General features: G+C 36.6%; 14 protein-coding genes and 3 long non-coding RNA genes across 30 annotated transcripts; 7 read left to right on the top strand and 10 right to left on the bottom strand.

Moving 5' to 3' along the window:
- Nucleotides 1–18130: 18130 nt before the first annotated feature.
- Nucleotides 18131–80528, top strand: LOC117242122 (unconventional myosin-XV). 4 transcript variants are annotated; one of them, XM_033508545.1, is made up of 34 exons: nucleotides 18144–18605; nucleotides 26033–26139; nucleotides 33374–33484; nucleotides 37326–37414; nucleotides 37502–37565; nucleotides 37644–37753; nucleotides 37959–38243; nucleotides 38504–38681; nucleotides 38768–39046; nucleotides 39137–39466; nucleotides 39654–39941; nucleotides 40024–40181; nucleotides 40473–40850; nucleotides 41166–41509; nucleotides 41725–42396; nucleotides 42610–42881; nucleotides 42958–43134; nucleotides 43563–44016; nucleotides 44663–45459; nucleotides 46167–46271; nucleotides 47500–47972; nucleotides 48072–48356; nucleotides 48437–48648; nucleotides 48726–48921; nucleotides 49147–50143; nucleotides 50535–50777; nucleotides 74171–74547; nucleotides 75952–76255; nucleotides 76928–77323; nucleotides 77922–78106; nucleotides 78216–78348; nucleotides 78439–78643; nucleotides 78757–78893; nucleotides 78974–80528. In XM_033508545.1, the coding sequence occupies exons 2-34, from the start codon at nucleotides 26119–26121 to the stop codon at nucleotides 79202–79204; spliced, it is 9486 nt and encodes a 3161-aa protein (XP_033364436.1). In that variant the 5' UTR covers nucleotides 18144–18605; nucleotides 26033–26118; the 3' UTR covers nucleotides 79205–80528. The 4 variants fall into 4 exon arrangements, with proteins under 4 accessions (XP_033364461.1, XP_033364436.1, XP_033364445.1 ...); XM_033508554.1 differs by having other exon boundaries at nucleotides 26036–26139; XM_033508562.1 differs by lacking the exon at nucleotides 46167–46271 and having other exon boundaries at nucleotides 18145–18605.
- Nucleotides 30562–33035, top strand: LOC117242143. The gene has a single exon (XM_033508584.1). It carries the CDS (start codon nucleotides 30940–30942, stop codon nucleotides 32905–32907), a length of 1968 nt encoding a protein of 655 aa, XP_033364475.1. The 5' UTR covers nucleotides 30562–30939; the 3' UTR covers nucleotides 32908–33035.
- A 131-nt stretch (nucleotides 80529–80659) lies between the features above and the next one.
- LOC117242148 lies at nucleotides 80660–85510 on the bottom strand. The gene is made up of 7 exons (XM_033508597.1): nucleotides 85378–85510; nucleotides 84923–85163; nucleotides 84476–84602; nucleotides 83986–84083; nucleotides 82204–82423; nucleotides 81476–82043; nucleotides 80660–81274 (listed from the first exon to the last, which is right to left on the bottom strand). The coding sequence occupies exons 2-7, from the start codon at nucleotides 84959–84961 to the stop codon at nucleotides 80944–80946; spliced, it is 1383 nt and encodes a 460-aa protein (XP_033364488.1). The 5' UTR covers nucleotides 84962–85163; nucleotides 85378–85510; the 3' UTR covers nucleotides 80660–80943.
- Nucleotides 85511–87078: 1568 nt separating this feature from the next.
- LOC117243149 lies at nucleotides 87079–92699 on the top strand. Its single transcript, XM_033510392.1, has 4 exons — nucleotides 87079–87454; nucleotides 87899–88392; nucleotides 88522–88728; nucleotides 90283–92699. Exons 1-4 carry the CDS (start codon nucleotides 87289–87291, stop codon nucleotides 91504–91506), a joined length of 2091 nt encoding a protein of 696 aa, XP_033366283.1. The 5' UTR covers nucleotides 87079–87288; the 3' UTR covers nucleotides 91507–92699.
- LOC117243150 (adenylosuccinate lyase) lies at nucleotides 89443–113752 on the top strand. 2 transcript variants are annotated; one of them, XM_033510394.1, is made up of 7 exons: nucleotides 89605–89729; nucleotides 111127–111226; nucleotides 111674–111878; nucleotides 111963–112245; nucleotides 112345–112496; nucleotides 112662–113060; nucleotides 113250–113752. In XM_033510394.1, exons 3-7 carry the CDS (start codon nucleotides 111675–111677, stop codon nucleotides 113511–113513), a joined length of 1302 nt encoding a protein of 433 aa, XP_033366285.1. In that variant the 5' UTR covers nucleotides 89605–89729; nucleotides 111127–111226; nucleotide 111674; the 3' UTR covers nucleotides 113514–113752. The 2 variants fall into 2 exon arrangements, with proteins under 2 accessions (XP_033366284.1, XP_033366285.1); XM_033510393.1 differs by lacking the exon at nucleotides 111127–111226 and having other exon boundaries at nucleotides 89443–89729; nucleotides 111675–111878.
- On the bottom strand, nucleotides 92837–98060 carry LOC117243155. Its single transcript, XM_033510405.1, has 11 exons — nucleotides 96414–98060; nucleotides 96059–96237; nucleotides 95807–95961; nucleotides 95317–95446; nucleotides 94544–95215; nucleotides 93841–93930; nucleotides 93662–93734; nucleotides 93474–93548; nucleotides 93295–93390; nucleotides 93124–93198; nucleotides 92837–93055 (listed from the first exon to the last, which is right to left on the bottom strand). The coding sequence occupies exons 1-11, from the start codon at nucleotides 96603–96605 to the stop codon at nucleotides 92978–92980; spliced, it is 1815 nt and encodes a 604-aa protein (XP_033366296.1). The 5' UTR covers nucleotides 96606–98060; the 3' UTR covers nucleotides 92837–92977.
- LOC117243152 lies at nucleotides 99138–102826 on the bottom strand. 5 transcript variants are annotated; one of them, XM_033510399.1, is made up of 4 exons: nucleotides 102422–102826; nucleotides 101663–101895; nucleotides 101309–101494; nucleotides 99323–99667 (listed from the first exon to the last, which is right to left on the bottom strand). In XM_033510399.1, exons 2-4 carry the CDS (start codon nucleotides 101753–101755, stop codon nucleotides 99440–99442), a joined length of 507 nt encoding a protein of 168 aa, XP_033366290.1. In that variant the 5' UTR covers nucleotides 101756–101895; nucleotides 102422–102826; the 3' UTR covers nucleotides 99323–99439. The 5 variants fall into 5 exon arrangements, with proteins under 5 accessions (XP_033366292.1, XP_033366290.1, XP_033366288.1 ...); XM_033510397.1 differs by having other exon boundaries at nucleotides 101663–102059; XM_033510396.1 differs by having other exon boundaries at nucleotides 101663–101857; nucleotides 102422–102825.
- On the bottom strand, nucleotides 109314–111202 carry LOC117243153 (protein snakeskin). Its single transcript, XM_033510402.1, has 4 exons — nucleotides 111037–111202; nucleotides 109906–110112; nucleotides 109620–109739; nucleotides 109314–109445 (listed from the first exon to the last, which is right to left on the bottom strand). Exons 1-4 carry the CDS (start codon nucleotides 111085–111087, stop codon nucleotides 109335–109337), a joined length of 489 nt encoding a protein of 162 aa, XP_033366293.1. The 5' UTR covers nucleotides 111088–111202; the 3' UTR covers nucleotides 109314–109334.
- Nucleotides 113753–113985: 233 nt separating the features above from the next.
- LOC117243154 lies at nucleotides 113986–121893 on the bottom strand. 2 transcript variants are annotated; one of them, XM_033510403.1, is made up of 3 exons: nucleotides 121693–121893; nucleotides 117667–117829; nucleotides 113986–117308 (listed from the first exon to the last, which is right to left on the bottom strand). In XM_033510403.1, coding segments are annotated over exons 1-3 (486 nt in total). In that variant the 5' UTR covers nucleotides 121695–121893; the 3' UTR covers nucleotides 113986–116987. The 2 variants fall into 2 exon arrangements, with proteins under 2 accessions (XP_033366294.1, XP_033366295.1); XM_033510404.1 differs by lacking the exon at nucleotides 121693–121893 and adding an exon at nucleotides 117990–118007.
- Nucleotides 121894–125043: 3150 nt separating this feature from the next.
- LOC117243147 (mucin-19-like) lies at nucleotides 125044–171630 on the bottom strand. Of its 4 annotated transcripts, none has more exons than XM_033510387.1 (16): nucleotides 171485–171630; nucleotides 157341–157526; nucleotides 156434–156562; nucleotides 143192–143576; nucleotides 140182–140325; nucleotides 135640–135785; nucleotides 135387–135559; nucleotides 133597–133867; nucleotides 133362–133484; nucleotides 133102–133272; nucleotides 132605–132765; nucleotides 132264–132517; nucleotides 129840–132191; nucleotides 128002–129758; nucleotides 127806–127916; nucleotides 125044–127727 (listed from the first exon to the last, which is right to left on the bottom strand). In XM_033510387.1, exons 4-16 carry the CDS (start codon nucleotides 143250–143252, stop codon nucleotides 126453–126455), a joined length of 6999 nt encoding a protein of 2332 aa, XP_033366278.1. In that variant the 5' UTR covers nucleotides 143253–143576; nucleotides 156434–156562; nucleotides 157341–157526; nucleotides 171485–171630; the 3' UTR covers nucleotides 125044–126452. The 4 variants fall into 4 exon arrangements, with proteins under 4 accessions (XP_033366278.1, XP_033366279.1, XP_033366277.1 ...); XM_033510388.1 differs by adding an exon at nucleotides 159569–159669 and having other exon boundaries at nucleotides 156434–157526; XM_033510386.1 differs by having other exon boundaries at nucleotides 156434–157526.
- LOC117243157 lies at nucleotides 127721–128304 on the top strand. Its single transcript, XR_004495403.1, has 3 exons — nucleotides 127721–127899; nucleotides 127994–128093; nucleotides 128163–128304. It is a non-coding gene; the product is annotated as an uncharacterized LOC117243157 (long non-coding RNA).
- On the bottom strand, nucleotides 160119–161108 carry LOC117243156. Its single transcript, XM_033510406.1, has 2 exons — nucleotides 160810–161108; nucleotides 160119–160603 (listed from the first exon to the last, which is right to left on the bottom strand). The coding sequence occupies exons 1-2, from the start codon at nucleotides 160867–160869 to the stop codon at nucleotides 160184–160186; spliced, it is 480 nt and encodes a 159-aa protein (XP_033366297.1). The 5' UTR covers nucleotides 160870–161108; the 3' UTR covers nucleotides 160119–160183.
- LOC117243148 (aconitate hydratase, mitochondrial-like) lies at nucleotides 162982–170776 on the top strand. The gene is made up of 9 exons (XM_033510391.1): nucleotides 162982–163182; nucleotides 164546–164700; nucleotides 164777–164943; nucleotides 165602–166357; nucleotides 166819–167021; nucleotides 167738–168026; nucleotides 168636–168909; nucleotides 168999–169347; nucleotides 169825–170776. Exons 1-9 carry the CDS (start codon nucleotides 163150–163152, stop codon nucleotides 169963–169965), a joined length of 2367 nt encoding a protein of 788 aa, XP_033366282.1. The 5' UTR covers nucleotides 162982–163149; the 3' UTR covers nucleotides 169966–170776.
- A 1644-nt stretch (nucleotides 171631–173274) lies between the features above and the next one.
- On the top strand, nucleotides 173275–176603 carry LOC117243151 (B9 domain-containing protein 1-like). Its single transcript, XM_033510395.1, has 5 exons — nucleotides 173275–173417; nucleotides 173537–173648; nucleotides 173976–174084; nucleotides 174941–175059; nucleotides 176066–176603. The coding sequence occupies exons 1-5, from the start codon at nucleotides 173292–173294 to the stop codon at nucleotides 176167–176169; spliced, it is 570 nt and encodes a 189-aa protein (XP_033366286.1). The 5' UTR covers nucleotides 173275–173291; the 3' UTR covers nucleotides 176170–176603.
- On the bottom strand, nucleotides 173953–174947 carry LOC117243158. The gene is made up of 3 exons (XR_004495404.1): nucleotides 174681–174947; nucleotides 174405–174616; nucleotides 173953–174058 (listed from the first exon to the last, which is right to left on the bottom strand). It is a non-coding gene; the product is annotated as an uncharacterized LOC117243158 (long non-coding RNA).
- A 3879-nt stretch (nucleotides 176604–180482) lies between the features above and the next one.
- On the bottom strand, nucleotides 180483–214561 carry LOC117242995 (trehalase). Its single transcript, XM_033510099.1, has 10 exons — nucleotides 214001–214561; nucleotides 197964–198080; nucleotides 194147–194448; nucleotides 193393–193571; nucleotides 190703–190884; nucleotides 189377–189623; nucleotides 188048–188288; nucleotides 186177–186376; nucleotides 181873–182043; nucleotides 180483–181523 (listed from the first exon to the last, which is right to left on the bottom strand). The coding sequence occupies exons 1-9, from the start codon at nucleotides 214105–214107 to the stop codon at nucleotides 181876–181878; spliced, it is 1743 nt and encodes a 580-aa protein (XP_033365990.1). The 5' UTR covers nucleotides 214108–214561; the 3' UTR covers nucleotides 180483–181523; nucleotides 181873–181875.
- A 48438-nt stretch (nucleotides 214562–262999) lies between these two features.
- On the bottom strand, nucleotides 263000–266410 carry LOC117243288. Of its 2 annotated transcripts, none has more exons than XR_004495426.1 (3): nucleotides 266160–266410; nucleotides 265915–266018; nucleotides 263000–264850 (listed from the first exon to the last, which is right to left on the bottom strand). It is a non-coding gene; the product is annotated as an uncharacterized LOC117243288 (long non-coding RNA). The 2 variants fall into 2 exon arrangements; XR_004495425.1 differs by having other exon boundaries at nucleotides 265915–266031.
- Between the last annotated feature and the right edge of the window lie 21948 nt (nucleotides 266411–288358).

Genomic DNA, 288358 nt, shown 5'->3' on the forward strand with positions numbered 1-288358 from the left:
CCATTTGATCGCGGGACAACCCGGGCGTTCGTTCATTGAAGAGCGGAATTGCTTTTGGAAAAAACGTCACGCGAAACAATCATCGATGAATATGAATGATTTTTTCGCGTTCCCACCGACAGCGCGAAAGTTCCGGAAAACGAGGAAAATTGGGGGAATGTCGGGAACGATTAGATTGGAAGAAATTCGCGAAAGCGTTTGATTTGGATAGCGAAAGAAAAAAGAATGTGGAAATACATTAGGAATTATTACGTTCCAAAAAATTGCAGCATCTTCTTTCGACATTTTCACAGAGAAGATCGACACTGAGAAGAGAATTGGAGAAATTCGCCAATCGAATGATTAGGAATAGCAAAATAATGGAAAATATGGAGTTCCATAATTGAATTGCTCGAGCGAAATAATCAATATTCAGAAAGGAATTGAAAACATATTAAAAATTATTCGAATCAAGGAAATCATTAATGTTTCATAATTTAATTGCTCAAGGAATATGATTAATATCCAATTACTCCCATGCTGTTAAGGTAAAAAATGAGCGTTAGTGTTGAAGAATGACAGAGATCTGGAATTACAAGTCAGATAAAAAGCAGGCTCGATGAGAATCAAGATAGCCTACCTAGATAATCAACGACGATAATCAAGAGTTAATCAAATAGAATACCTTACACCAATTAGCTACTGAAGCCTTTGTATCACCAGGAACTACAAACCTCCCGAACATTTCCACACATAAATCACTCTTCTCAAACCACGTCCACTTGCTTATTCATGAAAAACATTCCTGATCAGTTGCTCACGACGCCCGCCAAGGTTTTCTCCTTTTACTGAATCAACACCTCTCCTCGATACTTATCCTATAATAACCTCTTTCGTGATCGATACCTCATTACATCAATATCAATCTTATTAAATTTTCTGCCGTGAGTAAATTTCCGCGAACACGTTACGAAGGTGTCGAACCAGCTACCTGCTACTTGTCGCAATCTCTTTTTTTCTTAAACCAGAATTTAAAGAAAAAGAAAAAAAAAGAAGAGATAGCGAGAGGAAAAAAGTGCAAAGCCGGCGAAAAAAGAGGGCGATCGCGATCACGATAAGCGGAGACTAATTAAAAACGAGTAAATTAGACTAACCAGTCGAGTAGACTCGGTTCGTGATCGGTGTTCAGCCACGCAATAATTCCGCGACGAGATTCTCCGTTCTCTTTCGTTTCCCGTGAGCCAGGTAGCACTCGATCTCTCTCGTTTCGAAGCGGTTTTTTAGCCGCGTTCCTTTCGAGCCCTCCGCCGCCTACGGGCGTTTCATTAATCTCGCGTCTCTCAATTTATTTTGTACGTCTTGTTAGGTGCCCCGGCCCGTTCTCGGGTGGTTATGTCTCACTCAAGAGGAGAGAACGCGCGCGATCCCGTGCTGGGTGATAATGAAAAGCGGACGCCCGGACAGGAGGAAGTCCACGGCGTTGGAAGGGGACCACGGAGGCGAGGAAAAAAGGAAACGAGAGGCGAGCCGGCCAACGCTGAAAGTATTACCGGCACGATCTTCCCGTTTGCCACAGCCGTGAGCAGTGAGTCATGGATTCGTTCGAACCAGGCTAGGCGCTCATCTGCGATTGCGATGCCTCGCTTTTCGCGCTGGAAATTCAACGTGATTACCGTGCGCGTAGATCGCCGATGAAATAATGCCTCATTTTTTGCGTATTAGCGGTGAGTAATTGTGATTCGATGGTGGAAAGTAAGATAATTTGGCGTGAGACTCGGTAAAGGATTATGTGTGAAGAAAAGTCAGATAGTAGAAAGGTCTAGTCGATTTCTCAGGCAAACGTGTGAAATACTGATCGTATTGTAAACGCTCGTAAGCTTCGAAGCTGTACCGTGTGTTTGGTTCAATTGTACTTTTTAAGACATTTGGTTTAGAATTTCGAGGGACGAGTCCAAAAGCAGTAAATACTTTGCAGAGTTACGACAAAGCGTAAACATCGGAAACAAAAAAAATTTCGAAATCAGAAATCTATATGACAAATTTTTATACATTATAATTCAATTATCTCCGACAAAAATACAATCGAACGTTTAAACTCCTATAGAGTCTGTCGAACGATTCCACCCACGTTCTTACAATCGTATTTTGATCAGTCGCCAAGCAACTTATAGCATCCACGTAAACGGCATCGGGTCGTGACAAATCACCCCTAACAAAGCTTCTGTCGTCATATAGGATCGGTCCGAACGAGGGAATCGCGTAATTAACGTGTCTGATCATCGTGCTCATCTCTTAACGCGACGTGGCGGCCGATCAAAAACGTTCTCCTTATCGTTTCCATCTATCTTTCATCCGTGTTCATCCCACAGGACCGAAAAAGGGGACTCGCCCGGTGTACTGCTGACGTGTCCCTCTTTGACGAGCCACCACGGGGACGTTTCGTGACCCGCGCTTACAAACTCATTGTTCCACGTGCTTTCTTCAAATCTACGCGCAATCCAACGTAAACATCCTAATAGCGAATTAGCAAATAACGATGACCAAAGAGGACAACGAGCTTGACAATATTCTACCGCAAGGAATTTTACAACGTGCGAGTTCGAACACAGGAAACTTGATTTTTGTTTCGGGACATTAGCATGTTCCGAGAAATTCTAAATTAATACGTGATATAATACTTCGGTAACAGAGTTTATTGATATAATTTGTAATTGGCGCGTCATCAATTTTCTACGTCTGATATCGTTCAATAGTCAAAGATTAAGTACTAATTTTAATAAGTCAATTTCGAAAGGTAATTGGAAAGTACCAAGAACCAAATTAACAATTTATTGCCCCTTGTACCTATTGTCTCGCGTCGCAATAATCGTAAAAAATATGAAAATGATACCCGCGCACCTTAGCCAGCTGAAGATCATAGTATTCAGAGAAAGTTTTATTAAATTATTATCGGTAATAGCTATGGTAGTTGAAAGAACGATGTTTGTCGCTGAAAAGGAATTGCGAGAGTACTACAAGAATCGAGAGTTCGATCGTGAGGGTTCGGAGAAAACAGAGACGAACGTGTAGGGAGAAAAGCGACTAGGAAAGCGTTGCCTCGACGTTAATTAGAAAGACAATCCTCATCAATCATGTTACGCAAATTCTGATCTACGTTGTGTTTTAACGGTTTTACGTAAGCATTCTGATGCGCGATACGTGCGCGTAATTAACGATTCATTTTTCTTGCGCGCTGTCTACTACGGGTAAAGGCAAGCAGCTCTTACGACATACGGCGTGTTATTCGATTCCCGAACCCCCACGAGGATGATACGCGTTTATTGGCGACACGAAATCGATCACTCTTAACCGCGCCACCATGTTTTCATACTTGTGCTTTGACGACCACTCGGGCGAATAGAAAGACGAATAGAGTGTCTTTTAGAGTGATTCAACGTTTGTAAGAGATTTTAAGCAGACTCCAGAAATAGGTATTCATCTACTGCCTTTTCGAGTTCTTTGTCTATAGTTTTTCAATAAGTAATCAAACTGAATGAAAATCAATGCCAAGTTTGAAAAATATAACGAACGAAATAACGATTCTCAATTATACTTTTTTATCTTATTGAGTGTTGCTTCCTGTATCAGATAACGCTATTTTCGATTATTCTAATTGTTAACTGTAAATTTTGGTAATTACTGTTCAATTATACCGTAAATAAAACGAAAGACGACATTGTTTATAAAATAACCTGACAGTGAGCCGAACGAACGCGATATCAAAATGAGGATAGTAAAAGTTGTAGTAAAAATTCTCTAAAAGAATATTTAGCCTGTTCGTGGAAGATAACATGAGAACGAAACATCCGTGGGCGATTAAAAGTCGCGTTAATTAACATCGGCATAATTACCTGTTACAAGACGATCGATTCCAGCTGGAGGAGACACGGACATATTAATTCGTGGCAGGAAGACCGGGCGAGTCTCTATCACGGCGTTCTGGATATTCCATTTCCACCTCGTTGCACGGTACCACGGTGATATAAATGCTAATTCGTGACGGGCATCTCCGATCGAGACTAGAGGAATCCGTACCTAATTTTCCTGCTGCCAAGGGATTCGCCGCGGAATAGAGACAGCTGTTTCTCCGCAGGAACACGAGAAACACGTCCCACTTTTCGCGCCAACTTTGACACATGCGCCCCGCGTGCAGCGTTTTAATTGCATCCTCATTATTATCTGTGTAATTTCGTCCGATCAATTTTCCATGTATTTTCGACGAATACGCCTTTTTCTTGTGCTGATAATATCTGAAAATGAAACATATGGTGTTACTCGTGAATTGTTCCACTAGGTCGTAACGTATGAAATGTCCACCTTTTTGGATTAGTGTTAATACTACTTTCGAAAAGTAATGCAAATTTCAATTGCATAAAATTAAAACTGACAACGACGAATAGTTGATTACATAGCGTCACCTTTGTCAGAAACTGTATGAACATCACATACACTTTGCGATTGAGGAGCTATGAAATTTCAAAGTGAAAAATTTCAACACTTCAAAAATTTCATTACATACAGGTTCGATTGAAGAATTAGAAAAACTCAGAAATATAAATCACCCGAATTTCTTGAGTATTTGCACTGAATGGTTTCCAACAAAAGATACGTAAAACCAAAACAGTTTCTACATGAATAATTCGTAGTGTCTAAATGGACATTTCGTACGTTATCAACCTACCACACACTTAAAAGCAACTTGAAACAGTGATTATTCTTATTTTACTTGATTTTCAGTAGAAGTTTCGTATGATAAGTTAAGAGTGAAATGAAGGTATTTTAAAGCTGAAACAGTATGCTGATTAATTTCAATAAATCAAAAGATATAGAGAAGGAGTATCAAGCGTGGGCAGAGTCGATACACCTACGACGAAACACGACAACCGAGGAAACCGGAGGAGGGTTATTAAGACCAGTCAACATGTACGCTGCGTTTCGTACGAATATCACTGGATATCGCGTGAGGAACAGTCTCCTCGCTCGTAGATTGCATGCGCCGAACGTGTTACTGGCTTTGTCCACGTAAATTAATTATCTTCCACTATTTGTTCTGTTTCGCGAGCAACAAACACCATCGCGTGTGCACGTCAATGGATTCGGACATTTTGTACGTTTTCGATAGAAACGACTTTGAACGAGTACAAAAATTGAGAAACATATTTTCCTGGACTATGTCCGAGGGTACTACTGTTAATATAACATAACTGTACGGTTTGTTTGAGGGCAGCACATATTTTTCTTAACGTTCCGCAAACTTCGAAGATATGAAAATATAGAAATATCTAATAGTTCGTCATTTGCGATTGCATCACGGTGTTAATTATATTGCCTACTACATTGGAAAATATTTGAAACGATATCGAGTGGAATTCGAGAATATTATTTATATCTGTTGCGTTAATCGAGCCGATTACAAGAGGCGAATTTACCAGTTTTCGAGGTAAACTGATAACCAAGCATCACGTGTCCTATTATCGACCACCGTGCTAGGCAATAAATGTCGATATATGCCTACTGGCACATGCGCGTGTAATCGAGTCCCCGTATGTTTCATCCTATCAGAGCTCCCATAGACGATGGCATCATTGATAGCGCGAAGACATCGCACGATAGATTCGCGCAGGACGTGCCTTCTATTTTGATCGCAACCACGAGAAATCCGATTGCACCTTGATTATTCATCCATCCAACGATTGCTCCCTGGTTGCATTTTTCGTCGCTGCCCCATACTATGAGCGTTAATCTAATCGTACAGCTCGTTTTGATCGGAACGATCGAAGTCGATGAAAGAGGCGGAAATGGAATCGTAGATTGAACGAGTCGACAAAACCGTGTACAACTGGACAGAAATACATGTGGAGTCATCGTAAATGTAACACAGTGTATCGAGGAAATCATCAGGCTGGAAGCGAGCGCTAAAACGGAGAAGGGGTCGTAAGACTTTTGTCCGATGAATCGAGCAAAGTTTCTTCCAACTGTATGAGTAAAATAGGCTGACGTGATAAATCGTTGTTGCACGTTTCTCTTTCTCTTTTACGCGTTACGTTCGAGCGTAGACGCTAGTCCGATGGAAACCAGTATTTAGTTTAGGGGTAGGACAAGTCGAGTATGATAGAGAAGCTGTAGAATGAAACGACAGATAAAACAACACTGTGAAACGAACGAGGATAAGAGATAGATCGAGCTACCGGCTGATAACACCTCATCACTCGATTATCCAGCCTTCAGTTTCGAATATTCAACGTTGCACCGTATCGAAAATATTACGAAGGCTATTCAGGTTCTGATTAATCGAGATGAACAGTACCGATAACTGTAACAGAGAAATCTGCGAGTAGAACTGATTGCGGATGTTTTGTCTATGCCACTTTGTACTAGGCGTTCAATGCTGGGATATACGAGTCATAATATACTGTTTTATATAAATGACAGTGTTTTTTTAAATTTCTAATAAAGGAAAATGTTCGGTATTAATCGATATAAGACTTTGCAAAAATCTCTCAAATGCCTGTCACCGCGTACAAATACCAGAAACTCTATAAACCAGTACGGCCTCAATCCCGTTCGCTTGGAAAGTTGACTTCGTTCGACATCAAACGATTCAAATTAATTCCAAGAATTTTTTATTATACTTTTACTATTCCAAACATTTCGTTTAAAATAATCTCCACTGGCATTTCTTTTTCCTTTTTCTTATTATACACGCGTACTGTGCAACCTCAACTTACGATAAGAGCAGTCGGAATTAATTCTGACAAATTACACACTGGATTTACTTGTATCACACTAAACATCAGAGTCAAGATAATTTCCTACATTTTGTATCATATACCGTCTATTATCCACTCTGAATATACTTAACATAGAACAACACCAACCCCACAGCTTCCATCGGAAAAGATCCATCAAACCATCCAACGAGAATATCGAATGTCCCTTTTCGCAGCTGCTAATCGTCATGCCGCCGAGCGAAGCGATTGAAAAAGCAAGAGAGAAAGGGAGAGAGAGAGAGAGAGAGAGATCGCGCGCGCGGGAACGGGGCAGCCGGTTAATTTGGTAGACTCGAGCGGATCTAAAGCGGAAGGTGGTAAAACTGAAAAATCAAGGGTCCCGGGCTCGGCGCGGGTCGCGCGCTACGCTTCGCCTCTGGTGGGGGTAATAACGTGAAATTAGGAGCTAATGTGGATCGATGTGCCCTGCCGACGTCGTGGCTCGACTGTTTTAAGAGCGATAATAAAAACGAAACGATTTCGCGGAGGCTTCGGGCCCCTGCAGCGTGGAGGACGCGGCGAGGGGAAACCAACGGCACGCGGGCGGAAGAGGCGTTTCCAGCGAACGCGACTTCTTCGTCCAACTTTTGCCCCGCCTACGCCTCCGTCGTTCTCTGCCCCCACCAGAATTCCCCTAGAGAGAGGGGTAAACTCCCCACTGTTGGTGTGCTTCGATTGCCAACCGACGTAGCGAACGTTCGCCTGGCGCAAGTCGCCATGGAAACCGACGAAAAGCGTCGCCCGGGATTGTTCGAAACAATTATCCACCGCTCAATTCCACTCGTGCTAGTTCTATGTATCTCTTTGGCCGCGGTGCCTCCGCCGGATGCGCTGCAATCTTTTCTGCTGAATAAAAATGTCCCGAGTCGCGAGAAGATCCTCGATCCTCCGACGTTTCTCCGCCTTCAATTCGTTTTTCACCCTGTAGCCGCCTCGAAGAGCAAGGGCTGACTGTTTGGCGATGTCTCGGACGTGTTCGAAGAGTTCATAGATTGGGCCGAGGGTAAGGGAAATTGGTAGATCGGCCGTTACAAGCAGGTTTCAATTGGTATATCCTAAGTTAGCTGGAGCCGAGGTGTTCTATCGATGGTTATTGGTGCTCAGTGTGTAATTTTGGCTAGCTCCGGTGCTGAGTCATATTTGGAAAGCTCGAATGGCTGCGCTGATGTTGGGATTATACGATTGGATTCAGTCAATAGGCTTCAATTCGAACACCACTCCAACCGATGATTGCTAGATCGTTGCGTCAAATAGATGGCGCGTACCTATTGTGTGTAGATTTGTTGCGCGATATAACTGGATGCGAATTATAATTGGCACTTGAACCATTTTATTTATAGATCGGCTTAATTTGACTAATTGTTCCATGGAGAGCTGAACGAACGTCACGTCTGAAGCTTAAAGAAGTTAGGGACGAGGCGAGCTGTTACATAGAATGTTACCTTTTATCAGCAGCTGCGCTTTCTCGTCCAATTAGTGTCCGATTCGGTAACTATTAATAAATCTAAATTTTTTATAGGAAAGAAGATGCTGTGGAGTTTCTGTATGAAAAGAGGAAACTCGAAGATGTAACTTTGCTTTCCGATCCCGTCGATAAATTCTTCTTCCGAACTAAATTAAACAGAACTCCCCCGAAGCGACAAAAGTAATACAGGCAATATGAAATTTCAGAAAGAAGGAATTAGTTAAACCAGCTTCCACTGGATCGCCGGTACTGTCGCGCTATTGTTGTTGAATCGCACAAATGGAGTGGAAAAGTATGGCTGTGAAATAAACACGCATAAACACACCAGACTGGGACACCGATCCCCTAAATACTTTAGACGATCCGCGCGGGGAATAGGGGAAAAAGTATTCCGCAAATGTTTCCCGGAATATGGTTGAATAGTGGCTACGTATTCCACTCGAGTTTTACTTTAGCACACCTAAGGAGGTGGTGTGTGTAAGAGCTTGCGTGGTTAAGGGTACCGCGATTCGAGCAAATGTGTTTCACGCTCCGCTAAGCGACGGCTCGATTGGAGATCAGAAAGATGTACGGCATCGCGACTGCCTCCTTCGAATATAAAACTTTACGTACAAGCGAAATGAAAAATTCCGTACACTCTATAGAAAAATTACGGTAACCTCGCCAACAATTCGTGCGGTATCTTACGCGTTAAACGACTTTTAATAACGTTAATTGAATTAAGATCGTACTTCGATACGTTGCGACAGTGACTCTGCTATGTTTCGTGTTACGTGCAATATCTCGCTTCTTATCTTTTCAACTTGTGTAAATTTCGTTAACAAATATACGATATGGAATTAAGACGTTGAGTATATTACGTTCAATTATCATACACTGTGTACATAAATAAATGAAGAACTAAGTTACGATGGTTGATACAGCAAGATAGGTAGGATCGCGACAGGCTATAAACTTTCTAGGAGGACTGTATACGAAGCCTGTGTTATTTCCGCGAACATCCAGATATCGTTTCCGCATCACGTCTCCGCTATTCGCCTCGGTTCACCTGGAAATAAATATGTTTCCCTTATCGTTCCCGGCTGGCCGATCAGGGAACAACGATTCCTGCTGTTCCAAAGGGCTAGAAGAGGCATAAAGCATCAGAAAATCCCTAGTACAAGGTGTAACACCACGTAAACACCGCCGTTACAAGCGTGAATTCCGCACCTGGATCGTTCATCCGCGGGAAAAACGAAAAGTTTGACGCCAATTCGTAGTGGCACGCTTTTTCACGAGGCAACTCATAATTATAGTTATCTGAAACGAATCAGACGCGAAAGAGACGGTAATTAAGACAGCCGAACCATCTCTCCGTCGCTTCTTATCTACATCTTTATTTTTTATTCTCCAACGGCGCCAATTAACAATTCGGGGAAAAAGATTAAAGATCGAGAATCGATCTCGCGGCAAGATTACAGCGGCAGATTAACGTCGTTATTAATTATATGTTACTCTTCGTTCGACTTTTCTCTCGTTTATCTTAATTAATTGTTCCCCCTATATAGTCGCTAACCAATCTTGTTTGCTACACCTACCTGGTTAACGAGTGTCGTAGATGTCTTGCGGATATTTATGTTGCATCTGGTGATCGTGGAAAATATTTAACTGTGATTACTATTTCACTGCTGATACGTAAATAGATACCTACATATTTTAATACAAATATCTTCGAAATGGCAGATTACAATGCACGAATAGTGTCTTGTAGCGTTTACTAGACATATTTGAAGAATATTATACGAATAGTTAGGTGATCATCTTTTTTTAATCTAACTGTAATTTCCAACGGTGCGATATTAGGTAATATTAATATAGTGTGATTAATTTCAATTGTTATTAACGACTATGTAATATCAATGGTAATGTTATTGTGTAATATAGTGTAATAGGTTGTATAAGAAATCACCAGTGCTGCATAAAATTTCTTTGCACGAACAATTAACCGTAATACTCAATTTCCACATATCGTTTCTTTCAGAAAAATAGACAAATATATCCAACCTTAATGGAAAGCAGAGGTCTCTGTGAAATTTCTATTTTGCATGCAATTTACATTTTACTCTAATTAGTGGTAAAACGTTTACAGAAAATGCGTGAAACTGTCTATCAGGACTTTAGCCGTTCAATTACGAGGTGGTAGAGAATTTTACAGTCAATTACGACATGGTTAACAGCTATGTTAACGGAAAGAATATGGATTTAACGGTAATTCCAAGCAGTACGGTTGCGCAGAATGATTCAGATGCTCATTGCCACGAAGCTGCAATGCCGTTTGGGCATCAATAACGTCTAATCACCCTGACGTAGAACCGATCCTGCTTGGTCCTGCGGTGCAATTTCGTCCTCTAAGCGTTCGCCACAAATCACACCCCGACGCGATTTGGGAACCCCCGTTCGACATTTAAACTCGGCCGGATTATGGTCGGGAGCCTCTTGCGCGGCCGATAATTAATCGTTTCGATCTGTTTTACGATCGTCTCTGATCACACCGTTCTAAAGTGTTTAAAAGAATTCCAAGTACATTTTCGGGCCAGAGCTAATATCTTTTTTTCGCCGACCGATAGATCGTGCAAATTTCACGTCGAACTAAAATCATTTTACTCGCAAGACATAAAATTTCACCTTTAAAAATAATGGGCATATTAGGCAGGTGCTATGATTGTACGTTTCCAATTTACATAGATTTTATATGATCTAATCGATATTCGTTCGCGGTGTAGCCTCTACGAAGTAAATGTATTTCTTCTGTTCCGATTTCTTCAAATAATGATAATAATGATATTAACATCCAAGACCAGCGGATGTTTAATTTATATCACACAGATCTGGGCTTCTAAATACAACGCTCGCAACTGTAGGAGTACTAATAGCGCAACCTAAACGAAGAAAAATTGTCGAGCGTTAAGGGTTAAATTAAATTCTGAAACGCGCACGCTACGTTTCCCAAAGCGGAGTAATTTTCCAATTCATCTTCCGATGTTTTAACACACGCGCGAAAATCAACTAGCCGTGAAACTCTTATCGTACCATTCGTTCCCCGCGCGTTCTTTCTCCTCCGACTCGAACATAGATTACCCGAGATGTGCTTATAATCCCTGTCCGTAACTTAATTTTTGGTTGTTTATATCGAAAAAAGAAAAAAGAAAGACGACGTCGCGACTGTGGATCGTGTCTGGCCGATACCAGGAACGCTCGTAATAATTCTCGCTTAACCATGTGCCGGATATAACTGGGAAATAACGATGAAATAACGACGACGGAAACGTCGTCCATGGCAACACGAGATAAATATTCGCTTAATGTGATCAGCGTTCCGTTTATAACTGCTAACGGTTCTTTCTATTTGTTTGGGGAAAAGGTAATTTTCTTACGCTTCTTACGTCGCTGTTTTAATCTGCCTTCTAATGGACACACCGCAAAGAATTGTTCATTGTTTCGTAATGATGATCGTAATCGTTGCGAATTCTCTTGCACCGTGTCGAGGAGCGAGATGAATTAACATCGATTTCTATTTAACAGCAATATCGCTCTCATACAATTTAATGCGCTAGCGTTTTCAATTTACATAATTTATATTATTAACCTTAATGTGTTATCTACTTTTAAAAGTAATCATACCTTTTTCTTTTCTTTTTGATAGGATATTACTTAATTGCAAAATTAATTATGAAAGTATCTTCTATGAGTTCATTCTTTATGATATATTAGGATATTATGAAATGATGAAATTGATTTTTAAACGCTGGCTGTATAATAATAAAATTGAGGTTCGTAATTGGTCAACTCTTGTGGAACCTGTTTTATCGCTCGTGAAGCTCTTTATCCTTATAAATGTACAAGGCTTTTCTAAACTCATAGACAACTGACATCGATTCAAACAAGAGACACTCGTATTTAAAACCATTAATCACATGGACAAATGGCATATTTTATTACAATATAGATACTACTATTGGTAGGTTCTTTAATAGATAATTTTAATTTATAGCGCCAGCTGACTGCATAAGCAAATAGTAAATGCTTCTTCTAGTCGTTAATAAGGAAATCACGCTGTAATAACGCATGTGAATCCGAATGTTCGATTTGCAATGCAAATAGTGTGCGTGGATGTGTGAGAGAGACAAAGAAAATGTGACACAAATTATGATCGATACGTCTGCCTATTATTCCATAATTTTCACCGTAAGAAATATTTCTCCACGCAGACCCAACTTACATTAATTTACCATTAATTTCTACTCCGATAAAATTCAGCTACTATCACCAAAAAATCGTTCAGAATATCTTATGAGAGGTAATATACTACGACGATAAATCGTGTAAAAAAATAGAACGAGGCATTTTTCCCCTATCCACCGAGTAACGAGACAAACAAGCTCCCGAACAAACTGCGCAAGAGACTCGCCTCAATCAGGCGGCGAGGAACGAGCAGAAAAAGAGAAGCTCGATAAAGTAGTGGCGGCGGGCGGTAGCTCCGTGAGATACACGGTACGGATTTTCGAAACGTATCTCAATTACCTCGGCGACTATAATTAACAAAAACAACGGACCAGCGGCTGGCGGTGGCCGGAAGTTCGGCTATTTTGTTATCGAGCTACAGGAACGGTCGATGTTGGAACCGCACAATTACCCGCCGCAGAATGTACAGCGTTCGGAATAGCTGCACGCGGAATCGCGCTGCAGATTAATTGTAACTGCATCGTGGCTACCGATTTGCCTAATTAATTCGGTTACTAATGGCCGCCGCGGAATCCTCGACTTCCGAGGATCGAACGTGCCCGCAACGCCATTCGCGTCCAATGCAATTGAACCGGATCGGAGCTAGGGAATGGGAACGCAGAATTCCACCGGCTGCCAGGCGACGATGGAAACTCGGGCACACGGAATTAAATCGTCAGAAATCTTGGCTAACCTGCCGCTCTTCCCCGTCGATTCGATTAATTCCGATCGATTCGGTCTCTGCGCGTACCTCCACCGGTTTACTGTTCAAGCTTCGCTACTTTCCTCTCAATCTCGCCTTTCTTCGAACTTCGTTCGGTAATATCAATTCGACTCTGATGTTTTTTCAAGGTATTTCGAAGGCGTCCGAGATTTTCTGGATTATTTTAATTGAATTACGAAATGCGACGTGAGGTGTGTACTGATGTCATCGCTGATTAGCGTTGCAACTTTCTAATCATAATTACAAGATGATAAAATGTTATCAAGTATACAATTTCAGAATTTATGTTGACATTTATTTTTCTACTTCGAGAAGACACTCGTAATTTTTATAAATTAACGCAACGATGTAACTTGGAAGACCAATTCGGAAAATGTCCATTTTGACTAGACCGATGTTCTTTCGTCTTCTTATAGATGCCGTATAGATACTGTATCTTTGGAAAAATAATTTACATTACAATTATCAGGACGTGTATCGATTCCATATTTCGTTAAAATTCCTCCGGTATTTTGCAGGCTCGATCTCCTTCCGTAATCTCCTCGTTTACAGTAGCCCGAAAGCGGTTCAATTTTCATCGAGGTAATGTGAGGGCATAATGATCTCGCGAGCAGAGCGGAGCGTTTCTCGGCCGAGACGCGGCGATAATGGATTTTTCACAGTAACCGCGAAATGGCGTGCCACCAGGAGGAGCGCAGGCCCGACCGCAACAATCATCGGCTTGTTTGTCGAACAAAACCGCGAGGACGTGACCGAGGAACGTTAAAGAGAGCGAAGAAACGAGGAACGGGAGGATCGAAGGAGGACGAGTCAAGAGAGAAGTCTATATCTTGCTGAAAGGAAGGTAGCCGATCAAAAGATATCAGCTTTGAACGTCGAGGAGTTTCGTCGATGCTTCCAAGACCAGAAGCTACCACAAAAGATCCCAGCACAGATACGAACGTGGCGTACTTCTTTTTTTTTCTCTTCTCTTTACGATCCCTTTGCTTTCTCCTTTTTTCCTTCTTCCCTTCTCTCCTTCTTTCTCCCTCTCGTTCGCTTCTTCTCTGGTGAAATCGTCAGGCTCCACGATTTCACGTCGTAAATGGTCGCTCCAAGGAGATCGACGGGTCCATTGAAAAGCTCCATGGAAGAAGCGATTGTATTATAAATTGAGATACAAGGTATCGGTGCTCGCTCGTCTGTTTGTTTCTACCTCGGCCGATCGTACCATCCGCCGACACCCAGTTGCCCGAGGTTTTAATTGATTCGCTTCACGAATCGTTTTCTTGCAATTCCAACGATCGTTCGAGGTTTAATCAGAACAGGCTATTCAATCTTTCATACCGTTAGTCGTGCTATCTCCTCTGTGGAAAAAATTCCTCTTTCAATAGAGAACCCCCTATGAATCGGAGCTGCCAAGGTATTATACCCGATGACGATGACTATATAAATATCTTTGTGCACCGTCTCTTCGCCTTCGAACCTTCCCAATCTCATCTATCAAACACCGTAAGTTACAAAAGCAAAGCGTCTTCTTCTAGTATATTATACAGATCTACATATCGTTCCACGCACTTGAGAAACAAGCGACCAATGAACGATAGATACCCTCTGTGCTCGTCTTCGTAGAAGCGATACAAAAATGACGAAGGAATGGTAGACCGTATCGTGGAAATTAAAAGGAATGGCGACATCAAGCAACGGATGGCGTGCCGTGGCTAATATACGCAGCCCCCCTCTGGAAAAATTAAAATAACGGCTTGATTTATCGTGGAAGTTCTCACGGTCGAGGAGCGAAAAAGTTTTCGACACGGCGAGGGATGAGGGCGAGATTCTGGCTGGTCGCGGTCGTCGTCGTTGCCACGAGAAAAGGAAGTTTCCTCTCTTTCTCCGAACGGTTAGCACCCCCTCCGCGCCCCCGTCCGGCGCCGTTCTTTATTCAAAGTTGTAATAACGTTTGGCAGATGTTTCTGATATAGTGGCGAAGCCCAGCGCCGCTTTATTCCGCGAACTTTTATCGAGTCAATTTAAGTTGCTGCCAGGGACTGGCTCGCGTCCGCTCGCCTTTCTTTTCTCTTTCTGTTACCACCTCTCCCTTTTTGCTCCCCTTGAGTTTCACCATCAGTGGGCTATACCTACGGTTTTCTTCTAAAACTTGGTATTCATATTCATTGTGGTGCCGTGGCTTCTTTTCGATGGGAACTTCCGGCCTCGCGGATAGATTTTCTTAATTTTATGCCGGCCAACGGCGGGTAACTTTGAAATTAGTTCGACGCAATGTCGGTGAAACAACCGAGGCGAGAAGTGAAGTTTCTGGGGGAATAAAGCTCGTCGCGTGCTGCGCTTTTCATGACCACGCTTTCTCTTCTCTTTACCTCGATCTTCTTTTCTTTTTTAACAATTTGTCGTGGAGATTTTGTGATTTTACAAGTTTCGTTACAAAAAATTGATATCGAAACTGTTTATTTAGTTGGTTAATAATATGCAAGTTTCTTTAGACATTTCTTCGACCAGACGTTCTAGTTTCTTTTCCCATTTTTAGAAAGAACGTTGAACTGAATAAAAATAGTAACCCGGTTCATCGGACGATTATTAATTTTATGCATGTCGAATACTGGGCTTCCTGTAACAAGCACCATATAAATTCTAGCACACGTATTATGCCGAACTAGTATCGATACGCAGGACAGGCAAATATAGCGGGGCTTAAACCTGCCGATGTAACTTTATTTCAGCTCACGTGCGAATCCAATCCAGGCATGATTTTCCATTTCAAATCGAGCGTATATCAAAAGTCGGGCCATCTCATCCATATCAATCGAAGAAGGGTATCGCGCTTCGTGTAGCTGAATTACAATAATTCTTTGAATCTATAGAAAAATTGTCAGGCTACATGAAATACACACGCACTCTGGCAACTCTGTAGCTTTCCCTTCGACTTATTTCCATAAGTAAATCCATTTCTGACAGAAGTACGGTACAGCCGATTTACCGACCAAAGAAATCATCGAAGAAATACAAATATAAACATTTGAGAATAGTGTCTCAAGATAGTTTTAAATGAAGAAATTATTGCAGAATGGGTAGATAAATGAAAAAGTGACTAATACGTATTATCCTTGAGGATATTAAAATGGACGAAGCCACTTGGTGGGTTAGTGTAATTCGATGTTAATTTTATCTTGCTCACCCACGTGCATGGATTTTCACTGAAGAATCACTCAATATTTGAAAAGTCCCTGATAAACGGTTTGATAATCTTATCAGAAAAAGGAAACTGAATGGTATTTGAAAAGATTTGTTTTTGTCAAACTGCAATGAATCGCGATGTGTCTTGGTATCTTTAATTTGTTTAAACAATGGAGAAAATTTAATGTTTTATATATGTAAATATATTCAAGTGATGTATGATAGGAATTTTAGATAGTTCATACGGGCGTCATCTACATTTACTTGATTCATACACTGCTGTTCCTTTATTGAAATTCAACTATTTCTTTATTGTAGTTTATAGTTTATCTTCTTTTACTTAAACTACTATTAAAGCAAATACTTCAGACTTAAATATTTAATGCTGTGCAATAACTTTTATATTCAATAATTTCTATGAAGAATTCAACAGTTTTCCAATAGTATGGGATTTTAGACTTCTACCTTACCAACAAACGTTATGAGAACTAAACGACCAAACGTCCGTCTTTGTTAGCAACCAATACGGCTAACTTATATCCTCTGTAGTTATAATAGCTTTTTACAGGTTACTGTATACTTAATCGTGAACAAAACAGTCCAAAATAATTTTCCAATATCAACAACGGATTCAAGGAAAATTCCAAAACAAACTTATCGGCTAACTGTGTATGAAATAGTACGATTTCCAACGATAAACTAGGATATAATTTATAATGACAAAATATTTTATTACAGAATTTGTATCAAATTTTTTTATTAATGGAAAATAAATCTACGAGCATATAAAATGTTTCGTTCAAGAAATCATACGGATGGAACTGGAAGGACGTGAGTGGAAGTCCAAGGTACATTAGTCACATATCAATGCTAAGGTGTTGCAGGTGTTCGCATTTCTGATCTACAAATAGACGCACGAAGGGTATACCCGTATTAACATAGAATAACCTAATAATAACGTACATTATTGACCTCTTTAGAAAACAAAGTATGTAGGTTATACATCTACTAAAAACACAAGAATCCGTGGAATCAATTATGAAATTCCATTGCCCGTTAACTATCAATTTGCTTATTTATATTTACTCGGATCAAAAGTACGAACCATTCGTCAAATTTCAAGTTCTAACGTCAACAGTGAAATTGATAAATTGCCAAGTTCTGCGCAAACAAATACAGTTATTTCGTCATTATCCTATACAAACAATCCTGCAGCTACTTTTCTGCAGAGATCAAAAAGGAAAAAAAAGGGGGAACAGAAGATTTCATCGACGCGTCGTATTAGCATTACCCATTTCCCCGATTCTCGAGCTCGACCCCACACCGTTTCGTTAACACGTGCTCGTGAGAGACCCGGTTCGAGCAAAAGTGAAAAGCAGCCTGGAAACCGAGCACGGCCTCAGGAGTCCCATACGGGGACAATGGCCGCCGATTAGACGACCTCTTTGGGGTGTTCCTTTTGCGAGAGAACTGGCGTATATATTTGGGAAACGCAGGTAGTCCCAAGTATGCACCTGCACACACCTGTAACGATCGTCTCGTCGGTGAACCCAACGACACCCGAGGAACAGGTAAAACATAGCCACCTATGGAGAACGAGAGGGGACCGACGAATCCACGCGTCGACAGTGCCACGAGCCACCTGTAATGTGTGTAACGGTACAGGAGGAGTGTACGGTGGCGCCGATCGTTGGCGACGCGAACTAAAAGTCTTCTTAGGCGAGGTCGAGCGACCGCATACCACGATCCGGAATCGCGTTGAGAACGCAGTCGGTGTCCGGTCGTCCGGGAACGCTCGAATTACTAAGAGAAACGAGACGTTCGAGGTGTCCTGGAAGGACGACGTCCACCGCTTTCAGCGGCAAGTTCAAGTGACATACTCGTGAAAATAAACGTGTGATCCTGATTGATTCGAGGATTCCATCGATCCTCCTCGGTACCCGCACCGGTCGCGCCTTCGTTTTCCTCTCTGTATCACTTCTCCTTTCCACCTTCCTCTCCTTTGTTAACCGCTCCCGTACCATCCTCCGAGGGATCCTCGTGGCTCTGCTTCGTGATCGTATGCACGTCATCATCGGTGAACCAACTACTCTGTCTCCCTGTGCTTTAAACGATTCTCGTGACATCGTTCTGTATCGAAGGGATTGCGTCGATAAGTCGGATCAGGGAGACCTGGACCACCGAGGAAGCTAGCAAAGTGAGTAGAAACATCGTTTACACGGGTATGCCGCTTGGAGACATCGATGCGCGGTCGAGACATGCGCCCTTGTCCGCAACGCGTTCTTTACCGCGTAGGACTTTTCTACGCGTTCTTTCTCTCATTTACGTCTTCCCCGTTTCTATATTTGCGGATGTATATTCGTATGGAGACCAGTGTACTGGCTGATCGATTTTAAAATGGCGCGGTGCACCCGTGACACTCGAGCTACGCCAGGTATTCCTCGGTCGTCCGGATGCTGTGAGCCAGTCCGAATGCCATTGGACGTGCCTTCCAGGCCCGTATCCTTTCGCTGCCATAAACATGGAGTTTCGAGCACGCTCCCTGTGTCACGTTGCCGATCGAGGCAGACCAGTTCCTCGTCCGGAGACAACGGAATTCTCACGATCTCGCATACACCACGCACACCATGCTACGATAGATTATTCGTTTTACGAGTGGAGGTTGTTGTAAAATGGTTGCTGGGGGAAAGGGAACGAACGGTTCGTTGGAATCGGGCGTCGATGAATAAAGATGCCCGATAGTAGACAGAATACGTAGATTTTATGGAATTCAGGTATAGGAAGCGTACAAGTAAATTACCATGGCGATAGCTGGTGATTATCGAAGAAGCAATCCTCGTTATATTGTTTATCCGACTGTCTTCTGAGTCATAGCTAATGCTCACGCTGTGATCACAGTTATTTATAATGATGCTAGCTGGATAATGGAATTGAAGCTGGATAATGAATTCTAATGTTTTTTGGGGCGAGAAATTTTTTCAGTTACAGGATTTAAACATTTCAATGTTTTCGAATATAGTTTAGACTTCCCATTGAATTAAATTGAATATTTTTGCTGAAAACATCTGGAGCAACATTTTATTTTCCGAAAACTTAAACACAGTCGAGCAGGAATATTCAAGTTCTGTCTCGTAAATCAACCAATAGGATTTGGTATATTTTCGATTAACTTTTTCGTAACATGATCAGGATACAGTTTGAGGTAGATGCCAGATTAGGCGAAAGTATTCAAGGACAGTGAATCGTGTGACCTCCCGCTGTTGCTGGAGAAAGATAGTGTCCCGTTATTAACATTCATTCATGTCACGCAGAAGTTCGAACGCGTTGAAAAGATGTTAGCAAACGGAGTAGTAGTTAATTAATGAACTGCTATTCGATGCAGCGAAAAGTTCTCCCTCCCTATTTATTCAGAATGTTAAGAGAATCCGATAAAATATACACAGTTTGCTTTTACGATCTTTTCTTCTGAACCTGCTGTTATTCGATCGATCCAGTATAACTAGACTTGCCTGTCTCTGACGAATTTTATTTATTCTCAGCGCTCAAGAATATGTTTATATAAATGAAGAAATCAACGCAGCAGCGATAACAGATGCATAGATAACAGATAATTGTGAATAAATCAAACACTCGAAGAAGTGTTATTCGTAGAACATATTGTTTCAATCCAATAGCGATAGTGAATTAGGAAATTCCGAGTGGATGTTAATTACGCTTGTTACGCTTGTCGCTCTTAAAACTTCCAATCAGTGCATCGATAAGAAAGTAAGACTTTAGGAAGTACTTTCACCGTGAATTTTAACTCGTTTCATATCACTCGCAATCGAACTTTCAACGAACGGGCATACCAACTTCTCCCAATTACGGATAACTGCAAATATTTGCACAACCGTCGACGATATTTGCGAAATAATCCCGCGGCATTGGAAAATCTTGCTCGATTTAATTGGAAGTAATACCGAGTACCTAACTAAACCGTTCGAACATTTCAGCCAATATTAAACTACTATTCAACTAATTCAGCCTTTGGCTTAATTCCTAGGAATCCAATTCAACGGTGTTTTGATTTATTCAATGGAACATTGATCTAATCGAAGGTGTAATCCGATGAAAATAAAAATAAAAATTCGAAAACAGTTTTTCTGTGGAATATGATAGACGGTCTTTCGTTAACGAATTTTATCAATCAACACGAATTGACGATATTCATGATATATTTAACATTCTGATAACTAAATCCTTCGAACTTCTGAATGCAAATGTCACGTTTTATTTCGTGCAAGGAATGCTTAAATATTCCTCTTCTTCTGTTCCAACAAAATTGCTTCAAATTCTACTTGTAATTTACAACGATACCGACGGAGATAAGTAATCTCTTGCGTGTCTTTTATTTCGATAAAGGAGAGGCGCGATTATGAATTACATAAGATCCTTGTATCACCGTAGTCGAGCTGCTGCTTTCTCTGTCTGACCTCGATTCTTTTCGATGTTAGATTCGGCTTCGTGCCTCCACCTCAGAAAAAAATCTGCCGTTCGATACTCTTGAATGCTTGATTCAACAACGTGCCTCAACCTCCACCTTTGCAAGAAATCTTTCACGGCTTGACAAGATAAATAAGATCGGTCTCACCTTTATTGCCAAAGCTGAAATCAAAGGTGTGTTCCGATCTTTTATTTTTCGTCTAAACACGATAATGTCAGCGCGCTAGTTTCGACAATGAATATTCATTAGTATGAAATTTGAATATACAGTATGTGACCAGTCGCGATTAAATAGGTTTGACACATGAACCGGGATTACCATGTGAAATTTTCAACAATTCCCGCACAACGCAAGACATTATATCGGCGAAGAAATCAATGAGTAATTTAAGGTTCGAATATTTCTCAAGCTATCGAAGCGTACGTCAAAAGCAAACAAAAGACAATACACCGCCGATCTACCTTCATCACGATCAAGCTGTATGTAATTGGTCGTTAATAACTGTATCAAGAATAATGCTATGAGCTACGAAACACGAGAGTTGCGTAGGAATGTCGTTAGCACTGCACAAGAAATCAGCGAAAGGAAAATGATAAAGGATTTTATATTTTTTCACGACGATTTTTTAAAGATCGACTCATTGTTTCGGAAGAAAGATACCTATCCTACTTGTCTACGTTTTCTCAGAATCATATAAATTTTTCAACTGAGGAGAAGAAAAGTACAGTGCACGAAACAATGAATAACGAGACGCTACCATGGAACAATATTGTAACGAACGACAAAACATTTTTTTTTTTTTTTGCTTTTGTTCCGCAACGTTCGCGTTTTGTGACGCACAATTTGTCTTGCTGAACGATTTGACAGGAGCAAATTATCCATTTCAACGAAATGGAAGGCAATTTATTCGGTGCCCTGAAAACTTATTTCACCGTATCGTAGCTGCAATGACGATTTGTCGCTGTAATTTCGTATCATTTTCTGGGACGGGTCTACCGTTGTACGTAAAGACCTTCTGATTCTAATATCGCGTGGTCATCATTCTCAAAAAAGAATTTTCCATAACTCATAATGATTTCTAATGGGATGTCTACTGTAAACAGTGAAATGATAAATTTAGTATCTAATATTAGTCGATAAAGATTTTGCAAGTTGCAGATTGAAAAATCACTAGATTAGAAAAAGATATAGTAATCTTCCTAAAAATGTCGATTGTATCGACTCGATATTATAGAAAATATTAAGCTGGATCATAAAATTTAAATTTGATATAATACCTGTTACATTTGCAATATCGTCCCTGCTATCTACCGCACATAACGGTTACTACCGAGTATACAGGAACTAGATACACCTACTAAACTGCTAGTACTAAATTTAGAAACTCATTTCGCCGCAATATATCACACGATTCACTCTTAGAAATTTCCCAACTCCATCAGTTTTATCAGAGATAATACTCCATATCGATATATGTCACATTGTTTCATACAATCATAATTTCTCAGACACTTATAAAATATTTAAATTAGCTGATATGTGTTTGCACTATATTACGGATATTTGTAAACCAAATTTTCCTCAGTCTAACCAAAACTATATCTTAAAATTTTCTCCTCTGTCAACAAAATGCACATTTCGATCCTGTTAGAGTTCGACGATCGGTAACAACTTTGACAAATATCGCACATCTCACTTCCCGCTTAAACCTTGGACAATTTTTGCGAAAAGAAAGGAACAAAACCTTTTCTCCTCTTCGCACCTGTCCAAACAATCTCTTTACACGACTCGTCTCATTAATAATTCAGAGAGGCTCGTATATTCGCTCCGCAAACATAGAAAACAGTCGAATCGACGACTCTGATACGGGTGATTCATAACGTGTCGTTAACTCTAGCAGCTAGCCAGAGGTGCAGATACTACAGATGCGTGTGCACACGGTCGCGAGCATCGATCATGCGAACAAATCGTCGAGTAAAAGTACTACCTCCTGGTGTCCTTCTGCGGTACTCACGCTGGAATGTATTTTGCAATCTTATGCTAATTTCGTTAGTCAGCCTGGCGGTCACTCGGTTCTCTTGGAGATTCGTGTCTACGAAGATTCGTCGCGTATGGTATACAACCGAGAATGGAATAGAAGGAGGCGTAGCCGAGACGAAACGATGGAACAATAGCGGCGGCAATTTGGCCTTTCGACACCATCGATTGTCCATTGTCCTTTCTTCTATCCCTAAACGCGTCCCATTGACTGGGACGAAGAAAATGGCGAAGATTGTTACGTGCAAATATCTTTTTACACTGACATTGAAATGTTTATGACCGATCGTTGGATGAACGACGAGAGGTAGTAGGTGGTAACAATCCGTTTTATCGGTAACGTAAACCAGCTGCCAGTCTGTGTCGCAATAGAAAGTTAGTTATTGATGAACATAATCAGTGCTGCAACGAAAGACATTTTCGTGCGATCGTGGGTGGCACACGTTGGATCAAGACGAGAAGCGTGGAATGGAAGATTCTAGATGAATAGTAGTTGGCAAAACAGATTTCTATCGGGCGACAAACAGAATTCTGTATTTTTGTAGACAGTGCATTTTATACCAATTGATTTAATTGATGCGATAAATTATTTCCAAAAGCTGTTCGTAATTTAGGTGTATTTCTCGAAACACTGGTATGTGCCTGTGGTTTCTGAAATCTTTTCTCCAATAATTTTCGTGTTATCTTCGTCATGCTACGGTATCGATAAGAAGGACAACAACTTCAGTATATCTTTGGTATTAAAATACACCGCGAAGACTTTATCGGTTGCCATTGTATTCACAATCGTTTTCTGAGTTATATAGCAAACTAAATGATAAACGAATGGTAGACACGATCCTTCGAGAATAAAATGTCAATGGTACGAGGCGGTGAAATATCTCGGTTTGAAGTACTACTGTACTTCGTATTCAATACAACATTGAAAACAGAATTTGCACTTATGAAACATTGAATTTCCCGCGTTCAGACTTGTCACTTGGTAATTTAAAATTTGATATCTAGTTTTCTAAAATATTCAACAACTTTTTGTATTCTTGCGTTGATGTGAAAAGAGATTTCGGTAGTTTACCAATTCGTAACGTTTCCAAAATTCATTCATTCCATTCACGGATGTACTAAATCTGTGAGGCAACTCGGACGTTTCAATTTGCGATGCTGAAATATTCTATCAGCGTACGGAAATTTTACGCATCGTGGATTAAACTTTTCTTCCACTTTCTCCTTAACAATAAACAGCATAGAGTATTTCAGCCGCTATCGTTCTCGTTTATGATCGACACAGACTGAGAGGAAAAAAGGCAGAACCGATTGTCGTTTCTTCGTCATTCACGGTGGAGATCATTTTCTTGCGACAGTTCTGGTATTCCAGGAACGCGACTCAATCGATTTCAGCGGTGATCGCTTTCCAAATGCATAGGGGAAAACGGGAACCTTTTTCCTTCTTCCAGCAGAAATTATGATTCATACAAACGTAACGTGATATCTCAATTTTCTGAATCGAGCTACCGTTTCTTCACGCAAATACAAAACACTTTGCGACATTTCCGGTGTTTCTGAAACGCCACGCGATGGATATCAATGACTTACCACGCGAACGATATTTTCTGAAGAGCTGCATCAATGTCGCAAAATTTAGAAAAATTTCAAAATGTCAAATTCTTCAGCAACGTGATGAAATTTTTAATTTGATCGATTGGTCGATTGATTAATGGACTATGATATGAAAGAAATTAATTGTAAAGCATCTCGATTCATTTAATCGATCGATAACGTTAGTCATCAACCGGTGATTAGAAATATTATCTGGCCATCAATCATCCGCTAATTGAAAATACCGATCGTCACCAATTATTAATTTTTGATTCAAATGCAATTAATGTGTTATTTTATGTATATGAATACGTAATATATTATTAAAAACTAGATTTCCTTCCATTTTATCGTAGTAATTGAAAGTTAGATATTGTCCAACGCTGCTTCCAAAATAATAAACGCGCGATGAATCTGCCAACCGCTTTTTTCGGTGTGCCAACAGATTTCACAGACTCAAAAAATCCGCATTCCAATTGGTTGAACATAATTCAAGGTCGACGTGAGCTGACCAGCGACCATGGTAGAATTCGTCGATTCTTTTCCGTAGTAAATACGATGTCAAACGTGCGATCATTTTATATTCCCTCCACATCCTAAAATCTAAAGACACGAGCCGTGTACCTAATCGCTCTTCGATATGTTGAAGCGGAAGATGGAAGAGTTCGAACTCCGATCGAATTTTTCTTCTTAAACCGCTGCTTCGAGCGTTGACTGCCATTGACACCGGAACTCGAATAATAATCAACCGTTGCAAGGTGCTTCCGGTTCGTAAAAACGTATTACTCTTTCCGATCACGCGTTTGCAGAGCTTATGACGTCGATCGGCTCGTTTACGATTCGTCTTGTGCGTCAATTCTGTGATTCTCGTATTCTGATATAACTGATCGGCAGAAAAATGTCGTTGTGCGAAGAGCGCTTTCTTCTTTCCAATAAAATTTATATAATCCAAGCTTTCGAAGCTTTGTTTAGTTTCCTTTGCTTTGTAAATTTGGATTTCCAACCATTCATGTACATAAAATTAGTGTTAATAATATTCGTCCATTTGTATTCATGTCTATTCGACTTGGACGACTTTTAGAACTTTAGCAATTTACACAGTTGAGTGAACAGAGGATAAATAGAATTTGTACAAAAATGGAATATACATTACAAAACACCGGATGATTGTAGTTTTAAAAGGACTCGAGCGAAGAATGATGTACCACGAGCAATTACGCTTTAGTCGATCCTGTTTCTTCGCAATTAAAACAGTAAAGTCTTTAATTCTTTTGTAGCAGTTGCAAGAGATCGTTTTGTTACAAATATTTTACAGTTGATTACATTTTATCTATTTGGTTAAGTATAATTTAAAATGAAGTACTGCAATTACCTTCTATGAAACAACGATTATATCGGTTTCGTTCAATCAGCTGCAAACATTAATTATGTATCTTCTTTAGTTACTTTATAATTCTTATCTTCTTGATCGAACTACAATAATAACAGAACTCGTTTTTTTTTGTTTACAGCAGGAAGAGACCAACAACCTCACCTGCAACGTTGCAAAATGAGGGTAGCTTATTCTTTTTGGACAGTTCTTTAACATTATTTCAAGATGTACGCCGAGTGGCAAAAGGTGAGTCACATTTTATATACTACACCTTGCCTGTCTAATTTCAGCATACCATTTTTTCTGTAGTTCTTTGAATCACAAACTCAATGCAAAACGATTACAGAATCATCTCTTAATCCGATAGTCTTAAAACACATTTCCTGAGTCTCAAAACAACGAGATACTTTTCTTTTAAACCACCGTCTCGTGTTCCGTTTTTATGTTGCAAGATATTTACATAATCATCTTTGCGTGCTTAGAACCGCTAATCTGTGTGGTCAAACCTATTTAAAATACAATTACCGAATAAAACGCGATTAAAAAATGCACGAAGATTTTTTCATTAGAAAGAAGCGGTGTATACTGTTTGTTGCGTGGTTGCACAATGTTTACGTGGTCAGGATCGTAGCGAGGATTGTTGCGTGGTTGGAGTCAATGATCTGTGCACACGCAATTGCGTCGCCGTGCAAGCCAGCCACTTTCGAATGCCTTTGCGCTTCGCGTTGCCTCGTCCGGCGACCTAGTCGCGCTCTATTCGCAGCTCCTATTCGGATACGTTTTACTACGATATAATTTGCTTCTCGCTTCGCTGCTCTACGGACAATACGAAAATATGAAAAACGAAACGTTCCACGAAATTACCAACATGCAACATTTCGCGGATCGTATAGTAGAGAAATGGTTCTCACGTGAAACTATACAGCTTGTGTAACTTATATCTTTCAGCCGGAGAACAAATGGAGCTCGATTGTTTAATGAAGAATTCTGCATGCTCCAATCGCTCGTGAGAGATATAATCGAGCACAATGCTCCGCTGTAACACGATAAAAGCAGTTTTCGTTTTTATTCTTTGAATTGATTGTTGAAGAGTAACACAAGCGTTCGTTTCGAAAGAAGGAATTTATTAGAAAGTATTGAATTAATCGGAAAGTTTGTAACCAAATATAAGAAAAACGTGAAGGTAATGTATGTCAATGGAATGGACATTTTATGAAATAATCTACGTATCGGTGCTTCCAATAACTTTCTTCATTTACTAAAAAAAATGACAAGTCTCTCTTCGAAAACTGTCTAAAATTTTGTCAGCAACGAATTCCTTCCTAATATTTATATATTATTACTATAAAATATTATTATATGTTATATTAAACTATTAAAAACATTGTGTAAAGACTAGAATTAAGTAATTGGAATTAGGTTACCTCTAAGCTGAATAAGACCGAACTTTCAAACTAAGGTCGAATATCTTTTATCGACTTTGCATCGAATACATGCTTCCATTATTTTAAGAAAGTTCGTGGTAAATATTCATATTCAAGTCCCACGAAATATACGACAGAATATATCGATCATTAGAGACTAGGAATTTTCCGATCGATGTACCATCTAGAAAAGAGAAAAGATAAAACCAAGTCCACAGTATAATATTCAATAATCAGAAAAGGAAATGTGGCGTATTAATTATCGAGGCTGAACCGATGAGTCTCTCCTCTCTGTTACGTTACTTCAATTTCCTATGATATTGGTTACGCTAGTCGACGACGATGCCTTCCTCAATTATTCTTGGGCTCATTACTCATGATTGGACCCGTGTAATACTGACTCGAATAAAAGTGAGAACGCGGGTGAATCTGCCCGGAGAAAATTATTTCGAATATTTGTAACAGCCTCGCTTCTCCATTAACTTCATCCATGGCGATCGGTGAAACTTTCCAACGAGCTTCTTCTCTCCGACAGCGTACCTAACTTTACCTCACTTTTGCTATCAAGGAAGAGGAGAACAATTTAAAAAAATTCTTTTCCATTGCAAATTATTCACGACTCGCATCACATATTCAACTCGAAACCTTTTAAAATCTAAATTATACAATAAAAAAAAAACTTCACATAGGTAGTTTCACTTACTCATCGTAATTACTAACACTGTTTCTTCCAACACCGAAATATTCTAACTGAATGAGGCACACGTGACTAACAGAACAAGTCAGCAACGGAGCCAACACATCAAATACAAGAAATAAACAACCACAAAAATCTTTCGAGTAGACACTTTGCTAGACGAATATTAAAAAAAAAAAAAGAAAAAAGAAAAAAAAGAAAGAAAAGAATCGCGGTGAAACAACTTCAGAGCGATCTCGATCGGTTTTCTCTACGATAAACTCGTATGAACGCGGTTTGAACGGTTCTGCGAACACAATCGGTTTTTACCATCGACAGGCGAAGCCGCTTCTGCAACTCGCCACGGTGGCTAGTTAGAGAATCGCTTCCCGTTCGCGGCGGGCAAAGCCTATATCCAAGTAGCCTAGCTCCACGTAGGCGTAGGCGTATTTAGCGCGTAATTTATATAAGAAGAGAGGCACGCTTGGTTCCACCCCAAAGCACTTCGATCCACTGGCGCCAGCACCTCTTCTTTCGCCTCTGTTTCCATGGAAAGTGGACGAAAAATGTTCGCTCGAACCGTCATGGTTTCGCAATATTTCAGCTTATCCGCGTAGCTGCCTGTTAGATCGTCTTAGACCGTTCGTCGAAAGGAAAACCGGAGGAACGGTTTCACGGAGACACGTAGCCACGATTGGCCAATTATCCGGTGGCTTAATTAAAAACAAGTATACGCCACTGTGCATACACAGCAATTGTTGCGGAGAAGAGGCGTATAACTTCCAGTGTTGCATCGAACATCCTCGCGTCCGGATCGTGGAACTCGATACCTTTTCGTTTAAACCAACAAGTTTTCCCTTACTTCCCTCTGGCGTACCGAAGGGTGAATAAAATTTAGGCCGTCGCTACCACTTTATTTTATCGTTCGTCAACATGTAATTTGTGTTTCAAGGCAGTGGTTTTGTAAAGTTTCCGTTTGGCCCCGTTTCGATGATAGGTTTTCCATCGAGAAATAGTAGCGCGGATCGAGGAAATCCCCGACCTAGAGTAAAAGTTTTTCAAAAGGTTTTCGGGTTCCGTTCACGGTGGATGTGTGACAGCGAGAAGGGTATAGTTTGCGATGTTTATCGACGAATATGGTGGAACGTGTTTGTACGTGAAACTAGCTTGTGAAACGAGTCGAAGGACAGCGGGATCGAGAAGAGGAGGGACGCGTGGAGACGACTGTCGCGGAGGAGTTGCGCTTGCAAATAGAAAATTCCACGAACTGTCAATAGCAGAGTGCATAGCTCCATTCTTTTGTTCTTTTGTTTCCGATGAGGGTGTAGAATTGAAGTATCTATGTCAGACGTGTTTAAAACGTGATTTGAAAGACACGTGTTGGAAAGTATTTAATTACGATGTCGTATGTAATAAAAAGGACAAAGAAGAACGATCTAGAGAAGAACGATCGAGGAACTAAATAGATTCATAGCTATTTAAATCTCGAGTGACAAGTGTATAAAAGATTTCTGAGGCTGACAACATCTACGTGCACGTATTCCCAAAACGTCCCATTGGAAGACCGTTAACGCATTCTATGTAAGCAACAGCACAGATTTTTCAAGACTGATGACCCAATGTGCCCAATAGTAATCGTCTCAGTGGCCTGCTGACTTCTTTACACTGAATTGAAAATGCGTGACGGTATTGTGCCCGGTGATTGTCTCAAATCTTGACCGTACGTGTGTAGATTCTCCAACGACTCCAACTTCAGACTACTCGTGTCTTTCAATAATCACTTTGTCGCTCAAACGGTGCATTCAATGATAAATAGTCTCTTACAATGCTTGTCTCAAGCATCATTTACGGATAGCTCGTCTCGTCTATTGGAAAAATAGCACATGATTTCTGACAACAAAAATAAATAACAAGGATTTATGGTAATTCCTAAGGAAGTCTGTCTCGAGAAGATACTCGAATCATCGTGATGATACTGACACAGAATGGAAGCAAGGTCACTGACGTCTGCTTTTGACTAGATGGTATTCTACAGGGACGACTTTACGAGCCAGGTCATGCTTGCACAAGCTTTCTGCAAATAGAAAGAATACTCTACAGGGATCTTAACTGTTTGCCAACCTTGAACCCTGTAGCAGTTTGCATTTACTTGCGGTAAAGAGAGACAGGACGCGAAGAAAATACATATAATATAACCTCAAATAAAATGAACGAAGCGAACCGAACTTGTGACTTTTTATATTAATCTTTACCTCGAGCAACTAACTTGCTATTTGATTTGCAATAGAAAAATATTCACACGATAAAAATATGGACGATTTACAACTACATACATACTACACGATATTAGGAGCTGGTGCTTAGTTTCCGGTCAGACGAGAAACTGTTAACAAAACTCGTACGATCGAATCTGATAAGAAGGTCAGGTTTATTCAGGCGAATTCCCAGTAGCCGGCTGTTAATCGGCGTTAAATGAAACTAGCACACGTTGAAACCCCTGTTGGCGAATTACGTGCTTCGTGGCCTGTTTGTGATTTAATTGGCGTTCCCATTAGCGTAGTCCTTAAAAATGTCTTCAACAGAGCATATTGTCTCTGGAATGTTTCTAACCGCGAGTCGAAACGGGTCGATCGTCCATTTCCAGTGTTTTACGAGCAGTTACCACTCCTCGGGATAGAAAGTGGCAAACTGGATGACTCACGAGAGCTTTCCATGCTATCAAATGACTTCTAACAAGCCTCCGCGTAACTCGTTAGTACTTGGAGTTCATCGCGCGGATCGTTGGAGCGAAGAAAATTCGAAGATGTCGACGAAGATTGCCGGTTGAATGATCCCTGAACGATTGGACTCGCTTCCGATTCGCCTTCATTGGGATTTTGCGCGGTCAGCATCGAAGAAAGTCGATAATGTCGATTAAAATCGAACGCTGACCGGTATACGCGCAACATGGAGCCCGCGATAGCGTGCAACAAGAAAGCCGAGCGCAGGTCTACGCGATCGTCGACCTCGAAGAATCGGTTTTCGTCACGAAACACGCGCTCGGAAGCTTTCTACGCCGACGTGGAACCGTTATCCGTTCGACGCGCATTGCATAATTCCACCGGCCCAGACCCAGATACAAATTCCGCTCCAAATTCCAGCGGATCGACGGAACGCGTTAAGAGGCATCCGACTTCCGGTCGTCCAAAGAATCTGGACCTAGGTGCCACGCCGGAATCCGCCCTCAAACTTGGCAAATCGCCCGGACAAGAGGCGTGTCACACCATTCCACGAGACGTCGCGGTGTCTCGAAAAGAGATTTTGCGAAGGTACAGCAAGGAACACGAAAATCCTTCAAAAATTTCCGAAGTCTTGCGTCATCGTTGGAAACGTACCGTGGATCTCGATAAGGATCAAGAAGAAAGACCAAGAACGCTACCTTCGATCGCTAAAAGATCACACAAGGACGCAACCAAGACGGCTCAAGCGACGCAGGGATTCAAAAAGATCTCCAGACAGGATATATTACGTAGAAGAGCGAGCGTGGATGTACCAGTAGGCATTTCTCGAGGAAGAAGTCACGGTGAGGAGAAGGTAGAAAGTTCAGAGGTGAAAGGTGCCACAGCGAAATCCTCCTCCAGTTTCCTAAAGAATGTCCCGAGGCCGAGAAACCCTGGGTGGGGCAAAGAGGACGAGAGAGAGTCCAGGTCAGTCTGTGATTTCCTGGCAGTCACTAGCAAGCTGCAGGACATTACCCGCGGCCTTGTGCCGAGACCATCGACCTTGCCCAAGATAATTCACACGTCGAGATCTGTTAGAATCGGAGAAGATTGGGCCAGCCCTAGGCTGGCCAAGGATGCGGTGAGAAAAGAGCCGCCGGTCTACGGGAGAATACGAAGAAGAAAAACCTCTTTGCCATCCAACACTGGCACTCTAAGGGGTTCAATCGCGTCTTTGAGCACCTTGTCCAGGTATCCCAAACCTGGCAGCATACACGTGAGAGAAAGAGCCGTGGACGTGGAGTTTCGAACGACTACGAGACATCTTCGCGATCCAGTTCCTGACACGCCATATTATTCAGCGACGCTGCCTCTCGTTGACATGAAAACGAATTCCCAGCGAAATGCGATTTATGCCAAAGTGTCTCGAAAAACGTCGAAGAGCCTTCAGAATAACGATAACAAGACTGATTCGAAAGATGGTGTTGATGGTAGGATCGAGGGTGAAGTAGACATCGGTCATAGGACCATGTCGCGCAAGAGGATCATCGAGAATACGAAGGACGCCTACGGAGAGCGTAGCAGCTCGAAGACCGAAGACTCTGTCGAAATTCAAGCAGAATTTCAGTCAGAAAGTCAGTCGTATCAGAACAAGAACTTCGACGTGCGTGGAAAGAGAGAATCGGATGAGATCCACGTCGATCGATCGAAAGAAACAAACGCGGGTGTAAGTGGAGAAAGTGGAGTCGATAGACGCGATTCTCGAGCAGAGGGCAATTGGACGAAGTCTAAGGACGCGACCAAGAACAGATCCAAGTCTCAAGGCAGACCGACCGAAAATTTTCGCTCAACGCAACGAGAGATCGGTGCAGCGACCAGGTTGGCGACTACTCTTCCAAGTTATGTGAAAAGTTCGAGAAAGTGTTCGACCGAAAGCCCGCCAGAGATCGACTGTCACAAAAAATTGCCCAAGGAAACGGGTATCTCGTCGAAACAGAGCAAAGAGAGATCAAACTACGTGAAAAAGTCCGCGAGCAGTCATGTTAGGACTTACAGCGACGCAAACAGCGGTCGATCCAACTCACCGGTCACTACATCCTCGATTTTTGGATTTTGCACCGGCAAAAGGAAAGTTCAATCTTCGTCGAACACAACGAAGGTTGAAAGTGTTTCGATGTGTCCAACGTGGAACGTGGGAACGGTTAGCATCGCTTAGAAATGTTTTGACAAAAATATCTGTGACAATAATTACGTGTTTCTTTTGATCCCTCCTCCGAGATTGCGGTACGGAGAATTCCTGAGATTCTAAGCACGATTCTTGGCATTTTATTACACTGAATAATATCTACGTGATTGTATCGATGGAATTTCTTCATGGTATTTGTGAAGGAATTGTTAATGTTTCTATTTCCTTCCTCGAAGAAATTCTTTAAATATTCAGGATTATTTGGTTCCTACTTATACCTGGATGGCTAAAATTTTACTGAGAAATGTTATGAAACGCAGTCATAGCAAAAAAGTGAATTACAAAATTACAACGTTGTTCTTGGAATACATTTTCTAACGTTCAGTTTCTCCTACGTCTTTTCACGCGACTTTTATTAACAAACTGTGTTTCGAGATCATACATTTTCTATCTCAACTCATACAAAACGTCTCATACAAAATTATCTTTTTTTCAGGGTGAGTTGGTGTGGTTCGACCCTGGTGTCGGCCACGTGTTGCCAGGAGAGGTTTTAGAATACCACAGGGCTGCCAACGTCCTCTCCGTGCAGGCAGTAATCGCCGGCAAGGTACGAAATCAATTTACTCAATTTACTCTTGTAAAAAGTACGTTACTACCTGAATGAGCCGTTCTTCGAGCGCGATGACGACTGGGAGCAGGACAAGCTCGAAGCGTAAATTATTCGCGATTCAAACGATCGACCGGATAAGTTATGCAAGATCTGTGACACAACCTCGATTATGATGCATGAAGCAGAGACGCGTTCCTTGCGTCGACGTTCAACTTCGGTGATTGACTTCGCTCCTTTCTTTCATGACTGAATAGAAATATCAGATATTTACCGTTTGTCCCGCAGACGGGTTAACAATGAAACTACGCTCCACGTTATTATCACCAAGGGCCAGAGAAACCCCATAGACGTGTGTTAGAGAGTATACGCTAGTCAACAATACTAGTTGGCCACTTCGAGGCCAAGGAACAACCGGTTATTCTGCATTTCCTTAAAGCGAGTCTTGCTTCGGGCGGTCGGTCGACATTCTTACTATGTTCCATTGACTTTTTGCTAGTATAATTTGGCGCAGTAACAATGGCAAACGGTGACTGCGAACTGCGCTGACCCGGGTTCCAGTGTGGGTGGTTGAAAATAGTTGAATTTATGGAATCGAATGGATTGCGGTTATGAGCTGGCACGACTTTCAGGCGATGTAAATGAGTCAAAGAATATTATTTAACGTGCTTGGATAAATTCATAGTTAATCAATTTCAGATAAAGGACGAACTTTTTCATTGTATACCACAAAGCTACAACTCTTTTTCATTTCTAATAAACACAATTTGAATATTGGATCTACCTCTATAACAAACAAAGAAAATATAGTGCTCGATGAAGAGTAAATAAGTCTATCATCATTAATATAACTAACGAAAATGTGAACAACGTTGTTAAATAATGAAACGTAACAGGTACAATATTTCATCGCTTAGTCATAGAAGAATATATTCCACAAACTCGTTCATAAATTCCAATTAAGTTGATCAACAACTCTCAAGAATGTTACAAACAATAGACACACTTGTAGACAACGTTGAACCACATTCGTAAACGTGTCGCAGGAAGAGAAATGAAACGCGTTCGAGGAGAAACGAGAGTTTCCATGGTGGACACCCGATGCAGTAGTCAAATACGTCGGGTCTCGGCTAGAAAGTCGAATCAAGCGGCGAATGCCGTGCATACTTGGTGAAATACCGCGAAATACTTCCGTGAAAGTGGCCTACAGTATCTCGGAAAATTAAGTCTGCCGGCTGACAGAACGATGTATCGATCACTGCGTGAAAGTGCATACGAAAAGGGACAGCATGCCGGCTGCTTGCAACACCTTCTTGCACTTTCAAGCTCCAAGGACACCGTATTGCCAACAATCTTGTCTCCGAGTTTTTCGCGTCTCAGTCTTTCACTTTCGTGAATTCGCGTTTCTTCTTTCACTAGCATCGTTAAAAGAATGATTTGATAGTTTCGATGAGGTAACTCGATGGTAGTCTCTTGCACATACTGTGAACGTTAGATTCGCTAATTTCTTTGTGTCGATAATAATCAGTTTCACTTTAGTCCACTTTTCGTTTATGATCGTGCTCAACATATGAAAAGTTTGTTCGTCGTTAACGTGTTTTTCCCTGAAATGTAAAATAGAACTACACAGTGCGCTGTCAGTGATAACAATCGTAAATCGTGCATCGTCTCTGGGAAGCGTTTAAGTCTGACGTATTCAACGCACAGAGTTAATTGCACACCCTGTCTGCTACCGGCAAAGAAATTGCCAAGTTTCTTCTTCAGCGAAAATCTCATCCATTGTTCTCAGATATTATTTCACTTCGACGTTACAAGTTTCGATAAATTGATACGTCAAGTCACAACGTACCGAATTTCTTGACTGTAAAAAGAAGGATAGGACAATCAGGATCTTCTGCAATTTTATTCACAACAAACGACAAACGTAGGTCGTAGACGAGCAGCTGGATTTAGTATCGATTATTTTTCTATGCACTCGTGTGCCTTGTATTCGATTTCTCGATGCATTGTCGTGCATCGGTAGCGGAGTCCAGTTCAACGGTGTCCCATTATAGATAACGATGCACAGAGGCGTAGAAATGAGACATTTATAATTTTATTACATAGACATTACGTAATAGTGTCACATTTGTATTCTGTTAATTGCGCAAATATTACCAGTTCGCGTCTGGTAATAACAATGATTCATTGCACAATGTTGTGATATGCTAATAAAAAATAAGCTGTAACATGTGATACGCTTCCTTCTTCTGTTAATTACTTGACGCGATTTACTATCTTTTCGTAAAGAAACAATTAGTATGAAACTTTAGTACCCGATATCCATTTGAAAATGAATTCTAGGGTACATCTGTAATTAAGGTCACAAAATGTCAAGAGGAAAAACACGATCTCGGTGGTTAAAGTCGATCTTGGAATGAATGACGAAATATTTTGATATCTTTCCTATTGCTGCAGCGAAGTTCTCTTAAACTAGCATGCGAAAGGACGCTTTCAATTCATCTTCATAGCACCATGAAGAATTCGAGAGTTCATTAAAACCTGGTAACGGAATTAGTTTCTGTTTACTACGACGTATCAAGCCAGCAGAACGTTCCGTATCCTTCCGCTGAATCACGTTCCCTCGTAATCGTAACGCGGCGACGCCAATGGAATTGCAACTGCAAACTCAGGCAACCCGGTATCCGGTTAAGTCTCATGTGAGTGGCTTTCGCGTCTTATGTGAATACGCGCGAATCTTCCTTTTTTATCGTGCATTCTCTCCGGAGATCGGGTCGCAACCGTCGAGAAAATCAGGCAAAAAGTTGCTCGAAGAAACACACTGTCGAGAAACTTCTAGCACCGATGGATCAAAATAACCAACTTTGGGGAACTTCTCTTTCGAACGTCTACGAATAGTGAAAAACAATCGTCAAGTAACATACGTCAACAAACGTTCTTCTGCGAATTATTTTACGACTAGTTTTCTCGTCAATTTACTAATGGCCGAAGTAGCAGATTACAATCCTAATGTTTCTATAATTTATGAAGAATCGGAATCATCGTCTTCGTACGTGGCTGCTGCTTCAGACATAGGAGATACAGACGCAGTGAATCCAGAGAGCAACTGCACAGACAAGCTCTGTTCCGATTCAAGAGGGGAACTGGTCAAACATTCTACATGCCAGTGTCAGAAATTTGCTACGGAGTCGCCGAGCTATGATGTTCCTGTTCAAAAGTCAAGGTTACGCTCGAAGGAAAGTGTTTCCAGCCGTAAGGACGACGATGTGTGCATGTGCACTCCGCGACAAGGCTTCGTTGAGGGACATTACAAAATGACGAAGTCGTTGTTGAAGAACTTAAAGTCAGTCGCGGATGGTCAGAATCTGAGAGAAGATTTTCTCGAAGAATCTCACGATGGCTCGAGTAACTTCTTCACGGCCTCGTCCATGTTTTCTTGCGAGTTTTTACGGTTCTATCCGAGGGATGGCGAAAGCAATGACAGTAGCAGGTTTTCGAGAAGACAAGGCACGGGGAGAAGAACGAGGGCCAACGAAGCAATCTTGAGGCCGAAGACAAAGAAGACGCCGGGAACCTTGACGTATCTCTGCCTCCGTGTGATCGACGAAAATGTAATGCGGTGCGAGAAAATATTCGAGATCGTTTGAAACAACGCGAAGGAGAAAATTCTTCTCGTATCAAAGTTCTTTAACATCGAAAAGACTAAGTAGAGCCAAAAAATTAGAAATTGCTGGTGATCGAGGTTGAAGTCGTTATAAGCTGTATACTGTTTTATTTAAGAAAACTGAACGTTTATGATTATGCGAATAACAATTCGTTAATTGGTCTTGTTATGTTTCAGCCTCAAATCTTCACCCTCACTAATTTAAGTGGAGTAAAACCAAGGCAGGATCTTGGACAGAATGGAATCGAAGACATGATTCAATTAACGTGAGTTTTATTACATTCACTGTTATATGAATTCTCTGTGTCGGATAAAATTAATTGCGTTACTTTGAAGCACCATTGTAATTACAGCGACTTAAACGAAGCTTCTCTATTATGGAATCTCAAGATTCGTTACGACAAGGAATTAATATACGTATGTTTCTTTTCATTCCTTCCTCTCATTAACACCAAGCGTTATTATAATTCAATGAATATTTTTCCTGAACGACAGACATACACGGGGAGCATCTTAGTGGCGGTGAATCCTTATAAAATGTTCGATATTTATGGCCTGGACCAAGTAAAACTTTACGAAGGACGAATACTTGGCACATTGCCTCCGTGAGTTACAAACGTTCCACTTATAACTCGAGTAATAAGAAAGTAATGGCTTTTCACACTCTAATGAATTCAATCTCCAACAGAATTTCAATTTTACGGAATAATCTTTCTTGTCTTATTTATACGATATCTTTTTTTTTCATTTTTCTCCTACTGTACGATATTCTGTATTAATAGAAACAATTTCACATCGATGTAATTGCAGTCATCTGTTTGCCGTGGGTTCGTCGGCGTACAGTCAAGTAACTGCTGCAAATAATGCTAGCGCGAATCAAGTGGTCGTTATTTCCGGCGAATCCGGTTCAGGAAAAACGGAATCCACGAAACTCGTAATGCAATATCTAGCCGCTGTTAATCGTGCGCCAAACAATCTCGTTACCGAGCAAATTCTCGAGGCGACGCCCCTGTTGGAGAGCTTCGGAAATGCAAAAACTCCCAGGAACGATAACAGCAGCAGATTTGGAAAATATTTAGAAGTTTATTTTAGAGAGTAAGTAGTTGGAAATTTAATATACAAATTAAACTTCAAAGGCGTATAATTTAAATAAAATAAAAAAGCAAAATATTGGCAATAAATAATTTTCGAACACCCCGTATATTTAAAAGTTCATAAATATCAACCTAATTAAGATATTAACAAAATTCAAGAGGCTGTGTTAGAAAATGAGAGATATTTATCGCACAATCGTACGTATAAAGAGAAATTATCCGCTGAAGATTTAATTCAATTAATTCACCAATTATTTTCAGCGGAGTGATAGTAGGGGGAAGAATAACTCAGTATCTCCTAGAAAAAAGTAGAATAGTCACGCAAGCGCCAGAAGAAAGGAATTACCACGTATTCTACGAGCTCCTAGCTGGTCTCGATCAACAGCTCAGGGATAAATACGGATTGCTGACACCTGATAAATACTTCTATTTAAACCAGGTGATTAAAGCATCGAAAATCACAATTTAGACGAAACTAACATTTTTTTGAAACACATAAATCTAACGACAATGTCGATTTACCAGGGCGGAAATTGCGAGATCGATGGGAAGAGCGACACTCAAGACTTCAAAGCTCTTTTATCCGCCATGCAAGTTTTGGGATTCACGTCCGAAGAACAAGACACGATTTTCAAAATCCTCGCCAGCGTGTTACACCTTGGAAACGTGTACTTTCACCGAAAACAGATGAGACACGGCCAAGAAGGCGTGGAAGTTGGCTCTGACGCCGAAATTCGTTGGGCTGCTCATCTTCTTCAAGTCAATTCCGATGGGATCATCAGAGCACTCACGACCAAAACGACGGTAAGTAAGAAAATAAAATAAAATAAGAAAAAAAGAAAATACTTGCTCTGGATTTCTATTTAACTCCAAGATAATCGAGTTCCTTTGTAGGAAGCGAGAAACGAGAGAGTTTTCACGGCGCTGAATATCGACCAGGCTCTAGACGCCAGAGATGCCTTCGCCAAGGCTTTGTACAGTTCGCTGTTTTCCTGGTTGGTCGCTCGTGTTAATCACATCGTCTACAAAGGAACGAAACAGACCGCCGCGATCTCGATACTCGATATATTCGGGTTCGAGAATTTCACAGAGAACAGCCTCGAGCAACTGTGCATCAATTACGCCAACGAGAACCTTCAGTTCTATTTTAACAAGCATATATTCAAGTTGGAGCAGCAAGAATACGCCAAGGAAAAAATCGATTGGACGACGATTAATTATACTGTGAGTGAAAGTTGCCTCGACGTGTCGATTAATTGGTTCGATTATCTTTAGACAAATAAGCTGATGGATTTCTATCGGAAAAAATACGACTCTTGGATCGCTTGAAATCGATACGAGGCAGTGATTAATCACTCAACTTTTTATTGTTTTTCATAACCAAGGAATCTTTTGTTGTATACCTATACAGGACAATCTGCCGGTCATACATCTTATAGCGAAGAAACCAGTCGGGATTCTTCATCTCCTTGATGACGAGAGCAATTTTCCTAAAGCGACTGATCATTCGTTCCTAGAAAAATGCCATTACAATCATGCTTTGAGCGAACTGTACTCGAGACCAAGAATGAGTTCCGCAGAGTTCGCAATTAAACACTACGCTGGCCAAGTTTGGTACAACGTCGAAGGTTTCTTGGATAAAAATAGAGACACGCTGAGACCGGACGTTGTAGAATTACTAATAAGCAGCAAAATATCCGTAAGTTTTTCTCTATTCCAGGGAAACGACTGCTCGTTATGAAATTCGTTAAAGTTTTAATCAACGACTGATTCCTTTTCAGATGGTTAGCAAGATGTTCCAACATGTAAGGACAGCTCACGAAGCCAATAAAACCATGAATAAACCAAATGGTAGATTCGTCACCATGAAACCAAGGACACCAACCGTATCAGCTCGATTTCACGATAGTCTACAGCAACTTTTGGATTCCATGTCTCAGTAAGAATATATAAAATTTCACTGTACATCAACGAAGTTACGACTCTGCTCAATGCTCTACTTCTCGGATAGGCAATGAAGCATTAGAAATATCATGCAAGTGATTTACATTGTCAAGACTTTCACGAAAAAATTTCCATAGTTAATCTCGTGGCGTTAAGCAGATATTAAACTTAACGAGATTTCACTTCCTCGAATTTCTAGATAAATGTATGATTATGGAAATTAAGTCTGGGTGGAGCTGTACTTTTCTCTTTGTTGTTCTTCTAATTGTTTGATCGTTTGTTTCAGATGTAATCCATGGTTCGTTAGATGCATCAAACCTAACACGGAGAAGGCACCAATGAAATTCGACATGCCCTGCGTGCTCGAACAATTGCGTTACACTGGAATGCTCGAGACGATTCGTATTCGGAAAACTGGTTACCCCGTTCGACTTCTTTTTGGACACTTCGTGGACCGATACAGATACCTCGTTTCCACGCACCTGCCTAGAGGTGCACCAAATAAGGAGCTTTGTCGCATCATTTTGGACAAAGCTGCACCAAAAGATGCACAATCCCAATATCAACTTGGACTCACCAGGGTATTCCTGAGGGAGTCCTTGGAAAGAACTTTGGAATACAACAGAGCACTGATCTTGGAAAGAGCTGCCATAACCGTTCAAAGGTAAAGTATTCAGTAAAATTTAATTTTTACGAAAGACGAATATTGATAGTTAATTTTTGAATGCTTCAAAATTTATAATATAATTTAATTAACTGCGTTATGCCCCTTTTTTCTCTTTTAAAAGACGGTTTCTTAAGTTTCAGAAAAAATAAAAGAATCATTGTTAATTTTATGCTCGAGTTGATGAAACATTGAAAGACTTCTTGTTCACTGGAACGAGAGTGAAATTGGAACATAAAAATTAGTGAGCCGTTGCAGGATGATATAATATTGTATAATTATGTTTAATTATGAATTGTCTGATAATGAGTGCAGGTACACGAGAGGATTCCTCGCGAGAAGAAGATTCCTCAACATCTCACGAAGCACGGTGTTGATCCAAGCTGTTTATCGTGGCTATCACGAAAGGAAGAAGTTCAAGGCGTTAAAGAAAGGTGTACTTATGGCGCAGAAGATATACAGGGGGAAGAAACAGCGTGAGAAATTCCGAGTGCTGAAAGAGGAAATGGCTAAGAGGGCAGAGATCGAACGTGCCAGTAAGGAACGAGCTAAAGCGAAACAACAAAGAGAAGAACAAGAAAGGACTTCTAGAGCTGTGGCTGGTGTTAATCATTTAGAAATCCCGGCTGAACTAGCCTTCATCTATAGTAAACTCGACGGTATTTATCAAAATATTCACTTAATTTTATTAAACATAAAAATGACTAAACATAGAAGTTAAAATAATTGTATGATAGCTCGTCCTTTTTTATATTTGCTGTTATAGCTTTAAATTCAATTCCATGAATAGCAAGTGTTAATAAAAAAGAGCTGATGAAATTTAAATTTATTTAATTTTACTTTAATGATTAAACTTCAATATCTATTATTACAGATTGGCAGCCCACGCATACAGAAAGGAATCTTTTAAAAGTTGTCGGTCAAGTGATACCCATGCATCACAATTATAGTCTGCCAAACGACATCGATCAGCATCAGTTTTCCAAATTTACTAACATCTATTTCAAGAGTCATATTTTCGGTATGAAACGAGAACCAATAAAGACACCGTTCCTGGCGAAAGCTCGAGACCAAGATTATACAGATTCATTGATGATTTTCAAAATGATTCTTCGTTTCATGAATGAGAATAACTTGAGTGGTAAAAGAGAACAGGCATTAGGTGATTATATCGTGAACAAAGGAATCGTCAATGAGAAACTGAGAGACGAGATCCTATGTCAACTGGCCAATCAGACGTGGAAAAATGAAAACGATGCTAATAAGGAGAGAGGCTGGCTGTTGTTATCGAATTGCTTGTCAGCCTTTCAACCCAGCCCCACTCTATTCAAATATTTTCTAAAATATGTATCTGATCATGCGTATGACGGCTACAAAGCTTATTGTCAAAGGAAACTTCTGCAAGGAGAGAGAACGATATTTAGAATAATGAGTAACAATCAACAAATCGTTCAACACGTTCCAAGAAATTATCCTCCATGCGTGTTGGAATGGAGAGCGAACAGAAATCGCGTGAACATGGCACTGAGCGTAGGATTTTATGATGGTAAGTTGACCCTGAATAAAAGGAATTGAAAGGAACAAGTTTCTGAATTTATTTATAATCTCAACTCATGAAAATAGAAAATAAAGTTTCAGTATCGCGGTTTTACCATGGAAGACAAAAGAAGGTTTTCGATTTGTAAAGTTAAACTTGAAATTTACTAAATTACAAGATATTTTAAGACTGTTAGAATTAACAAGTAATAATTATTTCCAGGCGAAACAGTGACCTGTGCAGTGGACTCCTGGACAACCTGTGAAGAATTAGCCAATCTCGCTGTTCACAATCATGGCGTTGATAATTCAGGATGGACTATCACTCTGTGGAACCAGTTGGACGGTCCCGATGCCATTGTAACTGAAACCAACGGTTTCGACTACGTTCTGGACTTAATTTCGGAAATGGAACTAGCACCAGCGTTCCCTGCTGCTAAACACATGTTCCTAGAACAACGAAAGAACAGCTTTCCTCCCATCAAGAAGCGTGAAGTGAGTGACCGAGTGCTTTTAGTAATCAGTTTCCTGGTATTCGATGGTATAATAAAATTCTTGCTGGTTTATTTAGCACGCGCACATAATTCGCGAGCTGGAGCAGGAAATAGAACCACCGGTTCTAAAAACCTTCCAGCCCCTTGAGCGGAAACCAGTATCGAAGGTTATGGATAAACCTGTCGAACCAGAAATTCAATCGCCTAGAAGACCGGCCGTTCCTCCGCCACAGCCTCCTGTCACGAAGCCATCGGTAAATTTTATTTCGTTCCTGATTTACTCTAAATTATTGAACGATATCGCTTCGAGCCAAGGAAATTCTTTTTACTGATCTGATACTGATCTTTTATAGATTGGAAATTTATGGAAGACCAGTAATATGAATCTCGAAGAGATACCAAAAGTCACTATATTTATTAACCTTCTATATTGGCTCGTGACTCGAAGTCATGTTAGTTAACATGAAATCAGTTACGCGTTTACGTTGTATGAGATTTTAGTTTAGTTGTTTATGGCTATACTTATTATAATACTTTACTTAGTATAGTATTTTATGATCTCCTATTAAACTAGAACTAAACGATCGTTTTATATTAATTGACAGCTCTCAAATTTCTAATTAAAGAAATTACTGCGATCTATTACAACTCTGTTACTGAACTTTTAACGTTTATTGCTTAGGCAAGGAAACAGTCTCACGAAGCTATGTTGGAAAGCACAACGGAGACTGGTCTATCGCGAAAGTCCGCTTTGAACGACAGATACTTCGAAAAAGAGAAGCAACGTAGCCGTAGTTTGGACAATCTACTCCAACCCGAAGTGGTATCTCCTCCAGTGAAGCTAGCGAATCTTGGTTTATCCTCGTCGAAATTGAACGAACGCTATCACAGTCTTGAAAGAATTGGTGAAACGTCTGCTGTCAGTAACGCGGAGTATATGTCAAGGAGTGAAATCACGCAAGAGAGGAAATACAGTAGAATAACTAGGACAACAGAACCAAACATCGAAGAAGAAGACTTAACGATCGACTTCGAGTATCCCGATATTCAATCTGTTAGTCAGACCGGCAGATCTGAAGACGATAAAAGCAGTTACATTAGATCGCAAACTAGGTTCATCAAATCTCAATATCCTGGTAAGTGCAGGCATTAAAAATTATCTGCATTAACAGCTATCGACTACTAAAATATAGCACTTGTATCAAAGAAATCAGAGTGGCAGATATAAGAAAAACCATATGAAGCAAAGCAAAAGCCTTCATCCATATACTTTAACAAAAATAATTCAAATCTTTAGAAATACACCGTCGCAAATTTATACTTCGTTGTAATTATATGCAAAATAACGAACTGGTTATTTTGAATTTTCTAGTAATTCTGGTTTTAAACTTGCCCAACATTTACATTTCTTTATACTTACGTGGGGGATAGTTAGTACGTGAGGTTTAAAGGACGAGATTGCTCGTTGTTGAATCAGTCGAATATATTTAAAATAATAAATTAGTATACAGATAATGTTCGCAAAGACGCTCGTACTAACCGATTCGCTAAGACAGTGTATAAGTCGTAAAATAGGATCGGTAATGACTCGTTAATTAGATTAATTAGAACTGGTTGATAACTGATCGACAACTGACTGTAACTCATTTCCTTGCGATTGCGTCCACTTATTTATTTTCCGCGATTTGAATTGACCTCTTACTCATGTGCCGCTACATTTACCTAACAGCAGAATATCTTCTGCTTAGAACAAGTAAAGGAAAGTATCCCTCTATTTTAAAGGTAAACGAGCGCTGCCCGGCAGTCAGTCGAGTCGTGCATACATCGAGAAGAGTGAATACGGCGTAAAATCCTCGGCCATGTCTGACACAAGCGAAGCTCCTTCCTTGGCATCGCACGTGAGACGAGTCAGGGTACCTAGTCAAGCGTCGGACGTGGATCAGTTCTTAGACGAGTTGTTTATGCCAGTTCTGGATGGAAACTTGGACGAGTTGTCTGACGCCAGAAGCTTGGCGGCTAGTATTAAAGGCACAAAGGGTGACAGGTCCCAGAGTGATGCCATAATCCTTGAGAATTTAGAGAAGCTCGACAGCCAAGTAAAAGAACTCAAAACTGTGGAAGATTTCATCGAATCGATCATAAAGAGGAATGAAAATGAAGTCATCACAGCGAAAGAATTGTCTGGGAAGATCAAAGGCGGGGGTAATATGGATATACCGAATCAGAACACGAATTTTAACTTTGGTGCCATTACACCAGGAATGATGTCGCCGCCTATGATGATGCCAATGTTCAGTACACCTCAACAAGTGCCACCAGCGCAGAGTACCAACATGAACATGGGTCCTGGATTCATGCCAATACCGATTTACAGTATGCAAGGACTGAGTCTTCCTCAGTATCCAAATTCACCGCCTAATCAGAGCAACGACATGATGGCTTATCAGCAGAATCTGCAACGAGCGTTCCTGCAGAGTGCCATGGCGCAGAATATGCAGATTCAGCAGCAATTGCTGGCACAAAATCAGGCCCTTCAACAGCTGCTTGTACAGAGCCCTCAGAACTCGTCGCAACAACCGGTGAGAAATTGTCTGATAAATTACTGTTGTCTAATAATGACAGATGTTGGGACACGAAAGATCTTTTCGATTATTTTCTGGGGCAATGAATGGATATTTTCTAAGGTATTTCTTACGCGTGTAAATAGACATCTTATCTCTGTGGGATCGTTAATTTTATATAAACTTGATTTCCGTTGAAAATAGTATCGAAATTCAATGAGTATTATTGGTTTAATTTAGTAGTAAAAATGACGATTCTCTCGTGAAAATTAATTTTGTATTAATGCTTACTGCATGTATAAGTGTATCTTCAAGTATAATACTCAGGTACCACAAGTAGACTTGTCCCAGAAAATAATCGTGAAAATAGAAATGAAATATATCTCGAACACAAGATTACACACTCTCTGTACAGACAAACTTTGATACTTACTTAAATCTTGGCCCAACACAGCGTTACCTTATCGCACAATATTTCTGACGGATGTCGTAACATCTATATAAGCTGAGAATTGCATGTTAAATGTCATCACAGCGAATGGATAGCCGTCATTTTCGTGCGTCACTTTCACGATCACATAACTAAGTACTAACACGACCGGTGTTGCGCAACACTGCACAAACAGCTTCAGTGTTTGCGATCACTCACCAATAGACAATCATGTCCCTCTGGGACGATCCTGTGGGCTTCTGAGCCGCATCGCGGCATGGGTGTGTGTTTCCAGGGCACGGCGTTGTCCGCAGGCCCCTCCAGTATGAATCTTGTCCCCCCAGCCCCTCAAAACGGTGCCCAAATGGGGCCTAATGATTCTATTGGACGCTACTCCAAGGTACCTACTGATTTCATCTAACGAATAAAACAGTCGATCGATTCACGCCAGTGATAACTTCGACGATACTTAAACACTATGACGACCGGTGACGCAACAATTGCGTCGTGATTGATAATTCTAATCAACCCAATAAATTAAAAAGTTTAACAAAAATGAATGATATTACAAATGTAAATTTCCTAAAATTTGCCTTCGAATTTATGGAATTCGTGAAAATATGTCACTTATATATTGAGAAATTTAACATGATTATTTTGCTTTCTGAGAATCTCAGCTATCAATACCTAATTCGTGCGTCATATTTGCGTCATTCCAATATTAAAATTGTTTCGAACTAAAAAAATAATTTTTTATCTTTTTTCTCGCTTTCATTGATTACTATTTCAATTTCTCAGAATTATACCGCGTGTTAGACTAAATCGATCTTTTTACGCGTGAAACGTTCATTTTTAGTTAAGTAATCGACGTTAACAGATTTATTTATTTATTTGTTACTTTCAGCTTCCTATTCTCAACATATTCGAGATAATAAAAAAATCATATTTCGTTCATTCTTGGTGGAAATAGCCGGTCACTGGTGAAAGTTACGCTCGAAACTAGCCGGTCGTCATAGTGTTGAACGATTTGTTGATAGATCAATGTATCTCTAAATGTTGTAACATATGTTAAAAGAAATTAATTGGTTGTGGGAAAAATTTGATTAAGTCGAGTGGTACAGTGGTGTGAGAGGACGTGGGTTCAAGAAACTCTCGTTGCTCGAGTACAATAATAACGCATTACGAAGGATAGTTATTATATTTGATTATTCTTCAAGTGGTTAATGACCAACGTAGTTTAATAGAAGCAACTAGTCTATAATTACTTGCTACTCATATTAGAAGGTCGTATTACGTTGGTCTAAAAAGGAGATAAAATCCATCCGATGATGAGTCACTTTCCTTTGCAATTCTCGAGTTGCATTCACCTTTCTCTTACGTGAAAGATATTATCAGCAAAGAAATATTGGACTGGAAATGCACGAGATTCGTACGAGTCTACAATTTTTCACAGCACTGTACATAAGCACCACAAATAAGATCATTTCGAGCATGTTTATAATTACGTTGTATAATACTTTATAAATGATCGTTAACTTAATTGGGAACTGTCTAAAAAAAATTGTAACATAGATCTACTCGAGTAATGGAAGAAAGAAGAATTACAGAATGGCATTTGAAATTGCTAGGTATCGTTTAGAGAACCAGAAGATGGCGAACTTTGGTCGACAGAGAAACAAGGAACGCCACAATCGTCGACGAACAATCAGCGACAAGAGATGACGGTGAAAGCTCAAATTCATCGATCTCAAAGTCCACCACGAAAGAATTCAGAAATCGTCAGGAAGACCAGTGTGGAATACGCGGTGAGAAAAGTTAGCGTCGACAGAAAAATTGGTGATAAAAAGTCACCCGGTGTCACGGATTCTAAGAGACCTAATTCCAACAAGAACAATGTACAAAGTAATTTCACGAACGTGTTGAGTGAATTAAAAAATCGTAAGAGCAGCGTCGACAGTAATTTGTCGAGCTCAAGTAATAACAAAGGTGTGCCACCCCCGCCACCTATGCCACCACCTTTGGAGTCCCATGATCCTTCCGAATCGAGGCCTTTTCTCGATCCTTACGGAAGAGCTAAGACCGTCCGAATTGGCAAATGGAGGTGAATAATTTAAATAATTTTACATAATCGAAGATAATATTCGATTTTTGTTTTCTTCTCGTTCGTTTTGCTGATTATTCGTTTGTATGTTCATCTTAGATGGCCTCCACCGAGTGACTCGAACGAGAATCAAAGTCAAGACAGCTTCATAGAGTTCAAAATGCGCCAACAGCAACAGCAACGCAAAATTACACCACAGTATCAAGAATACAATCAAGGTGACGGTGAGCCAAGCACAGAGGGTGGCGTAGAATGGGAAGAATTTGAAATTGAAAATATCGTCGAGAACAATGAGAAGACTGTGATGAATCACGCACCACCTCCAGTCACGAAACACGAGAATGGATACAAAGAGGAAGGGGAAAAGAAAAAGAAAAAGTCAAAGTACGATGGCTTTTTCTTGATTATATAATTTTCTATTATACTTAATAATCAGCCTTGACGTTCAATCGATATTTCTTCAGATCCGCGTTAGAAGTAGGTGCACAAAGGCCATCGCCAGGAAGTATTGGAAAATTGAAGCTCAGCTCGGAGATGAGACAAAGATTGGAAAAGGTGACAGCTAATCATAGCGTGAGATCTACGAAAACCACCGAGAAACCAGCTCTTCCACGCGAAGATGGTAAAGTGAAACGCTTGGAGGACAATAGAAAGCTTCTGCTTGAACAACAATTAGGTATTTTTTTGAAAAATTCTTCTAATGATTAGAAAATGAACAAGCATGATTTGGTAATATTCTTTGACATGCTAAAGGAGGACGTTGGGACGATTATGCATCGACAGCTGATGACACGCAAAGCGTCACTTCGAAAGGTACGACCGACATGATGACTCAAGCGCAAGTTGTCAGGACGCAAATAGAAAGAATGGAGAGACCTGTCCCACCTCCGCTTCCGGTGACACCTCCGCAACCCCCTAGTCCCCGAGGTGGAAGCATGTATAGCAATAGGTATTCTTTTCTTTTTTTTTTACTATGCGGTATTTATTAACATATTGCCTCACACTTGAAAGTCAACATTTCTGCCTTTATCGACTGGTCTTTTCAGTATACAAAAATTTAACATCCTTTGCAGCACCAAGTTAAGATTTTACGATTTTCTTAAATCCAATTTCAAATATTTATAATTTTTAAAATATACAAAATTAATTGTATTCAAATATTCTCCTGAATCAGTCAATCCGGAGTACCACAGCCCAGATCGCCTCCAGCGCCAGTGGAACCAAAAGCTCGCGATTCCTTCAGAACATCCCCCGACTCGGAGGCTTTCGAACATTTTTCCAAGACTCAACGCGACATGTTTAGTCAAAGCAGAGACATATTCGCATCCCAACAGCATCTGAGAGAAACTCACGAATACAGAAACGACTTTGATAAGTCCAGGTCCCAAGATCAGAAGTCCAAAGACTTTTATGGAAAGGATAGCACTGACCTAGCCAGTTCTGCCAGAGACAGAAGTTCCGACTTCGACTCTCGTCGCGACTTGAATTCCGACATCTTCGATCCCAAATACGCCAGAGACATATTCGAAAACACGAGTTCTAAGCGAGACCCCTTTGGGATGACCAGAGACGTTTCTCCAAAGTCGAGAGACAGCTTTGGCATGCCATCGTCGCGAGACTTTGGCTTGATGCCAAATACGCGGGAATCTTTCGCTGCTGTTCGACAAAGTTTCAAAAAATTGGATCGTGACGTGGACAGAAGATCCAGCGTCGCCTCGACTCATCGTACTGATAAAATGGAAAGGATCGAAATCGAGGAATGGCCCGAATTCCTCAGACCAGTAATGCCACCGGCAGAGAAGCCAGAGATAGAGAAGGTTCAAGAAGTCGTCAACACGAAGCTCTATCCTCAAACGTCCACGGCTCATTTTACGTATAACAGAGTCACATGGACGTTGAGGGTAAAGAAGGAGGTGTTCGCCCCTAACGAAACCTTAAACAGCCCTCTGGCACTTCATCTAGTATTTTGTCAAGTAGCTTACGACGTTCTTGCTACATCTAGTATTCGAATTACAAAGGAGGATAGACAGAATATGCTCAAGATGTTGGATAATTATGGTATCAACTTGGACAACCTGCAGAGCACTCAGCACAAGATTACCATAAAGAAGAACGTCGTTGATATGGCCAAACAATGGCCACTGTACTTTGCCAGGATATTCCCAGTATCGGTGAGTAAACTATTTCTCTCGCGATTTACTACGAACCGGAATGAACAGAAAGTCTGGTGCATTCGCTTCGCACTTTTTAGCTTCGGCTAGTTGCACATAATAATTATCGTGCATGATGTTTATACATGGCTAATCACACGTGGCATTCCCGAATGGAAAGTCACGAGAAGAAAATGTATCGGTTGAATTAGAATCGTTCGGCCGATTGTTGGAGCACAAAGGTTTCGTTGTTTGCTGAAGTCTGAGGTGCTATAGAGTGAAATAGTATGATCGTTGAAAGATATTAGAATGTTTTCTTGTCATTTGTATCGTTTTTGTCTACTATGTTAACTGAAATTTATTTTAATCCGTTTAATTAACTAGTAATTTAGTTTAATGATATTCTATGCAGATTGGCCCTCAACATCCGGAAACCCAACACGTGGCAGTGTCCCATCATGGTCTTCGACTCATAAAACGTACCCCGAATGGTGATTTGATCATTTTGGAGACATTACCTCTAGAGGATATTGTGTCAGTGAGTTCTCCCAGGGTTGGAGTATGTATAATGCAAATTGCATCTGGAGTCAGGCTACCCTTACATACAAATCGAGCACCACAGCTGACAGAGATGATTAGCACATACATCAGAATGGTGAGTAAAATCTTTTTAATCTAACATTTCTATCTTTCTATTTCGTTTATTATATAATTAGTTATTTATATATAATTAAATTCATATAACGTAACGAGATTAACAACGTAATCATTGTTTTTACTAGAATCGATCTTTCTATAAAGCAGCACATTCTGTACATAAAAAAAAAAAGATAAGAGAAAATTAAAAATTTGTGTGGTAAATCACGGTTGATCGACTTCCATTTTATCATTTAATTACATCTTTCTTTCAGAAAGTATACAGACAGAAAGTATGTTTTGTAACCGTTACTTGCATCAATCTGCGTTTTAAAATACTCATATAGTGTAGATCTGTATATATTTACGAGTAATTTTGCACTGTACGAGTAAAAAGCAACTCGTACAGAACTAATTACCATTCGTTCAGTTCTTTTACTTTACTCTACAAAAGCATTGCGTTCAATATGTTATAATAAATGCTCAAACACATATAGATATATGTTCCAGCAATATTCTATGGAATTCTATGGATGTAGGTTAATTTTATTTGAATAGATCAAGTAACGATTAATTCTACAGTATACGAATCTCGTAATTAATGGCAAATATATTTTAAACTTCTAATTCGTTCCCTAACTCAACTACTACAAGATTCAGGAATATTTAAAAATCTCCATTAAGTCGTCTTCATCCATCTAATGAACTTAATTGAAGTCTGTCTTCCAATCTTCTCGTTTTACCTCTGGTTCAAACACAAAACACTTCCACGCTGTTACTTGTCACTGTACAGCTTTAATTATTCAATCGTATTCATTAGAACAGTCATTCAACAGATAAATTAACGATCTTCGCAACACTATGCCCGCTCTATCGCGGAGAGCTAATTGCTTTAAGGTTCGTTGAAATTATTCAAATTACCCGATTCGAAATAAAGATAACTTTATCAATTCTTGAACAAAAATCCTTCGAGGTTTCTATGCTTATCCTCATTCATCAAGCTACTTGACGACGAGTAATCTAACACATGTTTGCTACATGTACAACATGATACTTTTCTTCAGACCAAGTAACTCGATTAGTATGAAAACAAATTTGAAGCGAAGTAATTTGACTAATCTGAAGGAGGTTTTGCATTCGTTATCCCGTGCATAGTAGCAGAACGAAACTGCCGAGATCCTCGAAGGTCGGCGGCTGTGTTCGGAACTTGCGCAATTAATCGCAGACACGCTGCCTAGGTGAAGTAACGCGATCGCACGTGTGGAAATCGGTACGCGGCTGTAATAAGCGGTCCACGAGGGATAACGACGAGGAAAGGCAAGCCTGGGGCCGTGCGTCCAACACCAACGACAGACATCGCATTCCACCGCGATAATGCGTGGGTAGCGGAAAGCAAACCCACGATTTCCTCGAGAAAAGACGATCCTGGATAACGACGTCCCGGGGGAAATGTCTACGCGTGTCGCTACAGCGTAGAAAAACGGAATCATAGCCCCGAGCTTGACATAATATACCTGATAGCTCCGTTAGGATGAGTTTTAACCTTCAGCCTAATATTCCGGCTAGCAAAGACGTGTATAGGGTTGATCAATCATTCCTGAAACGAACTGGATGTTCCTACGATTTTCTCATTTTCTTGTCGTTCTGTCATTTACGTCCACTGATGCGTTTACTGGTTTTACGTTCATTTGTGAGATAATTTGCGCGACGGTTCTGCGATCGTTTACTTCGGTTGGATTGCCGACGATCAAGCTGCGATTAGGTGTATGCAATTTCGTTTTGAAATCTTAGAATTGCAAACCTAGATATTTGAAAAACCTGATATTATTTATTCTTTTAGATTTCTTTGTGTCTCAACGCTGTTAATCAAAAGAGTATATGAATAATCGAGGAGCTGGGAAGTACATATGCATTAGGTATAAGAGAAAGTTCTATACTTTGATTAAAATTTAGTGAGACTTTTGATAGTTAGAAGTCTGTCTTATTTATCTCTAATTGTTTCCTCTTTTTCTTTACTTCTCTTTTTTCTTTGCATCCTTCTTTTCTAACATTTGAATCCGCGTGATCCCTTGATGAAACGCGTATTGCGCTTCTCTGATAATCACTGAACTGTTTCTAGATTGGGTTAATAGGTTAATCAATCTTGTAATAACTCTAATTATTCATTAGGAATGTATGAGCAACAGTTACCTGAAATATTTGGTCCGAGGAGAAAGGAATGTTTCGATGGCATGATTAGATTAATAATTGGTTCAGGTAACGTTGCATCAAACGAATACTTCATCTCGATTCATGTTTCAACCACGATTTTCTACCACCACAAAAAAGTTAAATCGTATCGAACCATGAAATTAGATCACGCAATCCTGATTTCGCATCTTTAATTCGCATTATTAAGGATCATTTAAATATTAATACTGAAAGTAAGTGACGAACCCTGAAGCGGATCAAAAAGGAAATAGAAAATTCGTATGACTCGCGTGTGTTTCATACAATTTTAAATCGCAAATTAATGGTAAACCTAAAACCAATTAAATGGTAAACCTGAATGGTTCGAACAGAAGAATAAATTTTACATTTACGAGACTTATGAGATAAAATGAAAAAGTCCATATAAAAGTAGCCATTATTCGCCATGAAATAAACCGTGTATTAATTCAACTGGTTCCGGTGTTCTAAGCAGCAGCTTTCTGCCGAAATACCTCGAGTCCAATCAATTTCCCGATTCAGCGAACTTACTTATTCTTTACCAATATGCATAATTAAAACACAAAACATTTGTATACCTCTCGAGTTTTGTACATCATATTCAAATCATTCCTGTTATGAAATACTCAACAGCATTCCTAAATAGGCTCCTAAATAGGCAAATATAAAGAAACGGCTCGCGATAAAAACTCTGGCAGTTGTGAAACAGGGCGCAACAATAGCTTGTAATCTTGTCAACTGTCATGTATCGTCGGATATTTTAAAAACCGTTGTCTGATGCTTCGAATAACCGTTACACCGAAATCTTCTTGTATCGCCATCTATTCCTCGTCCACTGCTCATATTATCTCATGCTAAAGAATGGCTCTATATAGTGGCAAAAATTAGCTAATTTTTATACGAAAATAGTTTTACTCTTTGGCAATTTGTCCCCCTTTTTGTAATTTATAATTTACTCCATAAAAAAGGTAGCAAAGCGATTCGGATAGAGACGAATCCATTGGAAGACACAGACCACGTACCCAAGTATTGAATTTTATTACGCTCACCGCGAACGTCGGTCCAGTCAATCGATCAGTCCTATCATTTTACCTCTGAGATCAGTGGCGCAGCGATATTCTTACAGCTGTTGCTCGAGCAAAAGAGAATAAGGCATCGAGCGCCTCCGGGGGACGTTTTAATTTCTTTATTTTCGATTTACACTTCCCCTTTTTCCTCGATGCAGATCACTTTTTTATTTTTTCTTCATTTCCATAGAGAGAAATTGTTTCCTTCTCGCAAAGATTCAAGAAAACATATGATTAAGAAACTCAACGACTCCATAACGAAGGTGAAACCTTCTTTGACCACTGATCAGGCAATTATTTTTTGTACAAAATTTTTGAGCCGTACATTTTATGAAAATATACAAATTAAAAAAAAATCTTACTGATTTTACAACGAAAGCAAACCTTTTTGTAAATATTCTTAACGAAATTATATTTTTGCAAAGACTGTGAGGTATATCTACAAAAACGAGGTCGTTATCCATCGGTACTTTATCAGGGACGATCGAAAACTGTCTACGCTGATGATAGGCCATCGATATCTTCTCTTCTGCGGCGAGGAAGAAAAGAAGAAGGAGGCATTGGCCAGCATATATGACCACTCACTGGAAACGTAATTTACACTAGGCGTTGCCCGAGGTTGCCTCGTTACATTACATAGTATCATGCCGTTAGAATTTCCAAGTCGATCGTCGTTAATTGGTCTTGGGCGATCGCTTGCGGTTCGACCGCTTGTGTGTAGCCATTTCAAGAGCAAAGAAAAGAGGCTTTCAAGAAAAAAGGTGCGATTCAATTCCGTTTCTGTTCAACCATGAAAGAAGCTTATGCACGTCACATGGAATTCATCGTGACATATTTTCTTCGCCTTCTTTGTTCGTTTCTCTTTTACCTTTGACGAACGTTGCACAAGAAGCACACGATACCAGATAATATTTATTTATTTCGCGTTTCTATGACGCACAATTTTACAGGCTGTTACCTTTTTAGCACTGTTTTAGTACCCGAGATCTGGAATACACTTGTAATAAATTTCAACCTCATAAATGTCTCCCTGAATAAGACAGGAATTTATTGGCCGTACATAGCTTCACGGCTCGTGTTAGCCGTTTGGATTAAATGAATTTTAAGCAGAATACAGTATTTGATCCACTTTTTTAATGGTACGAAAAATCGTGGAAGTTTCGTTGAAATTCAACAGCGATATAAATTCCTCGCATAATTCGAAAATTAATCGAAGATTTATCGAGGCGTCGATGAATTACTGTCACAACGAAAGGGAAGTCATTACTGCAGATAATGGAGTTAAAAGAAATATTACATTACTAAGGAATGTAACGTATTTAATTCGCGATAGAAAGCTCCAAAAGAAACAGATTACAGTACTAACGATATATCACGATTTCTAGAGCTACTGTTGAAAATTGATCGCACTCAATTACGAATGATAGATCGATCATCAATTACATACTTGCCCTTGATGTTTAACAGGTGCAGCGCGAGAATGTTTATAAAACATCTCGTTCGAATTATTCGTATTCAAAGACAGACACGAAATTGAACGAAAACTTTCTTCCAGTGATGAATGGTCCAGGATACATTAAGTATTCCTAAAGAGAATTTGCAATTCAGAGAAAAGATTTACAGCTGTATAATTTGAGTCGAGATACAACTTACATTTGTCCATTAATCAGATTTACTGAATACTGAAGTCATTTAGTGGGCGTAGACCATACTTCCTACTTACTCTGATTGTATTTTCTTCATAAAGAAGATAACACGAAGAAAAGGTAAAGGTATCGTACAAAGTTGGCTGCGAAATTCGGAAGACACAATTCTACATTTGTCAGTAATCGTCGTTAACGTTTGTCGCTAGGAGAACAGATCGACGAGTATAATTAAATTCATTAAACTCGCTAGTCACACGTTGGGCGATGAGAATGGGAATATAATTGACCATTATTGTGAGGGATTGTCGGAACATGCGTGTTTTAAAAAAGCATCGGTATAAAGGCTTCGAAGACGGCGACTTCTTCCGGCCAGCTAGAGCTAGACCATTGTAAGAAAGTACGCAACGTCGCGGTTCGTGCACGATGTCGTCACTTCGCTCGTGACAAAAGAGGCAAACAACAATTTGTTACCGGTTTTGCACCTTCCCAATGTTTTTTCCGCCTTCGATGAGCCCACGTTTACTGGAAAACTTTCACTGCGACCCCATGTCCATCGTTCCACTTGTGTCACAATTTGAAAACTCTGTTCCGTGAAATAAACTCGAGGAATTGTAACTGAGGCAACAAAGTGGCGTATTTTCGAAGACTCCAAGCTGAGGATTCAGCGAGTCTCCGAGAATTGAGTAGCACTTACGAATGCTATGCCATGTTGCACGATTTACGATGCAATTCAAAGTCGCATTATATACCAATCACATCTTTACATTCCACGTTACGAGCGAGGGCAAAGAAAAAAGGAGACCCTGTCGGCGCGTAGGAAATGTCAATTCGTCTTGCCCCGGAGTCTATCGTTCCTTCTCTCTTTCTCTCGATTCGCGCGACCACGCAATAAGAAGTTCCTCGACCAATTGTAAACACTGTGTCATTCCTGTGCACAGGTGCATTGGTGAGCGAGTGCGCGGCGCATACGTTACGAGAAATTCGATCTCTCCGTTTATAGGTTTCACCATTCAATAAAAAATCAACTGTTGTACAGACGTGCTTGTGTAATTACACAACGAGGAAAGGTACCATCGAACCGGTTGGAGTCAAGCGATTCGCCTTCCGCAACGGAGCAAGCCGCCTCTTATCGCAATAAATTTCTTTCAATAAACGAATCTAACTGCATTCTTGCGCTGATTTACGTGTAGTTGTCATCTGATAGACTGGAATTGTAATAATCAGCTGTTAACTGAGTCGTTTCTCTCTCTTTCTCTCTTCTATCTGTATTAGTAATCGTATCATGACGAGCCCGTTTCTACTTTCGATTAAATGAAACGTTGACAATACATGACACGTTTCTGGCACGTCCAGTATTTCTCATGCCATAGTTATGTCACAAGGATATCAAAGATATTATTCGATGTCAAGGAGTTAAAAGAGTAAATCCTTGATTTAGAAAATAGTTTAGCTCCGAGCTTCTTTTGACCACTATAATAGAAAATCGTTGATAAATTGTTCCCTTTGATACGAAAAGTGGGAAGTTGATATAATTACTAGAATCATCAAAACATAACTGTAAGCACCGCTAACTAGACAAGAACAGAGAGCGGTACTCTGTACGAATCTCTCCTGATTAGCAAACAACGAAGATAGAATCCAAGTTAGAACCATGTCGAAACGAACATTTCGATCCCAGGCTATCTATCCTGGCGAATGCTCAGAGCAGCGTATCGAAGGAATCGTTGGATCGCCGCGACGTGCACGTCGACAATTAAGCCGCCACGTGAAATTTCAAAGAAACGTGTCGAATCATAGAAAACTTGAATTTCCTCTTTTCGTTTATTCGAGGCAGTTTTGCGGATCGGATGCACATCGTTGCATGCGTGGCAGCTCAGCTACGTTGGATATATTCCCCAGCTGGAAGGAGTTAAAGCCACGTAACGTTCAGGCGCGCAACTACTTAGGCTTCTTTCAAGCGATTCAGAGTTCAAGCAACTCGTGTTTACCGGAGGCAACACCTTCTTTCTCGCGTACACGATACCAGCTTGGAGACCGGAAGCCGTTTGAATTGCTAATGACCCTGGCAACGATCTTTATCTCCCACTGACACTCGGGGTCTGGCCTAAATTCTCTCGCGACGTCCTTCCAGATCTACAAGGTGTCCTGAACCATCACGTGTCGTCGGTGAATCATCTTTGCAAGGGTGCAAAAGGGTCGAGCGTACGGTACAACGACAATAGTGGCAGTAAAGTGTATCGTGTCCTGTACAAGCTATTTGAGACACAGCAAATTTGAGAGCTCATTACATTTTCATTTTAATCTCTTGCCTTATCAGAATTTGAATATAAATTATTTTATTACTATGAAATTTACAATATTATTAGGAATGTTAGATATACTGAGTGAAGAGAGAGAGCAACAGATATTCTCAGTAGTAGGAATTCTAATTATATAAACTGTTTGTCCCCTCGACAAGTCTGAAGAATTAAAACTAACCTTTTCTGGCAAATGCCTTCGTTGAATGGAAACCATAATTCATGCTATAAGTGACGAAACGGCACGAAGGAAGAAATTAACGAGAAATAATTTCGGTGAAATTTCCTAGGCACCATGTTAGAGAATATCTATGCAGCAAAGGAAAGTTTGTCGGAAGTACGAAAAGACATTAGCTAAGCATCTCGCAACGTCTCTTCTCAGAGAGCTAATAACATGTAGTGTTTTACGCGTATGAGATCGAAGAAGCCTGTAACAGTTGCATTGCTAAAGAATCTCTGTATTTTTTAAGGCGAATCTTCATGAACAGTTTCACTTGTCTTCTTTAGATTTCTACCATTCTGTGTCAGGCTTTTTCCTAAGGCTTGACGAGAGAAGTGTCGCAAGTGTTCGATGGCTGCGTTTCATTTTCGTAAAAGGTAGACGTGCAGCGTTTAAGAAACAGAAGTTGCGATAGATCGAACGTTAGAAATGGAAAATGTGTCTCCGAATCGCGAAACAGGGGAGAGTTTTCTAAGTCGACTAGTCTTTCCGGTCATGACGGGTGCCTTTTACAGCGGTCGATCGCGTTCAGAGAACAGATTTCGCCTCGATCACGCACTTTTCGCCACATTGTAACGTCTCGTGGCGAGATCACCAGGGGAAAAAAGTCCAAGAAAAATGCGAGTCGTTAGAAAATTGTGAACAGGGGGAACGGTAGGCGAGAAAGCGTTGAGAACGTTTCACGATGAGTCGAACGGAAATTGGATCGAGTTTCCTTAAAATGGAAGCCACTAAAATCGCTGTTTCATCAAAGTTGAACGAAGCCACGAGAAACTACTCCTTTTTAGGTATATAATTTCATAATTCTCCTTTTATAAAAGGGTCTATAATTTCTCTGGATATTCCTTAGAAATAGCTTCAATGAAACAAATATAATTTACTAGCTGACCTGCAACTATGATCTGTTAATTGCGTTTCTTATTTGAAGAGCCTGTAGACATGAAGTAAATCGCCAATTGCAATTCATTTTATCGCTAATTCGCTATATAGTCCTCCCTAGAGGAGGGTACAATGTTTAACGAATCCCCTGTCTCATCGTGGTTGCTAAATCATCAATGATTTCATAGCATAGAAAAAGAGAAAGATGGAGGTTGTAAGGTCGCGTATGTAGAAACGTGGGAACGCGTGTCTTCAGATTCGAAACGTATAAAGATCCTTCCGGCGGAGGATGAGAATCGACGCTCGAGATACATTTTCGGGAGACCTAATCAGACTTGATACTTACCAAAATATTCTAAAATTTCTAGGAAAATTTCTTAGGTGATATATAAATACCCGAAACTCACAAAACACAATGCTGAGAACGAAAAAGAGGATATCGTGGCTTTTGGAAATGGAGATAGGGCTACGGTTTAACGAGCAGGATGTTTCTCGACCGGACTCACGTATTATGGGACCCTTCCAGGGTCCCAAGTGTAATCGGTCGTTTCCGTTAACGACAGGTGCGCCTGCTGTTACACGGACACGCATGAATCACGTATATCTTTTGTGTAGCTTCTTTTCTGATCGAAAATTTCAAGCGATGGGCTTCGTCTTTTCATACTCTTGACGAATTTGTATTCTTACAAAAGACTGTTTACAATGGACGGAATTCTTTCGCTTATATATCGAAGAAAGAACACGAAGGAGTTTATTATTATTGTAATCGAGTGTATAGAAAAATAATTAATTTCAATAGATGGAGTAGATTTAAATATCAAAAGATATGCAAGTTACTTTCCCGAGCAGGAATTTTTTTTACCGAGTATGTATATCTATCGACCGAAGAAATTACAATCATTCCTGGTATCCAACTATCACTTCCGACTTTTCCCTTCCGTCTTTGATTTCTATTTTATTCACGGTTTCTACATGAAATTGTTTGTCGCGTTTATTACTTTATTTTGTGCACGAAAAAACAAGTAACCGTGAATTATCTTACTTAATAGAATTAACGTCTTGATCGATTATTAATTACGTACAATATTGTACAAACAATCTTTGATCGCTTATCGATCCGGTAGAAAAAGAAACACCGAAACAATTAATTTTCCTCGGACCAGATTTAATTTACTTCCTATTTCCTCTTTGCGATTTCTCCTCTTCTCTCAACGTTCGCTTATTACCGACAGCAAGAGTCATTAAGCGGCTGTCTCTGGTGAAAACTTATGGCGACCCTTCGTCTTATACACAAACGAAGATTTTACATTACAAGTAACTGACTTTTCAAGATAGAAATTAAAAGCATCTCCTTGATTCGATGGAACGAAAATTACCAATAAACTGTAATTCAACGCTTCGAAGTACTCACATCGAATACATTTTGGAACAAAAATATTAACAGATATCGCTGGTTTCTTCTTTAACAAATAAAAATTAGAAATATCGAATTAATAAACACGGACGACGACTAAAATAGAAAATTTGTACTAGAGAAACAAAAATGAAATGAATTTTAAATACTTTTACCAAAGATTATTCAAATCTCCAAAAATATACCATTGTAAATTTATGAAATTTTTACGAATTGGAATTGGTGACACTTATTAATTGGTGATTCTAGTAATTCTAGTATAAAGGAAACTTAATGAATATTAATGGAAGTACGTCTTCATAATTCTTTGCTTCGAATCGAAGCAAAACAGATGGTGTTTAATGAAACAGGACGACTAGAAAATTTCACTCGCCAGTTACGAAATAAATGGACATTCCTGCATCAACTAAGTGGAACCTTCTTATATTCTAATTCTCATTTTTAATAATATAACGTGTATCGATATAGGATATTCCTTATTGATGGTCAATGAGATTATACTTCATGAATCGATGAATAATTGAAATCGTAGCTCATCGAGTATACAGAATACGAAGCAACTGATAGAGATAAATTTTTCCGGGATTGTGACGCGAAGGAACGAAAGTCTCGTTATTATGTCATAAACATCACTGACCTATGTTAATTGGTCTTCAAGTTTCTCGTTCTTTCACTGACTGCTAAATACCCTACTAGTTCGCGTGCACGCACTATGCATTCGTAACAAGAAAACTGTATATCCAATACCATACTGTCATACCAATTAGGAAAATTAAATTCAGGGAAGATACAGAGGCGTCGCGAGTCTCGTGGTCAGTAAACAATTTACGATAATCATAGCTGAATGAAAAATGTCGAAGTTATCAGTGTATCTTGAAAATATAATGACAAAAAGAAACTGATCATATAAATCTCAAAAACTGCACGTGTGTAAGTTAGTTATAAAAATATAGACAACGTTGCTGTTTTGTGCATAAAGAAGTTGCTGAGCATCGTTTCAAATATCCATACGTATCCTGGTAGGGATCTCTTAACTTGTTCGTGACTCTCCAAGAATTTCCTAACAGTTCCTAACGGTAACAATTACATTTCCATTACGAAATTACGGGCAATAACGCAATCGATCTGACCCACCTCGATCTTCCTATTCATTAAACCACTTATTGGTTATCCGTTCGTTCTTTCGAGAGAATTAAGGAAAAAGATTTTTACTCTACATTCCTTACTTTATTATGCGCATTCTGGTCGGTGCGTAATGAAAAATAAAAACGGGAACGATGGAAAGGAGAAAGAGAGAGAGAGATAGGATGTTCTCAATGCATGGAATCAGTAGTGGGAATGAGATACTTCGACGGTCGCTGAGTCGATCGAAATACATTTCAATACGTTCCATCTTTTATCGAGCGATTTCTAACAAAGAATCCTCGAAGAATGCAGAATCTTCGACATAAAGTGGACCAAACCGCAAACCATAAACTTCCTTCCATTCGTGTTTTTTGGTTTTACGAATTTTGTACAATTTTTTCCTTTTTTTTCCATATACACCAAGGAATCTTCTTCATCTTCTTCCATCTTTCTCACACACACGTCCTCTTTCCTTAACACTATAGGGTTGTCCTATATAAAATTTGCGCTAACTTTTAGATACCCAAATTAAATACTCGTGGGCACACATTTTTTATATTTCAATTAACGCCTTGATTTTGTCATCATCGATAGGGTGCGACAAGTCTACGACATTCTTCATCTTTAAACTCAACATTTCTAGTCCTAAGACTACAAAAATCATTTACAAACACCCCTATCATGTAATGTGTATACAATGATATAGCGGTACCGCGTATTCTACATTTCTCATATATACTATTCAAATGATCAGCTCTCCTTTCCGATGAAAGTGTTATAAATATATCGAAAATGCATTCCATCGCTCTGCTATGATCCTTTCCAAAATTCACCGCATCCAGTTGCGATAGCTATTATACAAAGACCGAGCCAATATTATGTTTCTCCCATCGCACCCACATATACTGAAACTTTTCCCCAAAGACCATATCCGAATTCCATATGCGTTCATTGGCATTCTCGTTATCTCGCTCTTTGCATGTACGCGAGTCGTTTTAGCGAATCTCTCACACCTCGAAAAAAGCAGACCCGCGTAAGTCACCACCTTCCCTCCATCTTTTCGCCACGCGATTCACTTGGAAACACAAACGAAACCGTGTGTCGAATGCCCATTACTGCGCAAAACGTACGCAAGTACACACCGTGTGTGGAAAGGCTCGACCCAGATATCGGTGTTTCGAACGTGCCGGCTAGTCAGAGCGCAACCAGCAGGGAACAGCGCTGTCTATCGGAAGCCGCACAGCTCTTCAGTTCATCGACTGTCGTTGCGCGGTGCACGCTGGTGCAACGCTGCACACGGTGATCTTTCCGTGTACGCCGTACGTGCGTCTTCCGCTAGTCGTCCCTTCAGGCGAGAGAAATTTTGCGATCGCGCACGCGGATACTCTTATCGCGTTGATACCGTGTGACCGGTGAGTGTCAGTGACTCGATCCTAGATAGCTTCGAGAATCAACGGTAAAAGTGACATGTGAGCCCTTCTTCCGCCGTTTCTTTCGATTTATTTTGTTATCTTGAACGTACCGTGCACTTTGACAAATTTTAAGTCGCACTATTTTTCAAGGATCGTCATATTTGTTTAGGAGCCGATGAGAATTGTGGAAGTTATGATGAAATTAATGAAGCTTGATGAAGTTTATGTTGGAATACAAGATCGACGAATTTTTTTAGATAATTTTTTACTTGGTGATCAGAGTTCGATGAATTTTAGGAAATCATAGGAATACGATGATCGACGATATAATTACTCGACGTTGAGAAATAATTAAAGAACATATCGAACTACAAATTTTGTACATGTTTCACTAATCTACTGAGTTTAACAGATTTCGTGGAATAATTAAAAAATATTAATACGAGAGTACGAAGATGGAAAAATCATTGTGGGTGTTTACTCGCTTAATGGATAACGAGGATAATGAAAGTAATTGGGTGATATTTTGTGGTTAGTTTACTGTGCAAACTCGAGACGATGCACTTGCTCGTCTTCATAGACCAACTGCCGTCTTTTCTTTGAGGCATAATGAGGATATTTACAGTTGTCCTCTGTCATTTGTTGGAAGCACCTGTAATACCGACATTTACGATTTCAAAGTAATTGCTTTCACATTAATTACATCAGGAACCAACGAGTATTAAACTTTGGAGAAATTAGTCTGTTCCATAGCTGGTTCGCCTGCTATTGGATTTCTGATTACACTCGTTCGACAAAAACACCGAGTAGAAAAAGTATCGAAGAAACGTGTTGCGTAACTAACAGGAGAATTCTACGAATGTGCCGCGTTAAGTGTGACGGTAAAAGAAAGAAGGAAACGCTTGCCAATCGAGTCTGTCAAATCAACACAGTCCATTTCTTGTCCCGACGACGTCCGTTTAAACGCACATCGCAACTTTTTTCTCCATTTGCGTAGTTTTGTTTGCATTAATCATTCCAACTTCTTGTATTTTACGTAACACGCGTTTCTTCTTCCGTTTGTTTTCTTGCATACGTTAAAATCGTTGCGACAATTTTCAAGTTTCAGAGAAAAAGTACATTAATATCGACGCTTCCTGAATATTCAAATTACCTCTACCTCCTTTCATAATTGTAAAAAATTACTTTCTTTTATGTCAGTCTTCACTGAAAAATAGCATCTTGCCTTCTTCGAGCGATTAGAGTTATGCTTTTGTAGAAATGAGAATCTTTTAAATATTTTTTATCTGCTTTTGTAAAGTTAATCAGTTTCAAGGAATTCGTTATTATTTTACCACAAAATATTAAATTCGTCCCATTTTCACGCTGCTTAGCAAATGACAGGTACATTGTTCGTTATATACAGTCGCACTCCGCTCGTAAATCGAGAAACTCATTAAAGATAGCCACGTTTAATGCAGGTCTTTGCTGTAATCATTCGATTACAGAGAATTATCACGATACTGTGTATCATCCTCAAAATCAGGCTCCATATACACGGTTGTATAATAGTATAACTGTACGGTAGCATGAAATCAGCAGGTGGTCTCATAATTAATAGTGCATGACTCGAATAAAAAAATACAGTCCAAAACACCGTATAGAACATCTGTTCTTTAATTTGTAAGAAGGAAACGTCTTCCATCGGGAATAAAAATTTCCATCAAATGAATGTAAATTATCACTGTATAAATATAGCTTAGAAAATATTGAAACGTATGAATGTTTATAATGGTATTGCTGGAATTAATGACGTTAATAACTCCTTCAATTTTCAGAATTCTCTGATGAAACTGACACAGAATATTCTTGCAAATATGTACAATTAATTAATCAAATACGAAAATAATCGACGAATCTTCCTTGATCGTAAATAAAATAAACGAAAACACAGAAAAAGAATAAAATATAAGGAAATTCTGCAACATTCGATACGAACAACTATCGATGGCGATGCGGGTAAGGAAGGCTACACCCTGTTTCCGAGCAATGTCACGCGTCAGACCAAGCTTCGGCCTCGCAAGCACCGCGAAGATAACAGTCTCGATCTCGATCGCCATCGTGTCGCAATAAATCGGTTTCGCTTGCCCCAGTGTCATGGCGAAATCTCGGTATTCGTGTCGCCAAGGCTCAATTACGACTGGCAATCGTTGTTTACCTCGACTCGCAGCCGCAACATACCTTTCCTACCCATTAAGAAATTATTCTCCGCTTGTTCCCGAGAATACATCGCACACCTTCGATAATTATTTGCTCGCGGGATGAGGCGGGCCCTGTGTTTTCTTAAAATATTCGTTACGACCTCGCGCAAACATTCCACGCGTTCACCTGACTAGATCCCACGATGGCAAAACAAGAGATGACGCGATAGTTGCGATAATCACAACTGGGCGAGGTCGAGATTCATTCAAAATTGATTCGAAAATCCATCGGATCGATGATTCGAAATGTTTCGAAATAGGTCATCATAATACATTTTTGTGGCACTGTTAATGGAGCCGTTTTTGCGAACCATCATTCGGTATTTTCGTAGCGTGTAATTTTCATCTGAGATTAATAAGTAGGCTTGTTTTTATTGGACTGAGATTTCGCTGCGAGAAACTGTTTTGCTGAAATGACTGCAAAAAAGAGGAAATTAAGGGAACAGTTGTAGGATCATATGTAGAGATGAAAAAGTGAAGATATTTCGTTGAAGTTGCTCGCGATCTGTCATACTTGACTCGTCAAGGAATCGAAAGTTCGCTTTAATCGCTCCACAGGGATCCTCTATTTTGCACCGCTAAGCGGCGAAAGTGGATCCAGTCCGACGAAGAAATCGAGGAAATTTATCGAAAGACATACGCAATTATTTTTTATAATTCTGAAGAATAGATAAAACTCTACCTGCGGATGAATATAAACTTACCTTGTAACGAAGTTTAAAAAAAAAAAAAGAAACCCATCTTTTCAGTTCTTGTAAATTGATAATGAAATTCATTCATATTACAACTAAGTTTTTTAACCACGAAACCAGTCTGTTCAATCTTTGTGAATTAATAACAACTCTGTTACAAACAGACATTTCGAAAATCATTTGGAATTAGCCTCCAAGTATAGACGATGTCTATATGCGAGATTACAAAGGACTGCCTGTATTGTCTATTTTCTATCGGTGTTTCTCGATGAAGAAGCGACCACGGGAAAAGAAAAATAGGCATGTGATCGTGATCTTCCTTACGCAAGCCTAACAACCTCATACGAGATCGTTAACGATCCTCCTATACGCAAGTTTACGCGTTCCGTAGATAGTTGCGTAGTCGCTACCGGCATACCAAACTAGCCTCCATCCGAGATATCGATGTTCAATCGAACTGGGAATAATAGTCATTGATTAACCATAAACTCGTTTCAACACCGCATCGTCTCGAAAAATAACATAAATTAATGAACATTATTAAATTATTTCTGTTGCGAAAAAATTATACTACACAGCAATTCTAATAAAATATTTATTAAAAAATCTAGATTTCTTACTAATTTTACTTACGATATTATTATCTTGATCTAAATCTTTGAGAATCTAAGAAATATTATATCAGTATTATTAGTATTATAGTATCGTATCATTGTTATTAATATTCGATTAATCAAAGTAATCATATATCTTAATCAAAAAGTACTTTTCGAGAGGATAATTTTTGTACAAACGCCTGTTAGCTGAAACATGGTCTGTGTAAAAGCATAGTGCTTGTCATTTAATTAGAGCCATGCAACAGAGCAGAACAACACAATGCTAATTAGCTGTTTCTTCGCCGATTGTTCTGTATCCTTTTGCGGAACGACTATCCAGAAATATTCTCTTCTGTTGCCAAAAGAGAAAAAAACTTCATTAATTCGATATCCTTGAAAGCACATTTTTCATCGATGATCATCTACGAAAATAGTTGCTACGCGAGAGATACTCGAATTTAATTCTAAAAAATGATTACCCCTTTGAAAACAGGTTCCATAAAACGCAAATAAATTATTCCAGGAGACAAATATCCTTGTCTTCGATGTATGATTCGACAACCATCGCGAAACGTTGAAACACGAACGATAAAACGGATAAAGGTACATGACAAGTACCATTCAAGGCTAAAATTATAATTTTAAATAATCCTCTAGAGATTTACAGGACGAAGTTACAGCGCAAAGATGAATTAACTTTGATCGCGTCATTTATGCTCTTTCATCTGCACGTTCACGATTGGATTAAAGTAAAACGATAGACGTTTTGTAGGTCAGAAGATGCTCATTCCATTAGTATAGTGACATACTGACTAAGAATGACTGGATTCCGTTTCCTACTTTTTCCTTGACCATCGAGTTCCGACTAGCCTTCCATTTGAATCTGGGTTCTAAATCTCTGCATCCTCTCCCCTCTCGGTTCGACATTACAGAGATTCTTAGATGATAAAGAGGACAGGTGGACATTCTTTAAAATATCCCGACTGATTTCAATGCCATAGTAGCGTGTAGCATAGAAATTGAATTTTTATGTAGTCAACTGTGCTTCCAACGTACATTATTTAAGTTAACAGAAAATTAAGAATCTTCTTGTAATATCTACTTAAAGAGATGCAGTATTCTAGAAGATGAATATGTTTACGAATTATTTACTAAATTTCTATTTACTTTATCCACCGCTAATGGGGAAAGCGAGTTTTCATGAAAAGCGAAGACAACCCTTTTTAATAGGTAGGAGAAGTTAAGTATCCAAGAAAGCAGAAGCCTTTCTCATTCGTTGTTGGAGCGAAGGAGAGTTTGTTAGCGCGAAATAATTACAATGAAAAGTGCACATTGTTCTTTGGTCTCACGACAAGCTTCTTCGCCGATCTTCTCACGAGGCCCTGAAGAAGGTCCTTCTTCCGTGATCCACATTCGGCATTGCGTGCCGTAACGAGGGCAATTCTGCGGTTTTTTCAAGCAAATTCGGCTTCGTTATCGAAGGAAGAACACGCATAAAGAACACCAAACATTGACGAAATCGTGGTAAAATTTTTATTATCGTCTTTTTATTATCGTCTAGTTAATTTTTTTAGGCACTCCGCGTGATAATTTATTCGGTTCTATCTTACGGGTATTTACGTACATTTCTCGAATGTGATCTTTTCCCCCTTTCTATTCGAAATTTAATTGCTATACCGCCGTGATTTTTTTGATGTTATTAATAATTTCACACGAGGAAAGCTATCACCGAAGCTTAGCGATATGTTTAATGTATATCTTATTCTCGAATTTCTCCATTTTTGATATCGTATTTGTTTCACAGGGTTTCCTTTTCTCTTGTTAATTAGTATTAGAGGTCTTTCAAGTGGTGGCCGAAGAAAGTTTACGGTCGCCATGCGTAAAAGATCTTTGGTTCGGGGAATCAAGGTCAATTATATTCTACGAAATGTAATTTCTATGCATTCGTCGTGCTCGATGGCCTGTACTATGCAGAAACTGAGCTGGAAAGTATTCCTTCATTGACTTTGCTCGTAACACGATGTTTCGAATTGCGGTGTCGTCTGATATTCTATTGCACTGTAACCGGCACGAGAAAAGACGCTTATGTCAGCAATTATTTCTGTGACATCAAGACCAAAGAAAGATTAAGTCACTTAAGAAAATTCATCAACCTTTGAATCCTAAATCCTTTTAGCCAAAATGATTTCCAACAAGTAGTATATTTCCTTATGATGAAAGAATAATAAATTTCCTTATGATAAAGAATAATTAATTTAAATAGCGGTGGAATGCAAGCTTAGGCTTCGTCTTACGAAGTACTTCAATTTACATAACACATACTCTAGGCTTACTATAAATTTTGAACAACTCAATTTTTAAACGATAGACAGTGCACGGTACATTCAAGAACCAATTCCACGTATTTAATAATCAGCTTAACGCTTAAACATTCATGGAACCATCTTCCTAAACAAGTTCGTGATTATTAAAAAGAAAAGAGAAGATGGTTAACTCATATGTCGACTAAACAGATTCAGATGTATTCAACCAAGTCAACGAACAAAGTGTCCATCATCAACTGACCAAAATGGAGAGAGAGGTTTCCGATACCGAAGGGATCTTCTCTAAAAGACTGTCCAGCAATTGGGCAGAGCTGCCAACAACCCTGAGGAAGAAGCCAAAACATCGGCCAGAGATTCTCTCTCAGTTCGTCGATCCTTCAGAAATCTCTGAGAACGAGACCAAGAAAATCGAACCTAAACCCTTCAATAACGTTCAAAGAATCGTGAGAAGATCCGAATTTCTGCGTAAACTGGAAACGAACGAAAATGGGAAGAACGTGGATTATCGACGAGACGCGAAGATCGACAAGAAATCGTCAGAATACTCGTTTTCCCGCGTGGACGAAGATTATAGGAAACACTACGATGATCATGACTCAAAGCTAGGTCCTCGGAGAAAAAGTATAAGCAATCTCGTCGGGAAGTTCGATCACAAGAATTTCTCCGACGAAGATCGAAAAACCAACTCTCCAGACAGCCTCTTAGTGAAGTCCTCGGAGTCGGATCTAAGCAGCGACGAGTACGGACAAACGGACGACTCCGGGGCGTTTTTAGAGAAGGCTTCCAACCGTGAAAAGGGGCCAAAGGGCGAGCAGAGAAACAGGTTCATTAAATTTTTCGCGAAAGACGAATGTAAAAGAAAGAAGAAGCAGGAAGATAAGAAGGCGTCTCCAGACTCTGGTCATTTGGACGTGAACAAGAATAATGTTAAGCAGATTTCGAGAATCATAGAATCGACTAAGAAAGATTCCAAAGGTGTGAATCAACAAAAATTCGAGTATGAGAATATACCAAGGATCGACGTGTCCAAGCTGGATCAGAAGCCTTTTCTAAATCCCATAACAGCAACGGTTAATTCGACAAACTCGAGCAATACCGATCGTCCTCAACCAACGATCGAACAATTGAGGCTTGAAGAGGGTTGCCTGTTAAGAAATTCGAGAAACTCGAGTCCGTCTGGTCCATTGAGAAATAATAACGACAACATTGAGACGAAATATCGAGCTCAATCTCCGGCTAGACAGAATCAAAACGCAGAGGATATTCAGATGAACGAACTGATCCAAGATTTCTACGATAGCGATCAGATCGTCGGTCGAGTGAACGGGGAACGGAAGGTTTCGAAAATGGAAACGATCACGGAAGAAAATGCGGATGGAAGCAAACTGAGTGTCAGGGAGATCTTGAAGAGATTCGAAGAGCTGAGGACGCAGAACGAGACGCAAGTGGAGGAGAAGTCGAGCGACAAGACCCTCACCACGATACAAGAGACCTTGAAGAAACTCGACGAGAAGGTCAAGAGCTACCAGGTCATGATCCCGATAAGATTCTTGTCCTCGATTAATAAATACTCCGTAAATCTTACTCGATTCCCAGTGAAATTCAATACTCGCATTTCAACGATCGTATGCTTTTTACTCTTTCATCATTTTGGCATATTTTAATACGACTAAATGCGCTGATAAAAATGATAAATCATTTAAACGAGGTGAGCACGGCATTTATATAGAATCGATTCCTCTTTATATAGAATATCTTAAAAATTGCACTTGCTATTCTACCAACTTTTTGCGGCGCAAGAACTGCACAACTAATTAGTTGCAAATTGGGTATTTCGTTTAATGATGCTCTCTTTTGTTATGTTGCGTACAACGAGCGTTTCGCGGCGCTTTTCTTACTAGTTAACATACTTCGAGTCAATTATTAGCCGGACAACGACTCCTACCAAATTATATAACACAGGAAGAGATCAGAACTATTTTAATTATGTAATACCTATCAACCAAGCGTACACAAGTATTCGTTATCTGAGATCTACGATTTTTATCAAGTATGCGTAACATATTTTAATTAGAGAAAATATTATTAGAGAAAAAATTTAAATAGCGCAAAAAGTCGGGTAACAGATATCCATGAAAAACAACTACCAACGTTAAACTAACGATATTATCTTTTAACTACGGCGCTTAATTATTGTTTCCTCGGTGACTGATCGAGAAACGATTTTGCTAACACCCTTCGATGCTTGATAATACGTAATTTAGTACGCCAACGATCGACGTCCGTCATTAAATACAGTTTTCCTTCGAAATGATTTATGCTCGCCGAGAAAAGGCACCGAGAGGAACAGGATCGTTAACTTGTATGTTTTACGAGCAATAAAGAATTCCTTTTGCTATTAATCGGGACCAGCGTTGTCCTTGATGACAACGGCTCGTTTCATGATTCTATAATGTATGAAAATCAATTTTCAATGAAAATTGTTCACTACCGAAACGGAGAGATGCGAAGTGGTTCGGATGTCGAAGCAATTTCCAAAGGCGAGAAATTGTCAGAGGTGAAAAAGCTTTTACCGTTAGGCGGACGATATAAAGTACCGAAAAGGAATGCAGGAGATTGCATTCGCGGCGTACTCGCATAATCGACCCTGTTTACATCGATACTGTGCCAAGATATTAGTAAAATGCTGCCGGTGGTAAAGTTACCGTAATTGAAGGCTGCGTCGAGTGTAACGAGCGTGATCATTAAAAAGTTTAAAGAGAATTAATGGTGCCACCTTAGAAGGTATCCTTCGTTCAGCAATTAAGGTTAACGAACAACGAATCAAGGCTTTATGACGCCTAAAACATCGTGCATATCTCATTCCGTGGCAGGAGTTCTAAGTTTACATCTCAATATTGCCTGATATTTGGTCGATGTCTTATTTGAATTAGTAGATAGACGAGAAAAGCTAGAAAAATTGATATCAATCTCGAGAGGAAATGCAGAATAATTTTTCAGCATGGAAAATGAAACGCTCACCTACATAGGTTTGAAAAATTATACACGAGAATCTCTAATAAAGTTGTAAAGCAATTTATTTCATAAACAGGCCGGAGAGAATCAAGTGGATGGTTATTCTTATTAATACCATTACAGTAACTATGAATGCTCACGTTTGCCATCGTACCTGGATACATTAACGATTATGTGGGTCAGGGTCAACATCTGCTTATCTCACTCGCTCAGGTACATTCAGGTTTTACCAGCAGGGTATCAGCTATCGATATATCGGGTGCTACGTTACGACTTCCTTAGGAAAATGTGTAGGAAGACCCAAAAATATTTGGAATTTATATCTTTCTACCAGTTCAGAAAATTGAACATAGAAAAGTCTCCTCCTCTAACAAAAGGATATCATTAGATGCGATCAGTGCTGCTAAAAATTACAAAATACATAGTTACAATAGTCATCTTGTTATTGACACGGAATTAATTGGGATTAAGATACGAGAAATATTTTATGAACTTAACATTTTAAAAAGTCTGATAGAAAATTGAACTACTATTAACTCTTTTTCTAGAACAATTTACACTCAGAGGAAAGAATTACAGTAGGCATGAAAATTGACAATGCACTATATGTTCTATTATTTTTCGGGTAATAGTCACTTATTATGTTGAAAATTATGGCAAATTGAGAATTACGTTATTGCAATATCATTCCTGCAATGGCACTGTGGAAAAATTACAGTTTCAGACGAAAGAAATCACAATTTACTAAATATATGTCAGCTGTGGAAGTAATAATGGCAATCATACGGAGCTATACACTTCGACTTTCACGACATTACCAGCGTCGGAAAAGTGTAAAACGCGTACAGCGGATGCTATCGATTTTCTTCTACAGAATCCAACTAAACTATCATTCATGAGCATTTAGTAATTAAATAACTTTATACAGAATCTAGTTTCTACGTCGTCTAAGAAACCAGTTATGCGGATGTAACACGCGGGAGAAGTCGGTCGTAAATCGTTTGCAAATTATTAATTTGTATGCTTCATTCATCCATTCGATTAACTGCCATTCGATTGAACAAAAAAGAAATAAATTAGAAGAGAAGCTTATTGAATGTACTTACATTACGATCCACAAGTTTGGGAGCGGTCATGTATAATCAGTCATATTTAATTAAACAGATACATATTATTACTCTGCTCATAGTCGAAAGTAAAAAACTTCCAATATATGCGTTCTACTACTTTTCTTTTTTTCTTTTTCTTTTAAAGAGAAAACGGAATATTATAAAGAAAAATATTCTACGAGACTCCTAGACACCATAGTGCATTCTTCGAATTCTTATAATGATTCTGACTGGCGTGCGAGGAAACTCGTTTTCTCGTTCGCAAGATCGATCGATGGATCCGAGATACCCGCGACTATGTCGGTGAAATGCAGGAAATGCAAGCCGAAAGAGAAAATGAATAATAGAAAAGGTCGAGAAACCGTCGTGTAAATCACTCGCGAAACCAGGGCGACGTGACGCCCACGAGGTTTTTACACAGGAAGTTTACACACCCGAACGTAATTTCTTGATCTTTTGATTGTGATAAAAAAACGGAAGACATTCGTTCACGAAACACAAAATCCCGACCTCTGACCAACACGGTACATAAAGAACAGGTCCCTTTGTACGGGAAGTGAAAAGTAGTAGTTTAATCGACGATATTTGTATAATTTTTATTGGTGATTTATGAAACTCTATCCAGTTTGTAATTATCGTCTTTTTTCTCTTTTTTTATTTAAAGTGTAACGATTTCCTCTGCTCTAGATCGACAATTCCTGAAAATCATGTGAAAGTTTAATTTGGTGTATTAGAATAAATGATGTCACTATTCGCTTAAAGAGCAACTTTCCCAGCTATAAATGCTTGATAGATTTCGCAGTAGATTAAATATATAATTAAGAATAATAATAATCAAAGTAGGTATTCGTGACTTTCGCGATCTAGGTTGCGCTCTGATTTAAAATCTCTGAACAAAAATTTTACAGTTCCTGGATGTTATAACTGATCCCAAAAAGAATTATGGTCGATAAATAATACAATTATCTCTCAGTATTCAATATTAAATTAAACAAAAATAAATGAATTAATATAATAAAATTTTACGTTACTAAATTACTTGAGGACTCCAGATTCAATATTTCAATTCAGAATATCCTAATAATGGAAACCTCAAGCTCCCAAAATCAAGTAAATTGAGAACTGAATGATAATAATAATTAAATAAAATGGTACGTTACGATTATAGGTGGATCAGAAGCCGCTGCATAAGCCGAACCATCATGAGAATCACGTGTCTCAAATCACGAAATCGATCCAGTCACAGGCGAATCACAGTGCGTCGAATCACGTTCAATCCCATGGTCAGCCTAATCATGTTATCTCGAATCACGAGAACCACGTGTCTGCCGGTCGTGTGCCGAACCACGTGTCAGCGGCAAACCAGACGAATCACCAGAAAAACCAGCAGAACCAGCGACTTAGCCCGAATCAGGAATGGCGTCAACCGGAAGACAACGGCAGATTGCAAGAAGATGGCATCTATGAGAGCGGGCCGGTCGTCAACGACGGAAAACACTCTCTGTTGCAGTACGCCATGCTCAACTTTAGACAAAGCACAGAGAAGTTAGTATTCTACTTATTCCAATTCATAATGTTATACAATTTGTTTTTATTACAGTTCGTTTTATGCGATAATATATTTTTCTCAAATAGGTGGCAAATATAAAATTCGAAAATTCTTGCATTAATAGAAGTATAAACTTTTTCATCATTATACTTCATTTTTCTAATATCTCACTTTTAATCGAGTTTAGAAAATACATTAAAACTTCTATTTTTGCAGAATAAAATTTTGATAAACCTATTTCACTAGTAATGCTAAAAATGAAGATTGTAATGTATTTTCTTTCGCAACATGTTGCACGCTGTACGCTCTAGACTTGAATCAGTAAGTACCAAACAATATATCTCCCAATAAGAAACAAATCCTTGCTCTGAAAAAAAAACACTTTTACCAAAACGAGGCATCGCAATAAAGGAGAAATTAATGTTAAGGACTAATTGGTCGCTCTTACGCAAGAAACAAGAGCTAGCCGTGTTGAGAAAGCATAACGCACTGCAGTTCTCAGAGTAACATCGACCATCTTGGTGAACGCGCGGCTAACGAGTACAGCTCGTCTTCTTTTGGCATTATTCCGTGATTCGCGAGTTACCGTTTTAAAGTGCTTCCTAACTTGACGAGGAAACTTCGATATATTCGTTTCACATAAAATTTTCTATCAAATTTTCTAATTACTACCAATTCGTTCTTACTGAAGAAACTTATGTCGAAGAAGAAAGATCTAGATGGAATTTAATAGAATCGCTAATGAATAGATTTCTAAAAACTATGTACGTAAGGTTACAATATTAAATTCTAATTGAATGTATAAAATTCTAAATGAAGTGAGAATTGACATTGCAAATGTATCTTAATTGTCTTTGCTACTCAGTGACCGACTAACTGTACCAACGTGTACAAGTAATTAAAATTAATTAGGAGTTTTCACTATTCATTGTGTGGTATTCATTATTCATAGAGATTTAGAAAGAAATATTCAACTATGGTTTTACACAGCAAACACATTTGTAACGAGGTATCAAAGTAAAACGAGAAAAGAATCGGCGAAAAAATAATAAGAGAAGGATCAACCTTCAACCAAGTCGAAGGGGAATCATTAAAACGCCTAACTAGAGTGTAGACTTCCTAAACATGACTTTGACAAGTGACGGCCACCCGGCCAGTACTCTGAACGGGACTTTTTCCTCTGTCTCTGTAGCAACATCCTGCAATGGAAATCTCCTTTACGGCCACGTACTCCTCCAAGGAGATGTTTTCCGTTTTGGAAGGCTATTACTTACGTCACCCCCGAGTCCCGTTCCTTCGATAAATTAATTCTAACAGTCGCTTCCCGCGGTTACAACTTCCTATAATAACAAGCAGAGTTTTAATAAACAAAAGTTTTAACAAAATATTTAATTTTATAGGTTTGAGATGTTGAAGACAGCAGATGGATCTATAAGTGGATCTCTTAAAGTGATCGAATCTTTGAAGAGTAAAAAGAAGAATAAAAAGAATAAAGGCCAACAGGATGGTGCGGAATGGACTTGGAAAGAACAAGTGGATCTTGTAAAATACTCTCCTGTGCCAATAGAACAGAGTCTTTTGAGACTTGATGCAGATTTAAGTGCCTTGGCAGTGGAATGCTTTTTGTGTCTGATGAGGTACATGGGTGATCAACCTTTGCCTCCAGATACTAGCGAAGTAAAATGTGTTTACACCATTCTGATGGTAAGTGACGATGTTTCTCTTCTGAACTAACAATCTCTTAGAAAACAATCCTATGTCTCTTATATTCTAAGTTTGTATGAAATAAGCCGAAATGATAAAAATTTTAAATATTCTGTACAATGACGTTGTTATATACAATTATATGAAGAAACATGGTGAAATTTGCTGAGATAATTTGTATTGGGGTCAAGGATTTAATGATGAAGGATAATAATTTGAGAACCTACTTTTAGCGCTGAAGGATTTGAATTTCCTTTTACTTGCTACTTCTTTTCATTAAAGATTTCTCCTAGATGAATACATCTTCATAATGCATTCTCCAAGGAGAACGTTTGAAATACTTTCATCAAATGATGCATGTAAACTTCATTCCATTTTTTCAGGCTTATTGTTATCAAAAATATTGTACTGCCTTGTAAGGATGTCTAACAATCCTTCATCACTAAAATAATAAATTTATTAAGAACAAGAAGATAAATTTTATATCGCTAGTTTATTTTCATATATTTTTAAAAAGTCTTACATTTAAAAAATGATATTTATAATATGCCTTAATATTCTAAAATAATTGCAAAGAGTGAAATCATCACTTTCTTTCTCCATAAACTACTGAGAAAAATCTTAGTTTAACATCTAAGGACATTATTCTCACTACTTTCAATCTAATTACAGCATTGTCATAAGTATGAATTACTTCGTGATGAAGTTTACTGTCAATTGATGAAACAGACTACAAACAATAAGAGCCCAAATCCAGATAGTTGTCAACGTGGTTGGAGGATCTTTAGCATTGTTGCTGCTTACTTCACTTGCAGTGATGGTCTGAGGCCTTATTTAACAAAATATCTGGAAACTGCAGCTTATGATAAGAGGAGAGCTTACCATGGTACAGCCACAGTGTGTTTACAAAATCTCAGGAAGACAGTTAAATATGGAGGAAGGAAAAACGTACCAAGCGTGGATGAAATTATGGCAATTAGTGCAGGTAGAAATGCGAAGAGACAGATTTACAGACTACCAGGTGGAACAGAAAGAGTTATCAACACCAAATGTACAACTGTTGTACAGGTAAATTTAGTTTTCTCTAAATTATCTAATTAGACAAAGGATCAGGATAGATGCAAGTAATATATGAAACAAATTAGAAAATCTATTGGATTATCTATTGTATTATAAGGCTGTTAGTAGCTAAACGCTGACAAACAAAACAATTGCAATATAATTTGCAGAAGATTCTTTAAACATTTACATTTAAAGATAATAAAGAAACAACAATTTATAACACAAGAGTATGTCAATTAAATAAAACAAAACTCTAATGACAATATTTCAAACAACGACCTACATACCAATAAATTTCAATTTGGAAGGCTGTCTTAAGAATATAAATAAAATAACAAAAAGTTATTAAATTAATGGTATAGGATTGAAGAGAAGACAAAATCAATGAAAATATCTCCTATATAATGTAATAACATATATAATAATAAATTGCAAAAGACAAATTGGTATTGATTTATTTAATAGCACTTTGAGTTTAGGACTGTTATATTTTAATAAATTCTAGTCAAGATATGTCAAATTGCAATATATTGTTAAATATATGATAATACAGGTGTAATGACTAATTCTTAATAATTTGTTAATAACTTAACTTTTTTGGTAGGATGTTATTGAGGAGATGTGCAATATAATATCTGTAAGAAACCCTCATGAAATGGACGAATTCTCGCTATATTGCATTGTTGATGGTGATGCGTTTACGATGCCTTTAGCCAGGGATGAATACGTACTAGACGTAACTACGGAGTTACATAAAAATCATCAAGTCTTCTACTTAATATTCTGCAGGTATATGTCTTTCCATTGATAAAAGGACTTATCTAAAAAGAAACCTATCGATTCTCATGAAAACAGTGCAAATAAGAGAACAAAAATAATACAATCTTTTTCAATTTAGATCTGTATGGTATTATCCTCTCAGACTGGATGCTCCATTGTATATAGAAGTCGTGTTCAATCAGATTGCTCCAGATTACTTAGAAGGTCTTCTACTAGTTTTACCTGGTGAACATTTACCTCAAGAAGTCATAGTAAGTCTTTCTATCTTTGCTATTTTATATAAATAATATATTGACATTGTTTGGAGTTTTTAATTAATATATTTTCTCTTTTCTTTCTAGTTCGATATGGCTCAAATAGCTGCTCTTTTACATAGGGCAGCAGATATGACTCACGAACCAACAACGAAAGAAATTAAATATTTATTACCAAAACCAGTGCTCAGTTTGAGAGAACCACGACCACAACAGTGGTCAAATATGGTCCAACAAGCATGGAACAATGTGCAACACAATACAGTTGCTGCTTGTAAAGCACAGGTGCTTGGTACGTGTTTCAGTTCTTATTAGCGAGTATATAATATAATAAAATAATAAATATAATAAATATAATATAATAAAACATTATATCATGAAAATAATGTTTAACTTTATTTTTAGAAATTTTATGGAAGTGGCCATTATTCGGGTCTAGTTTCTTCGCTGTGAAGAGGGTGCCTGAAGGAAAAGAGAAGGGTGGTGATCATATTTTGGCGCTTAACAGGCATGGAGTGCATTTTATTGATTTAATTACACATGTAAGTAATTCAATCCCTGTTTTCTGCCTCTATGTAAAAAAGCAATAGATAATTCAATGAAACCGATGCCAAATTTTTAGGAGACCCTGTACCACTACCCTTATTCCGAGGTAATATCCACGAGGAAAGTAAAATCCGAAGAAGGAACTCTGTACCTTGACATGAAATGCGGTAATTTAATGCAACAACGCATCACACGACTTCAGACTGAACAAGCCCATGAAATTTCACGACTAATTAGACAATACATCACCATGGAACAACGAGCCACCAATGCTCAAGGTGCTAGCATTGGGTTTGGCATGAGATAAAATTCTCCATCTGCACTTTCAATTTATAGTAATCATATAGATCAGCATTTTAAAGGCGTACAATCTTTTTTGTATTGTTTAATCGAATAAGAAGCGCTGTAAATACATATTTAAGAGAAACGATTCCGTCATAATAAAGGAAGACATCTTTGAAGGAAATTTGATCAAAGAAAAAGAAATTCAATATATCGTAAAGTGCTCATAAAGTTCGAAAGTTTCAAAGAATTGTCAGTAAAATTACGTTTACTCTTTCGTTATTTATTTATTCAGAGAGCAGAAGATTTGGTTAAGATTTTTTAAGAGATTTTATAATACGCAAATTAAGTGAAGAATATAGTTTGAGAATCTTTTGACTTGTAAATATGTCCAGTTAAGAGCGAGAAACGAACAGAATTGAAACACAGCTCATCTGGTAACACTATAACAGATAAATCGTGACAAATCGTGACAAGGCATTTCTCATGTTTCTTTCTCGTTTTAAGAAATAAACTTCGACGAGTACACCAAAATGTAACAAACTTAACAAATAAGTCAAGTACATACCTCGATGCAAAGGGAAAGTAAATCATCAAGAATATCGCGTTAGATCAAACGCACTATAAAGATACCAACTCAACAATATTGCAATGTTCAAACTATCGTTTCATAAAATAATAAGACTATCTAGTTACACAACAGTCTTAAGAATGAGAATGTCTGATAATCTTCTTCATTAAGGAGAATTAACTTTATACATACCGTTGAAAAGAAGAAAAAGAAGAAGAGGAACGAATGCTCAAGTGTCTAAGCAATTATTCTCAACTCTGTAAATACGCGTTTAGAAACGTCTAGAGAAAGAGAGAACTACAACGAGAGGACGACGGTTCTGTAAAATGAAATATGTCGATACATGGCTCACTAGTAGCTTTTTAATAGGGTTCGATGGCAGAACACGTCGATACTCTCGATGGCTGCTGCGTCTTCCGGTTGATTTCTTTTTCTTTCAGTTTCAATGAGGGCAATTTTCTTCTCATTTTTTTAATAATCGAAGAAATTGCCGATCACCTTGAATAATAAGGAAAATAAATGACATCTTTCGACGTTGAATAGGATCAATTTATTTATATAAAAAGCGTAAGAAAAAGAAACGATACGGTACACGTAAAAGTTAATGTAAATCCAATTAAATGCTAATATCTTTAACGAGTACGTTCTGATGGCGACTAACAAACTGCGGTTACATGTTTATCACAAGGATACATTATTATTAATAATTGTACGTATGCGTATCGATGTGAACGGAGATGTTAAAACTTTATATTAAAAATTTCTACTTATACGAAAATAGTTGTATGCCTCTCAAGTTACTTTTTCTCCTTCCCATTTCAAAAACATATATATATAAACATATAAAAAGGCAGTAGATAATAATGATGACGTTTTAATAGATCAAATTAATAAATCATATTTTTGAAATTAGAGAAATTGAAGAAATTAGTATTACTTTATTAAATATGAGGAAATTACACAGAGAAATACTCAGATAGAAGTAAAGAGAAATTGATTTTACACTCTGTGTTTTGATATGCATATCATTCGAAATTATTCTACCTCAGAGCCTTTCTAATCTACTTATAATCATATAACCTGTTGCCTTACGAAAAAGCTTTTTAAATTTATTTTTCAAGCAATCATTCAGTCACACGAAGTCGTTAAAAAATCATAAAGCAACAAGTTAATAACTTTTTGTGCATTATATGTCAATTCTTCGAGCGACTTGGACTCGAACTAGGTGTTTTCATTTTCGTTTCATGAGGCCAATTACTGGCGGTATGTTTAACATATCCAGGATCAGTGGGTGACGAAGGTGTTCGTACGTTGAGTGTCTGTGTCCCCGTGCTCGCTGTTCGGAGCGAAGTAAAGCATTCTTCCAGTATTTCGATTTCGTCTTTTCTCTGGTCGAATTCTTTTCCATAACCCTTTGGCGGCGGCGGAATATTAAAAGAAACATCACGATTTTTTTTCTGATTTTTCGGCGACATTCCTTTCATTCGAACTGGCACGTTGTCGTACTGACTAGTGTCAGAATATCTATTAATGTTAGAAGACCAAGAAATAAGATAAAGAAATTTAAGAAAATAATAAAATGATAACAGGTAATTGGAGATTATGAAAATAATAATTATAATATAATAGGGAATTAATGCACCAATGAGAATTGATGCAAAGAATGAATTCGTCGATATTAACGAAGCTAATATTATAGTAATAAACTGATCATTGTGCAACTACCTGTAACCTTCGATAGCTTCGTCCACATCGCGCTCAACCTTCATAATCTTCACACTAGGATTCACGATCTTCGCGAATATAGGTTCACTTTTATGATTCGTTTCGGTTGGAAAACGAGGCGTGTCAATTTCATCTACTGGACGTTGATAAATATCATGAACCTTATAAACCACAGTAGGCGCTTCCATTCCATGATCCGTTCTATAAGAGTCCCTTCTCATAGCTTTTTGCATCTCAGAATCTCGATACATTTTCGAGTCTCGGAGAGCTCTCCCATTTTCAAAATTCTGCGTATATTCTTTTGGTTCTCCGTATTCTCGATTAAAATCGCCAGTTCCTTCATCTTCATACGAATCTTTTGAACGCTGCTTGGAGGAACGATTTTGTTCCCATTTTCGTGGATCTTCAGACTGTTCTTGCCCTGAGCTCCTTTGATGTCTTTCGTCTAATTTCTCAAAACCATCGTTTATAGTGCCACTGTCGTCGTTTTTGGAAACTTGAGGACTGCTTATTTTGGGGGATTTTGTTTCTTTTTCGCTGGCCAGAGTCGTCGTTATTTCTCGTTTAGCTATTATATATCAATCAAAAAAGGAAGTCAACTTAATTTTAAGAAGTATTATCTCCATAATTTATATTTATATATTATTATATATATTGTTAATTTATATATTGTCTCCTTAATTTATATTTAACACTTCCTTTTATATCTTAACAAAAATGTATGATACCTCCTTTATCAGTCAGAAGTTCTGTCATGCCATGCTTGTCCTTTTTCTTTGGCGTGCTCATTAACAAGTCAGCGATGAAAACTAACGCTGTTAGTAAGCACAGTGCCCCAAAAACAGCGGCGTTGTCTATCAAATCCTCAGGGACGTTTTCAATAGACGCCAACGATAAAGCGCCGACGATACCGAAAAGAATCACTCCAAGTCCAAGGAAGAATATTTCCTTAAATAGAAAAGAAAGATCTTCGTACACTCATCAAGCAGAACAATGAAATGTTAATGACTTCCTCTGTTTAACATAATCTTCATTAAAATCCTCGGGACCATTCATATCCCCTATTATCTCATAAAATTCAAGTATAAACGTGAAACAACCTTCACACGTTTACGACCATTAACAATTCGATAATTCGTATTTCTTTTCAAGATTTCTTTACAATAGCGATTGTACCGCCTTTCAGTGAAATATTTCTATAAAAATCATCCTTTATGTCATCTACGAGCAAACAGCTAAGAATTTCAGCTCAGAATTAAGAATATCAACAATTTATTTTAAATGCAAATTTCTGTCTTGATGAACGCGTAGATCTGCATGTGGAAATCATTGCGATCTGCCTAGCCTCAGTTATGAGTCATTAACTAAGAACTAAGTCACAGTAGCGTACGTATTACGTGCTCAATTGCCATACACCAAGGTAAGGATGTTGTTACGTGCTCCTTCTTGTAGCTTGCTCATACGAAGGATACTTTTAACCTTGCCCCTCAATGACAGTGCTAACTGGACACGACAGTTCTCACGCTATCGTTAAAACACGTGCTCTATATTTAACCGATTTGTCGTTTCAAGAGTCCATCTGCATAACTTGAAAGAAGCATGAAAAAAAGCAACCTTGTAAAAAGAGCTCTGCTAACACAGATCGGTACATCGTAACTTCGAATGCAATGACGATTGACTAATGAACGAGGTGTGTCCGCCGGAAAATATTTGCAACCAGGAAAGATATTGAAAATGCGTTCATGCTGAAGATTAATATCGTGGGAGTCTTGAATATGTTGCTTTGAAAATTTATTATAGTCTCCATCGTTGGTATTAATTGCGAAAGTATTTCGTGTATTTATCTTGGTGCATTTAAAACGGCTACCGAAAATCATGCAGAAAATGTTTTATATTTTTGTAAAACTTATTGAGGCACTGATAATCGTGTAACTTTCGTAATTCGAGGATAAGTAAAAGGTAACACCACAATCAGTTACTAATATAATTCGTTAATGGATCAGTCATGGAGTCTTTATCTGTTTCATGTCACTTTTACTGGTGAAACTTGTCGAAGTTAATTCCTCGTATTCCTGACCTTACAAATAAATTTTAACGAATATTCTTTTACGCACTTAGTGTAAGAAAATTTGTATGATTTTCCATCGATTCTAATCATTAACTATATCCAATAGCAATTTAAGATCCCGCATTTTTTCCAGTAGTTAATTCAATTACAATTATTGTTTCTTTTAAGAAACATTTAAATTTATGCATTCAGGGTGTTGGTTAAGAAGAAAGATACATCAATGTACGATAAAATCAGCCTCGTCGAAGGACAGTGTTCCGTAAAAGAGAAAGAATACCTTGAAAAGTCCAAACAATGCGACTATTATGGAAATATGTCGACTTATACAATTGTCAAGGAAGAAGTGAATTAAAAGTTCGGGAAATATACATCGAATTTTTCGTCGTGCCATAGACATATACTGTTTAAAAAAAAAAAGTTACAAAAAAACGGAAAGAATTACCGTCTTTCGACCATCTAGCTCTCCTGTCGCAGCAGCAATAAGAAGACCCGTCGTGATTATTATGTAACCACCACAAGTCGCGGTTGCAAGAGCGGCGCCTAGATTAACAAAAGAAAAGTGTGTTGTTGCGTGTTTTACATTCCTTTTTCCAACATATACTATAGTACTTATACATCAATTACTATAAAGCATAAAATAAATCTCCATTCAAATTAATCTACATAGAATAATGTACTATCCGATCACAATCTTAAAAGTATTTATGTAACGAAATATTTTTGATAAATGTTTGCTAGACAGCTTGCAGAATTTTTATTGTAACTCTGAAAGATAGAAAAACTAACTGATAGCAATACAAAAATAGTCTTCTCCTAATTTATGGCGTAATACAAGCTATAGAGATAAACGTTTCAAGAAAGTAGTAAAAATTAGTGTCAATAATGCTCTTGTAAAAGGAAAAGTATAAAGTAATAGATATTAATTTTTGAACCTATGGCGCCCCATGTGACGTTATTCAAGAGGGACCATTCTCTGCTACGACTTCTCAAATAATGAAACACTCTTCGGCTTTCATCATCAGTTACCCTGAGTGCCACCACGCAGGCAAGGCAAAGCATCTGCAACACGAATGTTCATAGTTGCAAAATTTAATAAGAAAGAATGAATTAAAATCCAATTATCTAGCGTTCAGTTCCGTTCGCAGGAATAATTACAAATAATTGATTGTGGGAGTATTCAAAGGAATCCTTATCTCGTATTGTGAGAACACTGATATAAGAGCAATTAGTAATATATAATTGAAATGTAAATTGTGCTAGAATTTTTGTTTAAACATTAACGTTCACTATCGTGTATGAATATGTAACTGAAGTAGCTTACAATATCAAAACAAATATATGTACAAAAATAAATATACAATTTTTCCATTGTTACGCACCACTTCGATAATCCTGATGAATACCTTGCGATTCCACATATTTAACTTTGTTTATCAATAATTTCCAATTTTACAATGTTCATTCAACCATTGTTAACGTATTTAAATTTTCAAACTGTCATCAAGAATTTGGGACAACGTCGAGTAGAAAGCTTCATCATACAATTTCACTTATCACAACCCGCATAAGAATAGTTCATTTCACATTCAGTAGACTCAGAAGAATTGCACAAATGGTATACTATCAAGAAAAGGAATACAATCATAAATGAAATCATAAATTAAAAATTATTAAATATAAAATCTATCTGCATCTGTAAAATTAAAAAAAAAGGTACGAATTTAAGAACTTAAAAGAAGCGAATGATTAAATCTATCCCAGCAGTTAGTTCGTGATCAACTGTACTAATATAATAATCGGTAAAACGGGCATGTGGGGGGTCGCGTTATCTTACTCGTTAGTGAAATTCGAGCGATGGGGTTACAAGACGAACCGCGGCGCGCGTCGAACGACAACTGAAGAGATAGAGAGGATCGTGGTTCAAGTTGCACGGGCTACGTAGTGTCACGTAATAAGGTCTGCGTACTGCAGGTAACAATGCTATTATCGTACGGTGCATTGGCGCAGTACGGTGTGAATTTTCGCAATAAATACCATGGAAATGGTTAACGAACCGCTAATACCTTGAACCGGTTCGATAAGGTTACAACGACCGGCGAAGATAGGGAAAATTTCAGAGAACGTTCGTTTCTTTGAATGCAGTCCTTATTTATTTGCTGTCTACTATAATTGATAAAATTAATGAAATATTCTTGTTTAAATATACGAATATTATAATGAGTAAGAAAGCAAAAATATTGATAAGTAACCGCGAATTTTGTTCAGAGATTTTGAAAGCACCCAACGTTAAAAAGTTTGAGATGGATAAAACGGACAATGTTTAGAAAGGAGTAGCTCACTACAGAGGATAAAATTTGTTATCGAGGCGGTTTGAGTTTGGTCTTTACGTATTAATATAATTACTAAATGATCATGCATGAAAAACGCAAAATGATTCATTTAATGTAACGTGACAGCGACGTTGATGAAGCTTAGGATACCGTAAACAAATTGCAACGACGTTTTGGTACGATAAATTACTCATTTGTAATCTTGTGTAACATAATTTTCTTCTTGAGTCACGTGTAATTATTATGAATCACCTGTAAAACTACGATTTATTTCACCAGAAATAGAGTCATTCTTGAAGAGTGAAATTTTTCTGGAACTCGTATGGAATAAAAAGTTCTAGAAGTTTTCAAAACGTTTTAATCGAATCACATTCTCTTTCTTTCCAATCCCGACTCACATACATTGTATTGGAAATTCTATCCGAACGGCCAGCTGTTGACATTCATTGATTTCGATCCTCGAGCGGGCAACAAGTTGCCGAGAAGACAATATAACATCGACGAAGCTAAAATACTTTGAGTAATCGGGGCTGCGTATGGAAAATTCCTATGAATTCATATCCGTCTAAGGAGAGATAAATACAAGCAGGTAAATAATATTTTAAAGAGTAGAGATTCATATAACATAGTCTAATCAGATCATTTAATATTTTAATTAATTACATTTGCTTTTAGTTAAATTTGAACTAAAATTTATACAAAAAGATATACACATAGACGGCAATAAGAAAGAAACATTAAGTTTGTGAAACGAAAATTAAGAGAAATACTATTTTCTAGAGATTTTAATAATTAAATTTGTAAGTAATAGATTTAAGTAGTAGATAGTAAGTAGTAGCTTTAGTAATAAAATATCCATTAAAAAGGATTTTCACTTCAAATAATTGCTAATAAAGAAAACAATTAAATAGAAGCATTGAGAAGAATATTTGAAAAGTTTATATATATGTATGTACATATGTAAATTGATATTCATCTCCAAATATCCACATGTTCTAGAATGCAATCGAAGAAGTCGTGAAAGGAAAAACATAAGAAAGCGTTGACGCGTGACAAGAGGAAAAAGGATTTGCAGAATGAAGGGAGAGACGAATATCATCTCCCCTCCAAAGATTAAATAAAAAATAAATCTACCCAATGGGGGGGGGGGGGCAATCAGTCCGAAATAAGCGCCATCTGATCTCATACACTTAACCCATAGCCCATAGCACAGCCGTGGTTTAGTGCATCGCGTGCTCGTGCATCAGTCTTCTTTAAACCGTGGTGGTATGTTTATTGATCATTGATCCCTCGACTTTGGTCGGTACCTATTTTCTATTTCAGAAAGATATCCAACAGATCGAATTTTGTCCCTTTGTGTTTGTCATGATTAAAGATAGAATTAATTTTTGCCAAAATGACGGTTTAACGACAATATGATTAGTAGTAATAATAACAAAGGAAAACAAATGTCAATTAATAATAGGAACGACGACGTTCAAATCAATAAAGAGGGAACAATGGTGTCTGTGTCAACGATTCAACAATCAAATGAGTCCTTCAATAAAATCAACATAGAAGACGGTATAAAACAACAATTGGGTAAGTGATGTTGATGGATATTTATAGAAAACGACAGGATTTTCGAATATTTTGGTTCGCCGTAATAATATAACCAGCTGTGGTTGTCTGATAATTTCATTTCAATTCAGTCGTTTATATCCAAAGATTAACCAGTGCGATGAATTCTATTTCATTATGGTCGTGTTTTATTTTATTCTTCTATTTATTGTAAAGATAAAATTATCATTGGAAGTCCTATCATCTCCTGGCAATTGTCATTTGTTCTGGAAATATAATGTCTGAGGCCAGAAATATCAAATCAATTGTATAATTACTTTTTTTCCATTAATACTTTTTTTGAGAAAGTACGTTTTTCAATGTTACGTAAGTATATTTTTTTCATACCAAACTCACACGTATTTCATATCAGAATATTCTCATTGTTATAAAGGTATTATAACAATCGTTTTTAATCAAATTCAGCATATTTACACAATCGACGGCCGGCCATACAGTCACGAACCGACAGCAAAGTACAGAACTTGAGGGAGGAACAAATGGAAAGCAATTTAAAATTATTAAAATTCGTAGCCGATTCCCAGTTGACATTAACTCAAGTTAATGGTCAGAGGAAGCTCGGTCCACCTCCTGGCTGGACAGGACCTCCTCCTGGTCCGAAATGCGAGATTTTTGTCGGCAGTATCCCCCGAGATTATTACGAACCGGAAATTGTTCCTATATTTAGTACTGTAGGAACGATTTATGAGTTACGCTTGATGATGGAATTTTCTGGCATAAATAGGGGTTACTGTTTTATTATGTACACCACTGAAGAAGAGGCAGCTCGTGCTGTTAAAGAATTAGATCAGCATGAAATTTATCCTGGGAAAAGAATCGGTGTTGTTGCAAGCACAAATAATTGTCGGCTTTATATTAATCAGCTGCCTCGAAATCTTGATTCTAAAACAATTATCAAGGTTCGTTGTTAATGTCCTCTGGTTTATTATGTTTTGCTTTCTATCGACTTTTTTATTCTATCGGAGGTGGATCCTTTTATCTTCCTATTTTTGTTTTTTATTTTTGTTTTTTGTTTTTTTTTTCTTTAGAAAATTTACGAGATGACCGATGAAATCGATAAAGTGGCCGTTTATAGAAATTTCAACGGCTTCGTTTGTTATGTTCTGGTTTCGTATAAAACCCATCGAGGTGCCGCCATGGCGAGAAGAAGATTGGTGCCTGAATCGGCCATGCTTTTTAAAAATTGCGAGGTCAACATAGAATGGGCTAATGCGAACATGACACCTTTTAACGTAGTACGTATAACAATTATTAAATTTACGAGCTTTCTGTAATTAAGCTAAAAAAGCTATGTAGATATTAATTAATTTTGGCAAAGAGAGATCAGTGTTTGCAAATCGTCATCAGTAACAATACGATTTTCCTTTCGCGCAAAAAGAACAATGACATCGGTCAATTATAGTCCCATGAGAAAATGGAACGTGGGTACTTTCCCTTGTTAAGTTGTCTCTGCAAATGGTACTGTGATTTAGTAGAATAAAAAACCTTGCAATATTCGAGCTTTTATTGCAATTTATATCGTGTTGTAATTCAGTTTCCGCTTTTAAGAAAAAAATGACAATCACTCCCTGCTTATTGAATAACAACCATGGTAACCAAGCGTGATTCAATCTTTTATAAATTCTTTTATAGTTAGCTATAGATTTTTCAATTTTATTTACATTTATTCAAGAAAGAAGAATTTAATTTAATAGTACTGTTAATTATTTATCCAAATGTTTACTCAAGATCCGATTATTTTTATATACTCTTGTGCAAATTATAGACTTCAGTATACACAAATTCTTCTTCCGTACTAAAAATCTTGAACAATTCCTTTTTTCAAACTAAAATTACATTCAAAATGAATAAACATTATTTCAAATTATAGTAAGGTCATTTAAATCAATTAGTTCATGTTTCCTTCACAAGAGGCACTGTGAGCGTTGGCATTCAGTAAAGAAAATGCACAGCGCACAACGATAAACGTGCCCAGTAAATCAGCTGATCGCGTTCTTTCTCGAAGTATTATACGAAGTGTTATACGAAGTATTTTCTGAGATTCACATTACTAACTGGACGAATAAAAAAGGCGGTGAAAATGAGTGCGTCAACGATCGAAAATAGTGAATATTGTGACTATCGCAGTCCCTTGGCAATAAGATATGCTTCGAAGGAAATGCGCTATAACTTCAGCGATCAATATAAGTTCAGCACATGGCGGAAACTATGGATTTATTTGGCCAAGGCAGAGATGGTTCGTAACTGTCGAACAAAATTATCATAACCAGTTTATTCTGTGTATTGTAGCCTCATGTGAAAATAATCAGTTTTTTTCGATTTTACCGGCAGCTGCATGTACAGATACCTCATTTGCTTTGCTTGTTCAGACAAAAACAAGATAACGAATTTATATTCTCCTAATAAAATAATATACGAACATGTAGCCATTAGGCATTAGAGTTAACTATTCGTAAATGATTTTCGTGTAATCAGAAATATTATTCATAATAATATTTATATCACAGCATTGTTTAGCTATTTTCTGGTATCAATTTAGATAACTCATTATTTTTCTATTCTCTGCTATGTTCTTGCATCTTATTGCTAACACCATGTTTACAATTGGAACAGTTTCGAAAATATATCTTTTCAAAGGTTATCGATAGTTCATTGTGCGTTTCACAAATATGCTAACTTGATCAAATTGTGATTTTGCAAACACAGGACGTCTCTTTGTTAAATTTCAATTATCGGAAATTCTAGATTTCTCGTTTAAAATAAGTCTTTGAATTATTAACAAACTATAGTATGAAGAAAGTGGAACATGTGACGAAGAAGGCAATATAGTAATAACAGAAACGTTTATCGAACCAGTTAAAACTAAAAAGATCGCGGTTCGTGCGAAACAGAAGGCCGTCAATAAACGATCTAACATAATAAACAATCAACGAATGCAAAAATCAATCGATACGTCGGTTCACAAAGGCAGACCCATAAAAGCTGCGTCGTCCAATTCGTTGAAAAGTCACGGTAATCCAATAAGTCAATGCAAACTTGAAAAATGTCGATCAAAAAGTTTAGTTTGTTACAATTGTTGTTCGTTGGTGGAACTTGCAAGGAAAAAGTACGCATCAAATGGAGCGTGTGACATCAATGGAAATCTGAGAAACAGTTTAGATCATTCTTTACCGCACGAACATTCCAAGCAGAATTGCGTTCAACCGGATCACTCGAAAGCAGTTCTTCCTGCGATTAGTACATATTTAACGTATTTAAACAAAGGAAAACGCTTGAAGAATCCTAAATGGAACGAGTTGCAAAGATGTTCAAACGATGCTTTAGGTAGTATTCAAGATTTTTCCAAAAATCTAAAGAATATTCCTTCTGATCTAATTAACAATTATAGATTAGAGTGTTCTTGTCATTGTCAGTTTCACGGTAACGGTAGTTTTAATTTACCAACGCTATCTTCGAACGATTTCCAGTCTGTTAATAACTGGAATTCGACGGATAGTTTCGTGAAAGATTTCTCTAAAGCCTTAAACATTTCAAACAAAAGTGATAGTAAAAAATGTGTCAGACAAGAGCATAGAAGTATTTATAAAAGCGAACACATTCCTGTAGAAACTAATGTTCGCCACGTATCGAATAATTGTTTGCATTCTCGCCCTTTGAACGAATCTAATCGTCAACTTGCAAATGGTCACCAGTACAGTAATTGCTATCAAAATTTTGCGATTAATACCGCAGAACAAATTAATGGAACAACCTACGATCAATTTCCAAGTCAAAATGTGTTATCCGATTTACAAAATGCCCAAGAGTTAACTGCATTTCGTCAGGAACCAAATCGTGAACATTTTTCACAACAATTTCCATTGAGTGATGTGAAACCTATGATGATCAATCAGAATTTTAATTGGTTCTCTCCTGAACTTCTGCCTATGGAAGTGTACCGTCGTGAATCTGTAAACATTTCAGGGGTATCTAACAAAATTGTAAACGATTGCAAGTATTCGAACAATCATTAGATGATCAATAATTCGCAGCAGTATAATTACGAATCTTTTTTGAATCCTATATCAAAGTTTAATGGGAGATTCGTACATAAAAATCCAATAAACGCTGTGAATCCTGCCATATATCCGAAAGGCGCGATGTTTGCAAAAGATAAACCACAGTTTGTAGAGCATTTTCGAAGACTTTGAGGATTTATCTTGCCAAGAGATTAACTATAAGGATCATCGAGTATCATATCAGGAAGTTATATAATTTTGTAGTCTTTGCTTCGTTGGGTGCCGTTATGTTGTAATATAAAGTTAAGAAAACACAGATAAGTTGAATTCATGCTAATATTTCATAAAAGTATCTTGAGTTTCATAGATTCATTTGTGTCTTCGTAAACAGAATCGTCTAATTTTCGTAAATAAAGATTTGTAAGAGGAAAAATTTGTGATCAAAATTTTTAACATTCGAGATTGTTATATGACATTATAATACGTGTGTTATGGGCGAATTGAAAGGTTTTGCTAATCAGTATTTGAAAGAAAGTTTGGTGATTCGCCTTTTTTTATAATCTATGTCCTGAATCGTGTGACACAGTTTTGTTTGTTAAGTATATATACTTATTCATTTTTAAACTTATATCTTAAATATAGAACATGGAGTATGGAAAATTTCGTAATTTATATAAGCCGAAATTCCTAATGATTAATTATCACTTCAAGATTTACTATTATACTAATAATGTGAAGTAAAACGCGTTTTATACCAAAGAATAATCTATAATGGCAATCGTTATTTCTTATTATTGTAATTCTCAGAATCTAAATCAACCTTTATATAATTTTATTTTCTAATCGTACTTGTAGTGATGCTCCTTTTTTTCAAAGCTCAACAAATTGTTAAACTCTTTCTATCTTCGATTCTTTGTATCTTGATCTTCATGTGAGATTAAACGATCTCTGTATAATTGCTTATTGTATCCCGTTTATATAATTAAGTGCTTTATGTCGTTGCGATGCAATTGTACAGTGAATGTTCAAAGAAAAGCATAATTTCCAAGCGAAAATTACAATTTATTCTAAACACTAGAAATAATGTTAAGATAGATATGATGCTGTTTTATGATACATTATAATATTTTACAATCGTCGCTGACCGTATAACATTGTTAAAAAAACCTTTTTTCTTGTAATCAACAATCTCACACTTTTTTAATGAAATAAATAATGTTTTGGAATATTATATATAAGCTAATAACTTTTTAGTTGTTGACAAGTTTAAGAATGTTCACGCCCTGCTAGTCTAGGAATCATAAAATGATTATTTACAATATATAGACAAATTTCAATGAGTGAACTTATTTATGTCTACGTTGTTTGCTGTTTCCTACTAATTCGTTCGACATACAATCTTCATTTATGTACATGAATATTTTTCCTTAATCATCTAAGAACACATTTTATCTGTTTTTCTCTTTTTTTTTTTTTTTTGACAAAATTATGCTGGCACACTTGATTGTGCAGGGCTTGGTATTGAAGCACATTGTGGACAATTGTCGGATTTATTTCGAGTGCTCTGAAAATGAAAATAAGCGTAACGTAAATTACTAAATAAGTTCCATGCAACAAAACTGAACTTCTTACCTGACTGCTCTTCGTATGTAGATACTCGCCACATCCACTGCATTTTAAACGTTTTTGCTCACCTTTACATAATCCCTAAGATATTGAAAACAATATTTTTATACATATTGTATATATTATTGATATTATGCTATCTATGCATAATATGTAAAATATTCCTCTGATTTTTACCTTTATCATATTTGGAGTCGCGCAATATTCACAGTAGAATCGTCCTTGCTTGTCTCTATAAGCAGTATAATGTAAGGAACTAGGCGATACAGGTACCTGGGAAAACGTTAACTCAAATAATAAAATAAAACATGTCATTAAATACATATATATTTAATGTTAAAGTCTCAAGAATTAACCTGTGTCCTGTCGCAAACTGGACAAATATTTATAACTTTTCGTTCAGGATTGGTCTGTTTCTCTTCGATAAGTCCCTACAAAATATTTTATAAAGTTGCGTTATTTATTAAAGACTAACATATGATTTGTATTTTTAGTAAATAAAATTATTCTAGAATTTTTCTTAATTAATTTGTCGTACGATTACCTCTGCTGTCTCTATCTTCCTGGGATTAGGACTCCCACTATAATCGGGAGTTTGGATATCGACCTCAGTGTATCTGAAAATATTGTTTGAAATGCGAATAAAAGTATATTCATGGTTTTTAGAGAAAAATCGTGTATCTACTTTAGAAGCGAATTTAAAATGATATATTATTTTCTTACGACAGTTTAGTAGGTTCAACTTTGTTGTTTTTTCGGAACCCATACATTCTTTTCGTTCTGGTAGCTGAATTGGTCATTTCTGTATGAGCACTAGGGAATAAAGGTATGAAGAAAGATTATTTATGGAACTATGCGGCAGAAGTAGGTTTAAAGCAATAAATGCAAACAATTTCCGGTGTATTATCAGCTGTGTATTACGGTTAAACAAGATAGGAAATATGCAGGTCACAGTTGCATTTTACAACGCGTTTCACTTTAAAGTCAGATTGATAGCATTTCCCTGCACTGTGCTGATAAAATTGGGATTAAGGTAGTATTTTGTAAAGCTTATTTATATGCTATTGTAAGATGCGTCTTTTTGGTATTTTTGTTAAACAGAATCTGCAGAAGAGCTGCTACTACGTCCACTCTTGACTCGTATATTTATTCATGTTTGAAACACAAGATGAAATTAATTTTTTGAAAGGTCTACGATAGAATAATTCCTTAATGCAAAGATAAAAAAATAAAAATAACTTATTCGTATCTAAAATGCAGAATAAAATTCAAAACCATCCTTTTCTCTTCTACTTGTTATTCGCATTTCAGAGAATTTCATTCCTTATCACATTCTTTTCAAGTAGAAACCTATTATCTAAACGAAAAAAGGAAACAAAGTACCTAACAATTATTATTATTTAATCCAAATGGAAGTATTTCTTACGTCTGTGTTTCCGCTTGAGATTGAGATTCCGAATCAGTTTCCAATACCTGTTCTACAGTTGATTTATCATTCTTCAATCGATCATTAGAAACTTTAGGCTTTTTTACATTTTCTTTCAAATTCAGACATAGTGTATAGTTTAACGCTTCGTCCATGCTGATCGAATCTTCAGTAAGAGTACTCTTCTTTTCATCTTTCTGATCAGCATCAATTTTCCGTTGTTTATCGTCTTCTTTATTACCTTCAAATATCGATGGATTCTCTGGTTTCGTTCTCGATTGATTCTCGATTTCTTGTGTACAATTTATCATTTCTGCTACCTGGCATGGTGGGGGAATTAACACCTTCGATTCTACAGGATTCAACTTATGGATATTTTCCAATTGGCTGCCTGTAGCTTCCAAAACAGAATCTGACGTTTCTAACGTGGGGGATACCGTTGGGTTTTTAGATATGGAATCTGTTTCCTTGAAAGATTTCTCTGGTTTGTTCGCAGAAGGTTCCACATCTTTATTTAACTTTGTCTTCTGTGGAGATTTCGATTTGTTCGCCCTACTCGTTGGTTTTACTTTCTTCTTCTCATCTTTCTCATTTTTATTTTTCTTCGCCTCCTTCTCCTTTTTCGCTGCATTTACCTTTACCTTCTTCACTTCTTCTGATTCACCTTTCTTCCTGTTAACACATACATATACTAAGTCGATGAAATAATAATTCAAGATAAAAGAAGTTTGTGTTTCTCTCATGGCAAAGCTATGTACATAAAATATGCTTACGTCGCTTTCGAGGCAGTTTGGCACGATATGTGAGTTTTCGGCGTCACGCAGTAAGAACCGAGAGTGAATTTTGTGATTTTCGTTTCCGAGACTCCTCTTAAATTCGGATCTTGCGGTTCGTGTTGAGTGCCTTCGAAAAAGGTAATGTCTAGTGATTAATTTAAGAAATTAAATAGCAGCACTATAGATACGCCGATGTAAGGAAGATAAGAAAGGAGTATAAAACTAAAAGGAAATACGTGAAATTTTTTCTACATCCAATATATAGCCGAAGCATTTTCTGTGGCACAATAGAACGTTGCGTTGTTCTCGTTTGTTCTCGTTTACCGAAGAAATAATCACTTTTCTACGTTTTATCCGTATATTTACCATAATTTAAAACGTTTTATAATATTGGAAGATGATTATACTGTTAGAACTAAGAAAAATCACGCGTTTGCTGTCAAATTAACTCCTGTACTCGCAACCTGATTTAGGCGAGCTTTCTCACTCGTCAACATATCGTAGGATTTCTTCTCCACCGATTGCACTCTGTCCGTTTGTTCCTTTACTGTTTCCTTATCTTGCTTCGATTGCTCTACCCGCTGCGTTTGCTGCTGTTGACTTTGCTGCGATACTTGAATTATACCTGTGACACACCTACAACTAATCACGATAAAAATGATTAAAATATATTTCATTCGTTCATCGAAGTAACGTCAATTGTGCCAATCATTTATAAATGTAGCATAATGATACCAACCTTGTACAACACGTTGATCCTCTAAGAAGTTGTAAAAATGCAGGACAAGGTACGCAAGGAGCTTGTTGAATCGTAGGCTGCATCACAGCTGAAGAGCTTGCGAAAAATTGTATAGCGCGATTGCATAGCTCGCATCTGCTCACAGTTTGCACAGGCATCTCTTTTACTTCTCGCTGAGTCTGATTAAATCTTCGTAATTAGCAAAGTAATCGAGTTTGACGTAACAATAACTAATTGCGAACAAGATTAAGGGATAAATATGTTTAAAGAAAATGTTATTGTATTTAAATTTACATCGAGAAAATATCTTTATAGTTTAATTACTGCGCTCTATAGCGCGCATTTGTATCATTACTTGGCACTGTCTGTTCAATGTTTGCTGATGATCCGTTTGAACATCAGCAACTTCTACGTAGCACAAGCTCCGTGCACTTGTTGGACAATCGACGTATTGCCGTCGACGTCCAAATGAAACCTTTCTGTGACTGTGATCAGCGACTACGTCTTCCTCACCGAAAGGTACTTTGATGCTGCTGACGCTGGTCATCAGGTCATGTTTGACCGTCTAGATTGTAGAGAGATACCTTAAAAGAAACGTTACACTCCAGGAACATAGATTACTTACTATTAATATTATAATACTATTATGAAATTGACCTATCAACCGGTAGATAATTTGTAAAATTCGTCTTAGATGACTATTTATTAGATCTTATTTAAATAGATTTTATCTAGGAATGTATCGTTCTTGCTTGAACTCTGAAATCAGCAGAAGCAAAGTTTCTATCTTTCTACTTTTCTATCCTTCTATAAAGTTTTATATTCAATGTTTCAACTCACTTCGGCGGACAAGGGGCCACAGGTTTCCTTCTGAAACAATACTTCAGTCGGCTTCGCGTAACAGCACTGCCGACAGAGATTGCAGGTACGTTTCCAAAATCTGACACGGAACACATAGTTCACTGATAGGAAAATCGGAATTGGAAAATTTTATTCGACTTGGGACTTACGCGAGTACCAATGAGACTTCGATTATGAAGAGGATAAACGCGAAAAGAGAAAGACACGCCATTGTTATTATGTACCATGGTGAAGAGTAACTTAATAATAGAAGGATTCCAGCGATTGCGAAGAATATCGTGCCCAATAAGGAAAAAAGAAACATCTGCAATAAAAATGTTTTATGCTTCTCTTTGACATTCATTTATATCTTTATTGTGATAGATACGATGTAAAAATTAATGTTAATTTTTCGTGGAAACTTTCTTCATACAAGTGATTACCGGCATCGTGTTCAATTCTCCTCCGATGAACTGACTAATTAGATCGATCGACAAGACGAAAACGTACACTCCAGCAAGCACGATCAGTAAAATACACGTTATAGATGGTAAAGTAGAATCACCCAGTGATATCGTGTAAATGATAAGTACAAAGATCAGTAGTACCACTAGCTAATTAATCAAAAAGTCTCGTTTAATTACCACTTTCATTCAATTAATTTCGATGGAATATCCTCGAGTGTAATATCAGCTAGAGTAGTGTATCGCAATATCATGTTTGTAATTAATACTCACGAATTGGAATATTCTGAGAGGTCTTATTACTAATCGAACGCACGCGCTGATTCTGTTTAATTTCTTCGTTTCCAATTTAGAATTTGACTTGCTCTCTGAGGAATATACACTTTTATACAAATTATTTGAGTCTGGAAAAAAGATTTCGTGTTGCAAGGAGAAATAAAACTCGTAGAAGGAGGATGGTTGGAAGATAATTTAAACCTTCATGCTCCATGATCAATTGACTTTAGGAAGTTTTATATCAGCTTCCTGTCATCGGGCGAACCTCTATCATCGCTTTTTACATTTTGTTTATTGTTATGATATATGTTATGTTATATCGAAACGTCGCGTATCGATAGATTTGCAAATTTTCTTCTACGACGATATTCAAGAGAGTGTGGTCATCTCGTCGTGTCAATTAGGCAACAGAGAGATTGTTGTTAGTAATGTTGATTAAAACGTGTTGTGTAATGAATTACAATCCGCTATTATTAAAGCAATGGATATGGGACTTGGAACTGAAAATTGAAGAATAAAACACGTTATTCTTCCAACGCTTATTTTGTACATGTATTATATGGCGTACATTATAATACATCTTTTTATATACTTTCGTTCTCTTTTATAATAAGTTTTACATTTGGCTTATAAAATTATATAACAAAGGATTATCGATATGAAATATTAATTCGTGAACATCTTGTATTAGAAGATGTCGATTAGTATTAAAATTGGACGGAATGTATTTTGATAAAGACACATCAATTTTTGTCAAATCTATATAATAGATTTATAAATTGATAAATGTATATAAAGACGAATTATAATTTTTTGTCTTATCATAGTTACAATTATTAATATAAAAAGTATAATTTTTGTCACTAATTATCTAAAAATATTCATGGCAATTCTGAGATTTGTAGCATATATAAAATGTATGATATCAACAAGTAAGAAACAGAGATTACAGATTATATTATTATACATATATTATACTATACGTACGTATAAGAACACTACTCTAGTTATCCAAAGTTTCGATTATAAATAATATTCAATATATGTGTATGTATATATATATATATATTGTTTAATGGATCTTTATGATTTCTTAAAAATATGAAAAATATACCGTATATATCATAAAATATACCATATATGTAGAAAATCTTTGGAGATTAATCTTTGTTAATTGCTAAATTTGCTACGTTGCTAAAAGGAAAGACTAAAGCTAAGAACTTTATGAAACTATTAATCCAAAATATTATTCTGATCTATCAGTTAAAACTATTTTCTACAATATACAATTCACTGCATCATTTGATTTGTACATTTCCTATAAATATCTACTCTTCTAACCTACGCGTATAATCAAGTAACACCTAACTAGATCGTCGTTAAGACGATTGGACGGAATCAGAACTTACAACTAATCTTTGAATATTTGGCTCGTGAATTATTTTTGGGCCTTATATCAGTGTACATTATTTTTACATTTTTCATTTTTCAGTATATGATGTAGAACACATTCGGTGGGAAACCATCTCTTTTCGATTCTTCTGTTTCTTTTCTTTCATCACCTCTTGTGATAAGCCATTTTATAAAATACGTGACATATTTAACATCAGCTATCTCTTTTTTCTCCATAGAAACGACATTTTTTTCAAAATTTACATAACATTAAATATTCATATTTTTACTGACTTATTGACAACCTATTCTCCTAGTTACATCAAGCAGGCATTTGTAAGTATAATTCTCACGAATGTTTCATACTCGTTCTCCTAATCTAAAGACCGTTACGCCGTATCTTTCCTTCTTACTCGATGGTTTTTGACGAGTAAATGATGAAGAATACTTCCAAGAAGAAAACCGCAGCATTGACAAATGTGAACACTGCGCCTGATATGAACATATCCATGTACTGTTTGCTGGGATACAATTCGTTGTTGCTGTAGTAAGGGCCGAGAATCTTTGTCCAATTATAGACAATTATGCTTCCAGCGACGATGTGCAGGAGCCCACCGACTGAAGAGAACAATATCAACTGCAATCAGAGCAGATCGATGTTACTCAAAAATGTATCGAGATCGACGATCTACTTTTACTTCCATTTTTCAAGGATAATAATCATAAACATAGAGAACGTGCGCAGTTCGTAACTTCAAATATAGTGTCTTTTTAAATATTCAAAGAGTAATTTGAAGAAAAAAGTTAGCATGACAAACTCGTAGATTTCTGAAACATTAATTTCAGTTATTTCTTAAATGTTTCATTGGTCTTGCCATGTAACAAACGCGTCCTGTCATGTAATAGGATATTTAGAGAAAAATTTTCAGTTTACGAATAAATTGCCTAGAAATAGAATTTTCTGTGGATTACGCCGAGCACACGTTCGAAACTTGGAATGAATTATGCTATTTCTAAAATTCCTTGTATCGTTCAAAGGAGGTCACGCAGTCGTTCACTTTTGCGCCGAACCTCGCAATTATTCTACGTGTTATCACAGTTGTGAGACACGAACGACACTAATTATCGTATTTCTCGAAGCGACCAGTCCTAGATACTGCAAGTTCCGATCGTTTCGTGAACATAGACGTTGTAAAGTAGGTGATCGATAAACAGTACGGGGACTTGGACGTTGATAAGTTATGAATTTTAATCAAACTAGAACGGAACACGTGCATGGTTTCGAACAGTTTAGTCAGCTCGGAAATAGTCGAAGCTTGGTATCGTGATATATTTTTAATACTTGACAGACTAGTACGAAAGAAACAATCGTAGATTGTAATAACCTAAGTATTAAAATTAAATTAGCTTTGGGTCTCTTGGATGGATTTCCAGTGCCCCAGAAAATTACAATTTACAGATAATATCGAAGATAGATCGATACAGATATTAGAGGCCACTTGCTGTCTCATTGTCATTTATGAGCTATGAAAAATAAGCGAATCTTAGTTACCTTACGTTGAATACTTAACAATCTCGTCCTGAAAATAGTACAAATATCTTGTCCTTTTTGATGGGAGAAAGTTTTTAATGTATTCACAAATAATAATCATGAACGCGATACTTCTAAAAATAAGCTGTTGTACTGTTTAAAAAATTGTCTCAACATACAATTTGTTAAAATAGATTTCTCATTCATAAATTACAGTCGTGATTATGACTGTCGATTTACACTAAAACGTGCGAATAATTTTACAAACGAGGACGAAGAGTTTTCTGGAGACACGAAGGACGTTTGTTAGTTATTAAATATGCAGTTTCTGCATGATGATTTAGCAAATGGGTACGGTTCTAACTGGAGACCAATAAAACGACGGAAACTCCGACCTTGTTGACAGATTTATGTCGAAAATACTAAACATGGGAAATGAAACTGACGTGATACTATTCGTCCTTTGGTGATCGTCACGCAATCCCTTGATTGCGACGCTTCGCCCATTTATTATCGCTAGACCTGTCACGTAATCTGTTTTCTGGTTCGCAGAATCTCGCGTTAAATTAATTGAAGCGATCGGTTTTTAAATAATTTACGACAGGAATGTCTACATATTTTATTCTTTACATTAAATCAAAGATTATTCCATCGTACGAATTATTTTATGAATTTCTATCTTTGAAACGCACGCTTATTGTTACGTTTTCTAAACTATACTGACGATTTTAAGTGAATAGAACTTACGGTTCTTTTCGGTATTCGATCTCCCAATAGTTGACAAATGATGAAAAGCGTGTTGATTATCAGGTAGCCAGCAATAGTGATGTAAATTATCGCGGCATCGTCAAGCTTGAAATGCATTCTAATCATGATCTTCTGGAACGAATTTAACGGATCGACGACTAATCCGATAGCGAACACAGCTAAAACCTGTCAAATGCAAATTTCAAATGCTAACGCATCGAGAAATATTTGTAACTGGATTGTTATTAACCATAAAGTACAAATATTCGTTCATTCGAAGAAGAACACGAATTAATTACTAAAATTTGTTCACTGAATTATTCGTCATTTTGTCATGATTAAATAAGTACTTACAATTTCCAAGAGCTTCATCGCAAGAGGCATAAGCTTCGCCACTTTCAGCTCCTTATGAACATGCTGGCTCTCCTGCTGATTATCATCTGCCATTCTGACTCTACGGGGTTTTCCTCTGCCGTCACCCAGTTTGGAAGATTTTGGGTTTATCCTTCGTTCACGATCAATTCTTTCCACCCCTCAAGCACATCAAACCTTGGCAATAGCAAATAGCACGATAAGCATCTGAATTACTGAGGAGAACGTGTACATGAATTAGAGACCAATGGACGCGAAAAGCGGTTTCAGACACATGAGGTAGCTTGCATGTTGAATAAAGATTTCATGATTTCTGCTTTCACGTACACTTCAATTCATACTCTGTTTATTCTCCATTATTACTCCACTTCGAAAATTTCTGAAAGATTTCCCAAGATACTTGACGACGTTGGATATTTCAGCTTAAATCGTTTACTATATTATTGCATCTTGAAATCGCGCGGAACGTCGCAAATAGTTTATCTCTCTCGTTATACCTGAATTGATATCCTTACACAGAATTAGCGTTCTTAACATTCTTGACTCATACGTATTACACAACCATAGACAGACACATGACTCAATGATAGAGTACTCTATACCAATCTACAGAAATGTTTATTTCACTACGACTTATTTGTAAAGTATCGTTGAGAAAATTAACCGAAGAGTTTAATGAAAAAGTAAGTTTTAAAAATTCCTGAAAAGCACCGTATAAATATCCAAACAATAGATACATACCTTTTTCAACGTGTTCCTCGTGGACCCTTCCACTCACGTGAACTAATATCCACAAAATTTCTTCCAGTCGAAGAATCCACCGCACCGCGCACTATCTTCAGTCGCACTTTCTTCTCTACGCAAATATTTTGTAATTTTAATCACAAAATCCTTCACAGTTAAATCGCTCGAGTGAATCAGAATTCCAAGGCTAACCCAACCGGGAAGATCCTGGAGATTGGTTACGATCGATGCAGTGGACGCGTGTTGTTAGAAGTCCAGCCACGCTAATCGTGCGATATAGTGTGGTTCGGAGAAACATGCAGTTGCACGCTGTGTGGCGGACAAACTTAAACTGGAACGTCAAGCGTGACACACTGCGAGGCTACGCGTCGTACGTGCAAGTTGCGCAGGCGGTCTGCCGACTCTGTTAACCAGGTTCACCGTATGACCGTGTCGCATTCGTTTGCTCCTGTACGTGTCATTGCCGTGTAATTTCACGAAAACGATCCTCGTGTACTTTCTAATTCGTTTAATTGACGCATTTCCGCCAGAATGGATGCATCAAATTGATTGTCACGAAGAACTTCTTTCTTTCTCTCCTTTTATTACTTCTACTTCCGGCGAGGAAGGTACCGCGAAGAAACTAGAATTACGTAACAATTACCGTGGATTTCTTGTTTGTTCTACTATTTCTTGGTCGTGGAAATTCTTTATGGAAAGAATGGTACCGTTACTTTTAATGCTGAGCAGTTGTTAGTCATTGCTTTTGTTAAGTAGCTTTGGGTGGGATATTTTATCGTAGAGGGCAGAATAATTGGGTTTGTGGGCGAGGCTTCTTCTTCTCGGTTAAATTGCTCGAGACGAAGAACGATTTGAACGAAATTCGTCTTATGATGATGATTTAGTTGATATATTTATCTTATTTCACGGTATGTTTGAGAAATTAGAGAATGTCTGCGACATACGGACTGCTAACAATTAGATGCGTTCCTCGAATGATCGTCGCAGTCAGTGTTATTATGTGGTCAATACTGGGAAGACAGGCGTCGTGTCGGCGTATTGTAATCGTTGTAAATATCAGTATTATAGTAAGATACGAATTTAAAAACATCGACAGAAACTTAGGACCTCTCTTCTTCTTTATTTCTTTAGAAATAGAATTTCAGATCTTTGCAATTGCAAACTTAAATTATTTTATTGAATTCCCAATGTCCCATAAAATTACAGTGTACAGTAGATCAGATATTAGGACTTCCTTGCATTTTGTGCTTGCATAGTAAAATTTAGTAATCGCACCTCATTACTAATTATTATGTTTGAAGATTCACAAATCGTGAAAAATCAATCTAAACCCTTACAAAGTCGGAATAAAATTATTTCTGAATAAAAACCAACAACTCCTTTCTCCATGATTGTACATATAGTGGAATCTCGCTTATCCAAGTCCCGCTTAACCGAAGTTCTGTATTATCCAAAGTAGTTTGAACTTTGCCGTAACTTCATTTTTTCGAAATTTTAACAGAAAGAGTATGAACGTGCGAATAGTCAGATATCGTGAAAGCAGTTAATCAAACACTCAACAAATTTACGATTAAATAAACGAAGAATGGTTGTAGAAAATACTGCAAGTGTCCACATTGAGAAACGTTGTTGTCTCATTGGAAAATGTTTTATCATACTAATCAGAATACTGTAGTATAGAATTTAAGTGCAATTTCCTATTCTAAATAGTTATTAGTAACGCTAGAAGATGGTATCACTGTTACTTCTAACGTCGCCTCTAGAGAAAAACAGCAAGATAAAATATAGCAATAAACGTCAGCTAATTGTTTCTCGGCTTTTGTTTACAAATAAAAGTTGCCACATACATGGTTCTCTACAGATACACTTTTCTTTTTTCATGAATATGGACTACATTACAACGTAATACTCTTTCTCTTCCCCCTGAAAAATTGGTTTTCTGACATCTACAGTGTTTTCTATAAACCTTTCTTTGAAAGCAATGAAATAAACCTAAATACACGTAGCATAACATTATCAAAATGCTTTCTATAATTTTATTATATGATTTACGAACGCTAATAGACCTTTCCGCATTATTCGAGGATAGTCGAGGTTCCACTGTATCTGTAAACTTCTCTTGTCGATCATGTTGCCACGTAGTTAAATAATGCCTCGACTGCTAGACGCCCAAGTTATGATTTGGAAAAAGACTCCGGTAATCGGAGCCTGTGACGAAGGGCGAAGTAACTGCGGCATTTAATTCACGAACACGTGTTGTTGATACATCGAAAGGTATGCATCGGTGCATGCTGGACTTCACGTGACTCACGATGTATAATTTGCGTGAACGTATTGCGGATGTGTACACGTGCACAAAAACCATCGAGCTTTGGCCATTTCCACGTCACGTTTAAACACGTATAAACGAAAGCAGGATCGGGTCGAGAGCGCCAGAATAAAAGGGCCACGGCGAATATTTCCTTCCTGAACCGATCTGAAATCGGTTCGTACACCGGCCTCTTGAATCGTATTACTCTTGAGTAATGTTGTGAAATAATTTCTATACTGCTCCTTTTTCCTTGATTTCATGCGGTGTATCGCATTTCCTACGCAACACATTTTCTTAAATATATTCAACAAACGTCTGTGCTCTTGTTAAAGCGATGTAATACTGTATTTCTTGTTTATTTGAATTGCTTTTTCTCCCTGGTAGTTTCTTTTACAATAAATTTTTAAGACTATATCTAAGTATGATTATAGGTTGTTATTGAATATTTAATATCTATAGAAATAAAACTGAGAAAAGTAGATTCATGTTGGGAGAGACGAAGTAAAAAGACAGAATATCATATTACTTCCTGCGTCCATGCAGTAATATATTCTTAACAAGCAAAGTAAAGTAGCTTGTAATAATTCAAAGTTTCAGAGAGAATTAAGATTTTTCTTTGTAACACGATGCCCGATAAAAAGCACTACGTACCTATGGAAAGTTATAACTTTTTCGACCATGACACAATAAATGTGCAATACGAATATTAAAACAAACAGAAAGGAATCGCTAAATCTATGTGTACACTAAATATGAAACGTTATCGTCAACTGTCTTCTTATATCCGATATCGACCTATAATTTCCAACCCAGTGGTAGGAATATACTTAAACAAGAAGAAAACTATCTGAAATAAGTTCCAGTCAAACAAACACACTAAGCTCAAGCCTGTACAATTAATATCGATTAAATCTAATATCGATTAATTTAAGAAACGAAGCAAACTAATTTTCGCAATGAACAATGTTAAGCGGAGAAAGCGTAGAAAATTTGATTTTAATTGACCGTAATGTAATAACGAAGAAAAAAGAGTATTAAAGCATCGTGTACGACCCAACTTATATCAACGGTAGATTATTTTCTAATTGCGTAATAGTCTTAATGCGTAGTTACTCCTATTACAGAAAAACTATACTACGCGCATGTACGTAACGTATCTAAATACAATCATTCATGCAGGTGTGAACATCATTATATATCAAGGTGTGCATTCACAAACGTGCTCGATAGAAGATCACGTGTTCACTAGGTCAGTAGGTGCGGCCTGGTCTTCATCAATCATTATGCGATCTTCCTATCGATCTTCAACTATGCGCTACGATTTCCGCTTTGGCAAATCACATTACCGAAACGTTAATACTACTTCATCCTGTCTATATGTTAGACGATTAGAATTTAAAATTTCACGCTTCACTGCCTTTGTTTCTGAAGAATTTGACGGAAGAATTTTTAGATATTAATTTTATTAAGGAAAAATTTGTTACATTGATTTTTTCGTATTTTTGTCTATTCTTTCTATATTTTATTTCAATCCTTCGTTATGGTTTTCTCTAATTTTTTTCTTCTTTTTAATTTCAATTTAGTTTCGCATTTTCTAACATCACTCGGGTTTCGCTTTGAGAAGTTAAATTACCAGAAGCATTGCTAATTAACGCGATTATGTATCCGGACCGTGGGTGTACGATTGTACCGGTCATTCACGATGATTACCGGGTCAAGTAGACTAATTGATGCATATCATGTTCGCTGTTGCAACCCTTCTTCGACTTCACTCGGCATGCTACATATTCGTGACATTATACACAAGTCCGCGATGTCTTCATTTGTGACTCATTATTCTCGCCACCCATTCATTGTTTTTAAATATTCTTGATATTCGCTGTAGGAGAAGTTCTTCATTGTTTCTTGGAAGACTATTTTACTATCTTATACGTTATTTGCACGCAACGCGGAGACAAATTTTATATTACTTGCAATTTGGGTTCTTTTAAGACGTTATGGCTCTCTGCGATTCACACGAATTGGATATATTTCAAGAACACGGTGAACGATCACGGCACATAAACAGATAAAATGGAAAATGAGAGCTAAAGCCAGCACTAATTCGGGGATACTGAAATAATTCGAATTTTATTTGACAGTCCCAAACCCTTCAGTTTCGAAACTTAGAGAGAAATTCAAACATCTCTCATTCGAATCAAGTGGGTTCATGCTTTTAATCTTACGAATTTCCATAGAAAGTGAACTCAAACGTACTCGTAGTCTCCGTCAGGATTCGGGGAAGGATTGATCATCCAATCGACCCACTTGTAAAACTGGTAAATGCCACAAATTAGACTTCCGATTGCGCCAATTACAGTGAGCCACGTTTCCTAAACAGTTGTACATTTTTATACAAACTTTTACTCTCGTCTTCGACCAGTTAATGGATTATACTTCGCCTTTCACTTACTCACGAGATATATATAGTCTTTGTCCATCACCAGAAGTATGATATCTGACGAATGCACGAACATGTAGCCTGTAATAAAGGTAGGTACTAAAACCCCGAAAATTGGAACCTCGAGATATGGCTCCAATGGTCGCAAGTACACTACGGTACCTATTATGCAGGCAGACTATAAAAGTAAAAGGCTTTTACTGATAGAAACGAGCCTTCGAATTTTCATTGTATTTTCATTTTAACCAAACATTGTAAAATTTGTATTTAAAATCGTACCATGGCCAATGTTCTCCAAATCAGCAACTTCTTTTCGAGAACCAATGCGTTTATTGTGAAGTTGTTAATATGCACCGGTACGTTGCCCATTTTTCTCGAGAATTATTCTTCTATCGAAATCATGATATTTACAGAACCTTCCGATCGATAATAAATTTACGACGATATTTTGTTTCAAAATATGTTCTCATCGAACGTGCCGGAAGTTTCAGCGCTCGAACAATCGACCTTTCTTTTTCGACCGAATCGCGCGATGCAAATCGAAGCATGTGACTGACGAACATATTTTAAGTTTAAATTTATTCATTTTGAATGAAACATAATTTATGTGTTGATAGAAAATGTTTATTCGTTAACTGTCGTTCTACGTTTCAACATTCCTAGAAGAACCATTTCCAGGAGATTGTTCCATTTTTTTATATTCTGTATAGCCTATATAAGCGGTTTCGCAAAATAATATGATGAAATTACCTGAAAAGTACGAAATTCTACAGATTTTCCCACCGATAGTGGTAAGGAAAATTGCGAAAAGAATATATACCCATTAACAGCAAGCCAATTTTTAATTCGTTTTGTGGAATGTCGGTCCTCGTGTAATTTTCGTGATTTGACCTCACCAGAGCTGCTGTGCCACCTATGAAATGGAATATCGCTCCGAGCGAAAAAAAGGTGAATTCCTATAAATAAATATAGGAAAAGATAAACGAGAAAAGATCACGCGAGACGTTATATATTCGTTGAGAAATAAATTCACGTCTAATATCGGATTCTGTGTCTAATTACATCTTGAGCTTATTACTTAGAATTCTAAATATTTTACTTCCTCAAATTTCCGTAATTCAATTACGTTATTAGGAAAGTTTACGTTGTTAAGAAAGCTCATGTGCAACTAACTGGTAATCTGCGAGGTTTTTCAAAAACGTGAGTCATTGCGATGGAAAAATAGATGATAAAGTACGTGGACGCGTCGATGCAGTAAATGACCCATAACCATCTTGGTGTCGTGAATTCCTTGCGGTTTAACAGCTCGTGGATGCAAACACCAGCTATGATCTAAACGGCCAAGAAAATGTAGTTTCGATTTCGATTCGTATTCGCAATTTCTTCGATAAAAAGTAGTATTACCATTTCGTGTACTTTCAAAAGAAAACTGAAGTCTTTGAAAAGTCTAGGTATTTGAGTAAGAGGCATGTTTATTAAATCATAGAATAAACTAATCATTGGACGCTTTAAAATTCGATGAAAGTAATCGATCTTAATATCGAGATATGTACTGAATTGTCTGCGAATAATTTTTCTCCGGATAAGTTGCTTTATTCATATTATCAAACCGTGGACGTATATTGTAGAACTTTCGAAAGTTGTTCTTTTAATCTCTTTCGTTGGATAGAATTCTTTTCTTAAATTTGTAAAGAATATACGTATATTTACGAGAAAAGATTTGAAACAACTGATTTGGAAAATTCGTTAAAATAGATATATTAAATTGTCGTATAAATGATGAAACGAAATTACTGACAAGATTGTAGCAACATTATATAAAAATTAAAGACTGTTTTCTACATTTTACTATCTATAATATAGACAGGTATCATATAAATTGTATATGCAGTAGTACATCTTGTCGATAATTCAAGTACAAAGTTGTAATTATAATTGTAATTATAAAAAATGTAATCTAATTTTTAATTTAACAACGATTTACTTTAACTTTAATCCTCTTCCTTTCTTAGATAAATTATTTTGACATTATGCAGATGACAGACATATACTGAACTTTTATTTCAAACGTCGGAGGATTTGTTTATCTTTCTGTTATGACATCGTTTGGAAAAAAATGTGGCGAGATTACTATTCTATATGTTACGTGAAATGTGACTTTATTCTAAATATTCATCGTGGCTTTTTGCAAAATGTAGAACGCTTAATATTAGATCGACGAGATACGCTGCACCCTCGATAACGCACAACGATCCAACAGCTAGGCCGACCTAAAAAAATTTTTATTCTGTGTCAATACAATGACAAGGTACATTGAAACACTTAGATAAAATAAATAATATCTATTGTGTAAAATTACAATAAAGAATCGATGAAGACAGAGATGTTTTATAAAGTTCATCGTTGTTTAATTAATAGTTAGTAATTAGATTATTAAAGATTACCTGTCGTTCCTGGACAATCGTATCGAATTTATTTTCTGATTGATATCCGTGCCAATAATGGAGTGCTGTGCCACCTACAGCGATGAACATGAAGGTTCCAACGAAGTTCATTATAATTTCCTAAAAGTCAATATTTTTCATTAATGTCAAACAATTTCATATCTTCCGATAATTATTATTTATAGATCTTAATCTGAATTATTTATAGATCCCGCGTCTAATAGATTTTTGTTCTAAAATAAATAACCTAAGTATAAAGTTGTAATCGGAGCGAAAATGATCTTACAACAAGTGTCTTTTTGTGAGACGAGTTGCCAAAGCAATAAGTAATTAGAACAACGCTGGTGTATATGAAAAATCCCACTAAAACACCAGACGCAACGATTTCTGCATCCGGATTTTTGTCTTCGTTCAAATTCCATGTTCCTCCAACACCCAGGAATTCCCCTTGGTATCCTGTTCGATACAGGATCAGGATTATAAGATTAATAACCTGAAAGGACAATCAACAGCCTAAACAAGACATATATATCTTAACAAATAAAATAGTTTTATATCTAAAATCGATTTGACTTGCAACAATAAATTACAATTCGTGAAGATGTGTTTAATAGAACGTGATACATATTTGAAAATTGTAATGTCCTCGTGTATAAAAATAACGGAATTTCTTAGTTCTTCGATATTTTAGTCTCTTTTTATTAGCTGCTCATAAGGAATTAACTCTAGTAAAAGAATAGTACTCTGATGCCACGATACCGTAATATGGTATCGCTTTACAAATATCCTTATCGTACATCGATAACTGAAATGAATCATACAATTATGTACAAATGTTTCTTGAATGAGTCTAGTTACAATGATTTATCAACGTAGGAACCTAACATTAATTGATGGACCAGGCATTATTAATCAGATTCGACACGCAATTGATATGACTTAAACGTCTGTGAAATTGCCGCAATTTTTTCATAAATAAGAATCAACTCTACAATGACAATGCGACATCCATTAATCGTGATTTTGCAATAGTACTATTGTTGCAAGGCACCTTTAGGTGAAAAATATTTCCATTGTTGCACGAAACGAGAACGTTTCATCCAATTGACGTAATTTTGTCCTAAAAGTTATATCGAAAGTGTATTATACTGTCCATATTTTGTAACTTTAATAAATTGTAAACCAAATGGAGAATTTCAATTTTGTGCACGCGCGAAAGAATGAATAAAAAATCACAAAATTTTTATCGGTATATCATCTTAATTATTCGTCACACAACTTCATTTTTAGAATCACAGTTTCACTACCCGTTTTATGTTTCCGAATTATTGACTCGGCACGCTTCACCTTGATATAAATATGCATATAATAAAATATAATTAGATAATAAAGAGAACGATAAAAGAGTTCTCCTCACCAGTTTAAGCACTTTTATCGCTATACCCGCAATAGTTTCTAAAGACACCATGATTACTTTTTCTATATGAATTCTTCACGCTTGGGACAGGTGAACTAATTGAAATAAAAGCGTGCTGGTTGTTTTCGACGCGGTACCAAGCCCTCTTTATCTAATCAGATGATACAGCGTACGTCGACAGAGGGATAAGACCAGTAGAAAACGAACGATAATATACCTCGAAATATAACGTTCATTGTTATTTTATTTTCTTAATGCTTGTTTTCATACGATTAATTCAATAAAATTATCATGAAACGTTATTATATTCTTATCACTGACCATTTTTTTTAAATGCCATTGACCTAATTATCTTAAAAGTCCTCCACTGCACATAATTACAAAATTGACTTGAATAGAACTTGGTTTTAAAAATTCAATTTTACCTGAAGAAACAGTGTAAAGATATATCGTAAAATATGTAAATCATTATGCGAATGTACTTTCTAAAAAGAAATTAGTGACTAGACGTTAATTAGCATTCACCATCGTATCAAGCTTGAAATTTACAAATTTTCAGTTCTGATTTATATAGTCTTTCGTTGAGTCTTTTACGAATAATATTATTAAATATTTCTAATGTCCAATATTTATTTTAGATGCTGGGCTTAGTTATCACCCCGGAGCAAATCGCGGAAATGGAGGCTCACGTGAACGATATAGATTTTAAAGCTGCTGCAGAGGAAGAGAAAGCCACCAGACACGATGTAATGGCTCACGTTCACATTTTTGGAAACCAATGTCCAAAAGCTGCTCCAATAATCCATTTAGGTGCAACTAGTTGCTACGTCGGTGACAACACGGTAATATTAATATCATTTCCTGTAATGAATACGCACCATGCATGTGAAATACCCTATTCATGGTAGTTGTATTGATTTTCGAAGGATTTAATAATTATTCGTCAAGGTTTCAACATTCTTCTGCCGAAATTGGCGAACGTTTTGTCCCGTCTCGCGAAGTTCGCCATGGAACATCGGGATTTGCCGACTTTGGGATTCACTCATCTTCAACCAGCACAACTTACGACCGTTGGTAAACGAGCTACGCTGTGGCTTCATGATCTTCTGATGGATGAGAGAACTCTTTGCCGAGCTAGAGACGATTTGAAGTTTCGCGGAGTGAAAGGCACAACTGGCACTCAAGCTTCGTTCCTTCAATTATTTAATGGTGAGTGTGTATCTTAAATAATTGTAAAAACTATAATTATTATATAATATAATATATATTTAAAAATATTCCACTTTCGTCTTTGGTTCGTTTCCACAGGTGATGATAAGAAAGTTAAGCAGTTAGATCAACTGGTAACTAAAATGGCTGGTTTCGATAAACACTATCTTGTAACAGGACAAACATACAGCAGAAAAGTCGACGTGGAATGCTTAAATGCTCTAAGTTCTTTAGGTTCTACTGTCCACAAGGTCAATAAACTACCTTCTCTAAAAAAAGAAATAAGCTGTCCATTATTTATTTGGTAAAAATCCAAATGAAATTATTGAATGAAGCAAATAGGAAAATAGTAATAAAATAAAAACATAATGCAAGACTTCCTTTGAAGATTTGCTTTATTAGTTTCTGTTCCACAGATCTGTAGTGATATTCGATTACTGGCGAACATGAAAGAAGTCGAGGAACCGTTCGAGAGCACTCAAATTGGATCAAGTGCAATGCCATACAAAAGAAACCCAATGCGTTCAGAGAGGTGTTGTAGTATAGCAAGACACTTGATGACTTTGGCCAATAATGCTCTACAAACAGCAGCCAATCAATGGATGGAAAGAACGCTCGATGATTCTGCTAATCGAAGAATTACTTTGTCCGAGGCGTTCTTGTCAGCGGATGTGCTCCTAATGACTCTTCAAAATATTACGGAAGGCATGATCGTTTACCCCAAAGTTATCGCCAGCCATATCGCACAAGAATTGCCTTTTATGACTGCGGAAAATATAATAATGGCTATGGTAAAAGCAGGAGGCGATAGACAAGTAAGATTTATGTTATTGTACACTCATAACAGAAACAAAATTGTATTTTATATGAAAACATTTACTTTTCTATGCTTAGGAAATCTGACTTTAGTAGAGTTCTAAAACAAGAACCCACAAGAAAAAAAGAATATTTTCTTAAAAACATTTTCTTTAATCCAATAAATTAATATTGCTTTTCCGTGACAGGTTTGCCACGAGAAAATAAGAGTGCTGTCTCAAGAAGCTGGTGCACAGGTGAAGCAACACGGCAAAAACAACGATCTAGTGGACAGGATCAAGAAAGATCCATATTTTGCCCCGATCCTTAATCAATTGGATAATCTTTTGGATCCGCGTACGTTCGTTGGTAGAGCACCTCAACAGGTTATCGAATTTTTAGAAGAAGAAGTCAATCCTGTGCTTGAGAATTACAAAGGGATTTTAGGCGAAAAGGTGGAACTCAATATTTGATCCAACAAAAATAGGATTTTTTATTCTCTAAGGAAGGAAGTGATCTTTTATAAATGTTTTATAAAAAGTTTTGTCAAATGTTGTCTGTTATTTTTACGTGTGTTAGTATTGTAAACTTTACAGAGATTAGAACTGAATAAAACAGAAGAAACATAAAGTGCACTGTTTCGCAGCTACGCGCGCGCTTTTTCCACGTTCAACGTTTTTCTCTCGTTAAGAAAACCCGATTTTACTTCTGAGACTCGAATGAAAAATTAGAAACTTCTCGCCAACGTAACTGCTGTGATAGCAAGTGAAGATGGAGTAGACAAATCAAAGAAATACGAGGAAATACAGACTTTTTAAAAGAAATGCTAATTTTCATATTTACATTTAAATGGAAGAAATAGGACAGAATAAGAGATAGAAAGATAAAGTTGCGAAGACAGGTGAAGAGAATAGGTACAGTAGAGTATAAAAAGAAAGGCAGAAATATAGAGACCGATCGTTTATTGTAAACAGATAGTTGAAACATAGTGAATAACAGTTGCTTAATCACCGATTCACTTTTCCAATCTACATTTAAGAATCTTAATAAAATGTACATTTCTTTCTCTTCAGATAACATATCTGAAAGGATATTAGATGCGGGTGATTAAAGTCGACTAAGCAACTGTTATACTTTACAAGAGAGGCTAAAAGTAGCTTTACCCTGAAACGGGACATAATTGGCTGTTTTAATCGCAAAATATAGAGCGAAAAGGTGTAGCAGAGTGGAAAGTACAACATTGGTAACGTGTATATTACATAGCTTGGATTTCGCATAAACAACTATAGCACTTGAGAATCACAGCATTAGGAGAATTACGCACTGTTCTCTCGTATATAGCTTTTTTTACTTTATGATAGATCCAGGTAACGATAGGTGGGAAGACTAGACTAGAAGTGAGAGAAGACAAGAGGAAACGCAGTTTCCTGATCGAAAGTGACACGGCCTGTGCACTTTCGCTTTTACGCGTTCATTTTTCTTTTGTCATGCTTTTGTAAAATACTTAGATTATTCTTTCAACTTGTGAAATTCAGCTATGTGTAAGCTTAAGCACGAAGTTCACTGTAGTTTCTCAGACAGATAAAATACAGAGAAATGTAGATAAAAGTAAATGAAAGAAGAGAGAAGTGGAAGAAAGGGAAAGCTTGAAAAAGTGAAAATTTGATAGAGAAAGGTTTAAATATAGGAAAGTAGAGGGTAGAAATTGAAAAGATGAAATTGAAGAATAGAAGAAAGCAGAATAAAGAATTGGAAAGTGACAGAAAAGAAAAGTGAGATAAAAGTAGAGTTTTTTTTTAAAAATGGAAAAAGACAAGAGAATTTTATTCGATTTTTCGTATAAACAGTAGGATTGTTAAATTTGTAAGAAAATTTATAGTTTGGGGTAAAGAAAAGTTTGAAGAAAAGAAAACAGAAGAAATCAAAAGAAGTTGTATAAGTATAGTAAACAGATAAATAGACGAAAAATAGGCAGACCGAAAGTTTCAAGAGATATTTACAAAATTGAAAAAGATGTAGAGAAGAAAACAGAATTCAGAAAAGAAAAAAAAGGTATCGAATATACAATAAACAGAGAAAATACAAAATACGATTTTGTGAAAAGTTCAAGCTGATACTGAAAAAATAACGACATAGAAGAAGAGAAAGGATAAAACTAATATTTCCAAAGAGTGACAAGAAGAGAAAATAGTTAAACTTTTAAATAGAAAAAAAAAAGAAATATGGTGAAGTATAATAGTATTCAATATAAGAAAATAATTTCAGAAAGAGGAGAAAAGACAGAAGAAACTGAGAAGACAATGCTGGAAGCTGATAAAACTTAGAAAGATATGGAATTGAAAAAGAAATTAAATAACATGTAATAAAAATAGAATATGTCACAAACTTAATAGATCAGTGTAGAAAACAAAAGGAAGAATATAATTAGGAAAACAATTTTTATATTAGAGTACAACGAAATAAGATAAAAAAAAAGTAAAGGTATACAGAAAGAACAGAGCAGAATGAGGCTACAAGGATAGAATATAAATAACTTTAAGACAATACGATTACAGAAGGAGATAAAATAGATAAAAATAGCGATAGTACGAAAATAGATATATTTTACAAAAATAAATCATCAGAGAAATTGGAGAAAAATAAAGTAGCACCTAGGAAACATGGTAAAGTGCTATAATGTATTAAATTTCAGGTACTTTAGTATTCTCGAGTTCACGTAAAAAGGGATAAAATTACTAACTGAAATACAGTGGAAATAGTACAGTAGGGAAACAGAAAAAAGATATGAAAATTGAAGAGAAAGACCGTCATTAAAAGAGAAAAATTTCAAAGAGAGCAGGGACTAGTTATAATAACCTACTATTTATAATTGCAGCATTGTAGGAGAAAGTAAAATATATACGAGAAGAGATATGCGAGGCAAAATAGATTTGAGACAGAAAACAAGAAGAAGTAGCTTTATCTATATCGTAAGAAATAGATGAAAAGCAATTTATGGCAAAATCAACAAATTTTGACATTGTAATACTGGCAGGTACTTGAGAAAAGTGTGAAAATAAAGATAGAAGAGTCTGGTAAAGAAAGAAAGAAAGAAATTACAAATTTAGAGCAGTAGCATTCTAGAGAAAAGAGACAAAAACAGAATCACGAAGAAAATGAAACGGAAGCAATAGAGTATCAGATCGTAGCGTCAGAATAGAAAGATCGTTTCTACAGAAGAGAAGAGAAGAGTGTTAATTAAAGTGAGAAACAGAGTGTGCAATTCAAAAAGAAATTCGTATCAAAGAATAGGATAGAGATAGTAGACAAAGCGAAAAGAAGTTCAAGAAAAGGCGAAGATAAGAAATAGAAGAAAAAGATACAGAAGAAATGAATGTCGAAGATAGTGTACCGATTGAGTTTGTCAGCCTCGCAATTTTAATGATCCGTGCCAATGCGATTTAAATGTTTAAAGTAGGAGATCAGTAAAATTGCGAGACCTCGAAAAGTAGAGACGTAGAGAAGAAGCTATCACAGAGCGTTAAGTTCGTGGAGAAGATTAAAACCGCTCTGATTGAACGTTTCCCAATTAGGAACGCCGTCAAATCCAAAATTTCATCATTTAGAAAAGCGTAACGAATTCAAACTTTTAGTTCCAATTCATCAAATTTATCATCCAATTCATCTACGAGTCTCGATTTTATACTTTTTAGTATCAGATCGATTTCAAATTCTTCCAAAGATATTAATAATTAACTTCGGAGTATTTCAATTTATCTGCTGATTGTCGAAGCAGCGTCTTTTGGATGAACAGTTCCATGTCGTCGTTGTAATCTGTCACTGATTTGCCAGAAATTTGGTTCAGTTTCGTCTTGACTGGATTCATATCGATAATTCCGAACTTTTCAAATTGTCTACTTCAGGAAACGATTGTCGTTTCGTGGTTGAATTATCTGAATTCTGGTCGATTATTTTTTGGCTATTCGGTATCCGGAGAACGTGACGCCATCCGATATTTTTCCTGCATCGACGAAAACAGCGAGATGATCTCCAGCTTCGACGTCCAATAAGACCAAATTAGCACCACCTCCTGCACCAGTGCTGACCACGGGTCTCCAGCTATCGGAATTATTCAGTTTCTTTTTCAGAGTGAGCCGAAGGTCGGTGCTGCCATATCCGGCGAAGCTGAACTGATACAAGCCCGGGCAATGGGTGATGAAAACTCCTGTTTGGGCGACGTAACCCACGCCTTTGTCGACCAATGTCTCGGCGAATACGACTTTGGCATGCTAATGGATGAGATAATATTTCAAGAATTACTATCCTTAAACGTTATTACATTTTATAAACATTGTGAATAATTCGCGACAGCTTTTAATTTTTCGTTCAAATTGCTATAACTCAAGTATAAATGTTGACACAGTGATAAGTTGACAAGTGTATATTGGTACAAGTTATTACGTAAATTAGAAACTGCGAAATTTCATTTTAATTTAGACGAATGTTGTTTCAACATTCCATTGAAGTTCTCCAAATAGTTCAGTTAATTCTGCTGTCATTTAAAATTCTACGAAAGCTTCTATATTTATTGCGTTGAAATATCCGGACCGTATTTTTATTTGAAACTCGTTTAAAAATTAGACTCACATCGACAGAAGCCTGGGTAGCCGAGAAAGCAACAACACCAGCACAATCAGCAGCTGTTCCTATTTTTAACGAGCCGACGGTCGTGATACCGGAAGTTGGTGGATCCGGTATGGCTGCCTCCGTCAGGATGGAGACTGCTAGGAACATCACCAACCACACCACCCTACAACAGAATTTTTTATAAAATTATAAGTGTTCACATTAACGTCGCGACCCAATTACATTTTATTTTCCATATCCATGAACAGCTTGCAGACTAATGACAATACTTCACCGTGTTTCAATGCATTCAATGCAATTATAGATAATTATTTATGACTCACCAAGGAGGGGGATATATGATATGTAATATAGTAATGGCTAACAATAAGTATGAGATAGGAATTGCGACCAAGACAAACCAAAGAAATGGGAACTTTCGTAGTTCGTAACAAATCCAGTAAAAATGTTATCTATTTATGACTCACTCGTTATAACAAATGCAATACCGCATAAAGTTGATAATAATAAAAACTCGAAGGTAAAAGGAAATAAGTAGACTAAGAAATCATTGTTTGTTAAAAAAATACGAATTAATTATTTCAATGTAGTGGAAGGATCTATTTAATTGATAAAACGTATCTTAGTGACTCATCACAGCTAATTGCTATGTATAATGATGTAGACTATTAAAATTTTCCATTGATTATCCAGTTACATAAACTAGATTAGACATAGAGTCATTAAAGAAGAGATCAAACAAAATCGAAAAAATTAGTATCTTTGAACATTGACATCTTCGAATCTCGTCAAATTATTTCATGAAAACAATATTTCATGAAAACTTTCAAGTTGAAAAGAAAGGGAAGCTGAAAAGTAATTATGGAAGTCGCGCGCTAATATCGTTACAGTTGAAAAATAAACCAACGATTCGTTCTTGCGTAAGAGTTCAAGTGGGCGTTCGAGGATTTTTATAATTTCGTCTCGTTTATTTTCTTTTTTTTTTTTTTTTTGTTTCGTTTGGCTCGCATTAAATAACCAACCTGACCATTCTCGGCAAAGTTCAACCCGATTTGTGACTTTCACTGCTCACGGCTACTTCTCCGCTCGCTTCACCTTTTTCACCTTCTTCATTTTTCTTTTTTTATTCTTATTTCACTTGATCATTCCCTATCTCCGACTGCTTTCGTTTTCGGGCGTACCGGTTTCGGTTATCTCTTTAGTGAAATCGTTACTTTTTGCCTTGCACCAGATATTATTCCCAGCGAAATTCTGAGAACTCATATTTGGAGCAAACAAAGTTGAATGGGATTTATTAGACTCTTGATATTAAATAATATCAGAGACAAAAGCAACGTCCGTAGAATGTTAATCAGGTCAGAATTTTTTAAGCGCACAATTTATTTAGGTAGTTTCTATTAGAATTATAATGGAGCGTGGGAAATAGAATATTGTGATGTTAGCGTATAGTAATTTTGTATGGTGGTGATTTATTAAATCGAGCGGAAAATTTACTACAGCTTCTGGTCTCGCTCTATTAATCGCATAACTCGTGCGACGAAAGTAAAAAGAAGCATTTATTTTGTCAAGCGCAATCTACCACGCCAATCGCATTGAACTTTCTACTTTGTATCGAGAGAAAGTCGTGTTTTGCAGCTTCGTTATATCAACATTATCTTTAATTCTCTTTTATTCTACCGTTTCTTGTTTGATTTTCAATAGTCTGGACTGCTCCAAATATTCATCATTTAAATATTCATTATCCTACATTTAAGCACGAAATTAAACCAACATTATTATCTTCGTTTAATCTTTCGTCCAACTAAAGACACCTGTATTTTTGTCATTACCATAGACGTATAATGTCTCAGACTATTTGGTAATTTCTTTCAATAAATTATTAAGTCACTGTATTATAGAAGTGAATTCAATATTAAATATTTATTATTAAGGCTCCTTTTTCCAAAATTCCTAAAATATAAATTCAGTCTTCTCTCGGATACAAATGTCTATAGCTGTGGTTTAATTAGTAACATTTTAACTTTGTTAAGTTACCGAGATCACAAGACTAACAAACATGATAATTGTACGATTCTTTAAGAATAATGTTTCGTATTAATTAGTATGCAAAGAAAAACAACACGTTATCTAAGTTATCATAATTGGAAAGTAATGCTGGAGTATTTCTCAATTAGCTCGAACACGTTAATAATAAGTCTAGATAAAGGATAAAAATAAACTACATGGTTTAGAGCGTACACAACGATCGCAATGCACTTTTAACCCCTGAATCGCATTTACTTGTGCAAGATAAAATCAGAAATCCTTTCACTTTCACGGGCTTCAAGGCGAGGATCTCACGTGCGACACGTTTCTGTCGCCCACGTTAACCGGAATAACAATAAACGAGACAATTCGTGACTTCATGATATATTTTAACAACTACGCTAATACATTGCATCTATAAGAATCGTATGAAACCAGAGAAATCAATTCACACAACTCAACTTTTATAAGAGATTTAATTAATGATCTGTTTATTAACAATCTATATGTATAAATAATTTAATAATATATTCCATATTAAGTTTATATGAAAAGACAATTTGTTCGTGCATATTGAATTCTCTGACTCAATTTTGCCCATTTTATGAAAATATATTATACCAGACTATTGTTACGTGATTATCGATATTACGTTACGGAATTTTATTGCAGTTCGCAGAAACGATTTCGATCAATTCTTTACGTAGAAACCATTTAGGTGTTTACGTATTTGGGAACACGATGATTGAACAATACCTACAGCTGTAAACTTGTGCGAATAATTGAGGAGATAATTACTTGGGTATTGAAATTTTGCTACAAAAGAATTTTTTTCAGATACTATTTTATACTCTTGTTCTAGGTCGCTAATATTTTACATAATTTTATAGGTGAACTACTTTATTATTTCTTATTATTATTTCTTTTTTCTCTCAAGTTCTCTATAGAACGTTTAAATGCTGCAACGTTTAAATGTAACAATTGCAATGCAATGCAATGCAATACGAAGACTTATGATTTATGTAAATCTTGAAATCGTGTTAGGACGTAATGTTGCTCATCTTATGTAACGGATCTGCATACATCATAATATAATATGCAACGTGATCCATTTATAACGGAGTATAAATTAAAGAGATAATGTATGTACGGCTGAATGCGGAATGATCTTCTTGACGTACTTCACTCATCTTGTGTCAGTGTTCATTCCAATAAACGAAAACGAAAAATATTAACAATCATCTCATTAGTTAAAAGGTTGAAATGCGACTTCGACGCATAAAATCAAATACGCTAACGACATGTAAATTATTCTTATTTCTAGAGTAAGGTATATTCATCGTCATTATTGTCGTCTTATTGCATTATAACTTTGATAAACTATTTTTTTAAAGACAGTCGGGACTATTCGAATCTTTATATTAAATTAAAAATGCTATATATCGACTACAAATGGATATTATATATGAATAAGTACTTAAATATTGAAATACATTTTTAAACTTGTGATTGCTCTTAAATTAAATATTCAAGCAACTCAAAAGAATGATTCTTGGCTTAAATTTTGAAATATTCCAAATTTAAGTAACAGCATTAAATACTAAGATTTATCATTTAAAACAACAGATTTATTATAGAACAGTTAAAGGAATATCAAACTAAAAATTACAGGAACTTTATCGCATCGAAAAATTAGCTTCTTCAAAGTCCCTTTTAGGTTTTCTTAATAAATCCTTCGTCATCGGTATACTAGTATAATATAAAAAAAAAAAAAGAAAAAAAGGTATATTAATCAACATATTCAAATTCTACAATTACAAATTTACTATCCAATTATTCGATCAATTAGAAATAGAATTGCATAAATAACTGAATATAAATTATTCAGAAAACATCCACGTTGCTAATCGATCAAAAATATCAACAAGATTTTAATTTAATAAATATACAATATTAAGGAAATAGAAGCGGTTTAAAAAGCGAGCACTTAAAGGGACTCACATGATGGTAGAAAGTGGTGTGGCAGTGGCGAACGTTCTCAATCGTGCTGGGCAACGCAGCTGTTCGATGTTCCAGGTAAGTTGAACCAGGTGAAGTCGACGTACGCCTTTATATTACCTTGGAGCCCGGACAGTTTGGTCTTGACGCCACCTCCAATATCTGTGCTCTCACGTCTCGTTCCTTTCTTTTCCTCGTGTCAAGTGCTTCGATCTTAAGTCCCCACCTCTCTCTTTCTCACTCTCTGCTAACTTCAGTTAGGGACAACCGAGCGTAGATAGTAACAATCGGATTACTGGAAGGCTGGTTTGGCAAGCTTTCCGATACGAAGTTAAGTAGACCTGGAGATGGAAATCTGGCGTTTATTACTATGGTGTTAGCCTTAATTAAAAAAAATATTAAATAATACAAAGAGAGAAATATTAGAAAATTAGAAATGCTAAAATTTTTAGTTCGTTTTAATTTCCACACTTTTTTTTTAAATCAAGTGTAATATCAGTATTTTTTAATATTTACATACGTCTATTATCACAGTAATTATATTATTATAAAAATTATTGGACTGCAGTATACAATGGATGACATTTGATACAAAAAAAGTGCATAGTTATTCGACCAGTCTTGGATTCAAACTGGTGTACATAATCAATAAGTAAATTTCTTCTTCGGTCGACCGTGTTCCTGGGCTTGCAAGCGATATTTCAATTTAGAGATAACGTTTGTTTAGTATGCATTATCTCAATTATGCACAAGATTCGTTGCTCATTCTTAATTACTTAGAAAATTCTATAGGCAAACTGAACGCGAATAGAAATGAATTTTCTCTTCTGACATACAGTAACGTCCTTTGAATTCCAGAAATTCGCTCACTTCCTCGACGCCATTGTAAATCGGTACTTCAATTCCGTGAACATCGGTTATTCAATCCCATTCTTGTATGTGCGCCTATGCAATTAGCGAATAATTTATTCCATACCACTGGACAGCTAGTCTTGAAACATTTTCCTATTTAAAATCGTATGGAAATTTATGCAAGAATTGGCGTGGCTAATCTTCCATCAGAATAAAGTTCCAGCGCCCACGATATATCGATTTCTGTGTGTCATTAAAAATAACTTTCACTTTGGCTTTCGGTTCGCGTTATTTGGTTTATTAGTTAGGTATTCCTTTCAAACTACGTATTCCTCGGTTCCACGTTGCGTATACTGGTTCTACACGTTTTTGAAAGTACTCCCGATTCTTGAAAACAACCTGGTCGTGATCATTATCGCCTTCAAACATATGATACGTATAATCTTACTACATTCTATGACAGAAATTAATAAATTCCTTAATTCTCGAAGTCTTAACACATGTAGAATATAACGTGGAATATAGAAATACAGGAATTTATAACCACGTTACTTATAACCACATAACTTTCCTTTTTTTTTTTTTTTTAATAAATTGCTTTAATTCTAACAAATGTTACCAAAGAACTGCAGTTATACTGTTAAAGTTTTACAGAAATAAGAATAAAATTATAAATTCTCGACATAGCGAAGTGATCAAGCATTGGTCATGCTAATTCATTAATATTACGTGGTTGACAAATATGTCGAAAGAATATTATACTTCGCCATATCTCGTCAAACAACTGCTCTTTCTCTGAGAGAATGTGCAAGTTTTGCGCAATCCATGAATTACATAGAAAGGACCCGAAAGCATGAAGTTATGATTATGGTGATCACGTAGCTAGTAGCTCATATGGGAGCTCGTTGTTAAAGGAAATTCTACAAATTATAAGCATTTCGTGCTCTCCTTCTTCCTTTTCAAAAACTTTCTTTCTTTTGTTCTCCATAACGACATTTTTGTTATATAACAAACACGCTATCTGACACCCACTAATCACTACTATTACGTAAATATAATTTACTAAGAATTTGAATTCGACGAAATAGAAGAAATTAATAAATGAAAAAATCCTCTGTGGAGAAAGGCGAATATTTTTTTGCATTTTTTAAACAATTGTATCACAAATAAGGAATAAAATGAAATTAATGTGTTTGTATGCCGCGTTACCCACTTATGAAGCCGATGGAAATGTATCAGTGGGTCACTTGAGATAGAGTTTACTTCCACTGACCTCCATTTTCATTCCTCTTCCTCCACGAACTCTCCATTTCTTTTTATGGGAAATGGGACATCTTTAAAGTTACAAAGATCGACTCGAATATCAATCTCTGAAGAGAACAATATTACATTCGTATAATTCGCTCGCGCATGATACGATAATTATTTAACTACTTACAAATATGTATAATTGCCTTAAAATTATAATTCAGTTATTTTATACTTTCAATTTCTCAACCGCACAATAAATGGTAGAATTTTACACATCAGAATCATCGCACAATTCTCGCTATTCTCTCTGATTAATTGTGGAGAAAAATAGATCGATAGATATAATCGTGTATATCACAAGATATTTCCATCGTGGTTGATTTCTCTCATAAACTGGAAATTTGATGTTGATCTGGCCATTAAACACTGAAAAGGCGAATCGGTATAAGTGGTGAAAATCATGCAACCAGGTGTGATCGTAGTTCATCATCGCGTCAATTGCGGTTAACGCAGAGAAACTGGATTTTATGGCCACATTCTTTTTTCATTTAGCAAACTGCTTTCTATGCTAACGAGTCATCTATTGAAGCTATCAATTAGAGTCACACGTTGAACTTTGTGAACGAATTAAGCCACTTCTGCCATGACTACTGCCTTCCCCACGTTCCTTAAAAGACTTTCCTAATTTAATCAAAGAGAAAGAGAAAGGATAATCCGGCATAGAATTCATTATTATCTATCTACTCAATGCCCTTCGTCGAGTATGAATTATGGCTGTCTGGTTGACATAATTTTCCATCTACCTAGGTTATAGGGTACAGTGTTGCTGCGCTTAATTATTGCAAATATTTCATCATCAAGGATTATCACGTCTGATTTTTTACAAGTGTGTAATAAGATCATGGCAAGACTATCGATTGCAAAAGTAATTAGCTACGAAGAATGTAAATTATATGATAATTCAATTCATTTAAAAGTTGTCATATAACTAATTTTTATGGACCTTTTTTATTCGAAAGGTCACTGTGAACGTTTTCATTTTTAAGTGGAAGGTGACCACACCTCTCGTATATGAAACAAACGAAAGTTTAGCCTCAGGCCATATCAACAAATGACAAACGCGTTCTTTTTCTTATTTAATAACGTAATGAATTAGAATATAGGTGCAACGATACTTAAAAGATAAAAGGAAAGTAGATCCGGAAAATGGTTGGATCCAGGAAAAATTTAGTTTGAAATTATTTTCTATCATATTTTGTACAATTATCATATTTATTCTAAGTTCGTAATATTACATTAGACAACCACGATAAAATGGCACGATTATCGAAGCTCCGATTTAAGTGTGCAAGACAGATGATAAAAAGAAATTCTTATCGACGCAGAGAAACGATCGTTGATCGCTCAAGGATTTTTGTCGTAATATACCCTTAACTTCTAGTACAATAGTAACAAGCGACAAATAAATAATAATTGCATCGGGAAGAAGCGGAAAAATAGTAAATAGAGATAGGAACGAGATGAACACAGAATCAAGGCAAGCTTAAGCAGTGCACAAAGAATATTCAAAATTAACTTCCCTGTATTAAACAGGAAGCACGAAAAATCCGGAAAAGAAAGTGAAGGAATTCAAGGGATACGTCAATTATGCAAATCGCGTTATCGATATCTAAAATATATATATATACAAATATAAATCGTCAATGACACAATTATAAAAAAAGAAAAAAAATTTGATCAAAGCAACAGGTCAACGACGATCAACAGAAACGATAATATCAATTGATTGGAAATATCTCTTCGTCATTTTTTTTCGAACCAATTTTTTGCTTCGTTAGTTTGATTTTCACATTTTTCTTTCGTCTTATTTAAACAAAATTTCTTTTCTGTAACTTTTTAAACTTTTTCCATATCTTCTTCTTTTTAAAGGTAATTCGTCGTTATTTACAAATTTGGAAGAGTAGGGCACGTTATATACAATAATTCGTCTTGGACATGGAATCGCACACATTATCGACTTCTTTCGCGCGATTCGAATCGGCGAGTGCAGCTTGACTTTCACTCTGGACAGTGTGCTTTCGCATCGCGGCACCTCGATCGCCTTGGATCTTTCTTCCTCCTTGTCTCCATTCTCGTTACCTCGGGAAAAGCATTCTCTTATGCTCGTTTCACGTCTTTCAGTTTAAAAAGAAACTGAGCGTATACCGTTACTACGTTATAATTAAATGTTACCTCACATGCTCTGTATGCTTTGCCACATAACTTGAACGTTCAACCATTAAAATAATATTTTTAAACTTCGTGTTATTACTTTAGTGTGACTAATATTCTACAAATAATGCTGAAAGTGTGTACACTGATAATTGCAATCTACGATGCTCTATAAAATAATTGTTGTTGTATAAAACGTAATAGAAATCTAGAATTACGTCAGAAGATTAATAAATATATAACGATTGTATAAAATTCAAACATAGCAAATTAATCTAAGATTATATAAAAAATTTTACAAAATTCATAGAATTATCTTCTTTCAGAAACTTTTATAATAAGAACTCTCTGCGTTCAAATTTCCATCTCCAGTTTTTCAAAAAGGAAGGTGTCACGAGAAGTCCGCGGTATGCGAGATCCATAAGACCTCCCCATCAACAGTGAACCATCTAAACTAACAAGTTATTGTCTTGACAAGCGGGGCCCATACTAGGCCAGTTGCAAGCACCCGCGCCATTGTCAAAGGTTAAATGGACGGGGCAGTTGAATGTGTGAAGCGTGAACTTCTTCTTCCACTCGTCCCAATGGCAGGCATAGAACTTGTTGCAGAAGTTAGGGTGTCTGAACAGACCTGGTCTGGCGCAATTGGTAGCTCCATCGATGATTTCTTCCGATACACTATCCTCATACTCTCCAGAACGATCGATTGGACTATCGATAGAATCGTCGGTAGGACTATTGACAGAACCATCGATAGGACCAATGACAGAATGATCCACAGTGGAAGCTAAACCTTTACCACCTCCAATCGAGTTGATAGGAGATCCAACGTTGCTCAGACTCTTTCCAGATCTGAAATTGGCAGTTAATCCATGATTTGAAAGGCCCGAAGTGCGACCTCCTACTCCCACGGAAGGAGTAACGCTTGGTAAGTACGTGGACGATGGCTTTTCTTGAACTTGAATGCTCGTAGCTCCTAGAGCTTTCGAAAGTTCATTATAGATCTTAACTGGTTGTTTCGAAGACGATTCGTAGTTGGTCACTTGGTAATCTTGATCTTCGTAGGATCCTTCCTTCTCAAGATCTACATAAATCTCCGACTCGTCATAATTAGACAAGTCCACTTTGCCCTTTGACGAGTTGATCAACTTGGAGCCAGGACCTCTGAGATTAGCGAAAGGATCTCCTCTGCAGGTACACTCTGCTCCTAATTTTCCAAGGAGAAGAGGGTGCAGATCGCTCCACTTCACGATCACTTTAGGTTTACCTACGGCTGTAGACTTCGCAGTGGTCTGATACGTGATACCTGAAGATGGTTTCGAGTATCCTCCGGAGTAAGTCGTCACTGTGAGAGGTGACTGTGTTCTAGGAACCGAGGATGGTGTCGATGAATCATAACCTTGTTTGAACTTCGTCTGGGACTGGTAGTAATCGACTCCTGCTGCGGATCCTGTTGTGTAAACGTCGTATTGGTTTGGAACATATTTCGTGGTGCCTCTGTTGTAATTGGTAACGAGCTTTCCGACTTCATCTCTGGGAATTGCTATGTTCGTAGGCGATCCTTTGTAGGCGGGACCTGATCCTATGCCTGATGGAGCAGTGGTGTACGATTTGACAGATGCTGGTGTGAATTCTTGTTGATAAGTGACGCCAGGTAATGGGAATGGCTTTCTGTAAGTTACTCCAATGGCTGGCGAAATAGATTCGCCAGGTATGTACTGAGTCTGAAATGGAAATATTTTTTTAGTAAATATTGATAATTAGTAATCAGTGATTTAGTATAATTATTCTTAAAATCTCACCTGTGGTTTCGGTGACTCTGAGATTCCAGACGGTGTCACATGTTCAAACACGTTCTTCGAAGTTGTAAAGTATCCAGAACCAGATGATGGAGTGGTAGGTCCATAATCATACTAAAAAATTCCATCCGTAGAATTACAATAAATCATACAACAAGAGAATTGCATTTTTATGTACGAAAATTGTAAAGAATCATACCTGTGGTTCTCCAGAAGGATACTTCGATGATATTTTAAATACAGTCGTTGGTGTCGTGCTAGAAACGTAACCTCGATCTCCAAATATACCAGGTTGAGAAGTCTTTGTTCCAAAACCAAACTGAGGTTTGGTCTGAATGCTAAATTTATCTTGACTTATAGTTACAGGCAATGGCGTGGACGATATGACAGTCTGGTATCCGGTATCGATCACTGGGTGAATAGTAGAGATGGTAACTGGGACTTTAGCCGCTTCAAAGACAGTCGTCTTGTAATTTTCCAATGGACCAGTGGTATAAAGCACAGGTGTTCCAGTTGGAGATGGTGCACGCGTAAAGCCACTTGGTTTCTGATACGTATTCACAACTGCAGGTGAACTGGTGAATCCGGCCTCACCGAATTTTGGTGTATTATGCACTTCAACCTTCAAGAACGGCGTTGGAGTAGTTCCACTAAAGATGCCACTCTCTGTCGAAGAAATAGGCAAATTCTTCGTCACTCCTGTATCAAATGGAATGCTAGGTGTGGGATAGGAATATCCAGTGCCCTTCGAAGGTTTCTGACTGAAGCCTGGACCATAAGTTGAGAATGTTCCTGAATAAGTCTTGGCACTGCTTTCGGTAGATGATTTTGGATATCCTGCCACGTTGCCTTCGAAAGCTTTGGCGCCAATATGGTCAGGATTAGGTGGGGTGTTAGTTTTTCCAGTGCTAATTACGTAACTACCACCAGCACCTAAAGTAGCAGTGGTAAAGCCTGTCTTGGTAGGTCCAGTCTTAGTGAAGCCACTAGATAGCGATACACCGGGAATACCTTTGCTTCCTGGAATGAGAGTATCTGGCAAAATATTGCCGCCAGTTGGTCTATAGTCTGGAATATCATTTTCTGTATATTTGGTGGTCACATCGCCATTGTTAAATCTAATGGTACCACGTCCTCCGTTGTCATGGTATTCGTTAGTTTTGTAGCCGGTGACATAAGTCGATGGTGTGGTTCCAATCTTAGTTCCAAATGGAGATCCTGGGGTAACAGCCCCTGAATGCGTTGAGAAACCTGAACCAATGACTGTTCCTGGCACAATAGATCCCCCAATAGACACACCAGGAGCTGTTTGTCCTGTAAGAATTATTCCAGGACTCGATTGGCCCTTTATAATAGTTCCAGGTGAGGGTGTTCCAGTTACTACGACACCAGGTGAAGGTGTTCCAGTTAGTATGACACTAGGTGAAGGTGTTCCGTAAACTGTCGTTCCAGAACTGACTGAACCTGGGAATACGGTCTTGACTCCGCCACTAATTACATAGCCAGGTGAACTTAAACCAGTCTTCGTATATCCTGGATGGCTTCCTCCACTTATTATGGTGCCTTGGTCAGAAGAACCTGTGAAGATTGCGCCAGGGGTAGCTCCATGGGTAATGAGCGTCCCTGGAGTGGAATCTCCAGTGATGATCGATCCTTGAATACCGTGTCCTGTCACGATAGCACCCGTACCTGTTGTCACTGTATAGCCACCAGCGGGTGTGACGCCTCCATGATACGTAACGCCTCCAATGGAAGGTACGTGGCTTCCAAAAGTAACATTCAAGCTTCCAGGGAATCCAGTTGTACCTTGGTAAACATTTGTTCCAGAAATAGCTCCGTGGCTTGAAACATAGTCGTCTGTTACCAGAGTCTGACCACCTGATGGTTGAGAAGACCCATAACACAGGTTCGTGAGACAGGTTGGTTTCTCAGGTTTCTCCACGATAATAGGCCCAGCTAAGTTAAATGAAAATAAATTATATACATATTTTAATTTCGTCTGAGTAAAGATAAGATGGTTTTATAGAATAAACTTACGAGTCTGTGAATATATACTGGTTACACCATGATCTACTCCAGCTCCAGTTGTGCCAGAAGAAACAAAAATTGGTGTTCGTGACTGTCCAGTACCAAATGTAATGGTTTGACCAGGTATTGAAGTTCCACCGTAACCTCCTGAAGTTCCTGTATATCCTCCAGTAGATCCCGCATGAGCACCAGTTATTCCTGCTCCTGTATATCCGCCAGCAGTAGATCCCGCGAATCCCCCGCCAATAGATCCACCATGAATACCACCTGGCCCTGCATATCCTGCAGTAGATCCCGCATGAGCACCAGTTGTTCCTGCTCCTGTATATCCGCCAGCAGTAGATCCCGCGAATCCTCCGCCATTAGATCCACCATGAATACCACCTGGCCCTGCATGTCCTCCAGTAGATCCCGCATGAGCACCAGTTGTTCCTGCTCCTGTATATCCGCCAGCAGTAGATCCCGTGAATCCTCCGCCAGTAGATCCACCATGAATACCACCTGGCCCTGTATATCCTCCAGTAGATCCCGCATGAGCACCAGTTGTTCCTGCTCCTGTATATCCGCCAGCAGTAGATCCCGTGAATCCTCCGCCAGTAGATCCGCCATGAATACCACCTGGCCCTGCATATCCTCCAGTAGATCCCGCATGAGCACCAGTTGTTCCTGCTCCTGTATATCCGCCAACAGTAGATCCCGCGAATCCTCCGCTAGTAGATCCACCATGAATACCGCCTGGCCCTGCATAACCTCCAGTAGTTCCTCCAGTTGCGCCTGAATATCCTCCACCACTAGACCCACTCTTTGTTCCTGGATACCCTCCACTAATAGATCCTTCCTTTGTTCCTGAATATCCTCCATCAGTAGATCCAGCAGCAGAATACGTAGATCCAGTATAGCCTGTACCAGTTGTTCCACTTTTTTCTGTTTGTTCAATGATTCCTGTACCAGTAAATCCAGTGCCAGTAGATACTTGACCTGTACCAGTTCCTCTTGAATATCCTGTGCCAGTTGATCCTCCATAACCTGCCTTACCAGTCGCTCCAGTATAGCTCGTGCCAGTTCCGGAATATCCACGACCAGATGTTATAGTTGCTCCTGCGCTGGAGTACCCACTTCCAGTTGTTCCCGTAAATCCTTGTCCAGTATATGGAGTTCCATGGTCAGTTTCTGCTGCTCCAGCGTATTCGCCTCCAGTTGTTCCAGAATGTCTACCAGACCCTTGACCGCTATATGTAGACCCATGACCAACTCCTGCAGTTCCAGAATATCCGCTTACAGTTGTTCCAGAATGTCCACCAAATCCTTGGCCAGTATATTTAGTGCCATAACCAGCACCTCCTGTTGAGTATCCACTTCCAGTGGTTCCAGAGTAACCACCAGAACCTTGACCACTATATGTGGTTCCATGACCAGCTCCTGCTGCTCCGGAATATCCACTTCCAGTGGTTCCAGAGTAACCACCAGAACCCTGACCAATATATGTGGTTCCATGACCAGCTACTCCCGCTCCGGAGTAACCACCAGAACCTTGACCACTATATGTGGTTCCATGACCAATTCCTGCTGCTCCAGAATATTCACTTCCAGTTGTTCCAGAGTAACCACCAGAACCTTGACCATTATATGTGGTTCCATGACCAGCTCCTGCTGCTCCGGAATATCCACTTCCAGTTGTTCCAGAGTAACCACCAGAACCTTGACCACTATATGTGGTTCCATGACCAGCTCCTGTTGCTCCGGAATATCCACTTCCAGTTGTTCCAGAGTAACCACCAGAACCTTGACCACTATATGTGGTTCCATGACCAGCTCCTGTTGCTCCGGAATATCCACTTCCAGTTGTTCCAGAGTAACCACCAGAACCTTGACCACTATATGTGGTTCCATGACCAGCTCCTGCTGCTCCAGAATATCCACTTCCAGTTGTTCCAGAGTAACCATCAGTTCCTTGACCATCATATGAAGTTCCATGACCAGCTACACCTGATCCAGTGTATCCTGCTCCTTGTCCACTTCCACTGTATCCCTTTTCTTTCCCACTTCCAGTATATTTTGTTCCTTGTCCAAACGACGATCCATGACCAACGCCAGCTGCTCCAGAAAATCCTGATCCAGTAGAAATAGTATACCCTCCCCCTCCTGATGTTCCCGTGTAACCATGAGGTAATGCTCCTGTATAGTATCCACCAGTACCTGCAGTAGTTCCAGTGCCATAATACCCTCCGTCATATTCTGATCTTGTATAACCGGTACCAGAGTAGCCTGCTACCAACCAAGGCCACTCGCAAATTAATTTTTGCTCGTCAAAGATCAGGCCGAACGGGCAACGAAATTCGTAAGCCATTATTTCAGGACCTCCTGTCATCAGAATTTTTAATTAATGAAATGTTTCGAACAGAATTGAAAAATTATTCAACGCAAGATATAAACCTAGGTCGATGCAGGCGAAGAACCAACGGGGATTTTGGGGATCTGCATAGTAGCCAGATTTGGAAGGACATTCGAACCTTATTCGAGTTACTGGCGCAATTTCGCTACTTCCAGGACATGGCGATCCCTCAGGCATGGAGCCTGGCCAAACACAAACTTCTGTACGCTCGTCGAATGATAAACCTGCTGGACAGTCGAATTCGAATACGGAGTAATCTTCCACTTCTTGGTTGAATTTAACACATCGATAGAATCTATAGGAGCAAGTAGGACATTTCCATTATAACAAGAAGCGAAACAATATTCGAGCAATGATTAATTCGCTGCGGATAGTGATGTACCTGTTACAACTTTTAGGATGGACAAAGTATCCTTGTCTAGAACAAGTAAATTCGGTTTGCGTGTTTTCTCGAACAACTCTGATGTGTCCTTCGGTGTCTACTACGCGAACAACTCGAAAATCGGATGACTTAACTTTAGTCGAGTACTCAAGCTCTTTTTGCTGAAATTAAAAATCATTTAACAATTAATCGAACACTTTATAACATTTGTACTAATAAAGAAACGAAGTACCGATACTTAATTGTGTACTATTAATAAAGCATACAGAAATAACAATTTTAATTCTATTAATTTTGAAATTTGATCTAAACTGAAATTAATTTAAATAACGTTGCCATCTACTGGTACATATCAGTACAGATCAGTCTGTGATCTGAGCTTTCACCAAAAGGTGGCGTACTGATGAACATTCTGATTCTTCAATCGATAAACATTAACTAACATCATAAAATATAATATAATATATAGTATAATTATTATAAATATATTTATTTACGTGTAGATCATCTTCCAAAGCGTTCAAAACAGCGGCTCTCGACTTCCTCTTGAAATTCGAGAACGATCGATGAACCTCGTGTGTAAGAGGCATCCCGCAATAAGTTTTAAAGTCATTCTCTACGTTATGCACAGCCAATCCAGGAAGATCTCGAAGCAGTACATATTTTCCCTTAAAAAAGAAAAAGAACAATTCGTCGCAAAACTATCTATTGAAATGCTCAAAACCAAAACTCAATAATAAAAGTGAAAAGTCCCTACTTTTATAGATAGAGATATTCTATCTTCGAAAGCAATCCACATTTTATCTTTGAAAGCGTAAGGAGCAGTAAGATCTTCGTCCCTTTCCACCGTCCATTCTCCGTTGTTCATCAAATCGCACAACTGAAAAAATAGCCGATAAATTTAATCGTACGCAGTTATTATAATCTCCATACGTTCTATTTATCAGTCGAGTGTTAGTAAAATTTGTTCGCAACAATCATTGATGTCACACCTGCTTTTGATCAATGGTAACAGGTTGCATCTCCTCAGTTGACGCCCTTGGGGCATTATCGTTCTGATCCTTTAGCGTAAACTTGTACGCAGAGGCTGGTACTGATACCAGAATTTTTCTCTTAGGCGCGCCCAAACCGCTGATTAAGTCGATCAAACTGTCGGCGTTAAACATGTCGAAGAGACCCATCAATCTTGACGGATGAAAAGTGTGATTGGCCTCGTCATCTTCGACCAAGTAGTGCGTCGGGACCGTAAACAGATCCACGTATCTGTCAGTGAAAAACACGGAACTCTCATCGTCATTTGCATCAATATGTTTACGGATGTAAAAGCAAAAAAGCAAAAGGGAAAAATTAGATAAATAATCGCCACTCGATTTATTAAATTCTATGAATCATATTCGTGTTTCGAAACAACATAATTATCCCATAGAACGTGCTGCTTGTCTCATAAGCTGATTACAATTGCCTCAAAGTGTCGGCTAGAGAACACATTGAGCGCGATCTCATTTATATTTCAAGAACAGCTTCGAATACTCTCAAGTCATCCATATTCAATGAAACATCCTGTGTATTATATGCGAACTATGGGCATGGTTTGTCTAGCATTTATGTACTCGCTTACTTATTTAGGTCTGTAATTTGAATATTTTGTCATAGGTCTATGAACAAATCGGTCGATCCTTTTTCTTTTTGCACTTTTCTAAGGGATATTGTTTCAAATACAGATACGTGTGCGAAGCTCTACCCTTAAACTCTCAAAGTTCCATTATTACTTCACGAGAGATACGAAAAGAAATTATACGAGTTAAAGATTACAGAGAAATGATTACCATAGAGTCTATAAAAAATCAGAGAAAGCATTTGCTTGATACTTTTCAAAACAGAAAAGACTTTTCGTCTCAGAATCTAGTTAGCAATAAAACGCGTACAAAAGAGCGGATCATTTCGCGCGTTGACGTTCCCACTGTGTCACGATCTTTTCAACGCGGATGACTTTCGTCGTTGTTTCGATCTCATTCGCATTCACGGTCGTCTCGTTCCTTGCACCTGATCCCTTATCCATATTCAATGAAAAAATACCGAACGGTACGACGACTGTCTGACGGCCATTCCGTTAATTGCAAGGCGCGTGAAAATCCGCGGACAATCGTACGATCAAGTGGTGCATCGACTCGTCGCTGCATTCCTAACAACCTATCCAGCCGGCAACTGGCACAAGGTTAGGCAGATACACCGAACATGGATGAGTAGTTTTTACTAAATCCGTTTTCACTTAACTTGTCGGTCAATAATTCATGAACTTAAATGTAGCCGGTACATGATTCGTAGAATGTGTCTAGCTCAGGTCTGGCCTAGGCGTGTACAGAGATTTTGTAACGCGCTTTGACGCACAAAAGGTAATGATTGTGACAGAAGATCAGAAGGCATGGAAAGTCGAAGAGTGTCATAATATTTAATTATAGAAAAGTAGCGAATAGCGATTACATCTTTAAGTATATTTATTGCCGTAATGAGATTTTTTCTGATGGATGATCGCTATAACGTTTTATGAAACATTTTATGCACACAGGTAATATGTTGATTATTTATATACGAATTTACTTATGTAAAAGAAAGAGTATCGAAATTATTAAAATTCATGAAAGGGAAACTAATCTTGAAAAGGATCGATTCTTGTTTGGTTCTAGCAAACCATAATTTAATGCAAAATATTAAGTATCTACTGCTCTTAGAAATATTTGTTAATGTTAAATAAATTGATTAAACGAAATAGAAAAATTCTCACTTGGTCAGTTCTTTCAGATCGAATTGTTTAGCCAGTTCCTCTGATTTTGTGGGTAGAACCAGGAATATTCTCTTATCGTATGATTTTCTCACCAATTCGTCTTTCAAACCCTTTACAAAGTGAACCAAACGTTCCTTTGATCCTGCAGTCATATTTAACTCGACTCCATCAACCTGTGGAAATCGATCAAAATTCTTTAGAGAGGAACTGCAGAATATCGTTAAACTGACGGATAGTATGGATAAATAATTGCCTCTTTCAAAACTCCGATCAAACGAGCGGTGATCTCTTGACGAACTGTGCCGGAAGTGCTTAGTGTTTTTCCAGGGTCGTCCACGGAAACCACGAACTGAAGCGTTGGAATAATCTTCTTCAACGACTTCTGAAAATCTTCGAATCCTGAAAAATACGTAAAATGTATAGATGGTTGCAAAGAAGAAAAAGAGAGAAAAGAATAAAAGGTATGACGACCAATTTTTAACGTAACAAGTAATTATTTTCGCAACTTTTTTTACATTTCTATCGATTTTTGTTTCTTTACAATTCCATTATCATGTTGTCTTCTTATGTTCCTTGAATTTCACAGTTCACATTTCCTAAGGTATACTTTCATAAAAGTGGCTTAGTTGTGAGACAGATTTTGCGATAGTAACGCTTATAAATAAAAAGAACTGTCCGCTAGAAGTTCCGCCTTCCTTTCCACGTGATTGTCGATTTCGTCGCACAATCAGCACGACACGATGCTGTTAGGTGAAACGAAATCTCTGTCTCCATAATATAGTTAATCACGAACTTTCACGTATTTTTGTAATTGGCCATGACCGTAAAAATTACTTCCTATTACCAGTTCCCTTGTAAAGGTATAGCATCCTTATAGTTAAAATTTTGATTCTTATCATTCTTCGATATGTCTCGTTTATCAATACTTCATATATACCTTCAAACATTACGTATAATAAATATTTAAAAAACAAATTACATTCAGGAATGATGTTAATAAACCAAAGTACCAAAGTAAAATTACCAAAGTACGTCGCGTAAGAGTTTGGCGACATATAATTTCAATTAACTTTTTTTTTTTTTTTTGAAATTACGTATAAAAAGGAGGACATGGAAACTGGTTTAGTCGAAATTTGGTAATACGTAGGCAGATCAATTACAAGTCCGATGATGAATTCCTTTTAGTAATTTTAACAACATGTAATTATACTCGCATAACAGGTTAAGTCGTATGAAACACGATAATTGTATCGATACACGAACATTGTATCTTGATTGTTATTCATTCTTACAAACGAGTGAAAGCGTTGAATTAAAAAAAGATTCGCAAATATCCTATTATTCTTTGGAATATTTGTCAGACAAGAAAGAGACTAGATGTTAAAGAAACAAGAACGGACGCTGACACGCAAAATAAGATTCAGCAGCGCTCGAGGGAAAGTGATATTTGTTACATCTGGATCATCTATAAGAACCACTTTCAACGCCACTGTCCTCGCGTTTCATTAGCCACACCCATGCACGAATTTGGTATGGACATGCGACGTTTTTCGAAACTTATCCAAACACATATAGCAGGAACAGTTTTTTCTTTTTTGCATGGCGACACAAATCTATATTCATAGACAGTGAAAGCGATTCAATTTTTCTACGAACGTACAATGTTAGGAAAAAAACAAAGGTCTTGAAACATTGACCTCACGTTCTAAAATCTGTTAATTCTTGTAAATTAAACACTTTTGCTCCTCTCGTTATACCCTTAAAATTCTTGATCCTTATTTTTGAACACCCTGTATCGACAAGAAGTCAATCCTTCGGTGTCTAAAAATATTGTCACGAAACACGCAATCGTACCAATTAGCACACTGGCCGAAGACAAAACGAAGAAACGAAGTTTCGCATTAAAACTCGTTCCAATTCGTTGCTGCCATTCGAGTTTAATTGAAACTGGCTCCGTCGTTATCAAAAAGATATTTTTTTCCACGAAACGAGGCGGGTCGGTCGGAACCATTCATGGCAAGGGTACACCAACCAGAGAAAAAGGAGGATCAGCACGCAGTTCGTTTTCGCGCGATTATGTCACAAACGTGAGATTCGTGTAGACACTTCTGTCCTCGTCTCTCTTTCTCACATCTCGAACTTTTCGTTCCTTTTTGAATTTCTTTCAGTTTTTCCCCCTCTTTTCTTCCCTTTTTTCGCTTTATTTTTCTTTCTTCTCCTTTTACACATCTCGTTCTCGATCTCGTGATCCGCGGTCTGCACGACGAATATCGAATTTCACGCGTGACATACCGTCGTCAGCCGACCACCGCTCTGTTATGCATAACAAATTGATTTTGGTGAAATTTCGAAACCAGCCTCTTTCCTTTTTTCTTCTTCGTCTTCTTTCACCGGGGCGTTTTTCGTGTTGCGCAACAGATGGTGCTTTAACGGTGCTTCGCACGCCGTCCGATTTTTGCGGGTTTAACGGTTGCAAAAAGTTGGCGAGATTTATGGGGACAAACAACGCTGTCGCAACCACTTAATAACAATGGCATTGACTTCATTACGCGTGCCAGTCGAAAAGTCGAACTGCATATGGATAAATATCCGAAAGGAAAAAGAAAATTCATGCCGATGTATTTCTTCATGGTATAACATACTATGTAGTTAAATGAAATGTTGAATATAGCCACGTGACATGCTTGTTGATAAAATTCCAGAATTAATAGGGAAATTAATTGGGAAAAAATATAAATTATTCGACGATGATCGAGAAGATACAAGATATATCCCTGTTAAAAAGTATTACGGTGTAATTGCTTAACTATAATAAATATTACTAAATTTTACATATCTCATTCGTATCACTTCAGAGGAAATATGTGATAAATAATCTAATAAATATTTTACCTTCCATATGAAATAAAAATTATACTGGATAATTGCACTGAAAATTTTAAGTATATTCATGCTTTTGAACGCAGGTGTACGTAAAAGTGAAAATACTTTTACAAGAACTCGAGAGATTTAATTGAAAGCCTCGAGCGTCGTTAATTATATGATTGATAAGCAATCGATTAAACGTTGCAACTATTTCGACACCTCTGTTAAGTAAGTAAATGTCCCTGGAAAACAGTAGAAGATCGAAGTGACAAGCTTGTTGAGATTATGTAATGTAATCGTTCCGTTGCGATTCTGTTGATCCAAAGGTGCGAATTAATTGGTATATTAGAACCTTCGAGACTTAACTTTTGACACGAATAAAAGGGTGTAAAATGTGTGATACTCGTCGAGGATTAACATCGTTTATTCACGCTTGAATATTCATCGAGCATTGTCTCGTATGAATATTTTAGCAATGCAACGTCCCGTGTCAAACACGTTTCTGCTTCGATTTTATACATTCTAGACGCACTTCGACACAAAGCAGATTTTCCCTTCTAGATTCTTTTATCCATGCGGTTCAAGGGAAGTCTTTGACTTTGTTTCCTTTGCGATTAGAATTTCCTCTCGACTTTAACGCGTCCATCTTTGACATTCATTTATTAAGTCTTGAGTACATAAATTTGACATATCAATTCCCGATTTTTTTTAACATTGTTTCTAAATATTCAGCGATCACTACTATGGTTATCGATGAAATCTGTGGTAGCCGACTGCGAAGAGCCAACGAACTCGTATTAAATCATTTATTAAAACGATGATAAGCGATCGTTAATCGTGATAATAAAGATGGCAAGATCCACCAAAAATAGCCGACGCGAGCACGTGTAATCATGCAACTATTCTCTTTTAGCGTCTCAAATAACAGGAAACGATGTGATGACCGTCAATTATACAACAATGTAAATCATTCTTATTGCTTATCGTCGAATAATCAAGCTAATATATGTTAATTGGTCATCCTGATTGAAAAATGAGGAATTTCATATTGAAACGAGTAAGATTCATAGAAGGATCATTATTATATATTACGCATCTACACAAGTTTTGATGACGGAAACCGAGAGTTGATTTCTCAACGCTGACGATATCACTAGACGTAAAAATATACCTCCCGTTGTGGTTGGATTTCGATATCCTGTTGCAAGTGCAAGGATACAGATGTATTTATATGGATGGTATGCATTTACGCAATCGCAGAACGTATAATCATTTGAATTATGCACCGTTAAACGCTTGATACGCGTATTTATCGATAAATATTTAATCTGAAAAATACGTTAAAAAATTATTACTCGCTGTTTCGACATGACATTAAGGGGAATCTTATTTCCATCCACGCCACTTTTATTAAGACTACCTCGTTTTCCTTTCTAGAAAGTTTTTCCTACCTTCGACAGAATCTTCCAAGTTAAACCACTTAACGATTGTAATTACCTTCGACATTGCGGTCTTTTCATATGATCAGAATAAATGTTTAAGATAACACGTACTCTTTAATTAGTAAATTTCTAATTCATCGTATGCACATTCTATCTTATTACATTTATCGATTTGCGTTATGATTTACGATTAAAACTAATCAATTTGAAAAATCTTAATCGTTTGAAATTTTTAAAACATCCATTTCCAAGAATGTTCCTTTCCGGATATATTACGTTACTATGATGACTTCTGCACGTTTTGTTTTGTTCATATCGATAAAGAAATCGTCTGACATAATCGTCTAGCTTCGATCGTCGCGATTATCGCGAATCAAGGGACATGTCTTTCAAACGGCCGTGATTTTACGTTAAAATTAACGCATTAGTTTGAAACTGCATACGATTATCGACGATCATATCGCTAATGAAATATGTCTGGGACTTACCGGAAACCGAGAGATTTCGCACGTCGTAGCCTTGTTGTACCAAAGAGGTGCATTTGCACACAGCCTCTGTTAGCTGATCGACATCGGAAACGAAAGTGTAGCATACTACTTCTCTGCCTGGTGATAGCTTTTGCTTCGGGCATTCTGAAATTGATTAAAAAATTGATTAATTTTAATCTATTAATTAATTAATTTAATTAGATTAATTAATCTATTTTAACAATTATTCAATCACACAAAAGATTATTGATGCGCAATGATATTTAAATAAAAAATTAATATAGCTTTGTTTTACATAAGAAATAAATAGCGCAATAAGAAAAATAAATGAAGAGACTATGTTCTTCTCTAATTTATGTAAATTATTTTGAAGCAATATAGTTTTTTTAAGCCTCGATATTACTATTAGCTACTAAATTTAGTTAATGAATCCAGTGTCAAAAAGTTATAAAAATATAACATTATATTATTATATTATTTATATTAAATTTATCATTATTTTATTTATTTATTTTATTAAATTCATATTATCATTTATATTATTATAATAATGCTAATATATAATAAACCTATATCATTAATGGTATAAATTATACGTGTTGGATCATTATGAGATAAACCATAAAATTATACTAATAAAGTACCAACGAGCTTATCTGTTAATATCATGTTTGCAATTCCATTAACGAACGTGCTCGAGGTGACTTACATTGTAAAGAAGACGAACTAGAATTAACGGGATCAAGCCGTAATTTTCCGTGACCGTGCATAGGAAAATATAAACGAGCCAAAAATTAATAGCTTCGAGAGATGCGTTTGTTATGTACATTGATTGGACGTTACCGTTGACATCATCCTTCGCGTACACTATGCAACCGTTGCTATAATAGTCGTTTACATAGCCACGCAGCCTTGCGACTCGTCGACGAGAAAAAGAAGAATCGTGCAAAGGATGCTCCGCACGAGAAAACAACTCGCGGATTAGCTAGCGACATTTACTATTAATAAATTCTGCAGTTAATGTCGGGTTTGTTATAGCGACTACGAGGAAAGCATTCTCACGATGAAGAAGGATAGAAAAGTGTCGATCACCTAAACTTGGTACACACTTCTTAAATCTCTGTAAGTTTTATAAATGGAGAATACAAACGGTAGCAAATCTTTATTTTACGATTATTTTACGATACGAAATGTTATAAACTTTTTTTTTCGTGATTCCACGGATTGGAAATCTTTATTTTGCGGTATTAAGCGTCAAAAATTTTTATTTCATACGAAGCATTAGGAATGCTGCAAAAAATTTTTGGCTCACGATTCCAAGGATTGCAAACTTTTATTTTGTTTCTACATATATATGATATCTATAATATTCATATAGCTATTTCTAATGTATTATATTATCGCACGAAACAAAGATCTAACCGATCAATGTCAGTGAAAGGTCAGAGATTATATTAGACTGCCTAACAAAATTTGCCAATTCAATAAGATGGTGATCGGGCGGAGAAAGTACGGTGGATCGTTTTTATTTTCTCAAATCGCGTGATCGTCGACTACGTTCGAAAACGAAAGTATGTTTACCGATTGTCTGAAAGATAGGGTAACGTATGCACCGCCCATCAGAGGAATCCGTTCCTCGGAGTTTCTTGCACGTGCTACGAGTGAAGATCGACCGGATTTAACAGCGTAAATGGTGTACCGTCCTTGTACGGATCGTTGCTCCAGTTGTGAATGGCGCAATCTAACCTTAGAGGACAACGCGTTCCCGATATATCAAACGATCGCGAAATCGCGTGAAATAAGAAGAAGATCAGGGAGCGACGATAGATGCCGCACAATCATTGTAGGTACTTACATGGCGATCGGTTTAATTAACGAGAGAATTAATGGTAACTCGCCGTTCTGCAGATGTTAGAGACGAAGAAATGCTCTGAACATGATCGTTCGGCATAACCTTGGTGTCTTCATACGATTCTTTTAATTACTTTAAATGTTCATAATTAAGTGATGCTGTTAGTGTTTTGGCAATGTGTACTTGGAATTTATGAACTTATTGGAAAACAAAAAAAGACAAAAAAAGAAAAAGAAAGAATAGAAATGAGAATTAGATGAGAATAGGTTGAAATGTCAAGACACGGGAAACGAATCTTGTCGTGGAATATCGGGACTACGGAAATGCATTTGTAATGTGCAGAGCAATTAATTTTGTGAGCAGACAGTTTGTAAGTAATCGCTGCAAATTTTAATGAATAGTGTGAATAATACGTGTTATTTACGTAGAGCAGTGTACACTTCAGTTACACTTCATTATGTGCTTTCCACTTATCGCTCTCATTCATAATCACGGACAACGGTGACTGCGTCTTGAAAGGAGCACATCAGACACATACTTCTTTCTTTAGACTGAATCAACTAGTACAAGATGAACGATGAATTTAGTAAAAAATGAGTGAAGGATCAATCTATGTTGTGATATATTTCATTCATTAATTTTAAGTTGAAGTATAGCTATACTCATTAAAGTATAATTGCTCGTAGATTTTTCAGTATTATCTGTTCTCGTAGCATTTAAACAAGTTACGGTCCATACATTAGTAATAAATTAATATAGGACTGCCGAAAATACCGATTTCTTTATTTGGTTCACTAATCAAATAGAAGAATGCTTTTTTACTTATGTTTCCATAATCATCGAACATTTTTGTAAGAAAGTAGTAACATGTCACAAAAAAATTGCAAATTTTTAAATCAAAAAGCCAACCGGTACCTACTCTACGAATTTCTAAAAACACCCTTCGAATTTACACGTATGAGCCACACAAAAATCAAACTAATCAACTACATGGATATTAAGCTTTTTATTTCTAAAGAACTAAACACGAATTACATATCCTGCTATTCAAACTAAGAAACTTGGAAAACGGTAGATCGGTCTGATTTCTAAGTGCCTCGTGTGTATCCAACAACCCCTGTGAATTTCCTCAAAAACATAACATAAAATCAAACTTACGCAAGCCACAAGCAAGACCCAGCAGCCCAATGAGGACCGCCAAGCACGTCCTGTTGATCATCCCGTTGACTTTCCAGTCCTCTGTTGCGTTCAGTGTCGTCCGAGATCCGTTAGATCCGGTCCACGACTGTAATCCAAACGATCGACGCTCGAGCCCCAAGATCGTCGCTCATCGAGGGGACTCTTCGGGGAAGGAGCCGATGGAGATGTTTCCCGCGTTAGAGTCAGCAGCAGCGACGACAAAACAGCGTCTACGAGATGTTGTGTTGTTCGTAGCCAAGGAAAGCCTCTCTCTTTCCGTCTTTCGTCCGGTTGACGTCCGAGGTGGGGGATCAAAGGAAGCTCGAAGGATCCTTCGAGTTCGAGAGCGCGTTTCGCACTGAACCTTCGGAGGATTCGTGCTCTCTTAGTAAACCCTACCGATCGGATAGAAGCGCGGCCGAGGAACAAATACCGAGGGAGATGGAGCCGCAGGGATATAGTGATCGAGGGGGAGACGAGAGATCGGTTAACACCGAACCGCCGGATTACCGGATGCCGGGTGGGGTGACGCGGACTGGCCCAGATCGGAACACTTTCCGTGTTACGCGTACACTACTGCCCAACGGTTTGAATTTCACTACCTTTTCGTGTCCTATATACACATGTCAAAAATGAGGAACTCGCAAGTCAAACTGATCAACTTTAGATTTTGTTCGCTTCTTAATTTCTCTACAGTGCCAAATTATGAAAAAGAGATAGTAATTTGTGTGTATTTAAAGAGCGAACACAAGCTACAAATTTTTCAGGAAAAAATAAGAAACTATTTGGAAATTTACGAAAATTATTTACTAAACGCATAACGCTGATAAAACGAATAGACAGTAGGGAATAATTATTTTTCTTATTTTCCTTTCTCAAATTCTGAAATCTCGCTTTGACGGTTTTATCCTTTTAATATATAATTCGAAATAATTGAATTCCGATATTTTTGAAATACATGTGCGTATTGTAAAAACCGCAGAAGTTGTGGAGATTTAGTGGCAAAAGTCAGTCGAATATAATATTCTGGCAATAATAATTTATTGCCTTTAGGCATGATATGGTAAGTGTAGTAAGGTAAGAAAGTTTATGTCAACGTGTCACAAACTGATCGTTAAATTAGTTAAATAGAATGTTGTACAACTATGAGAAAAAGATTTGGGATTGCTTAATCGTCTTATTTGAATCTAAAGACTAGGAGTTAATAATTGTTAATAATGTAAGGCCTAAAGAGCATGGCTATATACATATGTAATTTGCAAGTTTTCAAATGGCACCGCAGAGGGTTCAAGAAACAAGTTAACTTAGCTGTTTCGTTATTACTGACATATACGTTGCTCAGAGTCAATTGTCTTGATGCAATCCAGTAAATAACTAATGCTTTCATGCCTTCACGCTTAAAAGGAGAATATTATACTATGATGATAGCTACTGGATGTTATTACTTCTTCGTTTATGGTACTTGGTTACTCTAAATAATAGCTGATAGCAAAGCTAGGTCACGTATTTCTCTCATGAAAAAATGTATTATTTCGTAAGAGAGAAAAGCAGATTTTAATTTCAAGCGTAAAAATAGGCACGCTGAGCTTCGTAATGACGAATCACTGTCAAAGATGAACCTTCTGATCCTTCGATCGATCCTTCTCTCTATTTCATCGTAGATCGACACACATACAACCTATTCCGTGTCAGCGGATCAAGGTGAATGCATAGCGAGCTTCGAATGATTTTCGATAGACGAACTTCGAGACTTCGTCTGAAGAATTTTTCGCGGATACACTGAGTTTGTTGACAATAGTGATTGAAGCACTTAGAGAGGATACGATGGGTTTTTCGATTATCTCGTAAGGTGTTATTTTTAGCAATGCTTCTTGCTTGTGTGGGCGAATCAAAGCAACGTGGTTGCGTAATATATACATGAAAAGATGCACTATAAGCGTCCATAAATATATATGATACGAAATCTCGTTGTATATATGGGGCCTGTTCTTTGATCTAACAAACCGGTGGGTGACTAAATTTCAGGACTTCGGCGAGTTTTAAATAACAAAGGAAAGATTCAACGATTTTTATGCAAATTTTGACGTTACTGCGTTGGCCTTGGTTGAATGTTACAATGGGCTACCGCCATGTGAAACCTGGATGTACAAACGTATCAGATTTCGACTAGCCCTTTCCAAGGCAACTTTTTTGTCCCAAAAATGTCATTTTATACCAAGCATACAAGATTCGATCTTACCTTTGCGCCCAAACAAAATTGCTTTGTCTGAAGAACTTGTTAAACTTAATAGAAAAATTATATATATGTGCTAGTGCCTTTTAAAAATAAGAAATTGCATCACTTTTCACGATGACTACAGATCGAATCAATTTTTCTCCAGTAATAATCCTACTATTGTTAACGATTTACACCATGCTGCGTAAGATTAGTGTCTTATTAAACGGCCGAGTTAGGATAAGCAGGATTCCGCTTCTGCAATCGAACTGCCAAGCGCTTTTAACACTTTCGTCGACACGCTGTTTACACTGTCATTCGTTAGGCTGTCATCTCAGGGATGATCCTCCTGCTGTAATCTAGGACAGCCTGAGCATCCTTACAGAATCTTTTTTGACCTTTCGAAAGATAGTTGCAACGAGTACAATGCTGCCGTACGATGAAACATCGTAATTCTTTCGCGAGATGACGAGAAAGGGACGAGGAAACGCGTTCTTGCGACGGTGAGTCAACGCGCCGCCTGCGAAGTTTTATTTCACGCTTCGCGATCTGGATTATTTTCAGAGGAAAAAACATGTCCTTTGTACCTGATTCACAGCTGACCAGAAGCACGCTTCACGACAGCTTCGCTCCAACTGTACTTGGAGCATTTCGAATCATCCTTTTCATAATGCTGCACGTGTTAACCGGTCTATCCGGTATCCAGCATCCACGACAAACTCAGTTGCCCGGTGGATTAATCAGCGACGTATGCTAATCGACAATGATCACCGTTGCACGTACCTATGTTACGTCATCGAAAGTTTCGCGTATTACTTCGCGTTGAAAGGTATTACGAATTAACGCGCGTCACATTCATCGCGCCTTCTCCAGCTCATGATTGACCGTTGTTAATAACAAATCGCTGGTTTTTACATTGGATGATTGATTCCAAAATAGATACATTTGCGTATATTATATTATGTATACTTCATTCCTACTACTTCTTTGCTCGTAAAGCTTGGAATTTTTTTATGTTCTCATGGTTTGAGCGGGTTTTTTTATAGTTTGTTAGAAAATATAAATGGTCATTGTTATATGGGAACAATGATACGTTTGCGCAGAGATCGGATAACTATGAAGGTAATGTTTCAGAAATTTTCTAAACCATGATCGATCGAGGTGATAACCAAAAAAGGGTCGATATCTGACTGTAGGTCGAGCGTTGAAAGGAGATCGTCATCGACATAGTGATTGAGTCGTGAGAAAACTACGTTCCGAGAAAGGGTGTAGAAAATCATTGGCGACTCGATGCGGATAGTTTGGTTTCGTGATAAGACCGATATTTGCGTTGACCAATGAAAGGTTAATACAATCGAAGTTGTTTCCTAATTCTTCGGATAGCAATGAGTTCCTTGAAACGCGAATTTTATTATCCACTTATTATCCATAGAGAAATAAAGAATTTTTCGAAGACTTAAAATCAACGTTTCAATGTTCTGTAGATGTTAAAAATTTTGAAGATTCTGATCGTGAGACCTTTCACCTGAAACTAAAATTTATTCATTTTCAAATCTGAAATTTTCAAACTTCCAAATTTTTTTCAATTTTTCAGTATCGTAAAGAGGCGAACGCCGATTCCTAATGCAGGAGTCGGGAATATTTATAATCGAGGGGAAATTTTTTCATTTTTCCCTGTGCCGTTATTTCAGCAGGACCGATTTCCTCCCAATAAAATATCGCGTGCCCACACTGAAAACAAGATGGATGATCAGGTGAATCATCGTCGATAAGGTCGTCTCGCGAATATCCAGGTCTGCATACGTGTAACGCGTTATTGCAGTTTCTTCCTACGAATTACGTCACTTTCCAGAAGAGCGACGAAGAACGGTCCCACTGTCGCGATTTCCGTGCCGGACTTTATGATTGCCACATAGTATCGACATCTCTGCGCGTGCGATAAATTTTCAATGAAATATTGCGTCGTGTCGAAAGAAAGAATGGTCTTTCGGCGCTCTTGGCCATTTTCGTCGACGCCGGATTTTTAACGAGAATCCGTTTCCTGTGATTACCTTTATTTACGAGCCTTCACTTCTCCGATCCGTAGGAACACGTCGCTCAAACTCATCGATCTTTCAACGAGAAACAAACATTTACAATTCCTTTAATTTTACATGGATAAAAGATTTTTTTTCCGTCATTTATATAAAAGGAAGAAAAGTAGAATCTCTCTCTGAAGAAACTGAATAAATTAGATTTCTTTTAAATAATAAAAAAAGGAAAACAAGTGGTGCATAGTAGTCCTGACTAAACAAATTACGATAAAAACCGTCCTGCGTATACGCCTCCGGCAATAAAATCTCACTGTACGACAGATATCAATCGTTGTGCGAGAATTTATACTGCTTCTACAGCGCCGTGCAAAGATTACAAATCATTAACTAAACGAAATTCTAATTCATTTGTAATGTCTTTCCGTTTCTCATATTACTTACGAAGACGAAGACTGTATTTATCGCAGCGTTTTTTCAAAATGTATAAACCAGAGAACATCGTAAATATCAACGTGACAAATAGAATATTTAAAGATTCATTTCTATACAACGCATTTTCTTAAAAAAAAAAAAAAAGAAAAAAACACGTAAAGATACTTCGTACAAGTATATTTGACTAGCCATTAAGAGACCGATAACACAAAGTGATCTTAAACTTTTATACAGTGCTGTATATCCGCGGTGGCGACGAAAGAAAAGCGGCACGCGTCCATCACTGACACGCTTCGGGCGATCTGGTGCAACCAGGCAACAATGCACGCACTGGGACGTGCACCACGCAGGGAAAGGAACCTTTTAGAAAATTATCGAGACCGTAAAAAGGCTGCGATCAACTTGAAAAGGAGACACCTACCTCCTTGTGGGCGTCTAGGTGGCCGTGCCGCCTTTTACAAACTCTGCTTGTGCCGCGGGTTTCTTTGTGACGCACTGGTAGCACGTTCCGCGACTCAAAACGTAGCATTACGCGATAGGGAAAATATTTTTTTTCCACGCGATGGACCGTCGATTTCGATCTGTCTTGGCACAAGCTCGATAATCAATTTCACGGAAATCGCATACTGATTTTATAAGTAGGAGTTATTCTTAGTACTTCTGATAATTGTAGTAATTTTTGATTATCTATGGACGATGAATGTGTGTCTTTTTGCGAAGATGAAGCTAGATAAAATTAGAGTTTAATAGGCTGCGGAATATCATTGCTCATTTGTTGATTGCTAGAGAAATATGCGTTAAACAGATATGTAATATTATAGCTATTATTGCATTGGATAATAGTATTAACGTATTAGATGACAGAATAGTATTAAATGGCCGATGATTCTATAAAGGAATGGATGATATGTTGTAAATCAATCGAAATATGTATCGTTAGCTCGAAGAAAACAATTTTCCTGGAAATGTGTATACCATGGTATATGGCATATGAATAATTTATAAATAAAATTGGTCTTTATAACGATAACAAACTCACAAGAACATTATTATTATTCTATTTTAATTTACCATTACTTGATTTTTGATTATTATAATTTATAATATATTTGCTATTTTTATTATCAGCTAAATAAAAACAAGAAAAACCCACGATTGTATTAAACTTATTACGTAATAAAAAGTGGAGATTTATCGTGTAATAAAACGTCCGAAAATCTCTGAATCTTTATTTTGAAGTGGAACAGAGACAGATATGCACAACACGTTGCGGGAAAACCTCTAGGAGGCGCTTACAAATTTATTTGGCGCGACGACGTAAAAGCTTGTACTTGAAAATAAAGGGAATGCCTTCGTCTTATCATACCAATGATCTGTCAAAACACAAAGCCCGAGGATGAAATCGGTCTGCTCGTGTCACATTGGGTAACCACTCCTTTTCTCTCCTTCGTAATTTACACGCGAATCGGCCTTCGTGCACGCCGCTTGCCAAAATATCGTATAAGCCGGACAATAAAAGAACTTCGGGGACATGCAAGGTCAGGAAAGCGGACGTAAGACTAGCTGAATTACATGAATATGCACGTTGAATACCGCACCGGCGTCTCCTTTTTTTCTTTCTGTTCCCTTGCCTTTCTTGGTAGATTAGACATTCTTACTTCTTCTTAATCTTAATATGTCTATGTTTTGATTAAAAGGTTTCATCAATTGTGCAGAACCAGAAATGTTAGACAGAAGAATTGTTGTTGCTTCGAAACATACACGGGTATATCTAAATGTTTCAAATAAATATGCCAGTTTTGATAGAAAAGATCGATTTCATTTTCCAAGTCACGCGTTCATCGTAGTTTTCGTGTCTATTCTTCCACTTCAATGTATCCACTACAGACGTTTGAAGTTGCGTCAGATAATTTTATATTAAGGGTGAAAATAACGGTCACCTCTTTATTCCACGTTACAGAATTTATAATTGGGTAATAATTTTTCCTCGCAGTTGCAGCTAGCGTAAGAGTAATCCTGAGGAAATGTTACGTAGCGACATAAACGGGCTATCTATTTTGAACGTGCAGCATAAATATCAGAGATAGCATAAATATTCAGTAGCACCGCGTTGTCGATAGATTAAAATGTCGAAAGGAAACGGGCAAGTGTTCCTGTTCCGTTTCACGGAAGAAATATGTCTATATCTCTCAAAGCGTGCGGATTGATCGATCTGCGGCGATCATTCGATAAATGGAGCTTATGTGGAAAAAGGGACCACACCCAAGTACCTGAGGGCCTCACGAGGTGGGTATAAAGTTCCTGCGGTTACGTAAGGGGTGACAAAGCCACGGTGCCACCATAAACCATATTTTCAACCACACTCCTACTCGTGTATAATATAAAAGGTTATTGCTTTTCTCCTTTTGCATTCTTTTACAAGTTCAATTTTACGAATCCCAGCTATAAACCTTTCTTTTTCGCCAATGTTTAATATTTCGTATTAACAAAGAAAAGAAAGCAAAAATTTTACGAGGATGATAAATAATACAATACCATTGACGCAGTTGATTTAAATAAGATTCTTTCTTTTTTTTTAAATCCGAGAGTACTCATTAATAATAAAAACGGTTGTCCAATAAGCATGGAATTAAGTATTACGTAAGATTATAGAGAGCTCAATGTAAAAAGAATTTATGACCACATAATGAAATCTTTGCATCTGTTAAAACGACACTTTGCCGACAAATTACGCTGTGCAACAAATTTACGATTAATTTATTCGATATAGAAGAAGCGTATGCAAATTCACGAGTAACATATCATGAGAACGGGCTTGTTGCTACTTTTAGGCTTTACAATAAAGGTATAAAGATAAATCGTGTACGTATTCCCATTGTTTTTGAAACAGATGCGACCATTCTTAAATCTTTGCGTAGTTCCTTTGACCTTGTCGTTTGATAAATATTTATGAAATTTAATTAAAATTGTCTTAATACCTATTTGGGGAAAAATACGCGATGGAGTTGGAATAATGGAATTAACAATTCGAAGATGAAAAAGTTTCCGAAACGTCGGAGACCGTAACAAGCGTGTTCGCTATGAAATTCAATTTCTACATCTTGACAGGAAAAGGATGGATCGTGAGTTCTAAGATGTCGACAAAAGTACGTCAGAGATAAGCCCCAGGCTTTTGAACCACTTGTTTTAGGTAAGTGGATTCTTGACGAGCCGATTCCTTTGTGACACGAAAGTATACTCGACAGGAGAGAGCTTATTTGCATTCGATAACAGCCGAAGCGAACGGTTAAAAGAGGATCGCACCTTAGACCAAATGTGTAGCAACTCGCCTGTGACTATTCGACTGTTAAGATCAATTTCTATCGGTTTCGTGCATGCAAAACTTTACGATGACCAAGTAAAAGTTTTAACTTCAGTTTCCCCATATTATTTTGCTTAATAATTGACACTTGTAATTGAAGAGTAATTAGGCTTTATAATTCCAATTGAAAGCGATGAAAATTTAATTGGTAAAGTAGTTCCATTATTTGATAATGGAAATAATAATAATGAAGTATAGTAAACTAGTAACACTGTGGACGATTCTGCATTGTCAAGGTCCTGACAACTCCTTCGATGACGCAATCAAACAAGAATTTCACGGAATAATTTACAGTGTATAAGTATACTTGCCTTGTAATGCACGACGATTATTATACATATTCGATCCTACTTATGTTCCATATCATAATACAGAATTTTCATTTTCCACATAAGAATGAATTATTTTATAAATGCGGATCAACGATAAACTAAATAACTATAATAGATAAGTCGAGCACGATACATTTAGATTTGAAAAAGAAGCTTAAAAATCGTATTCTTAATTAAATGCAATTCTAAACGACTCGAAAGGAACTAAATTACGATTACCCTTTAAAGTATATTAGGTAATCGAAAATGAACGCAAACTGGTTACCGATTGATTTATATTTACACGACCTCCGAATATATAAATATTATGGAAAATTCTGCATTTTCTGAAATGTCACGTATTACGTACCACATTAAGGAACGTGTATAGACCTTAATTGCGTTTGCTAGAGAAAGGTGAAGAGGAATCATTTGAACGTAAATTCATTACAATGGCTGTGACGTATGGCATAATTTTCGCTTATCGTTCATCAAGGAATTATTACTAAATTTATTGCCAAACCGAATGTATCTTAATTAAAACCAATTATAAATTCCTCAAATTTCTTGCCATAAATACGAAGATGAAAAAATAAATGGAAAGAATTTCGTACAAATAAGTTATGATACAGGCAGTTACAGACAAGCGGACAATTAAAAGCAATTTTCGTATTTCGCAATTTGAGTCGTAGGTGGCTGCAATTTCATATGTGCAAGGACGTAGCTTTAAAGGAAGCAATTAGATTTGAAGAGGAAGGACGAAGGTTTTTTAATAAGTCATTTTTTTTCATAACGGTGTTACGCACTCGAAGGACGCGAGTTGCGAAATTATTAGGTCTCATCGTCGCAGAATGTACCTTCTTTCAACGTCAAGAATTTCTTCTTCCGTTATTTCCGTGTGAAACACGAGTCAAGGAAAGCATTAGAATTCAATCTGACTGTTTCTACTTTCCATGAATTAGAAATGTTTGCAATCTGCAATTTTCTTATAAACTTTAGATATTTTGCAATGTAGAACATTAAATTTAAGAATTCGTGCATATTAGGAATTAGCAATAGGAGGAAGCAGTAATTACAGTAAACAAATATTTATCGCGCCAGACTTTTCACAAGCTTTTCGAAGCTGGTAAGTTTGTCACTCTTTCTATCTTTTCTACTCGTTACAATCTGATCAGTAGACCATGAGTAGATAATTAAAATTTGCATAAATGCACAAGATGCATAGAGTGCCAATAATAAACAAAAATATACAAAACATCCAAAATAAATTAATCGTTATATCATTTAACGAGTGAAAAAATTCTTGTCCATAAAAATATGAATTTACACCATTTACAAATATGAATAGACACCAGCAGCCTACTCATTAACGATACTTAATCCGGAAAGAAAAAAGTAAAAAAGAAGTAACAAAGACAGCGAACTAATTTCACTGGAGATTTCGTTTCCTTTACATGGTTCTTCAATTACAAGGGAACAGATCCATTCTCGTCCTCGCGTAACTTCACCTTATTAAATCGTCGCCTGCTATACACACGGCCGAAATCGGTTTACGTAATCGATCCGTGATCCACCTCCGAACGCATTTCGCTTTTTCGCATTCCAGCGTTGGTAGCACCCAAGATGTCCGCTCGTAAGACCCATGTTCTCCACTTTCTCCAGAATTACATCATACGCTGCTGGCCCATGGCACCCCATTCCTACAGCTGCGGGTTGCTTTCGGCGCTGCCACAGGCACGCGCATAAATATCGAGTAAATATTTTCGTCAGCCGAATCCGTTGAATATTAGCGGCAATAGGGAAGTCGTTAAACATCCAAAGCTGTGAAACATCGCGTGCTTTTTCAAAGACGAAGGAAATATGGAAGTGTAAGATTTTTTTTGTGATAGGTATCCTATGGAAATTTTTGCATGCGCGAGGTTAAAAAGTAGTACAGTCAAATTTACTTTGACTTTACTGACACTTAGAACACGGAATATCGTTCCTTTATTTTTATTGCTTTGATTCTTCAATAAAATCCCATATTCCACACAAGCGAATTTTATTTATAGTATTTTTCGGGAAAGATCGTTTCGCAAAGAATAAATCGCATAAAATTTCACATGTCAAAATATTTCGAAAAGAACACGTGCGATGTAATCGTTACTTATTTGAAGTATTTTACAATTTTACTCGGTGTGACGAGGGATCTTTCTTGTCCGTTACTTTTAACAGAGCACCACGGTCTTCTTTACGAAACCATATTGTAGTTTCTCTTTCTATCATTGTTACTTGACCATTAATCAACTCATTCTATTCATCCTATATCGTGCTATCGGTGTTAATCCGTGTTATTTTAACCAACGCCGCCACAAAAGCTTCGTTTTCGCAAAGTCATTTAAAAGTAATCGCGCGCCCGTCTTACGTCACACGCAATTTGAACTATTGTAGATTTATTCGCTGGGAAGGGATACCGGGCCTTGAATCGTTCGCGTGAAATTACGTTCGTGATCTAGTGATCGTTTCGTTCAGATCATCGGACGAACGAGAAAGGAGAAAGAACAATTTCACTGTCATTGGGTATTCGTAACTCGCGAACACGCAATCTTTTTAAATCTTTGTGTGTCATAAATTTTGTCGGATATGATCTCATGAACGATGTGACATTTGGCTGATAATGTTTTATCGATGAAAGACATACTTGAATTACCTAAGCGATTTGAATAATATTGCCAAAATTCTTTGTATCAAGAAATCGTTTCATAATTTACATCATCACGAGATAAGTTGCTTGCAACTATAAAATGATATTTCAATCCAAAAGAAATTGATTTTGGCTTCATTATTTCTCTAAGTTTGTACTCAGAAGCCTAAAAAAAAACAGCCTGCATAGTTATTTCACTATACAAGACTGCACGATTCTTCCTTTTCTTGGGCCAATTTCATTTTGTTTCTTTAATATCGATTAGTTAGAAAGATTACGCAGAACAGATTCGAGCGGGAAATGCGACGTTCCCGAATTTAATCGGCGTTAGCCCGCGTTAACGGCCCACGCTAAAAAGGAAAGAAAATAAAACCACGCGGGAGGAATCCAGTTTTCAATAAGGATCGTAGACAGGAAAGAAAGTTGTCTCGAAACACACACATTGCGTCTTTAGTTCGCTTAGAAATCACAAAGGAGTCTGGAACGAGAGTGAACTTGTAGCTAGCAGTCACGGTGACGTCAAGTCCACGTTCGATCGAGATATCGAAAAACGATGCCGATCTTCCCCGTGACTTTCTATAGATCACGGAAGTAAAAGTGTAACAGTTTGACGAACAGTCTATCCACATAAGAATGTAAAAAAAGTAGTAAACAGAGTAATAAATCATACTGAGTGGAATTTTTCGAACGAAAAATTTCATTTTGCGATGTCAAAGGTGACATTTTCGAACCTTTTTAAATTCAGCAATCGCTATGCTATAATTCAGTAATCAATCGGAGAATATACGAAAATTTTTGAAAATATTATCTTTTCTTTATTAAATGAGATAAATGTTATAGAACTCTTCCTGGAAACAGTTGTGACAGAACTGCCACTTAAATAGAGACGTGTACCAACTACAAATCGATGCGTCAGCTGAGAATTCGCTGGCCTTATCCGTAAACTCGTCCAAAATGTAGTGCAATCGGTGTTGTCTACTGTTACCAAGTAAATCAAGTGCTTCTTAGCAACTTAGATCTTCCAGCAATTCAGGGTGGGAATTTAATGGAATGGGTCAGTTTTCCAGAAAACTGAGATTGATCATTCGCGACACGGTTCAAAATTAATTTGATCGAACATTTTATGGGACGGAGGATCATAAATCAAATCGTTTAGTCGAAACTTTATGCGGTACGATGTGCACATTTGCATAATTCATGAAGTTACGATACTGTGAAGCATCGTCCACCGTTTTGGTAAGGGAGTAGGCACCATTAAGGAACAATAGCTGCAGATGAATGGCGAAAGTTCATGTTGACAAAATGTGTGGACACTTGTGTCCATTTGTAACAAAGAATATTTTGCGTTCTTTTCATTCTCACATCTGCGAACGTCGAATCGGACGAATAACGATTTTTTAATTAATAATTTATGCTCTTCACAGAGAAGAGATTCTCTTAAAGCTCGAAGCACAATTTTTTCGAACGTACGAAATTGTATATACGTATTGTATATAATTGTTATATATAAAATGAACTTTATCAACTTTGTCTTTGTTGAAAAGTTGCAATTTATTTTTTCGTCAGATTTCTTACTCAAAGTTGCATTCACTGTCAAATTACATGCCATACGATGTCCTTTATTTCGTTCATGGAGAACCAGTATGTGTACTAAAATTAAAACTCGCAATTCTTCGTGTTATTCAACTACATTGCACGTTGCAAGTAACCAGCTTGTATACCGAGTGTAAACGATACAGAGAGCTCGTAAATTCAATCGGGTGTTAAAGCAAACATGTTTCGGAGATTGAGACCGGCTCATTGACAGAAATATGAGGAGATAAAAACTTGGAATTTTATTCAGGGCGGTAACGCAAGTTTCATCCGATTTTCATTAATCCGCTGGCTCTTTTTCGAATTTCAAGGTGGTATGTACATGATGACCCTACCGTCGCCATCGCGATAAAATATGCTATGGTATGCAATCGTTTGTAATACCATTCACGTATTTCGCGGATTAATCAATCTATTGAGCATCAATAGAGTTTGTAAAGAGTTCACAGCTTTTCTTAAAAAGTACTACGTTATGTTTAATGACGATCACCGAATTCGCATTTCAATCCAATAGCATATCATATGTGCAAATTTACTTTCTATTCTACATTCAGATATTCCATAAAATTTTTACCTTCCATGATACAACTTACCTAATTTACGATCGCGTTACACATTCGCAGTTCTCTGATACTCCTGTAGAATGGTTCGTCATGGTCGAACTACTGCCACGGTCAATCGGTATGCTTCACAGAACACCACTGTCAATAAGTCACCTTGATCTACAGCTGTACATAAATTCAACGATCAACAAAATTACTCAGTCATTAAATTGCCAATTACCTGGTTTACCCTCTTATTATTGTGTCCAATAATCTAGCGATCATAGCAAATCTGCCGTTAATTCAATAAGTTAATCTTATATGCTTGTATGCTATGCGTTTACTGACAATTAATTTGTATTTTATTATGACTAGAATGAGCACATCCCTTCGCTCGCATGTGGGTGCAAACAGTTCAATAACGAAGTGTTTAGAACGACTTTCTAGATATATGATAAAAAAGACAGGAGCGTGGACGGCGATTATTTAAATTGCACGGGTGAAACCAACAGAGACTCTGATGTATGTAGATTGGTCTGGTTGATCTTTATTTTTTTAATTCTTAATTGCTGCCGTTCGATGACGCTGCGGGCTATGTCTGTAATAGGATGGCCTTAGGGAATGGTCTCGATAGTTGGCAAAAAAAAGTTTGACCGAGGGAATTGACGTTTGAAAGGAGAAGGCGGCTGATTGGACGACTTCGTTTGAGAATTGTTTCTTATGTGTGTTTTATCATGGAGTATGAATCATCATCGATAATTGTCATAGATATAAAATAACAAAAATTAGAAAAAAATTATTTACGACAATTTTGTCATGAAATATTCGATCGAAGATTGGAATATAATAGAATTCTGAGTATCGTGCAAATGTTCATTTGTTTTTAGAACTATGACACATTCTCCATGCCATTACGTAGGTCCTAGTTCGAATGCAAGCAACTTCGCAAGATACTTACTCAGCAAGTGGAATTGACATCGTATTGTATTACTGATCCGTGAGATGGACTCGATTCTAAATTTCTTCAACATTCAATCGTTCGATTAGTCAGCCAGGTTGAATAGTAGCTAAGAGCATTCCTCCTTTCTCCAACAGTTCCAAGGAAAGCATTCCGTCCCAGGGCATGGAAAACGCCATTCCACCTCTGCGTCAAGATATTCAGGTTTATGAATCATCATTTTGTTAATAAAATTACTACGAAATTTTAAATACTAATCTTTTAACTTCCAAAAAATTTTCGTTAGATAACTCTGCCGTTTCTCTCTAGATCTATCAATCATTCTTTGCAATGTATATAGTGCAGAATTATACAACTCCTCCTGATTCTTAGCCTTGTTTGTATAAATTAATTAGTTCATAGCACTCTAGATGACGTTAATTGATTTGCTTCTTAACCAATAAATTCATATATTAGTAGGACATGTTGTCGTTTCATCCCCTCTATCACCATTCCGAAGGATCTTTTTCATGGACACCCCGTACGATATAAAGGCCAGAGCCAAGCATTTTAACTTTCACCATTTTTACTACTAATTTAATGCTTCAAAATGGTCACGGTATTTTCAAACTACATAATGTTAAATCTCATCAGCGGAAATTACGATTTCTCGTTAAGTGATTCGAGAAGCGGCATTGTTCGCGAGGTTTAGTGCCTTCTGAATTGCCTCATTGGGCCTGGGCTTAAGATCGACGCACATAAGGCTTTCGATTGTTGGTTGAATAATTCACGCGGCACAATTAAGCAATCCTTCGTCTACGTCGCGTGTAAACGAAGATTAACGCATTGCTCCTTGACTAGCTGAGAGATCCACTATTCGACAGTTGAAACGTTGTAGGTAGGTAGTACATGTAAAGCCGGAACGACTTTAAAGGTGATGCAATTCACCCTGGCGCCAGATTTTTAAACGTGCCCCCATTTTTGGCAACTTGGTCCATCGTATAGTATCGGCATTGTCAAATCGGCAAGGCCGCGCTCTGTTGGCGCACGCCTAACCCAGACCTTCGCGAGATAAGTTGAAACTCGTTTGGTTTACGAGTACTGCTCTGCTCGACTCACGTTACGAGAGATTCTTTATCTACGGTAGGCCTTGAGAAATATGTGCGAAGTTCTGTATTTTTTAAATCGAGTTCTGAGGGTGAGGGATCGTTTAGATTACAATTTGCGTTTAAATCTGTTAAGGACCAGCCGATGAAATTATATAAAAAGATTCGATAAACGAAAAACGTTAATAGAGTAACATACATTCCTACGTTGTGGTACCGAAAAGTTCTATTACTTAGAAACAAAAAGAAAATAATTCATAATTGTAGAGGGAAGAGAAGACATTGAAGAATGTAATAAATTTAAGATTAAGGTATTGGGAAGGAATGAAGAAATTTAGAAACTAAAGAATCATAAAAATTACAAGACAGGTTAGTCAGGTAGACGTACGAAAGAAGAGAAACAATGTACTTACATATTAATGCTATAAATTTATTATTAAGTATGTGTAAGATAGGAAGATGAATAGCAGATAAGGTTGAAATATAGCTGAATAATAATTCTTCTATTAGGGGTACAATTTCTAAGAAATTGCCGGGATGATTAGAAGAATAATAATTGCGAGTGATATTAAATTACAGTAGTTACATATACTTTGCGTAGTGAGAATGGAGCATATGTTCAGGAAGTATGTGTGTCACTTCTGTTTCGACATTAGACATATCGAGTGCCTTCTATAGAACAAACGAAGTTTATTCCCACCCTTGAAACAAAGTGTTTCGTAATTTTCTATCGCGAGTAACTGGCCATCACGCGAAAGTCCTTCGCTTCTTAAGTATTCTTCCTACCTGTTATATGACAAAGGTGTCATTTCGCGGATTGTACAACTGTAAAAATCAATATTACCGATGCATCTATACACAAACCTATTACAACAGGTTTCATTCCTTTTTCTATTTATATCTCTATATAATTGTGCTTCACAATGGACACAAATATCTCTGAAAAATGTCATATGCACCATAGATAGATAAAATAATAATAAAATAGATAACAAAAAATTCAGAGAAAGAAATGGAAAAAATCATATTCACTTCAAAATTGTGTTATTTCAAGAACCGTTTAATCTTAAAAGGAGTTTTAACATTAAGCATGCGTGTTCAAGTATCGTGTAAGGAACAGGATCAATATCGAAATTGTGTTACACCGTAAACTGGCTAATTTGTTTGCTACAAAATGAAAACGAAAGGATCCGTCTGTGGAACAACGAGCAGGATCAACGTGAGCGTGTCGAAACATGGTCCACCTACAACAAGAGTTAATCATGTCAAGGACCCATTCAGCCTTCTCTCCGCTTCGTATAATCTTGTTATAATACCCTCTTAACCCTACGCGCGGGCGCCAGTGAATCAATTTTATTCGGCTCTCGCTTATCCGTTTAATGATAATGAGTTTAAAGGAATTCGGACGCGTGCCAACGTTGACAATTGCGTTACGACACATCAAGATCCCAGGGATTAAATTTTAGCATTTTCTAAATCGCGATTATTATTTTTTTCGGACAAAATAAAAGTACACGGACATAAATGATAAACTTTACATGAAAACTGGATATTATAATATTAAATCGTATTATCTTTCGGAAGAATTTAGAGTGATTTTGGATATGAAAATTTAGATATGAAATGTAGAATTGATATGAAATTTAGATATGAAATGAATGAAAGATATGAAATTTAGATATGAAATGAAGAATTTAGATATGAAAAATATTCATTTCACTCTTATTCTATACTTTCGTAACTAATATAGTTGTATTTTTACTTCATGCATGAAGTAATTCTCGTGTTCCAGATTACTGATTTCATACTACTCAGAAATTGATTTTTTATTGTTCCTACGCATTCCCAGAAAAAAGTATTACGGCCTCTTCTTTGATACAAGACAATCGTACTGTTCCTAGGATGGATATTTAGATCACCCTCTGATCCAGGCTTGCAGAACAATGGTAACAGTGAAATGTCATCTGATTTTATGACGTCGTAATAAGACGGCTTAGAAATAATCGATGACCGAACTTTGCAATATTGTAATGTATCTACGATAGTGTTTCGATCTTCAATCTTTGCTATGATCGATTCTCCTGGTTCTGAGCACCAATTAGATTCCTCATTGATCTTTTCCAGACAGCTTCGATGAATCATTTGCGATGTCTCGGAAGAAGAACGAGCAATCCAGTCCTATTGAAGTAATCAGCTGCCTTTTAGTTTAATTACTGGTTTAATTACTGTACCTAACAAAGCTTATCCGCGTGTTTGCTCCCCTTTCCATTATAAAAATACTGCGTTTCCTTTCAATATCGGTTGCACTTGGAGCAATTCGCTTCTACATTGAAACAATCGGTATTTTCGAGCAATTTCAGTCAAAGTTTCTGGCTTAGACTCACCAGATTTTTCAATCGGTTACGTAAGCGAATAAAGTCTCCATAGACTCCATATAATCGCATTATCGTCGCTCAGATAAGATCACTACGGTTTTAAAGTCGCAATCGAAGAGTTATCAATTTCGATTGACATCTGTAAATTCCACAGTGACGACTTGCAAAGCCTATTCTTCGAACGTAAGATCATCGTCGATGCTCCAACCACGCCACTCTACTCTCGTTTTTTATTCCTTTATTATCAACATTCGGTTGTAAGCCGAATAAACATGACCATACCCGTTTCGTGACATAAGCAGATCGTGAAGGCAAGTGTCCTGATTTTTTCGAACTTGCTGTCATTGTGACTGATTAGATTAGACGAGGCGTGTTTGATACGGTGCGATTACGTTTTATGGATCAGAAAGAGTATCACGTAAAATGAATTATTTTTGTTAGTAAATATACGTTATAGTTAATAGAATATATAGAATTGAAGAAATCATATGCAAAATAGAATTTTACAGAAAAAAAGTTGGCCATTAGTAACTATTAATTTCCTAAAAGAATTGACGATCAAATTGTAGACAAAAAGAAAAAATTCCTTTTTTTCTCACTTCACAGAGTTGCGTTACTTTGTTCGTAATTTCTGATAAGTTCCATCTGTTCAAAGATATTAAAAATTTTCTTCGCATTACTATCACGAAAGTCTAGCCAGAATTCATACAACAATGGAATTAATTGATAGATAAAAATAATCTGGAACACAATTTACGTACTATCTTCACGTACTTCTGAAACGCGTGAAACGTACGTAACGATGATGAAATTAATTGTGGTGCTGTTGAAATCGCCCAGTGCATAATAACAATTTATGTTAATTTTATTGATAAATTAAATTAAAAATTTAATTCAACAACGAAATCACTCTCAAGATATTTTCATACTAATGTATGATGCTTTATTATAAGTGCATTTCTTTGATAGATATGTTGCAAATAATGCTTACGTCGGAGTAACTGATAAACTGATATTACGACGTTATTTATAAAGATAACTTAATTGACTTAAGAAAGAATTAGGTACTGATATTTTCTGAGAATCCAATCGAGTTTCTTCAAGTATTTTTTTAAATATTCATTATTGTTATTCATCATTAATTTACAATTCATTCTTTTTGGCGTGATTATGAATATTGGAGATAACATTTTTAGTGGATATAAAAGATATCTATGTGAAATCACCCTTCTTCTATTCTGCGTTATTCAATTCGTTGCTCAAACAAGATAGACATAAAATGTGGAAATCTATTTATAAAAGTACCATTATAAATATGTTACAGTCTGAAAATAAAGTCAGTCCAATATTCAAAGTTCCCACATCTGCTGTGCTCTAAGCCGGTAAACATCGATCGATAACAAGCTTGAGGCCCCCTTCAGGATATTCCCTGAATTATCAGTGACAAGCCGGTTCTTACAGTTCCATTCAGCAACGCTAGCCGCGCTGCTTCCCAGAAACTGCTCGTACTACGTTTCAGTACAGTTTAATCAATAAGTTTACTAGTTAGCTGCGTCGTAAATTCAAACATTCTATACATGTATGAATGTATACTATCCGTGGAAGATTTTTCTTTATTCCATAGATACCAATCAAACGACGCTGCTTATTTGCGATATCTATTCCTCACACAATCCTTTCAAACAATATTCTCACGAACAACATTACAGATTTATTCGTGCCTAACGATAAATCCTTTAAACAGTGCCAATATTTGTTATTCATGAATAAACTCTAAAACTGTATTTATTATTTTTCTATTCGTTATTCCTTTGGTTAGCAGCATTGAATGATACTTTATTCTTAAAATTCTATACTTTAACATCTAGTTTCACGTGTTGTTATTCCAAATGATGTTTGTTAAACTTTGACTTCTTTCCACTCTCCTCAATTTTCTACCGCGCAATTACCAGAACTGATTGATCAAACTGTACAGCGGTAGCGATAACTGCGCCACATGAGGTTGAATGAACAGCTGTTAAAATTTCCTCTGTCAAAACTCTTATTGGCTCGTCAATGGTATCAACGTCTGCTCGGAAAGTTGTCGATGCAGTGAGGGCGCCTGTCTTTCATTCCCACAAAATTCGTATCTAAATAGGCCGAAGAAAGGGGGCGCATGCGTGACTTCTCTGCATTGACACGAGGAAGCTAAGCTGAATTTCACTCAGTTCTCTAGTGGCCGGTTTGAGAAGGGCTGCCACAAGAGAAGACGCGGTTTGTTAGTGTTCCTCGTCTCGCGCCTGCGCTTTTCTTCGCCTACGAATCCACTTCACGAGTCGCGACGTCACCAGGAGGTTTCCTATCACGAGAATGTCGTATTGCACCCGAATCCTTCGGGATCAGGTATGCTTAATTTTCTTCAACGTTTTGTATACCAAAAGAATTTCATCGTCGAAGAATATCAAATTGAATCAGTGATATGAAATCAGTCTGTGCCTTGAGTTTGACCGCTCGACCCCATTATCAAGGTCGATCGTGTCATGTTGAAGTGACCAACTATCGATCATTGATTTGAATGTTGACAAAAATCCACTTTTTTTCTTTTTGAATCAACTAACCATGGTCTGTGAGAGCAACGATCTTTCAAGTGATGAGTATTCGCCGCACATTTGATTATCTTAACTGAAAATGATCGTGTTACATTTTCATTGTGACATTCGAGGGTACTCTATAATTTGATCGCCAGGTTTTGTGACAATCATCGGACGAAATCATTTAATCGGTATTTTGGAAGCAAAGCGCATTTGGAGCACTTAAGACAGTGCAGCAGAGAAAGATATATCGGGATAATAACAATGTACGAGTGATTAGGGAAATGGACCGAATAAGACGATACAGACACGTTACATAATATCTTTCGAAATTATTGCATATAACAAGTACATTTTTAGGAGATTTCGAGGTTAGGTTTGCGGCCATTGCGCCAGGGCTGCGTGACAGACAAAGATGAATGAAAAATATTCATCAATCGGTAATTCGATCCGTTGGTTTTTCTTCGAGACGTCCAATAAATTTTTATATGATAAGAATATATATACTAACTAATAACGAGCGTGTGCTGTTGAATCAAGAATAATTACACTGGATGCTTTATATACTTTCCGGAATATGGTTTTTTCCAAAATATTTCGCGAGAAGTTGAGCAAATTTTTCGTCTTCGTAAATAAAAGAATTACGTAACTGTTGTATGTAGATGAATCTATTCATACTATTTCGTCACATGTACATACTTATACGTAACAAGTTAAGGACACAGTAAAGTAGAGATATAGCTAAACTATTTCATTATCATTAATCTTCTTCTCAACTATCGTGTTTTTGTCGTATAGGCGTAAGTTTTCCACTTGAACTTAGGAAATATTACTGAGCTGTTAACAATAAAATTACTTTTAAACATATCTACGAAGATGTTAAGCTCGCATTATCTGCAAGCGAAACGTTACTATCGTCAATAAACATTAATTACGCTAGTATACATCAGGCTCAGGTATAGCGCGTAACTGTGTATACTATTCACAAGTTAGATGCTATCATAAATTATTTCTGAAATTCATACCTGAGTTGACCTAATTTAAGATATGCAGATATAACTTTCGCATTCTTTACTTTTTCTGAAACATGATTTCCATAACTTTTAAATTCAATTTCTTACTCGTTTGATATTCAAAGATTGGTACGATAATTAATTAGTGAATTTCATTTGTAGAAGCTCGCTATCTTTGCGATAGACATCCAGCAAAGATGCTTCAGCGTGAGCGCGTTGAATTTTGCCGCCAACAAGGTGGCAATGTCCAAATTCGATAAGGACACCTACCTTCCGTACGACAAATTAGAGGAAAAACTTAAAGTGGTGAAGAAAAGGCGAGTATAAGATGTCTGCATAATCAAGCACAGTATTTTTGATTTCCTAATCGAGCATATGATAAAATACTTGTAGGTTGACCCGACCGCTGACACTGTCCGAAAAAGTTTTGTATTCCCATCTCGATGAACCCGACAAACAGGAAATCGTCCGTGGTACTAGCTACCTCAGGTTGCGACCTGATCGTGTGGCTATGCAAGATGCCACTGCCCAGATGGCCATGTTGCAATTTATTAGTTCTGGTATGGTTTAAAGCATTTGTAATTTAATTAAAAAGAACTCCTATTTTTCTTTTTAGGAAGACATTCTCTTATATTCTGTCGTTTGAGTAAAAAATAAGGATTCATGTAGTAATTTTATTATAAATTGTGCAATTTCTCCAATTGGGCCATTCTAAGCCAATAATGCGTTATTAATGATGATATGAAAACTTTTCATATTATCTTACACAAAAGGTATTAACGCTTTTTACAAGTTTGTCTGACAAAAATCAGTCACATGATACGATCGGAAACAATTTTTACATTAATCATATAAATGTACACAAAACAAAATGCATTTACAAAATGCTATTAATTGTAAGATGATTCTATATGATAATCATAAGATGCTCACTATATCTTTCTATTTTAGTATGTAGGAATTATTTCAAGAAATATGATATAGTATGTGATGTCACCATGAAGTTGTCATTTGAGATGAACAGATTAAATTACTTAGCATTAATCCTCCCCGACTATAGGATTCCATATCCAAATAAGGAAATGTCTTTTTCACTTACGAGAAACAATTCAGATTAGAAACGATTAAACTTCACAGAAATCTCCAGTTGACTTTAACAATAAAGACACATCTATGGTACTTTTTAATCCTTTACTCAAAGTTGCTAATTTTCTGCAGGACTACCAAAAGTCGCCGTACCTTCCACTATTCACTGTGACCACTTGATCGAAGCCCAAATGGGTGGCGAGAAAGACTTGAAACGCGCCAAAGACATCAACAAGGAAGTGTACAATTTCTTGAAGACAGCTGGTGCCAAGTATGGCGTTGGTTTCTGGAACCCAGGCTCCGGTATCATCCATCAAATCATTCTGGAAAACTACGCTTTCCCAGGTCTATTGATGATCGGTACCGACTCTCATACACCTAATGGCGGTGGTTTGGGCTGTCTGTGCATCGGTGTGGGTGGTGCTGATGCCGTCGACGTAATGGCTAACATACCATGGGAATTAAAATGCCCCAAAGTCATCGGAGTGAAACTGACCGGAACCTTGAAAGGATGGACCAGCCCTAAGGACATAATCTTGAAGGTAGCTGGTATCTTGACAGTCAAAGGAGGAACTGGAGCGATCGTAGAATATTTTGGACCTGGTGTCGACAATATTAGCTGTACCGGAATGGCGACTATTTGCAACATGGGTGCAGAAATTGGTGCTACTACCTCAATCTTCCCGTACAATTATCGTATGCAAGACTATCTGAAGGCCACTGGACGAGCTGACATCGCTGCTGCCGCGGATATGCATAAAAAAAGTCTCTTAACTGCCGATCCTAATGCTAAATACGATCAACTGATCGAATTGGATTTGTCTACCTTGGAACCACATGTCAATGGACCGTTTACGCCTGATCTCGCTCATCCCATTTCAAAATTGGGTAAGTGGAGTGAATGATCAACGTAGTTAAGGTAGGCGTGCCTGATTAGATTTTACAATACTAATTTTTTTTAATTCTGAAAAGCTTTAAAAGAAGATAAACTAAATATGATTTTTGTTAAAATTCGATGGCATTTGACTGTGAATATTCTTTTGCGGGATAATTTGCAAATAATTTCCAAATATTTTACGTAAATATTTTTCTACTCGATTGGAAAAATATAGTAAATATAATATCAACTTTCTGCTTTGTACTTTAAAAAACTGTAAAGTCTAGAAAATATGTATCTATTCAGATAATACGTAGCTCCTGAGAACATGAAATTCATCGACTCAAAAAATATCCTCTTAACTTTGTATCTGATCTCATATTTGAAGAAAGTACAAAGTTTAGAAAAACTTCAGTGTTAAATTCATCAAAGAAATTGAACGAGGGACATTCATTACTTGTACCCCGACTAGGTGATGCTGCCAAGAAGAACGGCTGGCCGAACGAGATCAAGGTTGGCCTGATCGGTTCCTGCACAAACAGTTCTTACGAAGATATGGGCCGATGTGCGAACATCGCCAAACAAGCTCTCGATCACGGTTTAAAAGCAAAATCCGCGTTTAACGTTACACCAGGATCTGAACAGATCCGTGCTACCATCGAACGTGATGGAATTGTAAGTCAATTTCTAGAATAATAGTTTCTGATTAGAATTCAAAGCCTCTACCAAAGTCAAAGTTGCATAGTTTCTTTGGAACCGTGCCAAACATTGGTACATGTTACTTAGCAACAAGTAACGCGACCTACGCCAATTCTTAATTTGGCTTCGATATTTTGACAGTGTCAGTAAAAAAATAGAAATTGTCGATTCACATGACGGGATCATTAGATGACAATGAAATCGACTTAGAATACAATCTAGAACAATACATCGCTAGAGGTAGGGATGAAAATTGTTAGAACATTGTAGCAATGTAACAAGACTGTAAGACAACGTAACCAGACTGAAGGATATTCTCACCTTTTAAATTGATATCACAGATATTGCAAATGTTCAAAGTATCAAAAAGTAAGCGAGATATTGCAATTGTTTGAAAAATGTCGCAAAATTATTCAAAATAAAAAAAATATCAGAGATATTGTAGACTTTTGTGTTAAAAATACTACAGATTTCGTAAACACTCGAAATGCCAAAAATATTAGATACAGATATTTCGAACTTCCAAGCTATTAAATATATCTAAAAATTAAAAAGTCCCAAATATATTGCGAAGATGTAGCAAAACTTTCAAGTCCCTACGAATATTTAAGTTGTTCTAAATTTCACTAGTATTCCCTTGAATATATCTCGTAACTGAGATACTAAAAAAAATTTTAATCCTCTTGATTTAGGCGGAGATCCTTCGAAACTTCGGCGGCACTGTATTGGCTAATGCTTGCGGACCTTGCATCGGTCAATGGGATCGTCAAGACATCAAGAAGGGAGATAAGAACACGATCGTCACTTCGTACAATCGAAATTTCACGGGAAGAAACGATGCCAACCCCGCGACTCATGCTTTCGTCACTAGCCCTGAACTCGTCACTGCCCTTTCGATTGCCGGCCGATTAGACTTTAACCCTGTTACCGATAAACTCAAGGGCAAGGATGGGAAGGAATTCCTTCTGAAAGATCCGTTTGGTAAATATAATTTTCTTATGATTATCAAATTATCTCATTAATGCAAATATTCTGCCATTATGTATGAAACCATAAAAAAAGATAACCAAGATCGTAGTTAATTTGCAGACGATTAAACATGAATCACAGCATATGGTATATATCTGTTTCATAACGAGATTGTTTCATAGAGATGTCTGCGAATAATTTATCGTGCCCAGTACTAGATAATTACAAGGTTAAGAATAATATGCAGAGATTAAATCGAAGATCCAATTGGATATCCGATTGTGAAATATTGGACATAGACTTTCGCCTTTGAAATTGATTATTGAGGTTAAGAGTGGTTTATTACTTAACTATGCGAGACTGCTTCGTGCACAGATAGTGATAAAGTGTTCGTAAATCTGTCGCCTGTCCGTATGTTTTTGTCTTTTATGAAAAGAACAAAGTTTTTCCGTATCTCTGTCTAATGCGACAATTTTCGATGATAAAATCTGTTTACGAGCGGAACTCGGATGTAGTGAATTTGTGAAACATTTCATACGTTTCTCAAACACTGATAACAAACTTTGTACATTACTTGCCTAATTGATATTTTAAAATAAATATAAATAAAATTTTATTTAGGTGATGAACTTCCAAGCCGCGGTTTCGATCCTGGCATGGAGACGTACGATGCTCCTCCAGTTGACGGTAGCAGTGTCAAGGTCGACGTAAGCCCGACGAGCGAACGATTACAGTTATTAGAACCATTTGACAAATGGGACGGCAAAGATCTCACCGACATGACTATTTTAATCAAAGTCAAAGGAAAATGTACCACTGATCACATTTCGGCTGCTGGTCCATGGTTGAAGTATCGTGGTCACTTGGACAATATCTCCAACAACATGTTCATTGGGTAAATTTTTCATAATCTGGAATATCGTAGAAGTGATAGCATTCACAATTTTCTAAATTTTGTCTAAAAAATTATCATACATTTTTTAGAGCTGTAAATGCCGAAAATAGTGAGATGAACAAGGTAAAGAATCAGCTAAATGGTGAATGGGGAAAAGTTCCGGATGTTGCCAGACATTACAAGAAAAACAACGTCAAATGGGTAGCCATTGGTGACGAAAACTACGGAGAAGGTTCGTCTCGAGAACACGCAGCTCTTGAACCAAGACATCTCGGTGGCCGTGCCATTATCGTCAAGAGTTTTGCCCGTATCCACGAGACCAACTTAAAGAAACAAGGACTGTTGCCTCTGACTTTCGCCAATCCTAGTGATTACGATAAGATCCAGCCTACCGATAAAATCAGTCTTCTGGGATTGAACGATCTGGCGCCTGGCAAGGTACACTTTTGTTAAAGACATTAATTATTTCTTTTGTTAGATAAGACATCTTGTATGGAAATTTAAAGTTTTAGATTGATTGTTTGGTTGCTATCTCTGGATGGTAGAACTTTTTTATGGAATATTAATCGAGCACTATATTGTATTATGTCGAGTGTATTTTGAGAATTAATTAACTATTATTAGATCACTATGACATATAGTATAATTACTTTAATCTGAAAGTCAGCTAAATATAGACGATCAAAGGTAGCACTAAGATAGCACTTGCGATAGCGCAACATATCGAGTATACTATTATAATCATTGCTGATGCGTAGCATTGAAGTATTCGAGCACGTAACCCTTGATTCCAGAATAACAATGTTTAATTTCAACTACACCGTTCCTAGATGGTAAACATTTGGCTAGCAACCAAGGGAAAAAGTTTCTTATACAATCAATGAAAGAAGATTAATTTTCCCTTTTAATTTGCAGCCAGTAAAAGCAGAAATCAAGCACAAGGATGGCAAAGTGGACGCTATATCCCTGAACCACACCATGAACGAGCAACAAATATCCTGGTTCAAAGCAGGGTCGGCTCTGAATCGGATGAAGGAGCTCGCTAGTGGAAAGTAAAACACGTTCGTCTATCAGAATCGCGAAACCGTCATCGTTTTTTGAGAAGACGATCTCGTAGTTCGTTGTGTGTATATCGTTAGTAATACACGAACAGAGACTGTTACGGTATAACACACTAATCTTCCAGGTAGATTTGCGTAACAAAATCGTGATGGCGAGATTTGTCGTCGTTGCTTTGCGCAACGTGACGTTTCGAAACTAAAGAGAGGGTTATTTAGAGAAAAAAAGGACATAAAAGAAATGGAAAAAACGAACAGCGCACGTTTCTTTCGTGACAATACCGCTGTATTATTTGTAGTGAAGAAAAGAACGGAAGAAAGCAATGGTAATGAACTATGATCGGGTGAAAGTCGAATGACGAAGAATAATTTTAGACAAATTTTTAGCGCGCATCAGTTAAATCATAGAAGAAGCGAATCGGATCGAATCGTTCTGTAAACATTATTCGAATCGTTCATTGTTCATTACATGTATCGCAATGCAAATCACGCGTCGACAGATTCTTCGAGTTTCGTACAAAGTGCAAGAGGAAATTTCCATGAGTAGATAAGGCGGCGGTGCAACTCACGCGTGCCAACGTGTTCATTTTTAAATCGTGTACAGCCGACAATGGCACGCCGAGATTGCATGCTTCTATCGGACGAGAAATTTATTCTACCTCGGTGGAATCTTCTGTACATACTATATATTGTTCGCAATGTAGGACACATCGTGGTTATACCGTTTTCTAGGTATTTATGATTGATTCGATCAAATGTAAGATTCGCTGTTGTTACTCGAGGAATAAAAAATTGTACTGAACAGCGAACGTTGTGGGTTCTTTATTTCATATCGCATGTATTCGTGTTTAATTTGTTGAATAATGTTTTATATAATTCCCATTTAATGTTTGTTTTAGATGGAAAAATTAATGATTAGAAATATTTACCTTTTAATTTTTAATAGCAGGAAAGATTGGTATTTGAAACTTTTGATAGCTTGTGTTTGGTCTCATAAACTACATTTAATGTTCCAGACATTTAAAATACATAAATATTTAGTACTGTTTATGAAGACCATAATTGAATATTCGTGTTAACATCATCTGCTGTTAAAGACGAAAACTACATATAGATAGGTCTCTTTCGGAAGATTTATAGAAGCGTCGTTATAATTAATGATGAACCAATAAGATTTGAGGATAAAACTATTTTAATTCATTAAAAACATTCCAGAATAATTGCCTACTGAATTTTTAAATTGCCGAAACAAGAAAACAGCAGACTAAATAAACACATTTAAGTATTAAGATAATAACATTTTATCATGTATTAAATGATTCTAGCAACTTATATTCTAAAATATCGAATAAAATTTTAAATAGTACTCTAGAAGGTAAGTATTAAACAATGTATAATATTTTCACGACTCAGTGTACTTATTTAATAAATTCATCTAACCTCGAAACTAACACAAATCAACATTCTTTCCATCTCCAATATGAATTAAAATACTAAATATTCATAAAGTCACTTACCCTATTACAAAAAGGATGAAAGTAGGCTGGAGATTGATCTCAATGGCCTAGTAAGGGAGGGAAATTAGTCAACAGAAATGAATGATATATTACATCACTAATTTTCTCGTTAACGATCGATCGATGATCGTCAGACGTTCAAGCATGCGCCGTGATAATAGTAAATTCTCAGCCTATAATTATATTCATGATTATAAAAATATTCAGATACCAGCATAATTCTTATTTTTATCAAATATGAAAGATCCTTGAATTCGTCTCAACGAACACCATCGTACGTGCTGAGGAAAAAGAATACGTGGCTGAGAAAAATAAATTTTTATGTCGCTACAATTGACATATCAAGTACTAAGAATTAATGTTAAATCGTATGTGAAAAATATTATAATTATTACATCATTCCACTGATCCATTATCGTTTGGGATACGCTTTCTTTTCTTTTCTAAAAGAAATATAGCAAACAATTAATTTCTCTTTCTTAGACAATCTACAATTATTTTCATTACTGCGCGATTTTGTCATTCTCATACTTGTCCATCTCGGATGGAAAAGAAGATATGAACTTTTCCGTAGAACCGTGCGGTTAAGTAGTTCTTGTAACGTACAACTCAATAGGTTCTTGTCTATTCTAATGTACAGCCAAACAGCGCAGATCCCGAACATTAAGCTTAAATACATAGGTTCTTGTACATGCTAACGTTCATGCTCTTTGGCACTTGGCCGCATGGTGCAGCACCAGTACTATGAAACAACTAGATCTATGGGCGTGAGCACTCATTTCCTCTGTTTTTATCAATTCTATATTTTAAAAACATATATACAATGAGCATTATTTTACAATATTATATTATAGTATAATATGTAAATGTCAAAAATAAACGAATTATTGGATTCTCACGTATGATTATCTGATATCATTAAAATATTCAAATGGTTTACTAATTAAATTCGTGCAGTCAATTTCTTTTACAAAGATTAGCATTTAGTTGGATAATACTTTCGAAGGAAAACACATTTTTCTTTGACATTCTATTAATTTCAGGATCTCCGTTCCAATTCAATTTCAAACGTTCAACTTTAATTACAAATTTCTGATCGGACTTATCTTATTTGTCTTCTCAGATTTCCCATCAACCCTCCTTGCATCCTGGCGACATTAAATTTGATTCCTCTAATTAAATAGGTTCACACAGCAACAAATTAATTTGCATCTTCGTCTCTCCGTGAATTAAAGTACCTTATAATTTCTCCTAATATTTCATACCATGTCAAGGCTACGTTTACCAGAATAATGCAAGTTGTTGTAGATATTAGATAACATAGCCGACGCCTTCTGAATACTAAAGGGGAAGATCCCATCTATATTTAGTAACCGCGTCTTTTGACCGTTGAAATGAACCAAATGCTATGGAAAATGGAGGCGCATGCTTCGTTACCACGACAACCAATTCGCTTAATCGTACACAAAGCTCCGATCAGAACAAATAAGCCTACCATTAGTCATGTTTCGTTCATAGAACCTTCCTCGCTAAAATAATTGAACTCTGATTATAAAAAGCATTTCTGTGAATATTACGTGCTTCGTACAAAAGATTTGGAAATTTCATCAGCATCCTAACGAAGTTATATTGATCAGAGATCGAAATAAACATTTTCTCTGATAAGTGTTCGAGTACCTTTTAATGATTGTACTGCGTCGATGTATTTTAACGATACTAGGAATAAACAAATATCGTGAATCTAAGTTAGTTTTCCTTTCTGTGAGTTTGTAAATCTAATTCGATTAGATTCCTACGTAAGTTGGTCATGTCAGTCGAAGGTGAATTCTTCCTCTCGATCACAGGATCCATCGAACACGCGGAGTTTTACGATGTTGACAACGCCTACTGCAAATACGGATTTCACTTTGGTCCCGAATGGAGCGTAGTTGCCGTGAGTTATTCTGCTTACCTATCTGACACGCTGTCGCGTCGACTAGACGCAGTGTTCTATCGATTTCAACGGCGGAATTTTATCGTCGATCGTTTAGTGACTTGTGCAATCCCGTTTAGGGTATCGAGGAAGGTTTGACGCAGATGTGCAAATGCAGCAGCGATCCACGAAATCTGGCAGTCTGGAATTTTCCGCTAGAAGTCACGTTCAAGAGTACTAACCCGCATGGATGTAAGTGGATTCAATGATACTGATTTACGTACTTGAGGAAATCGAAGCCCCAAAGCTACGATTGAACCAATAAATTTTACTTTTTTAAATTTATTTTCTGGTTTCTAGTCGTTCTAGAATATGTTGATTGTTGCTGAATTCTTCTTCTTAAAAAAGTGGAAAAATTATATAAGTACTATATATTGTCTTCTTATAATATATAATGAATAGAAAATATAGCGAATAGTAGGATCAAAGGATTTCATAATATTGAAAATTCCTAAAATAACTAGGAAATATTATTAAACACGTGAAATATAACCAATCATCTGTAAAATGGTGTCTTAGGGCCACAGTTAATAATGTCTGTTTATGGCTTGGATATCTTCGGCCACGACGTCATCAGAGGATATGGAGTGTGTCATTTACCGCTGAAAACAGGTCAACACGAGAAAAGGTATTATATTAGATTATGACCAAAAAATTCTTTAATATTTTACAATGCGATGTAACGTCGTGTAATTACGATCTTGTCTATCACCATACTACAATACACCAAATTAGGATATCTCGAACCAAAAGATAAATGAAGATTGCAAGGGGAAAACCCTACATAGATAAATAGATCTGTATTTAATCTTGTTATTTCTGACGTTACTCGATGGCTAAAAATGGCAATTTTATTAGGACCTCTTCCTATGATTGGAATTTTATTGTAAAATCAATAATACGACGATCAATATTTTTGGAACTTTAGTGCATATTTTTCAGATTTACCTAAGTTTTGTTGGATTATGTAAATATAATGCCCCGTGTTAGATTAATCTAAGTTATTGCGATTGTGCTGCATTTAAATTACTTTCTAACGCTCTTCAACAACTCCAGATATGGGACGTACTTATTTTCGCACGATTTTAAAAATGTAAAGTTTACAGCACGATTACAAGTCATTTTGTTACATTATACAGTCACAGTACAGAATTACACTCCTAAAAAAACACAAAAGTCAATTTCTCATCGCAGTTTACACATAACAAATGAAACATTTCGTACCTTAAAATCCAGCCTCCCTTTCCTCACATCCTAGAAAGACAATAAAACATCACAGTGATACATAGTCTAATTTCTTGCCTAATCGAATCCCTCAAATTCCCCGAATTATTTGCCACGCCGTGAATAATTACTCCGAGAATTCATTAGCCCGTAACGTAGAGTCGATTACGAGCAATTTGCTCAACATCAAACGTGATTTAATTAGTCACACGCAATCGTTTGTTAACGACGTTTGTTGTAACGTCTGTGAAATTATGCAGAATATCCGTGTACGTGCCGGAGTCCTCCTCGACGTTGCAACGATTTGCGGCCTGGTTAACCGGAAGAAGGCCAGAACTAATTGATCCGGCGATATTGGCTTCTGGTGACGGAAGGGAACGTAAGGCAATATTTTGAAGCATATCACGTCTCTCTATGACGATTCTTCCTGACGTTAAATTAGTCGAGCTCAGCCGAGACTCGCGTATTAAGGACAGTCGTTACGTCGATAGTGTCAACTTACGTCATTCTCGTATCGGTCGATAGAAAGGAATTAAGAGTCTCACGAATCCTCCGATACGACTTAATCGATACGTCCAATTTTACTGATATCAGTTTGCTATCGCGACGTAGCTGATCTCTTGTTTTTTTCCGGTTACTCTCGCAAACTGCTGACGATAGCTACTTTTTCAGCTTCCTATCGATGAAAATGCTTGTTGCTTTCTGTGCTTTTAAATATGTAGACGGTAGAGGCAAGTTTGCGGTACGAAACTTTTATCGGTGATCGCAGGAATTTTGGAAATATTCGAAATTATTTATATATTCCAAGTTGTAGCATTTTCGGCGAATTTAAGAATATTACCTTTCCACGATCTTTGGTTCGAGATACGTACGTGTATCTTGGTAAAAGTTTCGTTACCGTATTAGCCAATTATTTTTAATTATACCTTGCTTTCTATTTCTAAACTTTGTCTATGCTTTATTTCACTTTCGAGAACTCGACGTTCAACTCTGAGAATTATATCACTCGTTACGTCAATCGCATGACGCATTCATAGTAACTGGAAACGTGCCATTTTCACGATTAGAGATTTACAGTTTTCTTTTTCTTCTTTTTTTTCAAAAATATCTCCGATAGAAATATGGATCTACATTCTAACTGCATCGAGACACGCGCTCGTGGGTGCAGGCACGATCGCGTACGATTTCCAGTTGCAGAGGCATTTTATGATTTTCGCGTCTCTTAAGAATGACCTGGAATAAAGTGGTTCAAATTAAACAGTCGCCACGAGAATCCCACGACTCTGAGATGCCATAAACTGTGCTGGAAAGCTACGTGCACCTGATGTTTCGCAAGCCGACGCATCATGGGCGACCCCGAGTAATAACTTTCTTTATAATTGCAGTCACGCGCATGAGAGTGGAGGGTATTGTTACCGTAACATTCAACGTGGTGCTGAAAGATTTCTTCAAGTTGGGCTACAACAATGGCGAGCAACGTAACAAGTAATGAGATTTGTTGGCCGACGTAAAACGCCCTCGATTACGACATTAATATTTCCTTCTTGCTTCCCGCGTCTGCGGCTTCGTATCTCGTGTCATCTTTCTTCGAATTATATTTCTTTGACCGTGACGCGAATTTACAAGTAAATATTCGTGGATGTATCTTATTTACCAGACCTGAAAACGAACGACTAGATTTGTGAAAAATGAAAAGGCAATGTTTAATTAAAATTAGAAATCGAACATGTACTTGTGAGTGTGAGTAATATTTTGTCGAGGAGCGAGTCTTTGTGTAACATAAAAGTGTCGTATATACTGACCGATGAATTAACCTTTTCATCGATCCGTAACACCAAATGTGGTTAAAAGAATGTTTAACGTTTTATAACTTAAATTGTAACTTGTAAATAATATTGGAATATATTTGGTATTTTTTCCATATGTTGGGGATTTTTCTCGCCTATTCCGCTCTCTTTGAAAAAAAATATTTACACTATTACATAAAACAATATATGAATGTCATCATCAATCGAGCAAGTAATTCCTCTTGTGTTGTATTTTTGTTTTCCCTTTTTGTTTTTTACTACGTTTTCCGTAATTGTACAAAGAGAGGGGAACTATGTCGCTCTACCAATTTTTCTTTGACCCTTTGTCGATATCACGATGCTCCCATTGCCAGAGTGTGAGAATCGCTTCAGCAAATCACTTTGTGTTTCTGTTTTCTGCCTGAAATAAAAGACAAACTAGACAGGAACAGCAATATAGAATTGTCGATGACATTTATCATATCTTATAGTTTTTCAGTAGTTTCAGAGACAACGAGATTTCCTGGCAACGAAAAGAAATCATTTCACGCGACGACGCTTCGACTTGCATTTTGTTAATTTATTCACGCTAAAACGAGCGCGATAATTTTAATGAAACTATGGGTACACACCGTAGGAAAATGTCACGAGTAAAATGTAAATTAAGGAGCAACGACTGTAGAATATCTGATGCCTTTAGATTAAACCGCGCAATTATCGTAAGAAAAATAAACAACACGAAGTATAATCTCAAGTGAGGATAATTTAAATGTGTAAAATTGAACAGATAGGCATCGCCTCCGCCAATATCGTATTGATGTTTTGTGGGTTTTACGAGGACGTCCGTATCAACTACTCCTGGCTAATACTCAATTCTTTACACGGCTGTCGCAATTATGGCAAACCCCACGGGTGATCTATGTATTCTTTAGCAACAGGCTCGTAATTTCAGATAAGATTATGTGATTCTAATAACTGTAGCATGACCCATTAAGTTTTTGCGAAACAAAAATTGGTACGAAGTGGTTTAGATTTTGGATGAGTAATGGTATAGATTTTATTAAGGAATTCAGAAGATTTCTATGCATATTGACTGGCGAAATTACACGTACACTTGTCAACTAGTTTTATGAACATATCATGTGTTCGATTATATGAAACATTTTCAAATTTCATTGGTACTGTAATGATACCTAACTAACATAATTATTTATATCATAAAAGTATTTAAGTAGGCAATCATCCACAATATTCAGTGTAATCGTCTTTAATGTTCACTATACGTTTCTAAGGAAACTATTCACATATATATTAATATTTTATTAATTATAAGTTTTTAGTAAACAAATATCTTATCTATAATTAATAGCTCAAATTTTGCAAATATATATATGGCAGTCGCGTCTCATTATAGTGCTAACAAAATTTCAAAATGCTCCACATAACGTGCACAATACACACGTAAAAGTTTTCTATAGTAAGCGTACGAATACTTTTACGAGCCATTGTACATTAAACGTAGCTCCTTTCATTTCCTATGGAAATCTTCCAGTTTCCTACTGGATAGCTTTCCGTCTCCAGATTTCTCTACTTTCTAACATTTTTCCATCGTGCATTAATCAGAGTACGTAATTTGCACCAGAGATAACTATTTAATAAAACGCTTCACCTAACGGGTAACTACGTAAATTTCCTTATAATCGGCTGATCGAACGATGGATCAACATGAACGAATTAATCATACGTGCATCATAGGAGCATTGGTAATGCACGCGTTACTTTTCCTTCTCATTTATTGCTTTCTGGAAGAGCGAGCAAATGTCCACAAGACTGGCCAAGCGTAAATGCGAGCTTCACTCGCAAGCAGGACATCATACACAGGCGTGGCAAGTGAAATGAAAAGAACGACGCATTTTGCAATTTCGTTTTGTCCGTTTCGCTGTGAAAATCTATCGAACGCCACGTGCTACGGAATGCCGATCGAAAAGCTGACAAGCACGGAGCTAACGTGCAACACGAATTCCCCCAAATAGCTAAAGTTGTAGTAATTTAACGTCGTTCGAACCAAGGTATTCTCGATGGTCATTTTTTAATGGAATTCCCCGAGAGACCTTTTTCATCCAGTTGCATTTGTCACCGTCGCCAATTCGTAGGGGATGCGAAGATTTACTTGTCACAGTGGATCCGATGAAAATCTTGAAACCCTATTTGTGTTTCGATATATATATGTATATGTGTGTGTTGAATTATTCATTATAATTTCAAATCAAATAAGCAAATATATACAGAGGATACAACGTATACTACAGAAAAGGAGTTTAATGTAATTGTTTTATTTTGAACTTGAGGTTTATTTGTTGAATAACATTTACATATACTGGGCGATTATTTCTTTTACTTACTTGAACGTGAAAGTAGAAACATAGGACGCGAAAAGGATTCATAATCCGGGAATGTTAACCTTACATCGGAATGTGAAAATAAGCTTCGGGGTATTTTTAATGGAAAAAATTGAGTTTAGGTTACATTGTTGGAAGGTTATTCAATAACATGATTCTTTTTTTTGTGTAACAACGTGTATATCTTGCGTTCTCTCAACTTTGTCCCATCGCAGGAGACAGCGCTGAATTACCGGCACGCAAAATTTACGATTATAAAACGATGTTCCTGGAAAACTCCAGGCGCAACGGTATACTTAATGTATCATAAATTCAATCGCGCGCGCGTGAAAGTCGTTGCAGACATTGTTGTAAAGTTCCAAGTAAAATGAAACTATAAAATACGCATCATTTGGAAAAAGGAATTCCAAGAGACAGGATGCGATAATGTTTCTTGCACGCTAATTAGGAATTCGCGGAAGATTATAATGAACGAGAAGGTACATCGTTTTACTATTTTGATACGGCGCTGGTTATTCTCATAAAACCGAATTAAAATTTCAGAACAAATTTCTGTAAGTTGCCGAGCTTATTAAAACACATCGAATCAAATAAATGTTAGATTATTTTAAAAAGGTAGGAACCTTGCTATACGTGTACTTGTTAAACTTCGATAATAGAATGAAAATTATGATGTCAATTGTTCCAAAAAATTATGTTATTTGATTTATCCAGAGAGATATGTATCAACAACGGTTATTAATCCATACAAAAATGAAATATCAACTATAACGGAAACATCAGCATCGGGTAAAGTTGTCCTTGGAATAGTATGTCCGATGTAGATGAGTATAAATGGAAAATTACAGTCGTTCCATTTTTCTTCGTAAATACAACAAGAGGAATTTGGTACAAGAGGAAAATGTCTCAAAAAGACGGATATTTTTCGCTACCGGCACGCTCATGCACTCGAAATATTGCAAATGAATGGTCGAAACATTCGAAGGGAATTAAAGATAAATGGAGAGCATAGAAATATGGTTCTCTCCGTTGTAAACAAGGACGTAGATCTTAATTGTTATGTATGTAACATAGAATGACATTCGATAAATGATCCCCAAGCGAAAGACACTATACATGTGTAATTATATGTATTCAGTCGTTGCATTAAAGAATTATTGTTATACCGTATTAAGAAAATGGCAATGAGATACGGCTACATTTTAAGAGAAAATTTTAATGAATATCACGCTCCACTATCGGATTTTATCCGAAGTAACTCGATATGAACAAAAACAACGTATGACTACTAACCATATTTAATGTCAAATAATTCTAGCACGTATGACCGACTGACTATATATAATATTAAATAATTAAATTCGAATTTAATACGTAACGAGTAATTTAAAACAAAGAACAGGTAGCTTCGTGCGTGTATACTTTACCATTTGAGAAATATGACGCCTGAGATTTATCTTGAAAAATTATTTTTTTTCTTCTCCCTAATTTTATTTATGAATTTCTTCTAATTATTTAAAGGATAGGAATACCTTCAGTTGCAATTTTATGCGATTTAATTTGGATCCCTAGGAAGGATAGGATAAAAATAAATAAATCTTCTTTCTTATCGATCTTTTATTTTTTTACATTTTTATGCACATGCAATTTCCTTATTGTTTCTGTTCTACTGGAAACAACTTCTTATCGATGTTGTATTAAATATATATATATATATACATATTATTGTCTCTGAAACGATCTTCCCTGATTTTTTGGCTTTATCAATCCTGATAAAGGCGATTAAGGCGATTATCAATCCTGAATTAGGTCAATAGTTTATACACGATTGTCTAAAAAGCGATACATTTTGTGAGAATACATATACGAAAAACTTAAGGTATCGGAGTTCTGTCGCCAGTGTCATCCTGCACGAGAAACGAACAAAGATGCATGCAATTATAGTTCTCTAACACACACTACTATTGTTAAAGCTAGGGCTAAATTAGAATACTGACGAGTTTCATACGTAATTGCTATACCTTCTGTGCCCACATTTCGCATACACGATGTACACGATTTATCAAGGTCCATTAAAAATATAATTGACATTCAATATCGTTGACATCGAGATAATTCTTATTACCTTGATACATGATATCCTTAGATTGTACTGAAAAATAATTTTCGCAAATTTTATGTGAATATTTGACTGATATAAATTTAGCAAACTCTAATATTCCTTATGAGTGACATTTCTAAATTATTCTATTCGATCATTAACAATTATTTAAACTCTATAACACACTCTGGATGGACGAAATTTCAACGATTAAAAATACTAAACAATAAATTAACTAGTGTCGGTTAAGTTTTCTTTCGTTACACGTATAATAATATTATATCTCAGCTAGTATTGTACAAACGTTTCATGTAAAATCTTCTTCTGTGGGTTTGGTCCAAGATAAAACTGTCGTCATTGTAACTATCGTTAACATTAACGAAAATGATAGTTAAAAAAGAAACGATCCGTGAACGGCGAAGACAAATTTTCTTAAAAAAATATACACGTTGATTCACATGGAACAAACGGTGGGTTTTTATAAAACGCGCTGCCCTGTTTTTCCGTGTAGACTAGATTCGTTGGAAAATACGCGTTGCACCATCACCAATGAAACCTGGAACAAAATTTAACAACGCCCTATGTACTTACGGGATATTAAAAGGTGCAAAAATGCACAGAATTTTATATTCAAAAGTGTCTCCTTAGAAATATAAAATGTCAAAGCTACGGTACTCGTTATTACACAATATTTAACGAAGGAAACAAATTCCGCTTAAGTTCTGCGTCTTTAGTCGTATGAATGTTAATATTAATAAGTGGCAAATTATTCGTAAAAGAATGAATTTGCATAAACATCCACATACTAATTGCAAATAATGTTACTTATATAACTATAACTAATAACTAATATTTATTATAATATTAATATTTACTTCTTAAATTTACCAGCTTGCCGTACTCACCTGCTATTGTCTGATTTCTGTGTTTATGTCGTTGATGTAGCTAATCTCCTTCACCTTGATGTTCGGGAAGGTATTAAGGAATTCCAAGACCACGCCGTTAGTCCATCCGAAGCCAGACTGCACGTCGTACTCTCCTCCGCCGCCACTTTTCCCCGGCGTGAGCGAGTCGTACTGCAATTAAGACGCTAATTACACCTAGTAATCACACGTTCTCGTTTCTCAAAGCGACCAGCCCTCGGTCGGGTAATTAAGTCACCGGGTGATCGACAGAGATCTTCCTTGTTAACTTGCGCCGGATCTACTTGCTGTCTTAGACTCTTAGTCAATTTTACAGGAACGTCGAGTTTCGAACATGCCTTGCCACGAGTTTATCACAGTATTCTAATTGTCGACGATATTAATCAATGTTTCGTGGAGAGGATCACGAATAACAGCTAAGCAAAGTTAACAAACTTCACAGTTCGGCAGACTCCATCTTCGCCTTTAATGAAATTCTAGATAATTAGAGGAGACAGAAACTACCCTTCGATTTGTGGATGGTATTTATACTGGTTGCTGAGTAATTGTTTGATAAATTTGAAACCAGAGAGCGGGATTAAAGTGATATTAATCATTTGAGCGTGGGATGAGTCACGTTTCAAATTTAAATGCGAGGAGGAAAAGAAATTTTAAAAGAATGCTTTCGAGTTTCTAATGAACAGATAGATTGGGAATTACAACAAACTAGGCGAATATTGAATGGATTAAAGAATGATAAAAATTAAATAAATTAGTAGCGGTTAATATTAGAATAAGGTATTTAAACGAATATGAATGTTTAAATTTTTGTGACACTGCGAATTATTACAAAATGTGCGAATGTTTCTTCAATTAGCGTTACTCAAGAACAGAGGGTGCTCAAGAATGTTTTAGTCCTTCGGATGTCATTTGCATTTCTTTACGCCAAGTTGTTATAGCTTAAAAGTAAATAAGTGCGTTTAATTCGCGAAAGAGCTGTTCTAGGAAAGGCAGAGTCGGATTAAGATGCAAATCTAATTCTTAAGAATGTACTGGAAGTTTTATGAGAAAGGAAAGATGAATATTTTAAGAATGTGTTAATTACATGCTTCTTCTTCTTCTTTTTCGTCTTCTAGATAAAACTTCAAACGCATATTAAACATCCTTAGCAAGTAGCATAAATTAACCGATTTTAGTTTCGATTTTCATATTTTACAGATTATCGGACAGATATAAGCTTCTGTCGAAGAAAAGCGATTTTAGATAGTGACTCGCGTAATTTTCGGTAAAAATAGTCAATTATTTCTCGATAAATTTTCTCTGAAGTTAATAGTTTTATTTCGTTCAATTAGATTAATGTTTATGATCATTCCTGATATTTCTTAAATGTAATTCAGAATTATTGTCAATCGTGGCACGTTGCAATTATAGTATGGCATGGTATAGTATTAAATCTTCTTTCGCGATTCGATATAGCTTCGGCAAAGACCACGCGAACGTCAACTCGACTCAACGAAAAGCTTTTCAATTTAAAGATGATACTCATAATACTATACGCTCGTTATATATCATCATGCCGTTAGTATAATTCACAGCAATTAGAAAATCTTCAATTTTCAATCGGACGAAATTTCCAAGCTATTGTATTTTCTAAAGGCTTTGAAATCACTAGATTTCAATAAGAAGAGGACCTTTCTCTCAGTATGCATATATAACTCTACTCTATTTTCATTCGACTCTTTCTTCTCTATTTCTATTCCTTTCTGTCAGCTACAATAAGGAATAGCCCGAGGCATACTCGATCTTTCCAACGAATGTTTTAAATTATCGTTAATTTTCCGTCCTTGACACGTTCGAAAATCTGACTCTTTTACGTGTATTTCAATTTCTCTCCTTCACTCGTTATTTCCTTTTGTCCCCACGGTTCGACAATGTCGTTGAACTACTTCACACGAAGAAATCAATATGCGTTCACAGAATTGAATATACAAAGAGTTCCTCCGTTCTCCTCCATAATAAGTAACGATCTTGGTCGTTAACTGCGATTCAATTTTGCGTTTCTACTTATCAGTGTTAACTGCCTATAGTTAGCGATAATGTATGTCAGTTAATTACCTCGGAATTCCCTATTGGGAAGTTGATTCGGAGATGTATAGAGAAATATATTCTACTTTGAAAATTTTACGTGTAAAGTGGGAAATTGTGGAATATCGAAATAAACTGAAAGAATATCAACTAACATAGACGAAAAGTTTGCGAAATTTCGCGCATTTCAGTCTCCGTAGAAAACAGTCGATTATTCTGAAAAAAATTAGCCATTCTTTTTTCTCAAATATGACTGTTTGAATTTTTTGTTTGACCAGTTGGTTTTTTCTAAATCTTAAGTCCCTTTTCTAAATCTTAAAAGAATGAAAATTTTACAAAGTTTGAGTGTTCCTATATTTTTTTCAAAAGCGATTTATGTTCGGGAAAAATATACGGGTGGTTGGTAACTGGTGGTACAAGCGGAAAGGGGGCGATTCTACGCGAAAAAAGAAGTCGAAAATATAGAACAAAAATGTTTTTTTTATTTTTTTATTTTTTTATTTTTCCATCGAGATAACGATTTACAGTGAGATTCGTTATAATGTACCGCGCGCGTACTGAGCGAAAATTCAAAGTCGATTTTCTCGAAAACAAAGCCTCAAACGAAAAATTTTTATTCTATATTCTCGGCTTCTTTTTTCGCGTAGAATCATCCCCTTTCCGTTTGTACCACCAGTTACCAACCACCCTGTATATGAAAAATTTCTACCGGTTTGCAAATTTATCTTTTTCTTTATCTTTTTCGCTAGGTGAGAGTAACAATTCGCAATTTTTTCGAGCGTACAATGTTCGAATCAATAAACCGGTTAACCGTTGAAAGAAAACTTTTGAAACACAGCCGCCTAAGCTTGGCACTGTCTTGCCCGACGTGCAAAAAAGAAATGCGTGGCAAAAAAACGTATCGATATTTTTCATCGGTAAGCTGCCCGTTGCGAACAAGCTCCATAAATTTCCCTCTGCGTCACGGTATCATGGCCGAAATGAGGTATGGGACGTTCCATGGTTCTCTAGTCTATGATGTTTCCTGCGGTCGGTTCCAGTATCTTTTTCGCGATCGTGTGATATAAAAATGGATGGCAAAAAGAGGGAAGGAGCGAAACGTATAGGGGAGAAAAAACGGACAGAAAGAGACGAGGCTTGACTGGTTCTGACTACGTGAAAATTCATAGCCACGGATGAAAAATGATGGACAGTGATTCATTCCGTTTTCGAACGTATACGAGCATCCAGTGTGTTTTCTTTCACAGGGGTAGAAGGGAGGGAGAATACTTGAATGTGAATTTATGCATCTATCTTGCGGATCTGATAGACCCTTTTCTGGAGCCAGATATACGTATGTCAGTCAACAAAACGACGCGAAGCTTCGTTTATGGAAACGAAATTGAACAGGTTGTATCTATTTGTATTTGGTTGGGACAAATGGAACGTTGTACCTCCGAAGTTTGAATATGGCATGTTAATATCATTCACTGTTTCACCGTCAATTATTAATCAAAATAAATTCAGAATCAAAACAAGACATAAAATTCAATTGGAAAGGTTGAATATGTTCTCTATTCTATCCAGAAAATTGTTTGATGCAGGAATTATTTTAAAGCGAACCGCGAACGGAGAGATTGTAGCAGATCCATGCCAAGAATTATTGAAATTAATTTTATGTTCTATATCGTCATGACAGTAATGAAAACTTTGGTGATATTCAACGTGTGAGAATCCTCCTTGTGTGCTTTACGGGACAACATTTTTATGCTTGAGTAGAAAAGATTGGACTGTCTTATTTTAAGTCTTCGTGTTTTATCGCAGATATTGTGAAAAAGTGCTTTGATTAAATCACTCTTAGCGAGGGCTCTTTCAATATTCTGAGTCATGGTCTGATGTGTATTACTTTTCTTTTCTTCCTGATTTTAGTTGGAACTAGGATTAACAATTAAGATTTAAAATTCCGACAGGAAGCCGAGAAAACAACAGCTCTTTCTAAAATTTACAGAGTTCTTATCTAGATAAATAAATGTGGCGCTAATACAAGAGAATAGACAATATTGTAACAACTTTTTATTTTTGTTCAAGAAGTGCACCGATTTCCTTCTGAAGTTTAGAAACTTAAAATATTATCTATTCAGTTTTGTTTAGGAATTATGGAGTTACTTGTTTTTACGTTGAGCTCCTATATTTTTCCATCATTTTTCAAGAAAATCGTCTATCGATATGTATATTTATCTTACCTTCTCAAACATTTCCTTATATTCTACGTAGCCAGCGTAATTGGAGCCAAGCCATCTAAATGCCAATTCGTGGGCGAAGTTCACCGCTTCCTCAACCCCTGTCCAGTAGAGACCCATTACAATAAATGATTGTAACGGTGGCCACGCGTTCGGAAAATCCCATTGTTCTCCCGTGTAATTTAATGATGTGGGTGTACCTCCTGTAGGGGAAGAAATGAAAACAAGTTTAATCAACACGGTCTTATTAACCTTATTTGCCTTTATACTTAAATGAACGTAATAATTTCAATTTAATAGAGCTGCCCTAACTCTATGACGATAACTCGCAGAAGCTATTATTTACCTTTAGCCACTAAATAATTTGCTACATCTATATATGAAGGAACAAAATGTCCTGTACTTTTTTACCGTTAACGATGTTATATTAAAATCTTTATAGCGTGATACACGTAACTAAAACTGTAACCAGAAATACATGTTTCACCGAACATAATTATATTAGTAAATAAAAAGGATAACTAGTAAATTAAATAGAATTCAAAACATCGAAAACATCCAGCGAATCTTCAATATTGAAGCTATTAAAGTTACTGGAACTTTAACCACTCGCTGTTTCCAAAGTACTTACACGACTCTGATAAAACTTCTTCGCAAGAAAACGCAAACCTTTCACTTTAGAATCGTTCCTATTTCATGTCGATATGACTCTTCGTTCCCGAGACATCGTCGTTAAAGCGAGCCAATATTTTGTGCATTTCTTTTTTTGTATCTGTCTCGCACCATGTACGGACCTCTCGTTTTCATACTCATCACTGACCTGTCTCACGTGTGTTACCTGTAGGGTGGTCAGTGACAAACGCCATGTAAGCATCTTTTTACTACCACCGCAAACCGACATACGTACGCTCCAAACAAGAAAATATAGATTACGCTTCTGCGAATTAGGCTATGATTAGGCATCCAATCCATTCAGCATCCCTCGTGGCTTAAGTGCAAACGCTTTAAACTTATCTATCTTGGTATTGAAATATCGATGTGAAACAAAAAACAATATCAAAGGCATGCTTTTTACTATTTTGCCGAATGGTTTTTGCCAAAAATTTTCAAGTTCCTTCGTACGTATTTCCACTGGAAATTGGAAACGAGGAACTTTCAAGCTTAAAGCCGAAGCTGTTAAGCTGGATAATGGAAGGTGTGTCGGCATGCATGTGATGTGTAACTAACCAGAAATCGCTGGTTGAATTGTTAATTATGATAATTTGCAGAGCTTAGAGCGACGTGCATTTCGTGCAGCGAATAATTCATTATGATCGTAGTAGAGCAGGGAGAAATGAAATATTCCCGTTTCGAACGAAATCGCAAAAATTAAATTTACACAGTAAATAAGAGAAAGAATTTAGGGAACTATATTCGATACATGACATGCAGTGTGCGGCTGACTAAACCGACGTTTAACAATACTGTTCGCGCATTCTACGAATGATAAAGGTTTTCCTTTTTGTGTAACCAAAGACGCAAAAGCATGCAACTCTTTATCTCTTATCGCAATTCCATTCGATTTCATTCGTATAGGAAATAACCTTTAACCACGGAATCCTCGAAAAGCATCCTTTGTATTTTCCTTTTCATCGCTTCCCTTTTAAACTTTTAAACCTTTAACCGTGAAATCCCTCAAAAGCATTCTTCGTATTTTTCTCTTTGCCGCTTTCCCTTTACGCTTTTAAGCGGAGGACACCAGAAGATGCGTGCCATTATTCATTGAAAAGGTTGAAACACGAATGAAACTCGTTAAATTTCTTTCCACTTTGAAGTACCCAACATTTATAAAAGCCTATGCGACTGACTTCCACTTTTTAATTGCGAAAACTTACCCAAGAAAGTGTCGATATTCTGTGTCTTGAGATATTTCACAATGGATAACGCGTAGCGCTCGCGTTGTAAGCGATTGTAACTTCGGGTGTAGAGTGGCGCAAGATTCGACGGATAAAACGCGTGCCTAGGTTTCGCGTTCTTCATGTCGTAGTCCAGCCATGTTCCTTCTTCTTCGTTCCATAGAACATTGTCGATAGCCATTTGGAGTTGCGACGCTACTTTATGATAATACTGGGATTTCTAGAAAATTACAAGTTATATATTAATATAAATCTAATACAAAATTTATATAAATATTTATTGACTTCTACGTTATATATTATTTTCGTCTTTTTGTATCGTGTGTATCATAAAAGAAGCGGATTTAAAAAATACCATACTATATGTACATCGCATTGTACATTTTATATCTAGAAAAAGAATGTATGTACAATTGTATGTTGAACAAGACCTAAGATGACTGAAACCTTTAGAAAGCTTATTGTTTCTTATTTCGTCCAGTTCCCATAAATCCAATTATTTCGAGAAATTGGATACAGTTTCTACAAGAAAGATTGGTTGCAATCAGAAAAAGAGTACGAAGCAAAAGAAGATTAAGTTTACTTAACCGAGTGCGAACACATTCCCCTTCAATTAGTTTCAGATAACGATCTTATAATATTATGTTAATTATATCGACCAACCTCAACCACGAGAAATTTAATATTACATAAGCTTGCATAGAAATCAGTTTTATCTAACGTTTTCCATTAACATTTTTGTCCACGTTCCTTTCACATATTTTTTTTAATTAGCATACCATTTTCATTCTTCATTTCACTCTCGGGTTTAACGAGGTGTGATATACCTCGTTTTTTTTTTTTTAATTTCGAATTTTTAATTACATATTTCAAGAACAAACTACTACGTATGCACATAATGAACAAACAACGTTAGTTTGTAAAGAAATCTCCTCTATGTATGTGTATTGCATATAATCCTATTTTATTGGATAATTATGATAATCTCACCCCAGTAAATAGAACATTTCTAGAGCTAATTTTTGTAGATATTCTGCTTTAGGTTCTTTAGATGTATCTTTAGATTTGTCTTTAGATTATCACATTTCTAATGATGATAATTTCTCTAGATTCTTTACATTGGGATAAAATTTCTAAATAATCAGATTATGACAGGTGGCTTATCCACTTGTCATATAAGTTTCTCTGGATTAGGCTACTCTGGAGCCCTTCGAACTCTACCAATATATTAGAACAACATCGGGCAGGCGAGTTTATGGAGAGAATTTGAACAAAGCTCGGTTTCGCAATGAATGCTCCACGGCTTACCGCATTGTTTCCAAGCAGACTGTGAAATTCGCCGAGGAGCCGGGCGTTTTGTTGCAGAATCGCATTAAGGTCGACAGGTATAATGTGCTGCGTAGAGATATTCAGTAAACTGAGCGTTCTGTTATTGTTGTCCGCTATACACCACCTGTTGGAGAAGTCCCAGCCACTTTCGGCGCCTGCTTTTATATTGTTGTAGAAGAAATCCCGAGACTTTTCGGGCAGTAGTTGCGCCTGTTCGTAGTCTTCCCTGATATCAAAAAAAAGAAAACAAGTACACGCATGTATGAGTAAAAATAGACAAATCGAAGGATCGAGGGGTCGGAGGATCAAGAGGTTAAAGAACGAGGAATCAAAGGATTCCCAGATGGACAGATCGAAAAATCAAAAAATTCCAATGCCGACAGTGCGAAGAATCGAGAGATACCGAGGTGACAGGATTGGCGGATTCACGAATTTCCTTGAACTGATAAATAATCGCCAATAATTCTTTACTGAGAAAACAAAACCATCTTTTCAGTAATCGATCAAAATTTAAGATGCTAGTCCTCGATTTCCATCAAACATTTTTTCACTGTAAACACAGCTACGCGTCGCGTATCATAATCATTCGCGATATGTCGTGACAACGTAAACCAAACATCAATGTAAATCAGGTCAAAGGTATGGCAGTTTCAGAGTACTCTCTCCCTAATGCTAAGTTGTATAAGATCATCGTTTCCACGTGAGCGAAATACAAACACAAATTTGGCAAACTTTGAACGCAACTGCATTCGAAATTCATGTATGAGGAGCATGAATATGGCCATAACTCGTGAATCCGTTATTTGCATTTGATTATGCCGCATCATAGTAACAGTTCTAAGGAGCTGAAACATTTGAATAATTTCCATTGTAGTTTCAAGGTGTGCATTTGTCGTAACAAATTCGAAGCTTATATACCAGTGTACGTGCTTTGAATGTAATTTCGTTTACCACTATGCAAATCCATTTCGAAAGTTAATTCATTTCTATACATTGACATTGAAACAATAAAATTGACGTGTAGGATGTTATTTCATATTGATCACTCCATTCTAAGTCATGTCGTTATCTTTGGAAGAAAGTAGATCGAACTTAAGATGACATACATTTAAAAAAAAACACGTCGGTTTATCGAATTAAATACTTCGTTAATGGAAAAGTTTACATTCGAGATCTTATGGAAGATAAACTGTATTTTTATCTATGGCAACGTCGTGGTTTTCGTTATCTAAGATTAGGAATCATGCATGCTTATATACGAAATGTAAATATCCAAAACGATCTCAAATGAAATTAAAAATTAACCTGTAACTTTCCGGTCGAGGTCTCGTGCTGTTGACGGCATAGTGTCCCATTTTGTACGTTCTCCCGTTTTTTTTTACGTCGATCATCCTTTTCTGTTGCCAGAAAGCAAACTCACTTTCCAAGGTCGGTATAACTTTGCGCAGATAATCGTAGTCCCCAGTAAAGTCCAAGTATTTTGATACCTATCAGTCAAAATCAGACATTATTATATGTACAATATCTTTTACAGAACGTAATTGTAGTGTAGAATTCATTTGTAGAACCTACTATGCAATAACAAAATTGGCACTTGCAGACGTCAATCTTTATAAGGTCATTTAATTATTTCAAAAGTTTTTAAAATATATATTAAAAAATATAAAATATATATTTATAATATATTTATATAATAAATAATATAAAATATAAAAATATATTAAATATATATTTAAATATATATAATATGTATATATATTATATATATACATAACTAAATATGTAATAAATTAATATATATTTCAGAGTTATTTAACATTTCTTGAGTTCGAATTACGAATGATCAAAGTATTCGAACTGGTTACTATAGTAATTTGAGCGCTACTCGGGCGCCTCCAGTACAAATCGAGCAAAATCGTAATTTATAAACGTTGGTATATGTCCATGTCCAGCAAACTTCCGCGATATTTGCGATTGTTGTTCAGAACTTCGGTATCTTTGAAATAAACAGGCGTAGCTGCAATCAGACTATTCTTACCGAAAACACATTGGAGGAGCTGACATTTGGAAGTAGAAATTCTGCCGTATCGAACTTTTCGAGTGCGGTACTACGGAACAAAGTTTCGAAACGCGCGTCATAGACTACAATAGTCTTGGCTAGCGGATTTATTCCACTAAACATTTCTTCCCGCCATAAAAGCACTGTTACCTGAACTTTTTTATTTTGATACATTAACTCGTCAACTATCTTATCTCTGGATTTTCCGTTTTCGAATTTTACAAAGAATCAAGTCTATCAAATTTATCTTACTTGATTAGCGTTTTCTGGTAAAACGACTCGATATTTTTAATTGAAACATCCAACAGAGATCGCGTTAAAAAATTTCAGACCAACCTCTTTATCTCGATCGAGTTTAAAAGATTCTGAAAATAAAAAATAAAATATCCGAAGTACAATTCCAAGAGGAATGCTCTTCGTCTTGTCAAAGAGTTGGTTGGAAGAACCGTATACATTCACGGCAATCTTTTTACCAGATTCTGAAATCTTCATACGCTGAGGGAAATAATTTTCTCCGCGTGAACTAAAAGAGTTTGCACAAGCACGATTTTCGTGGCTCTCGCGGGTTTTCTGAGTTTATTCAAACGAGTGCACCGAGAGTGACTCTAAATTTCACGAGTTAGACTCTTCGCCATGAACCATATTTCTTTTCCTCCTTTTCTCATTTTTATAAAAGGCCGCGTTTATTTCCTAGAAATGCAAAGACCTGTTCAAGTTATTCGGTTCACGTGCTTCTGCGCAAACAACTTCTATTTCTCTGTTTTTGGTAATATCAAATTTATTTGTCAAGGTAAGCGGTAAAAAATGTTTCATCATTCTTATATAATTAAATTGAATTTCAAATTAAAAAATCCTTTGTTCGACTAAGATTACTCGACTCCAAGTTCGCTTATTGAATTCCCTATAACAGAAGTCCGACAAACTTAATTTCTCTTTCATTTCAATCCTTGCAACGTTATACCTACAACAAAACCGATAATAATAGCAGCGAGCCGACATTCGTCAACCGCGAGATATTAATATCTTTTTCACGGTACTCCATTGCACCAAGGAGAGAAAGAAACAGGAAAATTCAACAATTTCACTATGAAAGGACCACTATGGTTATATCGATCTCGGTCTTAAATTACAGACATTTTCCGACTATTGAGTTTCCCCAACTCAATTGTGTGGAAATCTTTCAATGCTAGTCTCGCCACACCACAGGAAAGGAAATACGAAAACTTTTAGCCGATGTTGCCTCGAGGAAGTCGAGTTTCAGGCAACTTTAAAATTCTTGTTCCCGCGAAGTCGCTGCGACAAACCGAGTGCAGGATTCGACGATTATAACCCTCAGATGCTGTATCATTCGCGTCGCTCGTAGAAATTTCGAAGGACAAGCTATTATCTGCTGCGGTCAAATGACCTTCAAATTCGATGGAATATGTCTCGATGAGATAGAAAACCGACGCTAATTAACATTCCAAACAACATTATCGACCTGGCGGTCGAGCAGATTTATTTTTCGTGAAAAAAATAATTCCTTTCGTCGATTCGTAGTTATAGCGAATTTTCGGGGGGAAAACAAATCTTCGAGTAGAACGAGGGGGCTGCTACCTGTTACGTAATTTTACAGAAATTCCAAAATACAAAATGCATAAGTTGCTACGATTAATCACAAAAATTAAGCGAACTACGTGTATTGCATCGTTCGTTTATTCGTACATCACATTTTGCACGATTTTTTCTCTTAAATTATTATGAGAAATATTTGTTATTGTTAAAACGATGGCTAACGGACCAAAACAAAAAAAAAAAAGAGAAAAAGAAAAAGAAAAGTAAAGGACGAATCTGTTTGCGATTTGATAGATCCTACATATTTGGAATGCTACGTACATATGTACACGGTTGAGAGAGGAAAACGAGTTTAAAGTCAATATGGAAAGGTATGACGTACCATGAGATGTATTAGGGGTGGTTGGCTCCTCATGAGGTAATAAATTCTACCACCGTTGGGTATGAACCCATATTTCTGCACCATGTATAAGAAATTGTCTATCATTCCCCTGGCAGTTTGATACATGTCGGATAACAGTAGCCCTTCAATCACCCAGTAACTGTCCCAATAGTAAAACTCTGTCGGGATAAAAAAACATTGTCAAAGTATATTTTAGTACTTCTGGCATTTTTACAGATTCGCGTTTAAAATCTTACGATTTATAGGGGTCAAATCAAGTATATTTTTGCATCGGTGAAAATTTCAAATTTTTGGTAATTTGTTTCAAAATTGACCACTTCGGAATACCATACTTTGTACCGCTACTTAATTTGCATACCGTTCGTGATTTATTATTAATATATTCGCTGGCGGTCGTATATCAGCTGATCGTTCGAGTCAATCGGATTATATGTTAAACATGAAATACAATAGAGTGAAACATACAGCTGAACCTATGGTATCGAGTTGCACAAAGTACAATGGACGACAAGTTTTATCTTCATTACAATTACAAAATAGACATAGTTAAAAACTAAAATTCAAATATTTGTTGCAAATGTAATATTTTACAAGCAAATAAAAAGAGATGATCGGTTAATTACTAAACGAAGTAACTTTTTGACAAATAAATAATTTAATGTTTAGCAGGTCTTTAGCGGTAAAAGTTACTGGAATCTGTATGATGTATTAGAAATTGGAAAATTTATTTTACCTTTGAAACGACCACCAGGTATTATTAAACCATTGGGCACGTAAATCAGACTATGCCTATCCGGCTGCCTGGCAACTTCAGGATTCACCTTCCTCGCCAATTTCTTCCAAATTTCGTTCAGATCTTTCACCCACTCGTAGTACTTGGGTTCTTGGATGCGTTGCAAGATCGAGGGATTATTCGTCCAGTCTGACAGTGTCCAGTTTACTAGCTCGTTCGACGCGACGAAATTTTCATTAACATACTGAGTCAGCTGGCTTTTAGATGGTTTGTTGTTTGTTTCTTTCATCAACTCGTAGAAGCTGTAGGGAGTGAAAAGAAACACGATCGTCTAGTTAGGCAATCATAATAATGAGATGTAAAGAAAATCTATCAGAAAGATTCACTAGTATAATGCTAATGATAAATATTCTTTTTTATTAAAAGATCGCTTTAAGAGAAAATAGCATTCCTTAACTCCAGAATTATTAAACTGCAGATTTTTTATGCACTTTTGAGAAATTGGAATGTGGAAAATTACACAGAATACACATAATATGAAAAAATATAAAAAACATTCAAAGTATAGTGGTTTCCATAATATTTAGTAGGTAAACCAATTTTCTATCAAAGTTCTATCTTTTAACTGGGTTTCTCAAAAGTATGAATTTGCATAAAAATCCGCAGTCTAATAATTAATGACCTGCAATGGATGAGATTGTAATTGAAGTGCCATGCTGGTGTTATAAATTTCCATTTTACATATTTCTGTTCGCAGAAACGTATAAGACATAAAATAAAACTTTTATCTACATCTAATATATTCATAATTTAGCCTTGCTCCTGATACAGGAACGATCAGTTCCATTGATCGTTAACACTAACCTTACGATGAGCTTTACGTTCTTCCCGAATTCGCTTTACAATGCTCATAAAACGAGAGAGAATTTCGCTTTCCGTTCGAGCCAGCGAAAATTGCCAACCGTATCTCTCGAACGAGACATTCGCCCAAAATGATGTTCGCTTTATGCCGGTGGGTTGACCACGGGAAACGAATTGATCACCAAGAAAATTGCGAAAAGGTGCAGACGTTCTATAGTTCTCGATACGTTCTTCCACATTCTACAAGTAGCGAATTGTAAGAATTTTATGCATTTCCAAACTTTTTTCTCGTGGCAACGCAATGTCGTGAGAACTTTCATCTTTGAATGGAGAAGAAAGATTGATTGATCGTGCATTCATCGCCGCAACAAGCTTTCTGTCGTTTTCAACCGAATCGTATTCTTCCATTGTTGAGAAATCTTTCAACTTGAGAAAGATTTGAAAGAATCATTGATACGTGTGATTACTTGTTTCCATCGTATGTGAATAATTTTCTTAAAATGTTAAAAATGTTTTCCTTGGTTTGAATTAAAACAGAGGTATTGAAATATCGAAGATTCCAGAATCGCAGCAGAGTTAAGAAAGGGAAAATTGTTAAAGAGGACAATATTTAGAAAACTGGGGACTGCTGATAGATTTATCGAGACAATTAATTTTAACGATCTTAAAAATTTCACGTTTCAGCTATCTCATAATCGCAGGAATTTATAGTTTCCCCAAGTACTTGTTATTTTATCGGGTAAAACTTTTATTCGCTTGCAGTAGCGGTTATTTAATAGATATGGTTATCGTAAGATCGAATTGGGCTGCATTCGACGATAGGATAAGTTCACGGAGTAATCCGCTACGATGGAAGTGGACGAAAGCGAACGTAGCCGAGTATCGTAAACTGGATACTATAAAAGTCCCAGTAAACGGAGTGATTTAACGTAGGAACAATTTAAAAACGCGTCTGGTCACCGTGATTTCGTTTTCGGAGCGATCGTAAATTGCAGACGGCTTTGTGCCGCTTATTCATGTTACGCGGAAAGAAAAAAGGAACATTGGAATTTTACCTTAACACTAGGTTTACGGGTGTTTCGTATATACCTATCTCTACAAGCACCCGTCAAATTGACGGATAAACGAAAATACACATTTTTCTTTAAAAAATCGATTTATTCAAATTAAGTCTGAAAGGAACAATATTAGGCTTCACGTTTAAATAAATTATTAATAAATAAAAAGTCTTTTTTTAAATTATCACTAAAAAAATAACAATAACATTAACACTAGGTTTGTGGGACCCGCCAATTTGACGGATTTCGAACTTCGAAATGAAATATCTCAAGAACCATAGCATTAATTTTAACTATTTTGCACTTTCCGAATTATGGAACAGGTTTATAAGTAATAGCCAGGCTTGTTATAAGCCATATGAAAATATTTCGATAGATGAGCAATTATTTCCAACGAAAGCCCGGTGCAGATTTACACAATATATGCCGAATAAGCCCCATAAATTTAGCATTAAATTTTGGTTAGCAGTTGACGTCCAAACAAAGTATATTTTGAGTGATTTCCCTTATATGAGGAAAGATGAAACTCGATGCTCAATACCGTTGAGCGAGTTTGTAACACTAAAATTAGTCGAACCATATTTACAACGAGGCAGAAATATAACGACAGACAATTTCTTTACAAGCATCCCGCTAGCTAAAAAATTGCTAGCACAAACAACTTTGGTTGGGACCATCCGGTCGAATAAAAGAGAACTGGCAAAACCAGCGAAGGAAAAAAAGGACAAGATGACTTTGTTTTCCTCAGATTTATATAAATCAGAAAACTGCACACTTACTGTGTATAAAAGTAAACCTAAAGTAAAAGTCCTCCTTCTAAGCACCAAACATACAGGTGTACGAAGAGAAGATAATTATAATCGTGTTCCAGAAACCATTGCTTTTTACAATAAAACAAAGTTTGGTGTGGACGTCGTTGACCAAATGGCACGCAAATATAGTGTGAAAGCAGGGAGTTTCCGATCGCCCCTTCAAGTCTTTTTCAATATTTTGGATTTGGCAGCGATAAACGGTTGGATATTATATAGAAAGAGCATCAGATCGAAATTATTCAGAAAGGAATTCATATTTTGTTTAGCCGAGGACTTAGCTGGAGAAAACAAGAAAAACATTTGCCAAAGATCAGACGCTTCATTTCTGTCACCTTCAAAGTCAGAAGTGCGAAAAAGTTGCCAAGTGGGTTATTGCAAAAAAATAGAAGTAATAATTATTGTATATATTGCAAAAAGATCATATGCGGAAAATGCACAAACAACATTCAGTATATTTGCAAAAAATGTGCTCAATACATATGATTACCCTGTACCGTTAATGTTATTGTTATTTTTTTAGTGATAATTTAAAAAAAGACTTTTTATTTATTAATAATTTATTTAAATGTGAAGCCTAATATTGTTCTTTCTGACTTAATTTGAATAAATCGATTTTTTAGAGAAAAATGCGTATTTTCGTTTACCTGTCAATTTGACGGGTCCCGTAGAGATAGGTATACTACATATGATACAGATTTCGAAAATTAGAAAGCCTAGGAAAGAATAATTTTGTGTATAAATTCTTTAGATGAAATGATTAATTTACGATGCAAAATGGTTAAAATCGGTGCTATGGTTTTTGAGATATTTCATTTCGAAGTTCGAAATCCGCCAAATTGACAGGTCCCGTAAACCTAGTGTTAAGTGAAATGAAGCTCACTCTACTATTTAAGATCACAAAATATCGAGCAATTGTCTCGTTTGTGTGTATTCTTTTATTCAGAAAAATGAAATGTTATTACTGATTTATGCTGAGTTGATAATAATTATACGACACACTCGATGGAATGTTTACGATATTAAAAGAAATTCTGTTCGATAGCAACAAGTTTTAATTGCGTTAAAAAAATCGTTGGTCGAACTTACTTGGCGAGAGTTATTTCAGGGTCGTTTATCTGTTGAAGATCGACGAATGTCTTGCTGTCGCTGTAGATATTAGATAGCTGCACAGTTTTCAGTAGTTCTCCGGTACAATAGATCTCACTGGAAAATAAAAATAAATAAATGACAAATCTATCGATCTGGAATCATCGTATTTGTCTTGTGTACTATTCTTACATAATTTCTTAGATAACAGTGTTCTCAAACGTAATATCAGAATTATAAACGTAGTTATAATGAGTTATCGCCGCAGCCGTAGACAATAGCATGAATCGATAATCTGATTACATTGATCAACTGTTCGCTAAACCGATTAACTCGCGATCCGATTTTGGTCGTATTGAAAGATCATTCGGCAAGGGATAAACACAAAGTCTATTAGAAAATCCTAATCAAATTCCATTTTATTACAACCGTACACACGGTACATTAAACCGATGACATTTATATAGCTATTACCGATGAACACATGCATGTATATACGCGTAAAGGCTAGCGAAACACATACGCATATATAAAACATAAATCAATTTGCGTTTCGTGACTCTGATTCTGACGTTATTTGATAGTTAAAAGGCAATGATTTAACATTTTAATAGCATATAATTGACGCCCTATGGGGAATAATTGCGCTATAAACACGAAATGTAAGTATTTTGTGTTACGACATACGTTTTCGTGTTACGACGCGATCAATTCAATCTCGGTAGAAAACTATTGTTTCTACCTCCGACTAATATGCTCGTTTTATCTATCGATCTGCGGTCTTATCTCAGCTTTATCACACGACGTTTAAAGAGCGAAACCTCGAGAATCGTGTTTATGGAATACATTGCCGTTGGAAACAACTTTTATCTGCTTCCATCGAATCACACGAGACCATCCAACCGGAGATTCGTTGAATTTCACGGCGCATGCACGCGCACTAGAATAAAAAGGTGTGTTTCTACAAGTCACGGTAAATTTCGAGATTATAAAATTCTGTTCGTAGAGAAGTCTGGTCCATGTCAATGAACGTTTCATTGTCACTGTACAATTGATATATTTCTTGTTTAATTTAATATTTCCTTGAAAGAGAAGAAAACAGAAGAATCCTGTGCTGAGATCTAGAAAAATCGCCCGATTTTCCCTGACGTTATCGTTTTCGTTTGAAAAAAAAAAAGAAAGAAGAAATAAAAACCGAGTGTCCTCCACCTCTTCAGCTTTCGAAATCCTTTTATCTTCTTTGATCTTGCATTGCATTTTTTCTCTCTTCCCTTCGAAAGATGAAAAGAGAGCAACGACGATAACGTAACTACCGCTGGTCGCTACACCCTAGATTTCATATTAACCACCGCGAGTCACAAAAGAAGAAAAAAGGAAAAGGGAAGAAGAAAAAAAGATATTACGGAGCTGTCGAGGTTGTCGACCTTCGTCATTCTGTTACAGTTTCCCTTTCTACCGGATATATACGAGCGTTTTATCTTTGGCGTGTTCAGAGAAAGCTATCGGAAGTCTACTTTTGATTGATGGAATCTTGTTGCTCGAGCTTTCAAAACTCCTAATGGATGACACACTTTTCTTTTTTCACAGTTCGACAGATACGTGTGCACGTTAAAATATACGTGTATCCAAGCGTTTTTCTCCCATGGTACGTACTAATTCTAAAAGTAAATGTACGTAATGCTAGATTTCCTGTATCTTTTGTCGTTATCGTCGTGGTACTATATTTTTCTTGATTGAAAATAGCAAAGCGTTAAAACTCGTTATTAACAATCCACAGTCTTCGGGAAATGTAAGAAAATATTATACGGCGTAGAACATGTAAAATTATAGAGAGAAAGATAAAAATATAGAGGATACTACGAGAAGGTGGACGATGAAACAAATCACGATCATTCCATATCGGGGTGGTCGCCTCTCTATGGAGGAACCACTTCTTCAATCGTTTCGAGAATATTTCGGATAAGGCAAGCCGTTTCACCCGAGCCATGAATTTCTTTAGAGGCTACCTGCTTCCTCTGTTATCGTTTTATCGTTTGGCCGGATATACCTTCGTCAAACTTGTACGTGAATGTCCGATAGAGAATTATGCACCCGTTTGGGATCGAAATTTCTTCGCAATCCCGTCATAAAAATTCCTATACATGTTTCATGAACCCTCAAGCTACGTATATATTTTGCATATAATGAAAATTTATAAAGTAACTTTAGGAAACGCGAGATGTTCGATTAGCAAGCTCCCTTCAGGTTTTGTCTCAATTTTCTGAGAGCTCTTAAGGGTTTTGCGTGGTTTCGTGTAAAACCATCGCCCTTCAATACCGATAACCGATATTCTTGAGTAAAAAGCAAACGACGAATCATCATTACGAAGCCCTGCCCCGATTATGTCTTTCCCCCAGGCCCTTTGTTTCTTTTTTGTCTATTTGCCCGGCTGATAATGTTTCGAGAGCTCTCCTTAATTAATTAAGGTTATTTCGTGAAATCGACATCAGTCGAGCTTCAAGCAGAGAAAAGATGGTGAATTCCGCTTTAAAAAAGGTTCCTCGGGGGTTCCTTCAATCGACATATTCAACACTCCTCTTTCTCTCTCTCTGATACACACACACACACACGCACACACACGCGCGCGCGCACACACACACATATTTTATCTGGATCCGTGGGATATAATCCAGAATAAATTGCCTCTTAAATTCGAGTCCCTTGCGAGGTTCGAAATGAAGTATGTTTATAATATTCTACCACTTAAAGCGTACAAGATGTATAAAATAAATTAATCAAAATCGGGATTACATAGAATTTGTGATACACTATTACCACTATACATATATCATATGACAATTATCAAGAAAATTGGCTTGTTACTGTGTATGATATATTTTATCAGTCCACTTTATTATGGTTTTCAACTGGAGAGACAAATTACTCGCGTTAGGGTATTTGACTTGTTCTTTCTTTCGATCGTTTCTTCTTTGCCTCTATAAATCTATTATCAACATCGATGAAGTTTCGCGATACTCGTCGGTCAGAGCGAATAAAGAAAATTAATATGAAAGAGAGAAGGCAATTATTAAATAACAACTAAAGGCAAATTTCGAGATACAAATCTGTAGACTTGAATCGAGTATTTCGGAAAGTTTCGCGTGTCTAACAAATTTCGTTACATCTTCAGCGAATGAGGATTCACGGTTGCTCGCTGAACTAAATTTGCTTTCCCTTGTAATTTGAGATACACGCCCTCGCAACATTTCCACGCTGCGACTAACTCTTCGCCTCTGAGGAATTTCGGATGATGCTCTCTGTCAGAGAAACGCCGCTTAAGGTCAGGCAGGAATGTACTTTTCAACAACGAACTACATTTAAACTTTGAAATATGAGTAGCTAACTTCCTTCAAGGAAATTATGTCAGTTACCTTGATCGGGAGGAACTCGGTTATATGTTTATTAGACGCGTCGCCAACTTATATTTCATGAATCTAGAATGATAGATAGCGATGATGAAAACTTGACCTAAAAGTGGTAAAGACTAAGGTTAAAACTTGCCTGCGGTAATACCACGGTACTTTTGTATGTATTTATACGTACTATGTTTGTATGTATTGCAAATTCCATAAGAGATTCTTATATTGTTGATCGTTGAATTATATTATTGATTGTTGAAAAAGCAAGTAAACATTAAAAGATACACTGGAATCGAATTGATAAGATTAATTCTGAAAAAGATAAATGTCGAGCCATGTATTCTTATTGCGACTGAAAATGGTTAAATCTGCGTTTAAAAAGTTAAAAATAAGATTAACAGTTAAGAAAAGTCAGAGAAAAATTTTCTCACTAAAATAAATTTTACGCGCATACGTCAGTAAGAGATGACCTTATTTCCAGCAAGAAGGGATAAATATTCCTGTTTAAAGAATTATGCAGCGGGCTGTGTCAAGATATTATGCATACAGTATCGTAAATAATATTCAAAGTTATCCAAGTAACTTTGCCAAGTATCACGACTTTTGTATACTTTTACATCCCTTGGAAGTAGACGATAGGAAAGTTCGAGCAAGAGTAGCATAGCACGCACATTTGATGATAGGTGATTTTGTAAATAATATGCAAACGAAGTAATATAACACCGGAGATGAACCTATGAGACGTTTGAAATTCTAGCTGTGATAAAACAAGTATCAAAGGGGTTGAATTATGGTTGTTTCCGTGTTTAAACGGTCGATAACGCTATTATGTCCGTTTATTAAACACCTCGCACGTTCTCATATATTCTTGTAATGACCGTGATTACGATTATGGGATTATAAGGTGGATTTTCCTACGACGCTATTATACGACAAGTTGGGAGAAAGACGGGAAATCATGTTAAATCTTAGAAATGGAAAAGCATTTTATAAAAATATCCTTCTGATTTACATCGATTCCAAAGTTAAAAATTATCTTTGGGAGCACAATAAAATCTTATTTAAATAAATAATTTTTTAACTTAGAATTTAATAATAAGTACCAAATCAATATATAATATTTAATATCTATAATATTAGATATTTCGTTACAGAATCCTCAAAAAATTGTTGAATTTGGGTCGTTGATTTCTCACGAAATGTCCGCACGATAGAAAGTTAAGGGAAAGTCCTGTTACCACGATAATTATCTACCAATCTGGAAAACCATGAAACCACTGAAAGAAAGCGATGGTCTGATCGAAATCAGAGTATCAAACGGCGAGTCAATCGTAGTCGTTTGTTCAAAATGATTAAACTTGAAACCAAATCTGGCTGATATCGTAAATTTCACGGACATAAATTACGCAAAAGCTCTTGGCGAATCGCCATGAAAACGCGAATCACAGACAACTCGTGTAAACCATACTTATTCGACCATCAAATTCTGCAAAGTATCTCGTAAATTAGCAACAAGACGACCGGTCAATTAAGTGCGAAGCTCGATCCAGGACCGTTAAGAAACTCCGATCAAACCGGAATTCCAGTAATCTCGTGTTCCCTCGTAAAATGATCCACGATCCACGAAACGACGTAATTTTCTGCTTGCAGAAACGTCTATAGACGTTTCAAGTTACCAAGATTTACGCCTTAAAACAAATTAAACTTTCTCTTTCCATGATCCCAAAAGTTGTAATTGTTTTGGCTATATAATATTCTTTAAATCAACTTTAATGTTCGCTTTACCTCGTTGATATAGGCCTAAAAAACATTTTTGACGATCTGGACGATCGTGGCTATCACTCGACTTGATAGGAAATCGATTGTATATCCTGGAAAAAGTACAAGCATCGAGATAAAATAAGGTGCGCACTGGAAAGTATCGCGTATTCGATAGAATAGAAACAGTTTAAATAATCTCTAAGCTAATAAAATTCATCGTGCGTTGTTCTACATTATCTAAAGCAATAAACACAAACAGAAGTATATAGAGATAGCATTTAACAACGAGAACTCCTAAATCAGGGCATAATGAAGCGTATAGACAAGCATTAAGTGAATTTACTTGAAAACAAAACCTCCTATAAAATAATTTTATTCCATAACTTCAAGCTATTAATTGTACCATTAATTACAGAATATCGTCCGAATATCGAATTCGTGGGACGTTTCGTAAATCGTCATCGTTGTATGGAGAATGATAAAACAAACCAATGAAACGGACAGCGAGATTTATTTTCATTTAACGGATAATACGTATTTATGGATAATGAGTACACGCTTAAGGTCTTTGCCTAAGGAACCATTACCGATTTCTGGATTATTGTTAAGAGTATCCTGGGGTGGTACACAGATCAATATATCCAGCATTGGCGAGGATTAAAACTATGAACTGAATTGGATCAAGTCGGAGGGTTAACAGCGACAGTTCACGTAATTGGAAGTCTCTAAAGCGACCAATTGGCTGGTAAGCCAAGTAAATTGCACGAAGAACAATGGTTTTGTGGCTTACCTGCTAACTAGGAGGCAATATATTTCAGAGAAACAAGGTGATTCGAGGGTGGCAGCAGATTGATAGGGAAAAAAGCGTTGGGATATAACACCGGTGTATTTTTTTATATTGTTATATTCCATTTTCGGGAATTCTGTTGTAATATGTTTCGTATTCGTTTCGATTAATCTCACGTTGAACGGAGATAGCAATGGAAGATCTCAGCGTTTGAATAGCTTCAATTGTAAAAAATCTTAAAACGCAAGTATATATATAATCGAACGTACACTTGTGGTAATGGCAATTTCCACGATTGTCGTATGGATACATAGTTAGAATTATGAAGTAGTACGTATTAATCACAAAATTGCAGATAAAGTATTATTCTACTTGTAAACAACCTCTACATATTTCCAAACGTCAAGATGTTTACACGGATTGCATATTTTTCATACAACAAGTGGAAAGATGGTAACCAGGTCAAATAGAATATAAATTACACAAAAATTGAGTAACTCAACACAAACCGTTGCGAAACACCTACACTACAATACCAGCCCGTGATATTAATCATTCAATTATGCTTTTATTTAGCGCAACTTAGTCGTATGGTACTTAATTTCAACAGCTTTGCCACCCTTTTCAATTTCCGTAATGAAGGTTCTATGGTAAGCGTGCTTTTATACATTATGTTCGTTCGCAGAATTCATTCGGTGTATCGTTCGCTGATTTTACCGAACACAGTCAAGATCAGGAATCTTCTCCTATCTTCAATCGGAGAATAAAAGCGTTGATAGAACAATTCTCGAAACGGTGTCCTAGGACGCTAGCTATCCATTCACGTAACGGAAATCCTTTTAAACGTAAAGCTCGCTGTTTCTCTTTGAGAATCGGTACGCAATTTGTACGTCGTTGAAATAACATTACTTTATATGAAACACGTTGGAATTTTCATTTATATTTGATTATGCGTTAATTTTCTCAGCGATACGGAACATAATTCGGAAAAGCATTTTCGAATCGTATTTTAACAAATATTCTTCGCGAAAGCTTTATATCGCAGCGATTTCATTCGCTATTATGTATGTACGTAGAAGTAATTTTCGAGCAATTCTGTTTGCAAGATTTGCAATTTGACGCTAATGAAAAGGGACACAAGATATATTATCGATAATGTGGAAATTACATTCGTCGGATAATTTTGCGACACGCGAAAAATTTATCGTTTGTAATCGGTCGGTATTCAGCACCCGATCCGATTGGATGGTTGTAAATTTGCTCGGTAGAATTCTGTAATTTTGTTTGCACGTCGATTTCCCGGATACGATGTCTTTGAGGAATCGGGTGGCTGAAAAAAAAAAAAAAAAAAAAGAAAAACAAGTAAAACGCGACAAAGTTGTATATTCAGCTTTAAGAGCTCGAGTGTCGCCAGACTCGTTTCAAAGATGCACCGTGTGTAACGTGAGTTGAGTGTGCTTTATCGTACAGGTAAACCTGGATCTATAGGAGCAACAGGTAAAATACTGAGAAATTTAAGTCGATAATAGAATTCGATACGTTCGCTGCCAATGATATTTTACTTTGAGAGAAGTTCACGGGGCTGTTAGGTCAAATCAATATACCGTAAAATTCACGACAATTGTAAAAAACCGCATAATATAAGTACTCTTTATCATTTTTTTGCTCTTCCTTTTCGATTTTTTACAAAAAGAGAAATTCTCTACAGTCGAGTTAGAGCTTAAAGTGAGTAGCAGAACTTTTAGAGAGAGAAAATAAAAATTATTGAATTACTGTCGTAGGTAGAGTGTTATCGTGCAAGGTAAGAATCATTGTGTTTAATTAAATTGTTATCGCGTTATTATTTACGAGACAGATACGCATAATTAAATATTCCTGCAATAAAGAAGCGATCATTTTTCTAGAAGTCCCTTCTAACTTGGTCCTTCATATTTTGGTTAGTGACATTTCTTTAAAGAGTTTTCGCATGCTTTTTTCGAATTTCGAATTGAACGTCGATCGAACGTCAGCGAGATTCTCCAGAGACTAACTTCCTTTTTATGAATCGACTCGGGCAAGAAGCAAATCGAATTGATTTCTTGATCGAAGTAATTTGACCTTTTCACCCTGCCTTATCACCTTCTCGATACGAGATTGAACTATTCCGGGGTTTCACGGGTCAATTGAAGAGTCGATCGCGCTTGTCTATTTCTCCTTCAGTTTTCCTTCTTGCGACGATTTTCCTTCGATTTATTCTGTCTTCATCAACCACCGTCAGACGAAAGTCTCAACAGATTGATCTAGCAAGATCTTCGCCGCTACACGGGATGGAAAATTTCTTCCACAAACGGAGTCTTTTCTCATCCACGTATCTCTTTTTCGTTGCTCTTCTTTATCGTTAATATTCCATGCGTTCGTATCTATCGGAGCACGAAATGAATTTCGAAAATGGTATGCAGAGTGCATAAAGATTATAATTGAAAGCAGGAATTGCAAATGATGAAATGTATAAATCTAAATAAATCACGCTGAAAACATTAAAAAGAGAATTGGTTCCCATCTGATTACTGGAATTAATCAACATTCGATACGGATAAATCTAAATGAGCACCGACTTTTGAATGGAAGTTATTTTGATTGAAGGACAGATGAGCGGTGTAAATATTCGAAACTATTCCTATCAGCGGAACAAAAAGGCGAAGAGTATATCGAAAAGCAGATAGCTCAGTTACGACGAGCAGCCGGATAGAAATGAAGCGTCGAGGGAAATTTCCAAGCGTCAACCAAGCTTCCTAAAATTTTTCAAGCTTGATACTTTTCTTTGCTTTGCACGATTATGCCTCCTTATGTACCGACAGAGATAGGAAGAAATTAGTAACTGTCCTTGCTGGTTTAGAATCAACGGTTCATATTACTTCTTTCTTTTTGCTTTTTTTTAACCGTCCGCTTTTATCTTCGTTCTATTTTCGCAGCTTGTATTTTGTCCTAGCAATTTTCCGGCATTCGGTGCACCCTTATCACGTTCCCTTTAAATGTTCCTCATTTTGGAGCAACGCTATTTTCAGGAATTGTCATGGATCTCGTTCCAGAGTGTTAATACGTGGCTAGATTCTTATTAGAAAATCTGATCTACAAACCTGATTCGTTTGACGAACCTAGTTACATTCCTCGCAAATTGTGCAGGATTTTGGTATCCTGATAGTATCGACTTAAAGTGAGTACATATAAATATTGTTATTCTTCTAAATTAATTTCTGAATTCCGATATTGGCAGCTTCCACGAATCGCACGGATGTTTTAAGATTCAAGCAATTCCTAAATAATCAAGTAAAACAAGAAAAAATTCTTTAGCACAGAGAGATTCTGATTATTTCCTGGATAATTAAAGCAACACAAAGCTTTGTGCAAGTATATATTAACGGCTGTTATATGTCGCAATGGACTGGTTCTAAGAGACAATCTAATATAAAACGCCATTATCGGCTGCTTACCTATGTTGAGTAGGACAAGCAACGTTTCGTAACGAATTCATAACAAGGACATGCCTGGAGTTTCACTTCTTTAGATGTCTGATCGATTCACAATCATAATTATAAATATTTTTACACAGCCAAGATCTTGGAGAGCAGGAAGACTTCGAAGATAGACGAAATACTGAAACGTTGAAACTTGAAGAGAAAATTCTCGATAATATTTATTTCCCTGTGCTCTCATTTAAATTTGACACTTTATGCAGCTGGGACCATATTTTACTGCTAGTACCGGCTTATTGCTCAAGACATATAGATCTGCAAGTTTTTATGAGCTCGAACAGCTGCGAAATAATTTCCACCGATATCTTCAGCATGCCGAAGCAATAAAATTCGTCCATTCTATTTCCCACGTTTCATCGGTCCATTCCGTTTCTTCTTCCGACGCGCGATATATTTCTAACAGTCTAACGCCCTACAAAGGAACAGATATTCGCGTATAAGAGCTTGTCACGTAATAAGAATTTCAATGTACTCGTGCTTGGTCCTTTTTATTGGCGCATCTTTGATCCTACGAGGAAAATACCGCGGTTCGTGCGCACCTCTTGAAACAACCTTCAATCCGTTCTTCATCGCTTTCTTCCATAATACATGACGACATGAATACATTTCTTCCTGTATCTCTTTGAATGTTAGCAAATCGGTGAATTTATGGAGAAAAGTTTGACGTATGATTGCTGTTCTACGTTAGTACGTAGCGAGCGTATATCAAGCCACAAGGAAATATCTGTCTAAGCGTTCAGGAAAGGTTATTTTGTCAGACTGATTCACGAATGTACAAATAGTATTTTTTTTACAAATGCAATTATTCCAATCATTCTGGGAATTCCAACATTTAAGAAGAAGAATATTCGATTTTTCCAAGGTATTTCTTCATCTAAGAATGTCTAAGATTCTCGAATAAATGTAAAATATCACGAGTTTGCACAAAAATTTATGTAAAGAGTTTATACAGCTGATACGTATTCTTCCCTTGCTAAAGTATGTATTCCTGGAAAAGAATGTTTCGCGAACGTCGTTCCTCGAATTTTAATAATACCCCTTATATCGAGTTTTGAGAAGCTGCGTTATATACAGTAAATCCTGTTATGAAGTAGGTATATGTTCGTTTAGAGAGTGCGTGATTTACGCGATAATAGAGGCAAATTTTTTTCAAGAAGGAATATTATTCTTGGTTATATAAATGCACACACCTTCTCTATACCGATGATAACCATATTATTCGAATGCTTTGCACGCGAAGTATTACATACTTCTTAACTAGCATATATACATATATACATATATATCGCACGTAATATCACAACTACAACTAATACTTGAGAACATTAACTACTCAATTAATTCCCTCTGTTGAAAGATAATGAACACGAAGTGTCATAAAATAATGAATATTTCATTTCAAACGACGTAATAATTCATGGCAGCGCTCCAATCCTCGCGAAAGGGGCCGTACATCTCCAAGGAATCAATATCTATCACCATGTACCAATATCAATAATATCGTAATCAATCTTTTCAATTTTATCATCGTTAATAACTATTATTCGTCACGATCCTTTTCATGCGTTGAATCATCCGAATTTATTGTTCTTTCTGCATGTTACGATCCATTTGACGGAATTAAACACAAATTCTATAGGTTCTTAGATTATAATCTGACTTGTAACGAGACGAACGGTGCCGTTATCATTGGACACTTTGCCTTGGCAACAACCTGTGTCCTGAATTTATGGGATATCGACGAGCCGGCTTTCATCGGGATCGTAAACCTGACCCTTTATGGCGACATTATACCAGACCGAAATGGTTGTACTTCCATTGGAAATGACGTCTCGTGCTACCAAAATGAAAGGAGAAACCGGGATGCTTTCAAATCCTGCCGCCAATTCAACCGTTGAAACGACGCGAAATTTTTTTGAACAAGTTACCTCTTCTTTCTTCTGCGATGACTTGAAGAAGTTACGCCATTCTCCCGCTCTGAAATCTCTGGAAATCCGAGATCCCAACTTTCTACCATCATTGCGGTTCGGTTGAATGGCTCAGCGAATACTCAGGCGAATCGAATGTCCAGAGGGGAATCAAAATCCTCGTGAATACTCAATGGGTGATCTTAATCAATGCTTTAAGAACAATACTTGCTTTTAAATTTACGGGAAACAGATATGTCTCCGTGTTGTGTTCGTTGGCGAGGAACAAGGACGATTTTGTTCGAGAGCGAATCGATAATCAGAGGGGAATAGAAATTGGTTCCAGGAGAATACAACGAGCTAACGTACAATCAATGTTAAGGAGAATACATTTGCCTTTTGGGACTTATGTTTCCGTACAGTGTTTGCTGGGAGAAACTTCTATTCGAAGGTAAATTGATTTAGAGAGGAATGTAAATTTGCTTTAACGTGAAATAGGGATGGTCTAAGTCAATGTTAAAAATAAGTTTAATGTTATATCTTAGCCAAAAAATGCTGATTGTAGAGTCTATATCGACTAAATTGCAGTCCTCGATTATTTCATCGAATATAAGAAAGTAGAATTGTGCGATGATTCTCTTAAAACTGCTCGCGGGAGAGTAGGAAATTTGTATCCTTTGCGCTACAAAGTTGCAAAACGGGTGAAAAAAGAAAAAGTTGAAAACCGTGCATTAGGTCGGTAACGAATTATGAATTAATCTTAAACTCGAAGGTAAGCCATTGAACTGAATTCACAGTGCGATAATGAGGTCGGTTCAATTATATCTAATAGCGTCGAAAGTGCTGTACCAGTGCCTCTCGTTTGTTTTAGCTTGCATTGGTGAACGAGTCTACTACGGTTCTTTCGCGCATGCCGTTTCTCGTTCGCGTTTCTTTCGCTCGATCATTGATCGGAGAAATCAGATTCTGAATCGAATTGGAGCAATCGTTCGACTGAAGAAATAATTTTTCTCGAAACGAATGTGCGACTAAGAAGTATCATCGTTAAAAATAAAAATGAAGAAACGACATATTACCGATAATTATCGATTTATTTGCGAAGATAAGGGTAACCTAATTCTCTTGGTAAATATATTGTTGTAGAGCTCTTATTAAGAATGGAATTAGCGAGGAATAAAAGTAGATTCAATTAGAAGGAAGAAAGTGATATACTACTTTAAATCTCTCGTAATAAAGTCGCGGAGATTAACCAAAAGGGGACGAATTAAAAAATATTCCTTTGTTTGCAACATCGATGTGTTCATTAAAGCGATAATACAGATAAACAGAGGCGTACGATTAATGATAATTTGTCTGCATTCGAAATTGATAACGCTTATATCATGCCCTTGATCAAGGAGTCGCATGCAAGCATGAATGGTCAAATACTATGCACGTGCTCGAAATGCGTTACATTAAAATGAGCTGCTCATACCGATTGATCTGATGGGATATTTGATTGATGAAGATGGTATGCTTATCTATTCCGGAGTAATTGACTATTCTAGTTCTAAACAACACAGTTTAACGCCACAATTTAACAGTTTAACAATACAGTAATCGCTGGCAGCATAAAAGAAAAATTATCATTCGGAGTTCTTTAAGGACACGTGTTTTCGAAAGTTTTAGAACAGACTGAAAATATGTTGTTATCAGGAACAACATTTGAAGAAATATTATTGTTTCCTTATAACTATACGGCATTGTTCAGTTAGAACTGAATAAATTATCGTTGAAAATATTATCTTGCCGGTATAATACCGGAAAATAAATATTAATGATAATTTTTATTCCTGCCACTTTTGTGCAGTTATTACTAACATTTTATCTACGGAGATACCAATGGTCTATGACTCCACAAAAATGCATCATTGCATAATTTATCGCTTGTGAATTAAACAAATAAGGTCGATATTTGTATCAATTATAGTATGTTTTCCGATAACGGTATTATCAAGAAATGTACAGTGTTTCACAACAAAATACTTTTTCCAAGAACAGATTTGCGATACATAAAATAACGAGAACTTGAATAAAAATTTTTCAAATATATCATAATATTAATTTTTCCTTTTACAGCTACAAATCGCACAAAAAATTTCTCAGTATTTACTTTTCGTGTTCCTAACGAGCATAAACGAAATCGTGTATCTGCTTTGCATCATCATACGGTACAAATACAGGTGTCCAACAACGATCATCGCGGCTTTTCAAAACCACGAGCAGTGCGTACAAAGCGTACTTTCGCGTGAAATTATTGTAATCTTATCGATCTCATTAGCACTAGCCTACTCATACTGTTCCCGCTTATCTCGTCATTTTTTGTTGTTTTCCCATACAGTTTAATGTCGGCAAAAAGCCGAGCATAATGATACTCGTGGATGCGTGAAACGATTGCGTAAAAAAGATAACCAAGTATGCTGCTCCTAACGAACGTGCATTTACGGGATTGGAATGGATGCCAACCTTGCATCGACGTAGTATGCAATAAATAAATCGTAAATTAACTCGTTCTAAAGAAAACTGGAATCTATTAAATTCATTCATCAAATTTCTGAAAGAGGAAACTTATCTTGAAACGGAGTTCTATTTTTGTTGAGCTACGATCGTAAGAATAGATTACGAGAAATTGATTTTATCGAGTCGATATTTATTTTCACCTTACGATTGATTTGACAAAGAAATGTACGTTAGAAAGAAAATTCTTTTTAATTTATAAATCTGTGTTAAATTCCAGAACCGTCATGTTTGAAATTTTTGTAAGTTCCAACAACTCAAGAAAATTTTTGGAACAATAAGTCCATTTAATTTTCAGAATATTTCCGGAATATAAACACGTGCGGATTTATTAGTAACAAATTTGCAAATCGCTACGTTTACCTTAATAAAAAGAAAAAAAGGAATACGAAAATATATGAATGCAAGGATGATGCACATGGTGTGTGTTCATAGCAATCGACACAAGTGCTGACCATATTCTATTACTTCCCACATCATTATAAAACATAGTATCTCGATGATATCAGAATTTCTGTTTTTATCGCCAATCAGGCTCGTGCACGTACGTAAAAGTAGATTAACAAAGTTTATCTGAGGTTTCAGTGCTTTCCCTGCTGAGGCCACGAATAAGATAGTGATAATTCGTACTAATGCAAAGTGAAGTTGTTTAGATATGAATTTTCAGCGGTACTACGCGTTGGAACTTTTGTTCGTTCTAAAAAGACTAGAAAAAATGGAAATTTGCATCGTTCTTGTATAATAATTGCAAAGCGAATATTATCGTTTGTAATTAAACCAGCATGTACGAGCATGCAATATATACTAACCGTATCCAGTAAAACTATATTTGTGTTTATTTTACTTTAAATTCTGCGTTCGACAAAATTTTTCTAAGAAACGATTTAATAGCATTGTATTTTATGTACTACGATATGAACTAGTGTATTTATGGGGTAGATAGATGATTTATTGGCAATGTATTGCAATTCAATGACTGCCCCTGTCTATTCTTTTGTATCGTATACTATTGTAGATGTTAAAGGATTTCCATTCGTGAGTAAGAAAAATTCACATCGATAGACAGCCGAAATATTTTTCAAGTAAGGTGAAAGGAAAGTACCACTCGTAAATATAGAAACAGTCGGCATTACAAACTGATGTAAACATATTATTGTGTTAAATACGCTTTCAAGTATTATCGTTGTATTTACGGGACGTTGACTTTGTTTGTTTCTCTTTGTTTAAACCCAGTATTGATACGATTCAAGTGAAATTAAAATGGAATATCTATATATATATTTCTTTTAATAAAAGAGGAACGGGACTTTACGTTTCGTATCGATAATTGATTGCGTCGATGCAAATGAACAAGTAGTATTTTCGCTTCAGTCAACTCATTTACATTACTGACAAACACGAACGTTACAGATGAAAATTAATCGAACGTTCGACATTTTGAATGAGAATTATGCGTAAATCCGACTCCAATTTTTATGAATTCGTAATCGTTATTAGCATGCATGAATTTCTACGCATAATTATTCTTAATTCAACTAATTAATAAGGATAAGGATAAAATCTTACAAGCGTGTTTCTATCCAAGTAAATAACAGCTTATACGCTGTTAAAGTGATAGCAAATCGCTTGAACTCAGGAGCCTTGTAAATCCGAACGAAACACCTTAACTAAATACCCAGAAATTCTACAAACTGATGAAAAACCCACGAGTCATTACCAAGACAATCGCCTACTCTATCTAAAAATACTCGCCCGAATGATCGGCCACCCCAAATTCTTCTTCTACCTGATCTATCGAGAAGTAAACGCGACTTTTCGAGCCTAATCCACGTTCCCTTTTCCAAATCCTCATTCCCGATTGGCAAAGAACAGAAAACGTGGTGGAACAAAGATACTGGTCAAAAGATTGAAGAAAGAAAAGGAAAGGAACGAAAAGGGAAGAACAAAGAAACCGAGTCTTCATCGGGGGAAAGTAGGAAGAAAGGAAGCGTATATGGGCCAAGAGCGTATACCATGCGCTGGCAGTCTTACGCGATGGGGGAAGCAGGCTTTTCAGGCAGGAAGAAGGCGGTTCGAGCGGCACCTTGCACACGCTTGCTGTTTCCCTTTCACTCACCTATAGCAGTCCGTGGCCTTGACGCTGGCATGTCCGATCGAGGCGGCATCGGTCAAGGCAGCGATCAGACCGATGACGCCGACAGCGATCAAAAGTCCACTTGGCATAGTGCTTCCTGGAAGGAGTCACACACGGCTGGTGAGCTCAGGTTAAAAGTCGACGAACCTCTTCGGCCCTTGGTTCAACTCTGACGCCTGTGGATGATTTCCAGCAAGCCCAAGACTCTTTCACCCAGTAGCAACAGCACGCAGCCGAATCGTTCGACGATCAGCCGACCGACTGATACGCGTGGCGCGCCACTTACAAACACGGCTCCTGGCGATCGCGCTTGGCCTTCCGCTGACAGTTCGCTACTTGCGGTTGCAGCACGCGAGACACACTGTGGTGCAAACGGCTGCTCGCTCGGACACTGTTGATGTCGAAAGCGACCAACCAATGTGTAAACGGAGACACGCGACTTTACACTTCTTATCGTTCAAGAATAGACGATGGTCAACAACGCTGAGAAAGAAGCCCGCGACGGAGCCTCAGTTTCCGAACCCTTTGTGCACACTGACGGAAGTCGCGGTCGGTTATATGAGTCTGGTCGGTTGATAATGAGTCGCTTGTTCATTGGTCTGACACCGGAATACTCCCCCAGCCTGATTGGCTGTCGATTAACTTTGCGACCGCGACGACTAACCGTTTATCTTTCTAAGCGACCAAGGCGAAAGGCTTCACGCAGAGTTTTTTGCCTGTTCTTCCTAGCCAGCACGTGACAAGGATTTGTGATCGATCGTGCAAGGATCTCGCGTAAGGATCGCCCGTGATTCTTTCATCCGAATTTGTCTTAATGTTCCTTCGGGGAAGTTTGATCAGGCCCTGATGAGACAAGGAATGATTACTGTGCTTGATAATATCTGCATCTTGGACACGGTCATTTTTACTGTTGTCACTTTTTCTGTTGCCCTTTAGTGCGAACATTGAAATTTTTTCGAATTTTATGAATGGTTTCTATCCCTTATGTCACCACTTAAAATCATTAATCATGTTTTGTAATTATTCGTAACAGTTCACTATGTGTGGAATTTTGTTTAAAACACGTCAATTACTTCAGCCTTTGACACTCTCTAGGTTTTAGATAACTGAATTCTAGTATCAAATTCAGATGACCTGAGTGATTTTACTATAGGTACGTGTAGTGTGATTATTGCACATCCCGAAAATACTATGATGTTTACTGTCTTTCGGGGTTAAAGTTGAATGATTATAATAATCGGTTCATTGATATTAACTGAAAACTCGAAAGTTTGTTTGGTTTGATTCGATAAGATATGGGTAGCTGTTATTGATTGAACTCGACCCAATATTCTTTAAGAATTCTTTAAAAATTCTTCAGATCCGATAATGACTTTAGAATTACCTACATCAGACATCGTTTTTCTGAAATGTGTCGTAACAAATTCGTCATTTATCGAAACCTAAATTCGATTCGTAAGAGTCACACGCGCGTTCATCTTAACATTTTTCTGATTCTCCTCACCACCATGTGAAAAACCGGGTACAAAGCGAAAAAGTATGAAACGTAGAAGACTAACGACTCTTGTGAAAAGAAATCTTTTCAAACGCTACAGGACGTTTATTAAGGAACGGAAGGAAATTAAATTTTTCCGTGATCTCTCTCATAATATTACTGCTCCTATATCATTTCGTTTTCTTATATGCTGATGAACTGCAATTATTATCATATCATCTGATTAACGCTTCGTTGCAGACGAGTTAGAAACGCCGCTTCAAGGAACGTTGTGCTACGGGAACAGAAATTAACGAGTCGACTTTTCTATTAAAAATATTCTCGAACGATGAATAATTTTCTTCTTTCTTCTGTCTTTTTATGACTGCAACTATTTTAACGCGTAACTTGCCGTATAAGTATTTATTTCTTTCAACAAGACTCACAGAAGACATTCCAGGCGATTTAGCTTTTCATTAGACGTAATTAGATTCTTTTTCAGTTGCCATAAAAAAAGAAGTCTTGAACGAAGGCATCTCCCACGGTATAAAATTTATTACCGTTTGTTGTATTTGTTGTACTTTGTAATTTGTAAAGAGTGTTACATTGTGCCGTAATTTACTCTGTTTAAACAAATTGCTCTTTAAAAGCGATCGTTCCACAACAACTTGCATTCACCTCATGGAAATCTTTTTTATCCCCATGAATAATTCAAGTAACCACAGAGCGTGTCAACGAGAAGATACTAGACAATCTCAACGGGAACGATGGGAAAATTGTGCTAGTTGCATCCATTCATTACGAACAGATTTAGAGTTTTTCTTTAGTGCGCTCACACGCCGCCAGAACCTTAATAATCACGAAAATTTCACTGATGATTTTAAAGGAAGAGATTTGACAGTAAATTTACTTCAAAATTAATATTCTTCGATGATTTTCTAAGTAGGTTTCTAAGTTTTCATCAAATTTGGAAGTAGAAACGAATACAAAATCAGAAGTTATTTTCCTTTGATGTACGTAAAAGATAAACAAATTTGTTGTGACGTATTGCGAAACATGCAAAGCATTTTTAATAATCAACAATTTATATACTTGTCTAAATATTCTATGCCTTATCTGCAATAGTAGTTTTTACATGTTCTCTGTGCCCAATTACCATTGATAAGCGCCTTTTTTTTTTAAATTCCCCTTCGAATAAATTTTCTATTTTGAATAAATGAATAACCTAATATTTTAGTTGACATGTGATTATGTATCGCAAATTACACTTAACTGGAAGTTAAGAAACAGATTGTTGGTATTTATGCAAATTTATAGTTTCATAGGTAGCATTAAAGTAGTAGAACTTAAACAGAAATTTATTTCATTCGCAAAATATTGCAAGTACTATATTTTTAGTAATTTAATTATTTTGGTGTATCGCGTGCGTTCTAGCCACTTGAGTATCTTCGATTTTTCCAATTAATGCATAAACATCCGTTGTTTATGTTTCGTGCACTCGTGGATGGCAAATTTTGTGATTAATTCCTGTTATTATTACATACACGGTCGCGGATATTGTCTTCCTCTAATTTTGTCCGTGAAATATACATAATTGAAACTAAACATTACTTAACGAGAACGTATGCGCATTACGTAAATAATTGTTTATTATTCGACATCTCCCTTTTGGCACCGCGAATTACGGTCGATTTAATACAAGCTCCCATACGTGATTCGAATCGATGATGCAACTTAAGGCACTGAAATACCTAAATCATCTCTCGTTTTTACTCTAGCACTCACTTTTACTAAAGATTGGAAAATAAAGATACATAATAATTTTATGGAATAAGGAACTTTTTATTTTTCTTTAGAATTCGTTAAAGAAAGATAAATAATTCTATAGATAATAATTTTATTCCGTCATCTGCTTTTTATCAGAAAATATACAGTGAAATGAAATGTATTGCAGTTGATATCTCGCTTATACTCTTCATAACTGTGTTAATTCCACGTTTTACAATCGGATTCCTAGACCAAAGGCGCTTTCGTTTCGACAAACTTTTTTCAAAATTCTGTTCGATCTTTTTCGTTACAACATCGTTATTGAGAACATTTACTAGTTTTTATCATGTGCCTCGCACCGTAAAGCAGCTCACGTATTCCAGATAGCTCAAACATTTCCTCCTTAGATTACATTAATTACAAACGCTATTCAGAATGTTTATTTGTGGCCGCGTTTTATACTGTCGTTATGTCAAAGTGTAAAATATTACAGTAAATCATTATTACTGCAATAGTAAATCATGTAAATACCGCTCACGAATTTCAGATTAGGAAGAAAAAATGATTTATTCCTTTAGGGAAGCAGATAATATCTTATACGCTGTCGTAATAGAATACAACGCGATTATCAATCAATATCCCAAATCGAATGTTTATTTTATTTAGAAAATTATCTGTTCAAGCAATTATCCGATGACGATTCATAATTTCTTTCGTAAAAAGGTCGTTATTTGACATTTACCTGATACATCTGACACTATGTTTAGGAGAATCACTGTTAATTAACCAACGTTTATGTAAATCACACGAAAACAGTAACGGTTTAGACATTAATAAGCAAATTTGTGATAATCATCGAGATTCTTCGGATAAATCTTGTTGTATTTACGATGAATGCTTGTAGAATAATTGAACTGTCAATTAGTGTTCTTTGTTACGTAAAAAATTGAAAATAATTTATTATAGGAAACGCTATTTATCACAGCTAATATATAGCTGACGGCTGTAGCTATCTGTTTTAAGTTGCTAAACGCCACTCGATGAATAATACGTTCTTGGCACGAACCACAAGATCAAAATGAACGAAGTTGACCAAGTCAACTTTCTGCAACCGGACTTATCTTTATTCACGAGAAAAAGTTTATTTCAGGGAATACAGAGGATGACATTTTTTAAGTGGTCGCATTCAAGGAATTACAGTACCGTCAGTTTTGATTTCTTTCTTATAGAAAAATAGGCGGATGTTACGGTAACATAGACAAATATATGGTGGGAATTTTTGACTATAAATATTGTATAAGTTCCTAGGAAAAAGTGACGAAGCAACCTTGGAATATTTAAAGTAAAACACACAGATTTAAGTAGTTTTTAGCTCATTTGATGTTATTGTAGAATGATAATTGTCCTATTTATTATGTATTAACCCTCGAGACGAGCTTTTTCTAATGCACACTTAATCCAAGTTCCGTTGGCGGAAGAAGATCATGGCTGAAAATAAACAGCGGAATTAAAGCGTCCTTAAACACAGTATGATCCATCGCAGCTTATGAGAAATTATGCATGGTATTAACAACGTTTGGAATAAAGCTGCCGAAGAAATGCAGTGTCTGAGAAATTATGCACAGTATGAACAACACTTGGAGTAACACTTCCTAAGAATTGTAGTCCTACATTTATTATTTGGTTATACCATAATATAACGGAGTTACGTAACAACATTACAACAATGTGTTGCAAACATATTTCAACTCTGGCTGAATAATTTGTACTTCATCCTTGTGAAATAGTGCGCTTTGTTTGAAAAACAATAAAAATGCAACGTGAAATGTGTGACGAGAAAAATTTGAATCGCCGTTGAAATTAATGTTTGACACTCGTAATTGGTTGCAATATTTCATCGGTTTTATCTTCGTTCAATTATGCTATTGATTCGCGAGAGGATTGTAATTAATTTTTAATCGACGCCATAGATAAATTGTGGCGATGTTGAAATTTATAAACGCGGTTTCGAGTACAAATTGATGCATTGCCATTTAAAATTCCAATCTTATGTAAGATGCATTACTCTTAATAACATGATAGCTGTTCAAATCTTACATAAGGACATCGGATCATTATTACAATCATGCCTATTCAATCGTGATATAAGGCACACGGTGTTTGATATTTTCCGACTTGTCCATGTAGTCGGCGGCTTTCAAATTCTATTTTCTCTGTCATTTACGTTTATATTTAACAAACCGTCAAGCTGACAAATAAAAACTTTTAATTCGAACTAATCAAATTTCTAAATCCTCTCGTTTTGTGACAATACTGTAGATTATAACTTCAGATTTTTATTTTAATATTGTCCAACTTTGCCATGTAGTCGATGCCTACCAAATTCTGTTTTCCCTTGTCATTTATGTTTACATTGAATGCTGAACCACCAGGCTGGAATATAACAAAATTTTATTTGAGATAACCAAATTTCGAAATCTTCTCGTGTCGCGACAATATGTCCAGATTTTTATTTTTTATCGAGAGAAGAGTTACAACGTTTCTATGTTATTTTTTTCTTTTTTATAATTTAATTGTGATTTCGTTGTAATTTTGAAAGACTAAAAGCAGGTTGAAAAAAAAAAAGAATAGCAAGCAATTCTAGAGTCGTCACATTTCAATGTGCACGTACACCAAAAAGTCAAGATAAAAAATACAAAATTTTCCAATATAAATCCGGAAAAATTGGAAGCTTTTCTCTTATATTTTTCGATGTTCAGGTCGAGAGTTGGTCGTTGTCGAGAGTTTGTCATACGGTAAAACGCTTTCGCGATAAACTATGGTATTCGGGTATTCGTAGCTACAGCGCTAGTGAAATATTCGCGGCAAATCACTGTTAAAAAGTTCTCAACTTCTAATGTCCACGCTCAATCTATATATTCAACCTATCGTATGCCGGCAGCACGAAATCTGATAAGATTGGTATAGGGTCGAAATCTACGACGTGTTTGAAAGGTGCCCTCTCGTCAAACCTCAGGCGTCGATACTGGAAATGTAATTTACGAACATTCAAGATATTAACAGAGGGGTAGAAAGTGGTTAACCTTCCTGGAAACTTTATGGTAGTTTTCCCCCTTATAATTTCGATTTACCAAGATTTCGTTGTACACGAAAAGTTCTATATCAAGTGGCTAGATTCACTTTTGCGGTGTTTTATTACATACGTTGCAAAATAAACACATGTAATTATTTTAATATGAATTATTATTATATATATACTTGTTTATTATTTATTTATTATCATTATACATATATATTCATATATTTATATATTAATTATTAATATTATTAAATTAAATTGGAAAGTACTTGCCTGTTACGAATTATTTCACCATAAAATACTCCTCGTTTTATTTCACCAGCCATGAGGATTTTTATATTTACAAATTTCGTAGTTATAGTAAATATTCTCTACATATTTTCTTTTATTTAATTTGTAATACTGGTTCCCCTAGTTTCGTACGCGTGCACACTTGTTATTGATCTCGAAAGATTAGAATTTGCACATTCGAGTCAGCTACTTCGTATTTCTTTACAGTTGAGCCGATTTCGCCTGTTAAGGGCCACGTACGCAGCTTGTTGAATCGAGTCGAGGGAACAGCTGAGTTAAAATTCAATCGCATCGAGAAGCGAGACGCGAGTGATTTTTATGGAATATCGAGGGAAAGCTTTCGCGCTCCTTTCGGTACGATAAAAACACACGTCTCGTATTCGCCGCGTAAACCCGGCTTTGATTTTTCCTAAGGCGGTACATTTGTCATAAAGAGAGACGCGAGAATCCGAGCTTGGCAAAGTGGAATACGATTTTCGTTATAAAATGGACGAATCGTTATGACCAACGACACGACGTTATACTTCAACGTGACAGTTTCACGCGAGTCTGTTCGTGTTAACTTCCGTTTTCGATTCAAAACAGAGGAATTTATATTTTCCTGTGAAACTGTCGTTCCAGAGATCAAACTATTCTCCACGACCATGCGAAGTTATAACGAAATGTAAATGCAGGCTATAGAACACGTTTCATTTAAATAGAATATTTTTTCTATTTTTTTCGTAATATTGCTATTTCAAAGCTTATTGTCAGCCATTCTGAATATCTGTACTAATTGAAAGGCAACGCAATTGGAATATGAATCAAAGGCAAAACATACAACGTGAAATTATATCGATTAATGGCATCACAAATACGTTCTCTGGATGTCTACTAATCATTCTTTCGTCGTTATCCTCGTTTCAATCCATACATCTTATACATTTTACTTGATGTACCTACAACGATGCAATCTGATGTTCGATGAATAACGATCATCGGGGCCATCAACACTATGTATTATTCCGCTGCTGGCATTAGCAGGAAATACTTCAATTGAAAACTCAGGATCGTAATCGTGGCTCCTTTCTTCTTTCGTGAAATGGAAGATGTTCGCCGAAGAGACGCGAGGACGTGGCATATCCGGCAAGGACTTTCAGCTTCCTGTTCCGAATGTTACGGTAAATAGCCTTCGAGTACCTTCCTGGAAGTGACGCCTTCCTCAAAAATCGATATTCAGTGCACCTCTAGCTGAACGGAAGGTCTGAATATTTTACTCCTACTTGGACTGTGTCTTACGTACGAGGTAATTATGACTCACACTTGTCAAGTACAGTATTTTTGTTTCTAAACGAGTACGTAGAAATTGGAGTTGCTGTTGATCTTTTATTTTTTTGGTTACTAGAAATATGTTGTTGGAGAAATTAACACGATGATTTTTATCGATATAGAATCACTAACCATTTTTCCAAGTGTACCGCTAGCTTATAAATATTCCACGCGAGATAAATTGGTATGACTTAAAACTGCATTCATTTATGAGTGTTAAATGTTTTATATATTTATATTTCATACGTGTGTTAGTATTTAGTCATAGGTTGTTGATTGTGTGCAAGAATACCGCGAAATAATTAGTCTTATCATCGGCAATTTCTAAAATTATTTTAATGACACGGTAGACGGGGGGGATTTATTGCTATAGACAAGATGCACGATAATGCCATTGTATAGTATAAGCCCGTGTGGCGAGCAAATTACACAAGCTGTTCAATATTTAAACACTTTGCGGATTATAAGCCAAGTAGCATGTCGATGACAACTAATGAAATAAATATTCTAATATATAATGAAATGGGATAAAAAAATCTTTCCAGAAATTAGAGAACGAAGAAAAATGTTGTTTTTCTCGTCCTTTTTGTTGCAATATATACGTCGCGAAATTAAGAAAAATTCAAATTAAACAAAATCCTTGAGATATTACTTGTTTACCGCAGCAAATTTTTATGATCTTTTCTTCCGTTTTTATATCTTTTTCCTTATATCAGATATTTTATATTCTTACTACAATACAAATGTCGCGATAAAAATAACGAAGATTCTCGAGATATTACTTTTGTGCGCTTCAGTGGATTTTTATGATTTTTCTGACTTCCGTTCTTGTATCTTTTATTATATATCTGATATTTTACATTCCTACGGCGACAGAAATGTCGCGATAAAATTAACAAGAGTCCTCAAGATATTACTTTTGTTTACTCCAATGGATTTTTGTGATTTTCTCTGACTTCTGTTTTTGTATCTATTGTTCTATATTTTACATTTTTACTGCAACACAAATGTCGCGATAAAATTAATAACAGCCCTTGAAATGTTACTTTTATTTACTTCAGTGGACTTTTGTGATTTCTTTCTGACTTTCGCTTTTATATCTCTTATCTTGTATCTAATATTTTACATTTTTACTACAACACAGATATCGTGATAAAATTAATAAAAGCCATTGATATTTTACTCTCATTTACTTCAGTGGATTTTTACGATTTTTCCGACTTTCGCTTTTACATAATTTATTCTATATCTGGTATTTTATACATTCTTCCTTCTTGTTACATGATGTACGATCACCAACGATATATGTTCTACAAGAAGTGGTAAGATCAAAATTAAACTCGCTTCACGTGCAAAGATGAATCGGAAATTTGGACTGGAATTGTTTCACGTAAGACTTTGCTCTCAAGAAGATTGAGTTTGATGAAATTCCTCCGGAAACACGTGCATGTAAATTTTGATCGTGCGAAGCTATCAACAGATAAAAACCTTCGCTGGTATCATCTAAATTCTTTTCACGTTTGGAAAGAATGAAAGCCCGGTAGGTATTTCTAAATGCAAATCTTTGATTTTCAAAATATCAACTCATTTCGAATAAAACGTCCCTTTGAAGATTAAACGTTCGAACAAAATGTTCACGAAAAATTTCCAATATCTATAAAATTGCTGTCTCCTGTGTCTCGATTCCCCAGTTGTTCGACAACTTTCGTTACTCTTTACGACGAATTTACGTTCGTGTAGATGAGAACGGTGAACGAAGGTAATGCAAATCGATGGTGGGCTGTTGGAAACGGAAGCGATTTTCTTAGAAGCCGGGATACATCGCGTAGGTGGTACTCTTTTCGCTTTTCCGTTACGGCGGTTCAGAAACGACTCGAAGTGGCTCGAATGGAAATGAGATCTCTCGTCAATCAAGGTGAATGTCTCTCTAACGGAAACCGACATCGGAGGCGGATACGACAAGCCATAGTAATTAACAGGCGTCTCGATTGCAAGTACCAGTGGTATTCTACAAATTGTGGTGTGGACGCGTGTGTGACATAGCCATTATCAAACACCGATAAATCCGTATGCTAGATCTGACTGATATGGTTTCAGCGGTTAAAATTTCGTGTTCGGTACGGGAACCCGGTTTCGTAAACGGAAACTGAGCTAAGTATTATGCTCTGAATAGTTGTCATTAGTTGCTGACAATTTTCTCTTGTTCTGCGACGCGGCATGCTCTCAACCAACCCTTCACCACATAAGTACTGAACCGGTGAATTGCTGACGAGTATTGGGAGAATTATCATACCTATGCATTCTATGAATAGCTAGAAATATTGTTCCCATTTTTTGTCCCTTCGTGCGTTTTGAAACAAATTCTTTTTTCCTTCGTATTAACATACGTGTCACGTCGGTCGCATAAAAAGTATGAAAATTATTGGAATTTTACTAAAGTGTGACAGATGACAAACGTGGTGTGAATGCGTTAATTTTTTACGCACAGTCGATCAGGAACAGTAGAGGTTCAGTTATTTCGAACGAAATTTTAGTTAATGCCTGATTAACCGAAATGATGCACGTTGAATCCAAAATTCGACGTATTCCAACGAGAAATCATAGATAGCGGGAAACTTAAGCTAGAACTCTTAACCAGGTGAACTATCTAACCCTCGCAAAGTTTCGGTTAATGAAGTTCTGAATTTGGTATCGTTTTCCTAGTTATAGATATGAATCTTCTGCGAGTTTTGATACTAATTCGGAATTAGTGCTACAGGCATCGATGATAATTTCTTCTATCTCTTTATTAAATAAAAAATAAAGTTCAATAAAATGTCAATTTTGTTTCCTTTTATAACTAGAAGCTCTCCTATACAGAAACAATTTATTGATTCATTAGATATTTAAATAAACTTCACTTTATTTATTATCACTTCATTTAATTCATTCTTTACTACGCTAATTTTAACTTCAATTGCATCCGTCTTTCCCATTTAAATCTTTTTAATTGAGCAGATGATTGAAGAGAAATTCAATTATATTTCTAAATTAATCTATCACGCAAAAAAACAAATTATCGAAAAATTTTCATCGTATTTATGTACCTTTACTTTATAGCATTATTCATAGTATATGAACTTTCTCAATAGTTTAAAAACCTATTAACTGCTTTAACATCACATCAGATGCAAAATATTGGAATATTATAAATAACTTTTATTAAGTGATCCTCATTCCGGAGAACTGAAATTGAAATTAGAATATAAACTGAACTTCTCTGTAAATACTGTTCGCTTTTAGGAAATTCAAAATTATAGTATAATGTCACAGCTAGAATTCAATCCAGTTTCCGCGTAATTGTTAGTTTCTTCGAGTAAAATTCTACTTATCGAGGCAATCAATTTGCCGCTTCTCTTTTTCCTTCTTGTATGTCTCACTCGACATTTGCATCGTGCGAAACAAAAGATTATTAGGATGACAGGCTCACGTACGAAGATCCGTAGAACGCTATTTTAATGTAAGTATCATCAGTGTTAGTATATTCGGACGATATCACGTGATTTGGGTCAGGTAGTACATTTAATCTTCACCAGAACGTGTTTTGTTTGCAAATAATGTAAATTAGACAGGGTATGTAGTCATATATTGTAGCCATTATCAGTGACTGGGTGGTTTTATTATTATTACCGGTATTATCGTTAATTTCGTTATTGAAATCGGAACGTGTCATCGCCTTGCTCTTTCTAAATGTATTGCAATTATTTTTGCGAATGCAACAATTTACGAAGTGACACTCTACGTTTTTTTACGAAAACAAACATATGACTTTCCACCATGCAGACCGTTCAATCTGCGCACAGACATATGAAACTTTTGCAATTAGTAGAAAGTGGAAGCCGTTCTGATCATTAAGCATAGCATCGGAGGTTTTAGTAACTTTGTTTCATCATAAAGTGAAACGAAGTCGAGTTACGTTTGCGACGAAATCGAAGACGCCCCTGTAAAATTTCTATGTCATCACGGATATTCTTGCCTTCTGTTTTAATATATCGCTCTGCTGAAATCAAGAGTTGAGCAAACGAGACTAAAAGAGGTACAGTTGCAATTTTGTGAGTAGTACGATCACAGTACGTGGCATTTTTCGAACAATTCGTGCTGTTCCAACTATGACATTAAAATTGAGATCGTATGTCCGGTATGTCGTATGTTCGATATGTTTCGACGTTCGACTTTAAATTAAACCGAGTTATTGATTTTACGGAGCCTGAATTAGTTTTGCAAATAATACAGAAAACATTCGGTTTAAGGATTCATTTTAATTCTGATTTTTTGTACGGCTTCATAAAGCGTTAATTAATTTTTCGAATAATATAGAACGATTAGAGGACGTATTTATGATCTTCTATTCTTTTGTATTTCACAAGGTACTGTGTTGATTGCACAATAACGTGATGTAACACGACCGAGTTAAATTTAATAGTCCTGTAAGATCTTTACGTCATCCTTCAACTCGAGGTAGAGTTATCGCTTCGCATCGCTCGAAAAGACAATTGCCTTACGCTCTGAAAGTACGAATTACTTTCAACCAATGAACTCGACACTTATCGCGAGATGTTTGAAAACGCTTGACAATTTCGTGTTGTAGGTATAATGATTTTCGAAATGCAGTGCAAGAACTCATTCAATAACAGCGTAAATAAGATGAGTGCGGGATCTATCTCGAAGTTCCCAACTGCTTTACTTATTCTCCTCGTTTCATTTCTACCTTTCAGTTTCTCAGGGACTATTACCATATTTCAATATTTTGTGTCGTGTACCTATGTATGTGTCTCGTCCAAGAATATGAAGAAATTCGTATATGAGGAGATCCATATGTTTTTAACAAATTGAGAAGTAAAAGTAACGAATAAAATTAGGAACGTGAAAAATTTTGAAAGGAGTCGAATTAAATCAAATGATCACGAAGATATAAAAATTGTTCAATGCATTCCGTCTATGAATAGTTGTCAAATGACGAAGTTATTAAAGATATCTAATCGGTAAAATAATGGTTTTTAACGAAACTTCTTACCGAAACTCTTCACATCAGGCTTTTCCGACGGCACAGAAACCAATCAGGCAACGTTACGATGGAAACAATGGGACCGAAGCGTCTGTTTGCGACAGGACGCTTTCAGGCGTTTTCAAATGGAAATTAAGATTTCTTTATGGATATTATGAAACTACCCTGCAGATGCAAGTGACTGTATCAGCCAGCGGACGAGGATACGTCAGTTTACGATTTTTACTTTTGCTTTAGCTCCAATAACACGTGAACTGACAGTTACTACAATTGAACGGCATTTAAGTTTCTGTAGGTAATTCAAGAAATCTTGAGGTTGTGTGGTGAAGAAAAGTTTTGCCCGGTTTAATAAGAGCATTCATAGCTTCTGCAAGTATTCTTATTAAAGAAAATTCTCTATAGAAATCGCCCCAGAGTTTCATTGTTGAATGGATATTTGTATGTGTTTGCGATACGCTTACAATCATATTTTCCAAAGATGTTCTATTTTAAAAGAGAAACGTCGCAGAGAGTTTGAATTTCGTTAAAAGTCGAATACTTAAAAGTAGTAAGAGAAATTTCAAAATCTCCGTTCAATGCTCGATGAATATTTTTATTCGCCTGCAATCGCTTACTTTTTGCTTGATGACGTTTAAAGCTTGTAATTTCGCTAATGATCAACTTTAACGTATCGAGTATTACAAAATTTTCCAAAAATCGTAGCAACGACGACGCGTAGACTTTATAAAAATATAAAACAGGCGGATTCGTTTTAGAGCTGTGTACATTGGAGATCGTTATTGATAAAATATCAGTCCCTCTTACGGGTGCGCCGCGCCGTGAAAAGTTTTTAGGCGACACACGGTTCTTGCTAAGTCGACGTTGCTTCGATGACACGATAAATTCCTCGACTCACCTCTATTACGACATGATCGCGACGATCTGTGCCGTCATCCATTCTCGGAAATTACCAATGTGAACTGATTTCGGTAGAAAATCGATTGCACGTATTTCAACATTCGATGTAACGCAGGTTCTATTCTCAAGGCATAAGCTTTATTAAGAAGATAAAGAATTTAGACTGCAAGTCTGTCTCCGACAACTAAATCACCTGAATCTAAGTACATTATAACTAAAGTGCTCCTTCAGCTGTAGACTACTTCTGAAGAAAGCTTTGAGCGCGATTTTAAGGCAGGTTCTATCCGTAATGCCTCGACCTTAAAATCTTGCTCGACCATGATGGCCCTTAAAGGCAAACTCTTTATTTTACCTTCTATAACGTCCCTCTTTTTAAATAATTTAGTTCGATTCATAAATCTCATAAATCTCATAAATCTCTCCGTTAAGAATATTTTTCTCCCGTTGTTGAATATTTTGATTCGATCAACTTCGCGAATGCAGTGTAACAAAAATAAGGATTCTATTCGTGACTCGAACGATGCAAGCAAATATATCGACGTGACTTAACCCTCGCGTGAGAAGCTCATCGTAATTTATTCTATCGAGACAATCTCTTCCAACTGTTTACAGGTTCCGTAAAGGTGTAAGGTCTTTTAAATGCATATATGTGCTTTGCATTCGTGCTAAGTTGCATCGTGAGAAAAAGAAAGCAGACGAGAGGTTTGAAGGGGAAGGAAGTCGTGTCTCCATGGAATTCAGCAAAGCAGGGATCGCGATGTTGTGCTTAAGGAGACTTTTAAGTAAGAAACTTTTATCGCTTCTAGCAGTTGGATTCTTTTTACGTTTCTGTATTTCCTCCCTTTTTTAAGAAGCATGTAATACGAGATATATCTACTATATTAACAGTATAATATAATTCTACTATTTTTATACTCTATTATTCTAATATTAGTATTACTATTATTAACAGTCATCTTTTTAGTAGAGACTGAAACATAACTTCTCTGTGAAGACCATAAAGTTTCGAGTATCTCTATCGCTCATATCCTGTTCATTCCGTGTACTTCATTTATCGATTTATTAATTATTTCCTCAATGTCAAAGCGATTGGCTAATACAGCGATCTGCAGTAATCGGCACATACTACGTATGCAAGCCGAGATACGAAATCAATTAAGATGTTACTGCTACTGCTACTTACACTTTGTTAAAGGCAAATCGGCTCGACTGTCAAAGTACGTGTCGCCAGTCACGAATTATCACAAGATAAGCGCCGTTCGTCGAGATTCACGGAACGATAGGTGCACACATTTTTAACGGATAAGGTTCCAATCCAATTACCGTGTTTTCGATTTCTGCAAGTGCTCAAGGCCATAGCTATACTACCCTTCTATACTAATCAACTACCCTTTGATCCAGCTATTGATCGTTGACGATGCTTTCACCCTTCAGTCAATCAATGGTCAGCCGCTATTATCTCTACGACCAACTCTCTCCAAAATCATCCCTGACACGAGTAACAGAAACTTTCAGTTCCAAGTAGTTCCATGAAGAGCGACCATCACATGGATCAGTGGAGGGAAATAATCTATCACTTCTCGAACATTTTCCTCCCTTCGGCCATGGGTTTACTGCCCTCTTTCTATCATGATGAAATTCGGATCTCGAAAAATTTTCCATAGTCGAGGAAGCAATCTCGCTAGATACGAAGAATCTAGGGAAGGAAAGAAGGAAGGAAAACGGAGATCAGATTCCCAAGTAAGAAAAATGTAGTAATCCTAAGAACAAGATGCAAGGTACCAGATAAGGGGATTATCCGAAAATTACAAGAAACTGTTCAAAAATACCGGGAGAATAGCACGATGTGGGGTGTTAAGAATAAAGATATTCTAGTAACAAAAAAAGAAAAATGTACGAACATTACGAAAAATTCAACGAACAAAGGCAGCAGCATAAATACAGTACAAGATTAAAAAGAAAAATACGCTAGAGAGGAAAGTAGAAGAAAATTCCAGTGGAATAATAGTGCAGGAACAATGAGACGAAATATCACGTGTACGAAAGAGGTAAAAGAAAATCGAGCAACAAGAAAACGGAACGAATACTTTCCACGATATCCTTGAACGAAAACGATCTATAATTTCTTACAATTTTGAAAATTGTAAAAGTCAGGAAAACAATTCCTCGAAAAGAGTAATATTTTAAATTCTGTAAAATTGCTAATCTTTCAAGGCTTCTAAAGAGATTAGTTTTGCAATTAAAAGCAATTTTACTTCAAGACCTCTCCATTTTATTTATGCAAAACGCAACATTTATCAGAAAGCTAATCTAGTGAAAAAGACTTACAAACATTGTCCTTATTTTCGAACGAGTAATTATTGTATACCACGTGGCAAGTTTAAATACCGTATTTTAGCTATCGTATATAACTTATATTCATTATTTACCTTTTTGCATTCAACAACTCGCATAATTTTCTATTCGTCCGCGTCTATACTTTTGTTTATTTGTAATGAACTGGAAAGAATAGGCCAAGGCGATACATTAGAACCAGGCGGTTTGCCAATTTCAGAAGCGATGCCATTTTGACGTCAAATTGCGACGGTGGCGAGCTATTGTTCGACAGCCGACGGTCAGGCCATACTTTTTCTCTAGCAATTTTCGCTCTTGCCTCAGAAATTCTTATTCCTTTTTTTCCGAATCTGAATGCGAATATCACAACGTCTTTGTATTTTCATTCGTCGCTTCTCCTTCCTCCTGCATCACGAGCTTTGTTCATTGTCGAGTCGTTTAATTCTTTAAATCACGCAAAAATCGCATTGGTGAGACTTGTTGTCAACTGAAATTTTTCGGATAAACATAGGAAACGACAAGCTCCATAATCTGATGAAAATGGCTGGTAGATCTTCCCAACATTTTGCTGCAAGTAGTAAAGATCGAAATGTTTATATTCGTTGAATTGTTGAGGTTTTGTACTTAAATATATCTTGAAAATTGGAGAAATGATGAACCACGAAATGAAAATTAAAAACATTGTTTATCTCCTCTCTTCGATTATCAACAACCATCGTTGAATTCCAAAAATAAAATCTACCAAATTACGTCTTTATTTCTTGTAAAGTAGTCAAATACTTTTCTAGATGCTTTGTTTCTCTCTACATTCAGAATCTATAAATTTCAAAGTGTACGTGTACGAACGATGGGGTTGCTTTGAGTTAATTAAACTGTCTTGTTCTTCGTGGAAGCTATTTGCTGGTTAGAAAGTATTAAGGTTGAAAAACTCCCTGCCCATTCTGCGGTCCCTCGTTTAATGCTGTTGAAGAATTCAAGAAAAACAATGGATTAAATCCCTTATAATACAAGAGGATCCCTTTCTCTCTTCGATATCTTTCTCGCTTTTTTCTTTTCATTCGAGGATAAGAATGTCCCGTCGCGTCGGCCATAGTTTGTGCTAAAAGCTTTGCACGGATCGACAATTTTTATGCACCTTTGTGGCGTGCACGACTAAAGCTCCGAGAAAATATTCAGTTCAAGCATGACCACATCGTTCTGCTCGTGGAATCGATATACGATGCGCATATACATGTATATCACACAGATGCTCTTATATGAATTAAATTGCATCAATATGCTGTTTGCCGCTGCGTTACATCGCGACAAAATACACGCGTGATGAATACACGTTCGATTTATGAATTCGCCCAGCATCGTTGCTCAATAATTGCAAAGTGTAAATGAATCGCGCTTATCGTTCCTTTAATTAATAAATATTTTTATTGTTAACGCATATTAATGAAATATTATTCCCTAATAAGTGTTATTCCATCAAATTAAGACCAATTTACATTTTCTAGTTAAGCCGTGAGCTTAGAAATAGTTCCTTTTAATAAATACCCAATGCTCGTTGTATTTACTGACAACAAAAAGAAGTTTTTATCATTTTTGATAAATTTCTAGCAACTTTTTACCTCGATTGTACAAATTTCCCCGTGATCTTTTACGAAGCTTGCAGGTGTTTGGCTAGTTTATTTTTGAGAGTTCGCAACATTGTCGCGCGCGTTACAAATTTTTATCGCCAGCCGTAAAACCACGAAGACACAACGTCGCTGTGCTTCACGTGCCTTTCATATCTCTGGAAAAAGAATGATATTGTCCCGAGACCATGTGTATTGCTTCGTATAATAAACTGCGTTATTGCATTATGCAGCATTATGCAGCGTTATGATACCAGAAAGAAGAGTAACAAACTTGTGACAAGATCTTACATGCCACAAATCATGGAAAATTAGAACACCTTTTTCCTGCATTTATAAATAGCGAAAATCCGCGTAACTGTGTGCATCTTTTTCCTTGCGTTTTTCTTCGCGGAGATAAATTTCCGAGAATCCCTATGTTATGGCGCGTTGGCGTTGATACGTCTATTTGTATCATACAATAAAGAATGTTTCTCCTCTGCTTCTCGAGTATCACTCGACCGTACATACCGAAGATTGCAACGTACTTGCCAACCATTTAATGTAGTTAAAAATATTTGTTTACTTTTCACGTTAGGCGTGGTCAAAAAGTTAGCAAAAACGGTGCATGAATAGTTGCGGATGCTTTGCTTCAGCGCTCATTAAGAACATCATATATTAGAATTCTACTTATGTTGTTAATAATTCTACGCCTAATAATTTTATCCGTACTTTATGAACAATTCTATAGAAAATCAGTTCATATGTTACCAACTATTTTGTTAATACATCCTTTTAAAATAACATAAATAACATCGATCACTGTTAGATGTAATATTCGTTTTTTAAATTATAATATTCTGTCATGGAAATTATTAAACGCAAGTTATATAAAGTCCGGTGCAGTGGAATGACGTGACAGTTACAGGGCGCATAATGACGCAAGCAACATTATCCTCACTTGCGCTTAACATTCTCTGTTACAATGGGGTTCTTCGTCTTAATTAAAACTTGCAAGTCTCGCCGAGAAGTCAAGAATAAATTATATAGTGAATCGTTACATTATCGTGAACTCTACAAAGAATATTTGCAACTTTCTAATTCAACAAGTTACAACAGGCGAAGAACAAGTTACAAGTCCTAATGTCGCTAAATTGTGCCGTTCCATGTTTTCGAACATGATGTATTATTATTTCATATTTCAACTGTTATTTCCCTAGAATTTCACGAAATTCAGTCATTCGGCGTGGTTAAGAACCGCACGCGTTCAACATTATACGGGCCAAAACGGGCAATAAATTCTCTTGAAGGAGGAAACCTCTATCCATTGAGCACAGAAGGATACCGTCATTTATCACGGATGCAGGACGATGTAAATATCCATTCTCAGCAAAGAGTTTGAAAGAGTTAAACAAACAGTCTGAAATTACTTTAGAGATGGACGAAACTTTGAAATGAGACATTTTATTATTCATTACTTAAATAATTTCTCTAATTTACCGACAATTAATTACCAAAATATTAAAGATAAGAATATGTCATACGACTTTATAAAAGACACACATAAAGTTTTTATTCAGATCGAATTTAACGAGACGACGAAAAATTTGAAGAACTCGAAGAACATTCTATCTTATCGATTCTTTACACAAACACATCGCATCTTGAACGAAATATGCTTGATTGTATTCTATCCACATCGGATTCCACGAAGAAATAGGAAACGAAAAATGGAAAGAGTGTCTCCCAGAATTTCATTGATTTAGAAGCGAAGATCCAAAACTGTAAAGAAGAAGCACCGATGATCGTTGAGAGGTGGTACGGAATTTTCATTATGATCTCATAACGAGTGACGTTTCGTTCGGCAATCAGGCAAATAAATAGGATGACAGAAGAAAGAACGGCTTACATTCCTTGCTCATCGCTATTTGATCTCAATTTTTCCACGGCATTCCATGGAAGAAACCACGTGGTACGTAATAGAAGGAATCCTTATGTTTCTAAACATAAGAAAGACAGGATTTGTGTATATTCGACGAACAATAAACTGTAGATCGTGCCGTAAACTAAATTTAACCGACAAATATATTTTTTCTGATTCAAAATGAAAACTGAGGAAAAATTGGGAAAAATTCAAATTCCTCTGTTATACTCATTAGTAACGCAATTTTTTGGAGTAATCAAATAGACGAACGTACGGCCGAGTTAATTCTAGCAGATGTTTGAAAGAATATACGACCAGATGGAGGTGCAATCAAAATGGTCTGCCTCGTTGCTCGATGTTCGATTAAACCCATGCAGCTGAATAAAAGCGCAGAGTTAATTTCGTTAACTCTCAGGATGATTTCGTTTCATTGAAAAGCTACGGGAAATTCCGCTGTAATTTAAATCCGTATAACACGTACAAAGGGAAACAATTTGTTTAATTAAAACGGTACTTTTCTTCTAATCCTGGTTTATATCTCATAATCCTCATAGAAATAACAACAAACCTTCTCATTTTCTCCCTTTTCTTTTTGCCAAATGTAAGGCTTTCAATTAAGCTCCGTAATACTTCTTCATTTCATAGAATTTTGGCTTTTCCAAATTTAACTAGCTGTAACTGAAGTTTAGGAAAAAAAAGGTATAGTCCATTACAATAAATTCTGCAATATAGGAACCTTAAGTATGGAAATATGTATAGAAAAATATTAAATACGAGTTATTAAATAAAATACAAGTTTGCATAAATGTCAACAGTCTAATGAGAACAAGTAAATTATTTTGTGCTAGTACAATGGTGTGTACTGTTGTGTAATGGTGTAATGGTGTGATGTATCGCGATAGTCAAAATTAAGAAAATGTTTGGGGGTTTTATGTTTCTTTAAAAGAGTGGAGAAACTTATGGAAAGCTGAGAGGATATTGAAAAGGATTTAAGAGTATAACGACACCTTTTTACCGATCTCTGTAATCCTGAAAACTTGTTTCACGTCTTAAGACTGAGAATGATGACAATTATATATATGTACACGGACGCTTTTCTTAGCATTAATTGTTTGAAATTTCAAATTTACCCTATTTCTCCTCGGAACATCGTTTTATGCATTCAATGAATAAAAACATTTCCCTGAACGTTAGCTTGTACAGCATTTAACGCATGCCCTGCTTGCTTAATCTATATTCGTTACATTGAATTAATTAATAATAATAATTGGATTAATAATTTGATTAATATTAGAATTACAAACACTGAACTGGAATTTATTTACGTTTTTAATCTTCACTTTAAGATGATACTTGATATCGTTAAGTATTAAACGAAATGATGATTTCGTGAAATTTTTAAAACATTTCCATCGTAACATAAAAATAAATACTTTTTCGTAAATTTAGAACTGGTGGTATTTATTGATTAACAAAAACCAGATCTTGACATTTTCTTTTTATAGGAAAAACATAAATTTCTCATGAATCGAATTCTTATTCAAAGAGTACAAAATTACTTTCTCGAAGTTTTATTCACGGAGAAACTTTATACTTGTAACATTTCGAACGAGTTCGAGCTCTTAACGCTTCACTTTCATACTTGTTATATTTCTCCCCTTTATTAAAATCTATTCACACGTCCGTCTACTCCATCTTTTACTCTATTTTTCATCTTCATTTAGATTGATTTTTTGAACGTAACAAGGACACAATCCACTAGAAAATTTTCATAACAAATTAAATAGCTATCAATCTTATGAACGAAATTCGCTCATGAACAACCCAGTTCCATTGCTTACCTTCTCAATTAGGGCACTAGGTTAATCATAGGGGACACTGATAGATTCAATTTGGCGTGTATTATTAACGTGTGAATAAAGGAGAACGTTCCTTACAAACGAATTTTGGTTTTCCTGGAAAGGCTGCACCCTCCTATCCAAGGATAAACGTAATCGAACGCTATAAATTCGCCCCCTATTTGCTGCGAACAGTGATTTACAGCTATAGCCGTACCACCTCAATCTATATTTCCATCTCCTAACACCCGCTTTTACATAACATTACCTCGAAATCTTATGTTTTAAAACGAGTTCCGTTCCATGAAATCGTCAGATTTGCATGAAATTAACTTTCGTTTAGCTACCTTTTCTCAGTAAAATACGTCCATTTTCGCCATCATCGTTAACACGAGTGTAAAAGTAAAGCAATCCGACCAACAGCTAAAGACTGCACCGTCAACTGCACAAAGCACATCTGATTCGGAAAGTTCCACAAAGTTCTACATAGAAATTAATGACAATGCATTTATCCATTCTACGTAAGAGAAAGCTAATAGCGGAATATGCGCAACTGTGGCAAACAGTTTGTAACTGGTTCGTAGGGTGATAAACAGTATCATAGTTAACGGATTTTTCCAAGAAGATCAAGTAAACTGGCCTCCAAGAAGAGAAGTTTGCACAATTCTCGACAAAACTTCTCTTTTCGTAAAACGACTATTCTCGCCTAGTTAAACCCAATGAAAAAATAAGGTCAGAAGCTGCCTGAGTTTATCTCGCTTTCCACAAATCAATGAGAAACGAAATGATCCTTCGAGTGTAAATGATCATAGCATATTGTTTTTCAGATTTTTTCCAAGATCAGTGTGCCAAGGAAATACTCCAAAAATTCTCTTCCCCCTTTTTTCGACCTCTTCGCTAGTAAACAGTCAAAACAAGCCAGGAAGATTGGTTCCCCGAGAAAAAGAACAACTGGCAACAGCTGCCGAGTAGCAACGAGAAATTTACAGCTGAGTAAGCAGCAAAGAATCAAGACGCACGAAATTGAACGGTACCATTAACGGGAGATGCGTTTCAGCTTTCAGGAGAAAGATTTGGGTTTTGAGCACTTTCGTGTTGGCTGCAAACGTGTGTGCATACTTGAAAAAAAGAAAAAAAGAAATTCTCGCAACGAAAGAGTTTCCGCTTTTAACGTCGTTTTCCTAGCTTACGTCGCGAGGAAAATGTAGTGTCAGGGTAATAACGGTGAAATTGAACGATAATGAATAAAAAGTAGAATAAATGAACGGTTCAAACAATAATTTTCGAATAATTACTAAGAAGGAAAATTGTGTATCGAATAATTTCTGATTTTAATTTGATAAAAAAATGTCAAGCAAAAGTTGACATTATGAAGCCAAAAATACACAGTGTCATAAAAAAACCCAGTGTAATGTTGATTTTTTATCGCAACATTTTTTTGGAAATTTCTTATATTGCAATTTGTAGCTGACTGAAAACTGATTAACTTTTGTTGGAAACATATTTTTGTCGTCAAAAATGTTCGAAATAAATACGGTCACAGTCATAGCATACATCATCCTATATAAAACATTTTATTAAAATTTCGGTTTTATCTTATGATAAAATGTCAACAGTGAAACACACTAAAAGGAATGAATACTACGAGAGAGAGAAAGAGAAAAATTAATATTCACCATTTATATGGTACTAAAAAGTATTTTAATTATTTCATACTGAAGGTTTTGATATCTGTGACAAGAGAATTTATTGCGCACCACGTCCTAGAACGTTACGAAATGGCATTGTTACCTTGTAACACATGTTTTAAACTGTCGACATTTTTGCGTGAAAGCGTACAATCTGTGTTTTATAGTACTGACAGAGTGGAATACAGCGGAACTTTCGTTAACAGTGAAAAGTTCTATCCCCTTTAAGGAAGAACCAATGCCAGTTAAATCTACGCTGTTCGACGTTCTTACCGGATTAAAGTGAAAATTGTAAATCAAAGTAAAAACCAAACGACGCATTTTTTTGCCGACTGTGGTATAAATCTCCTTCTTGGTAAAGTAAAGCTTTGCTACTTTTGAAGAAGTAAGTTCAGAAATTTACATATATTTACTTCGATATTTTGGAAGCAATCGTCTTTTTAAAATAACAACGACATAAATTCTTAAAGTCTCATGAAACGTGTCCTAATTCTCAATTTTAATACTAATCCCATATCTCGTGTGGCTGAAATGCTTTATTCTTCGACAAAGTTTCACTCGACTACTATTCAGAATTTGCAATTTGGCCAACGTTTACACGTGCCTAAAACTTTCTCCGCTGGTAAACTTGGCGCTGAATGTTTTTACGCCATCCTCTGAATTTATTGATCAGTCGTTGGACCCGCAGAGAGCCATTCATTTTTCGAGAACTTGATAAAGTTCAACATCCGATCTGTTTTCGTAAACCGGTGCCAAGATTGAAACTCGACGGCACTCGTTGTTTGCATTCTGAAGGGGTAAGCTTCTGCTGCATCGATTTTCTTCAAAACCATGATCCCAAGCTCCTGCTTCTTTTCATGAAATGCTTTAATCCAATAACCGATTATTGGGAATATAATCGTACACTCCTTAATGCATTTCATGCAAAGAAGCAGGGGCTCGGGAGCAGTGGAAGCAGATTATTGGGAATATAATCGCACACTCATCCCCCGTGTCCAATATTATTCTTCGTTCTTTTGAAAAATTGAATGATGCCCCTTAGCCTTTAAACTTTATTTACAGTATTTTTTGTCTCTTAGCCTCTAATAGAGAGGTAGCATTTTCCTTTTGACGATGCATCAGGAAATTGTTCCTTGGCACGTGAAATGCAGGTAATAACTATGCGAATGACAGGAAATTATACGAAAATTACTTCTTTCACGTAAAAATATTTGAAACAAAAGCTGAATGACGTTGATGTCATTAGTTCATTTGCAAGTGAATACATAGAAAATATATGTACAACGGCGTGCATGAGTTTTTGATCACAATAAATATTTAACGTCATATTGGAAAGGCGATATCTAAAAGAAGTTTAACATCTAACTTCTAACTCATACGCCTTTTCACAAATTTATAAAGAAAATTTCGAATTCACTAAAATATTCATAGAAATCCGATGAAAATTTCAAGAACATTTATTGGAATTCCAACTCAAGTAACTCTAAATGTGTTAAGCAAACGTTTTCTGTGTCCATCTTGTTTGGGTAGATATACTATGCCTAAGTGCAATCATAAACGTATGTTCATAATGGTGAACGAAGGTCCACCCAAAGAGATAAACTCCTGTTGACTCTGAACCTCGAAAGTTACTGCAGATGAGAGCATAAGCTTGTATTATAAAGTTCACGATTCGGTCGTTGCGCAGGTTACTGCCAGGGATTACGAGAATCTAACGTACAGAGCAGAGTTGCAAATTTATGTATACTGACCATCATCAAAGCTTATGGAATAAAGTTCGTGAGCCTCCTGTTGTCGTGCTCCTTCGTTGTCCGATATAAAAACAGTGATTCATAGTTATAAGTGCTTCAACGTCAGATCTAACGATTTACAACGTATAAAAATTGGTAAAACTGAAACCAAAGAACTCGAAATGAAAGATACTCAAAAATATTTACAACAGAAAATATTTAACTGATTTATCGACCAACGATAAAAAGTTTTGAGTTCGAACTGATCGGACAACTTAAAAATTGTATCGGCTGCAAATCGCCTATAATGTTTTTGATCCTCCTTCATGATAGCATATTTCATAAATTTATCAACTATCGCTTTATACTATCTACTACTCGCTATCGTGAATCCTTACCTCTAATTCAAGTTTAATCGATAGTATATCTCACTTTCCAAAAAATACAAAATTCGACCACTACACTGATCATGGTAAATAGACCAGAGAAGTCCACTCATATTCTATCCAACACGAACTATAAACAGCGTCATACGAGATCCAATCATCAGATTCAAACAGATCATATCCTGGCAAATGAGTTGTACTGAATCTGTGTTATTTGCCATTGAGATACTTCTTCATCTTGTCGCTTATGTACCAAACAGATGAGATTTGCCTCGTTAATTTGATGTAAATCACTGTTCAGAAATCGTTGCGCATATTACGCGTGTAGGCACGACAAATTTGTGAAGTCAGAGTTATGATTAACAAACACTAGGTGACACAAATGACAGGAAATACCAAAGGATTTAACAAATGCGAGATGGAAAACAAAATACAAGAATTCCAAGTTGATTAAACCCGTTTGTGTTTGTTAACATAATAATTACTAAAGCGGAAATGTGAAATAAAGAGATGAAATGCGGGTATGCATTGTTCGAAAGCAACTCTTCCCGGTATAAATAAAGGAAATACAGAATATTAATTTTCATTGCACATGCCTTGTATGAACTGATAAATTTTGTAGATAGTTATTCTACATCCATGAAATAGTTGTAGTAAAAGACATACTAACTGGTATTATTACCGGCTACGTTTCTAAACAATTTCTAGTTAATCGAAACGAATCGTAAATTTATTAACAAACACTTTGTAATGGAACTGTAGCTAAATAGAAATTTGACAAAATCTATATTACGATTATTTTGGAAAGCTCTACATATTTCGCGTGAATGGTTTCAAGCAGTTTAACGGTATCTAGGGGTCATTAAAAATATAAAATATAATTATAAAAAGATTGACGTCAAAATCCAGTGTCATTGCGCAACCAATAAAAACTTCTCGTTGCACTTCAAATTCACACTTGTTGACATTTTCAATTAACTTGCTCGATAATTATCATGAAAATAGTGAATGGTCACTGAAAAGATATAAAGAGTTTTATTGTAGCGAACGTGTATAAAACTCTTTTTAAATATTATTAAATTAATATTTAAGCTCTACGTTTATTGAAATCTATTATATTAGATTTTCATGTGATTTATATTAAAATTTGATTTCATTGCATGTAATGGATATTAAAAATTTTCATTTCGCATTTTCATTCCTTGAATATTTAAAAATCTATGTTCCACTAACCAGAAATAAATTTCACGTAATTTTATAAGATTTTAATTACATTTTATTCGATTTTAATAACTGAAGCAAGCAGGAATTTGAAAGCGAGCCACTGAATAAAGATGTCACATACAAGCAACATTAATAAATTTATGCAGATTTCGTCGAAGCTAGCCAGAGTTGGTAATGAAATCAATGATTAATTCGCGCAATATACAGGGGCACTGACGTATAGAGGTTTGATAATACAAACACCCCCTACATCCCTTCGATATGAGCGTCATCAAAGTCCAGGAACTGTCTTGCTGTAAAGCAATTGTTAGCCTAAGCCTTTGATCGTGCCGAAACAAGGAATTACTGAGTTTCCTATTCTCCAGGAAGGAAGACAACCTATAACAGTCTCAAAACCTCAAACTCGAGAGTCCTACATATTTCGCCATCCGGAAAACTTGTCTTCTTATTATGTTATCGTATTATGATCATAAACTGTGTAATTCAACAGGTTTTACATTGACCAATTACGACAGTATTGTCAAACACAGTATTGGAAACAGTATTCGTTTGATTAGAAAATGAAGAAAGAGGCAAATAATTATTCAAAGTATGCTTGAGTTCCATGCTTCGTTGGCACAGATAAACAGTTTATGTAATATGGAACAAATTTCCCATGTAAGCAGATTAAATGCTTGATAGCTATTTTAATAATTAAATGACGTACTTATATTCGCATCAACATTATACATCCACGTGTTCCGATATGTTTGCAATTATATTATTCGTTGATCCAGTTTCTTAATTTGTTACAGGATCATTTATTATACATATATAACATCCTCTGTAACGTGTTTTTCATTATTCAAACTTGAATTGACTAAATTGTGGTTTTGTCGATTATATTGTAATTGAAATATGTTGCAATATGAAATTGAATTGAAGGTATAATGTTCTTGATAGATTAATAAATAAGAAAATTGTAATTATACAATGTTAGTCAAACGGAAAGCAGTCGCAAGACATCTCGCCGAAGTGTGTAAACGGATATATTAAACTACTGATAAGTAACTAAATTCATGGTCACACGATAAAATCCAACGAGCTCGAGTTAATCTTCCTTAGGAGGAACAATTACATCCGAAATACCGTCACACCAGCTCAGCATCCGAGATTACAAACCCTGTTCCATTCTTCTACTCATAGGAACAGTAAGGTTCTATTGTGATTAATATCCAGCGTATTAGCTAAAGCCTCTTGATTCATGTCACCACCACTCTCCATTATGTCGAGGCTTATCCACTGCTAACGTTTTTTTGATAAAAAGCAGCAGCCAATGTATTTACACTTTTGTTCACTCTCCCAAAATTGGTAGAGCCGATTATTTAGCAAATAAAATTCAAGTAACTAATTCACTACGAACTTCTTAGTCCATTATATAAATATTATAAAGTTTGAAGTCTTATTTTAATTAGAAACGCTGCGAGGGTAATCCGAGTACCTTCGTCCGGTGTTAATATTACTTTCTACTAAGAAATTTTTGTCTTGAGACATCTATTGACGACGTAGCTTTGTACCAAATGGACCCTATCTCTTTTCACTGGTGTCTGAATGCTTGGAACAAGCCACAGTCGAAACCTCGACACGCTTTTAGAAGCAGTATACGAACTGATAGCAATGGCATTGCGTGTTCAAAGTGACTCCGAAAGATACCGCATTACTCCACACACACGGGAAGAAGAGATGAGATCAAAGAAATCGTATGTTACGTGATAAATATCTATTTCTCGAATCGCTTGGAAGCGAAAAAGCTAGACATATGCCTACTGGCGTGATCTATCATCGAACAGGAAACACAAAAACTAATTGAGGATGATCCTTTTTTTTTGTGTAAAGTAAAGCTTCCTTTATCGCAAATAAACAGGGGTGCAAATCCTTTAAAACTGTGTCGATATGAATCTGAAATGCGTCATTCAACTCACGATTTTATAGGCAGAAAAATCATAAAACCCATGGTCATCTGTCTCGACCTATGAACATTCGTTTTCTGCATAGAAAATACTCTTGATCGTTTGATTTTGAATAATTTTCCTGGTTATTAGAACGCAGAGAATTGTTTCGTCGCATACATTTGCAGCAGTTCATTTGTCACATCCGTATAATTCGCGGTTCTCCTTCTAAGCCATTCTTCTCACGACGCCAATTCATTTCCTTGTGAGGGCAATCGAATTCAATCTATCCACGGATTAAAAAGTTCCCAATTTTGTCGTATTCTCTTCTATGGACATTGACTGATGGTACAATCGACGGGAAGGATTGAGATTTCCTATTTGTCCGTGATTGTCGAGAAAACACGATGCACAGATAAAAATGAAGAAGGATATCCTTTTGTCATTCACATTGTTTCCACAAGTTTTACATTATTTGACATATTTAATTCACAGGGGAAAATATTTCTTCTACGGTAATGTATATGGTCGATCCCTTTATTGCGTATGGAGAATTATTATACGACTCCGCAAACATACTACCACAAGCTTTTAGTGCTCCCTGGAGTTTTTACGAACTGGCAAACATAGCAAGAGGTCTCCAGGAGGATCGTTAATAATGTTACAAAATTAACAAGTCTCGTACATTTCTGCCAAAGTTAGGAATAGAGTAATAAGAGAGAAGCTTAGAAAGCATACAATAACCATTAATACGTCCGTCGAGGATATTCTGTTGATTTTAATAATTTGCGAATGTTTTCTTCCTAGTTTAAGTTACTAAGTAGTAGTACGTCTATGAAACGAACGAAAAGAAATTTATAAATATACTTGATAAAAGCAGATCAAGTAACGTTTCTGTAATTTTCAGGTTGGGACCGTAAAAAATTTATAAAATTTTATCGCGAGAAAAGAAAACATTTTTCGATTGAAAATTGTTTTTGTCCTTGTTTGTGTCCTGCATTTGTCCTTGTAACAAAGATTACGAATTTCGGATAAGTTCCATTTACTAAAAACTAAAGCAATGCAACATTTCCTCGGCTAATTAGCTGAGATGATCGATATTAGATGAAACGACGCGACGGGATATTGAGTGGTTCGATAAAAGAAAAAAGAAAGAGAAGAAACGGAGAAAACTATTCTTTTATTCCGAATCAAATTACCATAATCACAAAAAGTTCCTTATCAGGGTACGTCATGTGGAAATGTGTGAAATCCCGGTCGATTCCGAATCATTGAGTACGAAATACGATCTCGTTCACAGCTAATTAAATTTCGTCATTTCAGCTCGATTACGAAACTCAATTATCTTCTAATGAAGCCTCGTTCGTGCGACTTCCATGCGAACGCCAAATGTTCTCTCCCGAATATAAATCTCTGTTTCGTCAATGCTACGGAATATTTGGCCCTTCAGCTTCGCCACATTATTCGAGTCTCCCGACTTCAAGTCGTTTATACTTGACAATTTTAAAACCATTTTATTAACGTGAACTTGTTACTTTTACTTGTCAAGTTTCAAGTAAAACTGAGATCCTTTCAACTATTCCTTGGCTCCAAGATTGTAATGTTGCTTAGTAAATGTAACGTCATTTTTAGATACACGCTTGTTGATATTGCTTTCTTAAAACCAAATCAATTATCGATTTTTCATTAGCTATCCAGCCGAAGTGAAACGATTTATAGTGACTTGAATTCTAGTAATCTAAACGAGGTTTCCAACTGTGTCTGCTTAATTGTGCGTCGCTGCTCTCCTTTTCTTATCTCCTGTGTTCCTAGTTCCATGGATCGTGATAAACGCACAAGTCGAGCCTTTTTGGCCTAGTGTTTGTGAAAATTCGACTTTCCGCCCTTTTCCTTCTTTGACTTTCAGGGGATCGATCCGTTCATCCCTTTGCGTTCTCACGATCTCTTACTTCCTTGGTATTCACTTATCTTGCCTCTTTTCTGTCGACAATGGCCGATTTTTGCCCTGCTCCATTTCGTGTCCCTTCGCTGCAGGAGATTGTGGTCACCGTAATTCGGAATTTAGTATTGTGTACGTGTACGGAAACACACGGATGCAGAAGCATTTGAGCTACCATTGAGGATAAAGCGCTTAACACGTTGCGGACCGAACATTTCATCTGCAACCACACCCAATAAACAGCAATGTTTTCCACGTTAAATATTTTTAAAATATTTAGTATTATTTTTGAATTATAGGTTGCTGATAGTTGGGAATCATTATTAATTTTTGCCGTATTACGTATAATGTTTACATATGAAATTGTAAATTTGATTCTTCATTCTCTGCCATATCGTGGCAAGCGACTGTATTTCATAACTTTAATTTTATCGTGTATTTACTTTCTGTGAAGCAATTTACAATTAGACACACATTTCGAACTTTAAATATGTCTTAAAAAGAAAACATTTTTCTTCTGTAAAAAGGTAGCCAAAGAACTAAGGGCTCGAGTCTTTTAGACACCACGCTTCACAAGAATTTTTATTAAATTGAACAAAAGCCATTCGGGTCCCTCAAACCTCCTAATATCTCCTTAAAAAAAAGAAAAACGAGCACTACATATCTTCGTTAGTTGCCATTTATGAAAAAGGAATTTCGATACGAAGGTGTAAACGACATACAAAAATTGTGCGAAAGAATGTGCGAAGAATATGTTCTCATCAAAACTTCGGAATCTTTAAAGAGAATCTCTAGAAACGATGGTAGGTTGTGTTTTTAGGATAATTCAATAAACTTCAGATGGGCAAAGGAATTTCAAGAACGAAGGAAAATGAGGATCAGAGAAAACTTCGTTTGGTTGATGGAAATTTGATAAGCTTAGGGTACTCCTTTCGCGTTTGGTCGTCAACAAGACATCTCCCTCCCCCCTGCGGTTTTGCTGTTCCCCTTACCTTCTCATATCTTTACGCGAATATGCCGCTGCGGATAATCCCTCCCCCTCTCGTATGCTCGAATTATTAATTAAATTCCAACGATTCTCCCTAGAATAGTCCTTGGATATTGTAGGGGTGGAATATAGTAGCACGTATTATATTTCAGGATCGCTGCTACTTACGTAACTGACGTCGAGAAAGGCCGTACATTCACGAAAATACTAAAATGTTCGAAAGATTGCTGCGTTATTTCTGTTTCTTAGCCATTTTTATAAGAGTAGTAATGAGAAAATATCAAACATGAAAATAACAATTGTGTTAACATATTTCATTTGCCTATATTCCACCTACTTTATAATTCTCATAAATTAACTATAATCTCGACTAGGTGCAGAACAGGAGCAGACGATGTTTATATAAAAGTTCAGCAAACGCTGCTCTTTGATTCCGTAAAGCTTTAGCGAGATGCAGTTCTCGAAATTCTAGTGGAAAGTTAGTGCCACGTGCAAGTTATCGAGGTAATTGGTAGTTTATAAAACAGGCCGATCAATATCCTTCAACCGGTGGTCTTTTACACGAAAATATTCTATAGGTAGTGGAAGTGGAATAAACTAAATGAATAATCGTCTCTTAATAAAACAACCCCTCTGCTCTATTTGATCTTAATCATCCTTTCGCTCAAATTCAGCCAGTATTGGGTCATATCTCTACTATTTTCATGGGAAAATATACATTTCCTATTTTCTTACGACTTACGAGTTCTTTCTTACGATTAATTGCGAAACTAGATTAAATCCCAATACATTATTCTGAAAAAGATGAATTTCCTAAATCAAAATTAGAAAGAAAAAATTACTACAATTTAATATCAAGTCAAAGAAGTTGAAATTACGACGAAAAGGATGCGCTTCCACTAGATTTATTTATTCTTAAATGTGAGTGGTACAAACCGTGATGAAATATTTTCACTTTCATAAATGGAGCTTTTCCGGAAAAACTAAATACCGGGACCAGATGTTATCACTGAAAGCTCCTTGTACCCTTACAATCGCTCTCTCCTTTCCCTTTCGTGGCCTTCGCCAAGCCACTGCAATTTTACGATCTACATAGCTCGCATTCCAGCGGCTGCCGCTTGCCAACTAAATTTATCATCACAAAAACCGCCACTAAAAGGGGGAAGATCGACTTTAATTGGAAATTACCCAAAGAGATCGTGCCATTTATCCCGCCTCTCTCGGTGAACGCTTCTATGAAAGCCAAATATTCCCAGTTAAAAACCAATTGCAAATGGTTTTGGAAAGTTGCAAAACAGTTGTTCGTACAAAAATTTTGAATAATTACGCCTCACGCGTAAAACGTACTTCAGATACGGTAGAAAGTAATTATCGAAGATCGATTTGTAGATTGAATCAACAGTGGAACGAAATCCCAGCTTTTCAAACATTTCTGCGAAAAGCAGAATCAAAAAATACAACGTATAGGACGTGAAAATATCGAGAATCTCTTGAAATACGTTGGTAAATTCGAGTTCATTCGATTGTTTCAATCTAATAATAGGTAGGAAAAGAATATTGACAGAGGATCCGAGTCAGAAAATTTAGGAACTTCAAAAGGAATTCATTGGTGAATGCGTCCATTTATTTTTAATGTAAATTTTATTATTAAACATCAATTAACATGAATAAATAGTATATGAATATTATTAATATTACTATTAGTAAATGTCAAACTTTATTGTGATCTTAGCAAAATACAGGGTGGGGTGGTAATCGTAGTACAACCGAGCATGTAGTGATTCTACGTGAAAAATAAAAAATAAATTAGCTACAACATATGTTCATTCGATGCTTTGTTTTCGAGAAAATCAACTTGACAAAATTTAACTAATTCGGAACTGAACAAGAATAAATAGTCGAGAAGAATTCAAACTAACTTAGAAAATAAGTAACAAATGTAGCATAACATTTTTTCATAAGATGCTTTATTCTTAAGAAAAATAAATTTGAAAATGTATCATGTGCGTGTACCAGACCAGTTCGTAATTAAACAGAAAAATTTTATTTTACATTTTTTACTCATTTTCACATGTATAATAACCTTTTGTGAATTGTTTATTCAACCTAGTTGGTATTTAGCCAAGTTAAAGTATACTTTACAAATTTTTAGACTCGATTTTCTCTGAAACAGAGCGTCGTAGGAAAATATTTTATCTATATACTTTCGACTTATCTTTTCATATAGAATCGCTCCCTGGCCGATAGTACTACGATTATCGTCCCATCCTATGTATGTATATAAATTACGTTTTTTCTTTCTATCCTTATCTTTCCGTTGATTTGAAAAATAGTTCCAAGAATCATTATTCTTGGTATCGGCATAGTAATTACAGTAATAATTGCAATACAATGGCACGCGTTTACACAGATGATAAAAAAAAGTCTGGCAAAAGTAAAGGTAAAAACGCCAGGACGAGGACAAAAGTAGAAGCGTCAGGACGAGGACAAAAGTAGAAGCGTCAGGACGAGGACAAAAGTAGAAGCGTCAGAACAAGGACAAGAGTAGAAGCGTCAGGACGAGGACTAAATAGACGCTTATGAGCAATCAAGAGTGGAAATTAATCTTCGATCGGAAGAAAAATTATTTCTTTCGGCTTTTTTTTGTGCGTTGGTAGAAAGCGTCCTGCTCTGATGAAGCGCATTTAATGTTCAGGTAATGGATAAGCTTCGATATCGTCTGATAATACGTAGTAATTGAAACGACGATTAAAGTCGTCCGAGCGGAGGAAGATGATCTAGTTTAGAGTTTCACATACTGTTAATTAAATAGCAAACATGTGAATTCAACGTCACAACATCGAGTCATATTTCCTCTCCAGAAGCAGGACGACATTCATTTTTTTCACTCGAAATTCTCGCATTATGAAATCCTCATCTATAAGATTCAAGCATTTTCTAACGCATTCCAGTATTATTAGATTCTATTATCGTCCACCTTTACCAAGAAACGCAGAATAACCGAAAATGTCACTACAGCTTACGTGCAACGATTTAATAACCCAACGATTTCTTTAATACTATAACGCGGTACAAAATGAAACTTTTGACAATTGAAATCTAACAACGATTTGTTAGATTAGTCCAGAAATAATTCCAGAAATTCTAGCAAATTTTAGTTCAACAGAATTCCATCAATTTTGAACATGCATCAGCATCATAAAATTGCTACCATCTTACAGCTTTTTCAATGCTATCACTTTGCAAAAATGAAATCTAATGAAATTTCTACCATTTTCCAAAAATCGTCAGCATAACGAAATTCCACCAATTCCTAGCTTTCCTATAAAATTCTACTATTTTTCGCATATAAAAATCACGAAATTGCCGAGACACTTACCGCCGTACAAAATTAATGTTATTCAGACCGCGTTAGAGATATCCGGCGTTTGCCTGATTGCGTACTAATGTGCTTCTTTATTTCCACGATCCACGCGGCCGCGCCATTAGTATTTATACGGATTGCAATTATTCATCTAACGGCAAATACGAACGTTTACGTTAGTTTGAAATATCGGTGGAGTACGAGTCATTTTGTGTAACAAAAGCGAATCTCAGTGTCGCCAATTGAAATGAGCTTGAGAAAAACTATTCTACGGGGATGAAGAAGAAAACAACGCCGGATTAGAGAAAGGAAAGGAGAAGAGAGGAAAAGAGACGGAGCGTGGCGATACGAAACCGGAGAAAACGACGAACGAAGAGACGAGGATGGAAATAGAGAAGCTGAGGTGGATTTCCAAGCCGCGTTTCGCTATGCGGTAACCAAGTACTTTATTATTACAACAGCAAAGGTAGCGAAATTGTAATTACGGGTTTAATGAGATTTCCTTTGAGACATCGAAACTACCTTCTCTCGAAACCCTCTCGCACAGAAGAAATGCGTTTAATCTTCGAATATAAACAGCCGATGAGAGATGGAATGGTCAGATGTCAGGGGACTGGTCCGTGGAGGTGTGATCCACAAGATTAAAAGCGTTAAAGGGATTGTTTCGTCGCTTAATCAGGGGAGGAATCTCTCGTTTTTAGGGTTGTCGCTAGATTACTTTTGGGATATTAGCTGGATGTTCGTTTGTTGTTTGAAACGTGCGTCTGGGTAAGCCGATATTATAGTTGGCAGTTGCGAATTCAACAACCGTCCGATTCCAGATGAGCCACTAATGTCGTGTTCCTTTTGTAATTTTGTTTTCTTATGTACATATCTCTACATCATTCTGATATACCTCGTATGAATAAAATTAATTTGGTAAAGTAAATTATTTATTTCAAGCATCTCAGGCTAACAGTACGATGTGTTTACTAAATGTTCTGACGCTTTTCAACTCGTTCCTATAAACTAACAGCTCAAAGGATTAATTATAAACTAATCACAAACTCGTATAGGGAAATGAAGTTAAAATAACGGTATAAATTTTAATCGCCGAGTTTCCAACCACAGAAACACAATCATGAAACCTCTTTAATAACACTTTCAAAAATCTCAAAAAACAAATATGGCACTTTGAAATGCACAAGTGAATTTCTGCGTGCCGTCGTACCTTTCTCTTTGATATTCGTTATTAATTAAGGAGAAGAGTGAAAAATTTCATTGTTCGTAAACGTTCAACGTTTTCATCGTAACTCTAAAAAACGTATAGAAATAATGTGTCGTGATTGAAACTAAAATTGGAACAATGTTCACGTGCAAATAACGGGGCAGTCGGAACCATGTCGGCTTTACAACACATTTGCATTTAAACCGCTTTGGGACGTCGTGTTTCGGCCAGAAAGGATAATGATAGGCCTCGCTTAAACGTCCTTTTTTTCCAGAGCAGAAGCTCGACCACATTTCACGGTATACAATTTCACAAACTTTAAAGCGCAAGCTTTCATTCAAATTTTATTTCTTCCACTATGTGAATTTTATAATACTACATCACTACAATACTGTATATAGGTTATCATATTATAAATACCGTTACACCGTAATGGGTAATTTACTTTGAATATTTCTTTCTTCGCATGTATTGAAATATTTCTGGATACTGTATTAGATTGTGGCATTGAAGTAAAAATTTAGACTGTTTTTAATGACATTTACGGTTCAATGTTAATCGCGATTTTGCGTACGTACCCTTCGTAATAAGTAAACAGCAATTAGTTTCAATGAACGAATTGGGCCGAGTAGAATAAACAAGTGGCGGCATATCCACAAGTCCAGAAAACACGAAATGGGCAGTGGGAAATCCCTGAACCGTGCCGCGTGTAGGTACTTTAAAAGCGAAAGATTGTAATAATTTTCGCATTCCACGAGCAATAACTTTCCATTTACGCGGTTTTCTTTCCTCTTTAATTATTTGAGATTATTAAAGCATTCATAAATCTAAACGGAAGATCCGTGATTTGCAAGCAGGAAGCGTTCGAAAAGACAACCCGAGACAGGCCTAAGTTTGGGAGGACCGCCTCCGCACTTCGATGTTCGCCTCCCTCGTTGATCAGCTGGGATCGCCACTGGACCCACGCGTCCTCCTCGGTGGTTCCTAGGACGTTTGGGGCCTCCTGCTCGGTCAAGTTCTCTCCCGGATCCCATATTCTCCAGCGGGCGTATCTTCTTTTGAGCGCCAGTGTCCGAAGCTCCCACGGGGCAGGGAGGCGCGGCTAGAGCGGTCGCCGACGCGTGAGGCACTGTTCGGTATCCCCTAACGATTCTGATGGCGGTTATTCCGCCGTTATTATAGTCGGCGCACCGCGACTCTCGGCCCGCTGATGCTCGGCAGCAGGCCGCACAAGGCATTGACAGCCGCTGACACCTTCGGAATCAGGGAATCGAAGTGCGGCTAGAACGTCCACTTACTGTCGATGACGAGACTCAGATATTTCATCCGCGATCCCACCCCGATGGTTTCATCTGCCATGTTTATGCTCAGACCGGGCGGAGAAATCCCTCGTCTTTTCTTGTCGTAGAACCAGATAGCCTTCGACTTCGCAGGGGAGACCCTCAGGCCCAGTCCGCGCACAGCACGAGTCGCGCAGGCCGTTGCGATTTCGCCCATGCACAACGTCTCGTGCCATTCGCGACCTCCGACCAGGACCAGAGTGTCGTCCGCGTAACACACCATGGCTGCGCCCGGGAGCAGCGGGCAGCGCAGTACCTCGTCGTGCGCGATGATCCACAGGATCGGTCCCAACACCGAGCCCTGCGGAACGCCGCGCTCGACGGGCCGCCTTTCCTCCCCTTCCCTGCTGGCGTAGCATACTCACCTGTCGTCAAGGTAGGCTCGGATCAGCCGAACGAGGTAGCTGGGAACCTCGAAGTGCTCCAGGGCCGCCACTATCCTGTCCTACGGCATGGAGTTGAACGCATTGACGATATCCAGAGAGACCGCCAGTGCTACGCCGTCCCGAGAAACCATGTCCTCCGCGAGTGCCCGCACGCGTCTGACCACGTCAATCGTCGAGCGTCCCTTCCGGAAGCCGTACTGGATTTCGTGCCAACCTGGCAAACCTAAATACAATGTAGGAAACACGCCACAAAAAAGAATCCATAATATATTTTAAACCATAAGTGAGATTCGCAATTATGATAAAGAAATTAAAAAACTACCGAGCACAAACCATGAGTTAGATACGTGTAACGATCCGGTTGATTACTAAATTCCTCTTTTTTAATTCATTCTTTATTCGTTATTTTTGGTTTTTGGATTTTGATTTTTAGGAAATATTAAATTGAACTTCTTTCTTAATGGATCTCTGTTTCTTAGTTTGCGTTTATACAGTTAGTGTTACGACCGTTCGCGGAGAGACGCGGTCGCGAGGAAAACGCGTCAGCGAGAGGCGTAAATTCTCGCTACGATTCGGTGAATCGACGCCGCGAAGTAGTCGTTCCCCTGTTTCGATTAAGATAACAGAGGTGGTTAAATGAATATGACACAGTAGTAAGTTATATTTCACCGTTTATTCCAACAACTTATAACGAAGACAGTTACGCTGATGCGTATGTACGAGATGAGCGAGTGACTGATCTGCGGGTGTGTATACCCGGTGGAAGGATGTTGACCGTTCGAAGGATGTAAAATCAGTACTGTCTTGGGAGACGATGCTGTGTCGGAGGAAAGCTAAGGATGGGTGTGTCTAGCGCACGGGACCATCGGATTTGATGGTGCCGATGTTAGTTAAGAGAGTGAGGGAAATAGGCTTCGTTGTTAATTGGTTAAACGAAGGGTCTTAACCGCCCTCGAGAGAAAGTGGTTAGTGGGAGGACAGTTGCAGCGTACGTGAGAAAAACTAACTTTCCTTAGTTAAGCCGTGGTAGACAATAGTCTTTGGAAATTCTTCGGAAACAGACGTTTGTTTGGTTTGAAGGACCTTTTCTAGGAAATCTATGAGATTTATGGAAGGTACTTGAAACTATGGAGGCTACGCTGCGAGTATCCGAAGACATCTGGTTGCCACATTGCCCGCGGTGTGTGGCCTCGGCTAGGTAGAGTGTTACGCGACGTAACATCCTCCCCCCGTTGAGAGGGCACCGATCAAAAGTTCTGTAAAGGTGAAGTTAATTGGAGCTGCCGTCGAACTCCATGTTGATTGTTGATGACCCGTATTCTGCTGGGTCGGCTTGGCTCGATGGTAGGACGAGCTGCGTGGCACCTCAATCCAAGATGCTCCTTGCCGTGTGAACCACAGCTGTCCGGATGATGCTGTCGTCCTCAGGGTGAACCTGGCGATGCGGCTGAAGGCCCGTTGCCTGGATGGCATGTTGTCTCCCTTGTAGTCTAGATCGCCGTCTTCCTCGTCGATGCCGAGCGATTTCCAGGTGAAATTCACGACCCAAGAAGTGTCGTGAATCTTGCTTCTGGAAGTGTCGTTAAACACCTCGGCCCAGGAAGTATCGTCGAAGGGGACGTCGGTGGGGCTTGGTGAAGATTCATCAAGCGCGGTGCGGCGGTTTGAGGTTGATTGGGAGGCTGGACTCCCCCCGATGACCCGCTCGAATCGCATTCTCTTAGGGATGACCCTCGGTGGAGAATGACCGTTGGATGTCGTGACCGCGACTTGCCGTGTGCACGGTAGCGTTCCTTATGATTCCCTCAGCTCCTGAAGTGGTGCTTGGTCGGGTGGATACGCTGCCAACTGGATGCCGGCATGGTAAGGCTGTCCTGAAATCACGCTCCCGTAAATTCGTTAGTGCGTCACTTATTGGGAAGTGACCGGGAATGAGGATAGGGAGATCACTCGGATTGGGTGATACGGGATGGCGAATTTGAAGGGTTGAGAATCTATTGTATCTGCCGGCCGTCGAGAAAACGTGTGCCCCTCTTCTTGGGTTCGTCGGACTGCCATGGGGTCCGAATTTCCAGCAACTCCCTGTTAGCCTTGACGGAGTTGGTGCCGTTGTCTGTGATGATTTTCGCGCAGTATCCTCGCCGGGAGCTGAATCGGCGTGGAGCGGCTAGAAATGCGCAGGTTGTTATTTAATTCTTCCTCGTTTTCGATTGGTGTTTGGGCGATGAGCTTCGGTCGGTGCCTTTGTTCCACGATGCTCGAGATTCATGTGGAGGATGAGATTCTCGGTCTTTTGGAGTCGACTGGGTAGATCTCCGCGAAAATTCGGTTGTGCGTCTCGATCGATGTGTAAAGTGCTGTTGCGATGATCCAGGTGGAGATCGTCCATTAGAGAATCGGTTGTGCGGCGAACGACCGCCCGACGATCGATCTCCAGACGACCGACCGCTCGTTGACCGACCGCTGGAATACCGATCGCTTGAATACCGATCGCTTGAGGCCCGATCGCTTGAAACCCGTGGACTGACCTGAGTGAGCGCTCGGTGTAAATATGTGTGATGGCGTTGCCCGCACATGTGACATGAACCGGATGTGCATTGGGTGAGTGAATGCCCTTTGCCTAAGCAATTTATACAGAGCGATGCCCGTTTTACAACTTCGAGGCGTTTTGTAGCCGATTTGGCCTTAAAAACCTTGCAATATCTGAGTTCGTGAGATCCCTTGCAGGTCGGACACATCCACATCCAATCTGTAATGTGTGTTCGTTCATGCCGTACGTTTTGTCGGTGACGAGTGTGTTGGTGGGTATCCCCCTTTCTCATTGGTGTTGGAGCGTTCGTTTGATCGCCGTTTGTCCTTGTTTGCAAGAAGTCTATTAAGTGCTTGTATGACGGTAATTTCTTGTCGGGTAAGGTGCGTTGCCATTTGCGAATGATGGCTGGGGGTAGCTTCCATGTGAGTAATTTGAGAAGAACGGTGTCGGATGTGATTGGGTCACCGAGGTTCTCTAACGCTTGGATATTTATCTTGACCGTCTCGAGAAAGTCGTCTATGGCTTCGGGTGTCTCCTTAACTATTTTCGGATAGTCGAAAAGCAAGTCTAAGTGGCGCATGCAGATTTGACGGTGGCAGTCGAATTTTTCCTTAAGTACGTCAACGGCGATTGCATAGTTTGACTCGGTGATGGCTAGCGATTGTATACTTCGCGCGGCCCTCCCAGTCAAGGCTGATCGGAGGTGATAGAATTTTTGGACTGGTGTTAGTTGTTCGTTTTGATCTATCGTTGACGAGAAGGAATCGTAAAATGACTGCCAATTCTCGAGCGTACCATCAAATGTGGGTATTCGAATCTCCGGTAGTTTGAGCGAAGCAGACTCGCGACCGGCAGCTGATTCGTCGTTTGTCGATTGTGACGTCGTGGTTAGTCGTAGGTTGCTCAGTTGAGTAATTACTCGGAGTTCTAGTCTCTCGTACTCGTCGGCTATTTCAAAGCCGCGCGCGGACTCCTCCTCGTCTATGCTTACGATCTCATTTTGAATGGCGCGGAGCTCCGTCTCGTATGTTTCCAGACGATTTTTGATTTGAATTAGCTCGTTCTCTCGCGGACAGCCGGATTGTTCGATTTCATCCAGTTTTTTCGATAAGCGTGTAAAGTGGCCGATGCAATAATCCCGGCGTCGACGCAAGGCGGTAAGCTCGTTTCCGGTGGCCATTATTTGTTAGATAATTGAGAGTGGAATGGTTATAACTTACTTCTGTTGAAGATTGTCCAGTTGCGGCAGGAGGTTGCGTGGTTGCGTTTTAACCACCGAATTATACCTCTTCAAGGGTGACGATCCTTGACGTTAGTGACCTCGCTGGGGGGGTAACGCTTCCGCTGCTGGTTATGTTGGATTCACGTGGCACTGTATGATAGTGGGTGTCACTGGTATGCGCTTTTCACTTGACGCGTGATGCGGCTTTGAGGATCGAATGATTCGACCGGTTACGTGTCCACACTTATCACTTGTCACTGAATCCGGCTCGAAGGACCAAATGTTACGACCGTTCGCGGAGAGACGCGGTCGCGAGGAAAACGCGTCAGCGAGAGGCGTAACTTCTCGCTACGATTCGGTGAATCGACGCCGCGAAGTAGTCGTTCCCCTGTTTCGGTTAAGATAACAGAGGTGGTTAAATGAATATGACACAGCAGTAAGTTATATTTCACCGTTTATTCCAACAACTTATAACGAAGACAGTTACGCTGGTGCGTATGTACGAGATGAATGAGTGACTGATCTGCGGGTGTGTATACCCGGTGGAAGGATGTTGATCGTTCGAAGGATGCAAAAACAGTACTGTCTTGGGAGACGATGCTGTCTCGGAGGAAAGCTAAGGATAGGTGTGTCTAGCGCACGGGACCATCGGATTTGTTGGTGCCGATGTTAGTTAAGAGAGTGAGGGAATAGGCTTCGTTGTTAATTGGTTAAACGAAGGGTCTTACCCGCCCTCGAGAGAAAGTGGTTAGTGGGAGGAAAGTTGCATCATACGTGAGAAAAACTAACTTTCCCTTGTCAAGCCGTGGTAGACAATAGTCTTTGGAAATTCTTCGGAAACACGTTTGTTTGGTTTGAAGGACCTCTACTAGGAAATCTATGAGATTTATGAAAGGTACTTGAGACTGTTGAGGGCACGCAGTGAGTATCCGAAGACATCTGGTTGCCATATTGCCCGCGGTGTGTGGCCTGGGCTAGGTAGAGTGTTACGCGACGTAACAGTTAGTTTCAAGTTAGATTCAGCTTTAGTTTTAAAGTAAAATTGAACGCACGTCACTAGAATTATTTATGACGCCTTTTAATGATATTTTAACTTTTAAACAGCGCTTTTCAATATATTACAATTTTAAAAAAATTGCAGGTACTCACCAAATCGTCTATTCTGCGTTACTGTAATATTCTGTAAAAATATTTTATTATTACCATATTTTACAATCCCATTTCTGAAACACAAGCGTGATTGATACAATATTTTAAAAAGAATTGGAATTTCCCGAGGCAGCGGAAAAATGGAAATATGCCGTTATAACAATACGAGTGGAACTTTATAGGAAGCAATTAAAAAAATTTTCTATATTCTCTAATAAACATGCGATATGAAAACTAAAACTGTAGAAAAACTAAAATTTTGGTTATTTCGGAAATATAAATTTCGAGTATTCAGTTTAATCCTTCAATAAATTATATTATACGTATTTTTTAGAAGTGAAATATTTGAATAAAAATTCATTTTACTTGATATTTCCAATGCCCTTTCATAATATCAACTTATACGAACAAAAGTTCAAATATATCTTGTTAATATATCTTCAAGGATTAAAAGTTTTCTACTCATACTAGTTACATGATTAGAAACATTTTATTGGGAGAAGTTTGAAGAATATCGCACACCCTTTAGTCAATTTTGACAACGTTCTACATTTTTGAAAAAGTTCTGTGTTATAAGAGAAAATTGAAGAAGTTATTGGTATTTTCTTCAGTATTTCATCAAATGTATTATATTTTACGCGTCGTAACGGAATCTCCAGGAACTTTATTGCCTGCAAGGAATCGTATTCATAAATTCCCAATGAATTCTCTCTATGGGAAGTACAATTAAAACCTGATAGAAAAATGGTACGATCGAGCTGGGCGTTGGCAATTGGTGTTTTGGGATTCTGCATTAATGAATGTTCTCTTGACGATAAATTCTTTAACGAAGCTTATGACTGTACGATTGATTGATTTTTAATTTCATAGAATATTTCAATAAAGTCAAATGAAAGAAAGACGAAAAAAACTTCGGTGGAAGAGTTTCGATGTAAAAAGGATACGACCTTTTAAAGCGTTTAATTAAAATTGAAAGAATGAAGTTTAAAAAACTTTACTGTAGGTATTCACTTTTTAAAAGTGCAGAAAGTTTCATTGGAAAAATTATCTATATATATGAAATTTCAAAACTAAATATAAGGAACTTTTTTTATTCTGAGTTACTTTCTTCGTTTCATATGATAGCATTCGAATCATAGCAATAGAATCAAACTTGTCAAATAACAATCTTCGTATCTCTCTACGCTTTACTACCTCCGGAAGAAACATAAAACTAACTTGGCTCGCTTGCCTTGAGCCTAAGCTTAGGTCTTTAACTCGATTCCGTGTTTTACGAACAGCTTCTGTCAATCAGATATTTCTTTTGTGCTTTCATCTAAGCGATCACCGTTTCCCTAGAATTTCTATGACTACATTCCATCATGAAACTTTAAAATTAGCACACTGCGAAAAAATATCCTTTCTTCTCAGTTAACTCATGTAATAAAACGCGTGCGTTTTAGCATTTTTTTTTATAAGAATCGTAATTTCGGCATTGCACTCCGATATTCATTATCCGATTCTTCATACTTCTATTTTTGCTCTTTAAAGTTTCGAAGCAGAGCATATACACACGCATACAGCACTTCCTGCTATTGCTAGATCTTCGTTAGAAGTTTACATACTTACGACACTCGCGGCTCTTCGGCACCTTCCTTTAAATTCTAATTTCTTATACGGAATTGAAGCAGCTGGCAATTATTCAAGAATTTCTAAGACGTGATTCTGGTGTTAAAAGCTGTGCAACGAGGATTGAGGACAAATCACCGAGATCGACAAATTCCAAAAGTTTAAAGCGCATTCAAGAAGTTCGATGAATTAATCGACAAAGAAGACCGCGTGGACCTCACATTATCATATGATTTTTGCCTCGTGGCTTAAGGCAAATTCGGATCTATACCTTTGGGAATTTTGAAACGAATCCACATTTGTAAATTAACCATTTCTGCGGCAAGAAGGATATTTCGTTAATGAATTTCAATTTGACATGAATTATTCCGCTTGTTACCTCATTTAAATTAATTAATTACCGACATTTCAGTTGTAATTTCAACTCGCAATTATTCGGTCACACTAGACCGAATTATTAGGTGAAACTGTATGTTATAATATTACAAACTGACAACCAATAAATTCACAATTAGCACTTCGTACTATAATTATGTCTCTGGCATGTGATTTCACTTTTTCCTGAGTTTAAGCTTTCACTAAAATTCTTTTCTGGTTCGATATACTTTTCATTAATTGAATGAAATATTACATCTTGAGAGACTTATAAGTTCCAAAGAAAAATAGTGCCATTACGCGAAACGGCAATTAAACAATAAAACGCTATCAAATTCTATGTTGAATTTAGAATACATAATAACTGTTTTAGAAGCTTTCAGAATCCCTATCTTTCCATGCAACTACCCGAACTTAAAATCCTACTGATTAACTAGATATCCTTCCTTATCCACCTCTATCCCATCCTTCACCCTCGGCATAGGAGAAACTTCTGTCCAGCAGCTTCCGTCGAGTCAAAAGAAACCCACCTCCTTTACTCGCCGAAATCAAAATTCCCGTCAAGCTTGGCCAAATCTCGGGTAACTTAAACCTTGTTGGAATTTCCGAACTTCCTGACTCCGCTATTCGAGCGTGCTTTTCCAGCTGCCTACGTAAACTTATCGCTCCGAATTTTCTTTTTCCTCCCTCCTCTCCTTTTTGCTACCTTACTATTTCGTCCGATCTTACAATTCCTTTGTCACCTTTCTTCGTCTTCCTGGTAGCTCTCCTCAGTCCCTCACCCACTGTTTACAGATACACTTCATGAATTCTGCCATTGACTGGTGACACGTGATTCGCGTTCAGTCCAAATACCCCAGCTTCGATGTCGTCCCTAGGCGCAATCTGGATCAGTTGCAATCTCGTTTTCACGGTTTTCACCCCTGGCACGTATCTCTCCAAACTTCCATATCTACATTCATTATTTCCGATTTACACGATATCGGAAATAACAGTATGCACATACGTATCGCTCTAAAACGTTTCGAATGTGAACACACGTGGCGAAAAATTTGATACTTTTCGAAATGACGTTTGAAAGTCTCGACGAATCTTGTATCTTCGACGAAGTCTTCGAAGTTTCCTCAAATTCGTAATTCTAATTTGTTTATTTAATAAACAAGATCTTAATCTTTAATTACGCCGGACCCTTTCTATTAAATTACAAAGACGGTTACTAAAAGTTTTTCGATACTCTTCATTTCAATTTTTTTATTTAATAAAAAAGATTTAATTACAACCGACCTTTTTTTATAAAATTATAAAAATGATTACTAAAAGGTTTTCCAGTACTCTTAATGCCATTTTATTTATTTAATAAAAAGAATCTTAACCCTTAACTATATTCGACCTTTTTTATTAAATTATGAAAACGATAACTCAAAGTTTCCCCAGTACTCATAATTTGTCTATTGAATGAAAAAACTCAATCTTTTACTACATATTATGTCCAAATTTTTTTCTATGGTTGCTCTGGTTGCTTGACTTTTACTCTTGTTACATATGCTTTCAAACTTGGATTTCCACATCTACCATTCGTGATCAGGGACTCGATAGGAGGGACACATGTTACCCCGAATTTAACTAATCTCGCTAATCCAACCTGGTGTGAACGTTTTCACCATCGGACATTTGTCGATCACACTTGATCCGTCCCTTCCAGATTAAAACTGGTTCTTTCGTCCTCCATCAGTGGGATACGTAATAGTGAAAGAGAGATGCTACTTGTTCCGGCGTCGCGTTATCGATCTGTTATTCGCAGAATCGGATTCCGGGCGTTTTTTCCTCTTCGAAATTGGATTTCTACTCGATGCAAAGCAGCTTTCTTGCCGCTGCTCACTGAGGTGAGGGAATTTTTCCTTCTATATATGTACATATGTGAGCAAGCGGTCGAGTTTTATGTGCAAGATTAAGCTTTCTCTATCTCATTGTTTTTTCTTCCAACGGGAATGGGATTGTTTTGAAGGGTGGGAATGGATGTGAGTCCGCAGAAATATCATTCTAGTTCGTGATGCGCATTTGTTTGCAGCACTTCTTTCGTTGAGGATAAATCTGAAAATGCAATTTGTTTCTTGCACACTCTGTGCTATCTGCTCATTCCTCTTTACATGAAATTCGTATGGTGGATTTGATTCTTGGTCAGCGTTATTTAACGAGCTCTATCGCTTTATAATATTTTGAAAAGTTGTTGGAAAGACAATTTTCTATAGAGGAGATATATTGAGTTTTATAGGTATTCGAAATTAACCTACAACTATTTTATACGCTGTTTGTCCAACGATATTTAAATATCGATATGCTCCTTGTTCGGCTATTTCATCTTGTAAAACTCACTTTCCTCGAATCTTAATATTTCTGATCTTTCCTTGCATTTCTTGATTCCGTTTACCGACAAATGTTCTTCCACCCTTTTCTTCTCTATGAACGTCTTCGCAATTATTTCTAAATGAAAACGATTCTATTCTGCACGCTACTCTTCTGCACGTTATCTTTTCCCACGTTGCCTCATTCGGTATTCCATAATCTATTGCCGAGGTATCCATTATCACGGCAGAGGTGTGATCTCGGTCAATATTACCCTCTATATTACCACCGAGGATGCTTTAACCCATCTTGTCTATTAATCTTATGAGCTGTTCTCCTTGGCCGTTCGCGTGTTTATCTTTGGAGTTCCTTGGTCTATCCTCCTTCTCACCGTTCCATAGCACTTCCCATTGGGCTCTCGTTTTAGCGTTAAAGTCGCCTCTGAATAACAGATTTTCTTCGGTATCTTTTTGCTACCCTATTTCTTCTAATATTTCCGATAATTTTGTTGCTACACCTCTTTTATACACTGATATTACCTTCCATTTCTCTGTGTCTAATAGAAGTATCGTTTCCATGATACTTATTGAACTCTTTCGAACTTCTACTTTTTCTATATTTCTGTTTATTCCTATTAACATTCCCTATTATGCTTCTACATCTTATGTTATTACCGTGTATACCGAAAGAGGATATTAATTAACTAATACAAGAAAAGATATTCAACGAATCGTGATAAATGAATGAAATGAAATTTTGAAAATTAGGGAACTAAGATTTTCGTCGTGGAAACGTTGTATAACAGGTACAGAATTTTCCAGCGATTACATCGATAGTTATTTAACGAAAAACCTTATAATTTCAAATACGTCACACAGTAGAATTACACAAAATGCTAATTAACATAAAGCAGCAAGACTAATAGAAGTTTACACGCCCGAAGGCTGTGTTATTTCGGCCCAACTAATTATATCTTCTCTGTTTATCCGGATACAATGGGGAGGAACTAATTTGACGAAGCTTGTTCATTAATCTTTTGAATCGAGGTAACGATTTGCACGAGTAGCTTCGTAAATTATCTAGGAAGCAACATGCTATCCTATTTACCGTTGTTTTCGCATTTTACATCTCTGCTGTGACTTCCATTTTACTAGATAGGAAGTATATTGGAATGAAAGTGGGACGAAAGTTGCAGAAACGAAATTAATTAACAACTGATGTAATCTTCACGGTTTTTAATACATATTTAAATAATTCTGAATTCTAATTATATAAAAATATAATTGCAATCGTAGCCAATCAGTTCATATTGCTATAAAATGCCTAATTGTATTATGGCTATTATCTATAATCTCTAACAAAAAGTTTCCCATCAAATGCGATGATACAAAATTGACAAAATGAGAAATAATACTATTATTTCATAAAATTAAGTTAATAAACTTAAAGGAAGCGGTTGCATATAATGACACAATTAGTAATCGTGTTAGTAATAATACGATTGCCCAAGTCTCACCAAGTGAAGGTACTGCGATTTGAGACTCTCGAAGGGCTTACTGGGATGACGATATACTGGTCCATCCACCTTTCTTTTATGAGCAAACATCGAAACTAAATTTGGAACATTAGTATGTAAAAAAATTCTCCTCACAGCGTGCGTTTGCAAAACGTTCAGTTTCTTGATCGTTATGCAAAACATGCAATAAAAAAAGATTCAAGGAAAACTGACAGGGAAAACTAATCTAAAAATTAAATTTTAAACTAATTATGTAATTCTATATGAGATACTGTTTCATACGCGGTTAAAAAAAATATAGAGTAACTGACAATTAACGAGTGTAAGATGAGGAAAACAGAATTAAATGTTTTACAAATGATTCATATATTTATTAACTACTTTATTACATTATTACATTACTCCATTACTTAGTTACTGACTACATATGCTAACCATCAGTAATTACACATGCACTTAGCTATTAATATATCATAAATAAATACATAATTAATTATTGTATTTAGTAGATAGTAGTAGTAGTTATCGTGTCGCATATCGTATAAAATCTTCACTAAAAAATAACTATTCATTAACTGCTTAACTCAGAAACAGATTTTCTAACTGTAAATTTATCCCTCCCTAACAATATACATATCGTATAAGATCTCCACTAAAAAGTAACTATTAAGCAACTCTGTAGCAAAAAAATACCTATCTCAATTTTTAATTTTAAATTTATTCTCATCTACCAATAAAATAACTAGCCTTCTAACTCAAAAGCATCCTTCCTAACCATAAATTTATCCTTATTTTACAATAAATCCGAACTGTCTTATATATATATAAGTATCTAATTATAACAAGAAAAAAGGAAAGGGGTGTCGTGTGGGATTAATATACCTTCTAAGCTTGACTACCTTTCTGTATATCCTGAAATACCATGGATCTCTGTCAACTTAAAATATTGTATAGGTCCTATCACAGATCTGAAAATGTTACACACCTTATCCTTATAAAAATCTAATGATTTGTTTAAGGTTTTTATCTATCTAAGAATCTAAATACAATAAGGTAAATGGATATAGCATGAGATACACATGTGTATGTGTCTTTATCCACACTTTAACATATTTCACAACATTAACAAAAAAAAAATAGAAATATAAAAACAAAGAGAGACATATATATTGCCCCCTCCTCCTCCAAAAAAGAAGAAAAATACTACAACTGCAGATATTAAAAACGAGCATAGTAACAAAATAGTAATGAGAATGGCTTTCCATGCTTTGCATGATCCAGAATCCTCCTCTATGGAAAATTTTTCGGGTCTCTTTGGGTTGTAGCCTCTTTTTTCTTCGGGTGCAATGCCTGCTGAAACTTAAATCTAGTTCGAAGCTTTCTGATTGCGAAACAAAAAATAATTTATAAAGTAGGAATAAAAATATAAATTGTGAAAACCGATTCAAAGACACATGATCGAGCAACAATCATAATGATCGCTGTATGTTCGCACATGCACGCTCGCGCAATAGATAAACATTAGTTTGGAATCCTACTCACGACCACGATCGCAAAAGTCGAAGAATCGATGGGCAAAGCCAGATACGAGTGGCATGCACCATTCATTCCAGCTTCACCTTCAAATTTCCTGGGACTGGTTGGACACGCGAAAGTATGCCTAGAACAAAGACTACGGCTGCCCGGCCTTACCTAATTATGATTTAACACTCATACTAGAAAGTATGCTATGTATCCCATTCAGTCCTATTTTTAACAAAATGGCAAGAGACAGACACAGCAATACACTCGTTCTATAGTTGTCACACATAGCCCGGGCATAAGGATTTTCATTAAAGAGACGTTCCAAGACGCCTCCGACAGTCGTCGAGTTTAACAAACAACTTGCACACTCTAATGCACGTACTATTTCCTGTAATCGACTGACGATGGCTAGTAAACATTGCAAGGAATATGATAAGATCCGTGTAAACCTTTACTTTAATTCTAAGTATTCATACATATTCTTAAGAAAATTATATTACTGACACAAATGATATAAAATATAATAATACGATTAATAATATCGCTATCTGTAATCTGGTTATTTAATATTGGATCTGATACTGTTATTGCACATTGCAATTAGATTATTATTTGTATGAATCTTATTTTATGGTTGAAATTATAGTAAATGAATTAAAAGTCAAAATGACACAATTCCATAATCTAACCACAGATACACATGTGGAAAATATGTCGTGCACGATACACTAACACATCATCGACCTAGCAAATTATTCGATATATGATCATCGTACCTATGGTCTTTCTCCCACTCAAATAGCATCTGGACACGTGAGTGAGATCCTGACAGTGGATACGGAAGCGGTTAAATCTAAAAATCTTGAATTAAAAAGCTGATTGGCTTGTCTGTTATATTATACTTTGTATTTGGCAGACTAATATTCTTTAAATTTGTATTTTATTACTTTATTTTACATTGTAATAACTCTAACTTATTAATTTTACTTAATTACATCTACTTTATTATATTATTGAAATTTTAACACTTAATTGAAAAAAATTAGCAGCAAGTAAGAAATATACTTATTAGAAGAAGGACAAATATCAATGAGATAATTGATACTAAATTTAATATTGATAAAAATAATTTCAGGCAATTTTCTCATTAAAGTACATTTTCGAAGACACAAAAGAAATTTTCAAACTTATTGCTTTGATATAAAAATCAACTCTGTCGCGAAATTTCTTCTTGTACTTAAAATATCATACATTCGTGTGGCGGAAATTGAACCTTAATATCTTTATGTATTCAATTCTATTGAAGCTTATAATGTAGAAGTCAAATAATTAAATAACTCAATAGTTTCATAAAACAGAAACATGAAATTGAAAATTACTTACTACATCCAATAATAACGATAGTGTCTATTGTTATTACTATCGTGTAATAATTGCAGCTTTGATAGTAATGAAGTCGGAAAATATCCGATTTCCCTGCTACGAAATACTCAAATGAAGTTACATCAATATTTGATATTTCATATTTATTTCATATTTTAGATTTATATTCATAGCTTACTTTACCATTTATATTTATATAGATGTATATTTGCATGAATATTTAGTTTTTATAAATATTCATATTGAACACGTTTTAATTTTATAAATTCTCAAATACATGCGTTTGAATTAACTATCAAAAACCGCGATGTGCAACAAAACCTATTCTGAACTAATAAATAAATCACAAAACTATGTGTTATTATTTATGGGTACAATAAATACCAGCGGTCAGTATGCTCGCAAAAAATTCGACGAAAAATACAGCCAATCACACGTGTCGACTCGTATCTTTCATCCTACGACATGATTAAATGACTGGAAGAATAAAAATGTATGCGACTCACCATTGAACACCGAGGATATTACCATCAATATTGCAGTAGCCCAGAAGAAATCATCACGATGGTCGTTATCAAGCATGGACCATCAAATTCGACGAGGATGACGGCTGTGAAAAATTTCTAAAAAAATGTGGAACGTTACACTTATTCTTAAATGTACAATGTCAATTATTTCAGAGAGTTCTACATCAATAGAAAAACTTCGGCCAGATTGATTGAAATATAATATAGTATGCGAAGATACTTACAATTTTGACTTCTGAAGCACCATTAGATCCTCCCCAGAGAATAGGAAAAAGCACAGAAGGGTGTGAAACATCTTTAACAAAATGCAGAATATTACAATTTATCCCTAAAGATATAGTGTTGATTATTGGAAAAGTTTAATGATAAGATGGGATATAGTATTAATTGAAATATGATATACAAAGATATTTACACTTTCGGCTGCTGGAGCATAGCTAGATTCCCACCAGAAGATAGGAAGAAGTAGAGTATGTCGACCATCTTTAACAAAATATGAAATATTATAAATTATTTCTAAAGGCAGTATTGACTATTAGAAAATTTTGATTATAAAAAAAAAATAAAATTAATTCAAATGCAATGTATAAAGATATTTACGCTTTTAAATATTGAAGCATTGCTAGATTCTCTCAGATAATAAGAAGTAGATATTCAGATAATAAGTCTGTAACAAGACATAAATTACTTCTTCTTAACTTGCTCTTAGAAAAATTAGTGTTAATAATAAGCACGATATTCAAGATACTTATATTCTTTAATATTGGAGAGACTAAATCCTTTTGCACGAAGCACTGATTCTAATTTCAAAAAGGAATTTTTATAAAAAAATATATATTAAAAAAATAAAAAATAAAGGACTTTAACACGCGCATTTATTGTATGCGAAATGAGTCATTTCGCATACAAATTATTTACTTCATAAAATTTGAAAACTAGTTTCGCGCGTGATAATCGATAATCAATTAGAGCTAGTGTACTCTGAAAAATATTTGAAGATCTATTACGGAGCAATCAGTAATTCTACCAATTATATTGCGCGCGATCATAAAAATCCTCTGGACATAAAACTGAATTAGTGTAAATTAATGTAATAGAAAAAGAAGTAAAAAAATATTTTCATATCTTCCTTCTTATTTGTATTTGAGTGTTTGTTAGGGAAATACTATTCCCTTTTTAAAAATATGTGATTATTTTTCATATTCCATTAATAGAAGTATTATAAATATTGTTAAAAAATAGAATATGTGTGTGTGCGTGTACTCACATATCTACATATCATAAATATACGTATGAATAAAAAATATATATATGTATATATGTAAAACATTATTTATGAATTAAAAAGTATTTTCTACTATTGCAAATATTCAGAAATATCGCAAATGTAATACGATTGATTTGTAAGAATTATAATGTTTGGACGTGTAGAGCATGATTCGTAATAATAAACTATGTCGCGCGTTAACAATATTCAAGAACGTTTGCAAGAAATCAAAATTCCAAAATAAAACATGCCTCAAGGTATAATAACACTACGCAAAATCCGCGTGTGGTCTTGCATTGGCTGAAACATGTTTGAACGTATCAGTTACCTCGTACTCTTCTGACAGAAAAAATGTTACATATTTACAATCCATACTACCGCAGAGTGTCGGGTTCGAAACGCAGAAAAATGTAAAAATAAATTATTTCATCTTTTCTAACTGTATTTTATGATATGAATTGAAGCAATGAAATATTACGTTTAAGTTATTTAATAAAAAGAAAAAGAAATTGTAAATTACATGACAAGCACATCAAGAAATAAACATATATAATATTATCAATAATCTAATGGAAAAGTATACATACATCTGTAACTACTATTTAATTAATAAATTTAGCATTTCCAAATCTGCATGAAAAAGACAGGGGTGTTTATTCTTTATGCTTCATTTTCTTTCATCAACCAACAATCTATATATTAAAAAAACCAAGAAATTAACCAAACAAATGATATTAATAGCAATTATAATAAAATGAAATGATAACCGATCTAGATTACTATCTTGCAAGGAGACACGAGAAGCTACTGGCAAATCTGACAATCGAATAAACGATCAAAGAAAAAAGAACAAAATAAGTCTCGTGATTACCTGATTTTACTACCAAAATGTTTAGTAAACGATAAAGTAAACGTGCATTAATTAAACAATATTAATCACAACGTATAAACAGTAATACAATAGTAATGAAAAACCGACGCCATCGAAAGGTTAGATTACGCTACAGATCTGACACGAAGAAATACGTCTCATCGCCACGACGGTTGACGACGGAATAGTAGCCCTCTACAGAGGCATTACCATGCGAATTTCTAATTGGTGGAGAGATCAGTGTGCGTTCTACACAACGCCGCGCGCCAAATTGAAATTCTAACACCTTGGAAATCTTCTCTAATTAACTCATTGTGATGTAAAAATAATAAAGATACAAAGTAAATGATAACAGGTTTAGAAAGAAATTAAATTATTCTATTTACATACATAATATATAATAAATAATCCATTGTTAATAATATATGTATTATAAAATTAATTAATAATTCATTAAGCTTTCCTAAGAAAACGAGCGTTTTAAAATGGGAAAGTACAATCATCCTGTTCAAATTATTATTCTTCTTCCTCTACAAAGATATCTACTGTCATTCTGTGATCCCAATAACTTTAAAGCATAATTACTAAAGGCACATAATTGAAACTAATGTCCTATAACTTTGTCCCGTACGAACGCTTACTTTCTTTGCCTAATGTCTTCATTACTGCACCATGTTTATATTAACATGTCCTTTTCTTAAACAGTTCGTCAATATTCGTTGTTATTCTCTACTTTTATTACTAAGAAAGCACATGTAACAGAATTGTATAACGAAAGCTGGTGGCACGGCTCTCCTTCTATATACATATAGTATTCTATTCCTCCAATGTGCGAGATACTTCCGCTGTTGTATTAAATTCCTATTGCAAGATTCTGATTTTCATCGAAATATTCAGATGATAGGACAGTATCGTGAATGTGCTGCTGTACCTGTCATCTTTATACAATAAGTTAAAGAGTTTTCAACGATATTAATTGTATTGTAATTGTATTGTAATCCGAAATACTACACACCAATTGTATAAATTCAATGAAATGATAATTACAGCGTTTTAGTAATGCGATAAAAAAATTGATGTTTTGTAAAAAAAATTCTAATTTAAACGCTCAAAAATATTGCGAGTAACAGTTATATAAAAACTCAGTAGATATTCACAGGAAATACAGGTAAATTGCCAGATATCGAAAAATATTACGCTTTCTCCGCGATTTTTGTTCATGTTGCTGTAAGCTGCGTTCATAAGCTGTACGTACAGTAATGCTACGTCGTTACATGAAATCCTACAGGTTTTCGATGGTTAGTTTAGTGGCTACTTATTATGAACGACATAGAATTTCAGTGATACCGCGAATTAGCACGTATTTTAACTGATGTAGGAAACGCGATAACTGACATAAAACTGTGTACTGCGAAAGATAGTAAATTGATTTCTAAAAATTTCTCGTACATTTTTATAAGTGAGTTTTATACTTTTAACATAGCGTTAGATTGATTAGAAATATTTTTGCATAAACTGTCATTGATTTCCAATTATTTTTTGGTAAAATCATGGATAAAGAGAATGGTTTGTAACGAATTAAAAAGTTGATAGGTACAGCTTTTTTGCAAATTGATCTCCCAGAATAAATTAAACTATAAATACAGTGCAAGAGGAGAAAATGTATAGTAGCATAGAAGATTAGAGAAGGGTTTGTTATTACTTCAAACTTCCTCGAAACTGAATGTTATATATCGTACAAGTTTCATTAACAAGAAGGAACTGCCACATACGTAAATGTCAAAGCTGAAAGAAACTTGAAATGATAATTGCTTATTAAGCAAGAAAGCATAGTTATTAGTGTGCACGTATTGCACTTCTCCCAGCAGAACAGTAATATGCCTCTTTTGATAACGAGAAACTTCATAGTGCATGATCTTATGGTTATGTACTTACATTTTTCAGAAAAATAATAATCTAAACACACTTATAATTTTTCTTCCTTATGAGTGTTCATCAAGAAACGCATTCAACAAGAATCACATTCATCACACAAAGTATTAACAACATGTCTTTTCTTAATACTTTAATTTTCCATAGTTTAGTATTTGGCGTTATATGATAGCTACATTGTTTCAATTCTACATAATTTTATCCCGCACGCAACATAGTAATTATAATTATTTATTATTTAACACTGCACCACGCAATCTATTGTTAATCATTATTATTTACTATCAATAAATATTTAGATCAATTTTCTAGAAAATAACCCTCGTGTGAGAAATATTTATTCTGTGTTTTCTGATTACTTTTTCATATAGAATGACAAGGAATAGGAAATTTATTCATATGTAAACTAACAAATTGATACTTCTGTGTAAGTGAAATAGATTCTCCAACATTATTAAAAAATTTCACGATAAAAAATCTGAAAGATCAATTTACGATAGGAAATGAAGCACGCTCCGCCGATTACGGAACATCCTAAATACGTCACTACGAAACGCTTATGCAACTCTGCCATTTTTCATCGTTCTATTTCGATTCCAAACCATACCTTCCGTGATCTTGAAACAGCAACCGGGCGATGTCGAAGTTCAATCGGGTAGAAGTCATTCAATCATCCCACTAATGATTACACGATCAAGAATATATGTCACTTCCACTAGCCGAATAAGTAATTCAATTCCATCCTTCGTGCAGCAACAGGATCATAACGAACGACAATCAGCAACTGCTTCAGCGCTGCGAATTCACACGTTTCGCAACGGAACAACGATTTTCGCTGGTTAATTCAGGTTATAATTTATCCGGGTTATTCAAAGCTTGAAAATTATTCTTACTACGTGACGTTTTGTAAACCGAGAATTGCAGGATTTTCGTCACTTTCCACAGGACAATCGCCACGAGCTATCTCCCTTGCGATGAAAATATTAATTTACTCATTCCATATTCATATCAAGTCGATTTATTCATTCAATCATTTTTGCATTTCAGCAAAATACCATTCCTTTACCTATTTTGTCCAAATTTCGTATTGCACATTCTGATATTTTATTTCGAGATGAGTAACAATGTTTCTACGCTTGTATTCTGATTACAAAATATCTGGAAAACTGGATTCATCGAATTTTTGTTCCGATCTGAGCTCAAGGAAACGTTTCGTGGAGCGGCAGCGGATTAGACAAATTTCCCTCAATTTTCCCAAGGGTTTAAGCCTAACTTTTTCTCGGTGCCTTCATGAACATGGTGGCGTCCTTTATTCAAAGATCGTTCGACGCTGTGCGATAAGAATTACATTGTTTTCGCTGAAAATGAGCGCGTAAGCAGCAAGAAAAGTTACTTCGAGAGTAACGTAAGAATATTTTAAACGCTGAAAGTGGAAAAGTTAGTTTTCAGTTACGTTCGGTACGTTTTCGGTTACATTACAAGTAAATGGATTTTAATATAACTGGATTTAAAGGAACGAAGAAATGCATTTCACCGAACAGGATGCAGTGGGGTGAGAGTGAAGAATTATCGTTTGATTACTAAAGAACTAAAACTTGTACCGCTTGTATGTTTGTGTTAGAAGTAGTAAAAAATGTAAAATTATAGTAGATATTATCTGAAAGTAAATTGAATTTTTTTGAAATAACCTTATTCTTTTATGTATTCTTCTATGAACAAATCGCAATCTCTGCGCAAAATTTTTACTAATTAATCTTTTAATCTTTTTATAAAATATTTTATTCCAAATAAATCCCGAGAAATCGCTTTCAGTTGTTTCACTCACAGTTCACTTAAAAGAAAAAAAAAAAGAAAGAAATTAACTACCCAGTAATATTCGGTTTTGTCACGTCTCACTATCGTATGGTTCAAAATGAACAATTCCCTTTTCAAGCGGGTATCTGTTACGTATTGTCTATCCGAACAATGTATTTTGTGTGAAACTAATTAACGCGTTCTACGCTTCATGACCTTTCACGTCATGATTCCTTTTGTAAATCGATAGAAACGAAAATCTTCAAATACGAAAAGTGATTTTGTACCACTCCCAAATTTGTTCACAATTAAGTAATTTAAAGAGTATTCGTTGAGAACAATGTTTTTGTAAAATTGATATTCTCTTAGTAATTGTAAAAGATTGACTGGCGGTGAAAATAACAATAAGGATCGCCTAAAGGCGATTTGTTTTCCATTTCAGGCATTTGTAACGTTAGTATCGTACGTCAGATTTAAACTCTGTTTCTTAAAAACATAATGAAAGTACCGAAGACAACACCATTATGTCGTACATATCTCCTTCGGTTTAAATTATCGTCTTGCTAGAAAATATGGCACCAAACAATGCAATCAACTCAGCAACATCAGCAATTACATTATGCACGAGGCGGTTATACCTTAATATTACACATTAATAATACGTCACTATGCGACGGGCACTTTAGTATGAAATATTTGCGACCTCTCTATCCATCATAAATTTAACGAAACGATGCCACAACTTAATGGATGCGCTCAAAATTTAAGATCGATAAACAATCGTTCGTTATTCGCAAGTTTGAATGCAATATTTGTTAAGTATACAAGGACTGATTGAAAATGTTAACTCACTTTCATATTGATGGTTAATAAAAGCCAATAGTTAACATTAAGGTTTTGAATTGAATTCTGCGGGCGACATACGTTTTAAATCTTGTCGATGAAGTAAACTGATTACATCGAATGTAGACTATACTGTATTATTGATACCATAACAAACAATATAGTCGCTTATTAATAACTCCGTAATTTTATGGTAACACAAATTTTCTATGCTACTGCCAGCACGTCGATTGACAGGGATTGATGCCTTCGCGCGCTATTTGCTTTTAACGAAGCCAGCCATTAATAGATAATATTTGGCCCACCGTAATTATTGTACCACGGGACAAATAAATTTTCATCAAAATAACATTGATCCATGGCGAGTGTATGGTTCATTCTCCTGTTTCGCGAATAAATAATTCCATAAATGTGATTTTGCGAGCATGGCTGTAAAGTGGGCAGGCAATTAATTAATTTGTGCAAATCAAGGATTCGTAAGGAATCGAAGAAACGACTGCAATCTTTCGTCTCGTAGTTACGATATTTTACGATGGCAATAAATTTCCGTTAACGACTATACATGAGATAAATATTATCTTTTAATATCTTTAGATCGATATCGTATGGATATGGATCGTAGGACCGGCAATGTGTTTGTTTGTCATCCGCTCGGGACAATAACGGAATATTTTCATTGATTTAATTTGGTGGCGAAGCCTAATGAAGAACCTCACGCGTGCGAATTTATCTAGCAAAAGAACTACGTCTCGTAAGAGCGTTCCATCATGACTATAGCTATTCTGTTCTATAAACATTCTCATCGCTGTTGATTTTACTCTTTATCGTTCTCTTTCATTTCCTGCCTTTGTTAACACTGAACCTAGCTGTTCATGTTTGCACGGAGTCTGAAATTCGTTCTGAAATTCGTTCAAGAGGACACAGTTTTTACTTGCCTTGTTTTAACATGTAAAATTTGTGAAGTTTATTATTACGTAAAAAAATAGTACGCTGTACATCTAGCGTTAAGATGCTTTTGGTGCGATAATTGAAATAACAAATTTAAACAAGTTCTCCATTTTTCAGTTAATACACATAATTATTCTAATTAAAATGACACAAACTTTATTTCAAATTGAACATTGCAGTCTTATTAGGTAATTAAAAGTAAGTATTTAATTATTTATGATTGGATTAATTTCCTGGTAATGTATACTCTACTGAGTTAATGTTCACCTACGTTTTTGCATACAAATCAGTACCTATATTAAATAATGTAATTAATAAACTGACTGATGGAATGGAACGTAATCGAATTGATTGTCCCGCATTTTATGTTTTTGCACGTTACTCCGCATCTACGTATATGTCAACTCTCTGGTTTCACGAATAAAGTACGTTTCATAGTCAACTGATGCGAACAGATACATATATCATTCGCAAATGTGCAATCATATGACGCTAAATCATAGTTCCGCTTATGCAGCGTCACGTCGTCATGTAAAGCGAGGCCGTCACTGAACTGGAAATCATTATGTAATAGAGATAATTATTGGTGCTTTTCTTAAATTACCCTCTTAAACTGAACATACAAATTATTTCCATCGTTATTGTAGGTAAGAAAATAATCTCTATTACATAATAATTTTATAAAATTTATATGTAATGATTTATTATCACATTTATTATATAATAATAATAATAATAATAACAATAATGTAACTTCTTTTCGGAAATACTTTCATCATCTTTTGTTTAGTTTTAATAACAATATGAACCCAGTGAGAATTCCTGTATAACATAGAAACATACTGTAGCTATGTGTAATAACTCATAAAACGTTCGTCACGTAATTTCTCAAGCATCTGATGCATAATTATTTCTTTGCTTTGAAATCAATATGCAGACGAGGTAGATGAAACGAGGAACACCGGATCATTGCGAGACCTTTTGAGGCGTCAATCAGTAGTCGAATAGAATCAGAAAAGCAAATAGACTGGCGCGACTCACACAATGTATTTCATGTGTAACGATCCTTAGACGGTCGATTATTTTACAGTCGTTTTATCGTTACGCGATTTACTTTTCTTTCGCGTAATTTCTTCCCACTAACGTTCCATTTGCATCGCAAATTTCAAGGCCGTTCGCGTCACTTCGGTCGCGTGACTCGTCGCACATTGAGGGTCCCATCGAATACTTTGCGCATGCCGTGACGTAAATTATGCCTTCTTGGACCTGTACTTGAACGTCGGATCAGGGTACATTACGTTCGAAACGAATTAAGGTTGGCTTGGGTTCGTTTAAAAGTCAGGATTATCAAGATAGTCATTGACCAACGGAATTCTCGTTAATAATCTGCTGAACTTTTAGCAAAAGCGTTTTCATGTATGACATCTATTACACATTTTCTTTAATCTTCGCTCTTTTAATCCTTCGTTAATTCGAATTTTTTACACACTTTCGTGAGAACTATGTAAACTTTATAATTACAAGATACTCAATTTAAGGTGAACTAAATTCATGGAAGGTAATCTGACTGAATAGGAACTTGGAGATGAAAGAGGGTACGAAGTAGTGGCTTAGTGCGAATGATTAATATTCATTAAAATTTTATTCCTTCCAAACCTCTCATTTACCCTGTAAATCCTATAAACCTTTATATTCCATATCTTCGTACCAATCTTTTACTGTTTTAACTGCGTTTATCAAAAAAATGTAATTAACCAAACCACGTACGTCACATTGATATAAAGCATAGAAATCAGTGATAATATAACGAAAATTTTACTTAGAGAGTTTGCAATCTAGCGGCGATAGAACAGTTAAGAACTAAAGCGACGATATCCCATTAATTTTCAAAAATCTCGTTGTAAGTAAATGTTAAAGTTATTGACCGATCGTATTAGAAAATTCTTCGAGTGGAAGGAGCCGACAAAGACTAATAGAGAAATGGAAAATGTCCCGACACTTATCGTCATGAGAGTAACGATTTCGTGTGTACAGAGAGTCCGACACACGATTCCAAGGATAATCCACGTAACCATAATGAAACCACGGAAAGTTCTCTGACTAGAACGAAAATCTTGCTGAATCTGTGAAACGTTAGGGACGTGCTTCTCTCGCGAGAAACGCCAGATATGAAGCAGGTGGGTCTCGTTTCGTCGAATGATACCAGGTCGTGGTAAAAGCGGTATTATACCAGTCGGGCGACCATAACCTTTCACTGCATCGCTTGGCTCTTAAGCGTTTTACTCTCTTTTTTTACAATCCGCGTTTCTTCATCTCTGGCAAATATGGAGCTCATATACCGGGTCAGTCGACGCGCATGTCGAATCGTACATCGACAAAATGCTCCATGTCAAAATTCACGTGCGCTCCTTCGATTTAGTTCACCGATGAAACCCCGAAATCCACGATTTATCGTCCGACAGGCAATTCGTCCTGAATCACATGCTGCTCCGTTTGCCTTCTTCCCTTCTTCCGTCGAATGGCACAACTTCAGCACGAAATTGTCCTTGGTTCTTTTCACTATGAACGAAATGTCAGTAAAGTGACACCGCTAAGAAATTCTTGTACCTATCAAAGAATAATGGATGATGGAGTTGGCTCTCGCGAGAGAAACGTGAATCCAGTACGATGGATTTCCATCTAAATTTCAGGCCTGTAAAACGTCCTTCGTGAATCACGCGGCGAATAAACTTTCACATTTTTTTACTATCTGATAAAAGCGGCAGAACTATAAGAATCTTAAGTGAATTCAGAAGAAGATTGGTATACGGGTTGGAAAATTTCATTGATCGAAAGGAGAAAATATCGCTAACGGTTTATGATTAAACCGAAGGACTAAAGCGCGAGCCAATAGCAATATCTAAAGGAGTAAGGGGAAGAGGGCAATTTATTCCCGAACAAGTTTTGTAATCAATGTAACAGGAACTTCAGGGTGTATGATATTTTTCAAATTGTTTCAAGTAAAAATAATTACATAGGTTAATAACTGCTTTACCGTACAGTCCAGTCTGTAAAGGATATGCGAGCGAATGATTTTTGAAACACTTATTAATTTTTGACAAAACGTAATGCAATTATAAAAGTGTTCGTCATAATTTTATTCCTAAATACGGATAATTGCGATTGGCTGCCCTGTAATTGCAAGTGAAGTGCTTTCGAAAAAATATTTTGTCGTTAGAAACAACAGAAACTGTTTCTTCGCAACGTTACAGTTAATAGATACTTTCTCCGCGCGTTAAAAAAAATTTTCTCTGGAAACGTTCCTCTGGTTTCACATTGTCTCTGCTATAAAAGCTTGTCTCGTGAACACGAAAATAAAGGGGAAAAGCGTATTGAAACAAAGAGCTGTTAATTAGAGATTCAAAATTAAAGCATATGTTTTTTACCGTCGCGGGTGAAAACAGAAAATCATCCAAGACAAAATCCTTGTTGAATTTTGTATCTCGTATATTTGTCTGAAACGTATATTTGATATTTTACCACTCTGAAACGTTTCCCGATTGTTTAAAATTTTCACGACACATTTTACCTCTACGGTATATTCTCACAAACAATGGATATTTGCGAAAATACTCGATAATCCGTTGAAACAAATCTATAATTCGCAAGCGATACAACTCAACGGTATCACTGCAGAGCGAAACGTCGATGCCAATAAGAAACGAATAACAATTACGAAGTATCGCGTTTCTTCCGTACCGGCACAAAGATAATGTTCGACAAAAACTGTGATACTGCACCTTGTAATTGGACGCTGTAATAGGAAACACATCTGAGTAAAGTTGCGATCAACCGACTGCGATTAAAAATTCCATTAGTAAGGTTTCGAGGTTTATTACGTTGGCCGAGGATACCTCATTCTCGCCGCCTCAATTGGCGTGCGCTTAAATCCAGTCTCATATCCGTCCTACCACTACTTAAGTGGGAAATTAGGAAAATTGTCGTCGAGATTACCGCGCATGAACCTAGAAATGTACTTCTAAATAATAGCGGTAATACGAGAGAATTTAAGGGAAACGATTCTGAGATTCTAAGTATCGCGATCTTGTAATATTTCTTGTGACGTAACAGTTACTCCTGGATTTTGAAAGACTAAATTCCTCTATGAATAACATGAAGTTTACATATGTAATTTTAAAACGTGAAAAGAATATCGTATTTGTTAATGAACGGTGTAAAAACAAGAGCTATTTTAATCGTCGATGGATTTTAATAAACGTATGTATAAATAAAATATTATTACTATACGTTACCCTTCCTTTACAGAAAATCCTCGTACGGTTGTGACCAATATTAAACTGCGCCTTTGATCCATAAGGTTTTACAGCCGTTCCTTTTACAGCTTGCAATTACCGTTGCGTACGAAATGACGAGAATCCTACTACTCTTGCATTTTTCTCATATACGCGTCACCTTGTGAAAACTGTCGCGTTTAATCATAAGTGTTTTCCTTTCACGATTATTGCACATGAAACAATCCAATTTTTTGCCTCGATATTTCATACACGCTTTCATTGTTATTCCCTTTGTTCTGCTGTCTACTCTTCTTATTCTTCATCCCTTAAAAAAATATTTATTTCGTGGTTGGAAAAGACTCAAATTCAGAAAAAAAATTAAATTTTCATATCTTCGTTCACAGCTATTTATTTTTAATTGTGTACTCTGCACTACGACTTTCAACTATCTCGCTCATGCATTTTTCCAATCGCTAAGGCTCAACCAAGTACATTGGCATCTGTATGATGTTGTTACTTCTAAAGATGTAAAGATGGATATGAATCTTCCGTTAGCAAAAATGATCTCAATCATAATCCAAATAGTTCTCTTCAACATCTCTAACACTGCGGAGTATCCAGACTGAATATCTTTCATTCTCGCGATATATTCTTGACTTGTTTTATGCAAAAAATTTGCAGCAAATGTTACAAAATTAGATCAATCCTTCTTCATTTACTTGGGCAGAAAAGATTTAAACGATGCTATCAAGTTACGTTGTCTTATTACTTCTCGGAATATCTCATGTAGAAAAGATATTAAAAAATTTCATGCAGTTAGGTTACTTTATTGCTCGATTATATTCGAATATTTACGCATTTTTTACGTTAACGTATACGCGTGAGTGTGCGAATAAATTACAAGTTCTCACACGAATGCGATACACGGGAGTAATTGCTTTCAATGGGCCAGTTTCGTTGTGTTTCTTTTCCGGTTCCGAGTTCTCGCTTGTTGCTTTCCACCCCCGAAATGCCAACGCTCTCCTTCTCTATTTTTCCCTTTGTTACCGCTGTAAGAACAAAGTTCATCGATCTTTCAACCAAGCAGAGAAGTCCTACCACGACGGGCGGCATTCTTTTCTTCTACAGGAAAAACGCTTCCGGGTATTTCAGTCCTTTCCACCAGCACCCCTTTCCCCTCTTTTTATGCTTCTTCTGAAACACGCGTTATTATTGTCCCCTTGTAACCTCCTTTTTCCATCTCGTTTCATTCGTTGATTATTCCCACCGGAATGAGTTCCAATAGGTTCCGATAGATCGAAAAACTGGATGGAGATATCCACCGCCGACATAATGCCGCCGTTACGGAGACGGTCCGCGTGTGTTGCGTCATCTGCTGTCGGTTTATGGGATAGCGTGCATTAAGATTTAATATCCGATAGTGTTTTTACGGTGTAGCCATTACGATACAATCGTTGAGATACGGTACATTAGACGGTGTCGATATACAAAATATATCGAATATCTCAAAATTTCTTTAAAGCTTAAAGATGCTTTATCGAGAACCAGATGTTCCATTATTACAGTAGGCTATTATATGAACCGTTCAGAAATCGATCAGTTCTGTAAAACGAAGAGTAAAGAATGACAATATTATAAACACTATTCCTTTTTTACCTTAGAATTTATTATTACATATGTCACGTTCCGAATGTAAATAATCTTATGGAAATAAGTAATCTTTATCTTTTCCATATTTGCGAATTTTCTCTTTAGACTTCGATGGCTTTCTAATGAAAAGAAGGTAGAAGCCAGTGCTAATATATAGACTAAATCTTTTAGATCGATCGATTGTTAAATAAAAGAAACAGTTGGCCAGGCAGATCATCGTTAAGCCAGGTTCGAAGATTTAATTGCGATTGCGTTTTCGCGAGGTTTGTAACTCCACTTTAGTATGCACAAAGTCATTATCGTATTGATACTAACCTAACAGCATCTAGATCCCTGTATTCCACTTGCTTCCGTTCAAACGGGTTTAGCGTAAAACGCGGATAAAGGAATTACTTTTGGTGAATCAATCGTAATTCAGGCAATGCGAGATCGATCGAACCGCGTGTCCCTCTGGTTTTTCGTTCAAAAAGTGTCGACTGGCATTAACTACTTAATAGTTTCACTATCCACTTTGGGATACCTCTATTCCCACGAGAACTGTACTAGATGCTTCATCAATTGTTAATGCATATGGTTTCCCGGGGATCTATTATACTCGAGTTTCACTTATGAAATATTGTTCGAAAACGATGTTACCAACGAAATTTCCTGAATCAAACTATTATAGAGTACTATAAATTATAGATGGCGGATTAATTACTTTATTACTATTCAGAATATAAATTCGTAACTTTTTCAACTACGAAACGTTATTGATCATCTTAACGTAATCTACGTTCGATTCACCAGTGGCAACAAATAATCCTTCTCGATCATTTCAGCAGCATTTCATTTGAATCAATCAGAGCTCATGTTTGCTATCGTCAACATTCACATCGATAATCGGATACGTTCTACGAGAAATTTCTATCACACTATTGTTACGCAAATCCTTTGATATGCGATGCGTAACGAGACGTTTAACAAAAAGAAAAGATAACAACATCGCAAGAGCAAATATTTAACTATAACGGCAAGAACGCTGAGATATTTAAATATTATGCAAGGGAGGAAAATATTCTGCTATAGTCGTCTTCTTCTGACGATTGCAGATACTACCTTTAATATATTTCAGGTAGACGATGAATAAAATAGAAATCCCATTGTTCGATGTCATGCGTTGAAAGATTGATTCCAGATTGCGATTTTTCATAGAAACAAGACACATCCTGGGGAAGGGGTCATTATTTATCGATGGCGCTAAGGAATATAAGAATCTGCATTAGTATTCTGTCAACAGAACATCGCTGATCCTACGATTGAGGACGACTCGTACGGTTTACAGCAATATTTCAAAATTCTCTCGATGGCAGCCTTGTAAACGATGAGGCGATATCCTTTATTCGAACATGAGGTTGTGGAATATACCAATTTCTTTTGAATATGATGTTATATTGTATTGCTTAATATCATATCACGATATATTATATTACGTAATAATATATAACGTTATATTATATTACGTCATACTATACTAAAATATGTAATATCATGTTATGTTATATTACGTTATATTATACTCCGTTATATTCTATAATGATATTATATTAGGTTATATGATATCAGGTTATATGATATCACGTTATATTCTATTACGTAATAATGTATTACGTAAATATTATATCATAATACGATATATTATATTATAATGAATTACGTTATATAATATTACGTTATAATGTATAACGTTATATAGTCTTACGTTATAATGCATTACGTTTAATGTTACGTTATATATTATACTACATATCGTAATCCTGTATAACGCAATACTATATAACGTAATACCTTATAACGTAATACTATATAACCTAATACTTTATAACGTAATACGTTATAACGTAATACTATATAACGTAATATATTATAACGTAATATTTAAATGAAATATTTACGAAACCTGAATCTTAGTAAGTTATTAACTTTTGTTGAGTAATTTGACTTCTGAATGAATTGAATAAGTGAAAATTGAATAAGAATGAATAAAATTTGTCGCTATAGGAGCTCTGTGATAGAATGGTAGATTATACACATGATTATGTGTTTTTCTTTCTACCACTAATAAGATCGTAGGAATTTTATAAGGATCATTTAGATAAAATATTTAGAAAATGATTATTTGAATAATATTATCCTTGGCGCGTAATTTAGTTTTTCTTCGAATTGAGTTTACAGGAATGAAATTTGTGGATCTACGATTTAAACATACGATTTGGAGGCGTCGTCAACCAAATCAATAAATTATTTTTCGAAAGTACTTCCGAGCTACTTTTATTTAGACTAAAATTTTCTCGGATGTGCCGTGGGTCAGGTTCTTTCTTATTCTCATTATCGTCATCTTCTTCGCGGCGAGAAAAATCGTTTGTCGCATTATACTTTCCTCTTTGTTAGATTTTTATTGTCATTGTAATTGCGCGTGAGCATGTATATTTGCATACCATCTCTTTGAAGTTCCCTTGCCTTGGAAGGACGACAGTAGAAGTAGGTAGGAGTTTGGTGATGGAGAAAGAATGGGGGGGGGGGGGATAGGAATTTGAAGGAAAATCGAAAGGATCTGTATCATGTGGGTATGTAATTATTGGGCGACGAAAATGGGGATTAAAAATATATAATTAAAGAAATGTGCTTTCGGTATACAAATTGAAATGTTGAAAAATGTGTAAATGATAGTATATTTACCACATGAACGAAGAAGGCGAGACAAATTCATATTACAACTTAATGCCTTCGTGGATTGAAGAAATAATAATAAGAACAACGAGCAATGAAAAAATTGGGAACTGGGAAAACATAGAGATAGCGTAATTAAAAGGATATACAAATATTGGAATCGAAACTTAGTAGCCGTGGAATTGGAAACTATACAAATGTGGAAATGGTATAACGTTGAAAAGTGAATAATTTTAAGTACACAGAAATCAGAAATATCTCGTACAAAATTTTCTATGAGTTTTTTAACGAAAGACCAGAATCAAAAAGAATTCCAGAAAAGATCTGTGTACGATTAAAGACTAAACATCATGTAGCTAAGTACTATGGAAAATATTCCGGAAGAAAGTTGCTCGATTAATTCGTGCAGCGAGATTCGTTCCTTTTCGTCTTTCTCGCGACTCACCCGTCGTTCCAGTCAGTCGTTCCGTTATCCAGTTCACCACTTTCGAGCTGTGTTACAGGACCACCCGTTATGTGGTAATTTAAGCCGGTGCAGTAGTGTGACTTAATACGTCAGCACAGCTGTTACATTCGCTTTAATTTGCTTGTCAAATCTCTGCTTTGCTATTTGAAGAACCGATTCCTGATCATTTTACGTGACGATAAACCGCAAGCTCGCCATTAACTGCTGCTGAATTGTTGAGAAAATGATAGGCGACGAGCATGAATGGTAGTTGTTTTGATTCCTTCGACAATAGTACTCTCAGAGATCCAATTTGAAGATTGAACTATATGTTGATTATGTTTGAGTATTTTATCTATTTGATGTATACAATATTTAACTTATTAATTTTTTAATTTTAAAATGTATATATATTCGTAAGTCTGGTAATTATAGAATACGAGTGTTTGATAAATGAATATTTCTTAACAAAATTATTTTCAAAAATAATGGATCTTCAATTTACTTTTTCTAAAAGAGAACAGTAATATATGCCGAAACGAAGACTCTCCTATGCGGTATCTCTTTCGAAGTTTCATGTAAAATATTCGGTCGAAGATTTCACTATAAACTGTTCGAGTGAATAAACATTCATCGAAAAAGCGAATTTGAAATTGAAGTAAGAAATGATAGCGAAGAAAGCATTTGTGATATTTAATCGAAGAAATGGAAAAGATATTTGATATATTATAGCAACATTTTTGTCACCGTAGGAACGCCATTTATTACAAAAGGAATGCTATTGGCTTAGACATTAAAGTAGATGATATATTAATTGATTAATAGTTACTCCATTTTCTAAAGATTCTTCAATAATACCAATAATCCACAATAAAAGCCAGATTATAAGCTTATATTTACCGAGAAATCCCATTTAACTCATCGTTCGAATCTCTTGAATACAACAATTTCTTTATTCAAAGATCTTCTATCTTCTAATACGTCATGTCATTTAAAAAGGAAATTTGTATTTACAAAAACTATGTACTAATACTGATTCAAAAGTGAATCGTTTAAAGTATCTAGATTTCCGAAAATCGAAACATCTTTTTCACATCAACAGAATCATTCAATTTACCTTCTACGCTTCTTAAATATCAAAATATTCTTCTGAATCACCAAAATCCCAATATACGACCAACTAAGAACCTCGGTTTCCTTTTGAACCAACAAAGTGGCAATAAAAATCCCAATAAAAACGTCGAAATCAATAAAGAAAAACCTAATGCCGCCCTTCGTTGCCGCCCACAAAGCAGAGAAATATCCCATCTCCTACGAATTGCTCGACTCGATTTTAGAAACATCCTGTACGCGTTCAAGATTCTATCTCTTGGAACATTCCTTTTAAAGTCAGCCTTGCTTCGAGTCTCCCGATAAGGTGGTCCACCTGTTGACCGGGCTGAACTGAATGAACTCGACAATGAAACGGGCACGGTTCTTGAAGGAAGCTGTAAGATAGTGGCACGACTCCCTCGAGGTGGGAGGTTCGTATTATAGGTGGCGATCGGGGGACCTACATTCATGAGCTAAGTCTGTTTCTCCTTCCAGCTGTCTCACTCGTCTCCGCCGAGATATTCGTGTCGACTCGCTTGCCAACCGATTCTCGAATTACGTCGCCGAGATCCCACTGGAGGAATTACTCCCTTTCTTCGCATCTTTCTCTTTCCCATGTTGCTTTTTTTTCTCTCCTCTTCCCATTTGCTTCTTTCTTTGCATCTTGCGGAGGAGACGCCGGTCACGCTTACGAACCGCCAAATTGAACGACAATGGCGGAGAAAATGAGCCCCGAGAGAGATCTACAAGAGTCGATTAACGCCTTATCGACGGGGCGCTTTTATCGTGAACGATGGTCTTGTTCGGATTATCGTTCTACATATACGTTATGCTGTGATGTTTAAACTGCTTTCAAAATTTTTTAACGACGATATAAACTGTTAAGGCTTAGAATTGTTGCAACACATGGGCGATTATGTATTTTCTGTTGTAATCAATAGCCAAATGAGTATACATCAAATCCATATAAAATAATTTTTCTTAAGTTCTACAACACAGTTATTACAGCGCATAATCATCTTAATCCACAGTGAAAGGATCAATCCTCGGACGACGAAGGTTCTGACAATTGACATAGGTAAATATATATAGACGTTCCACATTCACTTTCTAAGTTGCATTTTTGTGTCATTATTTTATCACACTGGACTAAATGAAGTGAGATCTTTGATAAGCGCCTTAACGACGAATAACGTGGAAGTAAAGCTTGAATCAGGATATGTGGTATCTTCTAAATTTTGTAACTTTTATTACTTATTTAATTATTTACTTATACAATTTATTATTTACGTTACATAATTTACTTTTAATATTCTTTGTTTACCTGCATTTGTGTTCATTTGCCACGAACATCTGCATTTTAGCCATCAAATTCGTAGCCTAGTTACGTATTCACACTTGCGATGACTAAAAAGAGGTTCATAATGATGCAGAGAATGTATTTATTAAATTACCTTCATTGTTAAAGCATGTTGTCGAGAAGGAAATCTATGATTCGTTAATTGATTCACTAAATAATTCCTTAATTCGTAGTCCAAATGTTTATCTTATTCTTTACATTGTGAAGACATGGATTATCACCCAACTAAAAGTACACATAAAGATATAAATCAAGATTAGCAACGTGTTAGTAAGAACGTGTACATGTTAATAATTGAAAATTTTCAATGTTAAATTTCCAACAATATATAATTCATTAGAGCTATTTCATTTTTATTATTTCGAAAAAATTGCAAAATTTATGAGGCATAATTTTACTACTCAATAAAGCCATTCGTTCACAAGATTTGACCCCAATCAACGAACCACTGCATCGCGAATAATCTCAGTAAATCTTAAACCGCATGCGCATCAACATCTGCATAAACAAAACGCAACTTTTCTCTCACCAGTAGTTTGAATTTTACGCTCTATGTGCGCGTTTTCCATCGCCTCGTCATTATTCCGCATAGCTCGAAGAAGGAAGACAAAAGTTAAGAAGTCACAGCTAGACAATGAACTTTCTAATTCGACAACATCGGTCCGTCAAACAAATGGGAGGATTAGCGTCGAGTATAATTGAGAATGCAAGAACGTCGGGAGATCGTAAAGTTCAAGCGAGCGTAAAAATAGTCGATGTGGCAAATTTGATGCTATCTGAGTACTACTTCCGAATAGAAATCGAAACGCGATTACGATGGAATCGTAGATAGTAATAAACGTCTGAATGATAATTTCGAAACAATTGAGAGATCAACGATACTTTAGAAATTCAAGTCACTTCAAATATGGTTCAATAAAGAATCAAGATTCAGTATAGAACCTTGGAGACCTGGATAATTTATGAATTTCAGGCTTCGATAGGTCATCAGTGAAAAGTTATTTAACAAGCACTCCACCCATTTACTTCGATACCAAAAGCCAATCATCCACAGATACTGTGGTTCTATTTGTAACTAATGGCAACGCAAATGAATTTCTAGAAGCGTTCATGTAATCGGTACACTGAAGATTCTATCTGACATCTCGCGAATTCTTAGCTTTCTGCTAACAAACCGAACAAAAGTTAGGAAAATTGACGGCAATTGGAAATTTCGATTGATAGGTTGAAGATTTTTATGAATAATGTTGAGGTTATTTGATGTATAAACAGAGAAACTCGTGGATAAATTGTAAGGTAGAAAATATATTTTAATACAGAAATGTAATTATAAGTAAGAATACAATTTGAGCTGGTCCAGATCCGCACGCTAGCAGTGTTACCCTATAACTGAAAACCCCGAAGCCAACGTCGCCTGTCTACTGGTTATGGTCTGTCTTCGTCGCAGTCTTTTGTCTATACGCTGCCAATGGCTTCAGTGCTTGAGAAAACTAAAAAGACCAGATGTAGGGTTTTCTTAGAAATGGTGACTACTTCAACAAATATAATTAAAGAAATAATATCTAAATAAAGATATGTTTCACCCTCTCAATTTTTCGACGAATACTTCACTTTGAATATTTTGGGCATTTTTTAATATGCTGATCAATATCGAATATCCAAATAAGTGAAATGATAATAGGTATATTCTCATCCTTATTATAATCATTTCATGACGTATATACTATATTTTCAGAATTATGAATTTGAAGAAATGTATTATCCGGACATCGTCAATTTGTAGAATTATTTAAGAGCTTGTCACACAACTCCTATAATCACCTCAATGACCTATTATATCACCCTAATCTCTTCCTGAAATTCTACCTTAACTAAAAGACTTAACTTAGCTAAAAGTCAATTTAGCTAAAAGACTTCGTTAGATTTGTCGTATTTTTGTTTAATTTGCAACGAGCCATAGATTGAACGCTGCACTCGTAAGACGAATTCGGTTAGACGCGTGGTAATTGAGAACAGTGGGCAGAGTGAAAGTTAATTAACTTACGAACGAATTTGGAATGTAAATCGTGGCAATTACTAACTATCCTTTAAAAGGTAATAATAAATAAATTTTTACTACATAATTATGTAAAACTAATCGCGATCGCAGCCAATCAGCTCATATTATCATTTACTACACAATTCATAATTGTATCATGGCTACTAATTACTTATTGATGCAATTAGAAATTGTATATTAAATATTAATATGATTATCCGGGTCTCGCTGAGTAGAGATTGCTGCGATTGGAGACCCACCTAAAACTAAAAATTGAATTAGATCTTAAGATAATCATGAAAATAAAAATTACATTAAATTATAAACTAATCGTATAATTGTATGTGAGACTCTTTTTCCTATCTTTATCAGTAATTTTACATTTCTATTACCATCTTTAATTTCAAAACGACCTATCTATCTATAATACACATACAGAGACACAGTGCTTCCTAACATTATTAGGTTTTCTATTAAGTATCTACCTAATTCTGAGTTGGGGTTTTAATTTGAGAATGACCAACCTAACCATAGATCTCATTTATAAAATTAATTCACAAATGCCTTACCTAACAGTAAAAATCAAATTTCAATTTCCTACCTGATTACAAATCTAATTTAACCAGCCTCTCAACATTCAAAGATTTTCATGAATCCTATCTACATAAATATCTCAATATAGTAAATAAAATTGAAGAGAAAATATTGCGTCTAAGTACGGAATTAATATATCTTCCACAACTGAATACCTTGATCTCGAATATGTTGAATATGTTGATTATACTATAAGAGAATATCTTCTTTCCATTGGTCCTGTAGAGGTTCATGAAATAAACGTAAATTGAAATTAATTTCATCAAAACCTTAGATTTTTTGTCGTCTCTACTTACATAAAAATTATATGATTTCTGTAGAAGTTCTGCCAATTACAAGTAAAGATTTCTTTTTATAAACTTTTAGCTACAACCAACTTGAACAATTTCTTTGTAAACTCTGAACATTAGACACCTAAATGTTTATTTATAGAATACTACCTACATACAAATTTGAAGATTTATTGTTCTATCTGCCTCACAAGCTAAAGGTTTGTTGATGAATCCTGCCATCTAAAAATCTGAAACTTTGTTTGTGGACCCTACCTATCTAAAAATCTAAAAATTTGTTTGTGGACCCTACCTATCTAAAGATCTAAATATGATA

The sequence above is a fragment of the Bombus vosnesenskii genome, unplaced genomic scaffold (assembly GCF_011952255.1).
Source record: "Bombus vosnesenskii isolate JDL3184/JDL3185 unplaced genomic scaffold, Bvos_JDL3184-5_v1.1 scf7180000013265, whole genome shotgun sequence".
NCBI classification, from domain to species: domain Eukaryota; kingdom Metazoa; phylum Arthropoda; class Insecta; order Hymenoptera; family Apidae; genus Bombus; species Bombus vosnesenskii.

What these genes read in the sequence shown, in the direction of transcription:
- LOC117242122 (XM_033508545.1), top strand. Translation starts at nt 26,119, where the DNA reads ATGTACGCCGAGTGGCAAAAG. An exon ending in TGTACGCCGAGTGGCAAAAG is followed by an intron (nt 26,140 to 33,373) that starts GTGAGTCACATT and finishes TCTTTTTTTCAG; the next exon opens with GGTGAGTTGGTGTGGTTCGA. An exon ending in TTAGCACATACATCAGAATG is followed by an intron (nt 50,778 to 74,170) that starts GTGAGTAAAATC and finishes TTACGATTATAG; the next exon opens with GTGGATCAGAAGCCGCTGCA.
- LOC117242143 (XM_033508584.1), top strand. Translation starts at nt 30,940, where the DNA reads ATGGAGCCCGCGATAGCGTGCAACAAGAAAGCCGAGCGCAGGTCTACG.
- LOC117242148 (XM_033508597.1), bottom strand. Translation starts at nt 84,961, where the DNA reads ATGTGGAATCGCAAGGTATTCATCAGGATTATCGAAGTG. An exon ending in TCATCAGGATTATCGAAGTG is followed by an intron (nt 84,603 to 84,922) that starts GTGCGTAACAAT and finishes TTCGTGTTGCAG; the next exon opens with ATGCTTTGCCTTGCCTGCGT. An exon ending in CGTCACATGGGGCGCCATAG is followed by an intron (nt 84,084 to 84,475) that starts GTTCAAAAATTA and finishes TTGTTAATCTAG; the next exon opens with GCGCCGCTCTTGCAACCGCG.
- LOC117243149 (XM_033510392.1), top strand. Translation starts at nt 87,289, where the DNA reads ATGATTAGTAGTAATAATAACAAAGGAAAACAAATGTCAATTAATAAT. An exon ending in CGGTATAAAACAACAATTGG is followed by an intron (nt 87,455 to 87,898) that starts GTAAGTGATGTT and finishes AATCAAATTCAG; the next exon opens with CATATTTACACAATCGACGG. An exon ending in ATTCTAAAACAATTATCAAG is followed by an intron (nt 88,393 to 88,521) that starts GTTCGTTGTTAA and finishes TTTTTTCTTTAG; the next exon opens with AAAATTTACGAGATGACCGA.
- LOC117243150 (XM_033510393.1), top strand. Translation starts at nt 89,574, where the DNA reads ATGAGTGCGTCAACGATCGAAAATAGTGAATATTGTGACTATCGCAGT. An exon ending in ATTTGGCCAAGGCAGAGATG is followed by an intron (nt 89,730 to 111,674) that starts GTTCGTAACTGT and finishes TATTTATTTTAG; the next exon opens with ATGCTGGGCTTAGTTATCAC. An exon ending in GTTCCTTCAATTATTTAATG is followed by an intron (nt 112,246 to 112,344) that starts GTGAGTGTGTAT and finishes TCGTTTCCACAG; the next exon opens with GTGATGATAAGAAAGTTAAG.
- LOC117243155 (XM_033510405.1), bottom strand. Translation starts at nt 96,605, where the DNA reads ATGACCAGCGTCAGCAGCATCAAAGTACCTTTCGGTGAGGAAGACGTA. An exon ending in GGATCAACGTGTTGTACAAG is followed by an intron (nt 95,962 to 96,058) that starts GTTGGTATCATT and finishes TATCGTGATTAG; the next exon opens with TTGTAGGTGTGTCACAGGTA. An exon ending in CGACTCCAAATATGATAAAG is followed by an intron (nt 93,199 to 93,294) that starts GTAAAAATCAGA and finishes TCAATATCTTAG; the next exon opens with GGATTATGTAAAGGTGAGCA.
- LOC117243152 (XM_033510401.1), bottom strand. Translation starts at nt 101,755, where the DNA reads ATGGCAGATGATAATCAGCAGGAGAGCCAGCATGTTCATAAGGAGCTG. An exon ending in CGATGAAGCTCTTGGAAATT is followed by an intron (nt 101,495 to 101,662) that starts GTAAGTACTTAT and finishes TGCATTTGACAG; the next exon opens with GTTTTAGCTGTGTTCGCTAT. An exon ending in ATCGAATACCGAAAAGAACC is followed by an intron (nt 99,668 to 101,308) that starts GTAAGTTCTATT and finishes CTCTGATTGCAG; the next exon opens with TTGATATTGTTCTCTTCAGT.
- LOC117243153 (XM_033510402.1), bottom strand. Translation starts at nt 111,087, where the DNA reads ATGGTGTCTTTAGAAACTATTGCGGGTATAGCGATAAAAGTGCTTAAA. An exon ending in CGATAAAAGTGCTTAAACTG is followed by an intron (nt 110,113 to 111,036) that starts GTGAGGAGAACT and finishes TTGTCCTTTCAG; the next exon opens with GTTATTAATCTTATAATCCT. An exon ending in CGATTGTCCAGGAACGACAG is followed by an intron (nt 109,446 to 109,619) that starts GTAATCTTTAAT and finishes AAATTTTTTTAG; the next exon opens with GTCGGCCTAGCTGTTGGATC.
- LOC117243154 (XM_033510403.1), bottom strand. An exon ending in CTACCCAGGCTTCTGTCGAT is followed by an intron (nt 117,309 to 117,666) that starts GTGAGTCTAATT and finishes CTCATCCATTAG; the next exon opens with CATGCCAAAGTCGTATTCGC.
- LOC117243147 (XM_033510387.1), bottom strand. Translation starts at nt 143,252, where the DNA reads ATGATCAACAGGACGTGCTTGGCGGTCCTCATTGGGCTGCTGGGTCTT. An exon ending in TTACCATTGATCAAAAGCAG is followed by an intron (nt 133,485 to 133,596) that starts GTGTGACATCAA and finishes CTATTTTTTCAG; the next exon opens with TTGTGCGATTTGATGAACAA. An exon ending in CAGAGTCACCGAAACCACAG is followed by an intron (nt 127,728 to 127,805) that starts GTGAGATTTTAA and finishes TTTCCATTTCAG; the next exon opens with ACTCAGTACATACCTGGCGA.
- LOC117243156 (XM_033510406.1), bottom strand. Translation starts at nt 160,869, where the DNA reads ATGCGATTATATGGAGTCTATGGAGACTTTATTCGCTTACGTAACCGA. An exon ending in GTAACCGATTGAAAAATCTG is followed by an intron (nt 160,604 to 160,809) that starts GTGAGTCTAAGC and finishes TTACTTCAATAG; the next exon opens with GACTGGATTGCTCGTTCTTC.
- LOC117243148 (XM_033510391.1), top strand. Translation starts at nt 163,150, where the DNA reads ATGTCGTATTGCACCCGAATCCTTCGGGATCAG. An exon ending in CCCGAATCCTTCGGGATCAG is followed by an intron (nt 163,183 to 164,545) that starts GTATGCTTAATT and finishes TTTCATTTGTAG; the next exon opens with AAGCTCGCTATCTTTGCGAT. An exon ending in CCATCGAACGTGATGGAATT is followed by an intron (nt 167,022 to 167,737) that starts GTAAGTCAATTT and finishes CTCTTGATTTAG; the next exon opens with GCGGAGATCCTTCGAAACTT.
- LOC117243151 (XM_033510395.1), top strand. Translation starts at nt 173,292, where the DNA reads ATGTCAGTCGAAGGTGAATTCTTCCTCTCGATCACAGGATCCATCGAA. An exon ending in GAGTACTAACCCGCATGGAT is followed by an intron (nt 173,649 to 173,975) that starts GTAAGTGGATTC and finishes ATGGTGTCTTAG; the next exon opens with GGCCACAGTTAATAATGTCT. An exon ending in ACAGGTCAACACGAGAAAAG is followed by an intron (nt 174,085 to 174,940) that starts GTATTATATTAG and finishes GAAATTATGCAG; the next exon opens with AATATCCGTGTACGTGCCGG.
- LOC117242995 (XM_033510099.1), bottom strand. Translation starts at nt 214,107, where the DNA reads ATGCCAAGTGGACTTTTGATCGCTGTCGGCGTCATCGGTCTGATCGCT. An exon ending in ACCTGGTGGTCGTTTCAAAG is followed by an intron (nt 193,572 to 194,146) that starts GTAAAATAAATT and finishes TTATCCCGACAG; the next exon opens with AGTTTTACTATTGGGACAGT. An exon ending in GAATATCGACACTTTCTTGG is followed by an intron (nt 186,377 to 188,047) that starts GTAAGTTTTCGC and finishes CTTCCCCTACAG; the next exon opens with GAGGTACACCCACATCATTA.